Source organism: Pygocentrus nattereri, chromosome 30 (genome assembly GCF_015220715.1).
Source record: "Pygocentrus nattereri isolate fPygNat1 chromosome 30, fPygNat1.pri, whole genome shotgun sequence".
Lineage (NCBI taxonomy): Eukaryota > Metazoa > Chordata > Actinopteri > Characiformes > Serrasalmidae > Pygocentrus > Pygocentrus nattereri.
The window spans coordinates 12,236,654-12,500,971 of record NC_051240.1 but is presented as its reverse complement, the minus strand read 5'-3'; the positions used below and the strand labels follow the sequence as shown (position 1 = coordinate 12,500,971).

At 39.8% G+C, this 264,318-nt stretch overlaps 12 protein-coding genes across 37 annotated transcripts in view; 4 read left to right on the top strand and 8 right to left on the bottom strand.

Moving 5' to 3' along the window:
* The window catches only part of b3galt1a (UDP-Gal:betaGlcNAc beta 1,3-galactosyltransferase, polypeptide 1a), a 44,977-nt gene extending 25,046 nt beyond the window's left edge, over positions 1–19,931 (top strand). Inside the window, exon 2 of the mRNA XM_017702228.2 lies at positions 15,085–19,931. Coding sequence (XP_017557717.1) covers positions 15,680–16,669 — 990 coding nt within the window. The 5' untranslated portion in view covers positions 15,085–15,679 and the 3' untranslated portion in view covers positions 16,670–19,931. The remainder of the gene's footprint in view (positions 1–15,084) is intronic.
* Positions 19,932–22,930: 2,999 nt separating this feature from the next.
* Positions 22,931–61,344, bottom strand: atp7b (ATPase copper transporting beta). Of its 3 annotated transcripts, XR_001858056.2 has the most exons (22): positions 58,278–58,653; positions 52,805–53,927; positions 47,909–48,151; positions 46,439–46,602; positions 45,440–45,601; positions 43,448–43,530; positions 42,522–42,705; positions 40,150–40,383; positions 38,039–38,130; positions 36,733–36,860; positions 35,516–35,670; positions 33,973–34,107; positions 32,448–32,642; positions 32,021–32,203; positions 30,877–31,075; positions 30,309–30,446; positions 29,932–30,074; positions 28,282–28,485; positions 27,270–27,387; positions 25,787–25,889; positions 24,182–25,266; positions 22,931–23,310 (listed from the first exon to the last, which is right to left on the bottom strand). XR_001858056.2 is itself a non-coding variant. In XM_017702227.2 (21 exons), exons 1-21 carry the CDS (start codon positions 61,284–61,286, stop codon positions 24,984–24,986), a joined length of 4,302 nt encoding a protein of 1,433 aa, XP_017557716.2. In that variant the 5' UTR covers positions 61,287–61,344; the 3' UTR covers positions 22,931–24,983. The 3 variants fall into 3 exon arrangements, 2 of the variants coding, with proteins under 2 accessions (XP_017557716.2, XP_017557714.2); XM_017702227.2 differs by lacking the exon at positions 58,278–58,653 and adding an exon at positions 61,254–61,344 and having other exon boundaries at positions 22,931–25,266; XM_017702225.2 differs by having other exon boundaries at positions 22,931–25,266.
* A 2,797-nt stretch (positions 61,345–64,141) lies between these two features.
* On the bottom strand, positions 64,142–79,135 carry htr2ab (5-hydroxytryptamine (serotonin) receptor 2A, genome duplicate b). 3 transcript variants are annotated; one of them, XM_037536397.1, is made up of 5 exons: positions 79,083–79,111; positions 78,423–78,513; positions 75,738–76,289; positions 67,143–67,343; positions 64,142–66,428 (listed from the first exon to the last, which is right to left on the bottom strand). In XM_037536397.1, the coding sequence occupies exons 3-5, from the start codon at positions 76,120–76,122 to the stop codon at positions 65,614–65,616; spliced, it is 1,401 nt and encodes a 466-aa protein (XP_037392294.1). In that variant the 5' UTR covers positions 76,123–76,289; positions 78,423–78,513; positions 79,083–79,111; the 3' UTR covers positions 64,142–65,613. The 3 variants fall into 3 exon arrangements, with proteins under 3 accessions (XP_037392294.1, XP_037392295.1, XP_017557610.1); XM_037536398.1 differs by lacking the exon at positions 75,738–76,289 and having other exon boundaries at positions 79,083–79,135; XM_017702121.2 differs by lacking the exon at positions 79,083–79,111 and having other exon boundaries at positions 78,423–78,524.
* A 21,504-nt stretch (positions 79,136–100,639) lies between these two features.
* Positions 100,640–116,148, bottom strand: sucla2 (succinate-CoA ligase ADP-forming subunit beta). The gene is made up of 11 exons (XM_017702224.2): positions 116,065–116,148; positions 113,881–114,076; positions 109,101–109,200; positions 108,004–108,166; positions 106,767–106,895; positions 106,047–106,185; positions 105,093–105,254; positions 104,787–104,929; positions 104,551–104,671; positions 102,789–102,877; positions 100,640–101,494 (listed from the first exon to the last, which is right to left on the bottom strand). The coding sequence occupies exons 1-11, from the start codon at positions 116,146–116,148 to the stop codon at positions 101,420–101,422; spliced, it is 1,401 nt and encodes a 466-aa protein (XP_017557713.1). The 3' UTR covers positions 100,640–101,419.
* Positions 116,149–118,095: 1,947 nt separating this feature from the next.
* Positions 118,096–123,826, top strand: nudt15 (nudix (nucleoside diphosphate linked moiety X)-type motif 15). Of its 3 annotated transcripts, none has more exons than XM_037536313.1 (4): positions 118,096–118,486; positions 118,556–118,749; positions 121,271–121,489; positions 123,395–123,826. In XM_037536313.1, the coding sequence occupies exons 1-4, from the start codon at positions 118,424–118,426 to the stop codon at positions 123,456–123,458; spliced, it is 540 nt and encodes a 179-aa protein (XP_037392210.1). In that variant the 5' UTR covers positions 118,096–118,423; the 3' UTR covers positions 123,459–123,826. The 3 variants fall into 3 exon arrangements, with proteins under 3 accessions (XP_037392210.1, XP_037392209.1, XP_017557711.1); XM_037536312.1 differs by having other exon boundaries at positions 118,106–118,486; positions 121,271–121,467; XM_017702222.2 differs by having other exon boundaries at positions 118,118–118,486; positions 118,579–118,749; positions 121,271–121,467.
* A 5,386-nt stretch (positions 123,827–129,212) lies between these two features.
* itm2ba (integral membrane protein 2Ba) lies at positions 129,213–144,193 on the top strand. 4 transcript variants are annotated; one of them, XM_017702217.2, is made up of 6 exons: positions 129,213–129,442; positions 139,460–139,591; positions 140,157–140,414; positions 141,314–141,424; positions 142,386–142,536; positions 143,117–144,193. In XM_017702217.2, the coding sequence occupies exons 1-6, from the start codon at positions 129,356–129,358 to the stop codon at positions 143,203–143,205; spliced, it is 828 nt and encodes a 275-aa protein (XP_017557706.1). In that variant the 5' UTR covers positions 129,213–129,355; the 3' UTR covers positions 143,206–144,193. The 4 variants fall into 4 exon arrangements, with proteins under 4 accessions (XP_017557706.1, XP_017557708.1, XP_017557705.1 ...); XM_017702219.2 differs by having other exon boundaries at positions 129,214–129,442; positions 140,196–140,414; XM_017702216.2 differs by having other exon boundaries at positions 129,214–129,442; positions 143,114–144,193.
* Positions 144,194–147,071: 2,878 nt separating this feature from the next.
* Positions 147,072–164,656, bottom strand: abi2b (abl-interactor 2b). 11 transcript variants are annotated; one of them, XM_037536465.1, is made up of 12 exons: positions 164,301–164,656; positions 159,119–159,286; positions 158,464–158,640; positions 158,209–158,226; positions 158,024–158,121; positions 156,197–156,343; positions 154,382–154,503; positions 153,173–153,409; positions 151,186–151,374; positions 150,468–150,554; positions 149,755–149,946; positions 147,072–148,974 (listed from the first exon to the last, which is right to left on the bottom strand). In XM_037536465.1, exons 1-12 carry the CDS (start codon positions 164,415–164,417, stop codon positions 148,799–148,801), a joined length of 1,728 nt encoding a protein of 575 aa, XP_037392362.1. In that variant the 5' UTR covers positions 164,418–164,656; the 3' UTR covers positions 147,072–148,798. The 11 variants fall into 11 exon arrangements, with proteins under 11 accessions (XP_037392362.1, XP_037392363.1, XP_037392364.1 ...); XM_037536466.1 differs by lacking the exon at positions 158,209–158,226; XM_037536467.1 differs by lacking the exon at positions 156,197–156,343 and having other exon boundaries at positions 164,301–164,654.
* Positions 164,657–165,133: 477 nt separating this feature from the next.
* On the bottom strand, positions 165,134–174,576 carry LOC108430007 (cytochrome P450 20A1). The gene is made up of 13 exons (XM_017702129.2): positions 174,351–174,576; positions 172,867–172,916; positions 172,608–172,774; positions 171,052–171,197; positions 170,710–170,877; positions 170,273–170,351; positions 169,575–169,690; positions 168,984–169,038; positions 168,304–168,424; positions 168,032–168,143; positions 166,626–166,690; positions 166,456–166,545; positions 165,134–165,651 (listed from the first exon to the last, which is right to left on the bottom strand). The coding sequence occupies exons 1-13, from the start codon at positions 174,420–174,422 to the stop codon at positions 165,501–165,503; spliced, it is 1,392 nt and encodes a 463-aa protein (XP_017557618.1). The 5' UTR covers positions 174,423–174,576; the 3' UTR covers positions 165,134–165,500.
* A 774-nt stretch (positions 174,577–175,350) lies between these two features.
* zp2l2 (zona pellucida glycoprotein 2, like 2) lies at positions 175,351–180,163 on the top strand. Its single transcript, XM_017702209.1, has 9 exons — positions 175,351–175,754; positions 176,729–176,913; positions 176,986–177,083; positions 177,166–177,323; positions 178,207–178,396; positions 178,478–178,625; positions 179,185–179,260; positions 179,813–179,932; positions 180,010–180,163. The coding sequence occupies exons 1-9, from the start codon at positions 175,388–175,390 to the stop codon at positions 180,138–180,140; spliced, it is 1,473 nt and encodes a 490-aa protein (XP_017557698.1). The 5' UTR covers positions 175,351–175,387; the 3' UTR covers positions 180,141–180,163.
* A 797-nt stretch (positions 180,164–180,960) lies between these two features.
* Positions 180,961–189,059, bottom strand: tmem237b (transmembrane protein 237b). Of its 2 annotated transcripts, XM_017702206.2 has the most exons (14): positions 188,893–189,059; positions 188,512–188,556; positions 186,698–186,729; positions 186,556–186,569; positions 185,334–185,411; positions 184,843–184,977; positions 183,822–183,915; positions 183,508–183,668; positions 183,006–183,135; positions 182,474–182,665; positions 182,264–182,337; positions 182,077–182,164; positions 181,395–181,516; positions 180,961–181,306 (listed from the first exon to the last, which is right to left on the bottom strand). In XM_017702206.2, the coding sequence occupies exons 1-14, from the start codon at positions 188,911–188,913 to the stop codon at positions 181,245–181,247; spliced, it is 1,248 nt and encodes a 415-aa protein (XP_017557695.1). In that variant the 5' UTR covers positions 188,914–189,059; the 3' UTR covers positions 180,961–181,244. The 2 variants fall into 2 exon arrangements, with proteins under 2 accessions (XP_017557695.1, XP_017557697.1); XM_017702208.2 differs by lacking the exons at positions 188,512–188,556; positions 188,893–189,059 and adding an exon at positions 186,958–187,006.
* Positions 189,060–189,349: 290 nt separating this feature from the next.
* Positions 189,350–214,190, bottom strand: mpp4b (membrane protein, palmitoylated 4b (MAGUK p55 subfamily member 4)). Of its 3 annotated transcripts, XM_017702204.2 has the most exons (22): positions 213,995–214,190; positions 212,953–213,083; positions 209,126–209,247; positions 208,962–209,039; positions 207,796–207,879; positions 207,356–207,487; positions 203,062–203,143; positions 202,376–202,461; positions 202,214–202,285; positions 201,002–201,198; positions 199,629–199,687; positions 197,545–197,562; positions 197,398–197,439; positions 197,296–197,316; positions 195,454–195,468; positions 195,310–195,351; positions 194,257–194,436; positions 192,643–192,723; positions 192,437–192,530; positions 192,149–192,257; positions 190,654–190,788; positions 189,350–189,852 (listed from the first exon to the last, which is right to left on the bottom strand). In XM_017702204.2, exons 2-22 carry the CDS (start codon positions 213,011–213,013, stop codon positions 189,661–189,663), a joined length of 1,902 nt encoding a protein of 633 aa, XP_017557693.2. In that variant the 5' UTR covers positions 213,014–213,083; positions 213,995–214,190; the 3' UTR covers positions 189,350–189,660. The 3 variants fall into 3 exon arrangements, 2 of the variants coding, with proteins under 2 accessions (XP_017557693.2, XP_017557694.1); XM_017702205.1 differs by lacking the exons at positions 197,545–197,562; positions 207,796–207,879; positions 208,962–209,039; ... (1 more) ...; positions 212,953–213,083; positions 213,995–214,190 and adding an exon at positions 207,631–207,714 and having other exon boundaries at positions 197,398–197,487; XR_005129983.1 differs by lacking the exons at positions 189,350–189,852; positions 190,654–190,788; positions 192,149–192,257; ... (9 more) ...; positions 201,002–201,198; positions 202,214–202,285 and adding exons at positions 203,922–205,073; positions 205,194–205,494 and having other exon boundaries at positions 202,423–202,461.
* A 6,501-nt stretch (positions 214,191–220,691) lies between these two features.
* als2b (alsin Rho guanine nucleotide exchange factor ALS2 b) lies at positions 220,692–262,334 on the bottom strand. 4 transcript variants are annotated; one of them, XM_017702199.2, is made up of 36 exons: positions 262,134–262,334; positions 259,106–259,189; positions 257,569–257,717; positions 255,766–256,832; positions 254,714–254,890; positions 252,559–252,745; positions 247,692–247,860; positions 245,717–245,813; positions 243,067–243,144; positions 242,364–242,555; positions 241,629–241,800; positions 240,797–240,986; positions 240,295–240,360; positions 239,131–239,293; positions 238,765–238,896; positions 237,948–238,076; positions 237,728–237,751; positions 234,390–234,460; positions 234,244–234,310; positions 233,963–234,153; positions 233,820–233,885; positions 233,593–233,691; positions 232,662–232,826; positions 232,094–232,205; positions 231,818–231,895; positions 231,575–231,708; positions 229,471–229,635; positions 229,092–229,209; positions 227,768–227,925; positions 227,556–227,663; positions 226,454–226,630; positions 226,322–226,367; positions 225,280–225,341; positions 225,021–225,170; positions 224,306–224,402; positions 220,692–223,780 (listed from the first exon to the last, which is right to left on the bottom strand). In XM_017702199.2, the coding sequence occupies exons 2-36, from the start codon at positions 259,120–259,122 to the stop codon at positions 223,742–223,744; spliced, it is 5,112 nt and encodes a 1,703-aa protein (XP_017557688.1). In that variant the 5' UTR covers positions 259,123–259,189; positions 262,134–262,334; the 3' UTR covers positions 220,692–223,741. The 4 variants fall into 4 exon arrangements, with proteins under 4 accessions (XP_017557688.1, XP_017557690.1, XP_017557689.1 ...); XM_017702201.2 differs by having other exon boundaries at positions 252,595–252,745; XM_017702200.2 differs by lacking the exon at positions 237,728–237,751.
* Between the last annotated feature and the right edge of the window lie 1,984 nt (positions 262,335–264,318).

Below are 264,318 nucleotides of genomic sequence, written 5' to 3'. Positions count from 1 at the left end.
CTGTGAAACTGCTACATAGTGAAATATAAGCTTATCTGTCTATCAAAATGACACACAGAGTGCTCTCTGTAGCCACTTAGCTTAGCCTGGTTGTACAACAACTGAGACCTGTGTTTTTCTCCAAGACCCTATGCTGTTTAGTCTGATGTGGCTCTGTGGTCTGCAGATGTGTTCAAATATACAGGACATGATGGGCGGCTTTTTGTAGGTATGATATCACTATAATTCTACAGTCTCATCTATGCTAGGTTCAGTAAATGTGGTATTGATGTGGGATTTGACATCACCCATATTTAAAAGTTCAGTTATCTTCATGTGTCTTGCTGTGCTTTGTGAGAAATAAATCAATAAATGGAACCATGTTTTATTGAAAACTGGCAGTAAATGAGTTTACTGGCACTGGGGGCTGTTACTACGGTAACTCAGTTAACGGTCACAGGGCACAGGCCTGCTCTCACAAAGTCAAACCCTGTGTGTGTGAGTGTGTGTTAGTAATGATCCAAATGTCCCTTCTCAAAATCCCTTAAGCCACTCCTGTCTTTTGACACCAGATAAATGACACTGATGCGACACAAAGAGAGAGAGTGAGATGGGGTGAGAGAAAGACAGAAAAAGAAAGAGTGTCAGAGCCATGCTGTAATTGCCATTCAGTTTGAAGCCCTGTGGCTTTATGAGGGAGGCAGAAATCACCACCGCTGTCCCCTTCGTCATTCATTATCAGCGTCTGGCATCTGTCCAGCATTGCTTCATTACTGCTCAGCTTTGTTTGTGCGTTAGCCAGGCCTGAGTGGGATGTAACAGAAAATTAGCAGGAATGCGCTTTAAATGCCAAGTGTCTGATTTACATTTGGTGAAGTAATTGGGGAAATTGTTGCACTTATTTTTGTTTTGCACACACTTAATAACATTTTAGTCCAATACAGCACAGATTAGGAAGAACTAAATGAGTCAGCCCCTCGGCTCTTTGTTATTGGTCATGGAGCACACATGCAGTTTTTATGGACAAAAGTATTGGAAAACAAACTGTACTCTTCTGGGAAGCTCTCTTGAAGATTTTGGAGAGTGTCTGTGGGAATTTTTGCCCATTCAGCCAGAAGAGGTGTCCAATGGGGTTGAGGTCAGGGCTCTGTGAGGGCCAGTCAGGTTCTTCCACACCAAACTCACCCAGCCAGGCCTTTATGGACCTTTCTTTGTGCACTGGGGCTCAGTCATGCTGGAACAGAAAAGGTTCTTCCCCAAACTGTTCCCACAAAGGTGGAAGTATCCAAAATGTCTTGGTCTGCCGAAACATTGAGATTTCCCTTCACTGACCTTAGGGGCCTGAAAAGCATTATCCCTCCTCCACCAAACTTTACAGTTGGCACAATGTAGTCAGGCAGGAAATGTTCTCCTGCCATTTGCCAAACAGAATACAGAATACTCCACAGAATACATTTCTACAGCTCCAGAGTCCAGTGGAAGTGTGTTTTACACCACTCCATCTGGCGCTTACCATTGTGCTTGGTGATGTAAGACTTGCATACAGCTGTTCAGCCATGTAAACCCATTCCATGAAGCTCCAGTTTTTGTGTTGATGTTATCCATCCATCCATCCATCCATTTTCCAAGCCGCTTCTCCGTCAGGGTCGCGGGGGGGTGCTGGAGCCTATCCCAGCAGTCTTCGGGCGAAAGGCACGATACACCCTGGACAGGTCGCCAGTCCATCACAGGGCAGTTGTGTTGATGTTAATGTAAGATAATACAATGGATATTGTAATTCTTTCAAAATACTTACATTTGTGTGTTTCTTCGGTTGCTCGCGCAGCCATCTTGCCAGCTTTTCTTTTCTCATAACACCCAGTTTGGAGTGTCACTCTGAAAAACCTGTGTTTGGAGGCCCATGTAGCCCTAACACTTCACCTTAGCCCTCTATCTCAACAAAAATCAGGACACTCTAACCTTAGACGTGAACGCGCAAAACAGAGGGCTAAAGGCTAAGTATTAGGGGCAAGCGGTGAAATGGGATTGGGTCTTTGCATCTGGGTTGCTTGGTTCCTAAATGCTCTGCCTTTTTCAATAATGCCACTCACAGTTGCTTGTGAAATATCTAGGAGGGAAGAAATCCAGACATCCTATTACAGCACCATGCTCAAATTTACTGAGCTCTTTAGAACGACCCATTCTTTCACTTATGTTTGTAAGGCAGACTGCATAGCCTGACTTTATACACGTGGCAATGAGACTGAATTAAACATTTGTTTTCATGATTAAGAGGTGTGTCCCAATACTTTTATCCATATAGTGAATGATTAGAAGTACCACTTTGAAATTCTTTGTTGTTGTAGTACACTAACCCATTTTGCAGTAGCCATAAAATTTTTTGATATTTGTGAACTGTGTATTATTTACAGAACCTGAAGTAAGCAGTATTTCCACCTTTGTAGGCGATAAAGCAAGCTTTTTTGTGTCTAAATCAGGAGTGATCACAGGTTTACCCAGTCATATTGGGAAAGAATATTTATTAATCCAATTTTTTAAGACAATGCAGTTTGATTTGTTTTCTGTGAGTGCTGTCACGGTATTATAGCCAATCAAATGATTACACTCTCTGCCAAGCTCCGCCTTCTTTTCTCAGCCCAACAGTCACTGCACAGCAACTGTTGCTATCCGCCATTAGCCTTTAGTTCAATATTGGTGTACCAGTGTTTGCGTTAGAGGCTCTGATTGCAGTTAACAGACGCACCTGTGGAAGTGCGATTCCATCCATACAGTATGCCATTTTCTACCCATTTAAATCCCAAAAAATGTTTTTTACTGTCGTCAATTTTACTACAAAGGTTGAAATCTAATGGTACTTCAGTGAATCAAAGGAAATACATGAATGGACCATAAACATTTTTGTGACCACCATAACAGCACGTTTGTTGTGTTCACTGAGCCACTGTGCTTGTGATGAGTGGACAGATGATTTCTAGTTCTTATAATGAAGGATTTTGCTGTGTTGGTTGTGGTTTATGTGAATCCAGTATTCTGGTTGATTATATATAGTAATATCACCATAGGAGTGGCAGCATTGGGACAGGAGGGTTGACGACTGCACTGTGATCGGGAATAAGCTACAGTTTGATGTTGCATAATATTAGCCCCCCAGCCCCCCACATTGCAAGTATTTGATATGTTTTTCATGACCCCCGTTGTTTTTTTTGTTTTGTTTTTTTCCCTTTCTTTGCAGTTAGTAAGGTAAATGTCTTTGGTTTATTTAGTTAATGTTGTGCATTAAAATAAATGTTCTGTGGTGGTGCTGCACTAATTTAATGTGATATGTAATACAGGACATGTGCTTTGAGCCGCAGAATGCATACACTCTGCATTTGAAAACTCCTACGCGAGAGAAAGAGAAAGAAGCAGAAAGAGAGAGATGTGCAATAATAAGGCTAGAATGGGACTCACCCATGTACTTCACGAAATGGAATGCTTTTAGAGTGAGACTCAACTGGACATTTTACCATCTGGTAAAAAGTACCAAAGGTGGACACCTGGCAACCCTTCACTTATGCCTTTACAAAAAGCATTTATCTCAGCACAAACGGAGAAAAGGAGAGAATGAGAAACTCACTGGAATGAAAACGGATGGATTGCATGGGCACAAACACTGTGCATAAAGATTCCTTAACCAATCTTGAGTTAAAGTGCCATTACAGCCAGTGAACGTGAACTTTCACCATCATCAGCTTGGCACAAATACAATACTGAAAACCCCTGAGATGGGCTAACAGAGCAGAAAAAATATAAATGCAAACAATGTATTGTATGCATACGTCTCATATTTCAAACTCAGATTTGTTCAGCACAGTGCCAGGAGGGCGTGGTCATCAGCGAGTGGTAACATTGGTTGACTAATTTGCATATTGTGACAAAGGCTGTGTCCCAATTTAGGGGCTGCATTTCGGATCAGCCTTCGCGGGTCTACACAGCCTTCGAAGGACACTCCTTCACAGACGTCATCCTTCAAAAGCTGTGTAGACCCACGAAGGCTGGTCTGAAATGCAGGCCCTGGACTGGGACACAGCTAAATATTCATCCTGAGCCATATCATGTGCACCTATAATGCTGAACCAGAGGGAGGCACTGCAAACATGAAACAGACCACAATAATGTGGGCGGCGCAACTTTGACAGAAAGACTGACCATAATTTATCAAGCAATGTATTTCAGCTTTTCAATGAAAACCAATGAGGTTTAGCAGTAGTGTCCAACTGCAGAGCCGCAGAACCACAACTTTAGACCTCACACTTTCAAACCTGCACTTTTAGCTCTGATTAGAACAAGATTAACTGTTGGATTCTACTTCCACTTTATTGCTGAAAGAAACCCTTATATCAAAAAAACTATTTGTATTTATGGTAACATTATTGGTTATTTCAGTACTAAAGTATGTTTTGGTACTGCAGGATGCCGTTAGGCATGCACAGTTGAACATTATTACTGCTCGTTCACACAGCCCGTCTGTCCGTGTAAATCTCAGCTGGCTACCTACTTCCTACTTGGCACACCTTTTAGGTAATGAAATCACAGAGTCTACAACCAAATAGCGCATTATATTTCTAATAGAAAGCTATTTATTTTCAAAAAGCTGTGCAACTCCGTATCTAACATTTAGTGCACTGTTTCAGTGTAGAAGCCACCGTTTCATGACCTATGTAGTGCACTCTATAGGGAGTGGGGAACCACTTGAGATTCAGCCTCCATCTTCCAGCCAACGCTCAACTATGCCACAGACTTTGTGCTATATTTCATGATCACATGAAAATTTGAGTGTGTCTTTATAACATTGCTTTCTGAGCCCTCCATGTAATTAAAACATAAGGTGCAGTAACTGCTTAACATCCCAACCACTATGTAGAGTCATATCCAGAGCTGAGAGTGTGGGTCTCACAGCCCAGGTCTGTGTGGTACTACGGCTCTGCAGTTAGACCCTTCTCGAGTTTAGAGTTGAATTACTCTTTAAAGCCTTAGGGAACCCTAAATATTTTCTTTCTAATTGTGTTCATTTTGCTCTTGTGGCCAAACAGTACACATGTACAAAGTACGGTGTCCAATGAATAACATTCCAACATGCATTAAATGATATATTTAGAATTTTCTCCTCATTTGATGTAAACTGGGCAGTGCTAATATTGAGTAACGTTTACATGAGCTTTACCTTCACTAATCTCCAAAATAGTGGAAGCAGAAGGCAAAAATGCTCTTCACTTTTAATGGAAGTTAATGTAAGAGATTTTATTCCAAGTAATTTTGAAATTGTTCCACATGTAGAGAACTGCTGCTGTGTTCAAATGAAAACACACACACACACACACACACACACACACACACACACACACACACACACACATATATATATATATATATATATATATATATATATATATATATATATATATATATATATATATAAAATCACAAAAGTGAGTGTAGAGCAGTGTACAGCTTGTATAGCAGTATAGATTTACTGTCCTCTGAAAAGAACTCAACACACAGCCATTAATGTCTAAATAGCTGGCAACACAAGTGACCACACCTCACAGTGAATGTCTAAATTGTGCTCAAAGTGTCAATATTTTGTGTGACCACCATTATTATCTAGCACTTCCTTAACTCTCTTGGGCATGGAATTCACCAGAGCTGTCCCATGAAAAGATATAATAAAATACTTGCAGAAATATAAGGGGTGTACTCACTCTTGTGAGATACTGTGTGTATGTGTGTGTGTGTGTGTGTATATATACACACACACATATTGGGGGTGGGGGAAAAACTCGATTCTTAGATGCATCGCAATGTGCACATGAACGATTTTGAAAAATCGATTTTCTAAATATTTCATTTAGAACGTAACATTGATGGAACGTAAAAAGCGGTATTTGGAAGTGGGTAAGTGCAGCGCCCGGACAGTCTGTGACAGCACATAACAAACCACAGCACAAAACACTACTGGATGAGTGAGAAATCCGAGCAGCTCTGCATTAAAGCCAGGCTCAGTCAGGAGTCACAACCCAAATGTTTAGAAGAGCCATTTTGTCCTTTCAACAAAAAGCAAACCACCTTGGGAGCCACAACATTTAATGTCCAGACTTCATGCTTCAAGATGCTCGCTGTGACCTTTTAGCTGTGTGGTGTACTTTTTATATCACATTAGTGATGCGACTGCACTCAGTGCAAAATTGAATCATATCCTGTCATTGTATCATGACTGGGATGTTTTTGATATGAAGAAAGCTGCAGATGTCCTGTCCTTTTTTCATCTTGGCATAGTCTTTATAGAGAGAGTAATTGTTCATGGCAGGTGGTTCTCCCTCCTCCCCTTTCGCCCCCCATTGCTCACTAGCAGCTCAACACTAAGTCACAACATTTCAAACACAGAAAGATGGTTGATGTGTTAATCTGAGAACAGTGACAGGGCGAGCCTCTGATATATCTTTTCTTGTGTCCTTCATTCGGTTTCCTCTGGTGTGATTTTTTTTTTTTAAACAGTTAATAAGGTAAACATATAAGTTTTCTTTAAGGAACATTGTGTGTTAAAATAAATGTGAAATGGTGCTCTACTAATTTGACATGATGAACAGATGGGATGTGTGATTTCAGACTATGCCACAGAACACACCCATGTGTATGTGAGAAAGAGACGTGTAATAACAGATAGAATGGCACTTTATGTACTTTATGCTAATCAATAAAATGGACAAAATTTACGTTTCAGGGTGGTCACTGACGTTTTAGCTTTGTGATATAGTTTTGTACGATAATAGGGGTCTAGCAAAGCAAATATCAAATTGCATCCCATCATTGTATTGTGACTAGATAGACATGATAGCTTGTGGCTACAGCGTTACATTGAAACACTATAAGGCATAGATTTTGTTACGGATATCGTTTATATATCATTATATGTTGAGTGCTCTGATAAACCAAAAATGGGAACATTAACTTAATGATTCATGGTTTGAGACGGGTATGTGATCTTTTAGATATGTAGTTTTCACAGTGCTAGTTCACGAGGTATTAGCTTTCATTATTCAAAAATGAAGAAGCTTTCAACATTAAGTTGGGTAACTTGGGGAAAGAAGCCCCCAAAGAGTAAGCTGCCCCCCCCAACTCACCTAATTTTCTCTCCTGATCAAGTGATGGGATGAACGGCTTTGTCTAATTAATTCTGCAGTTTCATCTGAATTACCGCTTTCCTGGAATTTATTTCCACAGAAACGTTTCAGGGTCAGTTGATGAATTTTTTTTTTGTAATTTGATAATAATGATTAATATTAGGTTACAAGAAAAAAGGTGTTGTGGAGGTTGTGAACTGAGCAGTACATTTGGTTTTGAGAGGAATGTAAAGTTGGACTTGCGGGCCAAGAAGTCCCCCTTTAGTCCCCAGAAAGCCCAACTTACAATACTGTACAAAAATCTGAAATTATTAAGGCACCAAGTTCAGGTGGTGGGCTGTGAACTGGCTGTCATGCTTTATAGTTAAAATTCTAGTTGCTGTTCAAGTTGTTATTGATGCCATTCCACAACCACCACCACCACCACCACTACTACTACAGCTACTACTGCTACTACTGCTACTGTGCTACTGCTGCTATTACTCATGTACTTAATGTAATCACACAACACTTCATCAATAAATACAATTTACATTTTTAAATATTTTGTCATTTGTTTTTTATCATATAGCATATACTAAAACATGAATTAATAGAGACAACAATATCATTTTTTGTGTTGTCCTTTAACTGTGTGTGTTTAATATGCATCATCATCCTGTACATGATAACCTCATGCACAGATGGGCTCCCCCCCCCCCACACTTTTCCTCATGAATTGGCTGATTAAATAACTTTAGGGTAAGGGCGATTTTTTTTCCCTGGTCCTTCATGAATGAACTTTTCATATTAAAATTAGATTTAAAGAGCACATTTTCAGGCCGCTGCAGTTTGAATTGTATCTTACATTATCAACAATGTTGTCTTAAGTTATAAATGAAACTGTTTTTAAATGAAACTAAAAACAGACCCAAAACAAACCCAACAACAGGATGCTATATGTGTGACAACACAACCACAGCTAACTGGCAATCTGGTGCATCTGCAGCTGTCCAGCCTCAAGCAAGAAAGTGGACATAATCACAAAAATGATAGAAAATAATCACAATTTAAAATCACGATCACAGTATTGATCAGAATAACTGCAGTTATATTTTCCCCAAGTGGTTCAGTTTGGTTCCTGGATGAGCCGTTAAATTGTTTAAAAAGCCTGGCTGTAACACGCTGAAGAAGCTGTGGCTGCCGTTGGAGCTGAGAAAAGGCCTGCTGTGAGGATGTGGCTGGTGAGATGTTGATGTTAAGCATGTTTTGTGAGGAGGTGGATTGCTTGCCCTCTCTCTCTGTAAGTGGGTGTGTGTGGAGCGCTCACAGAAAGGTCACCCTGCTCAATCAATGCCTATTACTGCGGATTTGAAGCTGCCGCCTCCACCACAGAGGGTGAAGCTAAGGTCTGTATTAGAGTCATACTCTGGGAAAAAGACCGGGTTACGATGGAGGGAAAGTTTTGCCACAAGAATTTTAAATGCGCTCTTTGCTCTGTCCTCACAGCATGGAGCAGTAGATGTGTAACAGTGGCCTGACCTGCACTCAGACCCTCACTGCTTTCAGAGAAAGAGTGCAAGCATGGAAATGAAGGCAGAGAAAGGAGGAGAAGATATCTGCAGAAAACAGAATACATCTGAGGGTTTTATTAGCTTCTTAGCTAGTAAAAGAACTGGATACTCAGAGACCCGGGCTGGGGGGTGGAGGGGGCCTTAAAGAAGCCTGGACTAAAACGTTTGCTTTGGTGTGCCATTTTAAATTTCTAAGTAATTTTTGTCATAAAGCTGCAACGAATATTTGACGAAATCTGATAAATACCCCACCCCTTCGTCTCTAAGCTTTTATATAGAGTTTGTGACCTAGTGCAGTCATTTTGTATTAGATCGCTAACAAGAAACTACAGGCTCCAGTGAAGGAAAATCTCTTCTCTGCCGAGCACTTGATCTTAAATGACAACAGCTTTTGAGGGGGAGTGAAAACTGTTCCACTGAAAACGGCTGGGAACAGCACCCATTTTAAAGCTGGAATGTCTTCATGCTGATACAAAGGTATAGCAGAAGAATATGTTGTGCCTTGGGGCATAATTTGAATAATTTGTGTAATTTAGAGGTAGTTAAATGTTATGAGTTGGGTAGTCACTGTACACAACGAGGTCTATAGTCTGTAAATACTACCACTTTAGACCAGATTGCGGAGGGACAATAAACAGACAATCGTTAGCTTGGTGCTAATGTTATATATGAAATCCTATTGACAGGCCAATGAAAATCAGCATAATGATGGCAGTGGAAATTTCATGGAAATATGACCATTAAAAAGCAAATTAAACAGTCATTGTATTAAACATTGCTTTATTTAAAGTGGGCATTAATGGCATTCATGATTTTATGTCTTACAGACATAAAGTGTTAAGTTTTGTACGCAAATTAATTTTACCTTAAACCTCGTCACTTTTTTATCATCCCAGGGATGGTGTTAGTTGGGAGCCCTGCAAAAACAAAAACATGGCAAAAATGTTCTTTCTGCAAAAAAACCCACAGAACTATACATATCACTATAAACATATTGCATGAACGAAAAAGTATGTAAAGTCATATACGGTTTGTATTATGGTGCATCGCTGCAGTCACTATATCTCCCAGAATATTAAACTAAAACATGCTTTTCTTATTGCTGCCAATAACTAACGATATGCATTGCGACTAATTTTGATATTTCAGTATTGATAAGAATTTCTCAACAGTCATACGGTTAACCACAGAGAAGGAAAAACAATGGCAAGCCTATCAAATATCAGCCTAAACGTTTGAGTCTCAGCAGCACGAAATCATGACAAATGTCATTGGATTTGACGCAAATGTTGCATGAATTCCACTCTGGATGTTTAGTCGCATTGCCGCAGATTGGATACGGATTTCTGCACTACATATGAAAGCATCTCAAATCGGAATTGAAAATGTCAGATTCAGTTTGTTTTTTGCTGTTCACACCGACACACAGATGACACATCTGTGTCACATATGAGGAAAAAGATTGCATTTGGGCCACCTTTACCTGCTGTGTAAACGTAGCCAAAAACAGCCAAGGGAAATTGTTAGGTTTTTGTGCTGGATGAATGACAGAGGCCGCCTCTTCAGATGAGCTAATGAGGCAACCACTGTCGTGTTGGATGGAGAAAAAGAATCGGTCTTCTACACAAGGTATTTTCTCCTCATTGGACGATGTCCCAACAGGTTGTTTCTGGATCTCGCTAACATCAACGTTACTGATATAGCTGCACTATTTCTGCTTCCTCCATCACATCCTGTACACCATATCCTTAAAAACACGTCCTTAACAAACATTCTCGTAATAACGCAGTATAGCATACTCACTCACAAATATGAGGAAACTCATTGCGTTTAACTGAACTGTACTGCAGTACAGTACCTGTGCACATCCATAGCAGTAACTGCTTTTAAGGATTTGAGCCTATTTAGTGTTTAGTTCTGGGCTTAACCAAGTCACTATGAACTACTGGTGCTGTGTCATCCTGTCCTTCTTCCTTGAACTGTCCTTGTTTAATGTAGCTGTCAAATCTTCCATCTATTCACCATCAATCAGATTGTGACCATACAGTGTGTTCCTGTAGTGCAGGTTTTGAAAAATATTCACTGTGTCAAAGCAGCATGGACAGGTGCCATCACTCTTAACTGATATGGCTGGATTTATTAGGTTCCATTACATGTTATAAATCATTTGTGCCCTGAGTGACCTCTCGAAACTGCACAGTTGCTACTGACCAGAAAACTCATAAACATCTCAGCGTAAAATTCCTGATACAGTATTTTATACATCAGAATATGAAGGGTAAGTAACCTGCCCACATCAGCACCCTCACTACAAGAAATTTCATACACGCAGGATCTGTTGCAGCTTTTCAAGGGTTGTGTAGTTTGAAAAGGCTATGTGGAAGCACAATAACAAGGCAGCATGTGTTCGAGCCAGTGGGAGCTTGAGGGATTTTTTTAAAAAAGCCTGAAGCTCAGTTCTGCATCATCCTCTTCAGCTGCATTAACAATGCAGGCCAGACCTGCTGTCTTCCTTGCAGAAACAATTGGGCTGTTCTTATCAATTCCAGGATCCCACAGGTCGGTTTAGAGCTGCCATATGTGATTTGAAACACACATTTGAACACAATGATTGTTTTAATCATGATGAATTTGTTTTGCAGCACCTTTCATTTGTAACATCAGTGCTTTCTGTGAGAGCAGTTTTAGATTGAATGTCTGCACCAGTCGATAAAGGAGGTGCAATGAAGTTCAAAATACCCACACGCCACGTGTTTACTATTTGGAGAGATCCTAATGTTTTGTTCTTCTGGCTTGTGGAGGCGTTTGAATGCATTGAGCATTTCAGGTTTGGTAGATGTAACTGACAAGAACTCAACTACTGCTTTGTGTGTTAATCTAAAGGCACTTGCACAGAGAGGAGTAAAAATTGACCGTGAGTTTTCAGCTACACTGCATGATTCATCTGATGTGCCGAGGGCCAAAAAACGGTTATTCAACATTATCAACAACGTTGACAAAATATTGCCGACAGATATTTCCATTTCCATTTTCAAAGTGATGTTAACCAGTGTCATACCTGTGAACAGATATCAAAAGACACTTACCAGTAATGGCTGAAAGTTAAAAGATAAGGTAAACCTGGGAGCATTTTCTTAAAATCAAGGTAATGAAGTAACAGCGTACAGAACCTACAGAACTGGTGGGAATGTAGAATCGAGTGTTCACTTTTCATTGGAATTTTTGGTACAGCATGCCCACTCTCCGTTGGAGTTACCAGGTCAGCAGTTTACCGGTCAAATCAAGCTAGTTTAAAAATGTAGTCACAAGAGAAAATGATGTAGTTTCAGCTTCTAGTGGGTGTCTTTTTAGCTGAACCTGGCAACCCTGCCCACCACAGAGAATACATAAAGAACAGTGGACAGTCGTTAAAAAGAAAAACAGGTATGATAACAAGGGTTAACCAGTGAGAGATTTTATGGGTTTGTTTTAATATTTAAATTAAAAGGTAAATATAATTTATCAATTTAAGTCTGTCTGCTGCATCTCCAGCATGAGAGTTGCTAAGTTAACTTAAGTTGCTGCCCAAAGTGTTGCTGATTGTTGGTCATGGAGAGTTTTGCCAACAGTCCAGCTCTGAGGCTTGCAGAGCACAATCTACATTTACAGCATTCAGCAGACACTTTAATCTAGATGGACTTGCAGATGAGCTTCATTGTCTGCTCAGTGAAAGTATGTTTGCTAGTTACAAACAGGTTAGAGAAGAGCTGCTCCTGAGCTCAGATATTGCTAGAAACAAAAGCTCATGTTGATACGTAAAGAAAAAAACAGAATAAGTTGCAGTGTAGTATGCAGTACAGTGCATTTCAATAAGTACGTTAGTGCTCACTTAAGTGCTGTAAAAAGAGGTGTGTTTCAGTCTGTGTTTGAATACTATGAGAATCTAGAATCTGTGTGATCTAGAAGGAAACCAACAGCTCCAACAAAGGCATTGTGGTCCAGCATTAGAACATGTAGATCAGTGGTTCTCAGACACCAAGTACCATCCATTATCAAACTAAAACCTCCAAATATCACAAAACACACATGCCTCACACTTACATAGTAAGCATATCGGGCATAACATTATGACCACCTCCTCGTTTCTACACACTGTCCATTTGATCAGCTCCACTTACTGTATAGGTGCACATTGTAGTTCTGCTGTTCTTCAGTGGGCAGAACCACCACAGAGCAGGTACTATTTGGATGGTGGATCAGAACTACAGTGACTCAGACATGGTGGTGATGTGTTAGTGTGTGTTGTGCTGGTACGAGTGGATCAGACACAGCAGTACTGCTGGACTTATTAAACACTGTGTCCACCCACTGTCCACTCTATGAGACACTCCTACCTGGTCAGTCCACCTTATAGATGGAACGTCAGAGCCAATAGCTCATCTGCTGCTGCACAGTTGTGTTGGTCATCCTCTTGTCCTTCATCAGTGGTCACAGGGCGCTGCCCACAGGATTTGGTTGATGGACTGTTTTCAGTCCAGTAGTGACACTGAGATGCTTAAAAACTCTACCAGCAGTGCTGTGTCTGTTCCACTTGACCAGCGCAATACACACTAACACACCACCACCACATCAGTGTGTACAATGAGCGTAGAAAGAAGGAGGTGGTCAAAGTGTTATGTCTGATCGGTGTATATGGAGTGATCGTTTGAAAGTGTCGTCTCTTTTGCCAGTCGTAAACAAAGTTTTTCACCAGTTGTGTGGGGCTTGCCTGCATAGTAGGAAGCTTCCTGGGCTTTGGAAACTAGAGTGGCAGTAATCCTTATTGTGGATTTGTGCTGCTTCAGATCTTTAAGTTTCCTTCTATAGGTTTATCCTTCTAGTGTGCATGCTTACTGCTCAAATTCCATCTTAAATGTGCTGGTTTCATGCTTTCTTTTCTGAGAATCTCACAGCACACAACGCTTTGTGGTCTTGGTTCTTGCTCCGTCCCACTATAAGTAAATCCAAAAATTAGGTAGCTTGTGTCGTAACCATCTTGTAGTGTCTAAATTGGGTTGGGGTCGTTGCTTCTGGAATCTGCTCTCTTCAGCCTTGACATAATATTTATAATGAGTTATTTCTGGTATTCATTTTTAGCCACTGTTTCTGGCAAACGCGAGAGACCTAATGACAACGTCTCTGAAAGCTTAAGATACAGTGAGCGCAAGTTTACACAGTATTTTTCAAAAATAAACCAGATTATGTAAATTACACAGTTCAACTTTAGAATTTCAGTTATTTGTTAATTCCTTTTTCAGTGCACGTAGCAAATTTCCCAAGGTCGTTGAGGTGGCGTCCCATGTTGGGGTGCTATGCGTACCAGTTTGAGAACCACTGATCTAGATGATTCAGCAGTGAATGTGTATTAATTGCAATCAGTAGACTTTCAAATGGCTCATGAGGCAGTTAGAATTACAGTATACCAGACCTCCTGTGACTGAGTCTAATTAGCATAATCTAAATGAAATTCACTGAAAAGTTTGATTATAAAAATGCAAAACCAGGATTGCTGTCAACTTTGAATTGTCACACATGTGGAAGCCTAATATCGCCCATCTCTGTATCTGCTGTCTCGCTTCTGCTCTCTTCTCCTTTCTTCTCTTGGTGTGTCCAGTGGCTTTACTAATGGCTTGGGGTGACCTTCCTGCTGCATTATACTGCAAATGCAAAGTGCAAGCATGAGAGAGAGAGAGAGAGAGAGAGAGAGAGAGAGAGAGAGAGAGACTCATAACTCTGTACTTTCCTGTACCCACCCGGTGTGTTTTCTATTGGTAGCTATATCCTTCTAACTTTAATGAACTAAAACAGAAAGAGACTTTGAGAGAAGGAGAAACAGGGCCAAGAAAAAGGGGAAAATACAGCAGAGCTATGCACACCCTGCTAAAGAATGTGCCCTTGTACTTCACTGCATTAGAGGGAGAAAGAAGGAGAGACAAAGAGAGGATCATCTTTCATAGGCACCTGCAATAACGCAGTGCGGAAGGAACCCTATGGTGATTCAACTTGTAATTCAGGCAGAAATGAGAGTAGCACAGTGAATGGAATCTGCCTCATATAAGTTCAGTTCATACTGCACCCTGAATGTCTAATATGGTCTTAGACATAAAATAATAGTAATATACTGTTATGTTGTGAGGTTAATGTTTGGGGGGAATTGATAGTTTATGTTGCCGTGGTTAATGAACAGTGAGAAGGTGCCTATTTGAGCTGCAGGCTCTTATTGATTTCCTGTTTAATTGGAGTTAAAACATCCTGCACACAGAAGGGTTCTAGTGCAAGCTTTTGAACTCTAGACACTCTCTCACCATTTTCCCCTTTTCATGTTTATACCTTATTCAACACAAAATGTGTACCTTTTTCTTTCCCTCCTGCAGACTCTGGGATTGACGGAAGGACAGAGGAACAGTGAGGCCAGATATCTGAACTCTCACAGCATCACAGCAGTAATGTTTTCTGCTTCAAGACGTTGCTTGAACTTCCAGTAAGCTGCCGACTATGCCATTCTGAAGCACCTGAAATTAAGCTGTTCAACGTCAAGCTCTCACCTGCTCCATACTTTATTAATGACCACTGGGACTGACGCACTGCAGCATTGACAGATGCACACAGATGACAGCAGACAGGACAAGAACCCTCGCTGAATTACTTAAGGTTTGATCAAAACTGGAAAGTACAGTCACAGCAAACTAGACATAGTTATAAGGACAGTGATTTTTCATTAAAGTCTCCAAGCCTGACTTTAAATGTTTTCCTGGTACAGTTGAAATGATTAGCAGGGTTATTAGGGCCTTTGGTACAATGTCTTTGAATACTCTGTCTGAATTTTATCAGTACTATAACTGTAAATATAACTGAGCATGATTAGACATTAAGTGAGGAAAGGACTGCTGCGACTGGAGCGATGTTCTTTAAATAACTGTTTGTGATTGGCCAGCGGGCTGGTTGGCAAGCAAGCCAGCCAGTGACGAGATGCCCTCAAAGGTGTCGTGTCTGTACCTGCTCACAGTGCTCTGCTGGGCCAGCGCTCTCTGGTACCTCAGTGGCTCCCGGCCCTCCACCGCCTACGTGGGCCAGATGTCCATCCCCATCCGCAAGCAATCACCCAGGCTCCTGAAGAACATGACCTTCAGCAACATCCGTACGCGCACTCTCAACCCACACAGCTTCCGCTTCCTCATCAATGAGCCAAGCAAGTGTGAAGGCACCGCACCCTTCCTCCTCATCCTCATCAGCACCAACCACAAGGAGTTTGATGCACGGCAGGCTATCCGGGAGACGTGGGGCGATGAGAGCTTGTACAGTGAGATTCGCATTGTCACACTCTTCCTTCTTGGCCACAATTCTGAGCCCGTGCTCAACCAGATGGTGGAGCAGGAGAGTCAGATTTTCCATGACATCATCGTGGAAGACTTCGAAGACTCCTACCACAACCTAACCTTGAAGACCCTGATGGGAATGCGCTGGGTGTCCTCCTTCTGTCCCAACGCCCAGTATGTCATGAAAACTGACAGTGACATCTTCGTCAACATGGACAATCTTGTTCTGAACCTCCTGAGACCAAATGCCAAGCCCAGGCAGCGTTTCTTCACAGGGCATGTAATAAATGGAGGGCCCATCCGGGACACTCGCAGCAAGTGGTACATGTCTCGGGAGATGTACCCCGAGAGCAAGTACCCACCTTTCTGTTCCGGAACTGGGTATGTGTTCTCCGGAGACATGGCAGAGTTGATCTATAAGACTTCCCTCCACACGCCCCTCATTCACCTCGAGGACGTGTATGTAGGCATGTGCTTGCGCAAGCTGGGGGTTCACCCCATCCAGAACAGTGGCTTCAACCACTGGAAGATGAGCTACAGCCTCTGCCGGTACCGCAGGGTGGTCACTGTGCACCAGATCTCACCAGAGGAGATGCACAGGATATGGAACGACATGTCTAGCAAGAAGCATCTCAAGTGTTAACAAAGACCAGACACTGCTGGTTTGGGGAGAAAGAACATGCTTTACATCACCGCTTGGCTATTCACAGACCCTTAATGATGCTTTTTGATGATTTTATAATCTCAAAACTCAAATTGCAAGTGGTTCAGTTGTGGTCTATGGTTTATGGCAGGGGTGGCCAATATTATCTGCAAAGGGCCACTGTGGCTGCAGGTTTTCATTCCTACAGTGCAGGAGATCACATGATCCTTTGTTTGACAGCTAAGCCATTAATCAAACTAGTGGAATCAGGTGTTCTCTCGCTTGTTTGGAATGCCCTTTGCAAATAAGTTTGGACACCCCTGGTCTATGGTAAAGAGTCTCGCAGGCCAGGCGTGATGTCATAACAAGAACATTTGGGGACAACTATAAGAAGCATAGGTGTAAACGTTGACTTAGGTTGTGAACAAATTGGGGGTGTCATTTCTAAACCAGTTCATCACCTAATGAAGGATGATGTTAGAGTAGGGGGCGAAGACGCATTTGTCAGAGTTTTCCAACAGACAGCAGGCCTGTCGTTAGCCTATTGTCGTTTTCATACAATTAACAGTTCCACCAGGGAGATCTCCAAATCCCTAAAAATTACAGACCCAATCCCATTTCACCCCTTGCCTGTACCACTTAGGCCTTAGCCTTTTACCACTAAACCACTCTGTTTTGCACATTCATGTCTAGGGTTAGGGTGTCCCAATATTTGTTGAGATAGAGGGGTAGGGGCAAGTGTTAGGGCTATTTAGCCCTTCATATGGAGGGTTTTCAGAAGCTCTGAGTGTTAAGAGAAAAAAGAAAATCAGGCAAACTGACTGCGCAAGCGACCAAAGAAACCCACAAATGTGAATTTTCTCTATTAACAAATTATGACCACTGCATTATTTTATTATCTTAATGTTGTCTCATTGCATTATAGTGGTTTTCTTCATAACAAGCATTAAAAGATTGCTAATAGCATGCTAATGTCTCGGTAGCTAGCTAGTTAATTTTCCCGTTCCACCTTAAATGGTCCAACTGTACTGATGCCTGAAGTGCCAGAATGTAACTGCTGCACCATTTAAGGCGGAATGGGAAAATTCAAACAAAAAGCTGGTGAATATCTGACTTCAGCTTCGTATCACCAAAGAATTGGCAGTGGGCAAAAATAAATCTTATACCCCCTTTCTGAAACCATATGATGCCCTAAATGTAACTAAAGTGATGATGCTGAACTTTCCCCTCCTCTGCTCTCGCTGAAGATGGGCTGGTTCACCTACAGAGCACCACTAGTAGCTGTTCTTTTCTATATATATTTTTGAGGGTTGTCCCATTTCTTGGGGCAAGATTTCAACCACTACCCCTTGTAACTCAGTTCCAAGTGGTTAGGGTGACACTCTACAACAATGGGTAGGGGTTAAAAGAAGAAATGGGATTGGGCCCATTAGCAACGGATTTCATCGCAGTCCAGCACCAAACCTTTAACAAGTTGTCCCTAAAGGTGTATTCTCATTATGAGATCTGGCCCCTCATAGAGTGGTTCTGTTGTAGAGGGACCTACAAGGTCTTTGTGTATTAATATGAGCAGGTTCATGTAATCACATTAAGAATGTGTAAGGCAAAATATCCCAGATCAGCAACTTCAGGTCTTTGATGAAGCTCTGCAGCTGACTGGTTTCAAAGTCATTCAGTTAAAACCTGAGCCGGGCATGAATGTTGTGCTGCATAGTATTGGTCGAATGTGTGGGTAACCACTTTGTTCATTTACTTTCTAATTTCAAGATTCAAATATACACAAGTCTGATAGACCATCAGTACCGTACGCCTGCCTCAGAGTCAGCAGAGAGCTACCAGCACAAAGCTGCAGTGTCCTGATTTTTGCCATTAGCTAAAATCCTCAATCCTACTTAAAACATTGACTGATCAATTCAGTGTTGTCTTTGTATTCATAACTTTGTTGATCCACAACTGTGCAAATATGAAGAAAAAATACACCAGCAAGGGGCAAACAGGGGACAAGACAGTGAAGGAAACCTTAATAACAACTTTGTCAGGCTAACAGGAGCTTAGATTTGCTTGGATGCACTGAGATGCACATAACAAAAAAATGTGTGCAGCAGGCTGTGCAACTCAAAGTTACACACTGCAGAATGCAAACAGGACATTTCATTTAATCTGAGCTAAGTTTTTTGCTTGCTGTCACAGTAGATCTGTGCCTCTGACAGAGGAATCAGCAGAAACTTGTTTAACATTTAGGTTTTTTATAAGACAGCAAGACACCAGATTCATCACATAAAATATATCTGCATATCTAACATTTAACCTTACTAGTGAGACAGGGCTGGCCTGTTTGGCTCCTGATGGCTCCTAGTCCAAAACCCCTGGAGTATTAATCCAAGTGGTGTCATAAACAAAATCTGTGTATATTTTCAGCAGCTTTGCAAAGCAGTAGAGCTCAGTAGTGAACCGTAATTAAACAATTAAAATAAAGTAATGCCAAAATAAATGTACCAATTCTCTGAGTATATTGAGAGAACACATGGACACAAGGCCTCATACAGACACACATGCACACATTTGCAACCCACATGGCGTCGATGTATACAGACACATAAAGTGCAGATTGTACATTATTGGAAGTGAAGACAGTTTTTGGTTTTGTATTCCAGCATTTTACTTTACATGAAACAATAATTATGAGGTTAAAGTGCACTGTATCTTCTCTGGTGAGGCTCTGCCGGGGCTGTCACATGTCCACTTTTGGTTCCTGTTTGTTTTGAGGGCCTTCAGTAAGTGAAATTCATGGTGGTCATATTATTGACTTAGTTAAGAACAGCCCACCCTTTGGCCATAGTAGCTTTTGCAGTATTTTTCAGGTTAAGTATCTCCTGCAAGGTGATACTTGTATAGTAGTCTTTGACATGATACTGTGCAAAAGTTTGAGACCAAGTTTAATTTATTTGATTTCCATTCGAAACGGTCATTAAGTACAACATTCATTTTTCAGGAGATATAACTCTGGGTGTCAACCCCAAAGTCCAGACCTCAACATGTTCAGTATGTTTGGGGTTTTTTTAAAATATAGTGTCCACTTACTGTCCTCTGAATTAGACACTCCTAGCATATTGGTCCATCTCATAGATGTAAAGTCAGAGATGGCAGCTCAGTTGTTGCTGCACATTTTGTGTTGGTCTTCTCTGTCCACAGGACACGATTGGCTGTTTTTTTTTTTTGTTGTTTTTTTTTTTGGTGGACTGTTCTCAGTCCAGCAGTGGCACTAAGCTGTTTATAAACTCCAGTAGCTTTGCTGTGTCTGATCCACTCGTACCAGCACAAGACACACTAACACACCACCACCAAATCAGTGTCACTGCAGTTCTGAGAATGACCCACCACCCAAATAGTACCTGCTCTGTGAGGGTCCATGGGGGTCCTGACCACTGAAGAACAGGGTAAAAGGGTGCTAACAAAGTATCAGAGAAACAGATGGACTACAGTCTGTAACTGTAGAACTACAAAGTGCAGCTATACAGTAAGTGGAGCTGATAAAATGAATGAACGTAGAAACAAGCGGGTGGTTTTAATGTTATGGCAGATCGGTGTATATTTTCTGCTGTTTTCCTGACACTAAAAAATGAAATAACTTGTGCTTAATGGCAGTTTTGACTTGAAATTTAAGAAATGAACGGTGGTCTCTGACTTGCACAGTACTTGTTTCTTCCTAACATTGGGCCTCATTCACCAACCAATCTTCAGAAGAAATTTCTTCTTAAAGCACACATTCGCAGTTTTTATTGACGTTCACCAATGGTTTTCTTATTTGGAATTTGTTCTCTGGTTAGAACAGACGCTACACACACTCAAGAGCACAAAGGTGTGACCAGTTCTGTGGTTTAAGAAACACATCATGAATCTGACGTAGACTTTTTCTAAGGACTTTTCTCAAGAACACACTTAAGAAACGACTTGGGACAATTTTTGGTGAATGAGACCCACTGTTCCTAACACTATGCTTTACTGATTTATTCTGTCTTTCACTGCTTTCTCCAAAACATTATGGCCAACATTAATTGCCATAATGGACAGCTTCCTTAGACCACATTTTGACATAGTGAAGTTCAAGAAACAACTGAAATTGTTTAATTTTGGTCATTTACTATGATTAGAAAGAGCTGCTAAATGTAATTATATGCAAAATAAAGCTCACTTTCTGCATTTTAGCCTTATAGTCTGGACTGCAGAGTCAAAACAACCAGAAATGTGCACTGTCCAGATACTTACAGGCTTCAGTGTGTATCCTCCAGAGCATATGGAACTTGGCAAAGTTCCACTAAAGTAGAGAAAAGTGCTGGTACTAAGCCTCTAAGCTTCTACAATATGCCAATAATTATCTATAAATAACAACGTCCCTGATTATATTTCCATCAGCCAAACTTTCTGATCTCTGCCTTTTTCCAGCTTTTTCCGAATGTATTTGAGGACAAGCATTTCTGATGGTATGTGTTGATTGTTTTCAATGTTACAGCCACAGTCAGGGATTTGTTAAGCTGTTTTAGATGGCGAAACTCCTGAAGATGTTTTAGATGCTTCAATTGCTTCATTCAAGTACAAGCCATCATTGTGGCCGGGAGCTAACATTTTAGACACTAAACATTCAGAAGCTAAACTGCTTTTTTTGTTTGTTTGTTTGTGTTATTAATTGATTCTTGCTGTCCTTATGAATTTTTCAGAGCTACATTCTTCCTTCAGGCCAAGATGATAAAGTCTGTTGTTCCCTGACTGTGGCTTTTGGTTGAGTGCGTAATGGTGACGGCTGGACGGTAGAGGACAGGAGGACAAGTCTGTCATCTGCTGCACTTCATGGTAATACATGAGAGCCATGATAAATAGCACTCTTTGAACTGTTGTAAAAGGCTGCAAATTGTGCACTTTACACACAAGGGAAAAGGTTCCTTGGCAAGGCATCTCTGAAGATTTAATAAAACATATCCTTCACTTTTTTTTAATAAAAATGCTGATCTGTTTGTTGAAAGTGTCCGATTTTTACTCAAATGAATGGTGTGTAATTGTTGGAGGCGGTCTTGTACTACGTCTGAACACCCCCAGTTAAATGGCATGTTTTACTGATTTTTCTAAGTGAAAATAAGTTGCACATTTCTGCACATTTTAATGCATAATTTATTTAAATATGGTAATTTACCAAAAAACAGTAACTGTGCATTAAAATGTAACTTTTTTTCACAAAACCTAATTTGAGTAGGCCATACTTCTGCTACGACTGTACATCTGAATAGGTCTGTATTCTGAACTGTATATAATGGACGTGGAGCCTTCTGGCCATTTGAAGACACCTTGTCTGTAATGCTGTGCCAGATTCTATACGAGCCAAACACTTCCTTTGAGCCGTGTTTGTGGGCATGCTCAGTATGTGCCAAGGTCAGCTAAGCTGAATTCCAATGCAAATGCTGCAGATTTACTGCCACCTGTTGGTCAATAGCTAGAACTACACCAATCTCGACCAGCCACACCCCTGCGTCACTGCTTCTCAGAAATAGCCTGAGGTTCACTACTGCTCAAAAGTTTGGAACCACTTGCTCTATCAACTTTTTTTACATATAATAATTTACACAGTGTGGATGTTAATATTATACTACTTATATAAAAATATATTATAAACTACTTGTCAAATCTTATTTGTAAATTTTTGCAAAAGAAATCCTGTGAACAAGAATGTAGTAAATAATAAACAATATATTGAAACCTGTCCAGTAATGAGCCCTTATCATATGTATTTTATTTTATTTTTTTCCTGAGGTTGGGAACATTAATGTGGATTTATGTAACAAGAACAGTTCTTTTTTATGCGACTATTTCACAACCTCTCTTCATCCATTATAATTAATCGGTGTGTTCTTTTTACTGTACCTTTAAGACTGAGATATGTAATTCTGTTCTGCTTGCCAGCATTTTTATTTTAAAAAAAAGCAAAAAAAAATGAGTTCTTGCTGCTCTAGTCATTTTACAATAGAACCCACAGCTTCACATTTACAGCCTCCCAGTTAAGTAGTAATTAAGTGAAAACTGTGTATATATTATAAACGTTAATCATTTTACATTTGTCTGCAACCTAGCTGTAAATATAAATAATATCAGTGATTCAAAACTTTTGAACAGAACTGAAAATCTGATGAGCCTTTTTTTTTAAACATTCTTCCCATTTTAAAGAGTAAATCTTACAGATACTGTTCTGTAACATAGGTAACATGTTCTGTAACATAAGTTACTGATGTTTATTTGGTGATAAAAAGGTGGTACAAAATTTCAGACAGATAAAATGCCTCCCGTTTGGTCATAATATAATAAGTGCACCGAGTACATGAATATAGTAGTGTTCTTAAAATAGACTCTTTCCCTGATACAGTTGCTCAGATTTTCAGTGTAAGACTACAAAGGCACTTACTATTAAAGCATCATTATTCACAACTCATCTCTGAGCAGAGCTACTAATAAGAAGTAAATGAGGAAGGCATCCAAGGAGGTGGGATGGTGTTCAGAGGCATAGCCAACGGGTGTCCAGAGCTACCCTCCAGTGAAGCACAGCCATCGGTCTGGCCTCCTCAATTCAACTGAGACAGTCAGAGAAGTTCCTGTGAAAGCTACAGCAGATCAGGTTGTTACCCAGCCAGATTTTACAAAAGTACAGAGAGGCCATGAGCTGTTACTATAATTTTCTGGATTGTTATCTTGAGATAATGAGTTAATGTGAGATATATATATATAATGTGATAAAGTTGCTATCTTGAGATCACAACTTGAGATAACATTATTTTTAAATAACTAGATATTTAACTCGTTATCTCAGGAAAACATTTGTTATTTAGAGATAACAAGATAATTAACTCGTTATCAAGATCAACCATCCAGAAAATTATAACTACCTTATGGCCTCTCTGGATCTAACTCCCTTATAGTATTTCCTTTTTCTTTTGTAGTTTGCTTCCCCAGTAAAGTCTTACATTTTTCAAAGCTTACATTTTTCAAAATGATAATATTTTCGATTATATACATTTTAATTTGCATTATGTGACGACTAGAGACGACTATACCCATATTGTTGCCGTTGGAACAAAACCTTGTCTCTCTCAGCGCTCTCAAAAAGTAACTTTAGGGGAAAAAAGCATTGCCAACTTTCAATGCAAGTTAATGTAACAAGATTATATTCTGTCATTTTTGAGTTTCTTTTCGACCGTTTGTCATGAAATTTCGACACAATGTAAATGGCAGCTGGTATTTTTAAATGATGCGAAAATGAAACTCTCCGACAAACAATAGTGATGCCTTACAGAACCACTTCATGGTGAAATGGTTCTTCACACTGATGGAGAATGTGTTGCATATGGTTCTCTAATTAACCTTTTTTGAAAAATTCTATACAGAACTCATGGTCCTTTACTAAAGGACCCTTGAAGAACCATTGTTAATTAGGTATGCTCAAGTAAATATAAAGCTTCATTTGTATTTATATACCTTTTAGCAGTTGCAGTTTAACAGTCCTGAAATCTGGTGGTGCTAAGTGCCACTTCCTGCATCCCTGAAGGCATCTGATCCGAGATCTGTAGCTCCTCTTTTCTTCTGTTGGGCCAAACAGTTAGCATGACTGCACTGTGCCGTTCTGTACCAGCATTAGCTTGTGTGACTGGTTTCTTTTCCATCTTTTGTGCTGTTAAATCAAGACTAGGAAGCATTAGGGAAAATCTACAGTGACGACAGCGATGGCGACCTGTTTGTGTAAAAAAGTTGTTGATCTCCATTCTACTGACAGGCAATTTGGAGGATTTAGAAATGTGCTGATTTTTGTTTTTCTGCGTGCAAAAGAGCAGGGAAACCTCCAAAAAAAACACTGGCCCTCCAGGACTGGAGCTGTGCACTCCTGGCATAGGGTGTTACAAAAGTAACTTCAGTGAACAGCTGGGTCATTAAAGAATACTCCAGTGTAAACAGAAAACTTCTTGACTAAAAGCATGTGTAAAGTAAAAGCACCTGCCCACTGGCTTCCACTGTATGCATGCTTCAAGTCAATGGCTTTTCTGTTCAGGTACACATGTCTAAATTTGCATTTTTTGTAATCAAATGCAATCAGATGCAGCAGATAGAGATTAGGCTGAAAAACCTGGAGTACTCCTTTAATCCATCCTGGTCGATCTGCAGTCAGCAGGGTCTGTAAATGTGTTAAACTGTTTCCAGGTAGAAATGCCACCGGAACCATCACTCTCCATGCTGTTTGATGTTGACGGTGAAAAAAGACTTGTACGAGCACTGCTCCTGGTCTCTACACTACGAGCTCTTGTCCATGCTGGTCGTACTCCAGTAATGAGTGGCGGTCCAGATGCGGGTATGGCTGTGTCTTGGAGCGGCCAGAGAGTGTGGGGGGCTGGGAGGGCATTCCAGAGCTGTGGCTGGACTGGCTGTGTCTGGACCAGCCTCGCTGTAGAGCACGCGGGCTGCAGCGCCTTTCCTCCAGTCCCACGTGGGTGCTGACCTGAGATGAACTCAAACTGCTCATCCGGCCATGAGCCCGTGATTCATACTGCTCCACTGTCGTCTTCTTATAGCTGAGAGAAAGAGAGACAGAAAGGTTAAGTGGGAAACTGGTACAACCTTCTAAAGGCCTGACCTGAACCCGACTGAACAACAAGAACACTGAGTCAGGCCTTCAAACACACACTCCAAAATCTTGTGGAAAGCCTTCCTGGAAAGAGTGGAGGCTCTTACCACCATAGAGGCAGGGAGCAAGTCCATATTAATGCCCATGGTTTTGAAATGGGATGTCCAACAAACTCATGTAGGTGTGATGGTCATGTGTCCACATACTTTTGGCCACTCCAGGTATCTAATGATAATGTATTAATAGCTTGCTTGATAGCACACTATGTGATGAATGTAATCACTAAAAAATTCACTGATGAAAAGAAAGAGAATGTGTTCAAACACCCTTGGGACAACTTCATAGCACTTTTTTAGAGATGCACTCTGTGACTGGCTTTAATTCTTAACCACTCCAAACCACTGTGTTGTTGTAAGCTTGCTGAGTGAAGCTTTAAATGATTCATTAGCTGTGTGAAGCCCACTCACAGACGCAGCAGCAGAGAGGAAACCAGCACAGAGACGGAGGAGGCAGCCATTGCAGCTGAACCCATCCAGGGCTGGAGCACCAAACCAGCAGGCATAAACACCCCTGAACACATGTATATACACACATGTATTACAGAAATACAGAAAAACACATATGTGCTTAAAATCTAAACTTTTAACTGCAGTGCATTTCACTATAAATACCTTGCACAGCTGTTTGCAAAAGGTTCAACACCCATCCTCAGATTACATGTTTTGTTGATTTTCTAAGTGAAAACGAATTCACACATCTGCAGAAACCACACTTATTTATGGTATCTTTTTCTACCAATTTTATTGCATAATTTCTATTTAAATGAACATCTTGAGAAAAATGGACCAATATTTTTGCACAGGCCACATTTCATGTTTTATTATTTTTCTAATATATTAAAACTTTAACACATTGGAAAATAAAAATGACTGTGGACACCCTACAACCACCAAAGGAACATATAAAGAAAAAAAGGATCAGCATTTGATAAAAAGAACACCTCACTAACTGTAAACCATTGCTAACTGTAAAGCATGGGGGGCTAGGATGGCTAGGACACCTTAATTAACCTCTTGGACCCCACTGAATGTCCCCAAAAATCTGTTTTACTAAAAACTTTACAATATGTTGTAGTATATATGAAAACTTTCCCAAGAGTTCGATGGAAAGAGTAAATTCTTAGTCATTTCCCTAACTGAAGAGACAGAAAGAGGTTGGAAGACCATGGTACAAAACAAGGAATTTTACATTTCCGAAAGAGGAACTGTAAAACCAAATATTTTGCTGCTATAGAAGCATCAGTGCAGCTATGGAAAGTAAGTTAGCAGGCAGCCAATGCTGGAGACGCTAACCAGCCTAGGGGGTATATCACACACTGGGGTGGATCTATTATGCCTTGAGGTTGTGTGGCAGCTAGTGGCACAGGAAGTCTTATGGGGATAAAAGGAAAAATGGATTCTATTAAAATTGTGAGAAGGGAATGTCTCATAGCCAGTGAAGAAACCAAAGAAGTTATTACAACAAAACAATGATCCAAAATATACAGCAACTTTAAACATTTTCAAGAAGCTAAAGATTAAGGTTTTGCAATGGCCTTCATCTCCAGACTTGAATTTTACTGAAAATCTGTGGTTATATCTCATATTTGCTGTCCATATGTTCTGCACAGAAAAGTGGGGAATAAATCCTACACAAGGACAAAAAGAAACATTTGGAGGCTCTGATTTTAACCAAAGGGTCTCACTCAGAATACTGCTAAAAAAACCTTCAAAGGTGTCCAAATTTAAGCACTACTTTGTAAATTTGCAGAAATGTCTCATATTTACAGTTTTTCCATGCACATGTTGTATAACTTCTTTTCACTTAGAAAATCAAAAAAAAAGTGTAATCAATTTTAACCAAGCCTCCACAGGTTTTCCATTCTCCTATAAATTAATCACTTTTTCTTACCTGCTGCAATCGGAATGCCCAGCAGGTTGTAAATGAGAGCAAATACAAAGTTGATTCGTATTCTCTGAACGGTCTTCTTGGACAGCTCAATACTGGCAACCACATCCAGCAAATCATTCTACATTAAAAATGGAAAAGAACAATGAATACAAATACTGCAAACATCTTTTTTCAAATCAGCTCTCAGGCTGTCTTCCAGCCTTTAGCAAATGTTGAAAAGAAGCACTTACATTGACATATTTCAGCTTCTTCTGGGCACCCATGTGTTTGATGTATCATTTGGATCAGAGTTAAACTAACATATAGAGCTGTATTCAATGTTTACTTTTTGTCATTAATCGGTTAATTATGATGTCTTGGGCTGAATCAAAAGGGAAGAACTAAACTGAAGCAGTGCAGACTTTCCACTTTCCAGCCGCCAGATATAAACTGATATGTGTGTGTGTGTGTGTGTGTGTGTGTGTGTGTGTTGCTGTTGTCGGAACAAAACCCTTGTATCTCCAAAATGGTAACTTTTACAGGAGAAGGGATAAAAGCTACTTTACTTTAATGCAAGTTAATGGAACCAGAATTTTCCAAGTTGTTTCTTTTAGTCAATTCCTCCAGAAATTTATATATGGTGTAAAGAGTAACAGGTGTTTTCAAATTATGTCAAAAACTGGAAAGTGGCAAAAATGGAGATATTCATTTTCATTTCCTTTAAATGAAAAGGCAACATCTAAGTAGAGTTTTATATATACACACACATATATATATATATATATATATATATATATATAGCAAATTTGTACTGTGCAGTTTATGCATCTCCCAGGTTATTGGTCTACATACACTTGTTTTAACATATATTAACATACTTAAATGCATGGATAAATCACTAAATAAACCAGACAGTCAGGCAGGAATTACATGCCATTTCTTTCTCTTTTTTTGACAACAAAATAAAACTTTTTTCTTGCCCATGCTTGCCTACACTGTGATGAAACAAATAATTATCTCTAGTCAGACTGACCCGTATAAGGACTACATCAGCCGCCTCGATGGCCACATCAGTACCCGTGCCGATGGCAATGCCCAGGTCAGCGCGGGCGAGAGCAGGTGAGTCATTGACCCCATCACCCACCATGGCCACCTTCAAGCCCTTCTCCTGCAGCTCCTGTACCTTTGCCACCTTGTGGGAGGGCAATACTTCAGCAAATACCTTCCTGATTCCAACCTGTGAGTAAGAATGAAATAAAACAGCTGAAGCACAAATATACACTTACTACAAATTAATTTCATCCTTATATGCATAAACCTTCTCCAACTCACCCATTTTTTAGATAAATCAGATTAGCAGCAAACAGAATGGAACATGCTCACAAACAGGCAAGGATATCACTCTTGCTAGCTTCTAAATTAGGGTGACTACATGTCCTCTATATTCAGGATATGTCTTCTTTTTGCGGTTAAAACAGGAATCCAGTCAAGATTTCTAAATTGCTTAGAATGCCTGGGATTTAGCCTTGTTTTCATGTTTTCATGTGCCACACAACTGCCCTCAGTACCCTCTTTTTGAAAACCAAAACATGATCACCCTACAAAAATCCTTCAAACAATGATTGAATGTTGAACAACTGAATAACAATGCGATACCATGAACTTCACAAACTTTTCTCAGGCCAGCAACTCTTTCTTGCTCTAAAATACTCATTACAGAGGATGCATTTTAAATTCTTCATAAAACCAAAGTTATTGCCAGCTACTGCCACACCGTGAATTTGTTTATCAACAAAGTACATCATTAACAAGCAATACACACCACTGTTGCTGTTATCAGTAATTCAGCAGATTACAATGGACAGTGCTCACATGTAAAAAATAGCAAGCAATAGTAAAGTTCACTCATTCTCCTAGCACACATGGTAAAAACGTTAGAATTAGCTACGTAATTAACAAATAAACAAATGTTACTCACAGAGCACTCTAAATGTGTTATAGTGGTAAAAAAATCAATTGCATTACCTTGTAATAATTTTGCATTCACTTGCAAATGCAATGGATCTTGCAAGAGAAAGCAAAACTTTTGCTAGGGAATGCAAAACTATTTCCAGAGACACTGCAGGCCTCAGCTTTATAGCATCAAGTCAGAGGTTTTTCTTGTATTCATTAGACCTGTGATGTGTCATAATTTATTCACATTTATTTGTCTTCTCATTCTGCTTGTTGCAGTATAATATGATAATAATATTATCATATAATATGAATTTAGAAAATGATTGCAGTCAGCTTACATAACTGCAGTGACCTCAAATAACTGCAATCATTAATATAAATAATTGCAATAATTGTGATTTCCGCCCAACGACCCCTGGGAAAGGCTCCCGCACCCCTGAGGGAGAAGCGGCTTAGAAAATGTGTGTGTGTGTGTGAGTGATTAAGCAACACATTAATTATGTAATATGGTTACATGTAATAATTGTGACAGGCCTACAATTTAACTACACAAAACTATGCAATTAATCATGGTTATTTTAATCGTTTGACAGCCCTACTAACACGTACAGATACCTGAAACTTGCTCACCTGCACAACAGTTCGACCCATATGTAAACAAATGTTCATATGGGTATACGTGCACGTGTTTGGGTGCTTGTGCCTGATAGTGTGAGGGTAGGCACACCTGTGTTGCGATGGCTTTAGCAGTGCGTCTGTTGTCTCCAGTGATCATGAGAACATCAATGCCCATCCTGGTCAGAGTGTGCACTGCCAGAGCCGACTCCTCCTTCACCGTGTCTGCTATAGCCAACATAGCACACAACACACCTGATACAGAGAAAGAGAGAGAGAGAGTGTGTGTGAGAGAGAGAGAGAGAGAGAGAGAGAGAGAGAAGATGAATGACGATGTGCTACCACAAAACCGTTCACTGAGAATTTGCATTAGTCGCCTTATTTGTTTTAATACCTTTATTCCATTCATATATGCATAATACAATACAATACAATACAATACAATACAATACAATCTGGAAACTCTTAGGCCTTCAGGTAGGGTTGTACCATCAATGGCCACCAGGATGGCAGTCTGGCCTTTAGTCTCGTGGCTGCTCATGGCTTCATCCACATCAGGAGTGACCTGTACACTGTTCCTCTGCATCCACTGCCTGTTCCCAATCAGAACAGAATATGTAGTGGGTCCTGGATACACACAGAAAGAAAGATGACATGAACAAACATTAATGATAAATCATGAATAAGCATTTGAAAATGGCAGCTGGCCTTTACATTTGGTGCTCATTTCAGGATATTCAGGGCTCCAGAAAGCATCTTAGCACAAAGACGTTTCTCAAATGGTAGAGCAAGCATTACACTCAACACTCTTTCTACTAGTTAAGATGATCTTATCACTAATAAGATGCATTTTGGAAACTGGACCCAGATCAACAGAAATGCTCTAAAATCACTGATAAAAATCTAATTGCATTACACTTCAAAAATTAGAAAGTGTTTTCCTTCTACATGTTCTGACATGTAACATCATGTTCAGTATGACTTCTGACACAACCCTGATTTACTGGAAGAGTCTAACCACACACACTAGGGGGCAGCACATGTACATATTACTGACCAGGGTCGGAGTCTGTGACCAAACTGCTCTCATCTGTTGTGGCTCCCTGGAGTGTGAGCTGGGTGGGCGATGTGTGTGTGCTCTCTGTCTCTGGGCTGTTCTGCAGGAGCTCCTCGATATTTGAAACTTTGCAGCTGATTCCACAGCCCGGCACTGCCTGGAAGTCATGGCAGTAGCCCAGCATCTCTGTGTCCAGCTCCTGCAGCGGGAGAGTGTCACAGAGAAAGCTCAGACCAGAGAACGCCTCAGATTCCGCTCCAGCACTTCAGACCCACTCAACATCTAGTCTTGAGGGTTTCTCATAGTATCTAAGTTGGCACCAATGAGTTTATGCATTCTGCATGGAAGTCTTGCTAGTCAACTTTTGCTAAGCTAAACACTGGCTTCAAAAGTTCAAGGACACCTTCCCTTCTCATTTTCTACAATTTCTTCTGTATTTCCTGCTATAAAGAACAGGTTTTGCCTGAATAATGAAAGCAGGTTTAAACTCAGCATAAAATGAAAATCAGAACACTGGGACATACAGTCTAAAAGTCAACCGGTGAAAATGCCTTGACTCTGCTTTCCTTTGAAATTTAAAATGTTTTTCATGATGAATGATATCATCAGCATAAAAATTTGACTGAAATTTAAAGCAGAATATTTGAATGTTTACATACATACCTGAACTTCTTAATATTTTGTATGCCCCCCCCCCCCCACCTTTGTTTTAATGACACCATACACTCAACCTGGTATGGACTCCATATGTTTGTGCAAAAGCCTCTGATCAGTAGGTCAAATCCATCGGCAGAATACAAGCTTCAATAAGACAAATTTTGCCCTTTTTTGCAAAGACCTTAATTTCAGAATTGTTTTTTTACATAAATGTGACCGGAAACTGGAAAATCTATTTACACAATATAGATTATATAAACACTTCGGGTTTATTAGAATTTTACTTTTAAAACAGATAGAGTGGTTTATTGAAAGTTTTATAACAAAAGCGGGCAGATACCTTTATTATGTATTATTGTACTCGATTACAATCTATTCTGACACAAATGTAACTAAACCGTCAGCTGAATCACCATCTGAATCACCATCATAGGTTGTTGCATTTTAACACTCCCTGTATGTATGTAAGTGTGAGTGGGTTCTTTACCTCTTTGCAGTGTTTAGCAACTGCCATGCCCAGTGGGTGCTCACTGCTGGCCTCCGCTGTGCCCACCACAGCCAGAACCTTCCGGAGGGGCAGCCGTGCCTGATCCCACAACACCAGCACCCGTGTCACCCTTGGCACCCCATTAGTGATGGTGCCTGTTTTATCGAACATGACAGCTCGGATCTGTGGAACACACAAAGGGTTTTGTCTGATTTCTTGTGTAAAGACAGTAACGCAGATTTAAACCTGTCACTATGGAATACAAATAGAATGTAAAGGTAGTTAATTATGTAATTATTTCCAAAGTGTAAATCAAACATGGATCAAAATGGCAATACTTCCTTCTACAGGTTGAAATATAACATAAGGACTCAGTGAAACATTTATAATATGGTTCATGGGATAGAAAGTGAGTATGAAGCATTGCCTTGTGGGCCATCTCCAGCGGCTCTCCGCCTTTTATAAGGATGCCATTCTGGGCTCCCACCCCAGTGCCCACCATCACTGCCGTGGGGGTTGCCAGACCCAAAGAGCAGGGACAAGCAATGGACAACACTGTGATGGATGCCTGGAATGCGAAACGCACAATGACATCTGTCCGTGGAATGTTCTTATCATAGCCCTAAACAAAACACACACCAGTTACACAGAGAAAAATACAGTATGTCACAAAAACAACAACAAACTTAGCTCATACAGCAGCACATCAACAGCCAACATATCAACAGCCAAAACAAAAACAGTTCCTTTGACAGAATTTAGGGAAAAGAAATTAACTAACATTCACAAGCCAGTGGCCCACACATATGATGCCCATAACTAAAAACAATTTATTCCCTTTATGTCACGTCAGCACTCATACCACCTTTGGGCAAAAAGAGTTTCAGCATGTGCTTTCAAAAAAAACTGTCTAATATTTATTTAAAACCTGCTTTTTATACCAAGGAAGATACTTTGATAAACAAGATGCTGAGTAGTGCAAAAATAAAGCATATATTGCACATATTTGTATTATTCAGTTTACAGGAAGAAATTAGTGAAAATCAAACATTTGTAAAAAAGAAGCCAAAATGTCCCTAATATTTAGATGTGCACTGTGTTTACAGTACGGTGTAGGCAATGTATAATGTACTTACAGTACAGTATATGCATAGCAGAATGTATCTACAGTACAGTGTAGACACTGTATAGTATATCTCTAGTACAGCATAGGCAGTGTACAGCGTATGTACAGCACAATGTAAGCAGTGTACAGTGTAAGTACAGCACAATGTAAGCAGTGCACAGTGTATGTACAGCATAGTGTAGGCAGTTTATAGTGTACCTACAGTACAGTGTAGGTAGTATACAGTGCAGTGACAGTACACTGTGGGGAGTGTACAGGGTATCTACAGTACAGTGTATGCAGTGTATGGTGTACCTACAGTATTTCGTAGCCAGTGTACAAGGTATTTACAGTATACAGTATAGGCATTGTACAGTGTGTCTACAGTGCAGTGTACAGTGTGACAACAGTACATTTTAGGTAGTGTACAGGGTATCTACAGTGCAGTATTGGCAGTGTATAGTGTGTCTACAGTACAGTGTGGGCAGTGTATAGTGTATCTAAAATATAGAGTAGGTAGTGTATACAGTATACACAGTACAGTGTGGGTAGTGTATAGTGTATCTACAGCACATTGTAGGCAGTGTACAGTACAGTGTGATGACAGTACAATGTAGGCAGTGTACAGGGTATCTACTGTATAGTGTGGGCAGTGTACAGTGTATCTACAGTACAGTGTTGGCAGTGTACAGTGTGACAACAGTACATTTTAGGTAGTGTACAGGGTATCTACAGTGTGGTATTGGCAGTATATAGTGTCTCTACTGTACAGTGTTGACAGTGACAGAGTATCTACAGCAATAAAAATAATGAGGAAGCCATGTGGGAAGCTCTTGTAATTACTCACCGGAAAATACTTTGTCACAATGTCAAAGTCCAAGAACCCAATAACAAGCCATACAGCCAGTGTTACTACGGAGACGATGACAATGAAAGGGACAAAGTAGCCACTCAGTTTGTCTGCTAATTGCTGGATGGGCGCCTGAGTAATACAATCAAAATACATTCAAGGAGTTATCCTATTAACTTCTAATTAAAGAACATTGGAGGAATATGATAAACAAATTGTGTTTATGTAAAATATAAATATTTAGGTGTCAGCCTACAAAGGGTTACAATGGCTGTAACATTAAACATGAACCCAAGAACATCACAGTTTTTAAAATTATATTTTATTTCTAGTCTGGGACTATCTGAAATAAAGCCTCCTAAGGCACAACATCTTCTCTCACAGCTCTCCAGCCAAGGTCCCCTCTGTCCACTTTGGCTCAGAGAGCCTCTTTTTACCAATGTCTGTGCTCTTTCTCCAATTAGTCCCAGCTGCCTTTGATTAGGAGAAGGAGCACTCTACAGGTTGCTGGGGACGAATGGGAGCTCCAATTCTTGTGTGTATTGAATGAACAAATAAATGTAATGTAAAAGTAAAAATGCACATTTAGTGCATAAGGTTAAGCAGTTTGCCAAACAACCCCATTAAAATGTTATCATGCCTGTTGGAAACATATGTTTGTTTTTATAAAATACAAAATGCATTTAGATTTGTTTTGCCATCCCTGGGTACAACATGCATGAATGCATGTGTGTATGTGTAATGTACTCTGTAGTCTATGTGTGTAGCCTATTACCTAAATCCATTTGTCCTTGATAAAGCTCAAAGCTGTGTATATGTACAGTGAGAAGAAGCAAGTATTTTTTTATTAATATACTTCTAGTGCATATATTGACTCTAAATGACACACATGTTATGACTTATTTCTTATAACCATGTTTGACAATTTGCAAGAGGAAAGTTCATGGAACCACAACTATTCATCCTAGGACAGGTGCGCCACGCAAGATTTCACAACATGGTCCCAGACTGCTGATAAAGAAGGTCACTCGAATTGCGACCTAAAGGCAGCAGGAAAACCAGTTACACAGAGAACAATAACCACTGAACTGCACAGCAATCACTGTTCCTACAGTCCAAGCAAAGCACCTCTGCTAAATACCAAGATTTGCATCTAAAATTTGCACACAAGTATTTGGATAAATGAGAACTCTACTGGAACAATGTACTCTGATCAGACAATTCAGCTCGTCAGCATTACAAGTTTCAATGAGACAATGACCTCAAACATGTAACCAAAATAACTCAAGACTGGTTTCTAAAAGATACTGTGAAGGCAACCAAGTCTCCTTACTTGAATCCCACTGAAAATTTATGAAGGATTTGTGACCTGGGAGTCCATCTGAGCGAACCTTGCCAGGAACTGAAGACGCTTTGCTGAGAGAAATAGGCCAAAAATGAACCAAAGTACTTCAAAATGACTTGATTCCCCTCACTGCCTTTATATGTGAATGTGCATGTGTGTTTTGTATGTGTGAACATATGAATATGTGCGTGTTACCTTTGATGTCTGTGCCTCCTCCACCAGTCGAACTATCTGGCAGAGCGTAGTATCTGCTCCTACGTGTGTGGCCTCCACCAACAGCGCTCCATGAGCATTAATAGAGCCAGCGATCACACAGCTGCCTGGCTTCTTCCGCACTGGCATCGGCTCTCCTGCAACAACACACACACACTTACAGATAAACAACACTGTTCATAATCTACCATGAGTCTAATGCTTCAACTCTACATTAGTACATAATTAAATGAGATACAAAGCCCCTTCTGATTATACTTCTAATTATATGACTAGAAATATAGTCTAGTCATATATGTTTGAAGTAGACGTTTCATTTTGTGCCTATGTGACATACTGAGATATAAGCCAGGGTCATTTCAGAACATTTGAGAGTTTTAAGCAAAATCCTACTTAAGGGGCCAACATTTACACCCATCCTAGAATTATATATGCAATGAAAATGAACTAACACTTAAGTTTAACAAATTCTCCAGGAATAAAGATAAAATATCAATTAACTTCAAACAATAAAATGGTTATGATAATCAATACATAAAAAAACAAAGGAAACTAAATCATCATAAAATATCTTCATCATAAAATATCTGCCAATATCATGATTAACAAAATAAACAGAATCAAAATAAATGAAAAATTACTTGTGGCTTTGGGGACATAAGCAACTACTTAATTTCATATCAAGAAGTTGATCTGAAGTAACCCTGATAACAGCAATACACCAGCAAAAAGAATGAACTGTTGGTAAACTAACCTCAAGAAATATTTGTTTATATCCCAAGAGAATAAAAGAATAAAATAATTCATTTGATCATTTTAATCAAATATGACCCTTCTAGCTCCCCACAGCACATCTGCTTGATTGCTCACTCGTAAATCACTGAAACAGACAAAGAAATTGTGTGCTAAGTGCAGATAAGTTGAGGAGAAGATTTTATAGAATGATCTGAATTTGGTAAAAAGTTACTGTTGTGTATAGTTTTTTTTTTGCTATTATTTGGGATCGAAACAGAAGGGGAAAATGTGGACATGTAGACGCAAACCCATCAATACACACTGTAAATCAAATATAACTGTATTTGCAATGTTACTATTGCTGAGTAAAACTAGATAATATAATTATGCAATTATGTTATTACATTTTAATGCAGTTGGCCAGTGGCTGGCTAGTGGCTACCATGTCACCTAAAACCTGTTACCTGTGATAAGAGATTCATCAGCCATGGAGCTTCCCTCAATCACTTTACCATCGACAGGGAACTTTCCTCCAGGTACAACCTTCACCACGTCTCCTCTCTGCACCAGCTCCACAGAGACCTGCTCCTCACTTAGGAGAAACGTACAAAATTAAGTAATAAGAAATTTAACTCCACATATTGCACACAAGAATTAACCCAGCAACAAATGCACATGAACCAATGCAATTAGTACATTAGTTAACATATTTTAATTTACATTACTGTAGAGCAGCCAATGTTCAATTACTTATGGTTGCATATAATGAAAGGGCTACATAGAAAATAGGCCGTCATTAGGGTTGTGACAAAAGATTACTTTAGCAGTCAAGTATTTTGATAATTATGTTCAATTCATTGATTAATCTAAAGGTGCAACTGGTAACAGGTCAAATTATAGGGAATTAAAAAGAAATCATTGTAGCTGCTTAACTAGCTGCCTAGAGGGCTTTATATGAGGTAAACTGAGTAAAAATATATTCTACAGAGAACAAACTTCAGCACATTTTAATGAACTATCATGGTGTATATGCTAAATTTAACATACCAGAAAAAACAACATAAAAAGTCACACAATTTGTGACAAAGTGAAAACAAGTTAACACATGTACTACAGGGAATTTAAATATGCCATTTTAGTGCACAGTTTATTGGTTGTGTCACAGTGGGGAAACAAAAAACTTTTACACAGGCCACATTTATTTTTATTTCTCATAATATGTCAAATTTAGCTAATGGACAGTAATTGTGCATTAAAATGTGCAGGAGTGTTTTCTGTGCAAAGGAACATATTTTCACTTAGCAAAACAAAACATGTAATTTTACCAGGGACGCCCAAACTTTTGCACACAACTGTATTGTCGCTGTCCATTTTCATTTTTCTACAACATTTAAACCCAGCAGCTGCTCTTTACGCTGAGTGAAAATTTCATGATGACTGAAGCAATAGAAGTACTCGGACTCGGAATCACTTGGAATAAATTCTCACATTAACTTACAATAAAAGTTCAAATGTTTTTGCCTTCTCCTGATACTTCAAAGTACAGTGTGCAATCTTAGCATAGCAGTATCATCACAGCCTGCCAAAACACAGCACATAGTCAGGGGGAGAATTTCACTGTGACCCAGAAGGTCATGGGTTTGATCTCAGCTGGTTGCATTTACTAATGATGCAGATGCTGCACTCTTACGCAAGATTTTCTACCTCCAGCACTGTCTGGCCATTTTTAGCAGTGCCTCAGCTGCATGATAGCATAGGCACAGTTCATACCTGATTATGGAGTTGCCATGGCCTAGTGTCACTATTGTGGCATCTGTGGCCTGGAGGGACATGAGCTTGGCCAACGCCTCTGACGTCTTATCCTACAAGGACATGAAAGCATACTTCACAGCGAGAAGGAAGCTTCAACCAACACAATTTATTTAATGATTAACATTTTACAGGCTTAATATTTTCTTTTAGGTGAATTTTCATCTTAAAATAATCCCCATTTTCCTGCACAGCAGCAATAACAAAGCTGCTTTCTGAATTTATTAGTTTGACCTTACTGTGAGAAAAAAATATACAGGGCACTTTAGGGTTTGACTCTATAATTACTGATTACTGATCCAGCTAAGAGAGCAAACACAGGCTCTACAACTCTGAGCTTTACCAAAGAAATCAGTGCAAGCCTTTACAGCATTGTGGTATCTTTGCAACGTGTTGCAAGCAAGCTAGTAGCATGACTGGGCAGAGATAAGAAAGCATGACTTTAACCCTAGACAGAGCTCAACAGTGAGGACAGCCTGGAGCGACAGCCAATAGAAACAGAGGATGACTCATCCTGATGTCATATATATTTTTATACTGGGTAATACAGTATATTAGTCTTTTGCTTTGCATTAGTGTCAGCTTCAGCACATACTGTGCAATAAAATGCTGTAAGCCATCAGATGATGCCTATAAAGGATGTTTTTATGCTGTAACATAACAATGTGGGGTGACTTTTCTGTCACTTCCTCACACTTTTGCTTTTGCATGTTGCATCATTTTTTAGGGGCTTGTATTTTCTTTTTCTCTAAAATGCATTTACATATCAAAATTATTTATAAGTCATTTTTACATGACCATTTCCCAATTTCTTTTAGCATTAAAAAGTCTTTAATGTGGTAAATATCCTGTGTTCTGATTGGCTGCCTTATACTGTGCCTCATTCATAAAGCACTCCAGGCTGAAACTTTAGCTTAAATGAGCTGACATCACAAAAACAATGAATTCAAAACAGGTTATATGGACTGTATAAGTTAATGGTGATCGAATGAATCTTTAACAGTCTTTACATACTACATCAAGAAGGGCTGAGCGATGGCGATCTTATTTATTTTTATTTCTTATTTTTATATTATTTTTTAAATGTTTACATGTATTTATATATTATTTATTTATAATTTTTTACATTCATTTTTGTTTGTTTTTTATTTCATTATTTTATTTACCATTTTCACTTTATTAATATATTTTAAAAATACATATAAAAAAAGAAATACAAAGTTTTTTTAAGTTTAATAAGTGCTATTAATGATATTGATATTTTAAAGAGTAATCTTGTTGAATAATTGTGATTTCAATACTGACCAAAATAATCATGATTATGATTTTTGCCATAATCAAGAAGCCTCAACATCAAGCTCTTTTATTTATAAAAAGTAAGGAGAATTCCACTCTCTTCATGACATGAGCCTCGTCATCTCATTCCATATAATGCATCTGCACTGTTTGGCATCATGCTAGTATAATAGGGCTGCATAATGTGTTGTTTGCAGATCATTATTGCAATACTGCCCTTTGCACTACATATATTGCAAGGAAAACAAGAGATTTTATTGTGCGCTGTAATTGTCCGTGTGAATTTGAGTTTTTCATTAATCAAAACCAACAAACAATCATTTTGTTTAACATAATGCAGGTTCATTTTTGGCAAGACATTGAAGGTTCAAGTGTCTGGCATTTTGCCCATACTGTGCAGCTCTAATGTGCATGTAGCAGATAAAGACTAGTACAGCTTCAACATGCAAGCAGTTTCTTGCTCTGAGCGAGAGCTTGAAGGGTTGTGCCTCAAAGTCCATTGGTTATTTAGTGGTGTACATGCCTTGATAAAGTCAACTTGTAGTGTAACATCTGCAATTCTAATATCAAACTAGAAGCCATACAAATAACCCAACCTTCAGTTCTATTCCTAATTCTCAAAGACCATGCAGGTTTGATCTTAGATCATGTAAGCAACATACACAATTTATAAAAATCTCATTTCACTACATGCTAAAATCTGAAATCTGGCGCAGCTCCATATCATTATTTCTAGTGACATGATTTCCACGAGTTCCAGCATATTTTTATTTTACCTTGGCAATGTGTTCCAGCCAGCGTCCGAGGGCAATGAACACAAACAGCATAGGAGGCGTATCAAAAAACGTGACTGGACTTTGCTTGGCCCCCTCAATCATGGCTACCAACAGCACAATGCACGAGTACACATATGAGATAGTGGTGGCCAGGACGATGAGCACATCCATGTTAGCCACCCCATGCCTCAGAGAACGGTAGGCCTGGATGTAGAAGTATCGACCTCCAAAGATCTGAAGCGATGAGAGACAAAAAGAGGGAGAAACTTTTTCATTTAAAATATTTTTGCAATATAAATTACTGCATTTACAGCAACCCATTTTGGCAATAATGTGAAATATTTGCAAAATATCTCACTAATAAGCACTTATATGGCAAGAATATACCTGTAAAGTTATTGCAATGATAATTACAAGGGGTGGGCAATATAGCAAAAATATTTTACGATAGATGACATGCATCAATATTTATTTTTTTGATAAGTCAGAACAGACATAAAAAGAACCTGTATTAAAAATATTAAGAAATATTAAAACAATGATTTGTACTCAATGTTTCACAGCACTTAATCCAAATAATTAAGATTAATTATGCTGTTTTTTATAAGGATGATAAATGATCAGAGCTCTTTACATGGAAAATATTATGCTTCCCCATTCCTTCAGTTTGTTATATAGCTTTTAGTGCATGTAAGCAGTCTGCAAAGTTGCAAAGCTGTACACACCAAAGGAAACTCTCTTCCCCAGAAATCACTTTTCTTAGCTGCCTGAAATGCCTCGCTGGAATTTCAGCCCTTTTCCTTTGTTACAAGATGACATAATCTCAAGTTTGACACACCTTCACACAACACACAGCATAGAGATGTACAGTATGAGAAAAATAAGGTGTTTTGAAACACTAAAGCATATAAGTCTATTCTAGTAAACCCCAAAATTATGAATACTGAAAATGAGCATAATGGGTCTCCTTTAAGTACTGTCTTTAAGTATGCCCAGGAAAGCGTATTATAACGTAATTTATCACAATAACAATAAATACACACCATACATATAGCACAAAGCCGTCATGGTGTTTACACTGGACACATTAACTATGCACTTCCAGTCAACTGTAACAAACTATGAGTCTATCAGGTAATACCTTTATATACCATCATAAATTAGGAGTGGGTCTATTTTTCAATGAAAATACACCTTAAGAGGGCATTTTAAAGATTAGGACATTTTAGCTACACATTTTCCATTTGTGTAACATGTTTAAATGCATCAGTAGCAGATAACACAAAACACTTGTATTACTACTTTTAATTACTACTAGTAATTTCCCTGTAAACTGTCCAATGTCACTTAATACCCTTATACAAAAAATACAGGATACATCTCTCATGCATTAATTTCTCTTTTGATGAAAAATGTCAGGCTTAACCGCAGGATTGCTGTTGAGATAGAACATCAGTGCAATGTTTCAAAAATACAAAGGAGGCTTCATTAATAACAGAGCAGAGCATCGTGGTCTGACACACACAGCTGGTGAAGACAGCTTCACTGATTATAATGGGAACGTCTGCTTTTAGGACGAGGTGTATTTATGGCACAAGATTACAAATAAAAGAATACATCATGTATAACGTAAATCAAGGCGGTGCATGCCTATTCAAGTCAATGGGGCAAAAAGTGATACAACTCATTTCTGTTTAAGCCTGGTCCCATCCACTTCACCCCACCCCCGGGGCATCAGCAACAAATTGTGCAGAAAAACACAGCAGCTGGCTGAACAATCCCAGTTTAAAAATTTAAGTTTTTTCTTAAAACGTTCATCAGAAAATATGTGTTTAGGTTCAACATACTCACAAAGCCCATGCAATCACAAAAATAGCCACAAGTTCACTGTTTTTTTTAATGAGAGGAAATTATTCACTGAAGTTTAAACCAGGCAGAATAGAGACTTGGGTCTCTATTGTCTGTATAAGGGGAGAATGAGTCGCCCTCACTCTTGTCAAACCCATGTGACCGTGTTTCTGGAAATCTTTTTACACGCCAACTGTTGGTTCATGAATCATCTTTAAAAAAACACAGGTGGGCATAACAAAGGGGCTAACAAGGGGGATTAACAAGAGCTAAGGAGGAACGAGGTTGAGGAGACTGGGGCAGAAGAACAGGGATGAATGGGGTTTATGATGCTATATATCATTTAATAACTTATTGCTCACTACTTAAAATATTGAAAAAATACGGTTAGGGTCCAGTTTATAATATTTAATTATAACATTTCATGATTGAAAATTTCTAAAAAAAAAAAATTTCCTATGAGCTACAAGTAAGAACTAATTATGTTTATCAAACTACACCATCTCCTGAGACAACAGTAGTACCTGAACAGGTGTGCAGAGCAGGAAGAAGGCCAGGTTGAGGATGGAAAGTCCAGGCAGGACGTTCTGCTCCTCTGGCATGGAGCCTCCATGTTCTGAGTGTTGGCTGTCCATCACCATCATATAGATCATCAGCCCCATCACTGGGACACCAAACACCAGACTGAAGAGGAACGAGTGCTTCCACCTGCAGACAAAGCAAAAACAGCTAAATCAACTCACTCTCATTGAAGTCATTCAATATATGGGAACATTTCATTTCACACTCTATATCTGGGCCTTCATTTGAGTTCCAGCATTACACAGCTCAGAACAGCACTAAATCCAGCTGAGAGGTTTTATTGTTTGGAATCTGTCTTTGAGGGCATTTACGTGTACTCAATAATCCAATCATTATCTGATTTCTGCAGTTATCTGATTATTCCAATGGCATGTAATGTAAACACCATACACCAATATAGAAATCTGATTGCGAAATCTGATAAAGAGAGCTGGCTTTTAGCTCAGTAATCTGATTTGTCAGTGCATATTAACTCTTACTCTGATTTCTTTTGGATTTTTCAGTCTGCAAATGCACAAGATCAGACAGCGATACAGGAAATAAGTAAGCAGCACTGCTGCGAATTGGCAGCAAAACACTTTTGAAAGGCAAAATGAAGGATTTAAATACTCTTCAACTTTCAGATGATGTATGTTCATATTTTTAGCTAATGTGGCACAATGTTTTAAAAATGTAAGGTATGAAGTTTGAGTTTTACTTTCACTGTGCATTTACTCAAGTGCATGTAAACGTGTTGATTGGACTACTGACAAAATCTGATTTTCTGCAGTTATCGGATCATTAAGTGCATGCTAGCACACTCAATGTGTTTATTTGATTGATGTTGCTACGACAGAGACAGAGGTGGAAACAACAAGAGATAACTTGCTGCCGTATCTCCTCCTGGTGATCCAAGCCTTCATTTTTTCTTAAGCCATCGTTCTTTATCAATGACACCCCGAAGCCCAGACCCTATAGGTAGAAAAACAGAGAGATAGATAGAGAGAGAGAAAGAAAGACAGCGCGCATGACTGTTCACTATGGTCATAAATCTCTGACAATTAAATCTAATTACACAGATTTCAATTGCAATTTTTAAAATCCAGTTCTCTCGCATAAGTGCATCATGAAATTTTACATTTCACTATGATTCAATTTGACTATTTTGCTATGATTCAGAATTATTAAAAAAAGCTCTGAATATATAGTTATGACTTCAAAACATTTAGCATGTGAATAATGTTTTGTCATTTTTTTACCACATTATTCTCAGAGTTTGGTCATGGCCAATTTAGTCCTGGCACAATAAACAACCACAATAAATAACCATGATTAGCAATTGAATTGCCTTTTTTATTCACTGTATGCAACTATTAAAGTGCAAGCCTAAGGTGGGCAAACTGGCTATTAGCTATCTGGCTTCCCAACTCATTACACAAACAGCTCAATCTTAAACAAACATTCCTCACTGCTGCCCTCTAAAGGTGTTACAGCACCCGTTGGAACAAGGGTCTTTAATTAAAATTCAGTAAGGTCTAGTTAGAGAGAATATCCTCAAGCAAAGGTCCAGAACATCATAATGTCAAATCATAATGTCTAGCTGCATCATCTTATGTAGTCAACAACTGAATGTCAAAACAAATTAAGTACAATTGAGTAATATTCCTCTTCTTAGAGCACATCATGTAAAATAACTTCCCTCTGACTCACTTTCTTCTCTGACTGTGTCTCTCATTATCCCTAACATGTGTGTATGTGTGTGTCACTCACTCAAGACTCAGTGCTCATTCTAATGTACAGATTTGATTGGCTGAGTAGCGTCACATGTCATATTTACAACATAAGCGATTGGTCTGTGAGTTCCCCGGGCCTCTAAAGCTACTGTATAGGCTAGAAAAGTTATGCCACGTAAAATAGCACCATCCTGTCAAAATTAAATAATTCTCCATAGTTAATTAGTTATAGGTTCAGGTCCGCATAGGACAACGTCTGGGGCCAGACTCTGGAGCCACCTATTAGTGACCTCTGCGTTAGAAGTTTGAACCATCCATATTCATGATATGCATCACTAAATGCAATTTCATTTATTTTCATTTAGTTTATAAAGATAGCTGATGAAAATGCAACCAATTCAAATTAGTTTGTTGCATATGACTGTAAAAGCTAACAACTGTGGAAAACAAGTGCATTTAGCTTAAATAATTAAATAATTTAACTTTAATCCCCTCCACACAATGCTGGCAAAATGGGAGGATGAAGGCTAGCCCGTGTTGGCTAGCATCAAATGATAGTGGGACAGCATGGGCTGATTATGCTCTACTGGCCTACCTGCCGTGAACGGCTGTGGCGCCTTGGATTGAATTCTACTGATGAAAGACCAAAGTCCAAAGTCCAAAAGTTCTATTACACACATCTATAACCTAAGAATAGCTCAGCTTCATGTGCATAGAAGCGTCTGTGAAGTGAACTGAATACTAAGCCTTAGTATGTAGTAAGCCAGGGATTTTAAGGGGTTAAATATTATTATAATCCATAGTAACAAACAACATTGATACAGTTGAAATTCCACCATTATGCCTCATTAGCAATTTACACCCTAGCTGTTTACTGGTGTCTTTCTCATGACGCATTCTCTTCCTCAATTTCTTAATTAAATAACATTCATTATTGTTTTCTTAATTGTACCTTAATTACACATAACTACAGTTGAGTAACATTAGCTGTTTTATTTAAAACATAAAAGACACGATGGTCCATCATTCATCCTGGTTCAATCACACCATTAACTGAGAAATGTACATATTTCATTTAAAACAGGGATCTGGAAGCCCTCGGCAAGCACGTTTGGTATTTCACCAGCACAGTGGGTAGCTCCATATACCTCAACAATTCTAATGATGTCACGGGCTCCAACCAAATCTGGGTCGAACTTCACGTGAGCCTTGCTGGTTGCCAAGGCAACAGTGGCCTCTAGAATGCCCTTTGTTCTGAGGAGTTTGTTCTCGATGTTATGGACGCAAGAAGCACACGTCATACCCGTCACCTGGACCGGAACCAGAACAGCAGCATTTACAGCGCGTTAGACTGCAGTCAGTTTCAACCAGACTTGGGTACAAACAGAATACATGTGACAACATCACATAATCAAGATCCAAAAACTGAAAGGATAAACTGTTAAAATAGGATACAACTGTTACTTTAAAATAACTTTATTTTATTTGTTCTTCAATTTTTATGAATTTTCAGAGCTGATATTCACAACACCAATCTCTGTTATTTCTGTAGTTGGCATAGCAGCAGCCAATCTGACCGCACAGTTAGTAACTTAGTAACTTTCAATAAATGTCACTTGGTTTGTCTTCTGTCGTATCATGTATTTACATGTGCATTTACAAAAGAAAGTTAAAAGATTATGTCATTTTAACATAGTAATCCTCTAGATTATCTAACAGATTACATTTTACAAGGTAATCAGTCACCTGTACCAGAATATATTTTAAAGTAGGCCAACACTTTTTAAACCTTACAATGTGATAGGGATTCTGCAGTGGTAGAGCGGTAGTGTTACACACTAATTATTAATTATGCAATAATACACTCAAGGTTGCTGGAAAGTAAATATATATTGTTTGTCAAGTTTTGTGTTAGTATTGTCTTGCTAATAACAAATAATAAGATCATTTTTCTCATGTTTATGACCACACACCAGTGTCCATACAGCACAACCTTAAGTGTTTCATACTGTGTCAGCTGAATTTCCTCTTCGTACTGTTATATCTCTACTCTATAACATTTTGATATACGCTCATATAACTGCAGCTAAAGTTCCCATTTGGGCAATATATTAAACCACTCTAAACAACACTTGGAGCAAACTCACAGAAAGGTCCAGAACACCATCACTAACTGCACTCTCTTCCATTAGCGACGCTCCAAAGCCCAGGCTGGAGATGAGCTTGATGATCTGAGCTGGATCCGCATCATCTGGGTCGTACTTTATCTCTGCTTTACCCGCCATTAGTGCTACCAGAACAGATTTAATCCCTACAAACACAAGCAAACACTTATTAAGAGATGCAAAGAAACACAAAAACACACACTAAGAGATTGTTTACAAGTCTGGAATCACACATTAATAACTTTGGACTCTGTCTTGACCCATTACTGCTCTCATTGGGACTCAGTCTAAACCCTGTTTCAATCTCATTTGGTCTCAGTCTAGACTTTTGCTCTCATTTGGACTCAGTCTGAACCCTGTCTCACTCTCTTTTGGACTCAGTCTAGACTGTTGCTCTCATCTGGATTTAGTCTGAAGCCTGTCTCACTCTTACTTGGACTCAGTCTAGACTCTTGCTGTCATCTGGACTCAGTCTGAACCCTGTCTCACTCTCTTTTGGACTCAGTCTAGATTCTTGCTCTCATCTGGACTTAGACTGAACCCTATCTCACTCTCATTTGGACTCAGTCTAGACTGTTGCTCTCATCTGGATTTAGTCTGAACCCTGTCTCACTCTCATTTTTTTCTCAATCTAGATTCTTGCTCTCATTTGGACTCAGTGTGAACCCTGTCTCACTCTCATTGGGACTCAGTCTGAACCCTGTCTCACTCTCACTTGGATGCAGTCTAGACTCTTGCTCTCATCTGGACTTAGACTGAACCCTGCATAACTCTCATTTGGTCGCAGTCTGAACCCTGTGTCACTGTCATTTGGACTCAGTCTAGATTCTTGCTCTCATTATAGTCAGTCTAGACTCTTGGTCTCATTTGGACTCAGTCTGAACCCTGTCTCATTCTCATTTGGACTAGGTTCTTGATCTCATCTGGACTCATTCTAGACTCTGTCTCACTCTCATTTGGACTCAATCTTGACTTTGTCTCACTCTCATTTTATCTCAGTCGTGGTCTCTGAGCCATTTAGACTAAGTTTAGACTTGATCTTGACTAGTTATAGTCTTGGACTTAACAAAGGCGGTCATAACTACAGCCCTACTTTCCCCACAGTGTAAACACACTATGTTACAGTCCCACAACAAACGATGGTTTTATTGGAGCACCATATAGAACATCATTAAGCTGTAAAAGACACACTACACTGTATTGTCTACAGTAAGATTAAGGTCTCAACATGATAAGGACCATGTAAAACCATATTTCGAGTTACTGTTTTCATAAAGGCCAATACATAATTCTCAACGTTATACAGCTTTCTCAGTCATTTTAGAAACAGTGCTGGTCAGAATTCTGGACATATCTAAAAAATGTTCCTAATAACTAGCAGACTGCTGGTATGTGAATGAAAATATGGATTCCAAAGTGTTTGAGTGGTTGTGCACATACTAGTACAGGCACCTTTATGTTTGAGCAGGCTTCTCTCAATATTGGCCACACATGAAGCGCAGGTCATCCCCGTTACATGGACAAAGCACTTCCTGGTCTTCTCCTCTTCAGGAACTCCTGTTTTTGCTGAATTCACTGAAGCTGCCTGAGACTTGGAGGTTTGGGGTCTGACTGCCGGCGGGGTCAGGTTCTTAGGGTGAGAGGACATGCTTCTGTGTGACCCCTGACCCCTGACATGGCTACTTTGGCCAGAATCTTAAATGGAAAGACAGCAAAGATGTTAGTGAAGCACACATGTGAACTCCTACCTGCAACCACAATAATTACTTACTAGGAATTAAACTGTGAAGAAAGTCATTTCTGTAATCTCTTAACTCAGCACTAAATTTACGGCGCAGCCTTGCTGAGAACTAATCCTAACGGCCCCACCAGTGAAACACAGAGAGAGGGAGAGAGAGGGAGAAAGTAATATAAGCCCGCTATAATCCGATTAGACACTCACTCTATTTCTTGGCACTTGCATGCCATTTAAAGGTTGCCATGTCTGGGTCTGAGTCATTCAAGTACACTTCATGTTATTCTAGAATGCCCATTTGAACGGTAACCACGGAAACCTATGCCACTTCAGAATCTGTTGGCTGAGGAGTCTGGGGCAGATAAGCTCATCAGGCAATCGTCTACACTGCACTGACTATGAGCCTAAAAATAAAGGCTACATTTTTGTTTTATAAAACAAGTGCCAGCTCCAGTGACTGATTTCACCCATTGAACATTTACCGTTGTCTTTGTGATGTGAGTTTTAGCCACTGGCATGAAAGAACAGGAGAATAATGGCTGCAAATAAATGAAGGAAATGATAAATGATGGAAAGTGCTGAGCCTTAGAGCTTACACTGCCCAACCATGGAGAGCAGTCAATGAAACTCAACAGTTGACTCAAAGACTTACGGGAAGGTTTTGCTTTGACTTATTAAGTTGCCATGACTTACACATGACAGCTAAATCAGTTACATTAAATTACACCGATCGCACAAAATTTTTTGTGTAATTTAATCATAAAGATGGCCACAGCAATTCAGTGGTCTGATGTAAAATGGTTCATTGTAGAGAAACTTACTGGCTCTGATTTCCTTACAGTGGTGATGACAGAAACCAGTGGTCACAACGTCTACAGCCTAATTACAGCACTTTTATTTACTAAACCAAAACAACCAGCTCAACTGAATGTGTGTTCTGAGTTTCATATGTAATGTGATGATGATAAAGCTTTGCTATATCGAAAACAAAAAGCTTTTATTGAGGACTATTTTCCCTGCATGTACCTCTCAAATATGAATTGATAAAAAAGTGCATTTTAAACCAAAAACTCATCTGAAAACTATTCAAAAAATGTACGCCTCAAGCACCAGCCAGCATAATCTTGACCATTTCATGTAATAACTTTATGTGCTTTCAGATGCATGAAACTCCTCAGACATCTGGTTTATATCACTACCACTGTGAACAATTCTTGGTAAGTTGCTCTAAAACAGAGCCTTTCAAATCAAACCACTCTGAATGACTGATGCAGAAATCAGTTATTTCCCTTTATGCTCGTAGGTATATTTTATTTTTTCCATCTGAATTTACCTACCCAAATCATAAGACAAGCTACTCAGTAACTGCATGAAATGACTGTAATGTTTTGTTTTTTTGTAAAAGTTCCCCTCAAATTAACAGAGAATGTGTTTATGATCATAAACATATCGCTATATGCTTACAATTTACAGCTGAAAGCCAAAAATATTAGATGCTCTTGTTATTGTTTCAGAAAAGTATTTTTTTACAGAGAATATCACCGCAGAGACACCATCTGAGATCCAGGTTATAGCTCAGAATTGTGGAAAAATGGGTCAACTTTCAGTAAAAAACAAAAAATTCTGAGTTCAGCTTCTTTTATTATAAAGTTTTAAAATTACATCACCCATCTACTTGACCAGAAAGACAACAGTTCCAGCTCTCATATGCCACCCACCTTCTGAATGAAGCTTATAAAATATGAAAGTTATGAAGTAAAGAATATGACAAAGTGTGTTTTGGAACCAGGAGTTAAAGAGGATAAGGGAAATTAATTTGAACTAATTTTAATCTAACTAAACTAAATCCACATCTAAAACAGGGTTATCAAACATAATACAATTATGGCTGGAGTTAAAATCCTCAGCAAAGAAGATTATAAAGATTTTAACTCTGAACAAATCTAAAGTGAGAACAGTGCTAATGGTACATTAGTCAGGCTAAGAGATGAAAAGGTGTTACTGAGGAGAGAATAATGCCCGACATAGATAATCATGCTTATCTGGAGGGTGGAGCTGTTTTTTTTTTAAATCATGAAGCTGTAAAAGTTTTGATTTAATTTTTGCTGATGACCAAACTTATCGCTCAGTGCCAAAACTATGGACGTGCAACTCTAAGGTGAGCTAAACGTGATAGATCATACAGCAGTACTGCTGAAGCTTTTAAACACTGTGTTCACTCACTGTCCACTCTATTAGACACTCCTACCTTGTCAGTCCACCTTGTAGATGTAAAGTCAGAGACGATAGCTCATCTGCTGCTGCACGGTTTGTGTTGGTCATCCTCTAGTCCTTCATCAGTGGTCACAGGACGTTGCCCACAGGACAATGTTGCTGGATGTTTATGGTTGGTGGACTATTCTCAGTCCAGCAGCGACACTGAGGTGTTTAAAAACTCCAGCATCACTGATGTGTCTGATCCACTCACACCAGCACAGCACACACTAACACACCTCACCACCACTGAGAATGATCCACCACCTAAATAATACCTGATCTGTGGTGGTTCTGTGGGGGTCCTGACCACTGAAGAACAACGTAAAAGGGAGCTTTGAGAAACTGATGGACTACAGTCTGTAATTGCAGAACTACACAGTGCTCCTATATGATAAGTGGAGCTGATAAAATTGACAATGTACTGTAGGAACAAGGAGGTGGTTTTAATGGAGTGGATGGTGTGCAATCCTTTGCAATCATCAGCATTTTATGTTACGCTGACTAACTTTCGTCTGTCTAACGTGTTTTGTAAGTGACTTTTTGTTCTGTCAGTTTGTGAATTAAGAAAGTACATTTCTGATAAATGATGATAAGTACATTTATGAGGTGCTGTCGATATTATTGGCTCTGTTGTTTGTGTAATGTGGCCTGTTACCTAAAATGAGTTTGACACTCCTGATCCACACTCTTGAAAACATTGCCACAAAAAGTGTTCTTTGAGCCATAGAAGAGCATCTTCTGTTTCCAAAAGAACTATTTTCCAAGGTTCAAAGAACCTTCAGATAATGTAAATATTCCATGGCAATTTAAGGGTTCATCCAAGAACCTTTACAGTATGTTGAGCCTTTGTTTTACATTTACATTAATTGTGATTCTAAAGACTGTAACTCACAGACACCAGAGGGTGCTGGGTATGTTCTCTGAATGATGTTCTGCTGCTTGTAATGCTTTTTGCCTTCACTCTTATCTTCAGCAAATGAAAAGTGAGTTGGCTAGTCACCAATATCTTTTTATCTGAAAACTCCATAGCTGTGTTAATCGTATGTTCCAGGTCATTAACCTGCTGAAAGGTGAAGCACTGCCCAATGAGTTTTCAGATATTAATCTGTACACTTTGGTATTTATACTGCTACTGCCTTTCGCACTCTGTAATCAATAAAGACCTCACTTTTACTTTAGATTATAAAATGTGAAGAGAAGTTTGAATGTTTGAATAACAATCCAAATGAAATTTTAATATGAATTTCAGAATTTCTTAGTATTTGATATGTCCTTCTTTTGCTTTAATGACAGCATACAGACAAGCAGACACAGTTACTCCACAAGTGCAAAGGCCTTTAAAGAGTAGATCCAATCACCCTGAGAGTCATCTGAACATGTGCTTCAGTACGAGATATAAATTTTACTCAAACTTGAACAGTGACCTAGAAATACTGCAGGAGCTTCATTATTTCTTCATTTTACTTCTCATAACTTTGTTTGACTTTTTACAAAATCCTAAAATGTTCTGTTGTTTATTCCCAAGTTTAAATGGGAAAATAATCCCAGATTATTATCTGGTCTCAGATGTTTGGATCCAACTGAATAAAGTGTTGGTTTGCTGATTCGGACAGTAGATAAAGTGGTATATTTGTGCTGCAGACATGGTTCCTATCACCAAAACTTGGTATGTTTCTCTTCATTTCCATTTCACATCAAACCACTCCGAATGACTTTATTTACATCTCAATAATAATGCAGACATTTTGATAAATTGTGAAAAAGTATTCTTCTTAATTTTCTGCTTTATAGTGGACTGCTTTTCTCACATTTCTTTGCTGCTCACGCTGTCAGAAACAGTGACAGACTCTAGATGCAAAAGTGACATCTAGAATCAATTCTATATTTTTTAGCCGTCTTTTGCATGAACCACTAATGCAATGACACATAACTGGTCAAGAAACAATTGTGCAATTACTAAATAAAATGACTATGTATAACGGGGCTCCTCCTGGGGCTCATACTGTTCACTCAATATGGATGCATGCAGGTATATACAAAAGGTTGAAGTAACAATAACATAAAACCTAAATATGGCATTTTTCCTTTACTGCACAGTTTATGTTCATTTTTTTAATTTAACATATTACCGTAACTTTTGCCACAATTTATCTTTTATTTTTTCCCATTCAGTAAATAAACAGTTATTGTGCACTAAAATGTGGAGAAGTGTATTCTCTGTAGAGGATTTATTCATTTTAATCAACAAAATGTAATTTTGCAATTTTTGGTCCAAATCCATTGTGGTACAGAGAGAGTACAGACATGTGTCACTGTTCAGTTATGAATGGACATAGGTGTAGGTGCGTATACTTTACCTTGTTGCAGGTATGCTTCAAACCCCATGTCCTCAATGGCATCCCGGAGCTCTGCTGGACGGGTCAGATTGGGGTCGAATGTAATTATTCCCTTCTCTTCCTTCAGATACACTGTGATGGAATGCACACCATCCTTCTGCGATATTAGTCCTTCAACAGACTGCACACAAGAGTGGCAAGTCATTCCTTTTATTCCAACTGTCACTTTCTGGAGTGGAATGCTGTCCATGGAATGAGATATGGATTTTTGAGAATGTATTGAGCCGTTAGTCTTTGGCTCATGGAAAGACAGTTGTGGACTCTGACCTGGAAGGGTTACCCTAAAATTCAAAGGAGGGAGTCCCTCCAACACCCCTTTAACTGTGTCCAAGGTTACCAGAGATGGATCATATTTCAAACCCACGGTTTTGGTTTCCAACGACACAAGCACCGCCTGGACACCCAACATTCCAGACAAGCTCTCTGTGATGTTCTTGACGCATGAGCCACAGTGCATCCCTTCCACACCTAACCTCACCTCTAGCCCTTCAGTTGGGAGAGATTCGGCTTGAGATGGCTGCAGTAGGACTGGGTCTTTTAGAAAGGCCTCAAAGCCCATGTCTTCAACGTGTTCCCTCAACTCCTCAGGCTTCACGTCTAAGGGGTTAAACCAAATAACAGCTTCTCTCTCACTTAAGGACACCTGGATACCTAGAACCCCTTTCAGAGCTCCAATGCGCCCCTCAATGGAGCGTGCACATGAGTGGCAGGTCATGCCTTCCACCCTGATCCTCACCAAGCTTTCCTCCAACCTTGGCGGTGCAGGATGGGACAAAGCATTGGTTACTTCACTGACCCCATACCCCATTCCCTGGATCTCCTGTAGGATCTCTCGGGCTGTAACTGTGGACGGGTGGTAGTCTATCCAAGCTTTCCCACCAGCCTGAGGAACAGATACAGCCACCACACCGCTGAGAGCAGAAAGCCATGTGTGGAGGGCCTGAGCACTTTCTGGGGATGAAGAGCCACTGAGTAGGAGAGTTAACCGAGACAGAGAGAGTTCACTGGGGCTGCTCGGCTCATAGGCCAGATTATCAAAGGCATGTTTCTTGGAGGCCCATGTCTCGTGAGGTCTTCCATTCTCCTGCAAAAATAGAGAGAATGAACAAATTTAAAACATGTCGACATTGCCCATTTCCCGGTGCCCCCAGCCACATCATGTCCACTAAAAATGTTGTTCAGAAGGTCACTTTAAGTTTTTTTTTTTTTTTTGTCTTTTAACAATGAACCACACCAGTTGAATTTTTTACATATTCAAAAATACCCACATTATTAACAAAACAGTCATTTAGTAGGACACAGAACAAACTGCCTTAGAAATAATGACTTTGCTGTAATATTAACATTAACATTCCCACTGTGATAGCTTACATGTCAACAAGTGACAACTTCTTTTTAGAACTCAGATAAGAATTGGATAATGATGATGATTACAAAAAAGAGACAAAATGTTCCGAGCGGAGTGGAAGAAAGCTTGAGTATGATTGTAAGAAGGATTCAATGTTCTGTCTAGCTGGTCACCAGGTTCCACTAGGGCAAACAATGAGAAAAAATAAATACATTTTGGTCAAGAGTAGCGTAGGCTTATCTCTTTAGGTGAAAGCACTGGTGCTGCACAAAAACAGCAGCACAAAGAAGAACTTATTTATTACTGAAAAATAGCTGAGGCAAATCAGTGGGATTTCATGTTGGCCTCTTCAGATGAACTAACAGGCTCGCACAGCTAATAAGTGTCACTAGATGCAGATAAAGAACCATAATCTTCTACACAAGGTATTTTCTCTTCAGTGGACGATGTGGCAACATATTATGCATCAACCTAGCCTAGACAAGCATGGCTGGTGACCAGCAAAGCCAGCATATGTTTCTGGTATATGGTTCTGGTGCATTGCTGGGTGTCCACTGAATGAACTGAACTGAATGAACTTGTGTTGATCTGGGGCCACTGCATAAGCGCAGGCTAATCACAACCTCACTGGGGTATTAGTGCTAAAGTCCCTTACCACCAGGACATCAAAGAGCAGATTATACACGGGGCAAATCTGACTTATCACATGATCCCAGCTTATAAGGGGCCATGCTATGAGATGAGATGTGGTAGTGGCTATTTTATTACACCTACCTTATTACTGGTGTTATTGCTTAGTCCAGGACTAAGTGTTTTAGTTGGATATTGAGTGTTGGAGACAAGGGCAGTAATATAAAAGCACATACTCTCAAGACACCTCCACTAAATGCTGGGTTATTGGCTCGTAACTAAAACATTATGAAGGCTGGCCCGAATAGAAGAGATAAAAAATAAGGCAGGTGAAGAGCAGCCAGGAGACAAGACCAGACAGACTTCCATGGAACACACACAGATTCACATATCACAAACCCAGTGACACTGATCTTCTTTCATAGCTGGGTATAGTGGCATAACTAGGCTCTTATAGGCCTCAGGGCAAAACACATTAATACAAAAATGTACTTAAACAAATTAAAAATGACAATGTAATTTGCTTGTTTACTCACTATTGTTATGTGAGTTATGTTTTTCTTGTAATTATAAATAATTAATATATCCTGTGAAGGATACATTTGAGAACGGTTATCAAGAATGAGCTGCATTATGAAAAAGGAGGAGACACACGGTGATCAGATTTGCGCTGATGGAAGCTAAGTGATGACATATGTTGTTAAGAAATTGGGTAGTAGGTATATAAGTGTGTCAGCAACCATATGAGGGGCCTGATAAAAGATTTTAGAAGGCCTTTTGGGACTATAACCCCTCAACAACCACACACTGGAAGAGGTTTTGGGAATAAGGTAACTCTTGCTCGCAAGCACCTTTGGGCAGCCCCCGTCCAAAATACTTTGCTGATGCTCAAAACTGAGAGATGTAAGGAACAGCAAAGCAGTCCAAGTACTAAACCAACACAACAGAATACAATTAAATTAGAGATATCAAAATTGATGGGTATCAGTATCAGGCTTATAAGACCAGAAAATTCTGGATTTGATATCAGAGGAAAAAAGGAAACATCCAATCGTGTAACAAATCTAACGTGAAATAGCACTTAGGCATATGATGCTGTTGGCTGTGTATTTCTTCCTGTGGATGTTTGATCAGTTTCAGCACGATAGTCTACTTTTAAAAGCTCATCATAAAGGGGGAACTCCACTAAGGTCAGAGATAAAGTTAACATACAATGATTTCTTTACAGTGGTGGGGATAGGAACCAGAGGTTGTGGTGTCTAAAATGCAAATAAAGTTTCTTTACAATCCAAAATGGCCAATGAACCTACATGTGTCAAAGTTATTATATGTAATGTTGATCATCTTAAAATAGGGGTAAATCTTGACTATTCGTAGTGGGCTAGTAACATCACTTCAAGTCATATAAGTGGCGAACAGAGTAACTTAATATTTAAGAATCGAAGAAAGTTTTCGAGACACCGTCTGAGACAAGGCAGCCACAGATGAACCTGCCTTGTTTGGTGTGGACCCATCAGATTTTTTTATTTACTTTGCTGTTTTGGCATCTATGAATACTCCACTCTTACTGAGGTCCACAACAGACAGCTGAACTGTGGACTGGCAAAAATTGCAGGACTTGGTCCGCTTCCAAGTCAGTCCTGGTTCACTGCTTGTGGGAACGCGTTCTATGTTGAAATGAGGGGATTCATCAGTAGATCTACTCTTCTTCTGGCAACACGTCGTCACTGCACTGTCATCGTAATCTGCCTGTTTGACCCTTTGACTCTTTACAGACTTTCATTTGCTCTTATATAATTTCTGCAGCATGAGCTGCTGGAAAATAGATGCTTTTGGTTTTGGCTCATGAATCAAAACATATTTAGGACCTGATTGGTTAAATTCAAACTAAAGAAGCAGATATCAAGGTTTTTTATTAGTGTTGACTGTGATGAGTGAAGTGTGGTTTATTTCAAATCACAAAAACCCTCAACACTAAAGAAACATCTCAAGGCCAAAAAATGACTCTTGTGAGAGAACTGGTGGAGTGAAAATGCGATAGACTGCAGCACAGTGCAAATCTACCTCCCACATTTCTATTCTTTTTTCTTTTTTGCCCTTTTTTAAACATCACTGCATGTATACTTTAACACGTCATGTTTTTAACATAACCTAATCTTTTTCAGCCCCTGATTCCCAAGTCTTCAGGGTCAGCAGTTCAGTGGAAAAAAAATGAAAATTTGATTAGAATGTTGAATTTAGCTTTCCTGTGGGCCGCTATGCTTTGTAGTCATAAACTGGTGGGCCTTGGGGTGAAAAGGTTGAGAGCCCCTGTACTACACTACACCAACCAGCAGACTTGGGGCTTGGACTCGAGACTCGATTCACAAATTTGATGACATTTGATTCAAATGGAGAAAATCAAGAAAGGCCTGGGACTCGACTTTAACACCAACGACTACGACTCTGACTCGGACTTTGCCGCTCCACCTTTAACAGTGCAGCAGCTAGGTGCCGGTACGTGAAGCCAGCTTCAGCTTCATACATCCACCATCATTTTACAGTTGTTTCTGTAAACTTTATTCAGTTCGGCCACTTCGATTTCTGCTGTCTTCAAAATTAAATTCAAACTAGTGGCAGTGATTTTAGTTGGAAGGGCAAAAAAAAGAACACACAGCCATACACTGCTAGCATGCTGTCATTAAAAGGCTATAGCACTGTTACCTCTATTCAGCGTTAAGGCATTAAATTAGCTGAAGAATGCATATTGACTTGTTTAGGACTCAAAGATTTGGATCATTGACTTGGGACTCGACTCAAACTCATCTTCACGGATTCAGGACTTGAATCAAGACTCGACTATCTTGACTTGGGACTTGAGCGTAAAGACCCGAGACTTAGGTTACTTGTTACTTGCAACTTTGCATCTTGTTTTATCCTAAATAATGTTTTACCTTTAACACCGGTTACTTTAAGATGGACATTCCCATTATTAATTTATTTAATATACATGTGGGGTGAATGGAAAATTGCACTCACTTATGTTCTAGGTAGTACTAAAGAACCTTACTGTCTGATTCTCCCTTCAACACAGCTTCTCTCAATTCTGCAAGTATGAAAAGTATAAAAATAGGGCAAAATTGAAGGTTTTGGTGTGACAAGTCATCTGACTTACCAATTGCCAGGCTGTGAGGCTAATGCTCCTTTCACTTATAGTAAACAGACTCCGAAGTGTGAAAGAGTAAAATGTAAAAGACGGCTTCTTTCCCTCACAAACGCATTTGAAGGAACTATATTTGAGATTTTGAGAACAGTAAACAGAGAAACGAATGAATCTAAATAATATTTAAGTTCATGTAACTGGATAACCGATACCAGTTCTTAGCTTTGTGCCTGTAACAGAGCAGCCAACCTGTGGCGGTGATTTGAGCGTCACCCTAATGAGCCAACAGCCCTCGCGCCCGTCCAGACACTCACCTTTCCCTCTGAACGGCACACACACGGCTCGGTCCGGCAGAGACACAGAGGACCACAGTCCACCATACACACCTGCTCCGTCCCCGGGTCATGCCGCCTGCGCTTACCGAAGCTGCTCCGCGAGTCCAGCCGGCTCATCTTATCAGCCTCCGCGAGCTGCTAACGTCGCTCGAGCGTGATCCGCGCGCTCGCGGTCCCTACTGGTGGCCCTGAGGGCGGACTGAGAGTATTTAGCTCTCCCCTCTGCACACGACACCCGGCTAGCACACTGCCCGTCTCACCTGCGCGGAGAGGCCGGGTGCACCGGCCGGCACTGACGGTGTAAAGCGGTCCGGCGGAGCAGAGGTCACTTCGCGTTAGGGCCGTGTGCTTAACGCAGGTCTGACTCTGTTTTCAGACGATCGCTTTGCCTTCTGTTCGTCAGAAAAGGAAACTGTTTCTGTCTTAGTTCCTCTTTTTGTGAACCTGGACTGCTGTGCAGTTCACACCGTCCACTCCCGAGTTTCAGCATTTCATTTTAGGGTTATGGGTCCTAAAAGAGAGGACTTAAAGGGGAAATCCACCGAGTTTTCAAATTTTCTGCACAGCTCAATTTTTGATGGAGGTCATTCAGAGTGGCTTGATGAGAAACGGTTCGTTGTAACTTAGTAACTTATAGAGTCACATTTCTTTACATTGGGGTCGTGAATACAGCCATGTTATATAGGATCCCAAACAACCAGTGAACCTGCATTGAGTTCATGCACAGATCAGCCATAATAAATCAGCTCGTTCTACACTCTTACCATACAGGAGTACTTTGTAGTTCTCGACTGTAGTCCTTCTGTTTCCCTGCGTACTTTATTTACTCTCTTCTTCAGTGGTCAGGACCCTCACAGAGCAGGTACTATTTGAGCGGTGGATCATTCTCACCACTGCAGCACCACTGGCAAGGTGGTGATGTGCTAGTGATGTGTTGCGCTGGTCTGAGTGGATCAGACACAGCAGTGCTGCTGGAGTTTTTTAACACCTCAGTGTCGCTGCTGGACTGAGAATACTCCACCAACCAAAAATATTCAGCCAACAGCGTCCTGTGGGCAGCATAGTGTGACCACTGATGAAGGACTAGAGGATGACCGATACAAATTGAGCAGCAGCAGATGAGCTATGGTCTCTGACTTTACAGCTACAAGGTAGGAGTGTCTACTAGAGTGGACAGTGAGTGGACACAGTGTTTAAGAACTCCAGCAGCACTGCTGTGTCTGATCCGCTTGTACCAGCACAACACACACTAACACAGCATCACCACATCATCAGTGATACTGCAGTGCTGAGAGTGATCCACCAGCCAAATAGTACCTGCTCTGTAGTGGTCCTGTGGGGGTCCTGATTATTGAAGAACAGGGTGAACAAAGTATGCAGAGAAACATGGACTACAGGCTGTGATTTTAGAACTTAGAAGTGCACCTCCTTGTAGGTGGAGCTGATGAAATGGACAAAGAGTGTAGAAACGTAGAGGTGGTTTATGTTATGGCTGAATGGTGTATATCATTGCTGTCATGACAAACCATCATGTTTCTAGAAATTTCAATGGTATTTTCCAAATATTTTAAAGCATTTTCTATTTCTCCATTCATGTTGAGATTTTATCCACTGCAAAGCAAAGTTGGAAATTTTTAAATGCAGTAAAAGTACTACTACTACTAATAAAAAATAAATGGAGAGGCAAGATTCTGACAGCAAGAATATGTAATGATGATAATGATAAAATAGTGATAAATCTTTTTTTTTGTTTGTTTGTTTTCTTTAGGTACTATCTTGCCTTACGACACCTTGTATGTACCTTCTACCAATCAGTGTCTCAGGCCATCAGCGTATTCATAAACATTCCATGTAATTAGTTTCTGTAAAGGAGCTTTCAGATGCATTAAAGGGCGAATCTACCAGATTTTCAAACTTTCTCTTTGGCTAAGATGTAAACAAAGTCATTCAGAGCAGTCTGGTGTGAAATGCTCCATTCTGAATAAACTTACTGAGCCAGAATTGTTCGCAGTGGTGGTGATGGGAATCAGACATCAGCAATTGGTGCAGTTCTCTCATAATACCTCTGAAATCTCCCTCACTGAAAGTTATTACATTAGACAGTTACGGATGTGGAGCTTGATGTCTGAGACATTGTTCTGTCATGGTTTTGAGATCAGGTTTTGGCCTAAAATGATTTTTTTAATGCATTCATGGTGGAGGTGACATGTAGTGTGTTCTAAGGTAGTATAGTCCCTTTAGTAGTTTCTGTACAGTGTACTGTTTTACATCAAACCTCTCTGTATGAAGATAAAATAGGGAACCTACCCTGTTTGTACTGTATACATAACGCTACACCATATAGCTTTAGAAGAGCACACAGAGAAACTTGGACAAAATACTGTCAGAAACTGCACAGTAGTGAGAACTGCTTTAAATGCTTGTGACAATTGCCTTCTACCACCAGGGGGCACAGTGACACACCTGTACATGAGCCAAATACAAATACCAATTCAAAACTGAGTTGTCTATTTGCCCATGCCTAGCACGAACCTGTAAGCCTAATGGACTTCATTAGCCTGTATTCCCCGATCAAATTCTCTTAAAGACACATACTGGCATCTGTAGAGTGTATTATTCTGAAATGGGCCCTTTTACATTAATGAATTTGCTGGAAGAACGCCAGGAGCAGCAGCAAAGTAACCGTTACAGAGAGAGATTCAGAAGCTAAATATGTAAGAAGTAGCCAGATACACTCATACTGCACTTAAAAAGTCCATTACAACTGTGGCCAAGACAACTTAAGCCTTCACTTATGCTTATTGACCCATAGGGAGACTATGTTTAGGCCTTTATGTATTTTTAGAGGTAAGTTCTGATGTTCTAACATCCGCAATGGTACCTTTTCATTTTTTTTTGTATATTACATTTACAACATTGAAATAATGTCATATAAAAAAAAGAAAAAACACTCACCCTCTGTGTGACCCCCGTGGATCCATAGGACATGGCTAGACTCGGCTTGGTCTAACGCTGGGATAGCATGCAGCCTGGGACGGATGTGCTGCTGGAGAACTTCATTTAATGATCACATGACGGTCACAGATACTCAATTGTTCCTCGTTCCGCCTGATAAGACCATACGCAGGATTATAGCCAGCAGTGCTGAGGTTGTTTCTCAAAAATGTTATTACTTCTATTACGTTCTGTCACTTCTGTAAAGTTATTTCATCTCTCAGCCTGTAATGGGATTACTTTGCTTATTACATACAGGAAAAAGCTATTTCACCAGCCTTTACTTCTAAGCTACTTTAACATACATACAAACCTCTGTCAAGTGGAAAGTACAAGGAATCACAGCCAATTATCCTTTCAGTAGTATTTCAAAAATAGCCAATCAGAGTCAACATCATTTCAAAGCCATGTCACCATCCCTGCTACTACTCTGAACTAAACATAGCCAGTAATGCTTAGTTATAATTATGCGCTTGGCATATATTATTTGAAAACTCAAAAACTAAGCAGCAGAACATGTAGTTTATAATCAGTGGCTCTAATAAAAATCTGTACGAATAAAATAGTGTAACGCTTACCACCCAGTCCGCTTCACTCAGAGACAAGCATCAATATTTTACTTAGCCTCTGGCATTTGAAACATGAGTGAAAATCAAGTCTGGACCTGTTTAGGTGGGAATGAAGGACTTCAGTATGGGCAGAGGAATTGGTGTGTGTATATGTATATATTTGTATATACATGCCCTGGTCAACTGTAAATGCTATTACTGTGAAATGGAAGCATGCAGGAGCATCAACAGCTCAGCAATAAAGCAATAAACCACACAAACTCAGAGTGCTGAAAAACATGATGCATAAAAGTTCCTATCCTCTATTGCATCACTCACTACAGAGCTCCAAACTACCTCTGGAAGCAACATCAGCACAAGAGCTGTGTGTCGGGAATGGCTTCTGAGCAGCTACACACAGGCCTAAGATCACTATGCAAAATGTCAAGCGTCTGCTGCAGTGGTGTAAAGCATCCCATCACTGGACTCTGAAGCAGTGCAAATGTATTCTCCAGCAATCTGCAATTGACAAACCTAAGTTTGGCAGAGGCCAGGAGAATGCTACCTACTGGAATGCATTAATGCCAACAGTAAACTTTGGTGGAGGAGGGATAATGGGCTGGGGCTTTTATTCAGGGTTTGGGCTCAGCCCCTTCGTTCCAGTAAGAGATGAAGTTAAACAGGACTTATTATGCTTTTCTGGTTTTTCCCTTTCCTTTAGTGTGTTATATAGCTTTTTGTGCATGTAAATGGTCTGCAAAGTTACAAAGCCCAAAGAACAGGCCACCAAGTGCCTTGTTGGAATCCCAGCTCTTTGTTACAATATTATGCATTCTCGTAACAGAATCCTTACTGCCTGCCTACTGGCAAGCTTGGCAAACCCTCACACTATGTACAACTACTGAAGGCCAGAAAGAGTTTGTTCTGATTTTCAGGTTCGAACTCTGGTTCAAAATGACATTGGCAGAACCAACACCATTTTAAGAATGACCACAGCAATGATTACAGCTGCTCAGGAGAGAATAGCCTGTCTGCAGACTGCAAGACAGGGGCAAAACCTGTAGCAGGATGAGATTACTGCTTTCAACTGCTCTGGTGGTTGCCCAGTCAGAACAGAGTGGGTGAGCTGACCAATCAGAGCACACCAGGCTCACTGGGATAGGCGCTTAAAGACACAGGAGCTCTAACAAAGCATTTCAGACAGAGAGTGAATACAGATGTACAGTATGAGAAACATAATGTGTTTTTGGTACACTGAAGCATGAATATCTATTCCAGTAGACCCAGAAATGGAATTTTGATTAGTCAATAACAAAACAGAATTTTGTGAGTTCAGGGATCTTTAACAGCGAGTTTCAGGTTAACATGCAGTCTAATCAGATGGACAGATTGCTTGCGACTCTGGAATGGTGGAAGGTTGTTTCGAGTTTTGGGCATAACTTACACTTCTTAGGTTTGTAGAGACAAAGCACATCATAATCATGGCTAGTAACTTGCTCATTTAACCAGTCACATTTAGCAGGCTGAAGAATCTCCACAAGGGGGTGCTCTTAACATTCAAGTAGCTTTCATGAACTTGTTAATGTCCTTGTTATCTTTACATGCTGTAAGTTAAAAAAACATCCCCTTGTGTCCCCCATGGTCATTATACAGTCTACATGGTGGTGTTCATGACCCAAGTGCAGTGCACAGGCACAGGTAGTGCATGCATAAGTAAAATGCATTAAAATCTCATAAAGTCAAAAGTCAATAACCGTGGTGCTATTACAAGAATGCAAACTGTAATTCCTTACAGGAAAAAGTTGTTACATTACTACAGTGTTTTGCTTTGTACGATATTTCCTCCAAAACTGAAAGCCAGCTTTGAAACAACTGCTGCAGTGTTTGCAGACCTTGTTTGCAGTGATTTATGTGAAGGCGGATGTGCCAAGTTTTCATTGTGTTAGATCTTATGTGGACGTTTAGCAGGTTTATGGTATGCATAGTTCCTCTTGGCACCCAAGTTGTTTACTTTTTTTAAATAGTAGAGCTATTGTCAGCCAAGTATCGACAGGATTTACCCCAGACTGGATAGATTCTTTAGTAGCACTTTTCTAGGTTTCTGTTTGTGCCCTAAAATGGTCTCTTTGGTTACCTTTAAGGAGCGACCATAATACTCCACTGTGAAGAGTACAATACTCCATTGATATATGATGTTTGGAATTCCTGTGCCATGTGTAACATTTCAAGATGCAGCTTTTTACTGACTAGTCACTTAGCCTGACCACAAGAAGGTCAAAAATAGAGCTCTACCATCAAGGACAGTCTATTTATTTACATACACACATTTAAACAATATACATACGTCTTCATAATTCCACATAGAATTTGTTAAAGTATTCATTCCCAGAGTATTAATCAAGAAAATCTTTTGAAATTCTTTAATGTCAGGTTTCCCTGGGTACTGACCACTCACTGTGAAAAGATAATCAACATAAATACACTCAGAATCAGTAGCCTCTTGTTCATCCTGAAAATGTAATATAAATCCCTTAGAAAATATAACCAGATGGAGATTTTATGAAAAAAGAAGGTCAGTTGGCTGGACAGCTTGGAAGGCTATTCAATTGAAGCCGGCACTCCCATGGCCTTCAGCTGGCAGCGCAGACGAAGAAATGTTGAGACACAATTTCAGTGCTCTGTTTCAGGTCTTAATAAATAATGAGGCAGTAAAATCCAAGAATTTCAAAGCAAATGTCCCATCATTTCCAGCCAGACACTTTGTAGTGTTACATTCACTAAAGGGCAGAGGGATCAGACCTGCTCCACCAGCTCATGTCATGTTGCAAAATGTGGGAAACACAAATCAGTCTTGACATCCTAGGAACTGCTGCAATGGCAACGCTCTTCAAACAAAACTGCTGTAGGACTGTATCCACGTAAAAAATATGATTTAATTGCACATCCTGTCAGTCTGAGTGGTGGGAAAGCCGTGGCACTGTTTCAGCAATTCCTGAACGTGGCATTAGTAGATATTGCTAGCATTTTAACTGGGCATGTCCTTAAACAGAAAGCCACCATTCCAAGATATATATCTGCAGACCTGGAGAGCCAACAGTTCTAGAGCAGTAGATTGAAGTTTCAAGGCATGACATGGCTTAGACTTTTGCCCACTAACGTCTTGTGCTGGCATAACACTTAGGTAGTTAACTGGCTAGCATAACTTTTAAATGTCCTGTAAACCTCCACTTGATAGTCGCATCGATCATTTCAGGATGTCTTCCTTTGTATTAAAGAGTTTATCATTTATTTTTGTTAATAATTAGGTTAGCTACCTTGACTTAACCGTACCTGCTAGGGTTGCAACATCAGCCCTGTAAAATGCTGGTACAACTCAAGCCATGGCTTGATCTGAAGTGGATAGATGTCAGGTCAGTTAGAGAGCCTAACCTTTAAGTCACCTTTTTGAGGTCCTACCTAGTTCCTAATTCCCAAAATTCCTTTCCCAAAAACTGTTGCTACGTTGAAGGTAGGCTAACTAATCAAACCCATTCTTTTTATGCGGATGATATGACTGGATAAAAATCCAGGAATATAATTATTTTTTTACCTGTACAGGCAACCAAAAATATGGACAATCCAGGGAAATCCTGATGGGTGGCAACCCTGGTGGCTTCAGTAACAGGTGTTCTAACTGCAAATTATGCAAGCCTAAAAACAACAACATGCCCTAAAACTGCAAGTATAGAACTGCTGCTGATTGGAGTCAGACATTATGGGCGACTATTCCAGCTTCACACATGACTCACCCTTTCATCTGTTTCACACTTGTTTTGTGAATTAGTAGACTCTGTCTGGTTCATAGTGGGGGATCCCCCTGATCTGCTGCCCTCTGTTGACCGTCTCAAAGAGATGCTTCCCTGTAGGGGGAGCTTTGAGGAGTCAAAGGCCAGAGGAGGGATGGTGTTTACCAGGATGACCTGCAGTGGCCTCCTCTTCTCCCGGTAATGGCATCGCATGTAGCGGGAAAATGCAGCTCGGTATGTCTTGTTGAATAGCGTATAGACCAGCGGGTTGACGGCGGATGAGAGGTAGCCCACCCACACAAAGACATTTAGCAGTCCAGCCATGAGTGTTGGGTCACAGGCTGAGGAGTCACAGACCACTGCCATGACATTGGTGATGAAGAACGGGCACCACATGATGACAAACAGGAAGAAAACCACACCCAGAACCTTGGAGGCCTTTTGCTCATTGCTGATGGACTGCATGGTGCGTCGGCCAAAGGGCCTGGAGGTCCCAACAATGGAGTCAGGACAGAGGGATCCCCGGGCAAAAAGACGCTCAGAGGACATTGAGCCTCTCGGCAGCAGCTCCAGCATGGACAGCCATTTGGGACGCACCATGAGCTGGTCCAAGCACATTGTAGCCTGGCTCTGCAGAGCACTGATAGTAAGGAAGTATGTAACCACCATGATGAGGAGGGGCACAAAGAACGCCACGAAGGAACCGACCAGAACAAAGCTGTTGTCTGTAAGCTGGCAGCTGCCATCCTGGTAGACTTTGGAGTGGTCGTGGAGGCCAAGGACAGGAACTGGCATAGATATTCCTAGAGAGAGAGTAGATCTTCAGATATTTGTCTGACATCATTTCTCAAATATTTGTTGGGATTGGATACACCTGTAACAATTTTTACCTACATTTACCTTCACTTTCATACTTTTATCATCACTTAATTTTGTCAGGCTGCTCTTGAAAATTTTAGGCCCAGGCCCTTAAGTGGCAGAACTGTCTAAGTGTTGGCCCTATAGTCATGACATTGCAGGTTTGACTCAGCCATAATGGTGCCACAGCCGTAATTGGCCTCATTCTCTCTCTCTCTTTGGGTTGGTAGGATGGCCCTGATGTTGTATTAGAGGCAGTTCAAAAAGATGAAGTGTCTCAGAGGAAAAATACTATCCCTTACCTTCCCAGCCTGGTAGCATAATATGAAAGGGGGAGACCTAGCTAGCAGGTGGAACTGGCAATGACCAAATTGGGCTGAAAACTGGGTAAAATCTAAAACAAAAAGAGTCAATTAAAGCTGCACAAGATAGAGATTTGGTGAGAGGGCATATAATAATATACAGCCTTGGTTCTGAAGTACAACAGTCTCAACTTTGAATCTCAGAATTATCTGAAGTTCTCCCATGGAACAAAAATGTCTTTATGATTATGAACAGTATACATTCAATCATTTGTCTCCAAATGTTTGACTGGAACTGTAGGTCAATAGGAGAAGAACAGAGAGTAAAAGAAGAAACCAACAACATGGCATGCTCACCTACTGAGATGGTCCAGGCTGCAGTGATCTTGACCCGGGCTCGGGCGCGGGAGTTGCTGCGGCTGTGTTGGATGGGATTGCGGATGGCGATGTAGCGGTCTAAAGAGATGGCACAGAGGTGCATGATGGAGGCCGTGGAGAACAGTACATCCAGGTAGATCCAGACAGGACACAGAGCAAAGGGGAAGGGCCATGTGTAATCTGCAAGGCAGGCATAAAGAGACACTGTCAAGACATTCCTAACATGGGGCAGATTTGCTCAAAAATGTTGCATGTTAAATTTGTCCAGTTTACTTTTTGTCCAGCAGAGGGTGCTGAATTTGTGTAGCCCAGGTCTTTTTAGCTCAAGTGAAGAAACTGTTTATGTGTGGTTTTATTTGGAAATAAGATCAACAACTGGATTAAAGTTTTGTTTTTGCCCTGTCAGAGATGATGCTTTTGTTCTTTCATGACTGAGCCAGCAAAAAATTATATTACAGTTTTATTTGACAAGTGTAGTTAATCAGCCAAGCCATGGTGTCTGAAGTTTGCTTTGAGCTATGAGGCCAGTGCAGCTTAATAGTGAAGTGTTTAGCATGTAGTCATGTAAGCAAGACTATTTTAAACTACTTAACAACTTGATGTGCTTTGAGGCAGGATATATATATATATATGGTGGATCATTCTCAGAACTGCAGTAACACTGATGTGGTGGTGATGTGTTATTGTGTGTTGCGCTGGTCTGAGTGGATCAGGCACAGCCATGCTGCTGGAGCTTGTAAACACCTGAGTGTGACCACTGGACTGAGAATAGTAAACCAGCCAAAAACATCCAACCAATAGTGTCCTGTGGGCGGCGTCCTGTTAGCACTGATGAAGGACTAGAGGATGACCAACACAAACTGTGCAGCAGCAGATGAGCTGTCGTCTCTGACTTTACATCTACAAGGTGGACCGATAAGGTAGGACTGTCTAATACAGTGGACAGAGAGTGGACAGTGTTTAAAAACTCCAGCAGCACTGCTGTGTCTGATCTACTTGTACCAGCACAACACACACTAACACACCACCACCACGTCAGTGTTACTGTAGTGCTGAGAATGATCCATCAACCAAATAGTATCTACTCTGTGAGGGTCCTTGGGGGTCCTGACCACTGAAGATCAGGGTAAAAGGGGGCTAATAAAGTACACAGAGAAACAGATGGACTACAGTCTGTAATTATAGATCTACAAATTGCACCTATATAGTAAGTGGAGCTGAAAAAATGGACAATGAGCGTAGAAACAAGGAGGATATATATATATATATAGGAAAGTCAAGCTTTTCTCTTTTCTCATGACTTGTGACCATTTGAGCACTCACACTTATTTTCCATTTTTTACAGTCCTCATCCCAGTGCATGCAGGCTAATCTGCTATTTATAGGAGTGAATGATGATATTGTTTAGCTGTGAAAGGTCCCAAATGACTTGAGGATTTCTAGCTCATTTCAAAGTGCCTTTATCTTATTATGACTTGTCATCACTTGTCAATCATCGTTCTTGGTGTGAAAATGTCCTACAAGCTGTATCAAAAACCATAAACGTTCTGTATATTGGAACAGTAGATGGGAATTTTTTCACAATATCAGTCATAATATCAGTAACAGGCAATTAAGGCAAATAAAAATACTTCGGTGTGTAATTAATTTTAGCTTCTCACACACCAGAGCAAATCACTGCCTGCAACCCACCAGAGGAAACTGTGCTATAACCTTTATAGAGTTAGACTTGAAATTGTGGAAACGGGGGACTAATATCCAAAAAATTGCTGATGCACACTTCTTCTTTGTCAGGGCGCATTACATCACGCAGGCCCACAGCCTGTGGATCTAAAATAAGTACTGCCTTCTCGGCTAACCCCTGGAGATGATTCATCATCTGAGACGGGGTTGGTTTTCCTCACTGACAAACCAAGCACAAAAGTCTTACGAGGATTAGCACGCTGCGCTGCTGAATAGAAAGAGGAAGCATCTGGGGCAGGCGGGGTGAGAGAGATCCCAACTCTCCCTTCTTTGCTTTGAACTTTGGAAGATTATGCGTCCAGAGAGACTGGGTGGGAAGGCAGCGTTGGGGAAGACTTGAATGTGGAGAACAGCTATTGAGTTCATGGTAGCCTTTCAGTAACTCTGTGGAAAAGGCTCTGAAGGATCCATGAGTACATGAAACTCTCCTCAGCACAGCAGGCTTAACTTAGAGCGCCCCTAAACATGTTCACGGTTCCACATGAATTCAATTACTCTGACACTGTTAGATAAGACTATTACATCATGGACATACTTGAAGATGTTGTCACAATCCACAATGTGTATCATGATACTTAGTTTTTAAATTGGAACAGACAAAGTGCACCAGCACAACACTAGTGATGCCTAAAAATGACTATCAAACACAATACAGTGATTTTTTTATTCAGTATCTCACGCAACACTGCACATCACTACATCCAATTAAACAAGGCCTGATATACTCTCTTGGGCTCCTGGCTTTGTCAGGATTCAAATGTGAGATCTCCTGAGAGTACACCAAAGCCTTATACAGCTACACTACATGGGGGCCCTGATTAAATCTCTTTTTAATAAAACATGCAGTTGGTCAGTGTTAAGTATGACACTAAAATTATACCCATTATATGCTAAAAATAGCTTATCCAAAAATAATCTAGAGAAAATGAGACTCCTAACATCGTCCAAGATCTGGTAGACCATCAAAACTGCCCCCTTGTGTGAGAAGACAACTCAGCACTATGAGTCTGTGCTCTCAGGACAATGTACTGACCACTGCAGTCCAGACACCGCAGTTTATCATCACTGATTGTGTTTGGGATTAACTGCACCATGAGAAGCGGAAAACACAACCAACTTCTAAGACTGAACTTTGAACGTGTGGAATACATTAAAAAGGTTTCTTTGAAAAACTGAATGCACGTCTCCTAAAAAGAATGGAATCTGTGATACTAAACTGTTACATTAAACATTCAGCAAAGCTTGAATGAAAAATGTGAGATATAAATATAAAAAAAACTGTGTGGGTGTGGCTTGTGAGCACCCCCCCCCAATTTACTCCCCAATTTACTCCCCAATTTACTCCCCAATTTATCTGTATCCAATTTGACCCACTAATTACAACTCACTTAATCCCATGATACCACTGGTGCTAAGAAGGCGAAGGCAGGCACAGGCTTCCTCTGAGACCTGCGAAGCGCCAACGCGTCTTTTTTTGAACTGCTGCTCATGCAACGTCATTGGACAGCCTAACATGCTCAGAGGAAAACACCAAACACCAGTTCTGTTACATTAGCTAAGAGACGCCTGTACTAGCTAGCACCATGCTGAGAAACAGGGGGGGTGGGGGGGTGGGTTCCAGCTCCCCTGAGAAGGATAAGCATTAGATATTGTGTGTGTGTGTGTGTGTGTGTGTGTGTGTGTGTGTGTGTGTGTGTGTGTGTGTGTGTGTGTGTGTACAATATATCTGAACATAACGGCAGCACTATAACCATTGTGAATCACTGTGGTGTCAACCAATCATAACTGCTAGCCTAGCCACTGATTTTAGGCTAATGAATGCAGCCAAATAGCATTAGCGTAACTCTTACCACAGTTGTTGAACAAAATCACTTTTTTCCTTATCAAAGATGCGCTGCATATAAAGAAAGTCAGAGAAAAGAAGTATCTAGATAGCAAGGTAGCTTTTAGCTTGTTGTCTTTCTCTTCTGATATATAATTTCTGTTTTTTGAGTAATACATTCTGTCCATTGTACTGATGATTTAAAGACATTTACCACAGGAATATGATCGAAACAAGAGATTTTGCTTCTTAGCAGTTAGCCATTTCGCTAAAAAAAACACCGAAAATCCACACCAAAGCAGTTGTACTTCGCCAAAAGTTCTGTCCACCTTCAAGATACAGCAAATGGGGTTTCTTAGTCTTTAATCCAGATAATCTTGCTAGAGCCTGTGTTTGTAACAGAAATAGAGGTGGCTATTTTTTTTCCATTTTGTCATGAATATCTCTTTAGTAATATGCCTTTAGATCAAAATCTCTTCAAGATATTGAAAAACATATACTGAGTCAGGTCATCTGCACTTTTGACTGGTACTGTAGTGGACAGCTAAGGAAACAGTGAAGGGCATAATAGACAGAAATAAAAATAGTGATGGACATAGAGGACAGGAAAGAGAATAATGATGGACGCTGGGTACAGGGAAGTGAATAGTGATAAACACAGCAGACAGAAGCGAGAACAGTGACTGACAGCCTGTAGGGTTTTATTTTGTGCTTTGGCTCCACTATATCATGCCTCTGGAGCGTGACCGTGTCAGCATGTCGTAAACCAGCTGTTCATGTTTAATATAACTTATCTTTACATGATCAAGGCCTGCAGTGTTTCCTGTGAAATTGGTCAAGGCAGCAGATTAATTATTCATCTTCACTTACGGCAAATCTGTCAGTTGGCCACTTCAGCCCATCTCTCACTGCACCAATAACGTTCGGCGTTCAGTTCACTGGAAGTGGCTCTTTCCCTGTCCACAGGCCGAATTATTCAGATCATCAAACCAAGTGTCAGCATTACTTCTTTCCTCGTGCTCATAGAGCACAGAGGAGCATCATTACAGCTTAATTAATCCAACATCAAAGAGATGCAGGGAGGAGGGGGAGGGATTACTCCGCCCTCGCGAGAACACAGCTGGGCTAATTCCAGCCACTCCACAAGGCCAAAAAAAGATTGATTATGCGCCCAAACACACCATCCACTTATCACATGGATTGCATCATTATTCCTCACGCTTGGATTTTACATCTGCATCGGTGAGAATGTGCACTCTGATCCTAGTGATCCTGATACTGAGAAAATAACAACACCAAGTGGGGGTGGCAGCAATATGGCATCATGATACTTCAAGAGATTTTCACAATAAATAATATGCACCACAACATGTCAGTTTTCTGAGGTTTGATAAGTTGGAACTATAAAAATACACGAGTAGTGCCACATTTAAAAAAATACTATCAAAAACTAACAAGACAATGACTTTTGTTCACGTTTCACACGCAACACAGATCTTAATCCAATTAAACAGGCTTAAATATGTTCTCTTTATAATGAAACCTGCGTTTGTTCAGTGTTTATTTAAATACTGATGATATCCACAGAATGCTCAGAAAATAATACTGAGGTGTAATGGAACGTAATTTTTTCCAATAATGAATAATATCATCAAACTGCCCACCTCTAGTACCAAGTAGGAGGGAGCAAATATGGCAAAAGTATAACATCATAATACCTAAAGGCATTTTCACAACACACGATATTTAGTTTTACTGAGGTTTGCAAATTATTGTGGTGCCACATATAAAATATTGTTACAAAAATCTATGCACAAAGCAAAAAATATGTGATGTTTCATTCTAAAATGCCGTTTATTAATTTGTAACAATTTTGGGTAAAACACGTTTTTGAAAAGTAAAACAGCATACATGTGCACATATTTGCTCTTATTCAAAATATATCTGCAATGTATGTAATGTTGTAAAATACAACTGTAAAATATTACTTATCTGTACTGTTTTTGAATATTTAAATATATGCACATTATGCACATATATGTCAATATATTATATAATAGCATTTTTGTGATTTTTCACAAAGGTTTTTGACATCATTTGAAAAGTCCTGTTGTCCTTTACATTGTGTGTCAATTTCATGATGAATGGACCAAAAGAAACGGCCCAAAATGACTTGGAAATAATTCTGGTTCCATTGACTTACATGAAAAGTAAAGTAAGTTTTTTCCTTCTCCTATAAAGTTACTATTTTGAAGATATGAAGTACTGTTTTGCGATGTGTTAACAAATATAGAAATATATTACAAAATTGACACACATGCACACATACACGTATATAATATATATATATATATATATATATATATATATATATATATATATATATATATATATATATAAAAGGGAAAATTGGGAAAAATCTAATAAAAAATGTATAAAGTAAGATGATGTCATATGGGGGTGTTATCCAGTCAGCAGTTACTATGCAACTGATGTAGTTATTATACACTGGTTGTAGTTGTTTAGAGCCTCTCTATAATTAATCTCAATCTGTCTACAAGAAATCGGGTAATAAAAACATCATATCGCTCATTCCTTATATTAAGTGATGTCCTCAAACAGTCATTTTAACATATTTGATTTAATAAAGTTAAATGTGAACATGAAGTGGTGTGGTGGGTAGCACTGTCGCCTCACAACAAGAAGGGCCTGGGTTCAATTCCCCGGCTGGGTGACCAGGGTCCTTTCTGTGTGGAGCTTGCATGTTCTCCCCGTGTCTGCGTGGGTTTCCTCCCACAGTTCAAAGGCGTGAAGTCAGGCCAGATGGACATGCTAAATTGCCCCTAGGTGTATGTCTGTCTGTCTGCCCTACGATGGACTAGTGACCTGTATTCTGCCTTCTGCCCAATGACCACTGGGATAGGCTCCCGCAACCCTGAGGAAGAAATGGCTTAGAATGTGTGTGTGTGACAAATGTTAGGATAGAAACTACTTGTCCCTGCACCCTCTACCTGCCTTCTCTATTTACCAAATCATCCATTTTCACTGCAGAAATCACAGAGATGCTCCTCTGATGTGCAGAAGAAGACCTTTAAAAGCTTTAAAAGCATAACTTGGTGTCACTGCTGGTATCAGAATATCAGGCTTTGTATTGCTTGTTATCGGATCAAAAAGAAACTCGTTGAGAAAACTGCTCTGTTCTAAGGGCTGGAGATTTTTCTTGTGGCCTGTCAGGTGGAACACATTTGAGGGTCTTTCAGCAAGAGCATGCGTCCCACTTCCCATTCAGACTGATGCCGCCAGTCCACACTCACACTAGCACAAACACATTCCAGGCCACTTTGGTCCGTCTGAAGAACAACATCTTTCTTTTCCTTCCTAAACTGTTGATTCCTCTGTAAGTAAACAAGTCTCTGGCATTTTCCTCTCTTTCTTTGACCCACTGGGAAGAGAGCTGTGAACAGCTGTGACATTGTTTCTACATCTGATCAGCAGAAAACTAGGATATTAATAATTACATTGAGGAATGATGGGATGTTTTTGTGTTGACTTTTTTATTCTAGTCATTAAATCTAAAATCTAACGTAAATCTAAAATCTACGTTACGCATTTGGTTTCAAAATGTGTTGAGCCTTTATTCAGCTGCTCTCTCTCTCCTGACACTCTTTCTTTCTCACGCACATGCAGTCATGTGCAAAAGTTAGGGCACCCCTGGTCACATGACATATTGTGTTCATTTTCTAAGTCAAAATAAGATACACATCCTCTACAGAACCCACTTCTGCACGTTAATGCAAGATTGCTGAATTTTTACATATTGGAAAAGAATAACATACAATTTGGCCTGTGAAAAAGTTATGACACATTTTATATTTTATGGTTTATTTTCAATTATTTTAAACCCAGAAAACAAATAGAAATTGTGAACTATATTTAAGTGTATTCCTTGTGGAGGATGTGTCAACTTATTCTCACTTTTTAAATTTTTTTACTTAGCAATTCAGTAAATGTCCAGATTTTCCTTCTTTAGTTTATCACTGGAGCCAAGAGGCTAACGTTGGTAACAGACACTAAAAGTCAATAGTCACCCAAATCCTTTCTGTAAATACATCCTCAAAAGCTTCTCCCAACATGGTCAAGCCACATACAGCTTTTCATTAAGGTCATTCAGACTGGTCAGTTTAGTTTAGCACACAGTGTGACTTACTGTGACCTATAAAAATGAACCAAACTTCACCGTGTAGCTGAATACGGGAGCCATATTATAGAACAAGTGACACTCATTTGCATGCATTCATGACGCATACAGATGCTACAGATTATGTTTATAATTTCTGATGTTTCTGTTTATAAACTGTTAATGTTAAATTTTCAAATTGTAGATATATGTTTAAAAATAGGAACACAACACCTGCTGACTAAAATATTGTGTACAGCTATACAGTGAAGTTGTGCATTTTGGTATAACGCATTGACATTTACGGCATTTGGCAGATGCTCTTATCCAGAGCGACTTACAATTTGATCATTTTTACACAGGTAGGCAAAGTTAGTATTAGGAGTCTTGCCCAAGGACTCTTATTGGTATAGTGTAGGGTGCTTACCCAGGCTGAGGTTAAACTCCAGTCTACAGCATAGAAGGCAGAGGTGTTATCCACTACACCACACCAACCACCGTTCCTTTCATAGTTCACAGTTAGTCGTATTTTACACTAAACCACACTCATAAGTCTGAATGATCTTAATGAAGACCTTAGTGAGCAGGTTGAGAGAACTGCTAAGGATAAATAATTATATACAGAAATATTTCGGTGACTATTTGCTTTTATTGTTTGTTAGCAATGTTAGCTCCAGAGCTAAAGCCCAGCACAAAATTTGGACCAACCATGTCATGGCTGATTGACTACATCTAGGTGGAAAATTGTGAAAAAAACAGACTTTTTTGCTAAACCATTCTTTTCAATCTTAATAATCTACAAATTTTCAGAACAGCATTTTCCGTAACTCACTGTAAAGTATCGTCACCATGGCAACAGGCATGACCAGCAGGCCCAGGAGCATGTCCGTGATGGCCAGCGACATCAAGAAGTAGTTGGTGGCGTTCTGCAGCTTCCTCTCCAAGCTCACTGCCATGATGACCAAGATGTTCCCTGTTACCGTGACGATGATGGCCAGCAGGATCAGCAGTGCCACCCAGTTCTTCTGCGTGGAGCCAGAGGTCACACGAAGTGACCCCAGAGTCACGTTTCCATCCTCGCTGCTGCTGCAGTTGTTGGAGTTGTTACCCAGAAGCTGACAGAGGTCAGTGGTAATAGCAGATGACCTGAACTCGCCCGTACTCCTGTTCAAAGACGTCATGCCAGCAGTCCTCACTCGATGTCCCTCGTCAGACATGGTTGCCCGGTGTTAATGTGATTAGCTGGTCCACAGTCCAGGGGAACACACCATAGAACTCGACTCAGAAGTGAGATAACAAAATGCAGCTCAGACGCGTCCAGTCCATTGTGGAGAATCTCAACTCTACAGAATATTCACATCAGAGGCTCTTTGATGAGGCACACCTGGTAAAATAGATGGATATATATATATTCATCCATCCATCCATCCATATATATATAATAATGTTGTGAGTACTTCTTCAAATGTAAACAGAACATATTGTGATATATTTTCAATACATCACTATTTTCTATGGGTATGCAGGACATGTGAGAGTTAAAGCAGAATGTATACAGGTTAGGATGGCGGGTAGCTACAATGGTCAGTTGGGAGAGATTAAGAGAGAAGACTGGATGGGCAGATAAGAGACAGAGAGAGATGTATTCATTCAGACAGGCTGAAACCCTGAGGTGATTTCTCCTCACACATCTGAAGCTGTCCAAGTACAAAGCAAGTAAACAATAAGCACATGCACAGACACACAGATGCCCACACATATGCATACAGTGCTTTGCAAAGTCAGAGACCATTTAGCATCCAGTCAAAACAGCCTTTAGGTACATGTTTTCGGGAGATATGATATAAGATAACTCACTTTTATAAAGAAAATAAGTGACAAAACAGGAGACGCTACAGAGGAAATGGGACTCTAAACAACCACATGCAAGACCTGATAGACCACCATTACTGCCCCCAACAGATAAGCAGCACTTAAAGCTTTCATCTTTGAGAAAGAGGAGAAAATCAAGTTGCGTCGGATCTGAAAACATCCACAGGTGTTTCTGTCCATCCTTCCACTGTGAGAAAACAAGTCAACATTATGGGTCTGAAAGGACGTGTAGCTGTAATAAAGCCACTGGGAAATTAAAAAAAACATTTAAAGAATGTATGCAATTCAAACAAACAAGCTGCTGGTCTTCAGAACAATAAACCGACCACTCCAGAGTCCACACCCCAACATCTCTGAATGTGTTTGGGATTACTTGAATTGTAAGGAGCAGAAAATGTGACCAACTTCTAAGACTGAACTTTCAGATATCCTGGAGAAACTGAAAGCAAGTCTCCTGAAAAGAATGGGAGCTGTAATAAAAACAAAGAGTGGACAAAGTGAATAGGGAAAAAATGATATTATATTTAGTTGCTGAGGTTTCTGCATAATTTTCTGTTAAATTATGTTTTCAGGTTTTTTCCCTCACATTGAAAAATGAACTTAATGTACTTAAAGGCCATTTTGACTGGAAATGAAATGAAATGAATGGTGGTCTCTGACTTTTGCATTGTAGACATTTAGTTATTATACTATATGATGAACCTTTTCCAGAAAAATTTCAAAACGTCTCTTCAACAAAATTCAAATGATAAAGTCAAATGAACACCAAGTGAACCTTCTGGGGATGCATCAATATGTCAATTGTGGGCCAAAGCTGATATTTTTCATATACACACTAATATTGATATTGATACATGGACATTTAAAAAATTACATTGCATAGAAATTAGGTTTATTTGTAGAGGGTTACAAATGTAGTTAAATTAATAAAATACTGGCATTATATCACAGCAGCCCAGCATCACCTGAACATTCTACCCTGCTGGCGTACAATAAATACATCATTACAATATATTATAATAATGAAGAACGTGTCAGACCTCCTTTTTGAGACACTAATACAGTGCACGTGTCATGGCCCAAAAACTTCCGTGAAATCAGTCCCAACACTTTTAACTTCTACATTTCCTATTTCAGGCATATTTTATGTTTTTTTTCTGACTCTTCTCTTAGTTTTAACAAAACAAAATACATATTGCACACAGTGTAGCTTACATAGTGTAGCTTCAAGTCCTCAAAAATCTCAGGTTTATTATACTTTGGGCCCATTGACAGGCCCTGGGCATTAAAGGGGTTCAATGTTATTTTGACTGAAAATTAAATAAATGAAGGGTGGTCCCTTAAGTGATTATACAACATGATCAACCTGGTCTATACAAATTGAAAAAGCACTCCTCCACTAAATTTTTTTCAAAGTTTTTAAACCCCCAAATAGCTAAGAATATTGTCTATATATAGATAGATAGATAGATAGATAGATAGATAGATAGATAGATAGATAGATAGATAGATAGATAGATAGATAGATAGTCAGAATGCTTAATCTTTACTATGAAAACTAAAAGAAACCCCTAAATGAGAATTCATTCAAAGACTTCAACCCCCATAACAGCAACTAATCAAGGCAAATGAACACCAGACTGACCTTCAGAGTTCCGCTGCATTCAGGAGTGTTCCTCAAGCCATGAGGTGCTTTCTGGTGTTTTCCAGTCAGCAGTAAACTCGTCTCTCCAAAGCTGGAAGAAACGCAGCCAGAGTGCAACAGTAAGATAAACTCACTGCAGAATCCACTTCTCTCTCTCTCTCTCTCTCTCTCTCTCTCTCTCTCTCTCTCTCGCTCTGCACCTCCCTCCTACCTCTCTCTTCCATCTCTCCATCCCTCTCTCACACTCACTCGCTCACTCACTACTTCTTCCTCTCTTAATTTCTCCCCTCTCTCTCTCTCCAGTTCTCTCAGCCTCTTCAATCCATGACTGAAGGCAGATTGTTTGAGCTCTCTCCAGAAACACTTGCCTTAGAGTTCTCCTTCTGGCACAGTTCAACCGAGACAAAGACACTCGCACGCCTTTACACACACACACACACACACACACGTGCGTACATATGTGCACACACACTTTTCCATCCTCATATTTATAGAGTCTCAGAAGCTATTTTTATCATTCCTTCATTCTTCTCTGAGCGCTAATCCCCCCCCACCCGCCTTGGCAAAAACAAGAAAAAAAGATAAAAAAAAAAAAACAATCTAAATGGGTCAGATTGAGAATCCCTGCATACATCATGAACCAAACACCTCATTCAGTACCTGTGATCAGCTCACTGAGGTCACATTCATGCAGGAAATGGCTTGAGACTGAGGTGATGACCGTATGTGATGGTGAAGATGTGGCGTTCCCCGGCGCAGGAGCTAAAATAATCCGAGTTAGTCAACCATTTTTCACCTAACAGCTCTGTCATCACAAGATATTACAAATGTATTATTAATACGTATGATGAATCAATATTTAATATTGCCTAAAAATACATTTCGGCTTTCTACTTTCTACTGTTTCTATTAAAACAGGGGGGAAAAATGACTTCTTGCACGCCTGTGCCTCTCCTGGGCCAAAAAAAGGGATAAAGAAAAGTAAAAGAATGAAAGGGGGTGTGAATGGGCGAGAGGCAGTATATGAAAGAAAGACAGAGAGAGAGAGAGAGAGAGAGAGAGAGAGAGAGAGAGAGAGAGAGAGAGAGAGCTCTCAGTCTCAGTTGCGTTACTCTCTGTTGTTGTCACTGTGCAGCACTGTCAGTGTTAGAAATGGAACGCAGGCTGAAATGTGCTTGAAACTGAAAAAAGCTAATAGAGCCTGAAGTTTTGCACATTGACCTTCCTTGCTTTACTGATGTAGTAAAAATATCTACAAAATATCTACATCACTGTATAATTACAGTCAGTTACTATAGTTACAGTAAATTACAGTTACTCACTCTTAAAAAAGACAGTTCTTCAAAGATTATTTAATAAAGAGAGTGCTTCTACATAGAACCACAAACACGCAAAGAACCCTTAAAGGGTTCTTTGCATCTTGGAATGGTTCTTGAGATTGATGGAGAATGTATCTATATTGAAATTAAAGAACGTATTATTTTAATGTTTTAAAATATTGGAAAAAGTTATTCCAAGCAATTTGTGAAAAGCAAAGACTCGAAACTCGAGTCGGCTGAGTCAGAGCAACATGCATGTGAACAAATTCACTTGCATTGAAAGACGATGAGTCTCAGGATTAAATCGGCCACAACTTCTTTATTACTCAACTGATTTTCACCTAATTCATTTTGTTGCACAGACTGCTCTCGGTAGCTTTTATTTCTTTAATAACTTTGATTGTGGACCAGCAGGAAAGTATTCAGTCTGTTGGAATTTTCCCATTCCACCTTAAATGGTGCAGCTTCAGGCACCAGAAAGTGACTGCTGCACCATTTAAGGTGGAACAGGAAAATTAGAACAAGAAGCTGCTATAACTTACCACCACAAAGCTTTAACCATCATTGTAAATAAATAACTAATATAAAAAGTTAAGTTCATCTGAACAGACTATTGCATGAAATAAGCTTAATATAAAACCAGAGGAAAAATACTCACATCAACAGGTTCTCTGAACATCACCAACCACACAGCCATATCTAAAAACATCACACAAATAATACGCATCACACAGATATGAGTGTGGATCACTGAGTTCCCTCTGTTATATAACCCTATCCCACATTCTGAGGCCAATATTCTTGAAATAGTTTAATTTTGGACAGTATCTTTCTTAAACCGCTGCTCTGTAATGGTAAAGAATGCAGTCCAGCAGTGATGTTGACCGCCCCAAAATGGCAGTGCTATTTATGTGGTTGGCTGGACCCAACACAGCATCTAGGTATGTATATCTATGACTCAGCCCTAATTACTCAGTCCTGGCTCTCCAGGATGCCTAGCAGGTTGCCTGGAAGCCTGGATGTCACACGGTGTGGCTGTGGCCAAGTACATCTATCTAATAAAGCACAATCGCTTAGCGGTTAACGCTACAGTATATTCTGTGAAAATAAGTCACTAATTCAATGATTTGATACATTACTGCCAGAAACAGAGAAGAAGAAGAAGAAAAAAAACATATGTTTTATTTTTTTCTCGTCAACCTGGCAGGAATGGGCTTCCATATGTTTTCAACTTCATTACTCGGGGCAAATGCACTGCCGGTGTTTTGTACATCCCTCTCCTGTGTCTGTTTTTAGCTAGTCTACTGAATGAAAGTAACTTTGTTTGTCTCTTGACACTGTTAGCCTGGCTTCCATAAGGTGCAACAGCAACATTTAATTTTTTCCAATTCAGGCTAACAACCAGGTGAGGGGGAGGAAGGAGGAAGGCAGAGGAGTGGAAGAGCAGCAGTGGAGGGAGGATGACAGACAGCAGGCAACAGCAGAAATAGACCCTCTGTCACTTCCCTCACCTGCTTCTATCGACATGTCGGTGCTGACAGACGAGTCTAGAACCCGCAGAGGTTTCTCATTCGGGAAACTCACTGTGTGAAAGAGTGTGTGTGTGTGTGTAGTGTGGCCGCTGGCTGTGCTGTAATTGCTCACCTGGGAGCAGATAGACACAGGCACAGGCCGCTGCTGCCTCGATGTTTACCACTGCGGGCATGCGGAACTCCGTTTGATGTGCTCAGGAGTTCTCGTGGCACATGGCGCTACAAAATTCAACCCTGTCGTCTGCAGTAGCAGCCTCTACACTACTGGTCAGAACTCTTGCTGCAGAACAACTCAAACACAAATTCAGGTAAAAGCCTGGTTACTTCAGTAAATTGATGGCTCAAGCAGTACAAGTAACTTTCTGAAACAATAAAAGTGCTGTAGTGTTCACCGCTATTAAAAGAGACACAGCTTTCATACATGTTGTGGTGCTGTTCTTGGCCACAGCTATGCCAAACAAAAGCAGAGTCTTCTCTGAAAGCTCGCTCTAAGCCTTAGCTTGCCTGACTCTCAGCTCTTTGGGTCTTGATTGACTCTTAGTTCTTTTTGCTCTACACACAATTCCCCCGGGGGGGGATGAGCCTCACCCAAGAATCCAAGGCAAAATAACCCAGTGAATAAACGCTGAAGAACAATGACACAAACTAACATGTAAAGCAGTCCTTGAGCACATTATGGTACTAAAGTATCAGGTCAAAAACTACTTAAGGGGGAATCTCACCAATTTTTCAGAATATCCACAAAATTCAATAATTGAGATTATTGGCCAGGGTCCTCTCTGTGTGGAGTTTGCATGTTCTCCCCATGTCTGCGTGGGTTTCCTGCCACAGTCCAAAGACATGCAGTCAGGCCACTGGACATGCTAAATTGCCCCTATGTGTGAGTGTCTGTCTGTCTGCCCTGCGATGGACTGGCGACCTGTCCAGGGTGTATCCTGCCTTCTGCCCGAAGCCTGCTGGGATAGGCTTCAGCATCCCCCCGCGCCCCTGACGGAGAAGCGGCTTTGAAGATGGATGGATGGATGGATGGAGATATGAATTTCAGGGTAGTTTGTTGTGAGATTATTACATATAGCAGTGGTAGTGATAAGAACCAGGGGTCACGAGTTCTAGAACACAAATACAGCCATTTTACATATTTGTATCTTTTCATAATCTAATGTTTTAAAACAGAACAATAAAATAAAAAGTCTGGAGACGAGACTGGGTATGTGGAGAAAAATATAATTGAATTATGGTACAGTTATGCTCCCTGACTAAAGGTATGCCACCACAGTGACATAAGGGGCTGCCCCAGTGACAGTTTCTGACCTTAATTTCTGCAAGTGTAGTGAACATTCACATATGCATTTATAAATGAATGTTTAATGAATATGAATGAAATGGTGATCATTTTTAATTTTTAATTTTTAAATCTGAAAAGGACCTACACATACCTCCCCATCATGCTTTAAAGGCATTAAATATCTGGTTCCTATCGCAACCACTGTGAACAATTCTAACTGTACGTTTCTCTAGAACGGAGCATTTTACATCAAATCACCCTGGATGGCTATGGTTATGTCATAAAGATAAAGTCATGCTAAAACATCAGTGGAATTCTCCTTTAAGCATTCAGAAAGAGCGACATGCACGCAAGTGTTATGATACCATACGCACGCACACACATCATTTTAATCTTGTTATTGGAACTAGGCCACCAGCAAACACGTCATGTACTGTAGGCGCTGGAACAAAGGCTAATTGAAGTTAATGTCTGCTTAATCTCCAAAAGTCAGATTTCCCAGGCCCACAAGTGAGTGCTCTTCCTGACTCCCAACCCAAAGCCTGCAGATCCTGCACCTGGTAGGGAAACGCTGCAGATTATCTCATAAATGCGCCATGGCGACACAATCAGCCGTGTCCTGTGTGTATGAGCAGCCAAGACCTCAATCGCATTAAAACGTGCTCTGATTGGATTAGTGCAGTGTGGAGCTTTGAAGAGGAGTAAAGCCCACCATGCCAGACTGCGCATGGCGACAGGGAGCCGACTGCGTATGGCCGCCATTCTGAAGGCTGGAAAGAGATCTAAACATTTCACTTGAAGATGCAATGAGTAAAATTATCATAAAAGTGACCCTCAGACATCGTTGCACATGTAGAACTGACATTACGGCGCACTTTAGCAGCAACAAAATATTTTCTATGCTACTTTCTATGTGTATATAGGTCATTGACATGGTGTGCATTTTTTGCGTCAGAGGTGATTATTTTTCAAAGAAATAATGTAATAAATATAAGGCATATATTAAAACGTTTAACAAAACCTCTTTTATGTGAAACAATTTTCAGTGCAGCCATATAAAATTTAATTTTTTTTTTGCTTCCAAAAATCTAAAATTGCCAGGTGATGCAACCGTCCAGCCACATATGTTAATTAAGTAAACCATCAAAAAAGTCAAGTTAGTTATCCACAAAAAAAAAAAAAATTGGTTGGCATGATTTTATGTTTGAAAACTTTAAAATAAAAACCATGTTCCAAAATAAGGCAACTTTAAAAGTACTCACTGAAAAACTTTTGTGGGCAAGTTTGAATTTTCTCAAATGTCAGGTGGCACAACTAAAAACAAAGGGCTTTTATTTTGTCATGCTTTTATGAAAGAGAGTTAGAATTGTTCAGTTTACTGTGTCAGATGGTGTGACCACCATTTCAATGAGTGAATTTAGTCTGAAAAGTCAGGTGGCACAACCAGTAGTGATCCACCAGACCGGCACAGTTTTAATAACCGCATTTGGCAATTAAAAGCTTATATCACAAATATAAGTAGAACTGAAAAAGGATAAAAGGGAGCAAAGTTAATCCATCACAATTCTATGTAAGTACCTGTAACTGAGTAAATATAACTAGTTACTACTCACTTCTGGTGAATGCCTTACTAAATGCGTCTAGAATGTCAGTTAGCAACTTATAAGCTTTAATTCATTCAAAATGCAATCTAGTGTGATGACATTGCCTGTAGGCAGTTTTCTGAGTAGACAGTTAGACTCTGTTATGAAATTTCCCAAATTAATTTAGAATGATTTATAATGTACTGGGTGTTGTATATATCTACTGTCACTCCATAGCACACACACAGACCCCAATTATGCAAATATAACATGCAAGTCTGACAGACTGGCCTTTGTCCCTTCAGCGCTTAGTAACTCTGTGTGATACTGATTATATATGAGACCCAGGAGGGTATAAATATGCAGATTTTCTTTTAAAAAGCCTCAGTGTCATTAAATGTGGTAAAAAACACAATGATAAAAACTGAAATTGTTGTTATACCTATTTGAAGTATTTTGTTTAGTAGGGTAAGTATTTACATATACTGTTACAGTCATAAAATATTACATATTTACAAGAGGAAGGAAAATCATTTTTAATATAACAGTTGAATCAGTTAATGTAAAAGGTTTTGATTTCAAGTCACTTTGGGACAGTTCTATTGGTCCGTTCCTCATTAAATATAATGGACTCATAGACTTCAAAGAAAAAATAAAGAAAGAATTGGATGGTACTCTTTCAGTCAGTAACAGTACAGAAAAAGAATAAGTGATATTGTGCCTCATTAATGTTATATTACCTTTTATTTTACTAATTACATTTCTTTTCAGCTGCAAAGCACCTCATGAACCTGGCTTGTAACTCACTCACTCATTTTAACAAGTTTGTCCACAAGGGGGAGCTACACACACTCTAGGGAGAATTCCCAGTGAGCCGCTGAGAGAGTGATAAAGAAAGAAATCCATAAGCTATGTTCCAAAGCCCAGGCTGCAGCCGAGGTAGGCTACATTTCTCGGTCGCTACATCGTAGCAAGCCAAAGTGAAGGACCCTTCATGTATAGCCTAGAACGTTACTTAAACAACAACAACCAGGAAAACCATACTCAAAGAAATGAAGAAATGAACGTACATGATTTGTTTGGGGAAAGTTAGCCATTTCATTCAGTCCACTTGTACACTAAGTCTACAAATAGCTAGCTTAATGCTAAAAACATTACAGGGTGTTCCCTGTTCCCTTCCCCATAAACGTACTACATGACTGTGCTAAAAACTGTGCCCGTTTTATAGCATTACATTTCTAGCTTCTCCTTCTTCACTGGCAGACAATAAAAACTTCTAACAGCAACAGAAAGCCAAAAGCTAACCTGTTCTGTAGGGCTTTAGACTGTGGCCTGCTAGGCTAAGCTAACAGAAGCCTCCCACTGCAGCTGAACACCCATTTAACAGATAAAGTCTCATACCTGAGAGCACAAATTTGAATATCTGGTGTTGGAGTGACAGAAAGATGAAAATAAAATTGGTGTAATTGCACACACACGAAAGCACAAGTATAAATGCTCACAACTGCATAGGCCTCTAGCGTAGGCTACGGCGTAAACACTTCAAAATACAACGCAGAGGCATAAACTGGCCTTCAGTCCTGGGTGAGGGTGGGATGGGGTGAAGACGAGGGTGTTGGGGGAGGGACGTCACTGTGGTTTATTGTGGGCTGATTTTAGTTTCCAGTCCAGCCCTCCTTTATAGGTTACATCAAGGTGACTCCCAGAACTCCGCTTAGTCCAGCCACTTACTGTTCAAACCTCAGATTCATTCTGGAGTTTCTCTGCATCCTCATATTCCATTTTCGGGAGCTTATTTGCCGACGGTAAGGCGTTTGCCTGTTTGTGTGACATCTTACAATTTACAAGGGGCAAGCTAGGTCTAAATCTGCTCAAGGATATGTTGATGTAACAGCTGCATTGTACATGTTTTTTGAAGGTATCTTGGGAAGTGACAGAAGGGGAGGAGGTGACTACTAAACACATCAGCACGTTATAACACGATCTGCTATGTACTGCACATATTATCAGCCTCTTCACTTCATTTGGTTCATCTCTGCACTCTTTGTCCATTTTATCAGCTCCCCATACAGGTGCACAATTACAGACTGTAGTCCATCTGTTTCTCTGCATACTTTGTTAGCCCCGTTTTACTCTATTCTTCTGAATATATCACCCTGTAGCAAAAGCTGTTCCAGATGTGTGGCCTAATGCATAAACATATCCCTCCTAGGTATTGTTAGAAATCTGTTCTCACTGTACGGCTGTGTTGGACATGATTCTGTTTCTGTGTAATGCTGTGAGGACCGAGGCACTGGCAATATTAAATCAAGACACACACTTGCTTGAAAGTTCCCTGTCCCTGCTAGAGGACACGCATCCTTATCTGAAGTCTCTGAGTTAGAGGAAAGCAAGACTGCAGGGGAAACTTTCATAAAAAGACGGTTTATGTATGAGCAGATGGGAGCTGGGCAGTTTTGTGAGAAAATAAAAGTATAAAAGGGTCCGTTCGGAAGGCTGTGCTTTAAGATATAGTCTCATACGCACTTCTCGGCTTAGATGCGGCAAGTAAAGGCAACATAAATGTGATCTCTGCCTCAGATGTTCCTAGGCCTGGAACGCATTGAAACCCAAGAGTTCTACGCTATACAGAGCTGAAGGACAGATACTGAGAGGGGGTTAATCTGATACTCACCAACAGAAAAAAACATACCACCTCTCTCTCTTTGTCTCTCTCTCTTTCTCTCGCTCTGTCTCCCCTGTGTCTCTCTTTCCTTGCTTTTCTCTCCCTCTCTGTCTCTCCCTCTCTCCCCCTCTTCCCCCCTCGCCCCTCTCTCTCTTTCTCTCCCTCTCTGTCTCTCTCTCTGTATCTCCCCTCTCTCTTTCTCTCTTTCTCTCCCTCTCTCTCCCCTGTGTCTCTTTCCTTGCTTTTCTCTCCCCCTGTCTCTCCCTCCTCTCTTTCTCTCCCTCTCTGTCTCTATCTCTGTATCTCCCCTCTCTCTGTCTCTCTCTCTCCCTGTCTCTCTTTCTTTCTTCTCTTATCTCTCCCTCTTCCCTTTCTCTCTCCCCCCTCCCATCCCCTCATCCCCCTCTCTCTTTCCCTCTCAATCTCTCCCTCTTTTCTTCCTCTCCTTTTTCCTCTAATTTTACTCTCCCTCCCTCTTTCCTTCTGTTTTCATCTCTCTTCCTCCCTCTCAGTTTTTCTCTCTACTGCTCTCAAATGTTTCTTTCTCTTTCCCTCCTCCTGTCTTTTTCTCTCTTCTTCTCCCTCTCTTTCTCTCTTTAATTAAATTTCCCTCTCTCCCCTCTCCTTTTCACTCTCTCTTCCCTCTTCCTCCTTCTTTCATCTTTTTCTTCTTTCCTCTTCCTTTTGTGTCTCTTTTCTTTATCTCTCCCTTCTTTCCATCACCTCTCTTTTTTCTCTCTCACCATCATTCACTCTTTCTCTTTCCCCTCTTTTTCTTTCTTTCTCTTATTTCATTTTCTCTCTCTACCTCTTTTGTCTCTTTCCCTCCTCCCCTCTCTCCCTTTCTCCTCTCTATATTTCCTTTTTTTCTCTCCCTCTCGATCTCTCCCACTCCCTTTTTCTGTCACTCTTCCTTTCCCTTTCTCTCTTTCTTCCTCTCATTTCTTACACTTCCTCTTTCCCTCCTGATGTTTTTCTCTCTCCTGCGTCCCATATATTTCTTTCTCCCTTTTTCCCTTTGTCTTTTTCATTCTCTCCCTTTCCCCAATATTTCTCTCTCAATTTATCCCTCCATCCCATCTCGTTCTCTCTCTCCTTCCTCTTTTTCACTCTGTTAATATTTTTCTCTCTCTCTCTCTTCCTGTTTCTCTCTTCCTCTCTTTTTTCTCTCCCTCAGCCGTCTCTCTCTCTCACTCTCTCCCTCCCTCCCAAGTGTAGAAAGTAGGCTACATCACATTTGCATCTAATTCTCATGGACTGGCTCTTCCAGGGAGTCCTTGGAGTGAGAGCGATGGAGGAAGTCATTACGGAGTCGTCACTTAGAGAATGTCAATGATATGTAGTAACATAGTTCCGTGTGACCGAGGCAGAATAACGCCGGCTGTAAAATGAAGTGAGAGATTTTGGGATCGCTTCGACAGTGAGGTGCTGTTTCCGATATCCTGGGGCGTCTCATGCAGCCGTGTAAAGAACCGCAGCGTGTTTTCAGAAACTCAGCACAACTCCAGCTTCTACAGCTGCCACTGTTCATTAAGAGATGCTATTACATTTGAAATATGTGTATTTTTTTGTGTGGTGTACATGAGTGAACACATGGACACAGCAGGGGGCATTTTTAAGGGGACATAATAACCGTGGTGACCACTGGAGAAAGACCAAAAACACAGTAAATACTCTGTAAGAAAAATGCAAAGCGTGGGGAGGGGGGGGGTTTGGGGGGGGGATAAGTAGTAACCATGGCAACAGGGTACTAGTCCTCACCAAACTTCTTCACCCCTGTGGCAAGAGCACTCACATCACCCTCTCACTCACCTCCCACACACACAAACACACACACACAGAAATAAGAGTGTTTCCTCCATTTGGGTGACACAATTTTGGCAAAATGCATCAGCTCCTGCCTGGGCAGGAAAAAATTTTGATGTTATAATGGACAATTACATTTTGTAGTATCCACCATGGGCCACACTGCCGTAGAGAGCATAGGGGGTGTGGCCATGCAAAGTGGCTCTTGTGGTGCACTGCACTCCTGGTGTAAAAATGGACAGTTGCTGTTGTTGATATTGTTGATGTTAGTGTAGTAATTTGTTATTGAATTGTGTCCTCGGTAGGTGGGTGAGCCATGTGTTTGTCCACCTAAGCCATGTCCTCCTGTGTTACCCCCTCCCTGTGTTTCATGCTAAGGTTGGGGCTGGCTGGACACTTTGCTGCCTTGTTGAGGTGCCTGTTATAAATTAAAGAGCATTTTGTTTGTTTCGACATATGCACCAAAGCTAAATATAGAAGATTTACAGTCCCAACCATATAGTGCAGTTCTAACCCATGTAAGGTGTTGATGTTTTTGTGATGCAGTGGTCTGGTGGTCCACCACATTATTGTTTTTTCTTTTTAAATCAATACAGCCATAATAATTTATGTAAAATTACCAGATGTTTAAAATATATATAAGTGGCCAGCATATGATTCTCCTTTAGCAGCTGTAGCCAGTCAGCAGCCTGTCCATGTTGTCCATCCTCACACAAACACACACACACACACACACACACACACACACTTAATAGCAGGCCATGTAGGAGGAGAACTGACTGAAGGGACACAGCACCTCCATACTTTTATTCCCAGTGCAAAGTTATTGAAAATGTATTATTTTATATGTTCTTCACAGAAAATGAGCAAAGGCCAAGGAATCGGAGGTTGAAATAATAATTTGTCTAATTTTTAATTTTTTTTTTGGTAAACATTGAAAATGGGTCCCACAGACACACCACACAAGGGTTAAGGGGTGCAGTTATATTTGACTATTTCTTAACCCCTCAAAGGCCATGGCTCATCATTGGGCCCAAAGTTTTATTACACACTTCTATAACCTAAGAATAGCTCGGCCAGTTTGCATCGAAGTCCTGAATAATAATAGTTACTGAATAATAAGCCTCAGTATGTAATAAGCCTGTGTCAGACGGTGCTGTATCATCACAGAAGTTTGAAAAAATCATGTTTTTTTTTACCATTAAAACCAATTTAGAGAAAAAAGTGAGGGAAAACTGGACCAGTGACATCTTTGGTCATATATGAAATGGAGAGAGGACTCAAAAATCACTGTGGCGACTTGATGCGCACAGCTTATAGAGCTCCCCATCCACTTACTCAAGTCCTTCAGTCTTACCTTCTGTTAGGGCTGGGAGTCGATCCTAAAAAGAATTGATTACTCAATTCCAGGCATTCAGGAATCAAAGGTCAACTCCAAAGATTTGGACTTGGTTTCCACACAGTGTTATTCACAGAGTGAGGAGTTCTTCTGTCGCTGTATAGACAGTCTGTTGAAAATCTTTATATGTCCTTTCACAACTTAAATATCAATAGTGTTCAGTAAATCTACCCACCTGAAGAAGTTGATGGAGCCAGCCTTAGTTAGCTAAGTTGATTTAGCTCTCCAAATTTCATTGCTAAGGTGAAATATTATTAATATTTTACACTCTGTTTCTGTCAGATGTCCATCTATAAGTCTTGGTTTTGGGAGCTGAGATTACTTTGTGGAATCGACTCTTGGATTTGACTCCATCAAGTCCAGAATTAGTCACAGAAGCAGGTGGAGCAGACCTGTGATACGTCTAGTGACACTTTTACATTTACACAATTGCAGTGACAACTGCAGCTGCTGCGTAAGAGGGAAACATGAAGTGAACAAAAGGTGGAATTTTTTAATTTAAACCTCATTGACTTCAGTGCATTTCTGGTCACTTAGTTGAGCTGGAGAAACATTTTGATATATTGTCAAGTGAGCACTCTTTCTAGTAGTTTAAGCAGTGTGAGCTCAATTAATACAAACAAGTTACCTGAGCTCAGGTTTTCTGTTTTTGTCGAGTGTCCATCGGAATATTGAGTTCCAGTCCTGAGGGGCATGATCATGCCTGGGCAGGTCTGATATAGCCACACTACCTCAAACTGAAACAGTGCAAATAAAATCTAAAAAAAAAAAAAAACGTAGGAACAATGTAGGTTCTGGAATAAAACAATTAACTGTTTCAAGATCTATACCTCAAAACTGCTAAATGTTCAGAACATTTACTTACAGCATTGGTTTTCAAACTGGTCCTCAATGAACGTTAATCAGCCCACAATTTTCTCTATCACTATGCATTGTGAGTTGAGATGAAGCAAAAATGTGGACCTTCTGGGGGTTCCTGTGCGCCAGTTTTGATGTTCAGAAGAAAATCATGCCATTTTGTGGCATACTTCATACCCTATAGGCAGAATTACATGTAACAGACTGAGGGGCTAGAGATAACAGTAACTAAAATGTCTGAAAAATCAATGCAAATGCTATTAATTTAGTATAATTCCATTTTGTTCAAAACAGATGAGCTTTGTGTTTGACTACAAAGTAGGAAAACAAATATCAATGCAGTACAATTAAAATGTTTTATTTACATGATATCTATAGCAATGTTTGGTACATTTGCGCTTAAACGCGGAACTTTAACTGGGAACATGGGAATAAGAAGATATGAAGAAGAGGAGAAAAAGTATGTTCTGCTTAAACCTGTTTAACCACATGAAATATGCATTTTCCAATTTAACCCGGATTATAACCTATTAGATTAGATACCCGGATTAGATACCATAGCAACCACACAGCAATACCCTGACAAACACCTGGGATAATCACCTAGCAACACCCAAACAACCACCTGGGACATCATAGCAACCACTGGAAAAACATACTCAGTTTTATAAAACAACAGATATTCAATATAATATTTTCACATGAGGTTGGATTCTCAAAAAAAATGTCCCAATGGGAAATACTTCACTACACCAATACAACCAATACTTCAGTAAACCCTTCAAGATCCACTGCTTTCCCCTAGAGGAGTCAAACTAAGCTAGCCTCCAGGGTCTATGCTTGTTAAAATGATGCTTTACCAGTGTTTTGGTCACATGAGTGTTAGACCTTTAGCTGACATGCTTCTGGTTAAAAGCTGCTTTAGGTTGGGAGGGGGAGGAAAAAAAGCTTCAAGACATCCTCATCCTCAACTCTGTCACTACTCCCGGCGAAAAGATTTATGAACCGCCGTCAGAGCATCACGACTAATGAGAGGGAATGAGGGAGGAGGGCGGAGGGAGCAAGGGATGAATGGATGGAGAAGAGACTGTGGGAAATGAAAAGAGAATAAGTAATAAAGAGGTACATCTTCACTGAGGTGTGGAATCGAACAGAGGCTGTTTCAGTAGAAGCTGGATGCTCTGGTTTGAGTGCACATGAGGTGAGGCGTCTGTAATGCATAACCTAGCACTAGACTGCTAGCAGCCTTAGACTTAGCAACACAACAGCAACATTTTCAAGCATAGCAATCACTTAGAACATGACTGCAACCTATTAATCCAAAAGCAACCCATAGGATACAATTGCAACCACTTAGCAACACCTTAACAACCACCTGGAACACCACAAAAACCACATGACAGCACCCTTGGGGCCTTCAGAGATAAAAAGCAGCCAGTCAGCTATGCCCTAGCAGTCACCTGGGATACCAAAGCAACCACCTGGAGTCCTATAGCAACTATTTAGTAACACCACAGCAACTTTTTCAAGCATTATAACGACTATGTAGCAACATCCTTGAAATGAGCTGGAATATGACTGCAACCACCTGGCAACCCAAACCAACCCTGTAGAACACCATTGAAACCACCTAGAAGCACACATGCAACCACATGGGATACCAAAGGAACACCCAAGCAACCACCTAAAATACTATATTAATCAACTGCCAACATCCTGGCAATCATGTAAGAACTGCTTAAGCTGTACAATCACTCTGAATCTTCTTTAGGCCAGATGTTCTGATTTAGTAACTGGTTATTAAAAGTCAAAAAGTTACTTATTTACTTTAATACTTTATCTCAAGTAAAAGTAAAACTTTGATTTATATATAATTAATTACCTATTACTGTTCCAGGTAAAATGTGACCCAGTACAATCACAATGGTAGTTGTCATTTGTCACCTACGACTTATGTTATTATTTATCATAGATTATAATGAGCCTACAGCTTCTGCAAAACTGTGTTGCATAATAGATGGAGTGAAGCACTGAAGGAGGAAAAAAAGGAAATTTTTATTTTGCTGCTTTCGTTTGAAGCGACTTTCCCAGAAGTGGCCTAGAAAAATGCAAATCTGCAGGAGAAAATGTTCCGCAGTGCCAGTTTAACTTAGTTCTGCTGATTTCACAGGAGAAGCCCCAGCCCTCCTCCTCTTAAACGGTTGAACATCAGTTCAGCAGAGAAGCATAAGAGCAACTTTAAAGTCACAAAATCACACATCAACACGCATCAAACAGGTAAATACAAGAAGCCCCTCGGCATGCTGAGCAATTACGCTTATTTCAGCTCCAGAGAAGTGAATGTGTAGACTGCGTGCTTCAGTGCAGGACTTTACCACAGCAGATATGATGAATATGTGTAGAAACAACATGGTCAGATTTTGACTAATAGTTCTGGCAAAGGACAAAACTATTACGCAGTAGAAATGTTATAAAAGAAATAAAGAGTTTGATGTAGTGTATACAATCAAATGCATAAACTAGTCTAGTAGCCACCTGGAATACCAAAGCAACCAGATAGCAACACCCTAGCAATCACCTGGGATGCCATAGCAACCACCTAACAACACCCAAGCAACCACCTGGAATCTCATAGCAACCACTCAGCAACAAGCATAATAGCAACTATGTAACAACATCCTAACAATCTCCTGGAACATGACTGCAATGACCTGTCAACCCAAACCAACCCTGTAGGATACCAACATGGTCAGATTTTCACAAATAGTTATAGAAAAGGCCCTAAAAGAGAGACGAAATTGTATAAAAGAGATAAAGAGTTTGATGAAATATGTACAATCAGGTGCATGAATATCTGAACAACAATAAAGATGCTGTAAAGATTTTCAGCTTTAATTTCAGGGTTTTTCATCCAATTCAGGTAAACATTAATTACAACCAAGAATTACAACCAAGCTCACAAGTGATTGGACAAACTAATAATCATAAATTGTCATTTTTAATACTTGGTGGCAAATCCCTTACAGTCAATCATTGCCTGATGTCTGGAACCCATAGACATCACCAGACACTGGGTTGCTTCCCTGGGGATGCTCTGGCAAGCCTTTACTGCAGCTCTGGCTTTTTCCTGGATGGGGGGGGTATTGAGATCAGGTGATTGACTTGATCATTGCTGAACATTCAATTCTTTGGCTCAAAAAAAAAGTCTTGGGTTGCTTTCGCAGTATCAGTTTCAGGTCATTGTCCATTTGCACGATGCTGTCCAATAAGGTTTGAAGCTTTTGATTGAATCTAATCAAACCATATAGCCCTACAAACTTCAGAATTCATCTTGCTGTTTTTGTTAGTGGTCACGTCGATAATAAAGGAATCAGTTCCACTGGCAGCCATTCATGCCCACTCTATAACACTACCTCCACCATGTTTCACAGATGAGTCAATGAGACGTTGTCAGACTCTAATCTGGTCTTCCTGTTGGTTTACCAATGCTTACTAGAGCTGTCTGGTTTACATTTTGTGGTAAATCCTCTGTATTTATTCTGTTGAAGTCTTGATTGTTGACTTTGTCAGTGATATGGCTACCTCCTGAAGGGTGTTACGGATCTAGCCAACTGTTGGGGTTTTCCTTTATCTAGGAAAGAATTCTTCAGTCATCCAACACAGTTATTTTCATAGTCTTCCAGGCCTTTTGGCATTTCTGAGCTCATCAGTGCATTCTTTCTTTTTAATGTACCAAACAGTTGATTTGGCAGTAATGTATTTTGCTTTTTCTCTCATAGAAGGGTTTGATTGTTGAGACTAATGATATCTTGTTTCACTGGCAGTGACAACTCTTTGGACTTCAAATGAAGAGCAAGAGAGAATGAAAAGATTCCAAATGTAAATGCCAGGCTTGAAATAAAAACTTGAAGCTTTATCTGCTTGCATATGAGAAATAATGAGGGAAAAAATTGGGAATCACACACCTGGCCATGCAACAGCTGAGCAGCCAACTGTCCAATTACTTTTGAGCTTCTAAAAATGGTGGGAGGTGGCTACATATGAACATGGCTGTAATTATAACACTGTTCACCGAATCTGGTTATAAACACCCTCCAATTAAAGCTGAAAGTCTGCACTTTGAGCTTATAGCCATTGTTCAACTCTAATATGCTGTGGTGGACAGCTAGAATAACTATGACTCTGTTAATGTCCAATGGACCTGGTGGTATCAAGTGCTCCTCATATGCTATATATCATATACACTTCACAGTTCCTATGGTATAGTAGTAATTAAGCAATTACACTATGTTAAAGGAGGCAAATCAAGAGCATGACTAGTTCCAGTGAAACACTAAAAATAATTTGACTGATACCATAAAAAAACATTCGTTCTGACATTTATCATGTCATTTCCTTCTATAAGTGGCTATGTGTTAAGAAAACAACCATGAAAGCTAAATTTAATCCAAATTATGTAAAATAATTCCAACTGTGCTCATTTTGACAGCAATGCCATAATTCCAGTGGGGCCAAGGCCCAATTTATATCTTATCTTCTAGCTATATCTTTCCACAAATATCCTCTTATTGTGTCAAATACCACTATCTTTAAATTCATTAAAACCGAGAGCTGTTTAAAATATCACACCTAATTAATATGCGATGAATAAACTGTGAAAAGCTTTATCTCCCAGGATTCTCTAAGCAATGAAGCCAATTACCATATGTTTTTATGGGACCTACTTTATGTCACGACAAAAGAAAATGACAGGAAAGAAACCCAAATGGTTCAGCAACGACTCTCAGCTGTTCCAAATGTCACCAAGTCATTTATTCACCAAGGCTTCCAACAATTAATGCGCTGCTAGCTTTTTTTGCCGGATGGGGTGAGTGGGCAGGAGAGAGTTTGATCAGCATGCCAGTCCCAGAGTGTGTGCTGCACTGCAGTATCCCTCTGTAACCAAACCTGGGAAACATCAGTGACTTTGGACAACAGCATTGAAGACAGGCCGGGTCGCCTACAGAGCAGCGCTAGTAGCTGTTAATGAAGTAATGTTCTTTAATTTCTTTTTAATTTGGGAGTTGTCCCATTTCATAGGGCAAGATTTCAACCATTACCCCTTGTAACTCAGTTCCAAAGGGTTAGGGTGACATTTGAAAACGGGTAGGCGTAAAAAGAAGAAATGAGACTGGGCCCAAGTGTGACTGAGACCACCCTTCATTTATTTGATTTCCGATCAGAAAGCCATTATGCACAAGTTATTCCATTTTTAAGTGTTTACGGGGGTAAAGAGGTAAACATTAAACAGAAAATAACAAAGATTAACAACTAAGTAATATCAGCTTTTCAGTATTCAGCACGTCACTCTTTGTCTTTATTACAGCTTCTGTTCTTTTCAGGAGACTCACTTTCAGTTTTTCAAAGGGGATATTTTTCCACTCCCCCAAAGTTCAGTCCTAGAAGTTGGTATTTTCTTCTTCTCACAATATAAATAATTCCAAGGTCTGGACTCAGTCAGTGGTCAGTCCATTGTTCTGATAACACCAGCAGCTTCTTTCTTTCATTGGTAAATGTCTGTTTCCTTTTCTCAATAAAGGCTTCCTGGCGGCTACACATCCTTTCAGACCCATAGCGCCAAGTTGTCTTCTCACAGAGGAAGGACAGACAGAAACACCTGTGGCTGAAGCAAGAGTCCCATTTCTCTATATCTGTTAAGCTGTTGTAAAACACACCATATATGCACATCTATGACCACCTCACAGCAACTGAACTATACATCACTGCGCCACAACACGACAAACTGCTCAGCTAGATATCAGGCTAAAAGATAGCTAACAGGCTAAACAACTACATCATCAATATCTAGGCAGCGGTGTAAGTAACGAATCACATTTAAATTTCGTTCATAATATTAAAGAGAAAAATCACAATAAGATACTTTCCCCAAATTGTTCAGCACCAGCCAGAGCTACTATTACAAGGGTCTTAACAAACGGATTTATTGTGTAATTTTCTCAGAGAACGATGAATACGCACCTGTTCAGCCACAAAGGACTCAGCAGTGTCCATTTAAATGTATTCTCTCATTAACACCTGGCCGACACTGGATCTCTTCGTAAAAGCCCTTATATTTCAGCTTTGATAGGGCAGCGCTCCAAATCTGCCTTTTATAGTCAAATATAAGAACCCAAGCAAAGTTAATTTCAGTGATTCAGGCATAACAGTCTTACTACACTTTATATTAAAGCCTTTTATAACAGAAGGCTCATACACATACCACATGTGCTGGACATTTATCCTTTCAGGGAAATTCCACTGATTTCTCACATTTCTTTTGCACAATTAAATGGTTAACAAGTAAACAAAGTACTTCGGAGTTTAATGTGAAAGTCTGAGTCAGAATAGTTCACAGTGGTGGTGATGGGAACCAGACATCTAAAGCTTTAATACCACAGAAATTATTCAAAATGGTTATAAATACACTGCCTAACGAATAAACCCCTATTTTATGATAGTTTTGAGATACAGAAGTATATAGAAGTTTGAACGCCCCTGGTCAAATGACATGTTTTGTTGCTTTTCTAAGTGAAAATACACTATATTGCCAAAAGTATTCACTCACCCATCTAAATCATTGAATTCAGGTGTTCCAATCACTTCCATGGCCACAGGTGTATAAAGCCAAGCACCTAGGCAGGAGACTGCCTTCCATGGCTAAGCAGATGGATCCAAGCCTTACACCACTAAGCACAATGCAGTAGTGTAAAGAACCGCCACTGGACTCTGGAACAGTGGAGACGTATTCTCTGAAGTGACCAATCACGCTTCTCCGTCTGGCAATCCGATGGACAAGTCTGGGTTTGGCAGTTTCCAGGAGAACAGTACTTGTCTGACTGCATTGTGCCAAGTGTAAAGTTTGGTGGAGGGGGGATTATGGTGTGGGGTTGTTTTTCAGGAGTTGGGCTCGGCCCCTTAGTTCCACTGAAAGGAGCCAGGCCTTCTCGTCCAACATCAGTGTCTGACCTCACAACTGCGCTTCTGGAAGAATGGTCAAAAATTCCCATAAACACACACCTAAACCTTGTGGAAAGCCTTCCCAGAAGAGTTGAAGCTGTTATAGCTGCAAAGGGTGGGCTGACATCGTTATTAAACTCTATGGATTAAGAAAGGGATGTCACTCAATTTCATATGCCTGTGAAGGTAGATGAGGGAATACTTTTGGCAGTATAGTCAAATCAAATCAAATTTATTTGTATAGCGCTTTTTACACTTTTACAATGGATGTTATCACAAAGCAGCTTCACAGAATTCCAGAAAAGACAGTTTTAACAAGAATGTAAACCCCCCCCCTGGTGGGCAAGCCAGGGGCAACAGTAGCAAGGAAAAACTCCATCAGAACTGAGGAAGAAACCTTGGGAGGAACCAAGGCTCACCAGGGGGGGACTGATCCTCCTTTGCTCAAACCACCTACAGAGTTATTATACTACTAATATTAATAGCAGTAGTATTAATAGTAGTAATAGCTAGGAGAAAACATCAGTGTAGGGTGGGCAGCCCTACACTATACCAATAAGTGTCCTTGGGCAAGACTCCTAACACCGCCTTGGCCTACCTGTTTAAAATGATCAAATTGTAAGTCGCTCTGGATAAGAGCGTCAGCCAAATGCCATAAATGTAAATGGCAGCTAGTCCAAGGTAAGTGATGGTAGCTGCGGCGTGGGCAGCTGGTCTGAAGTGGGTAGCAGGAGGGCTCGATAGTCATTCTTCAGTGTCCAGCCGGACATGTGGGCGGTTGTATACTCGGGGAAAAAGGCAGGGAGAGGGAATTAGTTTTATCCTGTCTGTTTGTACATAAAACAGGGGATGTAAACATTTCCAGAGTGTGGCTAACAACTCCGGCAGATCTGACTCAGTTCACTGTAATTCACTAAATATAATATAGTGTATGTTTTAAAACATGTTTGGATACTGTAAAAATTTTCACCATAAATGACAGGCCTTTCCTGAAGAAAAGCTTTTTGCTCTGTGGCTCGATGCCATTCAGTTGATTATCATTCTGAAAAATGACTTAATCACCAAACCTATTTTCCCATCAATGGAATGCGAGAAGTGTCCAAAATTTCACTGTACACCTGGGCACTGACTGCTGAGGGAATGACTGCCGTCTCCACTGGTCTGTACTTTACATGCAACCCCATGCCATCCTAACTGAGTGGGGAAATTTGTTTTCTTCAGGTACGCATTTTAATTTGACCCCAGACTAAAGCTCCAACATCATCATCTTGGCCAATGCAGATTGGAGATTCAGCAGTGAATATCACTCAATTCACTTCATTCAATCATCCACTCAAAGACTGCTTCTCTTTAGTCCACTGCAACCCTGTTGTCCTCCGGTTTGGTCTAAGTGCTGGGTTTTAATTTGGCTTTTCTATTTCGTTGCTGTCCAAAGAAAAACAAGTATCTCCAAAATAGTAACTTTACAGGAGAGAGCAAAAACACTCATCTTACAATGTAAGTTAATGCAAAGAGTTTCTATGGCAAGTGATTTTAGAGCATTTCTATTGAGCCATCCATTTTCACATAATGTAAAGGACAGTTGATTGTTGAGATGATGTAGAAAAACATCACCAAAAATGCAGATACGTGGTTCTTTGGACAGCGATGATCTGTAAATCTCACTTTTGTCACAAACATTTGTTTTTTGTTTTGGTGTGCGTTTTCTATGTTCAAGGCATTTTGCACAGACGCTTGGACATCTTCCCTGATCTACTTGTGGTTCCCTTTCATAGCCTTCTCATTTTCTTGCACCAAATTTTAGACACAGCTGACTGGGAACAACCAACATCTTCCACAACACTTTGTCAGATTTTATTTTTGAAGGAGGTTCATATGATGTATTATTTATAATATTTATTATTAAATAAAGATTACATTATATTTAAATGACAACTTTCTTGTTGGAGCCATGTTTTCTTTCAATTAGGCAAGTCCAACAGCTCATTAAGGTCCCTGAACTCCCTTTTAACTGATTTGCATTTTTAAACCTGTGAGGCTGTTTATTTAAGAAATGCATATCAGAAATTGATTCCATATTTCTTTTCCTCTAATTGACATGGAAAAAATATTATTATTGATTGAAATCTTATTGAATTTGATTGAGGTATGTTTCATGAAGCCAGAATGTTAAACATTTTCTTAAGAGCTGAATTATTTGTGATTTTTTTTATTTGCTATGAAAGCTGTGAGAACATCCTCCATGTGTAGTTCAATGATTTTGGCCAGGGGTTGTAGAGCACTTCAAGGCAAAATAGCCCCCAAAGAAAACATCTTTTCTGAAATGTACTTTTTACTGTCACTAACATTACACATAGCAGCTCAGAAGACGTGTAGGTTTGCTGGTAGTTTTGGTTTGGAAATAAAATGGCTATATTTGTGTTGTAGACGTCGTAAGCCCTGGTTCTGGTCACGACTAAAGAAATTGGAGCTGATAAGATTCTCTACAGTGAACTATTTCACATTAATACACTCTGAATGACAACATTTCAACAACAGAATTACACAGACATTTTAAAAAATGATGGAATTCCCCTTTAAAGCTAAATAAGGCTACTAGGATTATTGTACCTTTAATCTTTTTTCTTAACATCTCTATTATTCCAAATGCATAGTCACTCCTACATACAGTATAGCTACAAGGGCAGTGAAAAGAGAGCTCCTCTTTTTCAACTCAGTAAGTTCTTCATCCACGCAAAGTCTTTGAACAATTCACCATCACCACCACCGTAATTATCATAACTGAACATTTTATTATTTACTCCCTCTTGCTAACCAGTACTTCCCATATATAGCCAAGAGAACACAATACAATTAAGGTTTACACAGATTCCCCAAGGTATTTGTGCGTTTATCAAGGTGGGAAATAGTGCCGTGCTCTTTGGAAACACTGACTGAAGCAAAGAGCCTCCAAGGCGCTACAAAGGCAGGAGAAAAAAGAGGGAAGGGTTTTTAATGAGACAGTGTATGTGCACATGTCTGTGGCAAGAGAGAGGACCTGCGTCAAACATACATGACTTCCTGCAAGCTTCACCCCAATGTACGATTCCTCAATATAAATACAGTCCCACATAAATAGGTCAATCTCTTAATAAAATGAGGAAATAAACATCAAAAACAAAATAACCGAGGGCGAAGAACAGGTAGTAACACTGACCTGATCTAATCAGTGCAACCAAGACAACCTGCTTAATCTGAGTCTGGGTTACACTGGATTAGAACAGGATTGTACAAATTGGGGGGCACAGAGGAGGCGTTGTTGATCTGCAGGGACTGAAGCAGTAAAAATCAGACATGTAAGTGTGTCTTTACATTCTGGAAGCACTGATGAAACACAAAAGAGGGCAGCGATGACCACAGGGATGAGGTTCAAAAACAAACTGCAGACAGAAGACTGGATGCAGCGTATGGGTGATATGAGACTCGGCAGCTAGAAGAGCAGTTTATGGTTTGAACAGTTCATGGTCTGAGCCGTGAAGAAAGGTGTGGTGTGTGGGCGTAGTTTTAGGGCATCTTTATATGGGCAGCTGGAACTTCACGTCCACTTGGGCCTCTTTGGCCAACGACACAATTTCAGAAAGCTTTACAACCTAGAACGAGAATGAGGGGGAGAGAAAGAGAGAAAATAAAGGAAAGAAAAGCAGAGTTAGAGACAGAGAGCAAAAGACAAAGATGGAAACGTGACTGCTGGATCAACCCCTTAGACCAGGGATGTCAAACTCAACCAGTAAAAGGGGCCATATTAAAAAAATCTCATCAAATTTGTGGGCCAGAGGGAAAAAAAAAGTCTATTTAATTTTGAATGAATGTTGTGCTGTAACTCAAACTGATCATTGTTTATTTAAAGCAAGCAAAAACTTCAACAGTAAAATACAGACGCTTCTAGAAGACACTTGAAATATTCAAAGTTTAAATGTCTGCTGGAGCTCAGTCTTTTAAACCTACCTATTCACTTGAACTAGACACCTGGCAACCTTACTTTGCTGCAAGTTCATTAAGATCTGGGCTCAGTTTCTGAGCTGCTGATAGGTGTTCATATTGGTTGACCTGCAGTTGGAATGCATTTTGGTGATATGACAGATGTGGAATTGTGTAGAATTGTGTTACTGCTGTCCCATAGATTGTTACTGGGGTGGGAAAGTCGGCGCACATCAGTTTTGCTTCAGTAGCCAATACATGCTTTTTACACTAATAACAATGTTCATATTTACAACTTTGGAAAAAAGGAGCTATAATAAAATATCAAATAGGGTTATGAAAATTTTGGCATACTTTAATGTAGTTTTAAGTTTCTGCTATGGGAAATGGTAAGGCAAAGTGGGCTACGCATTCAATTTCCAGGGGTCCAAAAAATGATGACCGGTACCTCTGCATATACCTCTTTTTAAAATAGACAAAGAAAATTAATTTCTGCAGTAACAGAGTTTTAAACTGGCCTGTTGCACATGGCTACACGCTTTTAGCTGAAACATTCTGCTTTTCCAGCTGTGCCATGCGTGCTTATTTAAAACCACAGAAACAGTGCACGAGAAACTGAGATAAAAGGAGCAAGTGACTGCAAACAGTCCACATTAGACATACAACATTGTCACTGAAGGGGTTTTACTGTAATATTTCAGTAGCATGTCAAACCTAGATGATGTGGGTGCATTATTTATAATTATAAATATCACATCAGTTTCAGCCGTAATAAAGCACTTATGTCGGATTGTGAGGCAAAAACCTGGATCGTGACATGCCTAATATATTTTCTGAAACCAATATGCAAGTTATGTAGTTATAAGAGTGAGAAACTGAAGTGTGAGCCCACATACAGGCTTTTCAAATCTGAGATTTTAAGTGTTTGATCATTTTTGTTATTTGTGAAGGTTAATGGTGGTGTACCATCTTAGCTGCCTCGTCCAAGTCATCGCACGCCAGAATCTTCAGAGGACTGGCAGCGATCAGTGCCTTGGCATCGTCCACTCTCGTTCCTGCAGCACAAACCAACAGCAGGGCACATTGAGGATTCACACACAAACACCAGGAACACAGCACACAAAGTGTTACTCAACAAAGTTTCATGACACTGATTATGATTACATCTATTAGGATTTGTATTGAGCTCTATAACATCCTGTAATGTTCATATGATACATCCAGAAATTTTAATAGAATACAAAACACTACAGGTAGCACTGTGGCAGCAAGATTAATAATATTTTTATTGTTATCATATGAGTGTTTGCATACATTTACAGAGTGCTGTAATTAGATAGGCAGGAATCTACACACGTACTAAGCTCAAAAACTACTCTCTCCTTTAATAATTAGCTTGTTATAATACTTCAAATGTGATGATTATTCTGACTCCCAGTGTTGTGTGTAAAATGTACAAAACAGTAAGGGTCACTGTCAACAAACCTGCATCACCATAATAGTCTTTTTAAGGAGTTAAATTTGCAAGATCTTCCCTGAAAGAGATGTCTGGATGGGAGCACACACTGTTCTAAAACCTCTATATACTGTTTTAGCATAGATAGAGCCTTTCTAGATGTATAACCTGCCCATGCCATAGGCACCAATGCACCCCCTACACCATTAGAGATGCAGGCTTTTGACCTGTGCGCTGATAACAAGTTGGACGGTCACTCTCCTCTTCAGTCTGTACAACACAGTATCAGAAAAAAATAAAAATTTTGATTCATCGGACCACAGGACACTTTTCCATTTTGCCTCAGTCCAACTGAAATTAGCATCGGCCCAAAGAAGTTGAAGGCGTTTCTGGATCCTGTTTATACATGGTTTCTTCTTTGCATGATACAGCTTTAACTTGCATTTGTTGATTGCTGTTTTCAATGTCGTGCCACCTGAGAGCCTGAAGATCACAAGCATCCAATACTGACCATCTGTCTTGTCCCTTACATACAAGGATTTCTCCATTTTTGGAATCTTTTGATGATATTATGTACTGTAGATGGTGGGATATTTAAAAACAAATCTGGAATTGTTCCACATTTTTCAGATGCAGCTTTTCGCAGATTGGTGAACCTCTGCCCATCTTTCCTTCTGACAGACTCTGTCTCTCTAAAATGCACGTTTTTACCCAGTCAAGTGAGTTAGTTACAAATTGCTCCTCCAGTCGTTCTTTATTAGTACCACTTACTTTTCCAGTCTTTTGTTGCCCCTGTCCCAACTTTTTTGAGTTGCTAAATGAGTTCATATTTTTCATAAAATGGTAAAATGTCCCACTTCCAACATCTGATGATCCATTGTGAATAAAATATGGGTCTATGGCAGGTGCAAGTCATTGCATTCTGTAACATATTTACATTACACAGTGTCACAACTTTTTTGGAAATGGGGTTGTAGTCTGTGTTGTTTCTCTGTACCACAAAAGAAGAAATCTTTTCTCACACAGGAGGAACTTTGAATGATGGTGTTGGCAAAGGCAGGGGAATTAAATAAGACTTAACAGTTAGGTTAGTCAATTAAAATAAAATTAGCCACTTTCAGCCACTGAAATGGGACACCTCTTACTCACTGTGCTACACTGATCTCTTTTCTTTTTCTCACTTTAGCTGCAAGCTGCAATATTTAATCTCTCCATCTGTCCATAAGTTCTCTCACCACTTAAAATCCTTCTTTTTCATTTCTTTCCTCTCACCTTGTAACCGCACTACAATGGGGATTTTCAGGTCCAGGTCAGAGACAGCCATGATGATGCCCTGAGCGATGACATCACATCTCATAATCCCACCAAAGATGTTCACCAGAATGGCCTGGACCTGTTACATGGCAACCAAACAGTCCAATCAGAGCACACACTCTACAGGGAATAAGTCAGTTCTGTCCTGCCAGAGGCTGTGACTGATATCCAGTATGATCAACTGCTGGTGTTACCTTTCTGTCTGATGTGATGAGCTTGAAAGCTTCTGTCACCTGATGCGCTGTGGCTCCGCCACCAACATCAAGAAAGTTGGCAGGAGTTCCACCATGGAGTTTGATGATGTCCATGGTTGCCATTGCAAGACCAGCTCCATTGACTAAACAAAGAGAAAGAGATCATATATCATATATTTTATATATGTAATGTAAATGGGAATATATATATATATATATATATATATATATATATATATATATATATATATATATATATATATATATATATTCCCATTTACATGGTGTGAGGGTCACTTTACTCACCCAGGCAGCCTATAGTGCCGTCCAGACCAATGTAGTTAAGGTCAGCTTTAGCCGCTTGTCTGTCTCTGGTGTCCTCCTGACTCCAGTCCCGCATGCTGAACACTTTCTGCTGTCTGTATGCAGCGTTGGAGTCAAAGTTGATCTTGGCATCCATGCACATTACTTAAACAGAAACACCAGGTGAGAGAATAATTAACAGCAATATGCAACACTATATGAGTCATGTAAGCCAGTTAAAAGTTGCAGAGACCTAATACAAGGAAATCTACCAAGACGTGCTGTATATATGCCCACTAGCCTACTTCAGTTGTGCTGCAGTGGTCTCTAAAATGGGATTTTACTCCCATTTAGATGATTTAACTTGAAGGTGGGAAGGACTTTTGAAAAAAACTAAGTGCTTTGGGTGGATGCATGAGAGTGAGTTGCTTGAAACACATCTTTGATTGTCCTCTGCATCAGAGAATTTTATTTATCACAGTGGGACCATATGGGTACTGAACTGAGAAAAAATGATATATCTGATATGGTAATGAATGATCATAATGATCAATAGAATAGAAAGGCTAGATTTTCAGCACAAGAATGAAGCAACAAGCACTGTGAAAGACAAGTAAAGCCTAGACACACTGGAGCAGTGCATTAAGACACTCTGTGAAAAAGCTGGAGATGATTTGTGTATTAGTTTGGATTATATTAACAGGGTGGATGCACTAGTGCACTGGCACTAGACAGTAAGGCAAACGCAATTTACAAAATGTCTTCATATCCTTCAAGTACACTGCAGCAGCTAAATAGATGCCTCAGCAACAGACTCTCCAAGGTTTAATTTTACATAACTCTCATCCATTTTCCTGATCTCTCATCCTTGGAATAAAGATGGCCTTGTAAGAATTTGTGGCTGGTGGAGTGCATAATGAGCTTGGTTTATATGTATAATAAAGTGTGTCTGCATACCAACGCCAGAGGAGTCTTCCACCATAGGGTTGATCTCCACCATAGAAGCGTCATATTTGATGAAAACATCATAGAGTTTCATCATCATTTCTGCTGCTTCATTTACCAAAGAATCAGGGAAACCCATCTTCTTGGCTACCTGAAAGAGAGATGATGTTGAGTTATGTAATATGTATGTAATAACATAAAAGAGTTATGAATATAATGCCAGACATCTTTTTATGATAATTTGGAGAAAAATTTAGGCCTGAAAGTTATTTTTACAACACATTCACACCGTGGAGAGATACATGCAGGATGTTATTAGGCAACAAATGCCCCAAAGAAATGTTCTTTTACCAGTAAACAATATTACATATAAAAATGCATATAGATATGAAGGTTCTCTGGTTGTTTGGGCAACTGCAACAGCTATTTTTGTGTTGTAAATGTTGTGACCCCTGACTCACCACCATAGTTATGTCTCTACAATGAACCATTTCACATGAAACCATTCTAAATGACAGTTTACATCTCAATGATTACGCATAATGGTAAAGTTTCCCTTTAAATGTAAATGTAGCATTTTTCATTAGCGAACAAATAAAAACATATCTGATTAGAGCCCTGTACCTTTAAACCCAAAACTTAAGTGTTTAAAACACAAAAAGAAAAGTAGGGGTCACATTTACAGTATGTTGTTATTTACTGTCATTCTGTATTTATTTATGTACTTCTCACATTTACTGCTTGATCCTTTTTAATGCCCTCTACGATGTCAATAGGCTCTTTCACAATGGCATCTGGGTTCTCTGCCGCCACATCCTCAATGTTCACACCTCCCTGAGAGCTGCCAATCAGCACTGGGCCCTGAGGAGAAACCACCACCACCATCAGTATGGAAAACCATAAATAAGCATCTCAAACAAGATTTAGTGACCACTGAAATGCAAATGCAACACTCTAGTGCCCCCTGCTGGATAAACACATCAATTTCCATTTCCTCAGAAAGTTCTCCAAAATCTCTTGTCATTCATACTTTATTAAAGCTTCCATTCTTTTCAGTAGATTTGCCTTTAGTTTTTTCAAAATTTTCACACCTCCAAGTTCAGGCCTTAGAAACTGGTTGCATTAACTACTTCTCACATTCCAAGGTCTGTGGCCACTAGACAGAATCATCAATTGAATTTGGCCTCACATTTTCCATTTACCTTAGATTATCTTTTTAGGTAGAGAGATATGAGATATACACACATATTTTTATATGTACACTGCTCAAAACAATAAAGGGAACACTTAAACAACACAATATAACTCCAAGTAAATCAAACGTCTGTGAAATCAAACTGTCCACTTAGGAAGCAACACTGATTGACAATCAATTTCACAGCTGTTGTGCAAATGGAATAGACAACAGGTGGAAATTATTGGCAATTAGCAAGACACACTCAATAAAGGAGTGGTTCTGCAGGTGGGGACCACAGACCACTTCTGTGGAAAAGTAGATATTTGTATCTTTTTAATCTTTTTAATCTGTTTTAAAACAGAACCATTCAATAAAAAGCCTGGCGATGAGATGGGTTGTGTGGAGTCAATACATCTTTCAAAATATCATTTCAGTGGATTGTGGTTCAGTTATGTTCCATGACTAAAGGTACTGAGATGTACCCCTGTGGAAATCACCACAGTCACAAGAAGGGTACTGCCCCAGTGACAGTGTCATACCTTTATTTCTGAGAGAGAGTGTGTGAGATAGACACATTTCCATATTCAGTGCATTGTTATTTACAAACATAATTCTTAATCGTACAAAAATTAAATTAGTTGAATTAATTTGTGATGACATTTAAAATGTCATGATGCGCTGAATCCTTTCCTAAAGACCTGTAATTGAATTGTTAAGAGTTTGGAGATTTGCATTCCTGCGTGTTATCATGCAACATCACATTTCCAGCAATGATATCAGCAGAGCTCTGACCTGGTAGGACCTCTCCATGGTGATGGCAAAGTAATACTCCCGGCGGGGATACCGGCGCTCACAGATAAACACCTGGTTACAGATCCGCCCTGCCTCGCCTGTCTGCTTAGTGTACAGCTTTCTGCCAATCATCTGCGAGGAGATATCCCTCGCTTCCTCTGGCCTACAGAGACAAATAAACCAAGATACTGTGATGGAAATATGATAAAGTTGGAGACACTAGAGAAAATTTACACATAAGTCATTTCTAGTGTACAGTACTGTGCAAAAGTCAGACCACTCATAGGTTACATTAACATTACAAGCCTCATTGCTCAAATACAAATTTTTTTGCTAAAAATCAATCTCTGACAAGACGGTTCACACTAGTTTAGGTAAGTGATTCAAATCAGTGAATCACATGAATGACTCATGTGTGTCACCTGCATCATCAGCAAACAGACTACCGAACTGAACCAGCCTTCAGACAATTAACTCTGATCAACTCTCAGCTGCTCATTATTAGAGCAAGACAAAGGCAATCAAGGTGAGATGTATTGCTTTTCCACTCTTTACAGACTTTAACTTCTGTGCGCCGCTGCTGCCATGGTAACACTGAATGATGGTGCATGTGCAGTGGGAAAAAAAAGCACAGAAATTCCGATCTGAGCATCACATTAAAGTTGCACAGCCACGAATTGGATATATATCTGATCCAGGACCATATATAAATGTGGCTCATGTCAGATTTGAAAAGATCAGATTTGTGTGTCCACACACTGCCCCGAAAACATCAGATGTAAAACACATTAAATCAGATGTGTGCCACTTTAATCTGGTAATGTGAACAAAACCTTAATTGATTTAATTTAGTGAACATGACTGTTAAGGAAAAGCTACTCATTTTATAGTACCAGCAGGTCTAAGCCTCAACAATCAAAGAGAATATAATTATTTTTGTTTATGCTCATTTAACTGGATCTGGTTCTCTCAGAAATATCTCCTGAAAAATAAATAATGGTCCTTAATGGTCGCTTTGAAAGGAAATAAATAAAGGGAAGGCTTCGACTTTTGTGCAGTACTGTATGTGTGTGTGAACATTATGTGCTGGATCTCACGAGTAGACGATTTTGACTCCTCCTTTCAAGCCTCCCTCAAATGTTCCTTTGCCTCGGCCTCCAGCCAGCACCTGTGCTTTCACTACCAGGTCTTTAGAGCCTGTGAAAAAGGCAGACAAAGAGACAGAGGTGGAGAGAAGAATGAGAATCTGTATGATCCCAAGACCACAGATATTGAACACAGGCCCCCTTTGGTGACCATGTAAACACATACAGCATCACATACCAAGCAGGGGTCATCTAAGTTAAGGAACGGGGCAGCAAGCTTATGCTTGCCTCTAGGCACAAGTCTGAAATGCTTTTACAAATGTCACACACACTACTACATCCTCACACAAGCAGTAACATGCTACTCAAAGTGCGCAAACCATGCCAAGCCTTTTCACTTTAACACACCCACACTATGCTAATCTAAATTCATATAAACCTAAAACCAACGTCACAGTTCTGTCACGCAGCCTTCCAGCTCTTAGGTGGTGAGGATGGTGGGAGAGCTCCCCAAATAAGTCACAGTCTTAGGATGCTGTTGTATTCATATACATAGTATTTCAGTAAAGACAAATTTTACCCATTTTAGACATTTCAGCACCAAAGAATGGTTGAGATGTAAACAAAGTCATTCAAAGACGTGTCATGTAAAACGGTACATTATATAAATAAAAAAAACTGATTCTTTACAGTGGTGGTGACAGGAGCCAGCAGTCACTAAATACATACAACACAGACATAGACATTTTGTTTACTATTCAAAATCACTAGTGAATCTACACAAACAAAATGTTAATAGTAAGATATAAAACATTTTTATAAGCAAGCAGTTTCTTTTGAGTACTATTTTGTCCTGTGTGTAATCCTCCACTATGGAAGCCTATTAAAATGAAAATGTAATGTAAAAAATGGCAATGTATCTATATGTTCACATTTAAGTTTCTCACCCAGACATGAAAATTCAAACTGAGAACTGTGATTTTAATTTGCACGGTGGTATACTAGTACTGACATTTCATTTCTAATGTATTTCCAGAACTTTACGTTTATGTTGAATTATGCTATAACTATGTCAAAAAGATAATTAAATTGTAATCAATCTTTTACACATTTTCACTCCCTAATAAATGCATTAAAATTCCATTATCAAAGAGGACACCAAGCTAGTAACAGGGCAGTATTCAAATGTAAGTGGGAACAAAGCCTTTGCTGCTTGCAATTACACATTCTCGCTTGCTGCGCTCATTCTGTGGCAAAACGCCTTTGAAAAATGCACTTAATCAATTGCATTATTAACTTCACAGACTTCCTAACCTGTCAACAACCTCATCATGGCAGGTCCAACAGCAGAGCTGACCAGAGGCTACAGATGTGGTAGACAGAGATTATTATGGGCTTTTTCTTACCCTACACGATGAACATCAGATGTGGATGTATTGCAGTGTTCCACCTAAAGTTGTAATTAGACTGGTCCACATAAAGGTGTAAATCACACCACCACCTTTGTCACAGTGGCTGAGTTGGCCATATTTCCGCAAATTCAGCTAAAGAGTGTTTTTTGTTTGGTTTGAATGAGAGTTGGATCATGTTACCCATGTATATGTAGCGTTAGCTAGCTTAACATATCCACCTCTGATGCTCGCTCTGTATTAGACATCCCTGCACGGCATCACCTGGAACCTCTGTGAACCCTCACGGTCATCCACCATCCTCAGTCTATAAATCAAAGCTGAAGTCAGCTGTTCTTCAATTTTTCCAGTCCACCTTAAACAGTGTCACTGTATTGTTTGGGCACATCAAGACACCAATATGTAAGTGCTGCACTGCATAAGGTGAACCAAAACATTTTAAAAAGAGGCTGGCGAGAAAGAAACCAAATACAAGCAGATTGATAAACCAGAAAACTTTGATAAAACACTTTTCATTGGGTCATGTATAAAAACTTAAAGCATCACAAGCAGCTACATTTCTCTTCACCACCTCTTCTAACGTAAAAGTAACTACAAACTCTTCGGCGGGATGTTTTTAAACAAAGCCTTTTCTGTTAGAAGTGCTGTTGGCTCTGCCCTGATGGGAAGATTGACAACTTTGGAAGATCAAAATAAAAATGCAGTCTGGTCGAATGCATTTTTAAAGGCATTTAGCCAGAAAATGAGCGCAGTTTACCCACACTGCAATCCTTCTAGCTTGGTGTTCTCTTTGATAATGCAATTTTACTGTATTATTAGAGACCAACAAATGCATAATAGATTAATTATATTTATGATTTGGACACTATTATTGCATCAACACATTAAGCAAAAGCATACAGTTCCAGAAATACATTTTAATTAAAAATAAAGCTACTCATAAAGCATGTAAATCTTGGTGTAAATGAAATGTTAATACTAGTATGCAAAGAGCAAATTAAAATCACAGTACTGAATGTGCAGACTATACCACATGAATGAAACTCCTATCAGAAGTTTGATATTTTACACCGTTTCTGCAATGCTGGACCATCTTAAACTGCACTGTACAGCACAAAGGTAGAACAAATAAACAATGAAACATGCCTCCCTGCCCAGTTACATAGCTCACTCACTCTAGATGATATCCAAGTAGGTTAAAAGTCACACAGATTTATTCTCAGAAGCACAGACTGGACGTAAGAACCAAACCACACCGGTCACACTACAAACATACATTCACCTGCACTGAATACACAGCATGATGAAGTTAATGATTCCATTTTAGCGATGCATACCAGCTGGTTCATTAACGGGTTACTCTTTTTGCTTAATTAAGTCCCTAAGATTTCATTTTTAAAAATCATTCAGGGCGGTGTGAGACTCTAAAGAAACTTACTGAGTCAGAATTGTTCACAGTGGTGGTGGTGATACAAATCTGATGAGTGAAGAGTTTAATGACTCACAGAAAGTTATTTCATGAAATAGTAACACACTGACTATTGAGACATTGACTTTTCTGGCGTTATGACACTTTTTGGCACCGGTTTTAACAACATCTGAATGATGTAAACAAACAGGCTCAACTTAGTCAAATAGATTATTATGCCTCTGTAAATCACAAGGCAAGTTATGAAGAGTTGTATTCTATTCATGTCACTGCTGTCAGAACAAAACCTTGTAAATCCCTTTTGGTCATTTTTCAGTTTTTGACAAAATTTGCAAAAACCTGTTGGGCTTTACATTGCACGTACATTTCATGCTAAATGGACCAAAAGAAACAGTCCAAAATGACTTGGGGGGGGACAAAAGTCTGGTTCCATTGACAGCAGGTTCTTTCCTTCTCCTGTAAAGTCACCATTTTGGAGATACAAAGTTTTCTTCTGTCAACAGCGATAGGTTAATACATATTTCTTGAATATAACACAGTTAAACCGTTCTTTCACAGCATAGCTTTACTATTAAGACAAACATGAAAGCATTTGGAAGCATGTGGACAGCGGCTGTCAGTTTCTCTACAATTAACTATTTCACATCAAACCATTCTGAAGGACTCTGCTCACCTCTCAACCAATTATGCACAAGTAAGGAAAGATTAGTAGAATTCCTCTTTGACTAAAATTAACTAACTATCAGTGTTCTCATAACATCAAAAAGCCCAACTGCAACTTCTGAATCTGTTCTCAGATTGTGAAATTCTGCCTATGTGCCAATTTTGTAGAGGAAAAGAAGTCAGAAAAGAATCCTTTTCTTCCTGCAACCCAAACCTGGTTTCAGTTCCCTTTCCTTCGACATCAAGCAGCCAAACTAGCACAAACTAACCCAAATCATTAAATCATTTAAAGAGGCCTGACTAGATCAAGTTAATTTCTAAAAACCCAAGTAAATGATCAGAAATTCAACATATACATAGCAAAAAGCACAGGGACTGTATCATGACCAACCCCTCCCCCTCACTCACACACAGGGCACAGAGGCAGCGAGCAGGCAGGACAGGTGCTGGCTGTACGCTGACAGCTACACAAAAACAGCATGCATACGCTCAAGACCCAGCACCAAGCTATGTTAAGACCCAAGTGTCTGTGAGAACAGTAAACAAGGCAACCCATACACAATAAAGCCAAGAGATACCGTATTATGCCCACAGTGCATATTTGCACATCAACTGCAAGTGAATTGCAACGAATGTTGTTTATAGTGTACTGAGTGGAACTAAACATCAAAGGCTTATGGCTGTGAATCTGCTGACAGCAAGACTTCAGTTGTTTGCTGTTGTTCACCGCTGCTGCGCGATACTCTACCAACTCCAAAACACCAACTTTTTAAACAGAGGATAAAAAGTTTTTTCTATTGAGAAAACTGGATATTTTACTGTTTATTTCTGGCTCCTGGCAATATAAAACACTTGGGAGGGCATAAACAGAAGCGCCAACTTTCCAAGTGCAAAAAACAAATAAAAAACAAAAACAGATGCAAATGGGGGGGTGGGGAATGTATCTGAACAAGGTGATGCAACTGCACTGATTTTGGAATAATAGAATTGAATGAAACTGATTATAATAATATTTAATATATGTATTTATCTTCTGGATAAAATAAAATTCAAAGTGTTTTCATATGTAAAAGTAATAGAAGGCTTGGTGTATTTTTCTTAATGTCTATATATCACTACTGTGTGGACAGTTCCTTTAATCATATTTGCATATTCAGTTTTCTTTTAATAAATTGGAATCAAACTCATCAAAAAACATACATGAGAATCATTTCCTAAAGAATCAGTGATTGGTAGGATTTATCAGATGGTCGCAGTTGAGTGGGACACTGTGGTTCCTCTCTGTTCTTACCGAGCTGCTTGGCGGCAGCGTAGGCCTCCTCTGGTGTACTGGCCACCGTACCGGCGGGCACCGAGATGCCCGCCTCTCTCAGCAGGCCGATGCTCATATACTCGTGCAGGGACAGGTTCCTCTGCTGCTGCAACGTTGCCTGCGGAGACAGCTGGTTGCCATGGTTACCGAACAACCCTGAGGTCCCAGCAAGGACCTGATGGGGAAAAAATCAAAGAAAAAACAGCAGAGAAATGGACACAGAAAAGGACAGATAAGATACGGGTCATTGTGGGGTGGGGATGAATCACAGTCAATAATCTCAGTCTAAATGTAACACAATGAGCCCAGCCTTTCCATTGAGTCAGTTTCAAAGAGAGAAAGCTGCCAATATATGAAACCAAGATCTTCTGAACAGCACGTGTATGATAAATGAACGACCCTGCAGAAGACTCTTACTTTCTCATGACATCTCACAACCAGTGCACTCAGAACATAGTTAGAAAACAATAACATAAAGAAAAAAAAACCCAAAATATACACCAATCAGCCGTAGCATTAAAACCTCCTTCTTGTTTCTACACTCTACACATATAGGTGCACTTTGTAGATCTACAATTACAGACTGTAGTCCATTTGTTTCTCTGCATTCTCTGTTAGTCCCCTTTTACCCTGTTCTTCAGTGGTCAGGACCACCACAAGACCACCACAGAGCAGGTACTATTTGAGTGGTGGATCAGAACTACAGTGACTCTGACGTGGTGGTGGTGTGTTAGTATGTGCTTTGCTGGCACGAGTGTATTATATATAATATGTATCATATATAACAGCGCTGCTGGAGTTTTTGCATACTGGGTCCTCTCACTATCCACTCTATTAGACGCTCCTACCTTGATGGTCCACCTTGTAGATGTAGAGTCAGAGACGATAGCTCATCTGCTGCTGCACTGTTTGTATTGGTCATCCTCTAGTCGTTCCTCAGTGGTCAAAGGATGCTACCCACAGGACGCTGTTGGCTGGATATTTTTGGTCGGTGGACTATTCTCAGTCCGGCAGTGACACAGAGGTGTTTAAAAACTCCAACAGCACTGCTGTGTCTGATCCACTCAGACCAGCGCAACACTCAGTGTTACTGCAGTGCTGAGAATTATCCACCACCCAAACAGTACCTGCTCTGTGGTGGTCCTGTTTCACCCACTGGGTGAAAGGGCACTAACAAAGTACGCAGAGAAAGAGATGGACTACAGTCACTGAAGAACTACAAGGTGTGTACACCAAAAAGATTCTGGATCCAATTTACATGCCATATATTTAAATCTTAGAAAAATACAATCTGCATCAATTTTAAATGTACAAACTGTACTAAACGCCAAAAGCTCTATCCATAGCGTTGGTTCTGGCTGAGTTTCCTGTCAACAGCACAGGGTCATTAACCGGTCAGCATTTGCCTATTTTTGCTGACCCATACTGTCTATACTGAAACAAAAGAACAACCGCATTAAGAGCAACAATAAACGCTTTTAACAGAGTCACAGGGCGTCATGATTTACTGTGGGAGCAAATGAAGGGCTTGCCCAGCTACATACACCCTCCAATAAGGGGGTCTCCACTAAAACAAGATCCTGTGAGCGCTAGCTAGCTGAACATTTGTTTTATGCGACACTGGGGTCCTTGTTTACTCCAGCTAACCCCCTACTAACTAAAGCTGTGTGGTAATATTATCTGCTGGAGGAAAACTCATTCCAAGGAGGTCAAACTGAGCTGGAATGAAACGAAGGGAAGCAGCGCTAACAGTAGAGTATTTACGGTGAGGCGCCGGAAGGTAACTGCTGCACCATTTAAGGTGGAACGGGGACATTCGAACAAGAAGCCGACTTAAAAGCTAGCTAGCATTGAGCCCTGTCCTTCCAGCCGACCAACTCCTCCAGACTGGAAGTGTTTTCTTAATTGTATTATGAATAAACGCGTTATAAATGCTCTAAAATAGCCGAGAAAACACGGCTCGCAAGCTAACTCGCCAGGCTTTACTGATGTTGACAGGCTGGGCCAGTTAGCTCGGAGCTCGAACGCTAGCTAGCTTAGCTAGCTAATGTCAAATGTGAAGCCCGTCTTTAAGGTCATCCCAGGCGGGTTACAAGAGTCCACAACCACACAAAAGAGATAGGGCACAATCACCGAATGTGTATTTTTTTCTGTAAAACTAACCTTAGCGGCCGAACCCAAAGACGTCCGGGACCCAGAACTCTTCAGTCCGGCGGACAAGCGGCCGCAGATCAGGGACGCTGCCATGTTTCTCTCAGCACCAGCAGTGCTATGCAGCAGAGGTGTCACTCGTGAACGAATCGCTTTTTGATCCGGTTCTTTTTTATTAAACCGTCGAACCGATTCACAAATCCAACTGAATCGAATGAAGCAGTGCGCTGTGTTTACCTCGGTCTTCCGCTTCCTTTTCGCTTTTAATGGAATAACTGTTCAGTGTTCATGCTGTGTATGGTTTTCTGCGCTGATCTTTTCTATATATGCTCACTGTGCAGGTACATTTCATGGTCTGGTATTGGAGTATTGGAGCTTTTTGTCACTCGGACATTTCATTACAACGAATATTAATCTCTGAATCGGACCTTTGATTCGGTTAATTGAAAAGACAGTTCAACAGAGTCGGCTCCCTGGCCTGACTCAAACTCCCCTCGCCGCTAAGCAGACGCGCATGCGTACGCGCAGACTGACGCAGCGTTCACGAACCTCTCCGCAAAGGAGCAGAGCGGAACCTTCAGAGTCAGAGCCGTAAAGATTTCAGAAAAGCGCCAAGCAGCATCAGCCGCAGTTTACCAGGAAACCAGTGAGCTCTTAAGGTGACACAGCGATTTTTATAGGGCGTGCCCATGAATTAATATATTATTAGGCCAGGAGTTATGTTTCTCATAGCTCATGGGCTCAATATATTCATTTGTGGCCTCTGTGTGGTAATTCATGACCTCAATATAGTAATTTGTGGTCTCAATATGTTCATTGATGGTCTCAATATAGTAAACTGAGGCCCCAGTATAGTAATTCGTGGCCTAAATATAGTAATTTTTATGGTCTCAATACAGTAAAGTGTGGCCCCAATATAGTAATTTGTGGCCTCAATATAGTAATTTGTGGCCTCAATATAGTCATTTTTATGGTCTCAATATAGTAAATTGTGGCCCCAATATAGTAATTAGTGGCCTCAATATAGTAACTTTTATGGTCTCAGTATAGTAAATTGTGGCCCCAATATAGTATTTTTTATGGTCTTAGTGTAGTAGATTGTGGCCCGAGTATAGAGATTCATAGTCTCTGCGTATTCATTTGTACCCAGTTTAGTAATTTGTGGCTTCAGTACCTCGTGGCCACAATGTATTAATTTGCCTTATATAACTATATAATAATCACCAGGTCACCTTAGGTTCCCTTTAGAAAACCAAACATAAAGAGATGAAGGAAAATCACGTCTTACACTTTCTGATTAATAGTGTCAAACAGAATAATCCATTAACGCAGTGTTGAAATGGTCACTTTATTAACTACAAACAAAGTCAGTTTCACAACATCTGCATATTGACTTTTAGCTAATTCCTTTCACGTCTCCCTTCGTTTGTAAACAGTGATTCACATGGAAGTCGTTAATACGTGAATTGTGATTCGTACTTAGGTTTGCAGGATTTGTAGTGGACTTGCGAAACTAGTCCACACTCGCAGAGGAGCAGATCTGATCATCATGTGCGCTTTATCAAACGACGATCTCATCGCTGCGTTCTCTTACAGCATTTTTCAGGCGTAAATAAGTCAATTCTCAGACACAAGGCTATTTTTGACTTTGACCATTAAATGGAAATATGGATGTTTTATGGATATGCTGTTTACGCTCTGTTACTTTTCCTCATTAGTATGTGTTGTGTACTGTTAGTTGTTTCGATTTTTAAAAATGAAAATAGGAAACAATACAACCATTGTGTCATGCTCTCATTGTGATTTATTAACTTCATGCAGCTCTTCTACCAAACTAATCTTTAAAACGAAAAGACTTAATAAACTTGTATTAAACTTGTGTTTCAACTCGTTATTTTGATCCGCCGATGTCGCTGTTGCTATGGAAACCGCCCGCCCTCGCTTAGCGTCCCTTTGCCGTTCTCTCTGATTGGCCGGATAAAAAAAAAGAAGCAGCTGACGTCACTCAGCGCTAAGAAGTTCAACTTTATTACTCTGAGCGTAAAAAACGGTTCAGTTCTCCGATCTACCAGAAACATCGTATGGACTATTCTTTTTAACATTTTATCTGCCCCATTCTGAGGAATTTGTGCCTGCTTTCCCGCAGAAGTCCGGGTAAGACAGCCTGTAAAACCACGATGGTTGTGAATGTACCTTTACGCCATTCGCGCATCTGCGCACCGTGAAAGGCGTAAGCTCCACAGGCTAAAACCGGAGGGCCTACTTTCACAATTCGCCGGAATGCCTCGATTTACGACACTGCATGTTTTATTCAGATAAGTACCAGAGTTAGCTTTGTTGTGAATGACTGTAATGTGCTTTTAACTTCATTATGACCCAATTCCGCTGTAATTATGTTATTGGCCAGAAGATTCATATGTCAAGGAGGACATCAGTGAGTACTGGTCTTTTACATGCCCTCTTATAAAGACTGACTGAGGTGCTGAACCCCTTACACTGTCAGATTACTACCTTGTTATGGCTCAGGTTAACTAAAATGGCAGATGCTGTTCAGAGCTCAACCCCAAGGCGGCCTGGTGTGGGAATTGGAGTGCTTGTCACTGATTCCGTTCAGCCAGGGTGTGTGCTTTTAGGAAAAAGGAAGAGTTTGGTTGGGAAGGGTGCGTATCAGTTACCTGGAGGCCACATTGAATTTGGGTGAGTATACCCAGGGTTGGGATGTAACTGAATATGTATTCACAATACAGAAATTTAGTATCTTTTCTCTTTATCTTTGTTTTAAATTATTAAAGTGTTTATTCTTTTACATAAATGGTTGCAACTGTAACAACTGCAGTTTCCCTCTGGGATCCATAAAGGATTCTGATTCTGATGTTTTTGGAGAATACTTTTACAATACTCACACACTAAATATAAAAATATATAAACCATATTTAAAAGAACGCTACTGTATTAGGTTTATTAAAATCAGAGCAGGACACGTAGCAAACACTCTTGGTACAAATTCCAAAGAGAACCTTGGTTATCATTCCTCCTCTACAAACACTGAAGTTCCTCCTAAAGCCTGAGTAGACTGATAAATCAATGTGATGATCAGTTATTAATCTCAGTGTTACTGAGCTCTGCTAAAGCCTGAGTAGACTGATAAATCAATGTGATCAGTTATTAATCTCAATGTTACTGAGCTCTGCTAAAGCCTGAGTAGACTGATAAATCAATGTGATCAGTTATTAATCTCAGGTTTACTGAGCTCTGCTAAAGCCTGAGTAGACTGATAAATCAGTGTGATGATCAGTTATTAATCTCAGTGTTACTGAGCTCTGCTAAAGCCTGAGTAGACTGATAAATCAATGTGATGATCAGTTATTAATCTCAGTGTTACTGAGCTCTGCTAAAGCCTGAGTAGACTGATAAATCAATGTGATCAGTTATTAATCTCAGTGTTACTGAGCTCTGCTAAAGCCTGAGTAGACTGATAAATCAGTGTGATGAGTTATTAATCTCAGTGTTACTGAGCTCTGCTAAAGCCTGAGTAGACTGATAAATCAATGTGATCAGTTATTAATCTCAGTGTTACTGAGCTCTGCTAAAGCCTGAGTAGACTGATAAATCAATGTGATCAGTTATTAATCTCAGTGTTACTGAGCTCTGCTAAAGCCTGAGCAGACTGATAAATCAATGTGATGAAACATTAATCTTCAGTTAATTTGAGACTTGATCAAACCAATAATCTCCTCAGTAGTGGACCTGTCTGCAGGTGATAGGTTTAGTGTTGTATTGCACTTCTGCTCAAGGGATTGTGGGAGCAACTATGGGCTGAAGCATGTGAAGAGGAAGAAAAAAAAGTTGAGAACTTTCAGAACTTCATTTAAATGATAAGCAAATATTTTCTTATCTAATATTATGTATATTAACAGAAGAATTGCGTGAAGAAAACTGCAAGCTATTAACTAGTAACAGTGAGTAACAGTGTGAATTTATCTACATAAATGTGCCTTTCCATGATATATCCCAAATGTATTCTAAACACGTTCCTTTTTATGTATTGTAATATTTTATTTACAAACTGCCACAGAAATACACTCAAGTGGATATTAAGCTTTGAGTCTGCTTTCTACCACTTATGACGAGTGGTATGCTACAGGTGTATGTACAAAATACACTACTGTAACACCATAAAATGGCTGATTCACACAAGTCGTGCACAAAAAAGTACCACTATGCATCAAAAAGTGGTAGTCAAATCAACAAGAAATCAGATTTGATTTTACATCAAGAATCAAGAACCAGAATGACACATTGCATCACTAAACATTAAGTAATTTTACTATACTATTGAAGAGCCATATCCTGCATTTATTGTATTCTTGTATTTGTTTTTCCACTTGAGGCCCACATTTCTATGATTTTATATACCAAAAACATTTTTCTGCCTGTCTTTATCCCTTAGAATTAAACAGGCTTTTTGTGTTACTGTGCATTAAAGACTGATATATAGTAAATCAGCTCTGTTCTGATTGTCTGCCCTGTATTTTGCCCCATTCAGAACCTTAGAGGTTAGATATGAATCTGCAGGACTTAAATGCTGTAGGCTAAATAGGACGATCTGTGTAAATGTTTTGGTTTTCATAAAAGGCTCTTTTTGCAGTTTAGGAGTGTTTCATCCTGGATTACTTTTTGAATAAGGCACAATACAAGGCAGCCCATCAGTAGAGAGGTCAATTACATATCTCACTCTTAAAGGCACGGTAATAAAACAGCCTGTTTAATTCTAAAGAATAAAGAAAAGATGGAAATAGTCATGTAACAGTCAACTATGTTACTAGTTACAACCACACACACGTCAAAATAACGTACAACAAAAGGTAGGATATGTGTGCTTTAACTGGCAACCTAGCTTGCTTAAATTGTGTGGTTGTATTATCTATGAAAACACAAAGATTGGATGTGATCGGTACTCAACGTTAAAGTGCTCGGATCATATTGGAGTCCAAAAAATGCACACGTCAGATTTAGCAATGTTTGGCCATTTGCATGTTAATTTGAATAATATAATAATACAATACATTTTATAACCCTATACAGTCCATATGACATTGTTATACATAGTACAGAGGAGCATCTTACCTTGTGTGAGAAACCTAGCAAAAATCTGCACAAGACTCTTCCTAATGCTGTCTGTTTGTCTCCAGCTGAAATTTGTGTGCATCCTCCACAGAGAGACATGGGAGCAGTGTGCGCAGAGAGAGGTGATGGAGGAGGCCGGGCTGCAGCTGAAAAACATCCATTACGCCTCTGTAGTGAACTCCATCAAGCTAGAAGAAAACTATCACTACATTACAATCTTCATGCAAGGAGAGGTGGACAGGGCTTTCCCTTCTGAGCCTGTAAATATGGAGCCAGAGAAAAACGAGGGTAAACGTGTTAGTAGATTAAGGTTTGTTAGTCTGAGCATCACTTCCAGAATAACAGTAGTTATTCAGATCAGATGGAAAGAAAACATTCGAAAAAATGTCACCAGCATGTTCTTAGTCAAAGTGTAACCGTGCTGGAAACAAACTGCCCATATCAACACAGATCTAAATCACTGAGATTCCAAAAAACGATAGACAAACCTGGTTTAAAGCCATAACAGTTAAATACTATAAATTGCTTAATATTCCAAAAATGAGACATTCGATTTGCTGGGCTATACACTGCAAACTACTCCATCTCTTATACATGGCTGCTGACACAGCCTTGTCACGTTACCCTGCTAGCTTGCTAAAGGCTACATGGCTAAAAACAACAAAAGTAAAGGCGATACACCACATTTCAAACATTTATAACCAAGTAAAGCAATTTTTAACCAAGTATCGCATATTTGTGTTAAGTTCAGATTTCTCAAAAAATGTTTTGCAGGACAAAGTTTGCTTAACAAGCTAAGTAGCTCACTGAGGCTAAACTAGCCAGGAGTCCACCCACATTGAAAATGTCCTACCCTACCGCTGCGAGTGGATCATTCAGTCCAGTCAGAGTTGAAAACACACTTTTAACTGACTTGGGCTTTAAGCTTAAATCTAATTTTCATGTTTGACACAATCATTAATTAGTAAATAAACAACTCTGACAGTTTTTTTTCATTCAGACGTTACTCATTTACCCTAGCTTTTAAAGGGGTATTCCAACGTAAAACTAGAGTTTACTGTGTTATTTAACGGTAAGTTAATGTTCAGTAGTGAAACAAAGAAGCTGAGCCTCACCGGTTTGACAGAATATATGTTGTTAGATTGTTTTCATCTTTCCATTAAACAGTGACAATACCCAGAATGCCATATGCCACGTGTCAGGATCCGGTCCTTGTGGGACTAAACATGCAGACTTCAGCACCCTGCCTCATTAAACACACCTTATTAAGCTCATTAGCAAAGCCTTCATGAACTGAATTCAGAGCATTAGATGAGAGTAAACGCTAATCTGCGCGGTACTTTGGCCCTGAAGGTCCCTAGTTGGACATTCCTGCTTTGTGCAAATACATCATACAGGAATTGGGAATCTCTGTGCTGTCAAACAATCCACTCCAATCCTGGCCACTGATCTATAGGCTTAATAAATACTAAACTAAAGCTAACATTAGTGTAGCTCTCATCTTGATGGTCAAACAAATTTGTAAAGATAACAGTAAATCTTTTTGGCACAAAATGGATGCCAGATAGCCAGATAGCCGGGAAGCTGCTTTACTTGTTCTTGTCATCTGACTAATTGTTTCTGTCATGTGAGTAATCTGTTCTCTCCACTGTAATGATATCTGTAGCTATCTGCCTTACTTAGCTGCGTTTACCAGCTATTATAAAGTAAAAAAAAAAAAATCCAAAACAGCCCAAAAATCCATTCCATCTTACATCATCAGCAGAAGATTTTTTAAGATTTTTAAGAAGGTTTTTTGTCTTTTAATGCAGAAAATCCTACTCTGGTGACTGCTGCGGGATTGCTGTGGGATGCAAGTCAGCATCTTTGCAAAAGAAGTAGCAAAATTTTTCACTCTGTGCCCTTTTAACACCAGAATATCGCTGATGTCGGATCAAAACTATCTCCAAAATAGTAACTTCACAGGAAAAGGACAAAACATACTGTATTTTTAATGTAAGTCAATGGAACCAGACCTTTTTCCAAGTCATTTTGGGTCATTTCTGTTGGTCCATTCATCATGAAATTTACATACAATGTAAAGGACCACGGATACTTTCAAATTAAGTCCAAAACTGAAAAACAACAAAAATGGAGATACAAGGTTTTGTTCCGACAGCTGTGATATGTTCAGTTTCACTAATAGTTTTGACTGTTTTCTCTGTTCTACATTCAGGGTGGACATGGAGACTTTGGGAGGACTTTCCCCCAGAGGAGCAGCTCTTTTTGCCACTGGCTAATTTGAGACAACAGGGTTTCCAGCCGTTCAGAAACAGAGGCAAAGATTTAATGTAATCAAGAAACTCTGTGTTGACTTCACTGTGAGAAGAAATGCTCTTTGAACAACATCAGTAGATGCTTTCTCTAACCTCAACAACTGGGATAAAGCAGTCACATAAAATATGGCTTACCAGCAGAAAGGACTGTGTGTGGAACTGAGTTGAAGTACAGTTTGGAAGTGTCTTTCGCTTGCAAGTGCTGCGGCACAATCCACCAAGTAGATTCAATTAAAGTTGATTCATAGATAAAATGTGTCTTATTCAAGGTGTGCTTTTTCTCTAATGATACAGCAGTTATGGCGTAGGTAATAAAAATTTTGCTAAATGGCCTACAGATCCACAAGTTCACATTATTCTGAAGTAGGGGAAGAACAAAAACACAAAGTAGGGGAAGAATGGTTCCTGTTTACTGTAAAGCTAAACCAATGTCTGCATGCGTTTAGTATTGTGATGACTCCTTTTGTGCCCGCTGCTGGCCGAGTTATTGATAGGTAAGACCAGTGGGTGGAGTTGTAGCTAAACTTGGCTACACCTGTGGGCAATTGGGAGAGGAGCTATAAGAAGGGCTTGAGCGTTGTGTGTAGAGCCACATGTTAAGAGGACATCTTGGCTGTGATTGTGCTCTCTTTGTGTCTCCCTTGCTTGCTTACTTACTTACTTACTTTTTCCTATTGTAGGATTTTGAACCTCTGTGGGAATGGGCTTGTCTTGGATCAGTCATGTGATTTGTTAAAAGGCATTAAGATGAACCATGTCATCACTGATGTGAGTAACTCTGATTAGGAGTGTTTCAGTTCTTCCATCGGCTCACGTGGTGTTTTTTTTTTTTTTTTTTTTTTTTTTTTTTCCTTTTTTGTGTTTGAAGGTAAATCCGGGTGGAGATTTAAGTCTCTTTTGGGGGTGCACGTTTCGGGCACTTCATCTAAGTCATAAGATCGGGTGTTCTGAAGTTGGCGTCTAAAGTAGCCTTGAGCCTCGTACGGCTTTGAAGACTAGAGAGGATTTAGTTAGCTGATTGGGTAGGTAGTTGGGAATCAGAGTTACTGGGAACTCAAGCGACAGGGTTTGTTTTCCAGTGGTGCATAGGCCGTAGTTTCCAGCACGAGAGAGACAACGGTGGTGTTTGTCTGCATGCATGTGAGATTTTCACCAAAGTGGTAACTTATGTCAGTGAAGGTTTAACGAAGTAGAGCGTATGTGTATTTGGTATTTAGTGATCTTATACAGTTAAAGATGGCCTGTTAGAAGTAGCTGGGCTTATGTGATGATAAAGGGTGTGTGTGTGTGTGTGTGTGTGTGTGTGGTTTTTTTTTTTTTGTATTTAGGCGCGTGTGGAAGGAAAGTTAAGAGGGAGACTTTGAGTGGGTTTAGTGTAAAGTTCAGGGAGTAGGATTAACCTAAAACAGCCTTAGTGAAACAGTGCTGTAAAGTGCTGAAAGTGGTCTGATTTCAAGTGCTTACCATCCCCAAAGTGAAGGTGCTTTGAAGTGTTTTCATCAGACCCTGAAGTCTTTATTGAGAGCTTATCGTGTGGAACTTGGGGCTGACTGAGAAGGTCTTCCCTGGTTGCTTCTTGCTGTTTGGGAGGTAGTGCAGGTAGTGCAGGAAAAATTTCAGCCCAAATGAATTAGTTTTTGCTCATGTAGTTTGAGGGCCTACTGCAGTTGTAGCTGATAACTGCAACCCAGATGATCCTCCAGAGAATGTGGTGGCTTATGTATTTCAGTATAGGCTTTATCAAGCTCGGGCAGTAGCACTCAGAAAATTGGGAAAGGCCCAAACAAAAATGCAGCGTCTGTTTGATCGGAAGGCTCAGGTACTCAAGTTTGAGCCAGAAGATTAAGTATTGGCTTTGTTACCTGTGGTGGGAAGTCCTTTTCAGGTGAAGTTCGGGGATCTGTACACTATTGACAGGTCTTTTTCTGGTCATAATTAATTGAGAACACCAGACTGGAGAAGGAAGACTTGAGTCTGTCATCTAAATTTGCTTAAGCCATATCATCCCTCTGTATCGGTTGGCTTGATTGCCAAGACCTGTTGGGAGGCAGAGGAGGATGGGCGTGCAAATACCTTGTGGGAGGCAGACGATGACGTGAAGGAACAATCACAAGAAATGGTTGATGGACGGCTCCAAAATACTGAGATGCGGGCTGCATTGGTTGCTGTTCTGTTGCATTTGACAGAGCAGCAAAGAAGCGATATTTTGGACTTGGTGGAGTCATGCCTGCTTATTTCCGGCTATACCTGGATGTACCTCTGTCCTGGAACATGACCTCGATGTGGGTGTGGCGCAGCCTATTAAACAGCAGGCTTATCGGGTCAGTCCAGTGAAGAGGGAAATCTCCGTGCTAATAATTTGGTTGAACCTAGTTGTAGTGTGTGGAGTTCTCCTTGCCTCTTGGTGAATAAACCCAATGGTACATATCGGTTTTGTACTGATTATGAGATTAAACACTGTGACCAAGCCTGATTGCTATGGGGGGCAGTCGTGGACTGGATGTTAAGAGAACCAGCCCTGTGACCGGAAGCTTGCCAGTTCGATCCCCTTGCCTTTGAGCAAGACGCCTCACCCCCAATTGCTCCCTAGACACTGTGGATGGGGTTGCCCATTGCTCCAGGCAAGTGTGCTCACTAGTGTGCATGTATGTGGGTGTTTCACTGCAGAGGTCTAATTTCAGTGTGCAAAATTTGCAAAAGGTGTCGCACCATTTTATGAAAAAATCACTTATTTAACTAAAATTGCAAAATTCTCAACATTACTTTGGCTCTCATCATCTGCTTCAGTCCACTGGTCAGAGAAGGCTCAAGAAGCATTTGAAGGGGCCATGGCTCTCTTGATGAACTTTACTTGCTCCAGATTTTTACAGATCTTTTTGTCTTGCTGTAGATGCCAGTGACCGTGGAGTGGGAGCTGTACTGATGCAGATGGGATTGGATGGAATTGAACATCCTGTAGGTTACTTCTCTGAAGTTTAATCAACATCAGTGAGCTTACTCTACTATAGAGAAAGAGGCATTAGCTTTGGTATTAGCCCCACAGCACTGAGGTTTATGTGGTTTCAACTGTGGGGCCAGTTACTGTGTATACTGATCACAACCCACTGGTGTTCATTGCATGTACACTGCTCAAAAAAATAAGGGGGACACTTAAACAACACAATATAACTCCAAGTAAATCAAACTTCTGTGAAATCAAACTGTCCACTTAGGATGCAACACTGACAATCAATTTCACATGCTGTTGTGCAAATGGAATAGACAACAGGTGGAAATTATTGGCAATTAGCAAGACACACTCAATAAAGGAGTGGTTCTGCAGGAGGGGACCACAGACCACTTCTCAGGACCTTTCTGCTTTCTGGCTGATGTTTTGGTCACTTTTGAATGTTGGTGGTGCTTTCACACTCGTGTGGGTTGTAGAGTCTGTCTCATGCTACCACAAGTGGCTCAGGTAGTGCAGCTCATCCAGGATGGCACATCAATGCGAGCTGTGGCAAGAAGGTTTGCTGTGTCAGCGTAGTGTCCAGAGGCGCTACCAGGAGACAGGCCAGTACACCAGGAGACGTGGAGGAGACTGTAGAAGGGCAACAACCCAGCAGCAGGACCGCTACCTCCGCCTTTGTGCAAGGAGGAACAAGAGGAGCACTGCCAGAGCCCTGCAAAATGACCTCAAATGTGCATGTCTGCACAAATGGTTAGAAACCGACTCCATGAGGATAATGCATTGGAGTCTGCTTTTGCAGTCCTTTAATTTAAGAATCCAACATATCTGAGGTTTAGATAATAGTTCCAGATACATTGTCTCGTATGTATTGCTAACTGTTGTCATTCCTTCTTTCCTGGGTGATGGGATGGAAATGGAGGGATGTGAGGTCACAGGGCTCGCTTTAAAAAAGGTTTTTAAAAAAAGGGAGGGGGCAGGGGGGCATCCATTCGCTAAACCTGGCTACACCTGTGGGCAATTGGGAGAGGAGCTATAAGAAGGGCTTGAGAGTTGTGTGTAGAGCCACATGTTGACATTTTGTCCTGTGGTCTCCTGTGTCCCTTTTCTCCCCCTCACACTTCTTCTGTTGTAGGATTTTGCACCTCCCTGGGAACTGAACGCTGGCTATGTCCGGTTTGGAGTCACCTTTATCCTTAATTCATCACTCAGTCTTTCCCCTAGACAACCTTTCTTAACATTTTAATACTTAAAGCTTCAATAAAGATACTTGTGTTTTGTCAAGTTTGTGGTCGGTCTCCTCTTTATGTTGCGGTTGTAACGAGCTGGCCTGTAACAGTATGTACAGGACGATGATGAACAAACTTGCACACAGTTAGTACAAATAAATCGGATCAGTAGGCAGTTTTTTTAGCACCAAAAATTGGTAGTACCAACCTACAGAGCTAGAAGCCTCCCAAGCAAATCTTGCATGAAATTGTCATAAATTGGTTCGAGCTCCGCAGTGAGCGACGCAGCAGAGGATATGCACTGTGTGCTTCAGCACTTGGTGGCCCCACTCTGTGAGCTTACGTGGTGTACTGCTTCAAGGTGGAGCTGGTGTTGGTCCTGGACACTTCTGTTTCACACACTGTTCAAAGTCACTGAGCTAATTGGTACAACCCTTTCTACTGCCAGCGTTTGTGTATCGAGGTTGCAAAACTGTGCTTTTATCCAGCTGTTAAAGGGTGTGGCTGAAACAATTATAAACTCATACTTTTGGGTATATCGTGTGTGTGTGTGTGTGTGTACACCTATACCCACGGTGCTGCCACGCATGTATATTAAAATATACATGTTATATTAATATAAATTGATTTAATTGCAATAATTATTGGACAGTTGCCTCAATTATGAATGCTTATATAGCTTAATGTTGTCCTGCTCCCAGTTGGAACCTCATTATGAACTAATTTACAAAGTAATCTGAAACTGAAACTTTGCTTGTGTGTAAAAGTGATTTCAGAGCCACTCGGTTCTCCCTGATGGAAACTGTTTACCTTCAGTGTTTTGTGCTTATGATCATTTTAATAGACGTCAGCGTCACTAATTAATGACGTTCTATTAAAAGACTGGTTTACCAAAAGAGACGCTGGAGGACTTTCACCTGAAATGAGTTCATGAAGCCAGTCTGGTTATAAAAATGATAACAGGACCAGATCAGAGCCAGAATTACTCTTTTAGTACTTTTACTTATATATATATGTGTGTGTGTGTGTGTGTGTGTGTGTGTGTGTGTGTGTGTGTGTGTGTGTTTTATATATATATATATAATGTATGTTTCGCTGCTGTCAGAACAAAACCCCATTATTCTTATTGGAATATGGCAAATTGTTGGCTTAGTCCATGAGATGGCAGTGGGATTATGGGGGCAGCAGTGGACTGAAGCAGATGATGAGAGCCAAAGTAATGTTGAGAATTTTGCAATTTTAGTTAAATAAGTGATTTTTTCATAAAACATATTAACAGAAGAATAAAATGAAGGAAACTTCCAAACAGCAACGGCGAGGAACCACATGAACACAAATTCCAGCTGCAGAGATTTTCCCATGTGCCTTCAAGATGTACTGTTAATGCATTCAATGCTGTTTTCAGCCATCACTACAATATTCTGCCCAATCCTGCTTTTTTACATCTTAAGGACGGAATTGTGTGGATTTGGGGAAACTCAATGGAATTTCCCTTTACTGTGGGCTGTTTATATTGTTATCAGTAGCGCCCCCTATCGACTCCTTTTAACGCCTGTATTTGTGTAAATGCGTCACAGCAAGTTGGAAGCAGACATTGTTCGGGTCTGGCTCGGGTAGGTTAGTTTAGGCAGTTTAACTTGGTGGAGATAGCAGTGTTGTCATTTCGGCATAGCTAGTCAGGGTCAGCCATGGTCAAACTAACCTTTAACTCGGCCCTTGGCCAAAAAGACGTGAAGAAAGGAGAAAAGGATGAAGCGCTGATTCCACAAGAAGGGGTGAGTTTACAAAGACGAGACGGACCAGTTTCTGTTAGCGGAGGAAAGGTTAACGTCCACTTAACGTAATGATACCTGACGAAGTCGGCCACTTCTTAGGTAGAGTATGTTTATTTTACAGATTTTACTTTAAAATCAGGCATATTGACCGAAATTGTTACACGGAGGTCATACAGAGAGCTTCAAATCGACTTTAACCTGCCTTCTGCTAGCCGTGCTAGCTGCCAGGCTGTTTTTAAATCTCTAACCGAAAGTGTCGAATGTCTTCGGCCAGTCAGTCCAGAGCGTTGTGGCGGACATTTTCTGGAAATTACACCGAAGAAACGCTTTTAGACGTGTCACTTTCGGTTTTGTTTGAAGGGACAAGTCTCTGGAGACTTTATTTCCTGTGGCTCTTCGAGCTCAGTAACTCCGTGGAAAAGCTCGGTCCCTGAACATGAAGGCAGAGTGTGGGAAAATGGCTGACTCCAGAAAATGCTGCTTGTAGTCGAGATGGCTAGAGATTGACAGTCGCCTCAGCTAACCTTACATTCAGACAGCGCTCAGGGATATTATGGTGAAGTCCTTAAGGCTGTCTGAATAAATCTAATGGCATATATTTTAGTAACCTACATTGTTGGTTTATTTTGCACCTATCCCGATTCGTGCCACTCGAAAACAAAAGTAGGAGAGGAAGCAGCTGTTATTGCTGTCCCCAAGTCCTCAAGCTAGAAATAGTTTCTTTGGTGCGTTTTCGACAGTAAACTCTTAGTTTCAGGCCGTATGGACAGGCTCGGATGCCATCGAAAAGTCTCAGTCTATTTCTGTTTTGGTTGCGGAGGTGCCAGACTGAGCACGTCTGTCTGATGTTGTGGGCGAGTCGAGTGTAAGAAATGCAGCCAAACCTGCACTGAAATCTGCTAATGATGAGTCAGTGCGATACGGGCCAGTTAGGCTTTTCACGCTGAAACATTGCGAAATATTAATGAAATACAGCTAGAGGCGTGTATGGAAAAGCTGGCACCATTCTACTACACAGCCTGCTCCAAATAACCCGGGCAAAACAGGGAAGCAGCAGGGAGGAACTGCTAATGAATGCTGTTTTTGTTATGTTTTGAAAATAACGATGGAGTTCTCAATAAGCTGGTGTTCTCAGACAGTATGAATTGAAAGTAATGATTCGATACTAAAACATTTGAGTGCATTGCCTGCAGGGGCTGACTGGTATGAGAACTGCACTACTGCCACCAAGCAAATAGATCTTGTGGCCAAAATAATTGAAGCATGTTTGTCATATATGCATTGTATTTAAAACCCCATTTCCAAAAAAGTGACGCTGTGCAAAATGCAATGATGTGCAAATCATTTGAACCCTGTATTTGAAAGAAAATACTACAAAGACTGGCCACGATCTTTGGGCCCTCAGGCGGCACTGCATTAAAACCAGACACGATTCTGTAGTGGAAATCACTGCAGGGGCTCAGAAACACTTCTGAAAACCACTGTCTGTGAACACAGTTCATCGCTGCCTCTGTAAAAGCCAGTTAAAACTCTAATATGCAAAGAAGAAACCAAATATAAACAGGACCAAGAAATGCTACCACCTTCTCTGGGCCCAAGCTCATTTGAACTGGACTGAGGGGAAGTGGAAAAGTGTCCTGTGATCTGACAAATCATTTGTAATTCTTTGTGGAAATCATGGACACTGTATCATCCTGGCTAAAGACCAGCTTGATCAGCTTATCAGTGCACAGTTCAAAAGCTAGTATTTATGATGGTGTAGGGAAGTGGCACCGTTAATGCTGAATGATATATATGTTTTGGCAACATATGCTGCCATCCAGATGACGTCTTTTTCAGGGAAGGCCTTGATTATTTCAGCAAGACAATGTAAAACCACATTCTTCATGTGTTACAACAGCACTGCACCATATTAAAAGAGTCTGGGCGCTAAACTGACCTGCCTGCAGTCCAGACCTGTTACCCCGTTGAAAACACTTGCAGCATTGTGAAATGAAAAATACGACAAAGGAGACCCCGAACTGTTGAGCAGCTGAAATCCTGTATCAAAAAGAATGAGAAAATATTTCACTTTCAAAACAACAGCAGTGTCTCCTCAGTTCCCAAACACTTATAGAGTGTTGTGGTAAATGTGCCCCCATCTCAACTTTTTTTGGAACATGTAGTTGGCATCAAATTCAAAATGAGCACACATTTTTCAAGAAACAATAAAATTCCTCAGTTTCAACATTCAGTATTTTGTCTTAATAGCGTTTTTCCTTTAAAATATGGTTTACATGATTTTCCTATCGTTGCGTCCTATTTTTATTTACGTTCTGCAAAACTTTTTTGGAAATGGGGTTGTAGAATGAACAAACATGCTTGAGTAACAAAAATAGTTTTATTAAAAATCCACCCATCCATCCGTTTTCTAAGCCGCTTCTCCCTCAGGGTCACAGGGGGTGTTGGAGCCTATCCCAGTGGTCATCGGGCGGAAGGCAGCATACACCCTGGACAGGTCGCCAGTCCATCGCAGGGCAGACAGACAGACAGTCACTCACACACTCACACCCAGGGGCAATTTAGCCCGTGTCATGTCCAATTGGCCCGACTGCATGTCTTTGGACTGTGGGAGGAAACCCACAAATTAAAACATTAAAAATGTTTATTGAAACTCTACATGAAGAAGAACATTTTTATTATGGCGACTTTGGTCCCCCTTACCAAGCTGGTACACGTCTTGTGATCTAGGCTGTGTCCATGGGTACCACATTTTAATAGAGTGATATTAGCAAACTTTAGCTAATGGATTAGGATCTGCATGGTATCTGGGTAGACCAACTTGATTGATGTCATTCATAGGTGTCAATATTGAGCCGATATCTGTGGAGGAAACAGTGATTACGATCCAGTCCTATAGCAAATCTATCCTAAAATGGCACATAGTCAGACTGTAAGATGTGGTGTGGTTAGCTGTGTATTTTTTCCTGTGGTTTAGTTGAGTGTTTGAGTACTTTGATCATAGCAACATACTTTTAGATGTTAATTTTAAAGGGGAAATCCAGAGAGAACCTTACTGAGTCAAAAAGGTTCACAGCGGTGGTGATGGAAACCACATGTCTGAAGCATTTGGTGCATCTAAAATCTACTTAGCAGAAAGTTAGTCCGTGAAATTGTTATGAAACTTGATGCTTGACACAGTAATTTTGAGATGAATTATTTTTTAACTCATTCATGGTGAATGCAGGTATTTGCAAGGTGTTGTAAGGCAAAAGGAAGACTTACTATTATTGTCAACATTACACACATGAAAAGTCAGATGATGCATGTAGGTTCACTGGTAGTTTTGGATAGTAAAAAAATGGTTATATTTACATTGTGACCCCTGGTTCTTATCACCACCACTGTAAAAACATCTGAGTTGCTAAGCTTATTTAAAAGGACCCTTTCCCATCAGAGTAGTCTGACTTTTTCTTCACATCACTGATTGAATTATGCAGAAGTTTTGATAAGTTGGTGGAATTCGCCTTCAAGTGCAGTGCTGTCTTAAATGAAAGCTTAGTAGCCCTTACATAAAAGAAATCAGATTGGTATAGGCCGATGCGCAAGGTTTCGTTATCAGTATTGAAAAAGAAAAAATTCTAAAAGGATCATGTCCCCATGGTTTGCCGTCATTGACTCCCCACTAGATAAGCAGTAAGAACAGTATGTGTGGTCTGATTCTGCTGAAGTGTTATAGACAGTCTCTTGGCTCTCTGTCACACAGGTGATCAAAGCCAGGCTGAGGCCGTCTGGCTGGAGCTGATCCGTTAAAGCCGAGGTTTTTTTTTTTTTCTCCCTTTCAGAATCGCCTACCAGTTCTACCGTTTCAACAAAGACAGTCTCTGTTAGGCCTAAGCTGTTGTGTGTGTGTGTGTGTGTGTGTGTGTGTGTGTGTGTGTGTGTGTGTGTGTGTGTGTGTGTGTGTGTTTGGGAGTCGGAACAGGCTGAGTGTGTTTGGAGTGAATGGAGGACAAGGGTGAAACTGGAGCCTTTCCGTGTTTGATTTTCAGAGGAGATTTAAGGAAACAGCCAGTAAGAAGCAGGATTGCATAACGAATATCACATGCCCAGTCAGTATATGTATATATGTTTATCAGAGTTTCTGATTGATAGACAGTGTAGAATGTTTTGGCTGATTGAATCAGACTTGTTTTTCCACTGCTTTTTTTTTTCCAGGATGGAGTTGTTTATTTTGGCAGACCGCTGGCTTGTAGTCGTGCGCTAAAAAGCACTTAATTGTAACCCTTCAGTTATGTTAGAATGAAAGGTTCAGTTTCAGCCTGTCTGGAATGTGCTACCTGCATTAAAGCTATATTTCAGCAAAATAAATTCAGTTTTTCTTTCATACCAAAATGTAATCAGCCAGTGCTGGACAGATGTTAAGATTCGGCCAAATTTCTAACCAGTATTTGTTTGTGTGTATTAAACTCTACAGCGCAGAATGTGTATGCGTCCTTGGGAAAATATGCTAAAATTTTTATTCCTGACTGCAATTGTTAATGCAGTAGAAATAAAGATTATATTTCTCTGTAATGCTGATTTCAGTAGATGTAGTCCCAATTATCGTATTTCATCTACACATCTCTCGGCTTTGGCAGATATGTATATAAAAGATTTTATATATCAGGATCGAAAGACTCCCATCCTGACAGCATCCCTAGTTACTACTACTGTTTTTAGCTATGCAATATAGACTTGTCCATTTTTATAGATAATAGGATGTTAAACAGTGACAGAAACCATTCAGTCAAATCTATTTAAGATTAATGAAAGGAATAGTTCAACTACACGATTAGGGCTGGAAGATCATAGTGTGCAAGCTGTAAGTAAGGAGATTTAACATGATAACCAGGCTTGTGAACTGTTTGTAGAGGAGTTAGACCAATCTGAGTCAGCCAGACACCCGTGTGCTGTGACATCAGAACCTCAATAAGCCAGAAAATGTTGGTAATCTTGGCAAAAATGGCATGAACCTAAATTTACAGTAAACAGTTGACTGGTCAGAAAAATCATAATTGGATATTTTGCCCAAATTGTTCAGCACTACACATTAGTGATTTCAAATCCATTTCATTTTAATATTCGATTATCTGTAATAGTTCCTAAAACAATACTCGGTTAAGGATTGTGAAGGACAAACGGGGCCAAAAAAATAAAACGGCTTTGGCCAGAAGTGTAGGGCTGAGAGCTTAGCTTCTTAGATGAGCAGTGGTGTTGCACAAAAATATAGCAGCTTGCGGTGAAACATTTCATTCATTAAAAATGGGGTTTGAAAATCGGTTGGTTTTAATGTTGGATGATTAATTGAAGGTAACTCTTCAGATAAGCTAATGAGCTAACAGCGTGTCTTTACACAAGGTATATATTTTCAGTGTTGCTGACCCTAGTTAACATCAGCAACAGCCAATAGTTGCCTTGTTAATGATACTGCTTTGCTATCTTTGCCTTCTCAGGCACACCCTTAACAACTCGTCCTTGGCAACATGTTCATGTTCAGGCACTTATTTTGGAGCTAAATTAGCCTCACAGCTCCAGTACAGGACTAAAGGTGTAAGCTTCGGACACCCAGACATGTCTTGGCTGATCAACTTCATTTAGATTAAGGAAGAAAACTGTGTAAATGTAATGCTTTGAAGAGCTTGAAGCTCAGTTTTAGCAAGGGGGGGGCAATAATTCTGCTCCATGCTAGAAGTGCACCATCGTCACAGGGGAAGGCGACAGAGCGGCTCCCTAAGGATTTGCGCCAGTAAACATGCCTGTATTTACTTCAGTGTTTTCTTCAGCGCGTTTTATTAGCTTGTGGTTTTTCCTCAGACTGGTGGGGAATAAGTTACTAAGAGTAAGCTCTGGCATATCCAGCTGTGTGTTTTTAAGTTGAAACGCCGCTTTTTCCCCAACATTTCCACATAGTTCAAGTTGTAAACAAAGTCATTGAATGTCTTTACAGTGGGGGTGATAGGAGCCTGGGGTCTGTCTAATGTAGCTGTAACACAACTATGTGCAGTTTTGAAAATGCTAAAGTATTAATAAATCTGTAAAGTTACTATTTTGTCCTAGAACATCCTGTATGTGCTTCTCTGCTGTGAATGTATTTAAAAATGTAGGCCAAACTTTCTCTTAAAACTATTGGAAAACAATCAGTGTGTTTACATGCATTTAAAAATCTGGGCGATATGGCCGAAAATCTTATCACAATAGAAAATTTCAAATCAGCTGATATTGATGCATATCATATAAATGTCAAATCTTTATTTCTTTCAAATGTAAAGGCTGACATTTGCTGTTTTAAACTATCCTTTATGGTCAGATCATGACAAACGCTCTCCAAACAGTGGAACAATTCACAGAGGTGTCATGGGGGAGTGGGAGAAAGTGTCTGGTGAGCTGTTTTTATCAGCTGGAAAAGCATGGCCACAATTTTTGTAGTAGTTATAATTTGAAGAAAGAAAACAGATTATTTTTAGCTGTCTGGTGAGGAGCGCTAGGCTATCTGGTTACAAGGGCTAAGTTGTTTAGTTTCTCAATAACCTCAGCTTACTACAAACAGCAAATATTACCTGGCTCATATCGCATGGATCACACTGCCTTACTGCCATCAGTCCTACCACATCCATGTCAGAGCACATCACAGCTAAAGTACTTAAAATATCACACCACTTTACCTGAATATATAAACATGCATCATCTAGAAGATGAGAAATATTTCAATCCTTTATTTCGTGTTTGATTTCAGTGTTGCTCCATAAGTGTTTTGCTGCAGCTCTCGACAGCACTGCTCACTTATTTTCTGGTACCGCAGTCTTTCCTGCACATGCACAGACTGAGAAATCCGAAAGAAATCAGCATAAGAGTAAAAACAGAGTACTGAGCAAAAATACAGGTCTGTTTATCAGATTTCTTAATCGGATTTGTAGATCAGATTATAATGCTTACCTGACCATTTGAGTAATCAGATAACTGCAGAAATCCAGTTATGAACGGATCATTGAGTGCATGTAAACACACTCATTGTCTGAGACCATAGACATTTTTAAATACTTCCTGTAATGACTTTCTGTGAGGGAGCTTTTAGAGGCATTAAACGCTTTGTACGTTTTTTTACCTCAAACCACTCTGAAGGACTTTGTTTACACCTGCAGAATATTTTGAAATTCTGCTTTAAAAATTTTGCTTTCACTTTTACAAAAACAACTATTATCTCTCCTGTTGCCTTTTGCCCTGTTCCATCATGAGTTCTGTTATTTCCTGTCTCTGGGGGCTGGAGGGGGTGGGGTGTGTTCTTGGAAATGCCCCAACATCCTTTTTCTCCACAAAGCTTTTGACTGAAATATGGTTGCCACGCCCAAACTGAACAATGACACAACATAACACAACTCATATAATACATCTAGTACATGCATGAACAAGAGGAACGTTTGTTAGTTTGCTGTAAATCTCGTTTAAGATAGAAATGAATTAATTCATGAATCTCATGTAGTGAAACTGAGATGGATCCAGGGAGGAGAGCGGCTCTGTTACATAAACACGTATGCTCTTTGTCCCTGGCTGCTCAGAGTCCCTTAGAGAGCCTGCCCTTTAATCTGCAGCCTCCACTGTGGAACCGAGGAGCGGCTTTACTGTCGTAATACACTTCATACAGCGGATAGTGCCGGTTCTAAAATCTGATGTAGCTGAACCTGATTATTTCAGTGATGATACTAAAAACGGTGAAGACAAGTAGAAAAGTGCTTTAACTCTGCTTCAGATCAATTGATGGAAATGCTGAGGTGAATGTCAGTGATCCTAATCATTAAGACATTGTAAGGCTGTTCAGGTTATGCCTCTAATACAATGTGTCAGATATTTCTCAGTAGATGTTGCAAAATGTTCTACAGTTAAATCATGGAAAAAAAACAGAATTACTGATCGTTGGTACAGAAACTCGGAGAAAAATTATTTTTGAGGGACTTGGTTCTTTAGCTTCATATTCCAACCCTGAAATACGAAACCTGGGTGTGATCTTAGACTCTGAGCTCTGTCTTACCCCGCATGTAAACACAGTCACTAAAGCAGCTTTTAATAATTTAAGAAATTTCGCTAAAGTTCGGCCTTTTCTATCTCAGAGCGACTCGGAGGAACTTGTTTGTGCTTTTGCTACAAGCACACTTGACTACTGTAATGCTTTTCTTACTGGACCTCCTAAGAAAACTATACATCCCTTACCACTCGTACAAAATGCAGCAGTGAGCATCCTAACAAAAACAAAAAAGAGATCACATCACTCCCATTTTGAAAGAGCTGCACTGGCTGCCTGTATCATTCAGGATAAATTTCAAGGCTCTACTGCTACTCTTTAAAGCTCAAAACAACCTAGGACCTGCTTACATCACAGAGTGTCTGTCTGTTTATACTCCAGCACGTAATTTAAGATCTCCAGATAATGGCCTTCTACAGACACCCTCTACAGACACCCTCTACACCCCTCTACAGAAAACACGGAGAGACTCTTTCAGTCTTTCTGCTTCTAAACTGTGGAACTCAATTCCACCGTTTATTAGACAGTCAAGCTCAGTGCTCACTTTTAAGAAGCACCTAAAAACACATCTCTTTAAATTAGCATTTAACTAAAACTGAATGTCTCATGGTGTTTATCTTGTCATTTCTTCTTCTGATTCTAATTAAATAATATTGATCTCTTTTATAACTGTTTTATCCTGTCTGTAAAGCACTTTGACCTGCCACTGGCATGAAAAGTGCTATATAAATAGAATTATTTTTATTATTATTATTATTATTATTATTATTAATCACTATTTATGAAACACTAGTGTTTATCACATTGTGTTGACACTATATAATGCTTCACTTTGTGCCTAATGCCCCTTAACTGTGTAAAATGCCCTCTCGAGGTTTGATGACCGTCCCTCAGGATATCGTATCAGCACAAAGCAGGAAAAAAGCAGAAGCTAAGAGAATAAGCACATGATGTCCTTTTCTCAAAGAGGAAGTCAGCAGTAATGCAGTTTCAGCCTGAGTGGGCCAGCCTGCTGACCATTTCTGTCTGTTTGGCGGCCTACTCATCAGTGGTTTGATATGTGAAATTGCTGCATTGTAGGCGGTTCCACAACATAAACTGATATAAACTGGCTTTATGCTCAGAACTAAAGCTCGAGTCTTGAAATTGTGTCCAGTACCTATATTATGTTTTCTGTTTATCTGTCAATGCCAATATGATTCTACAATAAACTATCATTTTAGAAACTTGTACAATTTTGGTGCAGATGTGGCTGCATATGCAGTAAAACAGACCCCAAAAATGAATAACTTATTATGGACATTATCTATAGCACCACCATTATCTGGTGCTCTGCAAGGGTCTTATTTCATACGTACAAAGTCAGGCCAGTTTTTAGTATTGGGAAGCAGTTGACCGTCATTTTACAGCCAACCGACAAATAGTATTTATTAGTATTTTAAGGTTATTTGCCAATTGGAATTCAGATAACTGTACCTAAACAACGAAAATAGAGCGACGTTTAATGAGCGGTGAACTTTCATTTTCCTATATTTGTATTTCTTTCTTTAATAGCTTTCGAGCGATGATGACAAAAGGTTACGATCATCCGAGTCCGAGTGCCGTGATAGAATCTGTAGAACAAAGTCTTCCACATTTCTTACAAAATAACCGTTTTGAACTTTACATGATGAGGAAGAGATTTTTAACAAATAAGCTTAAAATACCTAGAAAACAGTAAAATTTTGGACATGTATTTTCAACCTTTCCACTTCCAGATTCGGTGTGAATTTCGACTGTTCTGTTACTGTAGCCCATGGCAGTGTGTTTATAGTGAAAACTTGTGTTGATGATTTAAAATGCTTTACATTGTGCTGTTCTGCCACTGTCTCTCTCTCTCTCTCTCTCTCTCTCTCTCTCTCTCTCTCTCTCTCTCTCTCTCTCTCTCTCTCTCTCTCTCTCTCTCTCTCTCTCTCTCTCTCTCTCTCTCTCTGTGCATGCAGGATGTGGAGGAGATTCTGCGGGTCAGGCAGCAGTCTCGGGCCTGGTGCTGGTGCATGTGTCTGGGTCTGGCCCTCATGCTCTCTGGCGTGGTGGTCGGTGGAGCTTACCTGTACAGATATTACATCATGGAGGTGAGGAAGAATGCTCTGAACGCACATGCACCCATACATGCAGACCTAAACCTTTCCTGGACATTTCTTTTAGATGTTATACATGGTATAATTCAGCAATGTATTTAGTCCTAACAGTGTCAAGAAAACGAGTTTATTTGAGATTGTTACCTTGAGCTCAATAGAATTCGGCTTGGGGACATTTTAGAGGAATGGATGCTGCGGTGAGAGTAAGGAGGATGATCTCAACCATTGTCTGGTTATACTATTTAAATGTACTTATTTAATTTAGTTCATTACATCGTTGTTACATATTGTATTATTTTACAGTTAGATTTGCATTGTCTCCATTTTTTTCAACATTTGAAACACATAATGGCACATAACCTAAACAATGTAATGAAATATCTCTTACTTACAAACACAAATGTGTCATTAATTGAAAGTTTAGAATCTGAATTTCAGCAGCATTTGTCCACTGAATTTAATGCGTTAGAAATGAGATATAATTAATACCAAATTACGCCGTGATTTTGTTATTGTTGATGAGAAGTATGACAGAAGGGTAGGACATTTATTTCCACAGGATGTGGGCACAGCTGAGTTTGATGCTGTTACTCTTCAGGAGGAGAATACATACTTTTGTGGCGTGAACTATCACGAGGAGCACTACATGATGCGGGAGAGCGCTGAGGAGGAGGCGCCGGAGCCGCTGGTGGGCATGCTGAAGCGTTTGGATGAGCGTGTCAGGATACTGCAGGAGGACAAAGTGGAGCTCATCAATGTTCCAGTGCCTGAGTTCAGTGACAATGACCCTGCTGACATCGTTCATGACTTCAACAGGGTGAGAACTTGCCAAATAAATAAAAATTATTACTCTTAATTCCAGCATTTCAGTATTGGTGCAGCCAAATGGCCTCCTTCATCAAACTTATTGCCTTTTGCCAAAACCTGACATTTTAAAAGCCAAAGGTGTCTGCAGAGTTTTTAAATTGGAGGTGCTCTAAAGCACAGCAGCAGATTAGTCATTCATTATTCAGTCTGTCTATCTCTGTAGCATTTTATTTCTGTGAGCCAGTCAGAACTAAGAAATATGTACAGTCTTCCTGAGGGTTTGATGCAGGTTCTGTTTTTGTTTTGTTTTTTTTGTCAGTTTCTTGTTTATTAGTTAATTAATTTTTACAGTTAGACAGTCTAACCTTTGCCACAGTAACATTAACTTGACAAATCAACTTTACAAATTGAGCTTGCTAAATAAGTTTAATGAGTTTAAGTTTAGTGAAATGAGCGATCATTAACATTTTTCTCCTTCAGTAACTTTTGTATTGAAGATGCAGTTGTTTAACAGATTGATGTATAAATTACCATAGTTTGCAACCAAGACATAGAGCATGTTGATTAAATGTAGCAAATGCTGTGAATTAGAAGGTGTCGACAAATGTAGCCGCAGCTGGCGTTGTGGAGACTTGTGAGCTGATATAAGCTCACCGCAAAGGAATTTTAGAATGACATTCATAATGATTATTAATAATGAATCTTGTAATCGTTTCTAATGATTGTTAATGAGGGATCTTAAAACACGATGCCAAATGATTTGACCTCTCTCAGGATACTAGTGGATACATAAAGTCTCGTGTAAATGCGCAAACATCCGACGACCGCCTGAACTGCATTATAAGAGCACAAACACACTGGCGCACCCTCACTCTTCTTCCTTCCATCTTTTGTCCTGTCTCCCCATAGAGAATGACTGCCTATCTGGATCTGAATCTGAATAAGTGCTATGTCACCCCTCTCAATACCTCCATCGTCATGCCCCCCAAGGACTTCCTGGAGCTGCTCGTCAACATCAAGGTAACTGTGGCAGCAGAGAGAGTCAGGCCAACTAGCCAAAACAAAGTGAGTTCTTCTCTAAAGAAGGGACCTAGGAAAATATTCCAGAAACTTTCCATCTTTAGTCCTAAATTAAGATCTGGCCAGCTCACGGTAAGAGTTTTCACAAATTTGGAGCACAGAACCAAATCCTTTGTAAGAATTGAATAAATATATCCTTATCTCACGTCAAGTTAGGAAGTCCTAAACTACTCAGTTGAGGTTTGATACTCAAGTCATGTCCGTTACCAAGCAAGAGCCCATACGCGCACAAACACCTGATCGAAATAATCTTAACAAAATGTAGTTTAGTTAGCCTGACAGCTACTAATGTAGGGGAAAAGGGCAAAACAATTAACATGCAATTTAGCCATGATTTAAATAATCAAGAATACTGTGATTGTGTCTCCCCCTGCTGTTTAATGGGGACATCATCGCTCCTCAATTTGTTTTTGCCAGCCTGTGCACTGTGCCCTTTCAGTTTGAGGGGAGGACCATGCCTGAAACCCCCGCTCCTTCCACTGTAACACCCTATAGATTACTACTTCTGTCTTCTGCTTTTGCAATCCCCACTACCACCCCCTCTCCTCCCTGTTCCACAGCCCTATGTCAGTCTGACCACAGTTTTAAAAAGGGCATTGGGAGTGGTCTGGCCCCCAAGCTCCAGGTCAAAATTCTCTCCCCTCCCTCCCTCCCTCTCTCCCTCCCTCCCTCCCTCCCTCCCTCAGTCCAGTGTCAGAGTTCCATTCCATCCCTCAATCCAAGTCTTCCTTTTACGCTACCACCACATGTTAAAGGCACAGTCCAAACTTGCAAACATAGGATCTGTTGTTCTGTAAAAGATGCCTATTGAAGTGTAGAAGTGTTTGTGCTTTTGGTTTTTCCCTGTTGTTTTATCTGCCTTTGTGTTAACCAGACTAAACGTAACATTCTGCGTATGTAGGCCGGCACATACCTGCCACAGTCCTACCTGGTGCATGAGCAGATGGTTGTGACGGAGAAGGTTGAGCATGTGGAGCAGCTGGGCTACTTTATCTACAGCCTGTGTAGAGGCAGAGACACTTACAGATTACAGCGCAGGGAAGTTGTCCCAGGTGAGTAATCACACACACACTACATGGACACAAACCTGGGTAAAATCCACCTACACCTAAGTACTGTTTGGATGAGGTTAGTTTTACTTGGGAGGGATGGGATGATGTCAGTGTTGTCTGTGTTTCTCAGTAGTTTTAGCACTACCTGCAGCCACATCCACGATGTCAGTTATTTTTATGGACTGCACGCTCTCGTCAGTGAAGATTCCAGCACCTTTTCCTGCAATAAAACAAACCATGTGAAAAAGATTAGTCACTTATCTACATAAATGTGAACCATTGAGTCAGAAAGATCGGATCAGAGCAAAAAATTTCATTGAGCAATGAGGCTTGTAGTGTGAACGTATGCATTAATTCATTGAAATTAGGTGTTAATTTATTGCTTAAACTCTTTATTAACTTCATATTTATGACAGCTCTAGAAAATACATTCATAAGTAAAGTAGGACCCAAATATCTCTGACAACCTCCGACTACCTTGTTCCTTTTACTCTTCTAATGGATTGCAAACAGTTCTAGGCTACTACCAGCGCTCCTCATGCATTGGTTTCATGATGTTTCTCCCCGTCTGTTCCAGAAGGAATCCAGAAGCGCGAGGCCCTTGACTGCCACAAGATTCGCCATTTTGAGAACAAGTTTGTGGTGGAGACACTGATCTGTGAGCAGTAGAGCGCAAAGCCTCTGCTAGAAGCAACATGAACCACTTTAACCAATTCCACTTGAGTGCAGTGTGTTTCTGGGACCCCTTCCCACCCCCTTGTTCTCTTTCCTTTTAAAGCTCTTCCTGTTTACCGTGTGTGGTGGTTTTGCTTTGTGTGTCCTTTTTTCTGTACAGCAAAGATGATAGTGGCGAGTGAGAAAGGAGTGGACTAAAAGTCCCTACCATCATTGTGTAGTGAACTCCAAGTTTAAGGCTCTTTCTCCGTTTCCCTTTCAGAATCTCAATGTTTGGCTTGTGTTTGCGAAGATTTTTGTTGTTCATTCTTGATTAGTTTTACTTTGTTTGTTTGTAAACTTTCCTAAAGGTGGGAAATGAGATTTAAAGCAAGTTCTCGTGAATGAGGAATGTTCAAAGTATACATTTGTACACGAGGCAATAAAAGAAACGCTGTTTTGTCTTTGCTTAAACTGTGAAGGTCTGTCACAGCCTAGTTCACCATATTATACACTGGAAGATTAGGTAACATGTGTAGGATATAGCCATTAAAGGAATATATACGAACACGGACAGAAATAATTTTTGTATTAGATATACTTATTAGTCTAGAACGTTGAGTTTTTTTTTTTGTTTTTTTTTTAACTGGTTTATCAGCTAAAACTATTAATACAGTGCTAGAACACAGGTAAATGAGTGTTGGTCTTAGTGAGAAACAGGGACATCTTTATCTAGGCTTACTCTGCTTTACAATGTCGGATATAAAAGGCAAGAGAATCATTTTAATTTCAGAGCATTCGAGTTTCATGATGATTTGTGACGATGCAAAAATATTAAACAAGATTTCAGAATGTATAAGATGAATATGTAAGGGTTTCTATCTAAATTCTACCACAGATGTTGATAACAGCTGAACTGTATAGACAATAAAATGTGTATAACATTACATAACAGAACATTAAATGTACAAATGATTAACACAATAAAACTTGGACCACTGTTTTCTTTGCTCTTTTCTGTTCTTCACACACAGAATCTTCACCTAAGGTGTCATTTTGGTGTTTTCTATTTCTTTGGCCTGGAATTTCTGCCGAGGTCTTGGCCTGTTCTGATCTGTAAGTCACCTTCTGGCTTATAGTTAGAATCAGGGGGCCTCAATTATCGGCCATTGTTCAGATTATTTTTCTTAAAACCCATTTCAGCAGTTTGTACAAAGATTCTAACATTCGCAGTTGTTTTCTTACAACCCCGTTTCCAAAAATGTTGGGATGCTGCGCAGAATGTAAATAGAAATAGGATGCAGTGATGTGTAAATCATGTAAATCATATTTTTAAAGGAAAAGCTACAAAGACAATGAATCAAATGTTGAAACAAATTTTGTTTTTTGAAAAACATTTTGAATTTGATGCCAGCAACATGTTCCAAAAAAGTCTAATCACCTCTTCTTTTAACACTCTGTAAGTGTTTAGGAACTGAGGAGACACTGCTGTAGTTTTGAAAGTGAAATGTTTTCCTGGTCTGGTTTGTTACAGGATTTCAGCTGCTCGTCAGTTTCAGGGGCTCATTTATATTTTTCATTTCATAATGCGCCAAATGTTATCAGAGCGTGACGGGTATGGACTGCAGGCCAGTTCAGCACCCGGACTCTTTTAATACGGAGCAATGCTGCTGTAATATATGCAGAATGTGGTTTGACATCGTCTTACTGAAATGATCAAGGCCTTCCCTGAAAACGATGTCGTCTGGACGGCAGCATATGTTGCAAAACGTATATATCGTTCAGCATTAATGGTGCCTTCACAGATGAGCACGTCACCCACACCATGTGCACTAATGCACCCATAAACCATCATGAATACTGATATCAAGCTGAGTGGTCTTTAGCCACAGTGATGAGGATTTCCAAAAAGAATTTCACATGTTGATTCGTCGGACCACAGGACAATTTTCCACTTTCCCTCAGTCCATTTTAAATGAGCTCAGGCCCAGAGAAGGTGGCAGCATTTCTGGATCCTGTTTATATCTGCTTTCTTCTTTGTGTTTTAGAGTTTTAACAGCATTTGTGGATGCAGTGATGAACTGTTCTCACAGACAGTGGTTTTCAGAAGTGTTTCTGAGCCCATGCAGTGATTTCCACTACAGAATCATGTCTGTCTTTAATGCAGTGCCGTCTGAGGGCCCAAAGATCACGGCCAGCAAATACTGGCTTTTGGCCTTGTATCTTACATACAGAGATGTCTCCAGATTCTCTGAATCTTTTAATGTTATTATGTACCATAGATGATGAAAAGCAGAAGTTATTTGCTATTTTATGTTGAGAAACATTCTTGAATTGTTGCACTATTTGATCATGCAGTCTTTCAGAGTGATGCACCCCTCCCCATCTTTACTTCTGAAAGACTCAGCCTCTCTGAGGTGCTTTTACACCCAATCATATTACTGACCCGTTGCCAATCAACCATCAGGTGTTTTTTTAGCATTACACAACATTACCAGCCTTTTGTTGCCCCTGTCCCAACTTTTTTGGAACGTGCTATTGGCAGAATAGTTTCTCCGTTTCAACATTATATGTTGCTGCCTTTGTACTGTTTCCAATGAAATACAGTGTTTAAATGATTTGCACATCATTGCAATTAGTTTTTATTTACATTTTGCACAGCGTCCCAACTTTTTTGGAAATGGGGTTGTAGTTGGGATTTGTTCTTGGGTAAGAACAGAATCTACGCACTTAGGAGCACAAACATGCGAACAATTCTTTGGTTTAAGAACACGTCATAATTCTGACGTAGACTTTTTCTTGGGAACTTTTCTGCAGAACAAATTTATGAAAACTTAGGAAGATACTGGTGAATGAGGCCCACTGTCTAGATATTATGAAAAGTTTTACTAGCAAAATCAAATTGATCCCATTGACTTCTGGTCACCAGTTCCTCAAAAAGCTTGTGTATAAGGGGCATTACCATTGCTTTAAAAAAAAATTTAAATCATAAATAAAATGAAAAAAAAAAAAAGCTCAACACTCAGCCTGGAAGCCCACCTGCTTCAACATGCCCTTCTTCAGCCAACCCACAAACCTGCAGCTAGAACTAAAACTATGTTACCTAAACATGAAAAGATAGGCAGGTTGCATTTTTACACATTTGGAATAATTTAATAAATCTTTCAAACGGTGGGCAAAACAAATTCATATGAAAATGTGACTTTGTTAGTAACCAACACAATTTCATTTAGTTTTTGTGTGAAGCTGATGTAGAACACACTGGTTTCCATGGACTGTAACCGCTATGAGAGCCAAACAGCTGTCTGCCAATTACAACGCAAGTAGTGATCACTAGGGGTCCAAGCACTGCGCCAAAGTGGTGCCAGCAGAACACAAACGATGAGCAAAGTTTTTAAAATGGCCTTGATTAAAACAGATGTGGCGTCTCAAGACGTCTGCAAATTTTTATACGCATTGGCCTCTGGACCTTGGAAACAACAAATCTTACCAAAAAAAAAAAGTTTTCATGTCTCAACAATGCAATGTGATATTACAGTGCAGTATTTGACCATATGCATCATGGAGTATGAATCTACTGCAGCTGCACTTCTCAAATCCGATCATTAGCAAACGATCAGCAGCCTCTCAGATAGAGTTGTTACTAAGCTATGCAACATCATTGTAGTCATAATTTTTCTTCATTTTAATATTGTTTAAAATACTGTGAGAAAACACAATCATGAACCCAGTCATCACGAATCCAAACGTAGATTTAGTGAATTGTTACATTCCTAGTAATTGTGGCATGTAAGACACCATATTCAGAGGGTTTTGATCACAGAAGGCTTTTTCTGAGGTGTTGAACAGAGATTCTCATACACAAAGAACTTGAGTATGCATACTAGATAAATCCAGTTTATTCTCCATCAGCAGGGGAAAAAAAAGAAATCACAGAAATGATCAACATGCAAGACTCACACTGCCACAAACCCTCCATCGAAAATAAAAAATTTGCACAGACGAGCAAGTCAGTCACCAATAATCCACAAACAATTTCACACCATTCTCTCTCTCACGTACACATCCTCACATACAGACTTACATATAGACATCAATGTACCTCATAGAAAAAAGAAAAGAAAAAAACGTCTGTGCTGTTGGCACAGTTCTGAATGAGTGGAATGAACCACATCTGTGTGAGAATGTTCAGAAGTTTGGGCTGGTTTTTATTTGTGTTCTTATCTTTACTCACACATCAACCTTCCCAACCTTTAAGTATCTCTTTCCAGGCCTTTGTATCATTTCTGCTTGTGCTTTCAAGCCTCTGCGAATGAACGCAGAGAACTTTCTAACTGTGCCTTCATTATTGCAGATAAAGTGGGTGTTCTCTTGTTCTTATGTCAGTCATATACACCAACGCATTACCAATATCATAAAAATCAATATATAACATACATATAGTGTATTTCTTGAGTTGGTCAAAACGATAAAGAAAAGTCCACCACTTCTGTTTTTCTCTGACTAACACAAACGATGGTGGAGAGAATCTTAAAGTCTTCTTCATAAACTTTTCTGACTATCTATGAACACTTCTTTTATGGCACAAGCTTAAATTTCAATAGTGTTATACATACAAAGAATATAGATCATTGCAAAACTCAGCAATAAAACCTCTGATGGAAAAGTACGAAATGTAAAGGAATGACGGAAAAATTAATAATCTTAAGGTTGTATTCGGTCACGTTGTCACTCCACGGTCCACACCTAAATGCATCTGAATCCTTTGGTATAGCCTAAAGACTTCAAACTGATCCCATACTGATCTCTTTATATAGAGAAAACAAAATCACCAGAAAAGAAAATGAACCACTTCTAAAAAGCACAACTTACCATTTATCTGTAGTGTTAAGGTCCACAAAACTGAACAAAAAGCCTATCGTTTCTTGCCTGTAGAGCAGCCATTTGGCCAAAATGAGGACGCATCACCTTCTCTGCCTTGCAGCAGTCAAGCGCTGTGCCCTACTTTCCTGTCAGAAAACCGAAAAACACACGGAGATGAAGGTGGCAGAAGCTGGCTGTCCTTTCTACTTCATTAGATTCCCACCATTCCTCCAGAGTGCAGGCAGTTCTCTGGAAAAAGGCGAGTGAGGGGGCATTATGGGGTCACCACAGGTCAGCATTTAGTGTTATAATATGAGATTAAAATTAAGACATGAGATGGTCTTTATATATCTTTAAGTCTGTATCTTACAGTTTTCAACCACTCTCCCAATGTACAACACCGCACATCTTTCACATCAGAGAACACCATTCATTTGCTGGGATAAAGCCAAGTTTGAAGGAACTGTCCTTCACTGATCGAATATACAGTGTATTACACTCTGTCCTCTCCTCTGTACATGGACTCCTCTGCTCAGGACTTTTTTCATCCATCCATTTGAAATTCTCTCCATCCAAATGTTGCCTGTTTGTGAAAAAGTGTATGCATCTCAGGTGCAAGTCAGTATATGTTCTGCAGTCTCTGTGTGTAAAGTGTGTGTTTGAGTGTGTGTGTCTGTGTAGTGTGCCTGTATGGGTGTATTAAGGAAGATTTTTGGATGTGAGAGGAATAGCATCCTCTGCTGGCTCAGTCGGCGTAGTGCATGATTGACTCGACATAGTTTCCAGGGAAGAGACCCGTAGTGCCGTTCATCACCCCCTCGAACCAGCCGTCATCATTCTTCTTGATCACATAAATGATTGCCCCCTCCTGGAAGGAGAGCTCGTCCTCCTTATCGCGTGTGTAATCGTAGATCGCCACCACTGCCAGAAAAAAAGAATCAAATTTAGACCCCCTCTTCACACCTGCGCTAAGTGATCTGATCACAAGAGGACAGAGAAATGTACAGCTGTTAAGGCCAGGCATTCCCATGCATCTTGAACACATCTCCACTCAGCACATCAATACGTGATTTACAGTGAAATTAATCCCCTACAGAGAACACAGTTCTGCACATTTTAATGCTTCTTTGCTGTTTATTTACTAAATTTCACAAAAATATATATTCCTTCATATAATTTCCAATCAAAACAGCCATTAAGTACAAGCTGTTCAGTTTTCAAGAGGTTTTTCTGAGATTAGACATAAGATAAGCTATCTGCCTAAGAGTAAGTAAACACAAAATAAAAGTTCCCAAAACTGGAGAGGAGAAAAATCAGGTTTTCATCCATCCTTCCACTGAGAGAAGACACCTCAACACTATTTGAATGGGTGTGTAGCTGTAAAGAAGCTGTATCTGAGATAAAGGAATAAAACGGAAAATGCAAATTGATAGCCCACAAATGAAAGCAAGTCTCCCAAAAAGAACAGAGGCAAAAACATGGAGCAAAGCATGAAAAATGTGTAATTTTCTGTCAAACATGAATGAATAACTTGTACTTAACAGCTGTTGTAATAAATGAAGGCTTTCTCTGACTTTTGCACAATACTGTAGGTTAATAGAGAAAGGGGTGAAAATCTACAGTGTTGGTTTAATCAAGTGCTTTTTGGGATTGTTGACAAGTAAACAGAGCAAGAGAGAAACTAAGAAGGCAGTACGGAACCTTTTTCCATGTAGCTGCGTGGGGCCCACGGTGGATCCTCCTCAGCGTAAGGGTCGCTGTACTCCACCACCGCCGACTCTTCATCTTCTTCACCTTCCTCATCCTCATAGTCCTCTGGCGGAGGTGGGGGTGGGGCTGTGTCCACAAACTCCGCCTCTTCTGCAGGGGGTGGGGGAGGAGGTGCATCTGAGACTGGGATGAAGAGAACGCACAGGTAAGCTAACCAATACATGCACTGATTAGCATGATCTGCTTAAGAAGTGCTTTTGTTCATGAAGGAGAACATTAGCACATTCACGACAGCACATTCAGCCTTTCTCCAGGAGTTTACCACGCTGTCCGTTTCATATGGGGTGAAGCAGAGAAAGAAAAAAAACTACAATTAACATGCACAAAACCCTGAACATGCAAGTTGAGGTAGAATGCAAGCAACATGCAATTAATGTATCTAGACAACACATGCATTCACACACAGTGGTGTGAACACGCCATCACACCTGCATACAAACACAAGCTAATACACAGCAGGTTTTCTCCTGGAAGAGTGGTAGTTACTATGCAGTGTGTTATGTGTGGGAGTTGGCTGAGAAGACCAGGTATTGTCCTAATGGCAAGGCCAGATATTAGTCTAACTATACATTAAAATGAGATAGATCAGAAAGACTGAGGGATCCTGCATGCGAAGATGCATTCAGTTTAAACTGCTGACTTACTGGTCTCCTGAACACGAGCCACAAAGCCCATCAGAGGGAGCTGAGGTGTGATCTGTAATATGGAAGGAGGAGGAGGGGCCATGGGGGCTAAAAGGTCCAAATCAAAAAAGGGAGAGGGGAAAAACAGCAAAATATGGTGAAAGGAGTATGGATGAAAAATGAAGAGAGGGAGAACAAAAATACAAAAAGGAAGAGAGATTGCTCAGTATTGCTTCCATTAGAAATGGCTCTTCACATAATATAAATGTCTGTATTGTCCATTTATTTCACAAACTTTATTTAGATGACAGATGAACAATAAAAGCTGGACTAACTGCTTTGACTGTTGCTGACTTTCTTACCAGGTGACATAGTTCCATATGAAGAGCAGGATATGCCTATGTGTTCACAACATTTACCTACTCAAGGGATTTCAGTCAACCAGTCAAAGAGCTAAAACTAGATTTGTTTATTAGCCTAGATTGTATATTATAGCATAGATGTTGCATTTTTCTATTGCTTCAGTATAAAAACTGCTGACATGACATCAGAAACAGACCAAAAGAATTTTTTGGCTTCATGAGTGTATTACCTCCGCAATGCCGCATGACGCACGGCCGCGTGAAAGGCTACATTGATTGATATAGAAGTGTATTGCGCACGGCAATGCACAGCATGTGGCACGGTTACCGCATGTGGTGTGAAATGGGATTTAGAACCGCTGAGTGCTGAAGCCTACCTTGGTTTTGGTTGTAGTGTGGTCCCCCATTAAGCTGGTTCTGGCTCAGGTTTGGGTGAGTGTTTGGAGGTGCATTATTCGGCTGATTGGTGACTGAGGAAGGCCTGCGATAGGGCAGAGACCCTCCCACTGATGGTGTGGTCTGTCGTGTCATTGGTCGGTTCATACTGTAGAACTGAGGACCATTTCCTGGAAGACAGCACATGAGAACAATCAATCAAACATACTGAATCACGCTGGAAAAACATGCACAGTAATTTCCTGCATCCTAAAATAGAAAATGAATGCAAATCATAAAGACTAAACACATGCTACAGTCCACGGGGAGAGGGAAGGTGATAATACAGGCAAATATGACGCAGCCCCTCATCTGATTTAACAAAAATGGCATATCTGATTACACACAGAGGGAAAAAAACACCACAAAAAAAGCAGACAAGAAACAAGAAACACACACTTCTGCTGTCTACACGTGCGCTCAGAATTAAACAGAAGTTCTGGACCTAAGAATTTATTTCCACCCAAGTTTCTGATTTCTGATGGAGGAAAGGACGGTTTCAGTGACTGATGGTATGTGATTATTTTCTAACTGCAATTTACTTTTCCACGTCACCAATTATGCTAGACATTTGCTTGTATCTGTAACTGTATCCGTTGGATGGGGAAAATGTTTGAAGACACCAAAAAAAAGATCAGTCTATCTATCTAGCTCATGTTATATAAGTGATACATTTACCAAACAGTGGGGTTAGGAGTCAATCCTATATCTTTCTTTGTAATAAAAAAGTGGCTTACAATTAACTTCGCCGGTGCTAAAATATCTGCCTTTCTGAAGTTGAAGAAGTACCTACAGTTTAGTAAGCCCCTGATAGTCAGCTAATTTAAATGGGAATTTAATTAATTTATTTATTTCCCTGCAATTTAATCACTGAGAAGCAAACAGTCATCCAGAGTGGTTTGATGTAAAATGGTTTACTGTAAAAGAAAACAACTCAGATTTCTTTACAGTGGTGGTGACAGAAACCAGGGGCCCACAATGTCCACAACACAAATATAGCCATTTTATTTTCTGTCGAAAACCACCGGTGAACCTCCATGCCTTCTGAGCTTAATAACATGTTAATAAGTGGTCAAACATGGGTAAACCAGAAAAAAAAATTTCTTTGAGAACTATTTTGCCTTACAACACCCTGCATGTACCTGTCCACCAGAAAGTGCACTGATAACCATTCGGTTTAATAAATGTTTGTAAGGAAGCTTTTAGAGGCATGAAATACTCCTGTCTGGCTCCCATCAACACCACTATGAATAATTCTTACCTGTAAGTTTTCTCTAATATGGAGCATTTCACATCAAACCACTTCAAATGACTGTTTACATCTTAGCCATTAAATTGACATAATTAAGACATTTTTGTCTTTAATTTGGTTGATGTTAGCCCTTGGAACTTCCTTGGTAAGGTCAAATAAGTCTTATAGTCAATATGATAAACTGATCTCGTGTTCCTGAAAAACATTTGAGGTGGCAGCACAAGAAGATCCCTTGTTATTCACACTATTCTAGTAGTTTATGTACTTTGTATTTACTTTGAAAATTTCATGGAATTGAATGGCACTACCAAATAGAAAATCCTGCAAAGACAAAGCACTTGAATGCAAAGACATGGTAATTAAAACTTTACAAAAGGAAAACAGGACTTTCTGATGATCACATGAAAGCAGCTTTATAAAGTAAAAGATAAATGAGGAAAAGAGCATAAAAGATCCAAAGGAAGCGCAAGCAAGACGAGCCTGAGGCTGCGCAACCAGCCAGCCAAGCCCTGACTGAGGTGTGAATAGGGTGATGCAGGTCATGTGGGTGGAAGTGAACAATCTGTGACTCAAATGCTGAAATGAGGATGGGGACAGTGGCATGAGACTGAGTGGGGATGGTGACTGGGGCACAGTGATTGTGGGGTGGGGTGGGGTGGGGTGGGGGGGCAACTCACCTTGTGCTGGGGTGCTGGTAGCAGCCGCAGTGCTTGTGGTGGAATTAACAGGCAAGTTGGGGGGCAGTTGCGGGGGAGGGGGGACTTCAGGGGGGGCCTCTGCAGGGGCCACAGGGGCAGGAGGGGCAGGAGGGACAGGAGGTGCAGGCTCAGGGGTGGGGGGAGGAGGCGGTGCTGGGGGAGTTGGGATGCTGGGAGGGAGCTTGGGGGGGTTCGGGGGGGCAGGGGCTGTACCTGCTGCAGCACAGGTCGCAAAACAAGGGAAAGAGAGAGCAGAAGAAGAGAGGAGGAAAGAGGAGAGACAGTTTAACCATACGCATGACAGCAGAATGGAAGGAAATTAGAAAGAAAGGTCAGGAATAGAGAGTTACAGACGTGGGTAACTTTCACTAACGGAAGAAATCTGTGAGTAAACTATAACAGAGGTTAGTAGGACAGGGACTTTGCAGAGGGACAAATAAAGAAGGATTTCTATGCAATAATCTGATCAACTTCTAAAAAGGTACAGTAACCTGTAGTCAAACACCATTATGTTATTCATTTTTCAGCCTCAAAAAAGGAAAAAACATGTAACAGAAAATTACACAGAAGCCTCAATGATATTACTGTTGTCAGTGTTTACTTTTTGAAAAATAAAAACTACAGAAGCTCCTTCATGTGATTTGTTAATTTTTTCTTTCTTGTCTGTTTCTTTTTCTCAGTAAGAGATTCTTGACAGCTACACATCCTTTCAGACCCATAGCGCCGAGTTGTCTTTTCACAGTGAAAGGATGGACAGAAACTCCTGGATTTAATCTCCTCAGAAGTATCTTATCTGTGAGATAAATGAAGGGTGGTCTCTGACTTTTGCACAGTAATGTAGTTCAGCAACAATCTAATTTCCACAACTTAATCCAAATGCAGTCATTTAGCTGACACATCTAGTGTTCGAAGCTGGCTTCTTTAGTTTTGTTGCTAAGGTTTACCCCCCACTAAGTAGCATCACACAAATTGCATGCGTCGGGTTAAGCAATCTCAAATATGAACAAAAATCCAGATTAAATTCAGGATTCAAGATGACAACTTCTGTGTTAGCTGTGTGATGAACTTCTGTCAGTGTTTATAAATAACAGTATGTCATCTGGTGTCCGAAACAACCTGCAAGTCTATTAGACACTGGAGGTTGTGAAAATTGTGGGATCGGTGAGCACAAGGAGGAATAGTTATTACCTGGGAAAGCAGAGGGCGGGGCAGGTGTTGGCACGGCGATGGGCACACCGACACTCCCACTGCCGCTGTTCTCTCTGCTGCTGCTCCGACTGCTGGGGTGACTGCCTCCACTGCTGCCACTACTAAGAGACAGAAGGGGGGGGAGGAGAAAGGAAGGAATCACACAGTCATTTGAAAACCCATCGCTAACCAGGCGCTGATTTACTTGCATTTCTATGCAAATTAAAGAAACAAAGACTAGACTTAAATTAGTCGATATGGATTCTCAACTGAAAAACTCTGATGTTTCACCTGTCCCAGAAAGCTCATTAGTAAATGTTATTCAGTCCAGAGCGAGTGGCTGAAATATTTTAGAATATTACACATTTAAAACAGTGCGCTGATCACCTTACAGGCCTGGTCAACAGCTATGCTTCCATCCAAATTTGCAGGCGGTAAAAAAATGCAAGACAAAATGCAATTTCAGCCACCCAGCGTGTTTCCATCAAACTCACTTTTAGCCTTAAGAATGCTTTACGTTATTTATTTATTTTAAGTTGTAATTTACAAGAAACTTCTGTTGCATGACTTGATTTATCAACAAACAATTTTGTTTGACATGTTTCCATTTATAATTTCATGTCACAACTTGCGTACCTTTGGCTTCCAACATTTCCACATAGCTTACTGATGAGAAATTTTTTTTAGCATACATTTATATTATTTTCATCAGAACCATTAGCAGATCATGTTTCGGTGCCACATAGAGCTGTTGAGCACTTTCCCTTTAGAAAGACTGTAGTCTTTTCTGAACATCTCCCTCTGTAAGAGCTGAAAAGTGGAAACATTCCTTTTAAAATGTTCTCGTCTCCTCCTCCGCAGTCCTGGGGTCTTGCTCACATAACAGGATTTCGTGTTTAGTTGGCTAACTACAATCTTAGTTCCATCTACCCTGGATTTACTGTCTCAGGACACTTTTCACCATAGCAGTGGCAGTGGAGACAGCACTGCTTATTTTCTAATGGTTTTCTCAAAAGAAAAAAAGAAACAAAGACAGAAAAAAACAGCATTTGGGTATTGCTAAACAATTTTTAAATGAAAAATTCCTTGGATGTAAACATAGCTACTGTAGCAACACGCTGACAAAACATGAAAAGCTGAGGAACATGTGCTTTGTGACATCCTGATTATCAGGCTGCTCTCGCTGCTCCTTTCAGTTTGATCCCCTGAGAGACTCTGAATAAAAGCTGGCTGTTCAGTTCAGGATGCAAAACAGCAAAGAGATGAAGGAGAAAAGAAGACTTTCAGAAAGAAAAGATTGAAATAGAAAGAGAGATTCAAGAAAGAGCGAGAGGGAAAGAAAGAGCGCACAAGCAAGAACGAGAGTTAGAGCGAGAGAGAGCAAGAACGAGAGAGAGATCTTCTTAGAGGATGCTATGGTTATTTGAACTTAGATGAAAAGCTCCAAGGATGAAAGAGCAGAAGCCAAAGAGAGAAGGAAGTTAGTGAGTGGCTGTTATTTTTGCCGAGACACACCGACAGAGACAAAAAGACAAAAGACAGACAGCTTACAAACACAGAGTTCCAGAGAGAGCAACAGGTGAAGAGACAGACTGAAAAGAGGGATGGGGGAAGAGGAAGATGGTGTGGAAGGAAGGGACCGCGGCTCCTGCTTTCAGTGGACAAAGAGGAGAAAGTGATCTCTGACAAGAGTCTCAAAAAACAAATGGCTGTAAAATGCGTTGTGCGTTTCGTGCAATTGTCAGCCTGGATATCAGTGCAGGTGTGTTTATTGTGTGTACTGTGTTTATTAGGTGTGCGTGTGTGGGTGGGTACCTGTACGTGCGGGTCCTCTGATTAACGGAGGCTGTGCGTGCCGGGCTCTGGAGGGGTGGGGCCGTGTTGCGGGTCGGGCTCGGCACATAGTCGTTAGGGACGACAGGGGGACGCACGGGCTCGAGCGTCCGGTAGGGCGAGTGGCGCCTGCCGAGGGGGCAGGGTTACAGTTTAAAATCCTAACGGCACTGATGGCAGTAATACTGGCCCCCCAATTACACACTAGGACACTGGCATACGCCTACTTCAGCTCAACACTGTGGCTGTGTCCCAATTGTATACTGAGCACTAACAATAAAACGAGTTATAAAAAAAGAGCTGAACAATGTCAATATTTATTATTATCATCATGATAAAATTACGTCAGTGAGTATATCATGGATAATGTCAATAGTAAAAGAACACTAAACAACTCCATATTTCATCACAAAAACAGCATAATTAATCCTGTTAAACTGCAAGTAGTGCTGTGCAGATTGTGAAATACTAAATAGAATTATTTTTTATTCAGTTTTTGATGTCTTATTTAAATCTGCAACTGCTGTTTCTTTGTTGTCTGTTCCAACTTAGTCGGAAATTTTGTGAATTCTATAATGCATCATGAAAATTATATCTATTTTGCCACGCACGTTATATAGTATTATATATATGCACAAGTGCCTTAGTTGAAAACATTCAAAAAGCATGGAACCTATTGTAGGGGCCTCAGTGTTTCCCCCGTTTATTTTTGGATTTCTCTGATTGACTGACTCATTGATTCATTGACCAATTCACTGGCCAATTCATTCACTTCATTCATGCTGCCTTTGCAGTATGGCAACCACTGTTAACTGGCATAAGAAAGGTTTACTCGACCAGAGGAACATCACAGAGGAAGCTTTATTGATGTACCTTGCACATTGTGATGTGGTGGGTGATATGAAAAAATAGTATCAGGATACATAAAGTAATTTTAAAAGTACTGTCAAAAACTGAGAACAAAGAATCTTTTTCCCCCCCAAATGATCTTTATCCTAGTTAAAAATTCAGTTTAAATTCAGTTGCCTAGACGCTCACAGCTTGGCCTTGATGACATGCAACGAAATAAGAATAGTACAAAAAGCAGCAAGTTAAATTTTTGGAAATTCTCATCTGTCAACATCTTAATCTGTTAACATTAGTGTTTAGTGTACAAAAGGGGCACAACTAGAAACGACTCAAACACAAACTCTGATGATGTCATGTCAGTTTTGGCCACAGTCTTGAATTTACTCTAAAGTGGCCCTTCATAAAAGGAAAAAGAATAAAATTTAGACCAAACTTGGGGAAACTTAGTTCAACAGTGCTTAGTGTTGGTGACTGACAGCTGTGTTACCATGGTGACAGTGTAAGGGCAGGTGTAAGAGCATGAGGAGGGGTCACACAGTAAAGGGAGAACAACAGAAACAAACAACGGCATTAAAAACACAAGGACACAAAATCGACACTTCGCATACGACAACGACAGAGGTTACAAGTTCTATTCCACAGAGTCCTGCCCAGGGAGAGGAAAGCACACACGTTCAGAGACAAGAGCACATATCCACACTGCCCTGTCGAAATAAGTGCTCAGGTTCAAAATTAAAACAGAACAAAACAGAATACACTTGGCAAGAGAGGCAGAGAGAACACTGGTAAGTACAGGAGCATTTATGTTAGTTTATGGGCTCCAAAACAGATTTTGATGAAAAGCTTGAGAGCGGTGCTGACCCAAAGTGGACAAGAGAGATAGTCTGGCCTTGCCTAAACTGAAATGGATCTGCACTCACTACAGTGATCCAAACCAAGCACTCATACATATACACGTACCCAATAGTGCCCTTCCCTGGGCCTGGAGGGCTGGGAGGTTTCTGGGTCGGGGCAGTTGTGCGTGGGGTTGTACCCGCCTTCATGTTCTGCGCATTAACCTGCAGAGATGAAAATTATCAAAAATCAGTTCCACTAATCTTATTCATAAAGATACAACACAAAGAAAAGCCTAAACTAAGGCTTACCTTGAACCTTAATAACCACTACATTCAGTTATGAAGCAAATGAGAGGCAAAGAGAGAAAACATACAGACTGTTAGTGTGCAGAAGTTTAAAAGAGCAGACATGCACACACGGTGAGCAAGTAACGCAGCAGAAAGCAAGAGAAACAAACTGGTTAGACCCCGAAACAGAACAATACACCTCTGTGACGTATTTGTTACTGTTACTTTAACGTGCAGATAGACATACGAGTCGACCTATGAACACAAAAGCACTACCTTCACTCCATGGCCGACATCATCCAGCAGGCTGTAGTCGATAGGTTTGCGGATGTAGCGAACAGGCCTCTCAGGATTGGCTGGTGCGATGATCTTGTGTGTGCGAGAGGTGTTCTTATTGGTGGTGAGGATGCCAATCTCACGCCTGGCCACCTTCTCTTTGTGGATGTCCACCGTCTAAAGTAAATGAACCATCACACATCTCAATAATTCAATTATGCAAACAATTGTGAAAAAAATTTATGGAATACCCCTTTAATTTGAATGTATGTTATTGTAACATTTTTATTTCAAGCAATCTTTCATCATGAAATGTTTACAGGAACAAAAAAATAAATAAATAAAAAAGAGAAAAAAAGAAAACTAAATGTTTAATAAACGGTTGTCATGAAAGCAACAATATGCAAAATGCCAAAAATATAAGTGTACTTTGTGATTACTAGGCTACGTTCACTCTCCAGGTTGAAGTGGTTAAAATCTTGTGTTTTTAATCTTTCTTTCAATGTAAACAGTAAAAACACACTAAATCTGACCGTTTTAATTTGAATTTAACAACAATATTTTACAACAACCCCTCAAAAATAAATTAGGATTGGGGCCATTTTTACCTGCAGTTTAAACATAGCCCTGGTTACTTGTGCCCTTGTGTGTATACCTGCGAGATGTGGTTGATGGAGGACTCCATACGGCGTAGCTGAGACGCCTGAATGTCCAGCATCTGCAGTACATTGTTGGCTAGTGTGTTGATCAGGTAGGCGACGCTGGCCAGAGACTGAGTAGTGTAGCTTTTGGTCTCCTCTAATGCTCTCTGCTTATCTGGAGACTGAAATCACAAGGAGAGAAGAGAAACAAAGAAAGAGAAAAGAAACACTGACCGTCAGTATGTGACTACAGTTATTCACCAGGAACCTAAATCCTGTGCACCTATGTTTCTGTGCTTAATTGAAAGGCTGGGAATAAATATCCCAACTAGATTCTGAAATGTTTTTTTCTGCTCACCAAAACAAGAGGTCTAACTTTAGTTACCTTTCACACAGTCTGTCTTGAACACAGAGAATTCTACCATAACAGAGACAGCGAGTGAAAGAAAGGGGTGAAAAAACACATCATAAACAGCTTCGCGCCCTCCTTCCTCTCCTCCACACACTCACTCATTCATGACTAATCTTCTCGACACACGAGAGCCTGTAAGGACAGGCACAGCATTAACCAATCAAGGCGGTGGCAGCCATCATTAAAACCACCTCAGGGTGCACCCTACTGGATGGCTATACCATCAATCATCCACAGGCAGCGTAACCATGGCAACACTGTCAAGATTCAACAATAAATGGGACTCCAAAAAAAGGATAGAGGGAGGGTGTGAATGTGTGTGAGTGAGTAAATGTGACAGTATGCGTGTGAAGTACTGCTTTAAAAACAGCCAGCTGAATATTTTACATTTAATGTTTAAAATTTACATTTAATGTTGATTTTTTTTTTAATAAAGACATTTTTGCATCTCTGCTCCTTACAATGCTTTCAAAATGTAATGCATTAACAGGGCTGGGCCATATGACAATATTTAGCATTACTGTGAAACTACAACACAATGTGACTATAAGCTTTTCTGAGCATATCATAGACATCATCAGTACTCCCACTTCCCAACTGCATGTTTGATCATAAAGAAAGCAGAATTACTACTGTTTAATTGGACTCATGGCACTACTTTCTCTGTGTACTGCAAATACACATTAGCCTGTATACTTGAAAATGGAGCACAACTATAATAGGTAGAAACAGGCATCTGACAAAGATAAACAAACATCGTTCTTCATTCCTCATACTTTACTACACCAACCTTAAATACATTATAAATAGCCTTGGGCTGATCACTGATCATTTAAATTCAAATTATCATTATACTGTTCTCTTTTTTACTTAACCATCATATGCACAATCATTCCGATCTACTGCAAGTTTAAAACTGTATACAACAGAAACGACATCACTTATTCACGATACAATCAAATTAACAACTAATTAAAGGGGAATTACACATATTTCTGTGTAATTAAATTGTTAGGATGCAAACAGAGTCAAAGTGGTTTGATGTGAGATGCTCTGTTCTAGAGAAACTTACTGAGTCAGAATTTAAGAGTGTCAATGCATTTCAATTATATTACCATCTGTTCAAATAAGAAACTATATAATAAGGCTTAGTAACATGTGATACTTTTCAGCTAAATGTGGATCATAATGCATGTTGTGATAATTCTGAGGAGGATAATCATTTGTCTAAATTTACATTCATCCAAGCTTAATTATAAAGTGCACTTTATTTATTATTAATTATAAAGTGAAGAGCGTTCCTGCGCGCAGTGGGATGAAAAGACCATTTTGTATTAAAAGTCACCGAGGCTGCGTTCAAAGCCATATCCTACTACACTACACCCTCCTAATTAATGCACTCTTTACAGTTGCGCACTGTTTTGACATACTATTTAATTATGGTCGTGTGCGGTTTTGAACACAGCCTGAATCTTTAATCATCTTGACTCAGAAGCCAGCTCCTCCCATCTGGTGGTCTCTGGCTCTACACTTAGTGCTGACATCAGTCTTCACTGATCTGATCACAAACGGACGGTGAGACGAAAAGCCGTTTACACCTGGCATTTCCGTGAGTCTCAGATATGTCTCTAGTGCTTATGACTGGATTTCCATGTCAGTCACTAACTGCGTTTGTTGTCAGACAAAAAGGTGCCGCGAGTCCTTGTTTGACAAGAGATGAGGAAAGAAGATACATCCGAAGACACCTCTGAAGGTGATAAGACACACTGGACCCCATTCACACCTCCTTAGCTCTGTGCACATATGATCAGATCACCCAGGACACAGGTTAAACCCAGGTCTCTGATGGGGCAGACGTCCAGTCACAAAAATGAAAATTCTGATCTGACCCCCAACAGAATCTTTAACTTTAACACACAGTTCTAGGAAAAATCCAGAACTAACACAGATCCTTCAGATGTACCTGATGCAAAAATGTACCTTTTTTCCCTCTGGTCATATCAGGCAGGATTGACCACATGATTTAAAATACAAAATTCTTGTTTTCGTACAACTTTCCATCAAAAAGTACTGACTTCTGCCTGTTTCCAAAACATCTGACGACTTCTTTTCCTTTTAAAAATAAGTCTTGTGACAACTCCTCTTGTTTTATGTGATTGACTGTTAATCAAAAATTTTCCACTTTCATAGCTTATCTAAGGCTGGCTTACACAAAAAAATCAGGAATTTGATTTGTAAGACAAACCCCTGCATCTCAACCACCACTCTTTTTGGTAGAGGAGATACCAAATACACAGCCAGCAATCAAAACTGATCAGATAGAAATCTTCTGCCAAAGAAATACTGCATCACTGTGAAAGTGGAACAGATCTACCAACAACCAGTTCCTTAAATATCATCACATAACAATAACGTGTGCAAGAAATCATACTGACTGAGCATTCAGGACTTTTATTATGCAAAACCTCTTATTCCGGTTTTCAAGTAACTCAATCTCAACAGGCGAGGAAGTGGTTAAGAGAGGAAATATGGAGTTTCAGCCAAACCATGACCACAAACCACACACAAGCAAAAAATAACACTGAACTCTTGAGCTAAAACCGGTTCAAGAAGAAAGACACCACACAGAAGCCAAAAAACATATGAAATGACTCACTCAGTTTCAGAACGATCCCTATATCTAGCGTAGTACGGCCCTGATCTGTGATGCTTTTGAAAAGTTGAGCCATTGCCTTCAAAGAAGCATCCCAAATTTACATATTGGTCCATTCTGCAGGACAATAGGACATTTTCAAACAAACTAATCTTCCAAAGAGCCATTATCACTTAATGATACTCTGACTGCATCAGAGTATAGAGATTCTCCCTGAACACAGACGCTCTGCCTAAGCTGTTAGACATGTTTAAAATCACAGATTGCTTCTCCCCTTATTAAGCTATTCTATTAAGACAGATCCATCAGACTGTCATTAGCTCTGGGCTGCAGAGCCCACAGACGGTTACAATACAACATCATCCTGATCAACAGCAGTCAGTGCTGCTAGAGAGGACTGATTAGGACTATATAACATACTGCATGTTACACATTATCATGATATTGGCCTTTGCAGCAGCGACACAGCAAACAGATGCAAATTAGCCCTCAAATCACAGAGTTTTATTTAGTACTGTGAGCATCCTGACCAGTCTCAGCGCCTGTTCGAATGGAGGACATTCACATGATCCCACATACGCAGGAAAAGTCAAAATAATACAGGCAATTACTTTAACCATTATAATGATCCGCCGAGGATTCACCAATGCAGTTAATGTCCAAATATGTAGGCATGTATTCACAATATTTTATTCCATCCATCACATTCCGCACTACTCCTTAGAGGCATCTGTGTCTGGAACACAATGTTAAAGGGGCACACCAGCCAAAATGAAAAATTTAAGCAAGAATGCACATTGTAAACATGCCCACTTGCATTCCACAACAGTACCACAGTAGTCTCTAGCTTTAAAGCTTGGAAAACTCCCTTCTGATGACGCATCTTGAAGGTGGGAGGAACTGATGCAAAGCTACCACTGCTTTTGCAGGAAGATAAATGAGGGCAAAAGTTTGAAGTGGTTTTGCCCCCCACTAGCCGGTCAATGCAGAAATTATTTAAAAAGCTATTTCTTCATTTCAGTGCTGTATTTATTAGCCTCTACATCAATGCTTTATAGCTGTAGGGGGATTCCCAACGGTTGTATGACGTGTATGCGTAGTGCATGTTCAGTGTTGTGGAGAGACGCAGGATAACACAAAAATGACTCAAAATCGAGAAGGCTGGGGAATACAAGGCTGGGCACTGCATAACCTGACAAATGATATATTAAATACTCGTTTTAGCCAAGAATGTCCTTTCAAAGTGTTTTGAAGCCCCTGGGTAGCCACCTATTTAGCTAGTGGTGTGTGCAAAACCACGAATCTTCTGTGCACATTTCCAAAAATAGTTTGTAGCCAAAAAAACACAGTGAAGCTCTGAACTCTGCAGTTTCCACAGTGAATCCTAGCTAAGCCCTTACGCCGGAGGGGCAGCGAGCGATAGTAATAGCATCAGCAGCTACCTGCATCCATATGTTTTCCCTCGGTGTCTAATGCAGAATAAAACGAGAACAATTTTAAACGCTTTGATCAAATTTATTCCAGCAGCGTTGAACTGACCGGCTTAAATTCTCACCGCTGTGCAACTATGCCACTCAGATTTGACCAAAACACATATCGACAGCTACGGACGCAGCTAAGCTAGCACAGCTAACCTAACGTTAGCTCGCCAATTTATAGCCTCGTAAAAACGCTGACGAGCACGTTAAGTAGAGGCAAACGAAGCTTCAGTGATTTTGTGAATACTGCTTGTAATTAACCCTCAATTATCTTTGTATTTGTATCAATAAAACGGCTCAGCTGATGTCAGCAAGCTAATGCTTAGGGAGCGTAAGCTTGAGGGGTAGCTAGTTAGCTAGCTAAGCTAGCTTGCCAGAGAGTGGTCATATAACCCTAAGGAAATAAACTCCCGGTACAGCAGAAAACATGTCAATTACGTGTACTACGCGTTCTTTACGGCTTCATGCTCAATAACTGCGCCGCTATATAATACAAACAGGAACGCGGGTGTCGAGTTAGGTAGCTTAGCACAGCGCTACGTGGCTAGTTAGCTTAGCGGCTAGCCGCATCGTTCCACCACACACAACAGCAGCGGGTTGAGCAGAGCGAGCGGGTAACTTACAGCCCGCAGCGAGCACCATTTCGAGATTACCTGTATGTAGTTGCTCTCGCAGTATTCCGCAACACGCTCTAAATTGGCATAACTGTCCAGCAAAGCGCCTCGACCAGCGGGAATCTCCTCTTCCAAAAGCATTTGTAACTCCGCCATCTTCACATCTTCACCACCGCCTCGCCGATGCGTGAGCAATGAAGTGCGCACCCAGCAGCTTTCTCCCTCACTGCCTGTGCCTGATCACGAAATATAGTACACTGTACCTCCAAAAGTGTTCAGACACCCCTTCTTATTAGTGGACTAGGCTGCTTTTGCGCCATGTGTTGACAGAGGATGTATGATCTCCACAGAAAAGCATTGACAAAAGAATCACTGGAACAGCCGCACATCAGCCTGAGATCTGCAGGCTCAGTGCTAAGCGTCGGCTGGACGGGTATAATGCCCCTCAGCACTGAGCTGTTGAGCTCTATTGTCCGGAGATGAAGCTCAATCCAATACTTTTAGGATGAGTTTGAGTGACCAGAATTAATCACCCAACACGCTGACCTGATCCTCACTCATGCTCTTTTAGCTGAATGCAATAAACTCTCACAGCCAATATCTAGTGTAAAGCCTTCCCAGAAGAGCAGAGGCTGGTGCTGAAGCAAACAGCCTATCAATAACTCTGATTTCAGAAGAAATGTTGGACGTCTGCATATTTGGGGACAGTCCTGTGCTCTGAATGGTCCTGAATGGAGGCTGTCCACTGAAAGGACAATGTAGTCCAGAACTGGGCTTAATCCCAATTGGTCTGGGAAACTGAACCACAGTGTATTTTTACTATTACTGAACTCTTTTGGCTGTTATGTTATTAACTCTGGACACAAACAAAATGGCAGATAAGCCCTTTTTTTTTATTAGTAAAAACTGGCAGTGAAAGAGGTGATTTTCATTAGTGTGGGCATTCACTGAAGATGTACAGCACACAAACTAATCAAATCCAAGCAGTTTCTTTCCTAAAAGGGAACTGTGGTGTGTGCCTGTTGAGTTCATTTTTAAGTTCTTAAAAAATAAAAAAATCATATTAGGAATCATTTACGAGTCCTACAAAAGGCAATACTGTTCTCTCCCAAAATTATGAGGAATGACATAATTACACACAACCATGTCTGGAATCCAGCAAAAAGGGCAGTATATGAACATTCAAATGAGAGCTCTTAAAAGTGTCCATTTGGGGGCGGCCGTGAGAGGTCTGCAGAGTTAGTCCCTCTTGCTGATGGTTATCCAGGTGTCATCCTTGGGTGTGCTCACTAGCTCATATCTGGCCTCCACCACTTGGCCTTTCACTTGGTGCAGCCGGAGTCTGCGCACCAGTGTGCTCAACAGCACAGCAGCCACTGTGTAGGCAAATCTGTATGTAGAAGGGAGCAAGCCAAATCTGAGCTCTTATCACATCACACCAGCTACGGATTTAAACACAAGCATCACTTCTCATAACACACTTTCTGTAGGGTTGCAGAATAACATCTGAGTGGTGTTATCCTAACATGCATACTAGTATACAAAACTATTAATCGCTCAAACTACACCTAAATATCCAGCAAAAGTTTACTGCAGCAACACATTCTTAATGAACTACAAATGTTAACATATACGTTAACAGTGCATGTATTAATGCATACAGTACAGTGCAACAGTCAGAGGTGACATTTTATTTATTTACCAGTCAAAATGGCCCTTCACTTAATCATTTTTCAAGCCATTTTTCTGATGAGATTAGATATACAATAATCTGCTTGCAGGAAGAAAAAAAAAGTTACATTTTCTGATTTTAAGACTGAACTGTGGTGGTGTGGAAAATATCCCTGCAGTTTTTTTTGGGAAAAAAACTAAAAGCAAGTCTCCTGAAAAGGATGGAAGCTGTAATAAAAACAAAAATTGGACACACTAAAAGCTGAAAAAGTTATATTATATTATATTGTAGAGGCTTCTGTAAAATCTTCTGTTAAATATGTGTTTTCTGTTTTTTTTTTCCCCTGACACTGAAAAATGAATCACTTGGGCTTTATGGCCAGTCTGCCCAGAAGTGAAATTAGAGTGATCTCTGACTTTCACACAGTCCTGTACTAACAACTATAATTGGTCAGATTATGATGGGTATATACATTATTATTATAATGCTTGAGTATTGAGTCTCAGTGTTATCTCAGTTTACCTAAGTTCAGGGCAGGCCTGGTTTCCTGAAAAGCCCAAGAGCGAGAAGCTCTTCATAACAGACTCATCTGTAAATCTGTCTGGATCAAACCTGCAAAGGCACAGAGACATGATTAAAGACTCAGACATAACACTCTTATATATACTCTACAAACAGATGTGCGCACGCACCTGTATGGTAATGTCCATGTGTCTGCATCCTGAAGGACTACACCGAGAGCATAGATAACCAAAGTCTGTTTTATAAAAGAAAGAAAAATAACTGTGGCATCATACACTAACAAACATCAAAGCTCAGCATCCAAGAGAGTATCAAGTTACTTGACTTGCATATAATACTGCAATCCACCACTACTCGCTTTATATTTGTTGACTACTTGACTGGCAGACCACAGTATGTACGCCTGCAGCACTGTGTGTCGGACAGAGTGGTCAGCACACTGGAGTTCCACATGGAACTGTCCTCTCTCCGTTCCTCTTCACCCTCTACACCACGGACTTCAGCTACTGCACAGAGACTTGCCACCTTCAGAGGTTTTCTGATGACTCTGCAATAGTTGGACGTATCAGCAAGGGTGATGAGGAAGAGTACAGGGCGACGGTGAAGGACTTTGTCACGTGGTGCGAGCGGAACCACCTGCAGCTCAATGTGACAAACACAAAGGAACTGGTGGTGGACCTGAGGAGGGACAAGGCACTGGTGACCCCTGTGTCCATCAGGTCAGTGTGGACAAGGTGGATGATTACAAATATCTGGGTGTGTATACTGACAATAAACTGGACTGGGCTAAGAACACTGACGCCCTCTACAGGAAGGGCCAAAGTCGTCTCTATTTTCTGAGGCGCCTGAGGTCCTTCAACATCTGCCGGACTATGCTCAGGATCTTCTATGAGTCTGTGGTGGCGAGTGCTATCCTCTATGCTGTTGCATGCTGGGGAAGCAGGCTGAGGGTGGCAGACGCCAACAGACTCAGCAAATTGATCCACAAGGCCGGTGATGTTGTGGGTGTGGAGCTGGCCTCGCTGACGGCCGTGTCGGAGAGGAGGACGCTGTCTAAGCTGCAGGCCATTATGGACAATGGCTCCCACCCACTCTACGACACGGTGATGAGACACAGGAGCTCATTCAGCTCAAGACTCACTCTACCAAAATGCACCACAGAGCACCACAGGAAGTCATTCTTACCTGTGGCCATCAAACTCTATAACTCCTTCCTCAGTGTGTGATTCACAAAACTTAATACCAAACTGTTCATATGTGCAATGACAACAATTGTGTGTGCAATAACTCAGGGGGACACTAACTTAATTTAAATAATTTAAATAGTTGAACTGCTTTATACCAGATGTTTCATATTTACCATCACAATCACCGCCACTTTACTGTATTAATAAGTACTTAAATCTCGTGTACATACTGCAAATTTCTCTATATTGTTTTAAATTATTAAGGTCTTTATTCTTTTATATAAGTGGCTGCAACTGTAACAACTGCAATTGTCCCCTGGGATCAATAAAGGAATCTGAATCTGAATATTACCTGAATTAGCAGTTATGACAACATGAACAATACTCACCTCTTTAGGGATGACATGCTGATCCACCTTCCCCTCAACCTCCTGCAGTCTGGCTGCAATCGGGGTTAACTTGGCCGTGCGAACAGTCTCATTCAGTACCTGCTGGCAGTATCTGAAGAGAAACGACATCACAGCTGTACAGCTAAATCTAATACTGGCAACACAGTAGTAAATCAATACAGCGCAGGAGTACCCTCTAGTGGCCACAGCATGGAATGGAGTCATGATGACACGCAATCTAATGTAGGCTACAGCCTATGGTCAAAACAGACCTGAGCTGTGGAATTTGGTCCAAGGAGACAGGCCCATCCCCCACCACATCTATTAATTCCTGATGCAGTTTCTCCTGCACTGCTTCCGAGATGGAGAGAAAGTGTACTGCCCAGATGCACACTGGGAAAAATCAGATAGAAACAAGTCAAAATAAGCAAAGAAAAGAAAAAATTGGAAATAACAGAGATATTTCAAATGAGTGAAGCTAAATGTCAGCTGGACAAATATGTAGGAGCAGATGTGGATGATATGGAGGCCCACACTTTTGTAGAACATCACATTGGTAACCATGCCATGTGATTAGTTATAGGAAAGCATAGTGGGAGATTTCCTAGAGCCCTCTTTTAACCCAATGTTGGAACATCAAGATGTCCTAACTGCTTTCGTTACATAGTCCTTGTTTGTAAAGAAAGGATTTAAAAACTTGTACAGACTCATCACAAAAAAAATTCTCTTGGTTGTAGTATCTAAAAGGAAACATCCTCAGTAAGTCAAACAAAATAACCTTTAAACTACAAAAAACAGCTTTCAACACCATAAGAATTTATCCTTTATGATCTGTTATGAAACAGTTGCAAAAACAGGTATTCATAAGAGTGTCAGAGTGCAGGGCTCCATCTAAACAGAAGTGAAAGAAGAACACGCTCTACTATCACAGGGAGAAGCAACATCTGCTTACAATTTGCAGTGATGACACAGCCAGCGAGGGTGAACACCATGCTTTCCTCCATTACCTAGGCGAACAACAGAACAGAAAGCATCAGTCTAATGAAATTAATAAATTCTGAAAGTCTATAATATTAGATATGTTCAAGAATTTACTATAACAAGAATGTTAACACTTTGTTACTTATTTTTATTCTAAAACTCGTATGAAGTATGAAGATGATAAAACCTTGCTTAACACATCTGCTGTTTAAATAAACTCTGACACTGAACAAAAGCTAGAATTATATACAAATGATTACAACATGAATAGTATATTCAAACTACACTGTAGGTTTTGGGGATTTGGAGACCTCTCTGGTGGCAATATGTAACTGCATGCAACGTAAAGAAGAACAAACATGGAGTCAGAAGCCTCTGACTTTTTAATTATTACTTCAGGCTTTATAGGGCGATTGGCAGCAGCACATCCACACCATATTTTTGTGTTTTTTTCCTCCTGGCTCAGTAATGCTACTTCTCTCCATTTTAGCAAAAAATATTAAACAGTGCAGCTTTAAGAAAAAATTCTCTGTGGTCAGTTAATGTGTTGCTGTGACATCACCTGTCTCTCTGACAGATTGGCCTGCAGAAGTGAGTCCATGAAAGTTGACTTGCTGGATCCCTGTCCACTCCTCTCTTTAATTACAGACTTCAGCACCGACTCCATCTCAGCCAGCGCTGTAGATAGACACACATTCGCTCTGAACTTTTGAACTCGTGAATATATTGTCAAACATATTTATCACAAAATCTGTTGAAAGTGTATCGAAATTTAAAACTGAATCGCCGTACACCCCTTGGCCTCTTCACAGTCAGAGATCGAAAATAATCTGGGTGCAGCCTATAAGAGTAAAGTTGGAGGGAAGAGGCTTATGATATGGACCAACCCATGCTTAAATGACTAGGCTTTTTATAAATTAATAATAAATTCTAGGGGTTGTGATTTTTGGGGTTTAAGGGTGGCACAGAACTGGAGAACCATTTTTAGCATTTGTAACATACAAAATATATAAAATGATTTAACCTTGACCATATTATTAAAAATGGCATCGTGCACATAGATTTAAGCTGTGCAAATGAGGCAAACCTTACATATTAACATTAATATTTAAACACAAAACACAGTATAGATGTTGCATTGATATGTTGCAGTATAGAAAAATATATAATATTGAGACAGCACTGTATAATATTGAACCCATTTTTTATAGTGTGTATCACTATACCCCCCAGTAAACAGTAGATTTCATGATCACTCACCACTCTCATAGTGGGCCTTTCTGCTTGAGCTTTTCTCAAGAGAACCATCCAGATAACCTTTACCAATCTCTGACCAGATCTATTAATCAAAAAATACAATACATATGCTGTTACTATCCATGTAGTATTACTGATATGAACTGGAGGCAAAATTATGCTATTTATCATTATCACGATTAACTACATCACATTTTGTCACAATATGAGCATCACTTGCATGTTGTTACAAAGATAACACACTGGATTTAGTAAAAGTTGAAAAAAAAATTAATGTACTTAGATTTTGATGGTATTTTTTTAATGTGGCACCACTGGTATGATGCATATTGTGTATACAGAAAATGTATTTGTTGTATTTTTGCCATATCGCCCACCTCTGTAAAGAACATAAATCTTCACACACTCTTAAACTCTATAGATACATAAATATTACTCACTGCCTCATGGTTCTTACGGAAGCGAATGACCGCAGTATCATCTGAAAAGCGACTGCCCATGGCAAGCTGAGTGACCGCCTTCATGGACAATCCCAGGAGGTGAGCACAGAGGGGAATGTGCTGGGACTTTGGATACAACTGCCATTTTCCAACCAACTCTTCAGCCAGCTACAAATGCAAGAGTAAAGGATCAGGTGTCTAATTAAACAAGAAACTGAACGCAGCAGCCAAGACTTGCCGTTGTCATGATGCTTGTGACTATTTGCTCCATCATGTATTTTTAACAACACAATAAATAGAGGAATATAATCTCATTTCATAAAACATGCAGTGTTTTTGTACCTTAAGCAGAATAGGGAAGTTATTCTCCAGTGTTTTGTTAATAGCCCCCTCATACACCTTCTTCCTCATCAGCGCCTCTGTCCCTCCTGTGCCTGACCCTGACTGGTACCCAAGCAACGACTTGAGCATGGTCTCAAAGGAATCCGCTAAAGAACAAAAGGGCTAATTAAACATTTAAATAGCAAACAATATCAAACAAACATGTCAGATTTATATGTTGATCAATGACAAATAAGGCTTTTAAAAATAATACAATTAAAAAAAAAATAAATAAATAAATATGTATATATATATATATATATATATATATATATATATATATATGTATATATATATATATATATATATATATATATATATAAAGATATGATGTGCATTTTTGTGACTGCAGAAATCTTTTCAATCTTTTTTGATCATCAATTTTACCAGCCTGAAAACCTGCAGCGGTGCAACCACACATTAATAAAAATGTAAGATTTTTATTTACAGCTACTTGTTTTAATACTAGAATTTTTAGAATTGAGAACCATTTGTCACGGGGTTTGCACACTGTGGAATTAGACCTCTGAATTTAACCCATCCGTGCAGTGAAACATCCACATACATGCACACTAGTGAACACACACACTAGGGGGCAGTGATCACACTTGCCTGGAGCAGTGGGCAGCCCTATCCACAGTGCCCAGGGAGCAATCGAGGGTTAGGTGCCTTGCTCAAGGGCACTTCAGTCATGGACTGTCAGCCAAGGGAATCGAACTGACAACCTTCCTGTCACAGGGCTGATTCCCTAACCTCCAGCCCACGACTTCCCCAATACTACTACTACTACTACTACTACTACTACTACTAATAATAATAATAATAATCACAATCATAATAATAATAATAATCATCATCGTTGTACACACTGACTAGTCAAACCATGACTCTGAAATTACTATTTTTTCAATATTTATTTAATAGGCTTCTGACCTTGGCATTGTACTATGAAGGTCACTTGTGGTCTTTTTTTGGTGCAATACATGCCCACCCTTTCATAAAAGCATATCAGACTAAAAGTCCTTGTTTTCGGTTGTAACACATGACATTTAAGGAAGGTTTTGCAATGAGCTGAAGACTTTCAAAGTTTTTAAAGACTTTTAAAAGACTTTTAAATTAGCTCTGTTTAGCAACATTATCATTATAAAGGTTTAAAATATGAAAATCATACCCAACTATTTTATTTAGAATTGTATATGACTAAATGGCCCTTTTAAAATCGTTAATTGAATCTGGGAACATGGTTGGTTGCTGCGATATATGTTATGTATTTATTAAATTACTTAACATGAAAATAATGGCCCTGAACATAAAAATGCACAGCAGGTCACTGACCCAAATATAATACACAAGAGAATGACACAATTTCTTGCAGGTGTAAATGAGCTATAAAAGAGGCATCATTTGAATCATTTATATAAAACAAATGAAGTCTTCTCTGCAGATGACCTGTCGCATTCTTTCTGTTTCTGACTGATCTTGACTTGTTAAATGATGTTACAGACTGCTGTACTCACTGGTCCGGTTGGGGTTTATGTGCTGTTGCAGCTGATCGACTGAACCAAGACTCACTACCGGTCTCCGGCCAAACCAGAAAGATGCAACTGAACCAAACTGGTCATGAAGACCAACCAAGAATTCATGCAGGCTTCCTCTGTTTACAATGTCCTGCAGGTTACCATCCCTACAGAACAACGGAGAGAGCACAGGAACAGAGAGTGAAGGTCTGAATGTCTGAGGAAGAGATAAGATAAGCAAATTTATCAAGTTACTCACTTCTCCTCTGTAGGATTCAGGCCAGGAACACCAGAGGCCCTTCTGGAAGACTGGAAAATCCCAGCAGAATGAAGATTAGATGCTGATTCATTAATGATGACCATTAAATGGAAGTTTACAGATTTTTTCTGCATAAATAAAACTAACTCAACAAAATCTTGAGTTAGAATTATTCACTTTGGTGGTGATAGGAACCTAATCGTAAGTGTTTAAGTGATACTTTTTTAAATCCCACAAATGGGGAAATTCCACCTCCGCATTTAACCCATTCATGAAGTGAAACACCACATACACACTAGTGAATACACACACGCACTAGGGGGCAGTGAACACACTTGCCCAGAGCGGTGGGCAGCCCTATCCACGGCAATTGGGGGTTAGGTGTCTTGCTCAAGGACACCTCAATCATGGACTGTTGGCACTGGGGATTGAACCAGCAACCTTCCGGTCACAGAGCCAGTTCCCTATCCTCCAGCCCACGACTGCCCCCTAAGCCTCCTTAATGCCTCTAAAGGCTCCCTCACAAGAGGTTATTAAGAATTATGAATGCCTGATGTTTCAGACATTGTTTTCCTGTAATTTTGCAATTTTTTTACTCTAAAACCCAAACACAAGGCCCGTGGCACAATCATAACTGCACCACAAAAACACCTACGTCCTGGGTACTTCTAAAGAGGATTAACGGTTATCTGTAGCTAATGTAGCCTATTCTTTTTACATAAACAATGTTTTTATTTTAAATGATTTTTAAATACTTCAGGTATTCATTTCAAGGTCAGCAACAAGCTTCTAGATTTGTTGTCATAATCCAAATAAACAATGGCCATCAAATCATACCACGGCATAGGCGTTCTCTGGCCCACGGGTTTGTTGAGATTCTTTAAAATGGCCCTATAAGTGGATGAGTTTGACACCACTGGTCTAAAATGTCATTAACTCCGTTTATTTTAGTCCATCATGGTGGAAGGATACAAGAAGGGCATTCTAAGGCAAAATAGACCCCCAAGAAAACTTGTTTATTCAGCTATTTTACCATCATATATCAACTCAAAAGACACGTGTAGGTTCACTGGTGGTTGTGGACAGTAAATAAACTGGCTATATTTGCACTGTAGACACTGTAGACTGGTCTCATCACCACCGCTGTAACGAAATCTGAGTCTTTAAGTTTCACGATTGTACATCAGACCTCTCTGAATGACTTTTGGTTATATCTCAACCACTGAATTACACAGAAATTCCCCTTTAACCTATCAACTGTATGAATACTTGCTTTGAGCGATATGCTAGATTTACTCTTCGTTCTCCATCTATACCCACAGGAAAAATATTTCCTTATAAACTTCAACAGCTTTTGTACTTCTTTCACCAAAATGTTCTCCAGTTCAACAAAGAGCTAAAGGAAACTAAAACAAATTAAAAAAATTTAAAAGCCAGCGAGTAAAGTTTCGGAGTCTTTGCCTGCAGACGGTATAAATTCTTACCGGATACAAATACAAAACAGCGCCGACCAAGATGACAACAAACGTCACAGCAAATATAGCGAAGTCCAGCATATTTGCTCTTGTAAAGTTCCCAAATCGCTCATAAATGTGTTCATAAACAACACCAAGTCGCCGAGCTGCTGAAATAGAGCGACCGTGTTAGCCGTTAGCTCACTAACTGACTTTACCACGTCTACAACGGTCTACGCCTCTCCTGCTCGGCGATCGACTACACGGCAAGACCGAAGCAAGAGAGTACGGAAAGGATCGATGGTTCTCTGCCTTGGGCTAACCGTGCCACATTACTGCACTGATAAAAAGATGATTTAAGAATTTACACCGCGTTGAACGGATTAAAAACTAAATCAACATGTCTGAAAAAAAAACTAAAAAAATATTAGCGTCTGTGGGAAAATACTAAGCATTAATTCGGAATAGTTGTACTATTGAGTAGCTTAGTATCAACGCTGAATACTGCACTCACACTTAACGCGCTCCTTACGGTTTCATTTAAACCATCAAAGCATACGTACAAATCTCAAAGGCCATTTTCCCTCTTCTCATCTCCTGTAGAGTTCAAGTGTTTTGCATTTTTTTTGGTAAAATTTTGCCTCCTACAACTAGGCGAAGCTAATCTGCTCATTTGTTATTGTGTGAGGGTCGGTAAAGTCCATTAGGCAGTCTATAGCACTTCGCTTTAAAACAGGAATTTTTTTTTTCTTATAAATTTTTTTCTTTGATATGTTTGAACACTTTTGTTTACTTTGACTAACATTTATTTTTGGCTAAATATTTTTACGTTTAACCGAGTAAGATTTCAACACAGTCCTTGGCTTTAAGTTTTTCCTCTTCGTTTTCCGCTCCTGATAATGAGCTGCTAATAACCAGCCAATAGCAAGAGGTACAGCGTTATAATGAGGCTAATTAGGCTTTTATTAAGGGGCGGGGTTTGAGTATAATTGACTGAAGCGCGCGCCCTTTAAATACGGCCCGTCGGGTCAGTGGGCAGCGTTGTTTAACTGAAGCTGACGATCAAAATGTCGAGCGCGTTGCTCACTGTGGTCAGTCTGTGTGCTGCTCTGTGCGGCGCCCAGCAGCTGAGGGACCCGTGGCTAACGGCCCAGGATAATAACTCGCCGAATTTCTTGCAGCAACCATATAATGCGCCACACCAGGGTCGCGTTTTCCCACAGCAACCATCTCGAGATGTGTATCCGCTCGCTTGGCAGTCTGTACCGACCGTCTCTGAGGTCCTCCAGCGCTGTGAGGTGGGCGACTCTGCCCGGGTGGGTTGTGGAGAAGCAGGCATTACTCCAGTGGCCTGTGAGGCTCTAAACTGCTGTTATGACAAGAGACAGTATATTCGAGCCCCTGATGGACCCCTATGTTACTATGGAAAGGGGGGTGAGTAACGAGGGGAATTCCACTTTTTCCTCTCTCCATCAATTAACTTAATCAAAATCTGTAATCATTCCAAGTGGCTTGATGTAAAAATGTGCTGTTGTGGAAAAACTGACCTCTGCAGAGATGGGAACCAGGTGTCTGAGGCTTTTAAAGGGGAGTTCCACCAATTTTTAGTAGGTTTTTGTGTGAATTGGACCTTTTGGCTGTAAATGTTTGCTCAGAGTAGGTCAGTGCTAAATGCTCTGGTCTACAGGAACTTGGTCAGAACTGGTCACTGTGGTGGTGATGGGAACCAGACATCTGAAGCAGTCGATGCCTCTAATCCTTTTTGAACTGTTACCTGATGTCTGGTGGATACATAAAGGGTGTTGTGAGGCAAAATGATCCCCAAGAAAGCACCAGAGGATGTCTGTTCACTGGTGGTTCTGTATAGTAAATAAAATGGCTATTTTTGTGTTGACACTGACCTCTGGCTCCTATCAGCACCTCTGTAAACACATGAGTTTCCTTTTTCACATCACTCTGAATGATCGTCTTTGCGTCTCAGATGGGATTATGCAGACACTTTTTTAAGAAATCAGAGTGCCTTTCCAAAGCCTCGAGCTATGAGAGCTTCTGGAGTTATTTAAAGGGAAATTTAAGGTAGAGTGGTTTTGGCTTTGTGTGTCTATTACACACAGTAGAGGTACAGGCAGGGTGCTGCAGGCTAATAGTACCAAAATTACTTTCCAGGTTTACCCCAGTTCTTATTTGAAAACCCAGGCATGTAGGTTCTCTGGTCTTTGGGTTGAAGATGCAACCCCTGGTTCCTTTTGGCATTGCTGTAAACAAATGAGTTGATTTTTACACTGTTTATGCAGGATTTTTTGAAAAATAAGTGAAACTTTAGCTACTTTTTCCAGACACAAAGATGGTCACTTTTGATGTTGGGCAGCTGTATTGAATCTTGGTAACCTACAAACCCTTGGATTCAGTCACTGTACAGTGCACCGAGGATGGGCAGTTTGTGGTGGTTGTGGCCAGAGATGCCACTGTGCCTCGGATCAGTCTGGAAAGCATCGTGTTGGAGGCTGCTGGTGAACTCTGCTCTGCTGTTGACAGCAATACTGAATATGCCATCTACCAGTTTCCATTCACCTCCTGTGGTACCAGGATGAAGGTATGTAAGTGGACAAGTGTATGAGGCTTTGCGTGAAGACTGAGGGCTTTCTGAAGACTAACTTCCTCTCAGGTGGAAGGTGACTACATTATTTATGAGAACAGGATGGTGTCTACATATGAAGTGGGAGTTGGTCCTCGGGGAGCCATCACAAGGGACAGCTTGTATGAGTGAGTGGCCTTTTGTGAAGCGTAGATAAAATGGCTGCCCAACTTGCTAGAACCAACTTGATTCACATCTATCTTCTTGCAGGCTAACATTCCAGTGCTTATATCTGGCTACAGCAGTGGTGCCTCTAGAGGTGGAGGTGAACACGGTTCCTCCCCCTCTACCAGTCTTTGAACAGGGTCCTTTGCAAGTGGAACTCAGGCTTGCCAATGGTGTCTGTGCCACTAAAGGGTGTTCTGAAGGTAGGGTGTACATCTGATCTGACCTCTTTAGGAAATGATTCATCACTTCAAATGTCCCTGTACTGGAAATTGTGCCTACAGAAACTAGTCATGATCATTTTGATTTGATGGCTAGTGGAATGTTTGCTTAATATTACAGACTAGAGTTTTAACTTTCCCCAAACATGGCTTTTAAACCCTTCTGCCCAAAGGAGTGCCTACTTGGAGGATTAGGTCAAAATGTGAAATCTACATCATGCTTGTAGATGACGATAGGAGTCACTTTCATCCTCAGATCTGTCCTTGCCAATTTCTGACCATTCTCTTAAATTCTTTAGATGTGCTTATGATTATTGGATTTGAGACCCAAAGGGGGTCTGAAGCAACAAACATTACAAAAGGTTCTTCTGCACATTGTAGGCAACTGTACCTTTCCATTAGTCTAACTTCCTAAAATTTGTAGTATAGCTTTAACCTGACCCTGGGAATGCTCTTCATGTTGGAAACCAATTCTAATCTTGGCATAAACTGTAATGTCAATCATTACATGCAGTTTAGTGTAAGGTTTAGGTTTCATTTAGGGGAGAGCAGCTGTTGAGGTGCTGTGGAAACATTTGGCATGGAAACTAAAGCTAGTTATCTATAACTTCTGTAACTGGCCAAAATGAAACATAACTTCATCTCTGAACATGCTTAGACCTCCTACAGTGGTGCAACAATAGTCCTGATAATGGATCTCTTGGTTTAAAAAAGCCCCCTCAGATCTATTGTGAAGGTGGGAGGAGCTCTTGAAAGACAACCATGAGGCTGAGGGATGCAGTACTGTTAATTATAATTAAACCTGTCCAATAACGTCTTGAATGCTAGTTTTGGGCTGAATGCCCAACCTCTACCTTCCCTCTAGAGGAGATATACAGCTCCTACTACACAGAGGCTGACTACCCTGTGACTGTGATGCTGAGGGATCCAGTATATGTGGAGGTGCGCATACTGGGGCGAACTGATCCAAACCTTGCCCTTGTACTGAATCGCTGCTGGGCCACTTCTAGCCCACACCCCTCAAGCTTGCCTCAATGGGACCTGCTGCTTAATGGGTAAGCAGATGTCATGCTAAATAGCTAATGAGCTGACTTTGATGTGGCTCTTAATCCTTTGAGTGTCTTGCTGTTTGCTAGGTGTCCTGATGTTGACGACCATTACCTGACCACTGTGCTGCCAGTCAGCCAGTCATCTGGCCTGCCGTGCCCAACCCACTACAAACGCTTCATCATGAAGATGTTTGCCTTTGTGGACGAGACTTCCCTTTCTCCTTTACAGGACCAGGTATGGATCTTAAAATGGAGGCTTTTCAGATACAGTTTAATTACTCCAGAATGAATCACTATCAGCACTTCACAAGCTTTGATAAGACTTGGTCATATCAGTTTATGACATCAGAACATTGTGAATCAACATTTAGTTTGGCTTTTTTGGCTCACAATGTCAAAGGCCCACTTCATTCATGGTTTTGTAGCAAAAATTACATTTTATTAAATGACCCTCTTGCCATCTCTTGGTCACCATTTCCTACTGTGCCTTTTAAGACTGAGCTCTGTTCTGATGGTCTGACTTGTGTGCCTGTCAAAGCTGAAACACTTGGTGTGAATGGGTGGGACTAAAGTGCTGTAGACTGAAAGGGTGGGTATATGCAAGTCCATTCTTGTGGCCTCCCAACTTGGAATGGGGTGTTTTTTTTTTTTTTTTTTTTTTTTTGCAGCTTCCATATACTGTAGGGGGGGGGGGGTGAAGGTATGTAATAAACAGTCTATCTCTATAAAAGAGAAAGCATAAGGGTTCTCAATAGGTGCTTTAAAAAAAACTTAATTCCTTCACCCACTTTTAGATCTTCATCCACTGTACCACAGCAGTATGCCAGCTGTCTGATACAGAGACCTGTGAACCAAGATGTGGCAGGAGAAGTAAGTGTTGGTGAAGTTTGAGTTGTGCTTGGTTTAGTCAACCACTGTATTTAACTCGCTGCATGGTGTTCCAACATGGCAAGTAACATTCAGTGTTATGTAATTATGCTATCCAGTCAAGTTACTTTGCAGTTTTTTGCTTAACACCAGATGTGACTGCTCAGTTAGCTGTAGTACATTGTGACTTCAGCTTCATGACTTGTTTGACAGTTTCTCACTGACTAAATGTCAAGCATTTATATCAAGCAATTATTGATCATGTTGAATCTTTTTGTTAGCTGCTAGGTGAGACTGTTGCTATGGTGACCGCAGTCTGTGTGCCAACCTTTAGGGTTAGTGTGAATTGAGTTATACATTGGCTTCAGTGTTAAGACCATTTTAAGGCTGTGAACAGAGCGTTATTTTACTGTAAAGGATCACTTAATTTTTATCAAACTAATTCTGCTGTGGAGCCACATCAGTAAGAGCTGCATGATCCCTGTACTAGGTGAAGCTTAAAAGCAGTACATCCTTGCAGTACACTGTACTGATGTATACTTTTCTACTGCCCAGGAAGAGCTGTTCCACCCACACAGGATTTGGAGACTGGAGTCCTAGTGTCCAGTGGTGAGGTCCGCTTTATTGCAGACATGCCCATTTCTGCTAAAATCCAAGCAGACAGTGATGGAGAAGGTAAGAACTTCAGTATTAACTGTTAACCTGTTTTATCTAAAGTAAACTAAAGATTGTCCATTTTTCCTCTTGGGCAGTGTCTCAGGGGTTCAGCTATGGGCTGGTTGGAGTAGCTGTGCTTGCTGTGTTGAGCATCTGTGGACTGCTTATTGCTCTATTCAGGCAGAGGTCTGGGGGCAAGGATGTGATTTTGACGACAAGACTGTGATGAATAAAGTGGCTTCATTTCAACCTTCTGCCTGTTGGTTTTGACTTCCACACTTTAAAGGAGAATTGTTTACATAATTGAACAATCTAGTTGTGGCTTGATGTGAAATGGTGTTATGCACTCTTAAATGTTCTTTTAAAGAAAATGATTCAGTATAGAATCATGAACACTTGAACCCTTCATCAGAAATGGGTTATAATAGTTCTATATAGAACATTTTATTAAAAAAATCTCTAACCAGAAGGGGTTATTACAGGCTTGATATTTTCAGTAGAAGCCCTTTGGTGCTATTAACCATTTAAAGAACCCTTGAACCATAATTTAAGTGTGGTCATGTACTGCCAGACCACCAGTTAAACTGCCATGTTGTACTGTGTAAATATGGACAGACCTGGCTTAACATTCATGATTTACTCTGTATGGTCCCTTTTCACAGCTCATTTAAAAGCTTGAGCCAGAAGTATCTTCTTTAAGCCAGTTTGCATTCTGCTACCTATTCAGCCCAAAGACTCATTCTTATGTACAGTCTGTGGTCCAGCCTGCTGGTAAAAACAGAATCCAGTTAAAGAGAATAGTGTAAACCAATGAAAAGCTTTTTTTATATATAAAAGGTGATCATCTGGTTGTGAAATCTGAACCCATAAAACAAACTACTGGGCTTTTTTTTTTTTTTTTGTCATTATGAAACTACATTCTCATGTCTGCTAATTGCTCAACAATACATAACATGATTGCCATTTTTCATTCTGCTGTAATGGGATGAAACCAAGTCTTAAAGCATTTTTAAACCTCAACTATAAATGACACTTGTCCCCATGTATAAACATTAAACACTGGTACATTTAAGCTTTAATGTAGTACGTTACTCCTGTTATACATTAAGACTTACATGTTTCATCTAGACAGAATGCATGTATAACACATTTCTACCAGAGCTAGGCTAACCAGAATCCATCAAGCAAAATGGCTTGCTTTTAAAGCTACTCATGACAAATGAAGCTGGACATAATGGATTAAACAGGTTTTTATTCTCTAACCTTTAGTCTTTTAATCAGGGCAGAGAGCAAAAATATGAACCATTCCCATTTACACAGGTGCTGTGTCTCAGGCAGGGATATCTTTCTCCTCAGGTTTGGGATATTCTATTTCCATTGCCATCAAGAAGTCTGTGCAAAGGAATATCATGTTTTTCACAGTGAAGCTGTTATAGTTTGGTTGTTCAGTCAGAGCCTAGGACCAAGAATGATGACTCACCTTCTGTGTAATCTACCTCTGGGGAGGTGGACACCAAAACCCAGGCCAAGCCCACCAACAGAGTGACCACTAGATTCACTATGATCCAGGGGTACAGTGCACTGTGGTCAGGGCCAGGCACCCTGAGAGAAGAAATGCAATAATGCAGAATTTAGTGTTTGTGGTTGGACAAATTGTTTACTGGGGTGGGTGATGTTACAGAAATGCAACATTGTGATACCTGACATCACAAGACAAATGTTTTCCAATATAAATGTTTTTTTGTTGTTGTTGCTTTTACAATGCATCAAATTCAATTCAAAAGTACTGACTGTGTAAAACAGTCTTTGTATGTAGACACCAATGTAAACCTTAGTCCTTATACATTTTTCTTTTACTTGATAAACATACTAGTAGCATAGGTTTTACTGGAGTCACCTGACTCAAAATTAGTAGGAAATTAATTTCTACTCCTCTCCTTGTTACTAAGCAGTTTGAATGTAACAGTGACACTATTAGTTTTTGTTATAGAATCTAGTATAAATCCTTTCTGAAGGACACACTGGACCAGTGTTCTAAAAACACTGACAATGTGCTCAGGAATATGTATTTAATTTAATATATGGATTTAATTGATTTGTGATAACACATTTTCATAGTGCCTACCCTCACTGTTCACCGCATACAGCTATAGAAGACTCACCACAGTGAAGCATTGGGGCTAGAGTAGAGATTGATGCGATCACTGGTCATCTGCTGGCTTAGAGACAGAACCAAGGCCGAAAAATATACTAGAGGAGAAAATCAGAAATATCAGTGCAGAATTTTTGATCAGATGTGTCCTGGCAAAAACCAATGCATTTGCTAAAAGATTAGAAACAAAAACCCACAGAAAGAGGCGAGTGCCAGAGGATCCAAAGTGAGCAAACTCCTCAAAGCCACAGACGCTTTGGCCAGGTTCACTCTGAGAGAAGGGGAAAGTTTAGGCTTTTCAATTAAAAGACTTCAGTACATAACAGACCAAATTTTAAAGTACACTTTAATATACTGTGTAAAACCCAGTGATGCTTAAATCACCAACATGAATTTAGATGGCCTACCTGTCAAAGGCTGAAACAGTGCTAAGAGCCAGTAGGAAGTAGAAGAGGGACTGTGCAGGGTAAGCCAGTGTGTGGTACTGCTCAAGTAGATTAGGTAGAGTGCTCATCTGCTCCCCTGCCAAAATGTACAGCACAACAATATTCCATACAGCATAACCAGCGAGGAAGCCATGAGAGAACAGGCCTATCACCCTGTAGAAGAGCAGACAGCAGTTAGAATATGTTCAAAGAACATTCTTAAAAAGGACCTAAATATTACATTCAACCCCCTGGTTGGAAAACTGGAACTTCCTTTTAATAATGTTTACATACTACATTAAACTTTTACTTAAAGAAAATAATAATGTGGGTCCTGTAAAGACTAATAAACATCCACTGTTTCTTTCAGGTGTAATACATGAGGAAAGTCATGTGATTGATGCGACTGATTCAGGGAAGCCTGCCTAGTCTAAAATGGGGGAAGTATATCCATGTTCATATATGTTCATATTCTAGTGTTTTGTGCCTAATTCAGTGAGCTTGCATGTCACACCTGAAGCCTCTGTGCACTCTCATGGACACGTCTCTGGTGGTCCACATCGACTGGACATCCATGAAGTTCTGCTCAATCTGACCGCTGCTGGTCTTACGTCTGTCTATACGCTCAGCCGGCTGAAAACGACCTGAGAGAACCCATATTACTGATGACACATACATACTGCCATATGCAGCCAACCCTTTATTCAACTTTGTAAAACCTATAATTAAACTTCAGATTCTATTAATAGAGACAAAACAAGCTTCATTCTAAACTAAAAAGAACTTTCAGTTAAAAAAACAATTGATATACTAGGTTCAGTCTGTGTCTGGACAACTGGACTTGAACTACAGTCAGGTCTATAAAAATTTGGACATCAATGTTATTGTTATTCAAGCTTTCTTCCACATCATAGTGCTTGTGTCCAAATATTTATGGACCTCTTTGTACATGGAAAGCTGGAATCACACAAAAATGCTCAGCTCCCACACTAGCAATCATGAGTTTGTGAACTTACGTCCCCTCTCGATGAACACCTTGGCCATGGGCTGACTAGGACCCTGAGGGGCAGAGAACAAAGCATGCTGGGGGATCGGAGGCTGGGCATCTGTGATGATGTCATCATCTTCAATAGCTAACTCGTTATTTAACTGCACGTCTGTCACTTTAGGCTTCAGCCTCCAAAGAAAAAGAGGGAGAGAGAAACAGGATGTGAGATGTTAATGAACACAAAGTATCTTGAAAATACTGTATATAAATAACAATAACATGATAAAAGGTAAGCATTACATAAGGCTAAATGTAGCAGCAATTCTATGGTTTATGACTCACTTCCTCTTCTTGGGTTTTCGCGTTGGTTCCTCATCCGTGTTCTGGTCAGGCATGTCTCCATTCTGTACTAGGTCAGTCTGGTCACTTTCTGGATCTAATTAACCACAGCACACCATCCATATCATTAAAAACCAGAAGAAAACTACTGAAGTATCCTGCATACCACTTTTTATTTCCTCGCAGTGAAACTACTGAAACTTTATGCTTTATGACTTTAAATAAGCTCTGAGCATCTTAAAGTAAGCTATTATTGTCAAGCTACCCAAACCCTCTAATACCCCACAGGGAGAAATATGTAATATCACATCACACAGTGTGAGCGAGTGCCATTTCAGGGTAGATTTGGTACAGGATTGAATCAGAATGAGTCCTTTTTTCCGCTCAAATAGCTTATCCGTTATTATCTGGTAACATTGGTCTGATATCCCCCCGCGACCCTGACGGAGAAGCGGCTTAGAAAATGGATGGATTGGTCTGATATTGATACCTGCAATCAGATTGGTGCCTTTCCCAAAGGATACTGCTAAAGCCTCAGGGAACCTAAATTCATGTTTTCTTGCTAAACTGGCTTATGTTCCTCAATATACAGTGTGTAATACACCTGTACAAAGAATCCCCCATGAATAATTTTCCAGTGCCCACTAAATGACCAATATAAATTGGACAGTCTCAATCTTGGGTCACACATACATAATGAGTACCTTCACTAATCACCTTCACTAATATGGTTTGTCCTGCCCCCACAGCTTTTGAACAAAACTATGTTCACCTAAGCTTTCTCTGTGTTTGGAGAACTTACAGAGAGAAGGCTAACCACCAAGCAGAAGCTAACCTATAAGCGAGGCATAACTGTGCTATAAAGACATCTAATGTCGGCATCTGTTCAAGCATTCCTTCATTTGGCTGTACACAGAGCACATTCTACCTACACAACCCATGCAAATCTTCTAACAACCACACTAGTTTTAATCATATGTTTCAATCAAATAAGGGAATCTCATTTTTTTGATGTCAGTCACACCAATAACTTGGGCTTTCTTCTTCTTTTTCTTCTTCTGTGGTGGATTTTCTTGGGGTTCAGGGGTCAAACGCTCCTGGCTCTCTGACTGTCTGTGGCTGTCCATGTCCCCCATCTCAATCCCAGTGTCTCCTGTAGCTAAATGGTAAACAGGAACTTTATGAAAACATTCTTCAATGTAACAATGTAAAGAGATTTTACTCCAAGCAATTCTGTTGCATTTCGATCAGTCCATTCAACACAAAATTCACACAATGTAAAGGACAGCTGCTGTGCTCAAACAATTGGGGGAAGATTTTTTTGAACATCAACTATATATAACTGTTGGTCCTATGGTCAGGAGATTGCAAGTTCAGAAATCAGCATGCCTAGTCTACAGTATCACTATAATAAAAAACAGTTTGGACTGGTTATGGTTAGTCATATTCCAAAGAAAAGTATAGAATAATTCCATAATGTGGGTTGCATAGGCTATTCATCTTATATGAGCTCACCCTCGGGAGCCTCGACTCCCTCAGTGTCCACTTCACGCTTGGCTTTTTTCTTCTTAGTCCTTAGAACTGGCATTTCATCTAAGCAAAATATCGGCAGAGACAAAAATATTTTTGTAAATGAAAGTTGATTCCACCATTTTTTTTCAAAATTCTCCATCCTTCAGTTGTTGAGGTGTAAACAAAGTCATTCAGAGTGGTTTGATGTAAAATGGTTCATTGTAGAGAAACAAACTGAATAAGACTCAGTGGTGGTGATAGGCACCAGGGGTTATGCTGTCTACAACAAAAATATGACCATTTTATTCAGTATGTATTTATGGGAATGTTTGACTGTTCTTCCAGAAGCACATTTGTGAGGTCAGACACTGATGTTGGACGAGAAGGCCTGGCTCGCAGTCTCAGCTCTAATTCATCCCAAAGGTCTTCTATCGGGTTGAGGTCAGGACTCTGTGCAGGCCAGTCAAGTTCTTTCACACCAAACTCGCTCATCCATGTCTTTATAGACCTGCTTTGTGCACTGGTGCGCAGTCATGCTGGAACAGGAAGGGGCCGTCCCCAAACTGTTCCGACAAAGTTGGGAGCATGAAATTGTCCAAAATCTCTTGGTGCTGAAGCATTAAGAGGTCCTTTCACTGGAACTAAGGGGCCAAGCCCAACTCCTGAAAAACTACCCCACTGTGGAATATTTAGTAGTGAGGAAATTTCACGACTGGACTTGTTGAACTGGTGGCATCGTATCACGGTACCATGCTGGAATTTACTGAGCTCCTGAGAGTGACCCATTCTTTCACTAATGTTTGTAGAAGCAGTCTGCATGACAAGGTGCTTGGTTTTATACATTTGTGGCCATGGAAGTGATTGGAAAACCTGAATCAGTGACTTGGATGGGTGAGTGAATACTTTTGGCAATATAGTGTATGTTTTAGGCCACAACAGTATATAATTAAAATGACAGTAAATGTAACAGTTTAAAATAAAAATGACTAGAAATGTCTCGTGCATTTGTGTCATATCTTTATACAAGACAGCTTTACATGCTTCAGACGTCTGGTTCCCATCATCACCACTATGAACAACTCAAACACTCTGAATGACTGTTTGCATCTTAACTATTTAATTATGAAAAAGGTTTTAAAAACCATTTTAAAAAGGATGCTTTTAAAGAAATGAAGGCTGCACAGCCCAATGAACCAAATTTGCAAGCTCTTCATGAAACACTAACCTGCTGTTTCTTGACTTTCTCGACGAGCAGGCATTAAGATGGAGGACAAAGAGAGAGACTGAAGTTAGCCAGTTGGCAGTTTGTATAATTGGTAGTGAAAAGTATCACCTCAGCACCTATAGTTAGCAGCAGTCAAGCTCACCTTGGCAGAGACGGTAATGCACGTGGACCCCGCTGAAAAAGGAAAAACAAAACAGCGAAAATGTTTTAGATCACATGCAGTTTTTCACTTTCACAGAATGCACATACAGAAGTATTAGATAACAAGAAACAGATAAAGCTACACATAGCACTGAGTTCTATTAAACATCTTTTTTAAACTATAAGCAGAACACCACTTTCTGAATAGTGTATGAGAAGAGGCGTCCACAGTGTGTGTGTGTCTGTGTGTGGAAAACTCACCACTGGCTTCTTCGCCATCCCACTCAAGCAAGAGTAACAGTGGGACAGTGGGGATCAAACAAACACACACACACACACACACACAGGTCTGTGCACATATAGCACGGATTAGTGGTGAGCTAAATCTAAGACAGACATCTGCTAGACAGCAGGATTAACCCTGAACAGGAGGACAGTTACTCAAGAGTCAGAATCAGATTGTCACTCAGTCTTTAAAAGTGTATTCAAGCTTAAACTAGTATTACGTTATCCTTGATGTTATGTAATATTCTTTAGCGCACCCTTGCATCCCTGGGCCTCATCATTTTACAGAATTCTTGATTTTGTACACTGATTGTGTTTTCGTCCATCACTGTTCTCTCACTAGAATAACCAGCATGCGTTATGCAAACATTGAGAATCCCACCACTAAAATCATCAGTAACATCAGTTATCTGGAATTACTTATAATAATGTCCACCCCAAAGTGCTTCCATCTGTAGTTCCATCAGCCTTCAAGATACACTATATGGACACAAAAGTATCAGGACACCTGCTTTTCTGACATCCCATTCTAAATCTGTAGGCACATGGAATTGGTCAGACACTGATGTTGGACGAGAGGGCATGGCTGTTCTTGTTCTGCCCAAAGGTGTTTGATGGGATTGAGCCTTGACCATCAAAACTCACCCAACCATGCAGTCATGCTGGAACAGAAAAGGTTCTTCCCCAAACTGTTTCCACAAAGTTGGAAGCGTACACCCGTCCAAAATGTCTTGGTCTGCTGAAACATTACGATTTCCCTTCACGGCAAATAAGGGTTCTAGGCCCACCCCTAAAAACAACCCCCATAACATCATCCCTCCTCCACCAAACTTTACAGTTGGCGCAATGCAGTCAGGCAGGTAACCTTCTCTTGTCCATTTCACAAACTGACTTGTGGCAAAGGTGGCATCCTGTGACAGGGCCATGTTAAAAGTCACTGAGGTCATCAATATGACCCATTCTACTGCCAGTGTTTGTCTATTGAGGCTAAAAGGCTATGTGCTCGATTTTATCCACCTTTTAGCAACGGGTGTAGCTCAAAACACCTGCACACAATAATTAGGAGGGATGTCTCAATACTTTTGTCTATACAGTGTGCATCATGAGCTTTCTTAGCCTTTAAACTCTCAAGACTATCGCGGGACCACTGTAAGATGTGATTAGGCATGGTTACAGCAGATGGAGCAAAGGCTGCTCTTTTTTATTTTTGGTTGGAGTTCCCCTTAAGGTGATGGCTCTGAGAGACAGCCATCCACACATGCACACACCAAACAGACACATTTGTGACTGCTTCAGTTTCTTGGAAACTGTGATTTCTTTACTGACCATCTTTAATTTGAAGCCAGATGAGGACATTCAATGTCTTATATCTGTGTTTTGACAGAAATCTGTGTTTTCAAGTTTAAATATGACTTTCATCACTAATACATTGTTGTTTTCTATAGCAAGTGGAAAAGATTTATTTTTCCTTTTTTAAGGAATGCAATAGCTCGATTTAAAGTGTGTATACAGACAACCATCTTCACTTACTCTGTGTGAAATTGGCGGGAGCTCTCTCCGTCTTATGCTCGGAACCTAAGCAGGATAACATGGATAAATCACCAAAACTGAGATCAGGAAAACATTTACTATCCATCCATCCATCCATTTTCTAAGCCGCTTCTGAAAACATTTACTATTTTTATTATTATTTTTTACTCAAATTGTTGTTATACAACAGTTATACAACTCTTGTATAATTATGAGACTGAGGTTGGCTTCTTATTCGCCACTCTTCGAATTTTCCCGTTCCACCTTAAATGGTTAAGGTAACTGCTGCACCACTTAAGGTGGAACGGGAAAACTCGAGCAAGAAGCTGGCATGCTAGCGTATTAGTCACGTATTAGCAAGACTTCTGTCTTGCCACTAACCTTTTCGTTGTCTGTGTCCATGGTAGGTTCTTCCTTAAATAACAAAAACAACAATTAAACTTTGAAATGTGAAGTTTAAGCTCTTAATTTAGACGACTTTGAGCAAGAAAGGCCAATGTTAACGGGCAGCAGCGCAGACTGTGCTTTGCTAGTTTTAGCGTTGTTTGTTGTCGTTGGATACGAAGGCGGTTCCGTCAGTGTCATATTTCTCCTATTATTTGCGCGTTTGTTTAACGTAAAGTCTCAGATATACGCGCACATAAAAACTAATCCCTAGTCGTTTTATCTCAGATTCATTGACCAAAATTGGACAGAAGTTTCGGAAATGAAAGGCACCGAATGAATTGGGTTTAGATGGGAAAAAACAGGCTTTATTTGTCTATTTTGTGGTGAATGAGTCTACTGGAACGCAACAGCAGTACTCCTAGATCACAGCAGAAGGAAAAGAGACACAAAGGAAAAAAGACTTTTCTTTTTATTAAAGAAATGAACAATAAATGTCTCAAAACAGCTTCTGTATGAACAGAAAGCTTATGTAAATACACCACATAATGTGTCACAGCTCCAAGTCTAGAGAGGCGTTTTCCCTGACCTAACACTGATCTGATTCCGTCTCTTGGTTGATTGATCATTTTATTATTATGCATTTATTTGTTCATTTGAGTTGGAGCAGGGAAACACAAAGCTGAGCCATGCTGTAGCTCTTGGGGCTGGGTGCATATAACTGAGCACCGCACAGTCACATCTTTTCAGCCTTTTCTTCTGTTCTCAGAACTGAACAGTTGGTCTGATCCATGAAACGGGAACCCACTGCGGCTCGTCCTGCGCTCTCCTGATCGCGGTCAGCAGCTGCACACATGAGGCCTGCAGGCCATCGTTCACAATCACATGATCAAAGAACTGACCGTAGTGCTGCTCCATCTTCCGGCCTGCTTCCTCTATCTCCTGAAAATCTTCATCCTGAGAGAGACAGAGACAGAGATGGAGGGAGAGAAAAAGTAAGAAAAAAAGAGGTAAGCAGAGAAAAAAAGTGAAAAGAGAGAGAAAGCGATACAATATGTGAGAGAGAAAGTATAATGGAAAGAAAAAAGAGTAAAGTTAGACAGAGAGAAAGATAGAAAGGAAAAGACAAAGAAAGAAAAAGACAAGAAGAAGATGTAAAGAAAGAATGAAAGATGAGGTAAAGAGAAAGAAGAAAAGGGGGGAAGTAAAAAGAAAGAAAAAGAAAAAAGGAGAGGAAGAAATAAAAGAAAGGGACAAAAGAAAGAAAAGAGATCAGGAAGAGGAGGTAGAGAAAGAATGAAAGAAGATGTAAAAAGAAGGAACAGGGGAGAGGTAGGTAAAAAGAGAAAGAAAGCAGTGAACAAAGAAAGAAGAGGAAAAAGGTACAAGAAAGAAATACAGGTAGAAGAGGTAAAGAAAGAAAGTGGTACAAAAAAGAAAGAAAGAAGGTAAAGAAAGAAAAAAGGAAAGGTAAAAAGACAAAGAAAGGCGTAAAGAAAGAAAGGAGAGGAAAAGAAAGAATGAAGAATGAAATAAAGAAAGAGATGTGACACAGAAAGACATACAGTATGAGCAACAGAGCAAAATATAAAGACAAATAGAGACAATGTTGATGAGTAATGGTGAGACCAAAACATCCTATAACGTTTCAGAGCAGACATCAGACGTCTGCCGGTCAGCTTCACAGTTAAACAGAATTAAACTGCATTATGAGCCAGAACACAAAAACACTGACCGCGCTACGGCGAGTGGACTGACCTTAAAGGACCGAGTGGTGTAGTAGCTGGTGATTAGCTGGGAGTTCACCCGCGTTCGCTTCATCTGGTCTAAAGGAGGAGGTTTTATATAGATGACGTACGCTCTCAGCTCATGGGTCCGTACTGCATCGATGGCCTGCAGAGGACAGCCAACACAACAGGAATTTATATATTACATATATATATATATATATATATATATATATATATATATATATATATATAGTATAAATATGTTAAATGCCAATGTCCTAACATGACAGTAATGTGGAAATAAATAAAAAAATGTAAATAATATTGAACGCTTATGTGTTAATGTTTGTAATCTATCTATCAATAGAAACTATTCAGAAGATTCTATTTTCAGAAGGCACCAATTATTAGTCACTCAACTTTGTCATTTTGTTCACACTGTCAGAGTGCAACATAGAAAAAACACACATAAAACTGTACAGCAATGACACTACATAGCAGAGTTTAACAACAACAGGGCTTTTTTAAGCAGTGCTTATAAAGCCACATTCATAAGCAGTGATGCTTGTAACAAGTTCTCGCCGTACTTTGGCTACATTCACATTACAAGCTTCATTGCTCAAATGCAATATTTTGATCAAATCCGATCTCTCTGACACACTCGTTTAGGTAAATGACTCAAATCTTTCATGAATGTAAACGAACCAGCATCCTGGAATGACCCGCAGTCGCACATCCTGCTCAGTAACGTCACATGAATGAATCACGTGGATCATCAGCACAAATTAACGAGCAGAATGAGCTTCACTACGGAAACAATTAACTCTGCTCAGCTCTCAACTGCATTATTAGAGCGAGACGAAGGAGAAAAAGGTGAGATATGTTGCTTTTCCATCGTTTACAGGCTTTAGCTTCTGTTTGGTGCTGCTGCCATGGTAACGCTGAATGATGGCACAAGGACAGTGGAAGAAAACCACATGAATTCCAATTTGAGCATTTACATTAAGGTCGCATGGCCACAAATCGGATACATATCCGATCTAGGACCACATATGAAAGAGCTCAGGTTGGATTTGAAAAGATCAGATTTGCCCAGATTTGCCCTGATCCTACCATCACATCTGAGTCACATTGGGGCAAAAAAATCGGATTTGTGCTACTTCAACCTGGTAACATGAACGGAGCCTTTGAAATTCACTCGGCAGTAGTAACAGCTGCAAACTGCATATTGATCCCAGAATGCCTCAGACAGTTAATGGGGCATGAAACAATAACTAACAAGTCAGCACACCTTCCTCAACTTAGCTAATTGACACTTCTGTTGCTCATCCAGCTATTTCAGCTGTAATCTTGCAATTCACGTACATATGGATTCTCAAACTAGTCATCAAAGTCCCCAACAGTCCACATTCATGTTCTACTCCAGACACAGAAGCCTCGGTCAGCTTAGGGCTTAATAGATGTTAATAAACGATAGAATGATTAGATTTAACCCCTGAGAAATATATATCAATAAAACTTACATAAGGCTCAATGTCAATGATACAAATCTTCCCAGCAGTTAGGACGTCCTTCACTGCTTCCACACTGGTGCCGTAGAAGTGGCCTCTGTACTCTCCATACTCTATAAAACTGAGCAGACAATCACACGTCACAATGTCAACTCTGAACATCTTACAGCAAAAAGTACAGTAATAATAATCCTGCTTGAAAAACATGATATTATATACAGTTGCACCATTAGTTCATGCACAAGACACCAGCTTACTGACCAATTGTATAACTGTCCAGATGGATTAGTAAGTAGTTACCATTGGTTGTACGCCATGTTCTCAAACTGATCTCTGTTGATAAAGTGATATTCCCGACCAGGTTCTTCATGGCTCTTCAGAGGCCTTGTGGTGTCTGGATGGGAGAAAAAAGCAGAAAAACACAATGCAGTACAGAACCCTTTAATCTGTAGGATACTTTCTCAACAACCACAAGTTAAGATCTCTGAGTGTGTATTTATACTGACGTGGTGTGGCTCCCTGGTAGGTCTTCGGGTTGATCTCAATCAGCCTCCTGCGTAACTCGTTCACACCGACTCCAGAGGGACCTAAGAAAGTAACACAGATATTTTGATCTAACACCTTTTAAAAGTTAAATAAACAAAATGTGTAACCAAATTTTCATGCATGGCCTCATTTAACAACTCATTCAACTACATTCAACTGACTGTGAGATGAGGACATTCCCTATATCCTAGCATTCATCAGACCATGTTTGAAAGAAATAGGAAATTGGTTATACCTCATGTTGAGTGTAAGATCACATGAGTAATGAAAACAAACTCTTTAGATATGCTAATGAGGTGGAGTCAAATTAGCACACAGTTTAAATAACATATAGCCAACATACAGATTGTTCATTTAAATGAAGAACTGATTGTATTGGAAGTTCAAGTGTTGAATTGTTTACCTGTTGTAGCTTTGAAAAAAAAAAAAACTAAATCACACTGACTTGAATTTCTATTCCTGCTTCTAATGTCACTAATTTGAAGCACTGCTTTTGTGAAGCATCAAAATCCATTTGATTGCCCCCTTGTGGAGATTTGTTAGCTTGCTTAAGGCGAGTGAGTGAGTGAGTGAGTGAGTGAGTGAGTGAGTGAGTGAGTGAGTGAGTGAGTGAGTGAGCGAGTGAGCAGGGGTCGACATTGCCTATTGCCTGGTTTCTTGGTTTCACAAACTGGCTCCTAATAATACGCAGCCTGTGACCAGAGTTGCCTCTTGCTCTGGATTTCTTTCATGTTTTCCTTTTAACCAAGCACCAGACTACTTTTCACGCTTCCTCACCAGATCCAAAGCCTGTTTGGTGAGACACGCAATGCAATTCCAACTAATCAGGTTTTGTCATAATTCTCCAACTGTAATAACCGCAATAGCTAACATGACATCAATGTTTGTATTAAAGTTTTAACTTTTTTAGGGTGAAATTAAGTTCAGGGTTATGGTTAAATTAAGTTTATCCCTCTAAATTGCAGGGGCAGCTGGACCCTACCCCAGAAGTCACTGGGCAGAAGGCAGGAAACACACTGGGTGGGTCGCCAGTCCATCACAGGGCAGATACACAGACGTAAACATTCATACACACATTCACACCAAGGGGTAATTAAGTGTCTCCAATTGGCCTGACTGCCTGTCTTCGGACTGTGGAGGAAAAGGAAACCTACGCAGACAGAGAACATGCACACTCCACACAGAAAGCCCTGGTCACCCAGCCAGGGAATCGAACCTTCTTACTGTGAGACCCCAACCTCTCTGTATGTCCAGCCAGAGTTGTGCAATCTGAGCTGAAACATTCTATATAAGTTCACAGTTAACGGGCAGAGCTAAACCACGGTAGGCTGAATGGATGGATGAATCTGACCTCACAAAAACAATGTATTCAAAATGAAGTATTTTTCCACACATAGACTGTATGCATGTTTGATTATACATCCAACCTCAATATTTAAAAAAAAGGCTAAGATTCTTTCTCCCATGATATGAGCCCCTTGATGTATGTATGATAAGCATACACAAACTCAATTTTGGTCACATGATTCATTGGCTTGGTGGGATGAGTGGCTAGTATACACATGCTGACTCACCCAGCAGGGCGATGAGGCGGTGTGTGTCCTCTGGGTGGCGCTGGTAACGCACCACCTCCTCGTAGGGGTTGGCCAGGGCACTGTAGCAGCTGCTTGGGCAGCGGAGGGAGCAGGACAGGCCTGAACCTCCACTGTGGACCCTCCGCCGACGGCACAGACGCAGACTCCGCCGAAACCCAGCTGAGTCAATGAAAAACATGCACTGTCAGTGAAGTTACAATACCAAACAGTAATAACTCCATCATACTCATAAATACAGTTAATACACTTACAGTATCAACCAGAAACAGTCACACTAGCAACACCCAATATAATACACAACCCAGCCTAGCATTACATGAAAAATACAGACTGCGTGTTCTTTCAGCTACAATATGAGAGATGAAAACAATACGAAAAAAAATTCTTATGGTGATGATTGCTGAAGATACAGATATCAATATGGTAGATTAGAGGGAAACTCTACACATATTTACATTTGTTTCACATAAATAAATGGTTAAAACACAAACAGTGTCATTCAGAGTGGTTTAATGTAAAATCCAGAAATGTAGAAAAAAGTACCGAGCTACAATTGTTCACAGTTCTGGTAATAGGAACCAGACGTCCTGAGAGTTTAATGCCTCTAAAAACTCCCTCACAGAATTTTTACGCTAAAAGGTTATGAAACTCTTGCCTGATATGTGATAGTTTTAGATAGGATTTTGATCTATAACATATCTTTAACAATTCATTCAGTGCTGATGGGTACATGCAGTGTGGTGGGAGACAAAATAGTGCTCCAAAGAATTTTTTGTTGGAGATTCATCACTATTTTACAATGATCCGCATTGCATATAAAACTCAGAAGACACATGTAGATCCGCTGGACATTTTGGATAGTAAACATAAAAACCTCTGACTCTTGTCACCACCATTGTAATGAAATCTCAGTCAGTTTCTCTGTTTCATATCAAACACTCTGAATGACATCTCAACCACTGAGTGATGCAGAAATTCAGAAAAAAGTGGAATTCCATTTTCGTGTTTTTTATCAAAAAGTGAACCACTTACCGAGATAGATTCCCTCAATGTTGGTGCTGAACTCGCTCTCGTCTGACAACCAAAGACAAAGCAATAAACATGTTCTGAGTCAAATTACTATGAAAACCAAGAATTTGGAAACCAAATGATGACTGAAGTGGTTCATGCGCTCACCTTCCCTAAGCTCCTCTTCTCAGTCACCATGCAGAATAAAGAGGACAAAGACGGTGAGGATGAAGTGCAGTATTGTCTGGAACTGAAAAAAACTGGAGAAGGGCTTTGAACTGACATGCATATTGTTGGAAAACAAGCCAAAAAGAAACTGCCCGTGATTGACAGGCACACAAAAAAGGCTTCTTTAGATCTACAGATGTAGGGACTGGTCTGCCTAGGAGTGTCTGTTTATAGTACATGCTGTGTCACACATTATATTTCACACATGTAGCATTTATTATAACCTCTGTAATATTTTTGTGTGATGTCTACAAGTAAGCAATTTTCTGTTTATCGCCCCTGATGTAGGGCTAGGTACTGTCAATATCGATATACTAATAATATCAATATCAAAACCTTAATTTCAATTCCCAAATGATACTTTGATACACTGAGAGTGACAGATTACAGATTAATCAAGAAGTACTGACATTTATAATATGCATACATAATGCAATTAAAACAGCCAATCAGCAGTGTAGATTTCAAAACAAGCATGCTTATTGGATCAAGGATGATGAGCTCACAAATAATTACTGCGGTACTAAAATCCAGTATCAGAGAATGTTTCAATGTTCAGTAGTATTGAAGTAATTTGGTCAGTACCATAAAAATATTGAATTTTGATATGCAGCTCTACCCTAGAATGCCTATTTTTAAGCCTGTCTGTTTCACATACATCATTGTATATGTTGTACACTGTTTCCTGCAAAAAATAGTGCTTCTGGCGTGATCAACAGTAGAGATTTAAATATCTGTCCAAACTAACTGCTCATGTTGGGTTTGGTTGGGTTCAGTCAGGTTCAGCTATCATTTTCCCAAATGTATATCGGGCTTGGGGTGGGCTCATATTTTACATTCGGGTTCTTACAGCCCACCTCCCACCAGTAATATATTTTTCCCTGCACTTCCATCTGCTTTACTTTATTCTTCCTCCTTTTTTCCATTACTTTAACCTTTTCAAGATCTCTGTATTGTAACCAGCACACGTCATTTTTATGCAACAAATCGTCCAGAAATTCAGTGATGCCGAATGCCAATATACCGTTAGAAAGGCTGAAATCTCAGAATTCGATTCCTGCAAACCATTTCATGATTTGTTGTTCACAGCACTTATGATCATCTCATTTTGCAACATAATGAGCAAATGCTAGCAAATCTGTGGGTTCTCATTTTTAACACTTTGCTGCTAGACAGAGACAGACATCATAATCCCTAACACGTGGTCCTGATAACACAGCAAGAGTCAGAGATCAGTTTAGAGTCTATGAGTCAAGCGGAAATAAACTCCTCCATTCTAGCCTCTGTCACTCTGTGTCAGTAATTCATACAATTATTCATACAATTCATACAATTATTCTGACAGTTGGCAAAAAACGTGAGAATTTTATCTTTCAACTGAGATCAAGATCATGACTGCAGCCCAAGGTATGTGGAAACAGGGCTTCTTTTACTGTGGGTATAGCGTTTTTGGTAAAGATGGGGTGGCAGGTAATAGGTTCAAACTAGGTTTGGCTCTAGACAGTTTCAGACTGGCTTGAGTTTGGTTAGTTTAAAGCAATTTTTTTTCAGGCTCAGATCAAATTTAGTCTTAAACATCAGCACTGTGGGTCAGCTCAGGTTGGGCTGGGAAAGTTCTCAGGCTGAATTCAGGTGGGAGCAAAAGTTCAGACTTGCTTAAAGTTCTAATTCACAGTGCCTTTGGTGTGACAAAATCACATTCAAAGGCATATACATTTTAGATAACATGCTTTGCACATTAACTAAGCCCAAACTTAGTCTAAAAAGAAAGGACTTACCTACCAGATTCAAAAGCTTCCTCATCTGTAAGAACAGTACACTCCATTAGTGAAACATAAAGACATAATAATTTTAAAATTCTAATACACTGAATAAGATCTGTACCTGCTTCTATGAAAGTCACATCTATAGCCAATATGTCGTCCTCTGAGGAAAGGAGAAATTGGAGTGGGGGACACGAATAGAGAGGTTTAGCTGTATGAAAACAAGAGGCTTTTTATTTCTACAGCACTGTCAGTGAATGATCCTCACCTTCGTCCACTGTGCTCACTGCAGATTAGCAGAAAAGATCAACACATTAGTATGAGATTATGATGTTTCATGCTGGAACATTAACTGCTATGTTAGTAAAGGATAGTGGTGGAAAGTAACTAAGTAAATGTAATTCATCACTGTACTTAAGTAGTTGTCTCGTGTATCTGTACTTTACTGAAGTATTCCAACTTGGAGACTTTTTACTCTCACTCCACTACATTTCAAAATCAGATATCTTACTTTTTACTTCACTACATTTTGCAAAATCTGTCGTTCCTTTTGGTTTCTGTGTGTATAAAAACGTAACATGTCAAAAGGAAAGAAGCGCAAAGCCAGAGCACCAATCAGGGCCCAGCGGTCACTTTGTTTAGAGCCGGTTCTGACCTGTTGGTCATACCGACCCAGTGCAGCACGCAGTTCAACGTCAGCGCAGCAGCGTAAAACTTTGGGAGAGTCTGTTCAACATAAATGATGAACTAACCTAACTTTGTGTAAATAGAGCTCAATATAGAAATATGTCCACATATGCAGTCGAGACTGACGCGGCTTTTTTCTGAATTTCTACAAACACCATTTCATTTTATAGTAAATGAGTTTGGGCTGGTTTATGTTTATGAACAGAGGCCTACAGATCAACATAGTAAAGGAGCTCATCTGTGATCCTGAGTTTAAAGCCAGTTTTTATTCAACTTAAACTTGAAACTAAGTTGTGTGTAAAAGTGATTTCAGAGCCACTCGGTTCTCCCTGATGGAAACTGTTTACCTTCAATGTTTTGTGCTTATGATCATTTTAATAGACATCAGCATCACTAATTAATGACGTTCTATTAAAAGACTGGTTTACCAAAAGAGACGCTGGAGGACTTTCACCTGAAATGAGTTCATGAAGCAAGAATCTTGTTACAAAAATGATAACAGGACATTAGAACCATAATTAATCTTTTAGTACTTTTATAGTTAAGTACATTTGAAGGCTAATACTTTTGTACTTTTACTCAATTGGAGGTATTACTCCTTGGGTATCTCTACTTCAACTCAAGTACATAATTTGTGTAATTTGTCCACCACTGGTAAAGGATAAGTTGGAAGATTTTGTACTTAAACGCACAAATCTTGTTAAGATAGTATTAGTCTCATAGCTGCTAAATTTGGACTACAAACATGCTTTGGCTGTTTCAATAAAATTCTACTTAAAGTTAGAAATACACTAAATGAACAGTACATAACTGGAGTAATATTAGTTCTTTATTTATTAAATAAATGCAGGTAGGTTTTCTTTTGTTGTGTAGCACTACTAAGGCTAATCCTTCTAACAGCACAATATACTTACTTCAGTCTAGACCACACTACTGCTAAACCCAGTATGGCATTAAAGATGCAGTGTGCAGGATTTAAGGGAATCTATTAGCAGAAATGGAATATAGTACACAAAACCATGTTTTCATGAGTGTATCATCACATGACTAGGAATGCTTGTGTTTTGTGTTCAGAATGAGCCCTTCATGTCTACCTAGGGAGCAGGTCCTTTTGAATCGCCATGTTTCTACAGTAACCTAGAACAGACAAACCAAACACCAGTTCTAAAGAGCCTTTTGTGCTTTTACATTGATAGAGCAGCTTGAATTTTGTGGCACTATAGCACCAGTTGGAAGATGCAGTTGCTGCCATTGCTACTGAAGTTGAAGAACCCAAACTTTGACAAATAAATCATCATACTTATTATTCAGCACAAGAAAAAGTGAGAGAGGATAAACCCTTGTTGCCAAAGAAACAAAAAAAATTAAGAGGAAAAACAAAATCGGGACGGGCGACAGCAGAAAACCTGACAGCCACCACAGGTTTTACTACATGCTTGGAAAGGGAGGGGTGAGGATAGGGTATTCAGTTAGTTTCAATCTGCAACCTCACCACTAGATGCCGCTAAATCCTGCACATTGCTCCTTTAAACAAAAGCACTGGAAAGATTACATGCAATTTAATGCTCATAACTACAGTTAAGTGGTCTGGTTCTTTAATTATTTATTTCATACTACTAAACAAGCACAGCACACATACAAAACAGACACATAATCTGTACTTACATGTTTTGATGCAAGTGTGAGGTTGATATGGCTGCGACCACCAGAACTCTCTCTGCTTCCTGTGCACACAAGACAACCCAAACAAAGGGAGAACGTGGAGAATCTTAAAGGCGCCACATTACATACAGTATTTATTCAGTTTAAAGAAACACGCCAACCAAAATGGAAAATTTAACCATTGCTATATCTCACCTTCTACAGAGGTGCAGCATTTCTAGAGTGAGACGTTCTGATTTAAAGACCAAGACAACACTGTTCTGATGATCTGTTTTTAAGGTGTGAACTTTTGAAAATTACAGCTGTTTTGGGGTGGATTATTATGTACGTGCTGTTTTGAAGTGGGGTTTTTTTTTCGGTAGCTCTTAAAAGCAGAAAGGAGGCAGGGAGCTAACGTTACTGCCAGGAGACCAAATATCTTACTGTAGCCATAGAACTGTAATACCTGTTACTAGATCATCATTATAATGGAGAAATTAGATCACCTGAACAACAGAAATGACTCGTTAGACGAGATATTGGTCCACTTGTTCGAAAAAGGTCGGCGCCCCACTAACTGCCACTGCTGGTCCACTCAGACCACCTGGATTATTGTCCTGCATACAAGCTCTAACTAGTTTTTAATCTCTTCAAACAGAATTTAAATGCACAGAGACTTTTATTTTAGAAAAATAAACTTACACAAATTTTACAAACAACCGATAGGAAAAAAAATGAATGACTAGGCTGATATAAAATGATTTTATAGAAAATGTTGCTGCTAAAGTTGTGGTAGATTAAAATTATTCACTAATCTAATTTACAAAGTGTAACTAAAGAAAGGGAGGAAGGAAAAATCAGTAAATTGGACTGTGAACAGTAAATGACTCTTGCTATCAGTGAAAACTCAGTTTGGCTTCTTTTTTTCTGACTGAAAGCATAAACATTGTCTTGTTGAATAAAGATACAATCACTGTTTTCTTCATAGTTTTGTTCAGCAAGCAAGGTAACAGTTACACTAATGCTAGACCGGTTGTATTTATTAGCCTCTAGATCAGTGGCTAGGCTAGCAGTCAGAGCTGGGCGACATCACCAATGATGTATTTGCATAATGGGAATTTTAGCTGTTTTTATATTTACACTATTTAAGACTTTGTTGTGTCTGTTGTTCATTTAAGTTTTAATTTTTTACTGAACTAACACATAGAGCACAATTTCACAACTGAAAACTGAAGTAAAACTATAGAGGATATTATCAGTTACCAGAATTTTTAGCCCCTTAGCTTCTTTGTTATCAGTGACAAACTTTTCATATCAGTCTGGCCCTGTTATTCAGTCACTTGTGACCTGTGCAGTCGAGAGAGCTTTAAGCCTTAACCCTTAAACCCGCATCTGACCTCTTGAGTAGGGAGGAGGAGGGGATTAAGCCAGCGCAGGCGGAGCTACACGGCAGTTTCTTTGCCTGCCACCAGAGAGCGTCTGTCTGGTCCACTATCTCCAGCAGATCCCCCCTTCTGAAAACCATGCCGGCATCTGCACAGGGGATGGCTGGGTCCTGCTGGGGGCTGTAGTCCACCAAGGCCCGTACATACAGCTGAGAGTGAGACAGAACCATTATAACACCATAAAGGCCCACATACAGCATGTACTACACATGGTACAATGCCACTATTTCCTGATAACAATTCTGAAATCATAAATGACAGCTAATACTAAGAGTGATCCAATATTTTAGCACCAAAAAGTACTAAACTTTAAAATGAGCTATTTATAGCATCATAATAGTTATTACATAATAATTACACACGTATCTTCAACAAATTGGTGGTAAATAATTGGATAATAATTCCAAACTTCCTAATGTTGATTCCATTTTGAAAAATAGTCTGTGTTAGGCTATATATGTCTACTGTTATCATGTGACCTACTTTACTTTGCTTTATATTACATTGCAAAACAAGCAATTATGTGATGATATTTCAGGCTAGATTTGTTACAGCAAAGGAAAAAAATTCCCTCTGAAATCTAATCAATCGTTTGCTGCTAGTACTTGCCCTTTTAAAATGGCTAGTACTAGCCATTTTATAAGCTACGCCTACTTTATATGTTCATTATATTTATAGTTTACCAGACTCCCTCTACCCCATTAATTACTGGCCAGTTTCTGACCACACAACCACTGTTGTCCAGGGAGCTGCAGCTGCTATTGGGCCACTGATAACAGATATTCAAAAATTAAAAAATGTTTTCCCCATTTTTCCCCATCACAACAAGCTGCTTAGACCTACATATTCTAATATGCACACGGCACTGAATACAGAATGAAAACATAACTTCAGAGATCTATTAGTGTCAATGCTGGGGTTGAGAATGGTCAGACTCTCAGAAATATCCAGCCAAGAGCTGTTTTATTGTCAGAAACTGACCACTGATGAAAGGCTAGTAAATAACCAATACCAACTGTGCATCAACAGATGGGCTACAATCTCTAACTGTACAATAGCAGGGCTGGCCTGCAAAGTAGGGGTTTCTAATAAAGTGACCAATACCCAGGTCTGTAGTTGATGAGGTAAACAAACAAGTACACAAACACACAGAAATATACTGACCATCGTTTGGTTGTTTACAGGTCTGTTAGTGATGGGGACCACTTTAAACATGACAGTTCCATGGGAATGAGCCTGTTGGGGACAAACGGAACTGATCATGCTAAAAACATCAAATCAGCTTTTTTAAAAAAAAATAAAACCGAATGTAATGAGTGTGCTCACCAGTATCTGTATTATCTGCTCTGGTTCCAGTCCAAACACTGGATGACCGTTCACCTCCACCAGCCTGTCTCCTGCATGCAAGAGGCCTGCAGCATGGAAACAGCAATACATGCACTCCAGTTGAAAAGCACTGCACACCAATCATTTTGGTAAAACCAATTGCTGAGTGCTGCTCTTCATTCACATACAAACAAACATTCACTGAAGATGCTATGGACACTAAGACAACATCATTGGACAGCTCAACCCGCTTGGAGGAGAACGTTAACTGCCAATTCTGTTACGTCAGCTAACAGACGAGTACATTGGCTAGCAACAAGCTGAGTGATGGCCATCCTACCTAGTCACAGAGATGAGGTCAGTTATGATCTCTTAGACTTTATTGACAATCAAACTCATAGTCTTCAGCTAACAGAGCCACTGCTGTAACAGAAGCACCACTCATGAGCCCTTAAACTCAAAATATCACAGACAATGTTTGGCATCTTACACTTGAGGTATAAAAAGTTGATATGATGGTTGCAGACAGGACTGAAATCACAGAGATACTCTGAAAATAATTACATAAACTATAAAATATAAACTAATCTTGTCTGAATAGTACTTCAGAAAATGCCTGCATTTTAGTGATAAATGCCCATCTTTCCAGCAGCACTATAGACAGAGACAGAGTGGTACATTCTCACCACTACGGTCAGCCAATCCTCCATGAATAACTCGAGCCACATAGATCTCTCCTGTCGTTTCATCTCTTCTTATAGTTGCTCCCTAAAAGACAGAGCAGACACATAAAACATCATAATCTCAAAATGAATAAATGTACTTAAAGGGGCATTAAAGCCTAAAAATAGCATTTGATGTGTTATTTGTTGTGTTACATTCTGTAGCCCAGTACTGTATCATTCTGCCTCACTGGTTTCACACAATTCTTGATTTTGTATCCTATTTGTGTTTTCATCCATCAGTGTTCTCTCACTACAATACTCAGCATGCATTGTGCAGATACATCATACATCCACTGGGAAATCCAGTGATGGTAAGACTAATGACATTTGGCTTCACTGCAGTAACATTAGCTACCTGGCTCCCTTCTGCATTAACCAAAAAAAAACCCCAAAAAATTCAACCAGCCCCCTTCCCCCACATATCTGCCTCAGTATTTCCTTCCACCTTCAAGATACATCTATTACAAGATACATCTAGACTATTTTGGCACCTCTGTTGGAGGTGGGTAGACATGTTTACAGCGGATGTAGTAATGATGTTTTTCATTTTAGCCAGAATGTCTACTGAAGTCAACACATCTAAAACCTTTGAGATGGAAATGGAAGCAAGACGGACAGATGGCAGTCACACACTGAGTAATAAGTCAATGAATGAATTGTTTTAAGCAAGAGGAAAGATGAAAATGAATGTTCAAAGAAGAGCAAATGATGATGATAATGAGGACGAACTGAAGAAGAGAAGAATCTGCTGAATGAAGTAATGAATAAAGAATATGCCATGGCACTTATGAAAACATAGAGTAAAATCTGTAAGTGAACACCTCATTTCTTCTTTTTTTTCCTCTTTTTCTTCCCGTCAGAGAGGCATCCTATTCCACTGCTGCTGTCCCTGTGATTTCGGGTGGAGTTTGACCTCCCCAGGCCATTGGGCATATCACCCTGTCTCCTTGGAGATGAAGGTGATGGCTTTGTCTTGACTCCACCTTTTGGTGATGCGCTGCTGGAGACAGGCTGAGATAGTCTCCCTCGAGAGGCCACTGGATACTCCATGAAAATGCTGATGGAGCTGGAAGAGGACGAGGAGGTAGAAGAGCAGGATGGGCAACGCGATTGGTGAGTAAGAGCAGATTTGGCCTGACCAACATGGGCATTAGTAGAGATGTTTGCATCTCTCAAATGCTGTGCACTAGCCAGTGCATTGGCAGTTGTACATGGATTTGCATTTCCAAACTGAGTTGACGGTGCAGCACTGACAGCATTTCCGTCCCCAGATACTTTAGGCATTTCTTCCACTGTCCGTGGTGCTGGCACTGTGTTGCTAGTGCTCACTGGGCCCTGCAACTGTACAATGGCAGGTGCACTGATACAAAAATCTGCATCTCTAGACTGAGAGGACATAGAATTTCCTATTGTAGGTTCTTCACATATTTCCTCTGGATCTGCAGTTGCAGATTGAGAACACCCTTCCATAGGTTCTTCAGAAGTCTCTTCTGATGTCTGTGGCGCTGAAGCTGCACTACTAGCCGCAACCAGTCCCTGCAGCTTCTTCAGTACCTGGGCCAGCATAGCCAGGGCCTGAGCGTTCTCTTGGACACTGTCAGACATGCACTCGGTGGCAGTGGCCATCCTCTGGCCTAGGAGTTTGACGTCCTGCGAGCTGCGCTCCATGCAACTAGCTGCCTGCTGGACAGTGCTGCGCAGCTCATCCAGGCTGTCCTGCTTGGCCAGCTCCACTGGACGGCTCCCCATGGTCTTCATTAACCGATGACAGTGCAAGGGGCTGGGGGGAGCTGTGTGGACATAGCGGGCCATTCTGGGTGGGAGAGGAGGGGGGTGTGAGGGGTAGCAACAGGGAGTTAGATAAGAATGTGGGATGTGGATCCATGGGGAAAGAGTATAATGTGGATGGACAGGCAGTATGGGGTTTCCCATATCACAGTCACCCACAGCGCCCATGCCAGCAATAAAGTCGTCTCCAGAGGAAAAGAACAAGTGACCAGAAGAAAGTAGAAGAAAGATGGACAAAGCTGATTAGGTAACACATCTTGCAGCAACACCAGTCAAATACTGAACACTTGAACTTCGTTACTTACCAATGACTACTGAGCTACAGACAGAGGGGGCAGAGCAACTGAGGCTCCTGTCACAGAAAGCACTGCTCTGATGACACAGTTTGCAGCTGCCAGCATGTTTTGAGCGGGGATGCGTCTTCAGTTGGACAGGCTTAGGGGAAGAAGGTACTTCTGCAGGACTGTTAATGACTTTCTGTGGAGTTTCATGCTTTTTGGTACAAAGACCCCCAGACTGAGTCCTCTGGGCAGGGATGAACCTTTGGCGGGTCAGGTTACGCAGGGTGTCCCAGTGGCTGCGGATACCCCTACCTACACGACTCTTCTTCAGAGGACACAAGACTTTAGTTATCCACCAAAGCAAGCAGCAAACAACTGACAGATGTGAGAGTAAAGCCCAATAAGGTAGAACGTGGAACACAGGTTGGAACACCAAGGGCATAATATTTAAGTTACGTAGTTATGTGAGTAAGGAGGTTTACACATGGGTTTAAAGCTTAAAGGAACCTAAAACCATGTTTTCTTTATAATTAAGTTCATTTTGCTCTTGTGGGACCACAATATAGGAGTACCGAGCATGCCCAACGAACAAGGCCCCGCTACCCAATAAATGACTGATGTATTTCACCAAAATTCTCCCCTTTCAATTTGGAAAGGGTGATTCTAATTTTGGCTACAGCTCATGGTTTTAACAGTGTCTCTCTCTTAGGCAGAGAGCGTCTGAGTGAAAGCTAATCACCAAGCAAAAGCTAACACACAAGTGAAAGCTAACCCAGCGTGCATAACTGAGCGATCAAGCTAGCTCATCTGTCTGTAAGTCTGTCTTTTGTGGTTCTGTGAATGCATTCTCTAGATCTATCCTCCAGCAGTGCCATAAATAAACATGGAATTTTAAGTCATCTGTTCAGACATATTTTTTAGTAAGTGGACACAGCAGTGTCTACAGCACCAGCCACATATATATAGAGCCTCTTTCAGTCATTTGTCCCTGCCTCCATGACTGTGTTTAGTTTTTCCTCAGTAGAGCAGAAGATTGGAAGTGTTGTGCAGAGAGATGTCAATAAATATGCTCATCAGAATGTTAGGCTTTGCCCAGACGGTTCTCAGACAAGTGTGCTCTGTGAATTAAGATTTTTTAAAGCAGCATTTTACTGGATGTTTAACCTCTTAAAGAGTATTTACACCTCACTATTTTCAGCTAACACCACTTTCAAAAATGCTCACAAATGAGAGGGGCATGCTGGGCAGGACACTGCAGTGATGCTCAGGTTTGGAGGTGGGGCTGCGAGGGAAACTGGGTGGGCTGGGCTGCTGTGTTTTTAGAGCTAACTTTAGCTACCAGAAAATATGGAGCGTGACATAATCAAACGGCACTTTTGTGACTGATAGTCTTATAAGGTTGATGATTTTTCTCTACTTCCATCCCCATCTTTGATGAGGGAAAGTATTTCTGATCAGGCAGTGCATCTTGAGCCTTAACAGTATGAGCCACTGTCTCGAATCGTCAAGAAGTTCCCCCTCAAATTCACGTCAAGTCAGATCCTCGAGCGCACACACTCACTGAACAGAAATCAAAGGCAAGCAACACTGGAGCACGAAAGGCTGTATGGACAAAAGGTTGACACAGTCAGTAACAATGGTCATTTAAGGTTAACCTTTCCCTGAACCATTTCACTTTCCATAGTTCCAGTGTTACTTGCCGTTGATTCCTGTTCAGTGAGTCACGTTTGACTTGTGAAGGGAAACACAATAAAAGTGATATGTTTGGAAAGATGTGCTCACATTTCAAGTAAGCCTGGTGTGTATTATTATTAAAGAGCAATGCATTTCAGCTATTAATGAGAAAAAAAGATCTTAGGGTGTAGTTACTCTTTAAGATCCCAGGCTTATTATATACCAGGGCATATTGGTTAATACAGGGACTTCTTTGCAAACTGGCTGAGCTATTCTTGGCTGATTGGCCTGGGTCTTGGCCATTTAAGAGGTTAACAGGACATTCAATTTTAGTACCATGCAAATATTTCAAATATTTTCCTATGTGTTCCCTGGGACTGTGAGAGGTAACCTTGTCATGTTCTCATTTCTACATTTTATAATGCTGTACTGTCTTTCACAGAACAAACAAAACAAACTCAAAGGTACAGAAAGCTATAACACAACACAGAATCTCCTTAAATGCTACTCACTAAAGGCTGTTTGTTCTTGACCAAGCAGACAATCCTCATGGCCTCTTCATCGTCAGGCAGGTCTTCAGGCAGCGGTGGAAGGATGGGCTCATAGTCCTTTAGTCCCACCACATCATGGGCAGAGAGCAGAGCCTGCACACAGTTTTACTATGAGACAACCTGATCCAGGGATCTTACATGGAAATCCATTTGGCCCTGAAATAGTGCTCTATTAGTGTAAACCATTGGAAAAACTGAAGGTCCTTGAAGGAGTCTATGAAATGCCCAATGCTTACATGGGCTAACAGATTAGCCAGCATATGACAGAGGACGTCAAAGAGCAGGGTCTATCATGCTGTTTCGGACCCCTGGCAATGTTTACCTGGGACTGCCTGTGAGAGACGACATGAAAATGAAACTGAATGTAAGCAATATTGACGCTATTAGTAACTGCTTATTACCTGCAGGTGAGGCTCGTTTAAGAGGGTATAGAGTTCTCTGGCCTCATGTGAAGGATATGGCAGCGCCCTCAGATCTGACAGAATCTGGAACAGACCAAAAGCAAAGAGCAGTTAGCCAAAGGTTACTTGCGTAATATTCAGCTTCAAGTTTCTTGAGATAGGTGTTAATATTTGTCATTATGTATGTGTGTGTGTGTGTGTGTGTATATATATATATATATGTATATATATATATATATATATATATATATATATATATATACACAGCATCTCACTTTCTGCAAATATTTTATTATATGTTTCAATGGGACGACACTAGAAATGAAACTTGTATAGAAGTACAGATTTACTGTCCTCTGAAAAGAACTCAATACAGCCATTAATGCCTAAGACAAGTGAGTACACTTATATATATATATGTATATATATACATATATATATATATATATACATATACATAGATATATAGATATGGATAGATAACTTAAATACTTAAGTAAATGTATTCTTACTTAACCTTTAATCTAATTACTGGCATTGCTCTAAATTCTGATGAACAAAATATGATGGATGCATTCTCTTATTTATATTTATATGCACTTTTTAAGTGAGTGTTGAGGAATGTTTCACTGGGGTATAAATATGACATGACACAGAGGCCAAATCCCCTCATTCATTCACCAACATGGGGAAAATTAGAGAATACACTGATGAAAGAGAAAAAAATAGTTGACCTTCATAAAACAGGCAATGGCTTTAAAAGTAGTGACATGCCTGAAAATATACCATATTCATTTTTAAGGTAATAACAACAATTGGATCTATAGTAAACCTGCTTGGAAGAGGCTGCATGTTTATTTTAGCCATGCACAGCGAAGAGGATAGATAGATGGGTACATTAATATAAGTATTATAGTTGATGTCTTGCAGAAAATCCTAGCACTTTAAGGTCATGAAATCTCCAAAACAACAATTAGTCGCCACCTCCATGCCAAGTGTTCCATTATTGAACTTCATGTCTGTGTATACAATATTATACTGTGTTTAATTAAATCAAAATGTGTGGCATAATTAAATTAAGTTCTTACAACACTTGCTATTTGTCACAACTTTGACTACAACAGCATCTCTGCAAGAGCCGTGAAAAAACTGTTTGCATTCTTAACCTCGAGTGAGAGTCCAGAGGCGTAGGAGAGATGTGGCCTGGTGGAGCTCCTCAGATACTGCTGGAGACACTCGTACACCTGCGGGGGGAGGTGACAGAGAGTGTTTACCACTTCACTGACGCAGATTAATGATGTGACTGTATTACACTGTCTGACTCACTGACCTTCAGTAGAGACTGCAGCCATGGAGCGTTGAGCAGACCGTACAGCAGATCAGAACCGTTTATGTCCCGGCCAACAGAGTCCCTCACCTCCTCCACCACGTGAGACAAGATCTGCATCAAGTCTGTACCACACACACGCGCACACACACACACTTACACTGACTTACCTTAAATGACCTCAACTCAGAATATCCACCCTCAGTATACTAAGAGCATCAGGTGTAACTCCACACTATTTACAGACATAGAGCAGAAGTTGTTTTGAAGTGTTTTTGAGGTTTTTATTGATGTAAAATATTGAGTTTGGTCATCTAAAGTAAAATTTTGTTTTGCACCGTTTCAGTCAAAGTATTTATTTCAGTTGAACATAATCTGCTAAACTCCTTGGGACCAGTATGAAGTGATTTTTATGGTGTAGATGTGAAAAAAATCTTCATTTAACCACGTATAAGGGAATTTTTCTCATTTTTAAAAAATGTATATACATAGAAAACAGTCATTGATATGTAAACACACTCGTTCAGACTGCTTTGACGTGAAATGCTTTGTTCTACAGAAACTTACTGGGTCGGAATATTTCACAGTGGTGGAGATAGGAACCAGACGTCTGAAGATTTTAATGGCTTTAAAAGCTCCCTCACAGAAAACTACTACATGAAATGGTTACAAATATGCTGCCTACAAAAGATCTGAGAACATCTTTAAAAAATACAAACTTGCTGGAGGCAAGGTGCAAAATACAGAGGGGCCTGGGGTGTCCAGGACTTCTTCGCCCCCTGCATGTCTCCGAAATTAAAATTCTAGGGGTCCCTGATGTTACGTTTTCTGTTAGGAAAAATTACACGCAAGTCTATGCAAGTCGTTAATTAGCTGCTTCGTTAATGATACAATATGCTGTAAAATACCAGAAGAGTTAGATTGAAAAACACGATAAACACCACCTTTTAAAAAACAAGCTAACGGTCTTGACTTACTCTTAACATCTAGCGCAGTCTGAATCCTAAATACGTTTGGTCACAAAAGCCGTTATTGTTTATTGTCAACATTTTACTGCATACACTACATTGTGCACATTTTACAGCAGAAATAGTCAAACTCCGGCGCTGTTCTCGAACCCACTAATCCGTTCAGCCAATGGGCATGCTGTATTCGGGTCAGGTGACACAACACTGTGACATTGAGATTCAATTCAATTAAAATTTTCCGAGTTATGATTAATATTTCACAGCAATGGGCTATATTTGTTGCAATTTACCTTTAGCTTTATGTTACAAATCTTAAATATTGCACTGAAAAGAAACTTGTTTGCATTACATGACTGTTAACTCTGAAACATGAAATGACCACTAGAGTTGTTTTTACCAAAAAAACAGTAAAAAAAATAAAATAAAAATGATAAAAGTTTCATTTTGTAAGTTATCTGTACTTTGTCTGGTTATTTTTACATAATCAAAACAACCCAAGTGCAGTTTGATTGATATTACCTGGAGTGCACAATAACAAATAATAAAATGATGAGATTTCTGTTTTTTGCAAATGAACTCTTCCTTCGCAATTATGAAAACGTGCCCTGTTCCTTAAGAGACGGGTGGAAAATGTTATTAATTTCCTGAACTAAAGATAGAGGAGGGGATGTGTAAGATCCCAGTCAGTGTGTGGAAAAGCACATTACCAAACTAGAAAAGAGCATTTTTAGAAGAACTGCTAAACCAAACACTCTACAAGCATTAGCACCACTATGAGTGAGTTAGTACACTCAAAAAAATATTTAAGCCCAAAAGTTAAAACTTACGTATTTTAATTACATCAATTTTCCACTCACTTTAAATACATAAATCCAATGTAAAAGAATGTGTTATAATTTGTTTCTCCATCGTGTTCAATAAACCTGAATGAATTAAACGATTAAATTAAAAGTAGGATTGTAGGATTAATGCAATTCATAACATTTATGTTCCCTAGTACCTTCTGTATTCACAGCACAATCACTCAGACTGTCTAAATGTACTGAATGATACGTCTTACATTAATAAGCATTTACTGTAGTCCAAACTGAGTCTCATTACTAAACACATGTAAACTTTAAAGTCTAATCTGAAAGAAATAAACACAACTTTATAGATTTCAGCTCAAATTCCCTGCTTTAGCATCTCTGTTCACTCCAGCTGAGCGACTAATTAAGGCCGATGTTTATGCGCTCAGCTTTCCTGCTGAGGTGCGGCTCTCATGCTGACCATCACGCCAGTTAGCAGCTCAGCTATCAGTCACTTCATGCCACGCTAATCTGCCCAGGTCACCTGCAGTTACAAACCACGACCTGCTGATCTGAATATTGATGGAGTTCATCTTTATACACTGTGATTCACAATAAATCCCTGCCGCTGTTTATTTAATCCACCATATATACCCGTTACCATGACAGCACACCTAGCAGGGATGCTAGCTAGCTGGTTCGCTGGTGTTGTCTAGAGTATCTCTCAAAATAAGCAAAATGAAACATTAATTTATGGTCAGAAACACAAATGAAGTTAATGCGCATCACGATTCCATTGCAGTTGCACTGAATAACAAAGGATGGCGGGAGACTGTAAATAAAAAGAGCCTCATGTCCCCCACAGCCGGTTTATGAGGAGCCTGGCCACTTCCTATTCCTCCTGTTATATAAAACCAGGCCTGCTAATCAGCAGAGGGCGCCCGCGAGGGAGTCCTCAATGAATGGGAGTAGAAGGAGCTCAAAGGCTAAAAATAGTTAAAACAGTTTCTAATCACTCGCCCAGAACGTTTCTTTAGTTTTAGACAGTAGAAGGATGTGTCTCACTAAAAACAAAGAAAGCTCACCTGTATTTTTCCTTTTTTCTACAGCAAACGGGTTTCGAGCAGCAGGAGGCGGGATTTACTGCTAGAGCGGGATGATTGATTGGCCAGCGGAGCAGCTCATTGGCTGTTCGCGCTCACTGACGTCATGGACATGCACGAGGCGCCGTTTTAAACTCCTATAACTCGCGTTTAAAAGCTCTTAAAAACAATAACAGCGGCGTAAAAATGTTTTGTGATATTTATTGTTCAGGAAATTAACGGAGTCTTTTACATTAAAAATGTTTAAGCAGTTATAAACTATGATTTTGCTCAAATGCTCAATATTAGCCCATTCATTTTGGACTCCCTCGGTAGCGCCCTCTAGCGTTTGAGAAAACAGGAAGGCATTGCAGAGAGTAGTAATTCTCCTCTCTGCAGGTTCTCCCGCTGGTTACATCCTGTATATATAAAAACAATACGCAGCCACGACTTAGTAAGGCGTGGGTACGAGATGATTAATTTGTAGCCACGACTTAGTAAAACCTGAGAATGAGATCCTAATGCTTGGCCATGACTTAGTAAGCCATGATCTCATTCCCATGCCTCACTAAGTTGTGGCCACGCATTAGGATCTCGTTCCCAGGCGTTAGCAAGGCGTATTACTTTTTATTTATACAGGATGCCACCAGTGGGTCTGCGTCCTGATGTCCAAGCAATTTCCTGGTTGATGATGCGTTTCCAGTTACTATTGCACATGCGCTCTGCCTCCTAATAAGATTTAGTGGGAAAATCTAACAGATCTTCTACAATTCAATCAAATCAGTTTTTGATTTACTCAAATTGGGTGGCTTCTAGTGAACAGAAATGAGCAAAGTATATTTTTAAGTTTTTAAAATATGTTTCTTGTAAAATGTTTGCTTGATGTTTATGGTGGGCATAATTTATTGAGTGTAGTAAGCCAACACTGGAGCAGCCAGCCAATAGGAGAAACCTCCCTGAAGCAACGTTGAAACACCAATGCCATCTCTTACCACTTTCTTCCACGTCCACATCCACATCCACATGCAGTCCAGTCTCCATTGCTGGCCTCATAGCACAGGAGCGTGTGTAGGGCCACACAGGAGTCTGGATGAATTCTTACTGACTTTCCTCTCATCCAAATCTGCAGACAACAACCAAATCTCCATCACAGCTAACTGAATGCAGCTTCACAGCACTGTCACACTGAGAGGACTGGTTACAGATTACAAACCTAAACGTATTAGCATCACTTACAGCACCCTGAGGATACAAATCCAGCTCCTCTTAGTAGCACCTCTGCTATTAAATATACCAAATCAGTGCCACTTTAGCACAAAGTAACCCATGAGGAAATCAGATATATGGCCACATATGGACAAATATCATAAGGAGTAAGGCATATATTTCAATATATACTGTATGTATTATATATAGATCATACATATGTGTAATATGTGTATGATGGGTGGGTGAATACGTATACATATTATATACAGATCACACATGTCACATACATGCTAAGTCAATGGAACCAGTCTTTTTTTGGGGCCATTCATCATGATATAACATGAAAATAACAAAAATGGACATACAAGGTTTTCTGCAGACAGCAGCAATATATATAGCAATATATACCTTTAGATATATGTTTGTATATGTTTGTGTGCATGTGCTGTAGAAAAACATGTATGTGGAACGTGAAAATTCTATGATGGAATAAAATGTATTTACATTAATTTAAAGAACATCTTCACCCTCTTCTGCAAATTTACCACTTGGGAGATACTCATTTTTCTTATATATAAATGTACATGCACACAGGTATGCAGGCAGATAGATAGATAGATAGATAGATAGATAGATAGATAGATAGATAGATAGATAGATAGATAGATAGATAGAGGGATACAGAGATATAGATGTAGTTTATTGGCAGCCATGATTAACAGACTACTTCAGTAGTTCACTGATTACTGATACTGATTAAGCTAAACCTCAGAGACCTACTGAGCTAACACTCCAATAGTTAAGCAGCAAATCCTCACATCTCACCTCTTTCCCTCTTTCTCTGCGTCCTTTCCTCCACTTTGGTCCTCTCCAGGTTCAGAGCATCGTGGCCGGCGAAAGTGTTCTCATTTGTCCAGTGTTGTGGAGCTGAGGGTGGATTAAGATTGTTTAGATGTGCCAGTGTGGATGCACTCGGGTTGATATTCTACTACACTGTGACAGAGAGTTCCCTCGGAACAGAGGAAAGTAATCCCTCTCTATCCTTCTTAATCCTGTGCAAGCAAAATGAGTGAGAGAGAGAGGGGGAGAGAGAGAGAGAGAGAGAGAGAGAGAGACATTAAGAGAGGAAGAAAGCCACACTGAGTGAATGTGAGTGATAAACAAGAGAGCGGTTTCTTTTTTTGTTGATCAGTTAATGTCTTTAAATGGAAATTCCATTGATTTTCTGCATATCAGCATAATTCAATGTTTGAGTCAAGTTAAGTCAGAGTAAGTTTCTCTAGAATGAATCATTTCACATCAAATCACTGTGGATGACTTTGTTTACATTACATTGTTTGATTACACTAACAATTTTATTACGCAGAAATAAAAAAAAATGTTTATGAAATGAATTCCCCTTTAATGTTGTGCGCTTCGTTGTGTTTGTGTTCTCATATATTGTAAGTGGCGTTTGGTTATTGATAAACATTATGTACATTTGTTGTTGTTATTATTATCATTACTATTATAGAATAGAGATATAATCATGCGGTGTAAAGGAGCAAGTGAGTTAGAGGAAAAGAGGAGAAGAGAGTGGTTTTTCTACCTCCAATCAGATGGCATTAAAGCTTCTTAACTCTTTCTGCTATTTACGCACGTAATGTAGAAGAGCTTTAACACAGATGTGACCCCTCACCCCCGCCCCCCACCCTCCCACACACCCACCCACACACGCAATGCATCATCACAGACTCCTTTACACAGACACACACACACACAACTGCATATTCGGCCAAAGACTCTATCTCTTTCTCTCTCTCTCTCTCACACACACACATACACTGACACACACAACATGGAGGGTATATAATCCTTTTGAGCATAATTAAAGAGAACAGCAGTGAAGTGAATGAGGGTCACACAGTGATCTTAGCTTGCTTGGACTCTCTCCATGGTGCAGGTTTGCTGCAGTGGCCACTGCCCAACACTGTATCACCTTACTGAAAAAACCTGTGAGACCAGTAAGGCCCATGTGTCAAACACAAGGCCTGCTGCCCAGTTCAGGCCCACAATACAATCCTATCTGGCCTGCAAAACTACTTAAATTTTCTATTCATATTAGCCCATTTCACAGTGCCCTGCACTACACTTCCCAGCATGCACTGCAATGTAATGTGTGACTCCAACAACAGTCTATGGCACAGTGGTTACACCTCAGTTCTACACAATTCCACACCAGTTATTTCTCCAAACACATTGGCTACATTTCTCTTTTACTGAACGTCTATGGATAGGGTGGCACGGAGGCGTGGTGAGTAGCACTGTTGCCTCACAGCAAGAAGAGCCTGGGTTCGAGTGCCTGGCCGAATGACCAGGGTCCTTTCTGTGTGCATGTTCTCCTCGTGTCTGCGTGGGTTTCCTCCGACAGTCCAAAGACATGCAGTCAGGCCAATTGGACATGCTAAACTGCCCCTAGGTATGAATGAGTATGTCTGTCTGCCCTGTGATGGACTTGCGACCTGTCCAGGGTGTATCCTGTCTTCCGCCCAATAACAGCTGGGATAGGCTCCAGCACCCCCTGCGACACTGAGGGGGAAGCGGCTTAGAGGATGTGTGTGTGAATGTCTATGGACTAACAAATTCTGGAGTTTGATCTGGATTCCTGGGAATTCATTCCCTTGGAAACCTTTTCATGGTCAGTTGATCTTATTTTGGTTGTCAGTGTCACGATGGGCTCCTCCCACTCTTCCATGTGCTTTCTGTTTTGGTCTAGTCCCTGTGTTGTCTTTGTTTTGAGTCCTTCCCTGCCCAACCCCCTTGTTTTCTGACTCCGCCCCTGATTTGTTTCACTTGTTATCCATCTGTTTCTTGTGATCCCTTGTATCCCTTGGGCTACTTAAGTCCTGTGTTTGCCCCTTGTTTTGGCTGGTCTTTGTTGTTGTTGCTGTCCTTGTTTGCCGTTGGTTATTGGTTGTAGGTGTTGGATGTTTGTTTGTATTGTTGTTTGGTAGTGTGTTGTTTTGTTATTCCAGTCTCCATTGTGTGTTTCAGTCTGTATTTATTTCATTATGTCCTCAATAAATCTCGCTTTTCTCAGCACATGCGTCTGCCTCATCATCGCTCCATGTTACAGTTAGATAATAGAGATCTATGCATGCATAATATGTTGACAAGAAAAGTTGTTAACAATGTGGTTATGGGGTGGTGGAGAAAACAGTACATTTGGTTTTGACAGGATTTATTTTCTTTTTAAGGGAAAAGATTTTAATGTAGATGTCATCGGGGCCAGTGTTTCTCTAATTTATTCAGGTTTTCACTCAATTTGTTGACCGTCTGTATCTGCGTCCAATCATTTCTAGTTGGCAGTGTAAGGAAAATAAGTTCCCTTTTTATTTTCTGTTTTCCCCCCATTTCTCAGTTCCTTTTTATCAGTTGCAGTGCAAACCATCTGAGCTAAACTGCCCAAATAGGTCAAAGTTAGGATCTGCCCAGGTGTGGCCTGCTCAGCCATTGCGCCCGTGTGTGTAAATAAACTTCAGGTAGGAGCTAAAAGGCTGAAATCATTGCCTTGTAAGATGACAAATAAAAATGGACGATTCATGAATCAGAGTGTCTCCCTGGAACCAGAAGGCATTGAGGACAACACACATAACATCTAGAGTATTCAGACAGTCATATCGGTACAGTAGCATGGCGTGAGAATCAGAGCCTTGAAGCTGAAGCACACCTGTGTTCATAAACGATCCAAAAAGGCACTTGGATAATCCTAGAAATACCTTTAATAATACCTTTAAATACTTCTGAATCCTGTCTTCTAGCACTTTACTGCATTTTTCTGCATTCATGATTAATTAGTGTTGAATGTATGAAAACTGAGTATAAATCATATTAATATTCAGTGTTGTATATGCACCACCGCTGCATATTTTGTTTTGTGAAGACAATTAAACAAAACCAGTGCATGTCAATAAACAGTTACTTTCTACTTGCTTAACTTAAAAATAAGACAAAAAAAATTAGTCTTAGTAACACCTTCTTCGACAGATATTACAGCTCGCAATATTTTTGTATCCAGCTTTTGAGCTGTCTTGCATGTACAATGATCTAGCCACAGATTTTGATGGGATAAAGTTTAAGTAGTTCATGTTAAATAGAGATGTGTTTTGATCACTGTCCGGTTGTAGCCTTTCTTCAGCTTCAACTCAACTGTGCCACATGTTCTTTGCAAGTTTGCTGATATTCAGTGGAATCCATTCTTCCATCGATCAAAGCAATGTCCCCTGTACCACTGGCTGCCAAACAACCCAAAGTGTAAAAGCTTAACAGTTGGCAAGGTGTTCTTTTCATCAAATGCTGCTTATGTCTCTGGTGTAGTTTGGATTGTGACCAAAGAGTTCCACAGGCCACAGCACTTGTTTCCAAAACAGCTCTGGATAATCTGAATGCTGCTTCATCTCCTAGATGTTAACTTTTTTCGTAGGTAATGTTTCAGTCTGATGACTCCTCCACACAGATCTTGTACATTAGAGCAGGGCACCACCACTTCTGTGTTGGACAAACCTTTCAGCTAGTCCTTTGCTGTCATATGGGTGTTGTGCTTTGCCTGTCTGGCCAACATTCAATCATTGCTACATAATCAGGTTCTTCTGAGTTTTCTTGGTCTTCCAGATCTTCCATTAAGTGCATCAAGTAGCTTCACTTTCAGATTCTCAGTCAGCTGTTTAAACAAAGACTGTGATTGTTGAGTGTTAGTACAAGATTTGGGTCAGGAATTTCTTATACTGTAGAATCAGGTGACTGTTCCTACTTACAATTCTTGACATGTTTAACCAGTTCTAATGAGTCAATTAAGATTAAGTGTCCAAACATTTGCATACAACTGTACATTTATAGTGCAGCATTGGCGTAGAGCAGGTAGTGCACAACTCTGGTCCTGGAGGGCCAGTGCCCAGCACAGTTTAGTGATTTACTCTAACACAATTGATTACACTTGTCTGTTAATTGCCAGGTTTAGTGGGTGTGTTTGAGTAGGAAAACGTCCAAACCATGCAGGTCACTAGCCCTCTAGGACTGGAGTTGTGCACCCCTGGTGTAGAGTAAGGCACTGGGGAGGCCTTGATTCCACCGCTAGAAATGCACTAAACACAGGCTTCATGCTACTGATGACCCCTCTTTCAAATAAGACACAGTAAAAACCCACATCCCCACACATCTACCCAGAATAACACAATAAACTCATACCAATGAACAATAACATTAACAACAACATGTGCCTTTTCACAGCACTGTAACATCATTGCTCTCTTTGGATGGCTACAGTTCTAGATAATCAATCTCATAATCCATCATTTCATTTCACTTACACTGGGATGGCATGTGGCTGTTATGGTAATGTGGTGGTATAGGCTTAGGAGCGTGCAATGCAGATATAATTTGGAAGTGTTTCAGTTGAAAGAAAGGTTGTTTTAATATGATTGACGGATTTGCTTGTTTTTCCATGCTAAAGAGGGCAGTAATACCCCCTCACCAGGATGTTAAAACTCCAGGGTCATTAGTTGATTTGATAAATGCCTTTTACATTTATTGCCATTGGCCAGCTCTCCCTCCTTCCCTGTTCTATCCCTTCTCATCCCTCTCTCACCCCACAGCCATCTAAAAACTTTCCACAAAAGAAAAAACAAGCTAAAAACAGACGCTAATGCTAGCTAAGCCTTAGGAGCATTTTTTATAAAGGATGGTTCTCTTCAGTGTAGACACGGACGGCTGACAAAAAAAAAGGAAGAATGTGAATAAATGAGTGGAGAAACATTACTAGTATACATGATAGTGATACAATCAAGCAATTAACAACAATGTTCTGTGGCATGTGTAAAATGCTGAGCAGGCCTAGTTGAACATGATTTTGAATTACAATGGTCAAAAGGAAAAAATTATTTTGAAAGAGGGTTCATTATTAGGCCTCAAATGGAGCTTCAGTCACAAATACTGCGAATCCGGCTAGCGTTTTATTAGGGATAAGGAACAAGGCTGCATGAAAAGACATCAGTGGCTGTGTTTACATGCAAAGACTTTGGCAAATCCGATTAGAGATGAAGACTGAGGTGTTTTATATGCTCACTCTACTCAGCAACCTGATGAAAATCTCCATTTATATGCAAACTACAAGAAATCCCAAAGGGGAAGATGTTGCCATGACAATGAGCATCATGTGATTCCAGTCAGCATGAGACGATCTACGTGTTACCCATCTCGTTTCCAGTTGGCGCGCTTGTGTTTAACTATTTTAAAATGATGTCAAACTCAGGAAAACGTCCTTCACATGCACTTATTAAAGAAGGCAGAGAGGAAGACGGATTCTGAGACACATAAGCTGGACGTTCATCCCACCGCCGTCTTTTAAAGCTCAGAGCATAAACTTTGTCTCCTCTGCAGAAGTTCCGCTATGACGCGACGCACATGCGCAGAACGTACTTAAACTTTCCGATAGGGAATGTCATCGGATTCAGACATTTACACGACTATTATTCTTTTTAACAGGTCATTTACAGGATTACCATTCGTTCAATCGGATAGAAAATGTAACGTTATTCCAGCGTTATACCTGGACAATTCTATTCTGATTGAGCTATTAGTCAGATTATTAACAAATTATTAGGCTGCAGTTAAACGTGGCTACGAACGGTGGGAAATTGCGGTGGAAAGTACATATTCAGTGATCATGACACTCATGCATTTGTATATGTAAGGAAAAAGAGAAGAGCATCTGTTCCTCAGGTGACTGAGAATGTCAATGTAAGACGTGATCAGACTGTAATAGAACTACATCTAATAGTAAGGCTGCAGTGGATAATGCCTTCATCACAAAGACAGAAGCACATGTGAGAGCAGAGTGGTGCAAAATCCATCAACACTAGACTACAGCAACATTTAAAAACGTGATATAATCAGATGAGTCACCCTTTTCCACGTTATCAACATGTGGGAAAGTGCATGCTCACCAGTGGTCTCCAATGCTGGTCCTGAAGAGCAACATCCCTGCAAAATTTAGTTCCAACCTGTATCCAATAAGCTGCCCCATCCGGATACATTGGATCCAGCCATTCAGGAACTTGGAAAGAGGTTGATTAGTTTGAGCAGGTGTGGCAGATTATATTTGGGATAGGATCTGCAGACCACTGGTGTATACCAATAGAACAGTACAGGCCTCAATGCTTGACTCTTACAAAGAAGGGATCCATTGGCTACATTACAATTTGCTATCCACATGTCCCCTTAGAGGGAAGGGTCTCTACAAATCAATCCAAAGTTTTTCTGACTGACCTTTATCCTGTGATAAAACATTTCTATTCTGATGGGAGTGGTCTCTTCCAGGATGATAATTCCCCCATCCACACGGCATGAGTGGTCACCAAATGGTTTGATGAATATGGAATTTATGTAAGTTACATATGGCCTTCAGCGACCAAATCTAACCTCAACTGGACACCTGAAGTTGAGGCGCTGGTTATGATCATAAAGAACACTGGCCAAAAATACAGACTTAGGAATTTCCATCAGTCATTTTATTGCCCTCTGCAGTTACTCAGACAATTTAGTACAGAAGGTACCAGCTGGACAGACGTTCATTCTTCAAAAGACAACATTCAAACAGTCAAGAATAGAAGCAATAGCTGAAAACTGACCTGGAAGTATGAACTACAACCTTCATTGAAGAAAAAAATAATTCTGTAACATCACATGAAATTGCAGTAAACAGTCGCAAGATGTCCATCAACCCACAATCAACACCTGTTTCTCCCACTCATACAAACACACTCAACCAAAGACCAGTCAAAAGCCCTGAAATCTCACTGCTAAGTTCTCCATATGTCTATGCCCAGGATGAATTGATATCTCTGCTCCATTAAATGTCTCGCAGCAAATGTTTTGAGAATAGATGCGTTTTACAGAACACTGACAAAAATCAGATTTAAGCTTGAACTAAAAAATGGTGTTTTGTATGAGCTTGACATCTCGCTGCAGCCCTGCAGGCTAAACCACAGGATAAGCAAACCCTCAGCTTGGGTGGGAGATTAGCCAGTTACCTAGTACACCATGTAAACTATCTAGTTTACTGGCTTAACTGCTGGTGAGGTACCTCATATTACCACTGTGTAAAAGTTTGTTAGAGCAAGTTGTTTGAGGGAAGATTTGCTGTAGTTAAAAAATTACATAAATTACTAACTACTAGTGTGTAAGATAGCTAACTAGCTAGCTAACCTGGTTAGGAGTGTACCTAACCTTGTATTTAACAATAACCTAACCCTTTCATTTTAATAAAAGGACTTAAAAAGGAGCTATTTGCAGTCGTTGGGGAAATAATGAACCTTAATTATTTTACCTAATGTTAATCTGAGAAATCTCATCCAACACTTCAGTCAGCACTCAGTAGCATTAACGCTAGTGTCCTACTGCCTTTTTGCTGCAGAAAAACAAATATATGGTTATCTTTGAATTTGAACACACTGGTGGGCAGATCCTGGATTATTAGCATTCTACAAGCATTCATTTTACTGTCCATTCCATCAGGTTCTGAGGTCATTCAAGCACAGTGCCTATCAGATGGATTATTACTCAGATTATCCACACTGCTCAGATTATCATTGCAGTCAGACCCAGTCATCAAATAAATAAAATCTTCAACCATTAAAAACAAAAGTCATGATATCAGAACACTGGATCTGAAATACTGTGAAAGGTATTGCTGAATGCAGTGACTGAACAAACACCAGTGAGCAGAGGTACATTTGTCACATGAGCGTACTTTGATCAACCCCCAAGACAAAAGCTGAACATAAATAATTGTGATTTTACACACTGTTACCATCTTTTCACTGCTGTTAGAGCAAAACCCCTTGATGCAAAACAGCACCTTTGTAGCTTTGCCGTTGTAGCAGTGAGCTTTCATGGTAATAATAAAAAAAAGAACATACTTTAAAATGTTTGACATGAGAATTGGACTGATTTTTCAAAATGCATAAATAATTACATGGTTACGATGTAAACAAAGTCATTCAGTGTGGTGTGATGCGAAATACTCCGTTCTAAAGAAATATACAGTCAGATTTGTTCAAAATGATGGTGACAGGAACCAGATTGTGGTTATTAATACACTTCCTGATACCTGAGACATTCTTTTTCAATAGATAAGGTTTTGGCCTAAAATGTGGGGCTTTGTAAGGCAAAACAGAACTCAAAGAAAACTTATTTCACTTGCTTTACCACTAATTTACTATTATTAACACAAAATTAGCTATATTTGCATTGTAGACATCACATTCCCTGGTTCCTGTCACCACCACTAAAATCAGAGTTGAGTTTTTATATATAGTGCATTATTTCACATTGTCACGCTGACTTTGTTTCCATCTCTACAGTGTAAACAAATCAGTGGAATTCCCCCAGACTGTAATATTGTGAAGTTAGCGTCATTCAAGGGAAGATCCAATGATCTGTTGCCATTAATACAGACTGATAAAAATGCATGTGTTCATGGTTTTCCTAAAACAAACGACTGAGTGTTCAATGAGTACAGTTACCAAACTCATAACAGCACATACTGTTACATAACTCTGAAGTTCTTTCAAGTAAGATACCTTCAATATGCAAAATACTTTACTTCATATTCCCAGAAAACTGAGATCACATCACATTAAGAAAAGTACACAAACCCATGACATCTGCAGTGATAAAAATCCTGGCAGACAAGGTTTCCATGGAAACAAGCAGGACAAAACTCCATGCATCTGATTGGCTATTAGCAGCAGGGATTTCTGACTCCCCACCAATCATATTCTTGACTCAGAGGAAGAGGTCACTTGTTTATTGGGCAACATCTCAACTGCCCTTCATAGATTTATGAAGCATCCGCCTTCAGCGATGTGCAACCAGGTGGGCTTTTTGTAAGTGAGACAGGGTCAGTTTGGTCCTTCTGGGCGCTGGGATGCATACAGATCCATGTAGAAGTGCAGTCTTTTAGCTGAATGCTGTATTGCAAGGCTGAAAAATTGGCATCCTGCTAAAAAATTGGTATCCTTTTAAAAAAAAAATTCACCTTACCTTCAATTCACTGTTGAATTTTACAGTCAAATTTGTTGCCCTGTTCCAGAACATTTCTCAAGAAAATTCCTTCATTCTGTGGCTTCTTCAACAGGCTCACACACTATGGAGCTTTTACATTCACAAGAGTACAAAGAAAAAAAACAACAGCAGGATCACAGACTATATCAAAAAGGGAAAGCAACTGATTTTGGCGAGCAGGAGAGAAAGCGAGGCTGAGTATGTCTGAGGAAAGATGGAAAAAAGGGGTTTTGTTTTAAAATTGCTTTAGCATAGCTGCATTTTTCAACCACATAAAACAGGATCCACGCTGCAAGAGCAAGGACATTCAGGAAAGGGTTTTCCTTCATCCAGATGCATCATCAGGTTCAGATGTTCAGTTACAGGCTTGTTACAAGTCTTGTTACCAGTCCTACATATGAGCTTGAGCATATTGGTTGGCTGGTAGGTCTTTCGGTGATTCAGCTCAGTCATTTTCCAGAAAGATGTTCCTTATGTGATCTTCTCATGCTGAATCTGATAATAGCAAGCCTGAGAGAGGAAAGAGTTCTGATGTAAAGTCAAGAGGAGGAGAATCAAAGTCCGCGTGGACATCTTTTTATGTATTGTTCAGTTTGACAGGAATATGTGTGTATACAGTGGGGTCTAAAAGTCTGAGACCAGTGATGAAAATGTGTTTATTTTCCAAGTAGAATCTCTTACCACAAATTTAAGAATTTAAGTATTTGGTATATCCCACTTTCGCTTTCATGACAGCGTCTCTGATCAGTAGATCAAATCCACCTGAGAGCCATCTGAACACATACTTCAAAAGAAAGGATAAGACTAAAAAAAAAAAATAAAAATAAATCATCTTTCTATACAAAGGCCAATGTCAATTACAATTGAATAGTAACTCAGAAATAGTGATAAATCCTGAGTATTACTTATTCACATTTTCTTTCAATTTCCAGATTTAACTAGAAAAATCCCATATTTTCAATGTGATCTTAGAATTTTAGACCCCCCACATTGTATGTGCGTATGTTCATACAAGTGTAGGTGTACATACAGTACCTTTAGTGTGGTAAACATTATACCATGCTCTCCATGCTGCACACATGGGTCCATAAAGTCTTCTATCAAGCTGACTTCTGAACCCAAGTTCCTTATGCTGATGAGACACAAAAAAGCATCAGTAACACTTAACTAGACACTGGACCCAAAGCTGCTTAGACACAATCTCAGGTGAAATATTACAGTAGGGCTGAATGGTTTGGGGAAAATATCTAATTGCTACTTTTCACTAGTATGGTGATTACAATTTAAATCCTAGGTTCCCATTCTAACCCTTTCAGTAAAATGAAAATAAGCAGAGTACATGACCTGAGGAATGAGCAGAGCAGAAATCTGGATTAGTACTTCAGGACACTTTTTATATTAAAGATCACTGTCATACCAGGTGATTTCAAAGGTGGGGTCTCCAATATAGCAATAAAATATATAGATATTTACTTCAGTTAGACCCTCTTTGACCTTTTGTCAATAATCCTTTACTTGTCTCAAAATGAAAAACATCAAGCTAAGATAATGTTAATATTCAAGACGAGAAAATGACACTTTTTCTTTCTGATACTTCAGAAAGGTTACTTAACGTTTCAGTGATATTGACACACAAGTATCAGCCAAATACCAGTGCATGACGCTTTACATCATGTAACTCAATTTAGTTGCATGAAATTTTCACGGCGTAAAGACAGTCTGAGAATTTGCTGAGTGTTGTGTAACATACCGAGCACGCAGCACCACATAGAGGAACACAGGAAACAGATCATCCATGGACCAAAGGAAGTCCTGTTTCAGCAAGGAGAGCACTTCTTGGGTTATCTCCTCAAAAGTCAGCTGAATGACCTGCAGCTTGTCTGAGGGAGTGAATGTTGTGCTAGAGTAAACAAAAAAAATCTTATTAAACTGCAGCTCACTTTAATATTATTTCCAACCTGATTTGCTGTAATGTCCTCTGTAGCTCATTAAAATGCAATATTTCTAACCTGATTTGCTGTAGTGTCTCGACAGCTGAGGCAAAACAGGCATCTTTAGTGCTAGAGAGAATCTAGGCAGACACACATACAAAAAAACATTAATAGCATAACATTGGAGGGCCCATATAGTACATTTTTATTGCATTTTATTTTTTTCATGATGTTATGATGTTTCTAAGGTTTTATGTACCAAAAAGTCATAATTATTTTTACATGACCAGTTTGCTAATTTTCTTTATACCTAAGAATTAAGCAGACTGTTTTTGTTATGGTGTCTTTCCAACAGATACATGTGAATGATCTCTGTTCTGACTGGCTGTTCTGTCTTATATTCTCTCTCATTCAAAAACAGCCTGGGCTGAAACACTCCTTACAACGTCAGCATTAGGCTGAATAAAGATTGCTTTTATATGATATGAACCCTTTAAATCAACATTTATTTCATGACTATAAATGACTGCTACATCTGATGATTTATCTACAGCACTATTTGGACAGGATTAGTTTTACATGAGGAGGTGGGATGTAATCTTTACCAATATTTCTCAGTAATTGCAGTCCTGTTTGAATGTGCCATGTCAGTATTTTTTACTATTTGTGTGCTCCTGCATCAGAAACTCTAGGCAAATCAACATGTTGGTGATGTGGTGATATTCTGTGAAAATTTGTCTATTAAGCATTAAGGGACTTGAAGAAATTTATTTGTGTTCTCTGTGGCTTAGATCAAGCCAAACTCTTCTACCTCAAATGTACATTGCATAACAAATTATAGAAAAAACATATGATTTTATGCAGTGATGTTGACTGTTGGCTGTGAGTTCACAAGCTAATGACAATGCTAGTGACACTTAAGACAGCAGGACAAATGGTCAGGATCAACAGAATAATAGCGATATTATTGAAGATTATTATATTGAAGATTTCTCCTCATGGTCATAAACATCACAGCTGTCCTGTGGTAAACAGGCAATAACCCACCTCCTCATGGGAAACTAATCCTGGCCTGATAGTGCTGAAGATGACAAAAATACAATTCAGACAGCATTTTTACCTGCTGCTTCTCTCCATGTACTGTCATGGTCGCAGGCCAAAATTTCCTACAAAAACAAAGAGGCACAGATAAAGGACAAGCATTCAACATAGATCTTACAGCTTTATTTTACTCCCCAAGTGGATGTCTCACTGTTGCACTCCGAGGAAGGCGAGGAGAGCGAGGTCTGGCTGTTTGTTGAGCCTTAACACACACTCCCAGTACACGTCGTCCTCTTTCTCCTTCTCCAGAGCGTACAGTGTGAAGAGAGAGGGGAAGAGACGTGGCAGCAACACAGGCAGGAGCAGAGCTGAACTACTGACCACACGCCTGCAGAGGAACAAGCACACACTAAAATGTGACTGAAATGGATCTCTACTCACTAAGTATTGTGCTATGAAGGGAAGGAATTATTTAACTTACTAAACAGATGCAAAAACATAAGACAAACTAATGAATTTGGACATTTTCTCATCATCAACCCACACCAGTTTTTACAAGTCAAATAAATATTAACAAACATAAGTTATAGATTCAAAAGTGCAGGGTGGCAAAGAAAAAGTAAAAAAACCGACTAGGACATGCATTTAAACTCTTGGTCCATGACTGCGCTAATCAGTCGTTGTTTTTTCTGTTTGATGAGCAGCATTAGGGTCTTCGTTTTAAATTGTAAAGAGCTGTTTTTTTGTAGTGTACCATCGTAACAAGAAACTTGCAGTTTTCTAATGTTAGCGATAAATTACAGCTGCATTATTGGAGAACATAGTTCCCCTTAAAACCACTCTGGAATTCCAATTTAAGATTCAGTGACTAAGAAAATGGCTAATTGTACTCCAAACACAAGTAGAGATCCATTTCAATCATGGCCACAGAAATCATCATAATTTAGTTTGATTAATCTATTTTGGTACAGAAAAATACATAAATATGACTAGATAAACTATTTACAACTGTAGTGGAATGCATACAGAAAACAACACTGTTTGGGGACGTTTTCTCCAAATTCTTTGGAAATAATCTGAACATTTTTTGTTAAATTTTCTTAAAGTAGAACAGTAACTGCCAATGTCATTATGTCAGCTAACACTGCACTGAGTGATGGAGGGAGCAAGGCCAGCTAGCTCTCTTGGACTCACAATTGCAATTGTAAATGGATAAGTTGTACAACAGTTTAGCTCATGATGTTTAAATCATCATATTTAGACACCGGCTTGGAGAGTCTTTGTTGTACGAAGGACGGTTTGTTGACTCTCACCCTGGTTTTGGAGACTCTATTTTGGTTCCATTCGAGTCAGAGTCTTTCTTTTCATTTGGAGCCTCAGCCAGCAAGCCGCCTTCCTCAGGAAGATCAGGAAAGAGGAACCTAAAACACACACAATCATGTATCCACAGATGCACACACACAGGTCAGCTCAGGCTGGTAATCCCACTGCAATTACATAAAATTGTAGATACAGAGAGACACACCTGACAATCTGAAAGATGCGGCTGAGGTAGGATTTGATCTCGTTAACAGCCTGCTGCAGCAACCTGCGGTTTGCTCCAACACCCACATACGTCATCCGGTACACGGCCACTAGTGTCTCCACCAACCGCCCCAATGGGTGCAGAGGGGTGTCACATGCCTTGGGGCAAAGTTCAAAGCTCAATACCATAGAGAGTGTCCAGTCCTGGAGTGCCAGTGTTCAGCAGAGTTGCACCAAGTCACATAGTTTTAACGTAGCTCTAAATTATAACTTTAAGTTGTATATAATACTAATTTTAGCAACTTAATATTGCAACTCAAAATTGTAGTAGTTCAGAAATGCTTCACATTCAAACTAGGCTGTGATCCAACATAAGCTCAGCTGGTGCAACTGGTTCAGCACAGTTTGGTGACATTGCTGCTTTGACACCCCTGGTTACATACAACTTAAAATCATAACTTAAAATTACCCATTAGCAAGCGCAACATCTGCCGTAAAAAGCGTGAGTATGGCTGTTCAATTTGAGAGACGAGAAACCTCAATGAGTCCATAATCAACATTTTTCTTCTATTTTATTATAATACACTTTCTAATCGTAAGGTCCACTTATGCATGAGTAGTTTTATGTACCAAAACAATGATAATTCAGTTTTACATGACCATTTCTAGCCTTTATTTATCCACTACAAATAAATATTCTGTTTTTGTTCCTGGGTCTTAAAGACTGACATATGTAAATGAGCTCTGTTCTGATTGGACGCCATGTATTGTGCCTTGTTTAAAAAGCAGCTCAGACTGAAACACTCTTTATTACTTCATTGTGAATGGGAGGGGCTAAATGTGTTGCAAAACAATCCCATTTGGACAGCAGCAGAAGAGAATGAGCATAGCAAGTACAAACAAAAAGAGATGATCAATATTTTCAGTATGTCACTATCATAAAGCACAAATCATAGGGTTTTGTTCATTTGTCTCCTGCTTAAATTACGAATGGCCATAGGTAATAAACAGTGTGAAGTCTAGTTGCAAGCCAACCATTCTGATTATCAGCAGGGAATCCGTAGGTGTCTGTTTATAGTGGCCTAGAAACTCCTACTTTGACATAAAAAGGTCATTTGACTGACATGCAAAGCGGCTAACCACAGGCCACTGTTTTCATGTGATATGCTGGTCCTGTGTTGGAGCAAAGCAGACCCACAGAAAACAGTGATTTAAAATGGCTCAATGGCTTCTAACACTGACACTCCAGGAATAGATATTAATACTCCTGGTATACAGTATTGTTCAAATCCATTTAATCACTCTAGACAAAAGTTAAGACTGACCTTAATGAGGTAGCGGCGGATGATGTGGTATTTCTCCAAGGTAACTGGCCCGACATGCTGAGGGATAAACTCCAAACTCTCCAGGGTTTTGTTATGGGAACGACTCAGCAACTCGGGACTAAAACACATGCACAAACTCAGTCTGACACTGTGGTTTTGGTGTACATGTATATTTTATATATATATATATATATATATATATATATATATATATATATATATATATATATATATATATATATATATATATATATAAACACACACACACACACACATATACATGGTGCATTAAATGTGCAGAAGTGTGTTCATTAACTTATTTCCATAAATCTAATTTGACCAAGAGTGCCCAAATGTTTGCATATGACTACATATATACCTGTCTCTGTGCTGTCTCCTGTTGATGGTCAGTGCTATAGCGATGTTGTCCCAGGCTGTGCTGGTCTCTCCTTGCCCTGGTGAATCACAGCCGAGTCTACTCCAGCACTCTTCAAACACTGCCTTCCATTTCTCTTCTGAAGGCACAGCTAATCGTCCCAGCTTACTGCACATAAAGAAAGATGTATATACATAGCTACTAACCGACAAAATAAAAAAAAAACAGTCTCCAAAATTTATATGGTTTACAGTAGAGTTGGGAATCTCTAGGCACCTCACGATTCAATTCGATTACGATTCAGAGGGCTGTAATGCGATTATAAAACGATTATCAACGCATCTTGATTCATCTTTTTTTCTATACAGGATTTATTTTTTCTTACTGTCTGAGGATTGGTAGTTTTAAAGCAAAGTATTTGTAATGACCCATATGCATTTACTTACAATGTCTTTTATTAATAAATCAAATGGAAGTGATGTGGCAAGTGAACTGGAAGGATCTCATTCACTGCTCTTGTTTGGAGCACATGAGACACTGCTGCCACTCATCTATAATAAAATGCGCTGTTATGGTGACATAAGATCCAACGCAAATGGATGTCCACGCAGCCAAAACGGTGTCCATGGAGGTTACAGCCATCCTAGCAGTTTTCTTTAGTGATTTTATAACTTCAGATTTGGACATGTTGTAGAGAGTCAGGGGTCACTGTGTCAGTAAAATATCTTTGAGACAGGACGTGTGCAACATAGCGTAAAAGCCCTAGTTCTCGACGAACTGGCACGCAGACTGCAGGTCACATAGCAATGAAGTCTCGCCTGGCTAGTGACTACGAAAAGTCAAAGAGTCAGATTAAGATGAACATTTGGAGACCACTGGACTTATTCCCATTTATATGCAGCGCAGTTGGTTTCCTGGTGCGTTAAACCTACAATGAGAGACGGTGAAACAAAAAAAGTAACAAAGATAAAATCAGTTTCTCTTTTGAATTTTCCCGGTCCACCTTAAATGCTGCCGAATTTACATTCGGCGCCTCAGTCCGAATTTAAAGTGGAATGGGAAAATTCGATCAAGAAACTGGCGAATAAGAAGTGACTTCAGCCTCATAAAACTGTCGACCATTGAGAGACATTTTACAATAAGCTGCTGTACTTATGAATAAAAGTTTCCTGGCGGAAACGGAAGGAACGAGCCTGTAGATAAAGCTTAAAGCAGAGCAAAGTAAACCTGCGTTTTCGTTCATATTTTTAGCCTATACTAGGACATTAGCACACACGGACATACTGGACATTAAATGTTGTGGCTCCCAAAGTGGTTTGATTTTTGTTGAGAGGACAAAACAGCTGTTCTTAACATTTGGGTTGTGACTCCTGTCCGAACCTGGCTTTAATGCAGAGCCGGTCGGATTTCTCGCTCATCCAGTAGTGTTTTTGTTATGCGCCGTCACAGACTGTCTGATTTCTGACATTTGTGAATCGATTCAGAATCGTTCACGTCCACATCGCAACGCATCTAAGCATCGGCTTTTTCCCCCCACCGCTAGGGTTTACAGTATTATTGGTGTTACCTGGTGGGGGTGGAGAGGTCACTAATACTTTTTGCAGTCTCATCTAGTGTTATTTCAAAATTGCCAAAAAAAAAGTAATTCATTTTACATGGTTACCAAATACAGCAACTAATTTAATTTAGGAATTTCTGTTTTTCTAAACGTAAAATATTGGAAAAAATAAAATATATAATGTGCCATAACTTTTACACAGGCCATATTTTTATATTTTATGGATTTTTCCATGTTAAAAAAACAGTAATTGTGCTTGAAAATTTGCAGAGATGTGTTCTCTCTATAGGATGTGTGCTTATTTTCACTTCCACAAAACCAACTAAACACATAATTGTGCCCAAGCTTCTGCATGCAATTGTATATAAGAGAAGGGCAGTATGAACTTAAACTTCACTCTCACACTACTACAACAACAAATTGTTTAAACTGTGTGTTACGCTTTTCATAGCGTTTATAATAATTATTTAAGCTGTTCAATTTCATGTTTGTTTATGGGGTAGGGATTACCACAATATTCATAATATATTCATTTAAAAAAAAACATACAGTGTGCAGCTCTTCTCCTTGTCAGAGTCATAGATGTTAGGTTTGTAGTAGGACCCAGAGATCTTCAGTCCAGTGCCCCACACTCCACTGAAGGAACCCTCAATGTAATCACCATTAGGCATGGTTAAAGTGCCCTGCAGAAAAAGCATGTGAGTCAGAAAGAGACTAAGAGACAGAGAGGGACAAACTGTGTGTGTGTGTGTGTGTGTGTGTGTGTGTGTGTGTGTGCGTCCAGTTTGTAACCTTTCCACTCAGAGTCCAGTCATCAGAGAAATCCCCTTCAAATGTAGTGTCATCTTCTGAAAGCAAAACACCTGTCCCCTGAACGTGTGTAAGGCAGAGAGAGAGAGAAAGAGGGAGAGGGGGAGAGAGGGGGAGAGAGAGAGAGAGAGAGAGAGAGAGAGAGAGAGAGAGAGAGAGAGAGGGTGAGAGTGGTCGATAAATGAATAAATTACAAAGTGACAGTTGCTGCACACCTTTTAGTGCATCTGACAGCACAATATTGAGTTTGGGTCTCACCATCATCTTATTGTTGCTGAAGGCTCCTTCATAGTACAGACCAAACTGAGTGACAATAACGCCGTTTCCCTGCCTCTGATCATCCTGCCATAAACCCATGTACTTCTCCCCTCTAATACACACACACAGACACACACACAAAACATAAAAACACAAAGTAATGTTAGCTCAAAATTCCAACAACAATGGGCTGATACAACAGCCAAACAATGGGCTGATATATCATCCATTGATGTAGATTGACTGGAATGTTGATTTCTGGAATATTCTGTCCTCATCACACTTGCAGTTTTGAAAGATCATTCTCTGCTGCAAACTATAACAGTCAGCTATGATTTGATGCATGTGAAGACGATCAATCTGTTTAATTATTCAGAACCTTCAAGCTGCCTCTAATATTCAAAAGGCACTCTTAAATTTCAAACCTGTGTTTCATGCTGATAAAACTAAATCAATGCGGTTATTCAGTGCCATAAGACATTATAGAAATATGTCTACTTGGCATCACAGGTATGTTGATTATCAAGGTGAGCTGTAATGTGATCTCTGTTATGAGATGTTCTCTTACCTTGTAATGTCATCAAAGACCCCATAGCCAGTTTTCTTGTCATGCAGCCACTGGCCAATGAAAACGCTGGGAGAAGTGGAGTTCAGTTTGCCACTCCGCAGCATGCCATGGCCATGACGCATGTTATCCTGAAATGAGCCCTCATACACTTCACCTGTAGCATATCTGCAAACACATATATTCATTGCAGTGTTATGTTAAAAAGCTACTTCACTTTTTAATACAGAAAGTTACTAAAGGCAGCCTGTTTAGAGGGAATTTACATGGCTAGTAAATCACAAAACACTGTCCTGACATGTTTAAATGAGGTATTTTGCTTCAAGCTTGCTTCTGTATTCTGGGAAAACAACCCTATATTACACACAATAAAATAATAAAAATGATCACTCGTAAAACTCATATTACAAGCAGAATTCCCAAGAATAGGGGAAAATGATCAAAGGGCCCATAACACTGAAAACTACATCTTCCTTACATTTTTTTAAAATAAAAGATTTGATGTATTATGTAAAAACTGTCCACTATTCAGCCCAGTGGATTAGCTCATCAACTTATGTTGACATTATAAGAATAAGTTTCAGTCCAGAGGCTTTTGAGTGCAAGGCGACCTATAAGAACAGAGATCTTTTACATACATCTGTCTTATGGGCACAGTAACATAAACAGTTTATTTTTGTTTAATTGTAATAGCTAAAAATAGTACATGGTCATTTTTGGTACATAAAACCACACAAATGTCATAAGTATATCTCAAGGAAAGAAAATGTAAAATAGAATCAGCGAGTCAATTACGTACATGAGAAAAACAGCACAGTTTTTATGGTTGCCATAGCCTCCTTGCATGCTTAAAATCCCCAGTGTTTTCCAATTGGTGAATGCAATTTCACCATCAAGTCTAGGTTCTCACACACACACACACACACACACACACCTAAAGGTCCCAAAGCCGTGCATCTTCCCGTCCTTCCAATGGCCTTGGTAATAATCATTTTTGTTAAGGGTCTTGTTAGGAACAATATAATCGCCATATCTGAAAAGAAAACAACAATGAACTTGCTGTCCACATTTTATCTGTCATGGAACTGGTAATTAATAATTTGAACAGTTTTGAATGTAAAACGATTGTGAGAGTAATGTATAAATAAGAGTGTGACTAACCCGTCCTCAAGACCGTTCTTAAAGGTTCCAGTGTACATCCTACCATCTGGCCATTTCAAAACACCCCTAAAAAACATACAAATTTAAAAATGAGATTTGCACCTTCTTCTCATGCCCCTGCAATCCCTTTCCAATAAACCCACCTGCCGTGGGGTTTGCCTACCACCCAGCGGCCCTCATATGTGGCACCCTTCAGCCTGCTATCCTTGTAGAAGGTGTAAGAGGCAGTCCGGGAGATTGGCGGGTCTGCTCTCATCACTGCCCCTGAGGTGTCCAGCCCTGCTCCACTCAGTGCCTGCTCTACTGTCTGATTGATGGCACGCAGCCACTTAGCCTAAAATAAAGTGACTTTGATAAGTAAGTTAATAATGAGGTGTGGTCAGTTGTGATCCAGATGAATCATGTTTGACTGAGAGAATGTTACCTTTTCTGAAGGCGAGGAAGCCAGCAGCATGAAGCTCTCTTCAGGTGAGGTCACCTTTAACCCATACCTGCACAAAACAACACACATTACTCACATAATTATAACATAGATTTTACAAAGGAATGCGTTCTGATGGACACACTCACAGGCCAGCGTTCTCCTCAGATATAGGCTCCACCCACAGAGTGGCCAAAGGGAAGACATGATGAGTGGAGAACTGAGGGAGGGAAGAAGAGAGTGGTGACAAGGAGAGATTTATTTATACTCACAATGTTTAGCTTCACAATGAAGTCTTCACTAGTTAACCGAATATTGTATTCCTAAATATCCACTGTGCAAATCATTCCACAAACATATCTTTGGTTGTCATAGTGGCATGCTTGCACACTTATTCACAAGAGCTATATACATATATACCTCTAACACGTAAACAAACACACATATGTACTCAGGCTGCACAATATATAGTTCATGAAGGCAACACTGCCCTCTGTAATATGCCAGTGAAATGTAATGTGTGATGCAGAAGATTTTTTTAAATCACAAATGGTGACCCTTTCTTGCCATGGGACTGAAATACAGGACTGCAAAAAAACAAATATTTTGACAGCCAATTATGCATGTGAATTAATGGACTAATGACAGATTAATCAGCTTAAATGTGGCTTGTAAATGTGACAAGCTATAAGAATAAAATGTCTGGCAATTCAGCCAAACTGAGGTACGGTTAACCAAGAGCTAAATTACCACCATGGCAAAAAACACATGGTGCTTTGTTTAAACATGTCCATAATTGGGAACTACAATAAATAATAAGCAAAACCTACTTTATTTTTAATATAAGTCTATGTAAGCAGTAATAACTAATTTTTGGGCCATTTCTTTTGGCCCATTCTTCATGAAATTTACATACAATATAAAGGGCAACAGGCATTTTCAAGTTATGTTAAAAAAAAAAAAAAAGAAAGTATGAGGTTTTGTTCTGACAGCAGCAAATTGTAGATTAACATTACAGCTCTTCAGGCTGCAGCAACATTGAACAATTTTAACATTTTACACCAGATGAGCTCTGTGTGAACAGGTTTCCAGGACAAGTGGATAACATAACATTTTTTTTTCAGGTGAACTATGCTTACAAAATGAGTATTTTGCACAAATTAGTTTTTCACTTTGCTGGCCTGCACAGAAAAGAAAGACAAATGGATTTATTTGTTTTCATTGACTTGTATAGAAAAGGATGCCTTATTTTCTGATAGCCTTACAGTGCACAAATATGAGCTTGCAATTGTCTTAGTAAGTCATTATTTTTATTTTGCACTTTACACAATTGTGAATGATGTGTTTGTTTTATTTTTTTGCTTAAAAGAATTGTTAGTTCTGTTTAACCACAGAGCAAAAAAAAAAATCAGAGTTTGCATTCTTGCACAATATCCAACATCACTGAACACTGCATTTAATATCCATATCTTGCAGCCCCATTTCTGTATGCCAAATGTAGATGTGTACATGGCCCAAGATTTCACAATCAGTGTAGCAAAAAACAGCAACATAATATTTCATATATATTATGCAGCCATATCATACACACATACAAACTCTACACAAAACAGAAATAATTAGAAGAGAATTAGAAGGAGAACTCATAAAGAACTCAAAGGTAAGGGCCTGCCAAAGGATACAACTGACACTGGGACTTTGACAAAACTATAGAGTCATAACAGCGTACTGTAGCATACAAGGATACAGGCTGGGGGAAAGGGGAAATAAAGGCACCGAATAGGGCTTGGTTCAGGCACTTCTGTGCCACTGGCTCCAAAAAGCAACTAAAAAAGCAAGAATTCTTCCTCTAATGTACTACAGTCACTGAACAAAAAGAAAAAAATATATACTTGAGATGGAAGCTGCATACAGCACCTAAAGGGCATCACAGTGTACAATACTACATTCTATTGGTGGCACAGTACAGTCCCTGCCTCAAATATCCACAAATACATCACTGATCTCACATATCAGGGCTTAAACTGAGACATAACCACGAACAAACAAGCAAAACAACAGATTTATGCAATTTGTGCCCCTCACCCCAAATGTAGTGATCAGCCAAGACATTTTTGGTGTCTAAAGTTTCTTTAAAAACTTATTTAACATTCTATTTTCAACAGAAATCTGTGACAATCCATGGATTATAGAGCTAGGCCTTCAGTTTCTGCCACAAATATCAAATTTTGGTCAAAAACGAGAAAAAACACCTTCAAGGTAAAGCTAATTTCTGCTAGTGTCCCTATGGGATTCTAATGATATGCAAGCGCTAAGCATGAACATTTTCTTGCCATGTCATATTAGACACGGACTGTTGAAGCTTGTAAAAGACCTTCCATTTTTAATTTGAAGAGTGTAACAGATACAGTATATTAACACAAAGTTCCGCGATGATGCAAACAAACATGCACACAATGTACTTAAACTTTCCGACTGGGAATGTAATCAGATACAGCCGTTCACATGATTATTACTATTCTACTTTAGAGGTTTATTCACAGGATTAACCAACTCATTCAAACAGGTATTCCGAAAGGTTTCAATCGGACTAGTCTATTCCGACTGAGGTGTATACATGGACGTATTCTACTCTGATTTAGCTATTATTAGGCTGCATGTAAACGTGGCTACTGTAAAACTAAGCATGACTGGCTGCTTCCACTGTCAGATCCTAATTCCGTTATAAGATAATCTGACACAATCTTTCAATTCAGCTCCTGAAGTTATAACCAATGGGAGAACCAATTGCTTAGTTGTATATACTAAGATACCAAGGATTAAAAAAGTCCATGACTGGACCATTTTCAGTTTGCATTTAACCATATTGTTTCCAACCAAAACATACTATTACTACAATACTTTAATACAGACTTTAAATGCAACAAGCACGATGATTATATTATATTTAATTAGATAAAAAATTACAGACTCACAGTCCATTGTACTTCACAGAAATCATTTGGCCTTTCATGAGGACTACAAGACGCTGAGGGTTCTGCACTGATGTATGTAGAGTAGTATGTAATAGAGCTAAAAAAATAAAAATCAATTACTTTAAATGCTAAATTTTGTGCACACTTTGGTCCACTTTTATAGAGAGCAGTATGTCATATAGTGTTGGAAACCAAGCAAAACAATTTTAGATTACTTAATAACTTGATGCTGGTTTGAGGCAAATATGTGCTGATTCTGTCAGGCAGTTTGTAAGAGGCTAACTGCTAGATATAAGCATCTACATTCAATTACATCAGCCTCATAACTGCAGGACAGAATTTCTGCAACCACACGTCTTAGGGGATTGACTACATTTGGGATAAGTGTAAATTTGACTTTTTGCTGAGCTATTCCTTCAAGAAGAATAGTGCTGAGCCCAGCCCTGGACACTAGGGGGAGCTGTGCTAGAGAGGGAAATGTGTTCTATTGTTTTCACTCTGTTCATACTTACAAGACCCTTAGAGGGGAGCATTCCCTACCAGGACAGAAATAAACATCAGACACTCAGAACTCCCTCGGAGACAAAATCCAGCACAATACACCAAAGGAGCCGAAAAGAAGAAAAGAATGAAAGGCAGAAGCAGAAAAGGACAAGGGAGAACACAGTAAAAGACAGCAAAGGTTAAAAAGAGAGAGGACAACAAAGACAGGGAGGTGAGGACATTACATACCTGTGCATGAACAAGAGCATCATTGAAGAGGATGAACCAGTTGACAGAGAAGCGACCAGCATTCTGCAAAGTCAGGGCTTTGTTGCTGCTCTCGCACACCAATCGCCGAGATGGCTTGCGCAGCGAGTCCTGAGACAGGGGTGGACACAAGCGAGTGGCCAATCAATAACAGAGCACTATGATGCAACCTGACCCGAGTCAGACTAACGCACTTCAATATAGATTAAAAAAAGACAAAAAGGAAGCAATTTCAGATAAAAATTCACCAATTCCAACCATTCAGGTTTTAATAAGAGAACTCTCAGGGGTTTTAAAGATTTGCAATAAGCCACTGTGCGTTACTGCAATTTTATCATGGGGAAGGGAGTTTAGGGAGAACATTCTTCCCTTGAAGAAATGCTTTATTAAAACACTCACACAAAAAAGAAAAAGAAGAAAAAATTGTCCATCAAATACTAATAGCGACAACGTTACCGTTTTTCTTTTAGCCAGTGTGACTCAAAGATGCAAGACACTGGGTAACAGCCCATTCTGCTAAAAAAGTGTGATAACTGGAGGTTCTGCTTCAGCTTAGAGCAGCAAGCATCAAAAGGACTGAATAAACCATGAGCTTCTAAGCTGATGAAAGACAGCATGAGCGTTACATGTACATTTTCAAAACCTGCCTTTTATTTTGACTTTTTTTTTTGGTCTGTTAAACTAACACAGTATGAGAAGGTCTAACATATTTTGTCAAGTCCTCTGTTTTAAATGGAAACTGTCCTACATCTACTTAATGTTACTGTAAAATACTTGTGGTTAAATAATGATCACACACTGTCATCTTCCCAGGGAAGCTCTTCCAGAAGTGCAGTGTGTACTCGGCCTCCTTCCTCTTCCTCTTAAGATGAAGAGCCAGCGACTCGTACTTAGAGCAGACATCCTGAAGCTTCTGGTAGTCCATGGAATTCTGGGATATAATTGCGCACACACACACACACACACACACACACACACACACACACACACACACACAGTAAAATCCAAGGTTTCAGGTTTCATTACACAGTTATGATACACTAATATTATTGTTAATCTATTTCATCTTAATATTACTTAAAATATGACATGGTGACATGATAAAAACATTGCACTTGCAAAACACCATGGTGCGAGGTCAATGTGACCATGCATGTGTACCCACCACCTCATAGCATGTTGCTAGCTTAAGCAGCAGGCGGCCATATTCATGGAGATGGCGGACAGGGAGGTAAAAGAGATTAATCAAAACGTCAGCCAGCGTCGCTCCATCTTCACAACACTCAGACAGCTTCTGCACGGCCTCTGCTCCCTTCCCAAACACATCCCTAAAAAGAAAGGAAACATAAATATATACGTACATACACAGGCATATGCAAAAGTTTGGGCTGTTGAAAGCACATTTTTGTTGATTTTCTAAGGGAAAATAAGTTGCACATCCACTACAGAGAACACACTACTGCATAAATGTGGCCTGTGTAAAAATATTTTACATTTTTTCCCCCTAACATGTTAAACTCAACAAATGAATAGCATTTTGATCAGGGGTCTTCAAATTTTTGAAACTTTTGACTTCACCTGAACAATACGTGCAGGGTTCTTGCAAGATTATAGTTTATATATGATAAATATAAATATATATTATTTTTCAGTCATGGAATACACCTGGCAATTAAGAACATTGATAAAATGTCCCATAAAGTCCTAGAAGTCCTCACTACTCAAAACTCCAAAAAAAAATAAAACTAAAAATCATGCAAATGTTTTATTCTGACAGCTTATCACATTTAAAAATAGGCCACTAAATGCTGACCATAGAAAAATACAAACCTATACAGTACCTAGAAAGCATAAGTTACAACATGAAGAGGGTCTGAAGCTAAATTCACCTTTCCCAAACCTTCAAATGATTTTTAAACTGTTCTCTCTGCACCAGTCCTCACTGCGACGCAGAAATGCTACTGTTCTCTCTATACAGCGCTATGAAAGCCAAATGTCAGCGCTAATTATCCAATGACCCCAAGAGAGAGACCTTTAGAAAGGAACTCCACCATTTTTTCTCTGTGTCGGCATAATTCAATCATTGTGAAAAGTCATTCAGAGTGGTTTGATGTGAAATGGGGCATTACAAAGTTACATAGAGTAACTTTAGGATTTTTCAATTTCTTTACAGTGCTGGGATCATGATGTTAACAATGCAAAAATATAGCATCTTACATTAAACCACAATGAACAAGATTACATGTTAACAATTTTGTTTTATTTTTGAAAATAGCAAAATTCCCCTTTAAATCACACACATACACCCATACAAAGCAAGATGACTCACTGGCAAGGTTTGACAAGAGCCTGAAAGCCCCCCATGACTAGCAGGTTACCTATTGCAGTGCAGTACCTATAAACATATAGACAAACATATAAACATAGAGACAATTTTTGAGATATATTGTTCAAAGACATAAACTTAAAAAAAAATAGAAAAGACAAAATACAGATGATTTATTACCTTTCTGAATGTGTGTCATGAATGCATCACCATGTGAGTATAATGTCAATATGTTATAACATTCATTTTACATTCATGGAATTCAGCAGACGTTCTTATCCAGAGAAACATACAGTTGGATCATTTTACACAGGTAGGTGAAGGTGGTGTTAGGAGTCTTGCCCAAGGACTCTTATAGGTGTAGTGTAGGGTGGTTACCCAGGCAGGGGATTGAACCCCAGTCTACAGCGTAGAAGGCAGAGGTGTTACCCACTACACTAACCAACCAACAGTGCACATACTATGCCCTTTAGATTCTGTGTGTGTTGTGTGTGTGTGTACTTGCTCAGAATATGTGTCCAGGAACAGGTGTGCGTTGTCAAGGACAACAAGACCCCTGACATCACGTGAGCGCCTCAGGAAGGAGGTCAAAGAGGCGGAGTTCTGACCTGTCAACTGAGACAGACGGCCAAATCGACCAACCAAATTTTGTAGAAGTCCAGTACATGCTGGTCCAAGGTTGGAGCTTAAGGAATCTGAGGGAACAAAACATTCACCAAAACCACGTTCACATCCAAAGAAAAACCCAAAAGAGATCAGCATAATGTAATTTAAACCCAACTGTAGTTTTGGAGCAAAGTCAGGAACTACGCTTTATTTATTTAAAGTCCAGCCAAAATGACCATTGGCAAATTATTCACACAGAAGCCAGAACTAAGTATTACATAAAATCCAATTTCTTTTTCTCAATAATGGCTTCTTGGCAGCCGCGCAACCTTTCAGACTTTATTTAGCCTTGCCTTCTCACAGTGGAAGGATGGTCAGAAACACCTGTGGATTGTTTCAGATCTGAAGCAGCTTGATTTTCTCCTCTCTCAAAGATGAAAGCTTTAAGTGCTGTTTATCTGATGGGGACAGTTTTAGTGGTCTATCAGGCCTTGGTTGTTAGGAGTCCCACTTTCTCTGCATCTTTCTAAATAGTTATTTTCATTTGACTTTCTCCTTCCTTATGCAAGTAGATTATCTTATCTCTTTAGAAATATCTCCTGAAAATGAATAATATATTGGCAGTTTTGACTGGAAATGAAAAAAAGTAAGCTGATTTAAACTTGTAGATAATAATTACACTAAAGAAAGCTAAACAATTTTCTATCATTTGTTCAATTATACACACATACCCAGTTTTAGTAGAGGCTGCAGCAGGATGCTCTTTATGCTGGTCAGTTTGCAGTAGTATTTTCTCTCAGCTGCTGCCAGCTCATGTAGGCTGGCTATGAAGCCCATTACGTTACGGTCAGCCAGTGCCGCACAGCTCTGCCCACCCGCACAAACACTGCTCACATAACCCAGCTAAAAACACAAAGTATAAATGTTAGAAACAGTACACTGTTGTCGGAAGAAAACCTCATATCTCCGTTTTTGACGTTTTTCAGTTTTTGACAATGTGAAAATGTCAGTTACTCTTTACACTGTGTGTAAATTTCATGATGAATGGACCAAAAGAAATGGCCTAAAATGACTTGGAAAGATGGCTGGTTCCATTTTCTTACATTAAAAGTAATGTATGTTTTTTCCTTCTCCTGTAAAGTTACCATTTTGGAGATACAAGGTTTTCTTCCAACAGCAGCGAGTAGCAAGTAATGTAGAAACAGTATGGGGAACTGGCCTATTTTATATTTATTTATATAGTATTTCACAGCAAGAGCCATTAAGAAAATGACACTGAACATGTACAGCACTGTCCAAAGTTTTGAATCACTTGTCATATCAGTAATTTTGGTACATCCTTACAGTAATAACATACACACTGTCTACACCAGCTTCACTCAATATTTTAAGTGTCTTGGAAACAACGTTTCCAGAATAATAATTATCTATTTCTGAATAGTGATGAAAGGTAAGGCGTCACTAACGTTCATGCAGAACGGCAGCAGGACAGGCTGCTGCGTGCACCCCCCCGTCTGCTCCTGGGACGTCTCCAACGACCCCTCTTTCACCTGCTGACCGCTGTAATACAGGATTGGCTGGAAACAGTCTCCGTCAGCCAATAGAACAGTGTGGTTCTGCCCCGCCCCCACATCCCATACACGGATGCCTTCTGACAACTAGAGAGAACACAGGCAGCAAATAAAGTTATCTAAAATATAGCTGTTTTCAGCAACTCACTAGGAAAGACCTTTAGTTCCACTAAATCTCAGGTTAAATAGTGTTTCTTGTGTGCGTGGGAGAGTATGAGTGGGTTTGTTTTTGCATATTTGTAGGGAAAAAATCTTTTTTTTTTTTTACAAAAGATCCATGATTCATGTTTTTAAACTGAAAGGTAAACAAACCATCTGGTATAGGTTAAGGTTAAATCTCTGAATACATATGTAGAAAACATATGGAAACTATTATATTATTATTATTATTATTACACACAAGTACTTATATTAATAATATGTAATTACATGGAAAAAAATCTTGTTCCATTGACAAGGTTAAAGTTGTTTTCCTTATGCTATACAGTTACCATGTTAGAGATGCTTTTTTAACATATTAATGAGGGATGCCTCACATTCTCACAATTTCTAAAGTCAAACTCTGCTAAACTTACTCCAGTCTTGTGTGTGTGTATACCTTGGCTAGGCGGGGGATGGTACTGGGGGATTCCATGTGTCCCAGCTGACCAAAGCTGTTACTGCCCCAGGAATACACCTGCCACATAGTAAACACACATTCAGTCTTGCTGATATACAAACAACAAACAGAACAAACAAACTCAACATTACCAACAAACTCATTTAACAACAAGTATAAAGCTGACTTTTAACAAGACACAAACAATTATGTTGATTAAAATCACAAACAGCTGACATCATTTGAATACCTAGACTAGACATTACAGCTATGTCAAAATAAAAGCTTCATGGTAAACTGTACGAGCCTGAAATCAAAGTCTGATGGACTACCAGTGAGCAAGTCAAGAAGTTAGTATTCTGAAAAATGTCTGCAGTGCCTGCTTTGCAAAGCATCAGTTACACTTGGCTGAAACAGGGCTTTGGAGAGCAGCCTATTGGCAAAGCTTTGCTCTTTCCCCAACTAATCTTACTTACTGGTTGCCTGAGATGTCAAGAAAATTTCTCTGAACAAAGTTTATTGACTAGTCTAACTTGGCTAATAAACACGCACATTGGTTTACTGATTTGTTGCCCATCATAGCCACCTGCTACACTTTGAATGACAGGCCAAACAGTGTTTAAATCCCTGGCCAAATTTCTAATTGTGGTTTTCCCAATGGGGAGTGCAGTGTGGTACTGTTACAAATCCATGTTCACACATTTTGTTGTAATTTCCACTGGCACGTGAGCCGTATTGTACCCGAGTACTCATGCCTTTGGTTACGCTTCTTGCTGGGGTATCCTAGGGCTGAGCCTAAATGTATGGGTGGAGCTAGAAATGGTGCAAACACCTGAATGGTACAATGCAATCACACAGTGTCACTGGAGTCAGATGACTGCAACTTAAATAAATAAATAAAATAGAGTAAACAAACCACTAGCAAGCCAGAATCTCTCAGACTCTAGCGTAAAACCAAAGATTATAAGGTAAATTTCACGCACCCTTAAGGCCTCGACTCATCCAGAGACTCTGTGGGAGACCACGTGACTCCCCGATCCCAGGGCTCAACGAATCATCGTTCAAACTCTCCCGAGTATTGATCTAATCCACCTGTGTCTTATCGTACAACTTCTTAGTTTAGTATTTAAGCTGGGCTTTAGCTTAGGGGATTTGTGAGGTATTGCTTCTCTAGAAGAGCTACTGAGCATTTCTGTTGTGTCCTCTTCAATTGCCTTTATTGTGTATTGGACTATTTTCTGGAGTTCTGATTGTTGCCTTTTGTCTTTACCCCTTTGGTTATGTTTGCCCTGTTGTTCCTTTTAGTTGTTTTGGATTTGACCCATGCATGTTTACTGACAACAATTCTTGCCAAGCCATTTGATATTAACAGTGGTGGATGAAATACACAAACCATATACTTGAGTTAAAGTAGAGATACACAAGGTAAAAGGTAAAAGTAGAAGTTCCTCCCTTTAGACCTCCACTTGAGCCTTTTACTCGAAAGTAAAAGTACTCAAAGATTAATTATGACTCTAATGCCCTATTAGCATTTTTGTAGCAAGAAACTTGCTTTACCAACATATTTTAGGTGAAAATACTTCAGTGTCTCTCTTGTAACACCAATATTTTAACAGAATGTCACTAATTAGTCTGTCACTATTAAAAAACAAAACACTGAAGTCAAACAATTTCCATTAGGTAGAATGAAGTGGCTCCGAAATAAGCTTTTGCGAACGAGCAAAGTTTCAGTTTAAGATTTATTTGCAACTTATTTTACATAGAAAATAGTTTACATTTAAACAAGCTCTCTCATAATGTTTGGATAGAGTCAGGAGTTTCCTCCATTTATGTTGAATAGACCCTCCCAAACTTTAAAGCTGCTACACTGTCATTGAACCGCGTGCTTTCACTGGGTCAGTATGTCCAACAGGTCAAAAGAAGTTCATAACAAAGTGTGCATTGTGTCCTGATTTGTATGCTTGATTCACGCTTCTTTCATTTCAACATGTTATGTTTTTATACATACAGAAGGCAAAAGGAACGACAGATTTCACAAAATGCAGTGGAGTAAAAAGTAAGATATTTGACTTTGAAATGTAGTGGAGTGAAAGTAAAGTCACCAAAAATGGAAAAATGAAAAAAATACTTAAGTACAGTCACAAATTACATTTACTTCATTACTGTCCATCACTGGATATTAAAGCCTCATCTTTTGGATTTTACCATGAGCATCTGACCCTTTCCATCACGTTACAGTAAATCAGAACTTGAAGCTCCTCCATTGTTGCTGTTGTTGTGTTTATTGTTAACTTGAATCTACTATGTGAAAAATCATGTGGCCACACAAGACAAAGAGAACTCTCTTTGGTTGTGTGATCGGAAACGGACACAGCTACTCAACCAGGGCACAGAAAGTATTGAGCTCAGATCTGTAACCATTTGTGCTGTACTGTACTGCCCAAAAACATTACAGCAATTACTTTAGCCACTCCTGGCTTGATGATAACTAAGCCACAAATCTTTAGGATCACTGAGATATAGACTTTTTTAGTTGCCAGATTCTTTAACCATATCAGTTAAATCAGACAGTATACTACTATCACAACATGTAATCACAATACAGCTCTATCAGCCATATCGTGCAGCCTTAATATACACTTTCACACACCTGTGATTGTGCAGTCAGCACGAGAGAGTGGAGAGCACCTGCTGCCAATCTAATCACCTCTTTGCCACTCAGACCTTTAATACAGAGAGGCTGCAGTCTGCAGAGAGAAAACAAAGAGAGAAATTAGAAATTTAATGGATTAGTGAAAGACACATGAAGGTTTGATCTTTCAAGCTAATCAGTCATAATGATACAAGAAATGTTAAAAAGTATAGAAACAGCTATGACAATTTAAAGCACTTAACCAAATGAAACTAACAATTAAACATACCAAAATCGTATCTTATTAACACCACCTGTAATAATAGTGCTCTGATGTTGCTGCAAGCAGTGCACAATCAATATACAGGCTGATTCATTTCCAGGTTGAACAAAGGAAACTACAGAGGTTATGTTGTAGCCCTTGGTTAAAAGAGTACATACAGTAGTTCTTATGGTTGCACTGCAGCATTAGGAGTATTTTCCAAATGTATATTTGCAAAGCAAAACATGCAGATCCTTCCACAGTTCTGCCACTCGCAAGGCACAGACGTAAGAAACTTTCTGAGCTTTTGTACACACAATAACAAGGGCAGAATCTGTCTAGACAGTCTTGTACCTTTATAATAGGCTGCTCTGTTTGAATAAATGCTCATTCTTCAGCTAAATGTTTAGTTAAAATGTTGATGTTTATATCTCAAGTCTGTATGTGTGGACTGAAAAGCTATTCTGTCCTCTTCTTCATTGCAGGGGTGAGCGATGTGACAATAACACATCATTACTTTGATGAATAATATATGCTTTTCTGAGCATATTGTAGGTATGTAGGCTTGTGACTGCATATTTCCTAAAAAAAGAAAGCATCATCTGCACATACCTAGATATTTTTGAAAGGTAGAAAAAAAAGCACTCAAATCTTCCTCCACACCAACAGCATTTAAAAAGATTTCTGTCCATACAAGAATGGAAAATATTACGTAAAATGCCTCAAAGTGGACTGTGCAAACATTTGTGCAAAATAAAGGCCTTGAAGCTGCAGCAGAGATTTTCTAACACAGGATAAGTGGCAAGCTGCAAACATACTAGGCCTTTTCAACACAGGCTTTATCATCAGATGTATTTCTAATATTTCCAACAGAGTTAAATATTAAATACTGATGCATATGAGATTCTGTCACCTCTGCACAACAGTGTAATAAAAGTAAAGCAAAATTCAGTTGTTAACATTATTAACAGGGATGCACAGATACTTGAATTGCAGGCCAATACTGACATTTAATGTTTTCCATGTTTTTTGTATCTGCTGCAACATAAACACTTATAAAATTTACATATTGGAACTGCATCAACATGGATTTGTTTTATGCAGAAATCTAAAATGTATTTCCATCCATTACAAATGCAAATGTTTGAAATATTACTCAAATCCAAACATCAATTCAGTGCTATTATATTTATTAAGTAATTATCTGCCAATACCGATATGTTTAACATCATCGTGCATCCCTAATTATCTGCCCAGTCATCAGCCATATTTTAAATGGAGTTCAGCAAAATAAAAACAGCAACAATCATGTGTAAGTTAACAGAACCAAACATAAAAACTACGAATTTTGACATAAACTGTGTCTTTGAGACCTGTCCAGGGTGCATCCTGCCTTCTACCTGATGACAGCACCCCCAACCCCCCACACACCCCCAAATACGACTCTCCAAATACGGATACAAACATGGGGGGAGTCTCAGAGAGTCCAGCTAAACTGTATGTAGCACAGAATATGAAATAACAATAACTAAAAAAGCTATTGTACTCAGATTTTGATATTAATTTTTAACTGTTTTGCTGCTGCATTTTTTTCCAACATTTTTCTCTCCCATGAAATATTGTGATGCATATCATGTGTCACAAAACAGGAAGGCTATTCAATTATATTTTTGCCATATTGCCCATTCCTATGTTAGTGGACTGGCATTGCACTATGGGTAGTGATCCAACCTGGGTAGCAGATCTCCGTGTCCCAGCTGCCCCTCTTGACCCCTCCCCCAGCTCCACACCTCCGTCTGCAGAGAGGGTAGGTGAGCGTCTGATTCGGCTACCCCCACCGGGGTGAGGGCCACTGCCCGGACAGGTGGACGACTCACCCTCCGCAAAAGACGTGGGGACACTGAGAGAGAGAGAGAGAGAGAGAGAGAGAGAGAGAGAGAGAGAGAGAGAGAGAGAGAGAGAGAGAGAGAGAGAGAGAGAGAGAGAGAGAGAGAGAGAGAGACAATAATGCACAACTCACTAAGAGAAACCCTTACGGCTTTGTTTACACTTGACTGGCGTATTTGTCCCTAATGAACCCAATAAGTCTTGTTTTCCCATTAAAGATGCATTAGCTCAGCTGTGCTGTATGAGGGGACCCAAATAAACACAACAGACAGGCCAACGTGTTCACATGAATAATTCACACCAGTGCAGCCTGCTTCACCAACACAGCCAAGATTCAACAGCCAAGAGCCAAACCCAAACACTTCAGCTGAAACACACACACACACAGAAGCACGCTGTCAGGTGGGAGCATGAATGTGCAGGCACACGTACACACTCCTGTCGTGCTGTGTTTTGTACCTTCCCTACTGAGGTCCATCTGTTTCTTCAGAGGGAATGAGAACTAGAGGCAGCTAACAAGGCAAATAGATTCTAGTCTAAAATACAGGTTGTGTCTTTCAACCTAATCCCAATCTGCTGAATCTGTAGCGTACAGTCAGTCATCACTAGGAGTTGTTTTGTTTTGATTCGCTGTCTTCAAAAACTACTTTAAAAAAATATATATATTTTTTTACTTACAAATGACTTGATTCAGTTCATTAAACAGTGATTTGATTCAGAAATTTGTTTCAAAGATTCAAGCACCTTTATGAATTATTATATTTCTCAGACAATAACTTTATCTGTTAAAAGAATTCAGTATAGCCTGTGTGCTGTATATCTTTCCAAATAAAATTATTATTCTTCACCAACATTCAGTACTGAAGTCAAGACCAATAGAGGAAAGTCATTGTACTTTTATTGCCATTTACTATTCATAATATATATTAAGAAATATAATAAAATATATTATTAAATTTTGTAAAATATAAAATATCACATAATTGACTTTAAGTTACAGATGCAGCAGATAGAGAATAGACTGAAAAATGCTGAAGAGTTAGTTAAAGTGCTATTTCACTACAGCTAAAAGCCTTTAAAGGGCCCACACCGTGGAATAGTGAATTTTCCTAAGATGTGCTTTTTAAAAATGAAATAAAACAGTTTGATGTGGTATGTAGTATGAATCATTCACCCCCCAGACCATACAGTCCACATTTGAAAACAAAGCTGCAAAAACAGCCCATTTTAAATTCACTGCTCTCGTGATGCCACAAAAAGCTACACAGTTGTATTTATCAATATATTATTGCAGCCTAAAGCAATTGAGCCCTGCCCATTCACAGTGCAGTTATCAAGAATGATTCAACCTGGACTGTTGTTGTGAATGATGCAAAATACAGGGCATCCAATTAGAACAGGCGTCAATTACATATATAAGTCTTAAAGATAGTATTAGCCTGTTTAATACTAAGGGATAAAGAGAGGTTGGAAAATAGTCACATAAAAAATTCATTTAGAATGGTTTTGGTATATAAATCACAAATGTTATAAGCAGACATCAAAGGGAAAAAATTAAATACAAGAAAAATGTAGGATATGGACCCTTTAACAGCCACTCCCTTCCTTTACCACAGTAACTACATACAGCGCTGGTAGTACAATACTAGTATTGCTAATAGCACAACATACTAGTACAATAATGGCTATAATGATAATCACGATTAATACTGCATTGCTCAGTATTAAAGTCATATTTAATCATCCTAATTATTCAGCCAAATCAGAAACAAAACAGCTTTACTGCACTGTATTATTTCACTATATTAAAAAGATTATAAGATATAATATTCCAAATGTATAAATCTTTAAATCAATAAATCATTAAGGTCATACTTACTGAGTGTATCTTTTAGATATGAGATTCAAACATGCCTCAAAAATCAAACCAAACTATACATAAATATGCCACCTCAGAAACTAATAGAAAAGATTCTAATTCTACGTAGAAACAGAAACTGTTATGATCCTCGTCCAGAAACTTAAGCCTGTCGAGATTTAATGCACTAGAGTATACAGAACTGATATCTAATGTTAGTGAATTTTAATGTTTACGATTACAGTCTCACATGATTAATTCATTTCATCATGATCATGAATAAAATATGATTAGTTGTGCAGCTCTACTACATCTTGAAAATACCTGTAACTGCAGCAAGAGCAGACGGCACCTTCACGTCAGTTTCTGCTTTGTCTGTAACCATGGCAACAACAATATTATGGTACCCGTCAGTGCGCAGAGACAGCAAAAGTCTGCATTGTCACAGCAATGCTGAAAAACTGACGTTTGCTAAAAATATTCCATTCGTATTCAGCGGAGGTTTTAAGACAGTTATTTCGGGATTCTGTGGGCTCTGGTTAGATTTTGCGCATGACTGAAAAAGATTAAGACTCTAGCTCAGACAAAACCCTGCTTAGATCCTCAGCCCTCAGTGTATAAAACAATAGCTGGCATTAATTTGATTCTTATGATACTAAGTGCCTAATGCACCTTCTGACAGCATAATAAGAAAAAGAAAGCAACTGGAATTCTTGGAATTTTGTCACATGATGGAAAAAACTGCCTTATACTCTTCACAGTGCAAGAAGACAGCAATAACAGCCACCACAATCATGCAAAATACATACGAGGAAATTGGTGCTGGATTTAGCAGTCCATTAACCAACAAGGCCAAACATACACAAACACAGGCCCACATACATAAACACACCGCAGGGTCACTCAAGCATGGATACTTAAAGCAAAGCGCAGTGAAACATCAAATTTACTGTTTTTCCTGTTACCCAAAATGTTATTGATCAGACATGATAGCTGTCTGAAATTTGTTGCTTTAGTTTTGCACCGAAGCTACAAGACTAGGATTGTACGATTTATTTATTTAATTTCCAGTTAAATCAAGCATTAAATACAAGTTGTTCATTTATCAGGACAGTTTTGAGGAAGTTAGATGTAAGATAATTCACTTGCATAAAAAGGGAAAAGTCTGAGGAAAGTAGGTGGAAAAAACAGGAGTTTCCAAAACTGGAGCTCAAAAAAAATTAAAGAAGAACAGTTGCAAATCAAACAAAATAGCTGCAAATGTTCTCAGAACAATGGACTGACCACATCAGAGTCCAGACCTCAACGTCACTGAATATGTTCGTGACTTGGATTTTGAGAAGCATAAAATTCAACCAATGTCCAAGACTGAATGTTGGAGGTATAGAAAAATATCTGTGCAAATTTCCTTTACAAACTGAAAGCAAGTCTCCTGAAAAGAATGGAAGCTGTAATAAAATCAAAAGGTGGACAGTATGGTGTTTGACACCATATTGCATTCTTTTATCCTTACAACTGGACAAAAACATGCTTCAAGACACATATAATACTGTTTTATCTTTGCAACATATTTGTATATACACTCACCGGCCACTTCATTAGGTACACCTGTTCAACTGCTTGTTAACACAAATAGTTAATCAGCCAATCACATGGCCGCAACTCAGTGCATTTAGGCATGTAGAGGTGGTAAAGACAACTTGCTGAAGTGCAGACCGAGCATCAGAATGGGGAAGGAAGGCGATTTAAGGGACTCTGAACGTGGCGTGGTTGTTGGTGCCAGACTGAGTATTTCAGAAACTGCTGATCTACTGGGATTTTCACAAACAACCATCTCTAGGGTTTACAGAGAACGGTCCGAAAAAGAGGAAATATCCAGTGAGCTGCAGTTGTGTGGACGAAAATGCCTTGTTGATGTGAGAGGTCAGAGAATGGGCAGACTGGTTCCAGATGATAGAAAGGCAACAGTAACTCTGAGGAACGTTTCCAACACCTTGTTGAAAGTCTGCCACGAAGAGTTCTGCCACGGCAGTTCTGAAGGAAAAAGGAGGTCCAACCTTTTACTAGCAAAAAAGTGGCTGGTGAGTGTAAATATAGGTAGTTTATGTACTGTACGTACAAATATACATATATCCAGTTACCATTTTGTAGTTGTACAATTACAGACTGTAGTCCATCTGTTTCTCTGGAAACTTTGCAATCCCCATTTTACTCTGTTATTCAGCAGTCAGGACTCCCACAGGACCACCGCAGAGCAGGTATTATTTGAATGATGCATCATTCTTAGCACTGCAGTAGCACTGATGTGGTGGTGATGTATTAGTGTGTTGCACTGGTACAAGTACATTAGCACAGCAGTGCTGCTGGAGTTTTTAAACACCTCAGTGTCACTGCTGGACTGAGAACTGTCCACCAACCAATGTTGTCTATTGTTTTATATAAAACAATTTGTTTTTATTTAAAATTAATTTTGAATCATTCAAATATTCAGTGTCTACTTTTTGCTGTTTTAGTTTTGGCATATTTTGAACAAACAATGACAAAATTTTCAGTAAAAATTAACAAAAATAAAATAAAAAACAGCTGGCCCACAGATTTGTTGCAATTTTTTTAAATAACCTTTTTAGTGGTTGAGTTTGACACCCCTGTTTTAGATGAAGTATGTTATATTTTCAGGTAAAGTACATGTAAACGAGTTGATGAAATAAACACACGTATAGATTTACATTGACAATTTTTTTTATAGAAACAGGATTTACATTTTGGATGAAGGTAAAATGTAAATTAGACTTTTTCACTGAACTACTGCTTTAACATCAACTCTCCTCCACACCCACTCTGCTGCAGACTTACGCATGTGGTGGCATAAGATATGTAGAGCGCATGTACCCTGTGAGAGCAGGCCGGGGAGCGAGAGGCGGCGGTTGAGCCCCTCGGCCTCCTCCTCACGGATGTCGCCCAAGCTTGAGCTCTTCTTGCCCTGACGGTGCTCCTCCTGGCGCACCCTCTCCTCCGGACGCTCGCGGCCCTCTCCTGGACCCTGCACACACATACACGCCACAGAGTTCCAGAGAGGCTCATAGCAAACACCTGACTGGTTAGACTCTGGTAATGTACTCTACTACGTACTCAATGTTTAAAAAAAATATAAGAACAGTTTGGCTGATGCATTAAACATATCATCAGTCAGAACAAACGCTCAGACAGTAAAAGAACTGAGAATACTGTTTAGCATTGGAGATCAAGGATGAAGTCCTAGCCTGGCCCTCAGGTACACACACCCTAAGCGGATACAGAACAGCCAGGAATGTGTGGTCCATATGCACTAGCTATGGGTCAAAGACAACTGGAAAAAGTCCATTTACAAGGATACACAAGATGAAAAACCACAGCACTGCCTTATTTGAGCTGTTTTACATAAAGCCTGCAAGCCTGTAAGCAGGAAACTTGAAGATACAATAAATAAAACTGCATTTTCCTTGCCAGTTCACATATGTGTTACTTGTCACAGTATCTACCCTCCAAGAAAGTGTGAAATGTGAAGCGTCTGTTGTTTTTCTCTTTTACAGAAGGCATGTGATTCTGCAGGCTGTGAGAATTTGCTGCCCGATGCGCCATGTGGATCAAAAGATTCGCCTCACTCAAATTACCACACCCACTCATCCAGCCTTCATACTTTCACAACTGCTGTTCCACACAGACGTCTCTGATGGACAGGACAGTGTAAAACACTGATGTAATGTCACATACAGCAAACATTAAATTACTATCTTAGTGACCGACTCGGCAGACTCTCTCATTTATCTTAACAGGGCTGCCAGGTAACTGAACCACATTCTGACCTCACTAGAGAAAACTGTGCATATAGTTAAGCTAACAGGCTCCAATTACATTCAGAGGCCTGGAGTTTAAATCTTTACTGAAGGAGACAAACCAACATCCAAAGTAGAGAATAAGTTACTTGAGTGTACATTATAAGTTTCAAATGTTTGCGTTTAATCTAGACTTCTAGATGCTATAAAAATACATAAAAATACATATATAAACCACAACTAGCTTGACGCTAACATAACACAGAAACCCCTGAGCAGAAATTAGCATTAGCGTAGCAGTGACAAAACAGGCAAACCTACAAAAGTTTCTGCATTGTGACAGTGACTGAGAAGAACCCAAAGAACCTGCAAATAAAAATGAGCTGCAAAGCCAGAAAAGATTTTCATCTAAATGACAACATATGCATATCTTTCATATGTCCTGCAAAATCATAAAACATACTGCAAAGTTGTAGAAGCTCTGCAAACTCAGAAAACACTCTCAACATCAAGATTACACCAGCGCCACATTTCACAATCGTACTGCAAACTCACAAAGCACATTTATCAACATGATTATAAAAGCGCTATATTTTATAGACGCACTGCAAATGCGGAAAACAAGCGCAGCAGAGTCACTCACAACACAGTGGAAATGCCTGACACTCAAAAAAGTGGCATTAAAATTTCATCCCCATGAATTTTTGCATTGTGATGTGACCCATTTGTTTTTTTTTTTAGTTCGCGGTGCGTTTGTGAAATGTAGTTCAGTTGTGGTCATGTGGATGAAACTTTTTGAGTTTGCGACATGTTTTTAATTGTCCTGGGCAGATGGTCCTGTCGGCCACCATTGTGTGTAGCTCCAGTCTATTCTATTCTATCTGCCAGCCACTATTTTTCTCCCAAGCACATATCATAACCACTCTCTTGCCCCGCCCCTTCAACTGAGACAGCCAATGAGAGCAGAGGTCATTACCATTCAAAATCAACTCCTAGAAAATGACCATTTCTTCACAGAAAACTAAATGACACAGTGAATTAAGGCATTATCTGATTTATACTCATCACAGTTGTCTGCAAGGGAACTATTTTTAATAAAGATCAATATGTTTTTTTAAGTATTAGTGATAATGTACTAAGGTCAGTGTAATGAGAGTGATGCCGTGAGCACATACTGAATGAATTCTTACACTCACCCAGTAGCTGATGACCTTCCTCAGAGACAGAGCCTCATAAGTGGACGCTACTCTCTCCCCTACAGCCGATGCACAAGAAATCACCAGGTGATTCAGGGCTGAGCCCATAGGGGTTACTGACTGGGCAACAGGGGTTGCAGGGTCAGAGATGAAAACGTCAGCAGGCTCTGTAAGAGGCTGTGGTGGAAGAGAAATGAGCAAGATAAGAGCATTTGAAGGATTTTACTAGGTTTCAGGCCTTTATAAATTACTGCAATTGGCTGTGTAGACATTATCAATAGTGTTTTTCACTGTTTTCAGGATTTTTCTGCCCTGCATGGTTTACTTCTTCTGGTGAAGTAGGAAAAAGAGGAAGTCCCAGTGAAAGAACAGCTTTGATTCAAAGCACCTAGAACTGGGTTTTACAAGAGTACTGGGTTGAACCGCATATGTCACTCACTCACTAAGATAAAAGAGACACGTATTGTTTCAAAATCGTGAAGAGAATCACACTGTACCTATACGTCTAACACGCAAGCAGGAATTTCCTGTGGTTTGGTAGAAGAATGCTTGTTTGAAACTGAACCACACAGCCTGTTTTGACAGAGTATTTACACTGTATGCATATTTAATGCACTGCAAATGATGCTCTCCTGAACATTTTTTATAAATGTAACTCACAATCATTTCTATAATCAGTTAATCTTTCAACTACTGTTTGATTAGGTAACTAATAAAAACATTATCTTTCCTCTCACTTTGCTCCTTTCAATGCCCTGCCAGGGTTCACAAATATATAGTTGTACGCAAATGTTTAAGCAGTTTAATGGTCCGTTTTGTTGATTTTCTAAATGTAAATAAGAAATACAGACATAATTACAGGTTATTTATGTGGCCTTTTTAAAATGTTTAGCACATATTATATTTAAAAATTTTATTTTTTTCCAATATACTAAACTAAGCAAATAACTAGAAATTGTGCACTAAAATTTGCAAATTTGCATACAATTGTAAACTGTTGCCCTGGCAAGCCACCGAATCTTGTGCCAAAATTATGAATTTGTATCACTGACCTGAGCACACTGCACTGTAGTAGGGTTCTTGGATGCATGCTCAGCAAGAGACTGATCTGAAAGCCTCTTCAGGTAGTCTTTGAGTGCCTGCTCATCTGGGTACGGGGAGGATTTTACCCCTGTTGCCATCAACCCTCCTGAAGCCTTTGTGCCATCCGTCTCATCCCCATGTGACTCTGCAGCTACCTCAGGCACCTCTCCATCAACTACTGCAGCTTGGGACTCCTCTTGGCCCTTAGGGGCTGACTGAACACACTCTTTTTCAGTGAGAGGTGCCTGGTCCTGAAGCTCTGAGACAGACGCAGGTGCCGAAACTGGAGCACCACTGGAACATGAGGCAGTTGGTGACTTAGGGGTTTGGGCAGAGAGAATTGGCTCAGATGGGGAACTCCTGACTTTGCCATGGCATAAGCTGCCTTCTGAACCTGATTTACTGTCACCCTCCTCAAGCTCCACCCCTAGGGGGCAGTAGTGGCTGTCCGAGATGATGACGTGGTCCTCCTTGTCGGTCATGGTGTAGAGTGACTGGTTGCACTGGCCACACTTATCCAAAGGGGGTCTGCGTGCTTCATGAGGAGGGGGCAAGCAGCGCACAAGAGCCAGGCTGTGCGAGGATCCACAAACAACCTGCAGCACATGCCTCCCAGCCAGGTGCTCCACTTTCTGGGGCTTCCACACAGGGAAGGTAGTGGTCAGCAGGCCCAGCTGGCAGCCACTGCCCCAGGACCATACCTCATGCCGGGTTGAGAGGGCCAGTGTGTGCTGCTCTCCACATGCTACCTCCAAGATCCTCACTGGCTGAGGAGGCGTGGCTTCACAGTCCACCACACCCACAGGGGTGGGGTTAGGGACAACAGAGAGACCTGATAGGCCACACTGGCCATAGGTGTTGTCCCCCCACATGTGCACTGCACCGTCCTCCGTTACTGCCCCGCTGTGACAGGCACCTGCAGCCACGGAAACAACGTGCTGCTCACTGAGCCCTGCCTCTAGAATAGGCTCTGTGGTTCCTGATAAAGCTTGGTTCTGTTTCCATGGCAATTCTCCAAAACTATACACCTGTCCACCTAATACAAGAGAATAAAGGCATAAAATAAATACTTTGAAGCACAGCATACAGTATACCAGGTCACAAACAGCTATTTACAGCAACCACAATTAAAATCACACGACTTGGTAGTAACAGGAATAAAGTCAGCATTTCAAAAGCAGGCCAGTAACAATATAGCAAGCTCTTTTTAATGTTTATTATATTATAATCCACTACACAAGTGCATTTCCTGAAGAAAATAAAGAGCGACTGCGCAGGTTACACCTAGAGCATTGCTAGGTTGTTCCTAGATGGCTGCTCACTTATTTTAGGAAGTTGTTAGGTAGTTGCAAGGTTGTTGCTAAAACATCCAAGGTGGGAGCGAGGGTGCTACGAGGTGCTTAATAATGCTATCCCTGTTGTTTGGTTTGTTACGTGGTGGCTCTGGTATCTCTGGTGGTTGCAGATTTTGGGTAGGGGTTTGCTAAGGGGTTGCTATTGTGCTCTAGGTGACTGCTAGGGTATTACTAGGTGTTTGCTATGGTGTTACAGACAGTTGCTATGGTACTGTTAGGTGGTTGTGGCTGTTATGGTATTCCAAGTGGATTATAGGATGTTGCTATGGTGTCTCTGGTGGTTGCTAGGGTGTTGCCAGTGTCCTTGTATCATGTGACTTAAGTGGCCTACCCTTCTCATTAAACAGTGACCTATTTATGTGAAAAGATTACGGTAGATGTGTTCATATGTTCTGCTGAGTACTAATGAATGCTTACCCTCCACCAGCAAAACCCCATGTTTGGCCCCTAGGGCAGCTTGAAGCACTGGGCGGGAAAGGAGCACTTTGTCAGGAGTGACGCTGCAGGAGTAGCCCCTCCATGTGTGGAGCACTCCTCGCTCCCCGGAGCTCTCCTCCTCACCCGAGCTGGGCAACCACACAAACGAAAAAATAAGAACATCAGTTCCCCTTAGGATGCAACAAAATTAAGACGAAATACACATCAGACACATGCAAAATTGTTAAAATGTTAACAAATTCATTTGTCAAGTGGAATGTATTTAAAGAAGTATTTGACTCCATGTTGACTTCAAACTGGGAACTGATTGATTATCACCCCACATTCCAGTTTTAAACATTACATTTCGAGACAAAGGTTGGAAATGTGACAACATGATATTTGCATCACGATGAATTATGTAACAGCATGTTTTTTCTGAGCATGCTGTGGGTCTCAACAACACTTACAGGCACAAAGAACATTGACCAGCTGCAATTTTCGTTAAAAACAGATTTTGGCAGATTTCTCAAGTGTTTATCACTGTCAGAAAAAGGGTTACATACAAGTCTTTGTCACCCTAATACACAAACAATGTAATCATGCCCTAAGGTCCTTTGGTTCATGTTTATACATTAAATGGGTTCAAAAGGGAAACTACATTCACTTCCACATGGGGAAGGTGCATATTTATTCCTTTCCATAACTTTAAACTTAAAAACTTACAAAATAAAAACCTGGGGCAAAGACAAAAACACAGTGAAATATGCATGCAATGTAATGGAATTCTGCTCCCAGACTAAAGGTAGGGGTATTTGCACTGGCCATCAAGCCAAAATTAAGAGTTTGTGGCTGGATTATAGAAGCATGTTTAGGAATATGTATGTATTTAAAATCCATCAGTAAGTTGTTGCTTTGAAAAATTAAATATTAAAAACTTGATCATGTTAACTAAAAACTGATATAATATCAGCAATTGTGGTGGTTACAGTTAGCAAATTATGAACTGGTGGATATTTGTGAATGTGTAAAAATTCAAATGGACTAGGTTTTCATAAAAGTGGCCACTTGGGCACACAGGTTCTGCACTGTCAGTGGGTAAAATGACAAATGTTGTAAACAAGCCCACCAGGCAACAGGAAATGTCAACCCCTGTAAAGGTACTGAAGATGTACCCTTGGGAGAACCATACCAGTGATAAGCGATGCCGTTTTACATGGATGTGGGAATGTGCAGTACTTTCTTTAATGTAGTGCTAATGCACTGTGTCTGTTTCAACTCATCAGAACTACACATTGTGATATGTATTGTCTATTGTGAAGCTGTCTTCAAGCATCATTATGACTTTTGCCGTATACCATCCCCTACTTTGCCTTGAACAGAGGTTATAATGTCTCACATTCAAAGAGCTGAGTTTCCACTGGCTGACACCACAGAGGCAGAAACACCACCTTCTTCAGTTCAACAACATAAAGTGATGACTATTTGCTTACATGCTTTGTGACAATTTCAGCCTGTTGCCACATTTACAACTTACCTCTTCAGCTTATCCATCTCTAAGCCTCCCCCATATCACAGAAGTTGAACCAGCATGGTAGATGACTGTAATTAGATGGCCAGCCTGTGTGCAAGCATATGTGCAATATTACAAAACAGCACACAACTGGTTCCACATGCTTAAACGGAAATTCCACCGATTTCTTGAAATTTCTGCATCAATTATAAACAAAGCCATTCTTGGTGGACTGATGTGAAAAGTTCCTTTCTAGAAAAATATACCGAACTGGAATTGTTCACAGTGGTGGTGGTAGAAACCAGAAGTCTGAAGGTTTAAATGTCTCTAAAAGCTCCCTTACAGAAAGCTTTTACATGAAATGTTACCTGACACATGAGACATTGCTTTTAAAGAGTTTTGAGGTATATTTTAAAAAAATATATTAATGAAGGAAATGTACAGACAGAGTATTCTAAAGCAGATTAGACCCCAAAGAACACTTACTTTTTCAGATTTACCACTACCATTATCAACATTGCTTCTAAACAGTCAAAACCCCTAGTTCCCATCACAACCACTGTAGTGAAATCTGAGACGAATTCCAACGAATTAATTATGCAAAAACAACGGGTGGAATTCCCCTGTAAGGGGATTACTGAGCTTAGATTATGAGAGAATACAGTTAGACCATTTTGATTATTTGTAAGGTGGGAAGAATGAATGTAACACCTGGACATTCAAGAAAAGCTGTAAACAGTCTTGGAGGCAACATTAACATATATAGCTCAGTGACCGGAGGCAAGGTTTGATATAACCAGTGTCTGTTCCAGTGGCCTGAGAAAATTAAACAAATGCAAGTCAGTCCTTTCCTTTGAGACATTTAATTTAAACAACTGTACTACAAATGATTATAAATCATTATTAAGGAAAACTTTATTAAACCTTTATTCCAGTACACTCAAAATAAACATTTTCCAAGCTACACAGGACTGTTATGAAATTTCACAGTTAAATGATCATTTCCATTTAGGCCTCAGCTGCGTCACCAAGTAAACAAAGTAATGTTTGCTGCAAACATTGCTGCAACTAGTGGCTATTCTAGCAGCCTAAACCTTAAACCATCTTAAACTCTACCTGAATACAGCCCAAGTATCATTACATATAATAAAAACTGAGCTGCCAGGAAACCCTTAAAAGGGTCCAAAAGGGTCCAAGTTAAATTAACATCATCACTCACTGCTGCCTTAAAATTACAAAAGAACTCCGTTCCACAAATACTTAAGAGAATTCTGCCTAATTCAAGGGTTGGAGTGTAAACAAAGTCATTCAGAGTGTTTTGATGTAAAATGTCCACTGGAGAGTAACCAATATGTTATCAATTGTGGAACAATGACCAGTATGTTGCTTTACACATACCTCACCGCCACAAACAGATTTTTGAAAATATGTTTTAGACCAGAATCTTTTCTTACAACTGTCATACAGCAACACCTCGGACATCAGGCAACATATTCATAAACATTTCATGTAATAACATTATTTGATTTGCCTTCTAGAGACATCAAATGCTGGACGTCTGGTTCCTGTCACCACCACTGTGAATTACACTGACTCGTTAAAGGGGAACTTCACTGCTTTTTCAAAATTTCTAGTTACATAACTAAGCGGTTGAGAAGCAACGGAATCATGCAGAGTGGTCTGATGTGAAATGTTCTGTTCCAGAGAAACTTGCTGAGTCAGAATAGCTCACAGCGGTGGTGATAGGAACCACACGTCCAAAGCGTTTAATGTCTTCGAACTCCCTCACAGAAGGCCGTTAAATGAAGCGGTTAGACATCTGCTACCTGACATCTGAGACTTTGTTTTGTGATAAAGATTTGGCCTAAAATGTATTTTAATCCATCCATTTTAATTCTTTCATGGAGGTTAACGGAGGGTTACATGCAGCGCACTGTGAGGCAAAATAGTCCCTAAAGAAAACTTATTTTTTCAGATTTATGACTATGTTACCATCATCAACATTACATATAAAAACTCAGAAGACACATGGAGGTTCACTAGTGGTTTTGGATAGTAAATAAAACGGGTATGGTTGTATTGCAGACATTGTGACCCCTGGTTCCTACCAGCACCACTGCAAAGAAATCTGAGCCTGTAGGTTAAGTTTCTCTGCAATGAACCATTTCACGACAAACCAATCTGAATGACTCTATTTAAATATTAATTATAAAGAAACTTGGAGAAGGTGGAATTTTACTTTAAACAACCAACAGGGTTTAGTTAGTATACAGTACTGTGCGAAAGTTTTGGGAGTCTAAGCACATTTTTATACAATTGACCTCAGCAGTGAGTTTATCACAATACACATTAGAATAAAGTCACATTCATAATTCAAATAAACATAAAAACAATAAAAAGTAACATATCTTTTCCATATTTTTCCTTGACACCTTCACAGCCGCCAGAGAGACTCGTTAATATCATCAACGACATCATCAGCTCAATTTACTGAAGCGCTGACTGGTCAAACCAGGAGCTGCTTTTTAAATATATATATTAACACTTTTCTCAGCAAATAAACACAAACTACACAAATAAATAGATTTTTAAAACGTGTCTTGGGTGCGTAAGACTTTCGCACAGTACTGCATATGTACACAATTTCAACATCTTATTCTCTCGGCCTGTATTTAACATCTTTACACACTACAGAGCCGTTAGAAACATCCAGAGAGACCAACTGTCAAAACTGTCACTCAGACGTCGGTTTCCCCTGTTTCCTCTCAGCACCACAGCTTCACCGCAGCCTCACTTAAGAAACCGGCGGCCAGTCCTTTAGCTAACGCTACAGAGCAGAGAAATTCAGAAAAATGCCCGAGCTTGATAGTTCATGTAAGCAAGAAGGCAGGGAATAAAGACTATGTTACAGCGAAACCTCTAATTAGCTGAAGAGCTAAGGCGGTGATGATGACAGCGCCTTTCTGTCAGCGCTGAAGGTCCGAGCTGTCTGTTTATCCCCGGCTAAGTGCAGCTAGCTAAAGGCTAGCGCGTATACGCTTCATAAACTCACCCGTCAGACTGCGAACCGATACCGGCAGAAATGAGGCGAAACGTGCCGCCCGGGACGCTGGAGACTCGCCGCCGGGCGAAGTTTGTGAATTCGGCGGTGCGAAACGGGGCTGTTGTTGGGAGTCTTTCTTCAACCGTGTGAGACAAGGGACAAACACGGAGGGTTAGTTACGGCTTCGCTTTCTGTGGAAACCCAGAGAGGAGGAGAGAGAAGACGGCTGATACACTGTTAAAGGAACGGTTCACCAAAAAAATAAAATTTACACCGTCCCCTCCCTTCTGACGTAACGCCATGCTTGGTGTCTAAAGTTTGTTTCTTTCGCTTCGCTCTGGAACTACGACGCTAATGTAGGGGTAATGGACGTCACGCAAGCCTGGTTTGGCTTCTTTATTAGCCTCAGCTATGGAAGCCCCTTACAGCCACAGAGGAGAAAATATCCCCCAGTTTTTTTCTGTTTGTGGCAAAATTTTGGTTTTGTATCTCAGAATAATTACTTACTTTCTGGAAATGTTGACTTAATGTCCTGTAATGACTACTACTACGTCGAAATTATGACTTAGATGAAAATATGCCGTCATCTATCAAAATAATTATAAATAATATACATTTCAAGAAAGTGCTTTGATGTAATTATTTTGGGATAGTAAGTAATACTCTGAGATAATTAGAATAAAAAAATGAAGATGTAAGTAAAAATTTCAAGAAAAGAAGTCATTACTTTGACAGTACGCTATGTCTAAATAATAAAAAAACCACATAGTTCTTACTTTGCTTCACATACTGCACTAATGAATGGACCTCTATTATTATATATTATTTAGTATGGCAGGGTGCGGTTTTGGACACAGCCTGTGTCAACATTTTGACAAAATACTGCCGGAAACAGAAGAAGAGAAAACCTCAGCAGCTAGAAGAGTTTAGTCCCGCCCACTGATGGGAAGTTAAAAGGAATGTTGCACCCTGGACTGCTTTTTGAATGAAGCACAATACAGGGCAGGCAATCAGAGCAGAGCTCATTAACATATATACATTTTAAAAGGTACAGCAATAAAACCAAGCTGCTTCATTCTAAGGGATTAATAGAGGGTAAAAATGACTTAAAATGAGTATTTGATACATAAAACCACACAAATATGTTAAGTGGAATTACTTTAAGTATTAAAGTTTATTTGAATAGTTTTAGCCAAACACAAGGCTTGTCCGCGCCAAACCCCCACCCAGATTCGGACATATCAAGTGTCTATTCTTCTAGACCGGACTTTCAGATGCAGAATGTTCAGTGTTAATATTTGGAAAGACACTTTGGTGATTCTTCAAAAGCACATCCTACACATTTGTGAAATCCAAACCTACATTCGAAATATTATTTTCTAAGTTACACAGAGGTGGTCTGACGCATGAACCAGGCCAGATGTCAAATTCACATTGCGTTCTTTAGCCCTTTAACTTATAAAGAACTCCACAGCTGCACTGATGTGACTCTGGGAAATACTGGCATTTGGAAAAATAAACAGTTATGGGAGGAAGCGAATGGAAAGACAAACAACTGAAAGGGGAAATTAACATAGGTAATGATGAAAGTGGAGGTGGGAAGATGTGCACTACAGTCCAAAACATGTTGTTTTTAATATGTGACAATCATTATGTTAAAAAATAATAATAAAATAAAAGCCTGAAGGAAGCAGAATCAACTTTAGTGGACTAAAATGGCTGCACTGCATCATTACTGCGTACAATGTAAAACAGTGAAATAAGCCTTGAATTTGTCTGAAAAGTCTTGAACAGAAATACCAGTTCATTATTATTATTTATTACCTACATTCTAGATTTTTGTTTGCAGTTACATTAAAAAAACGTCCCCCCTTTTCAAAATTTCTGCATAATTACATTGTTAAGGTGTTGACAGTGTCATTCAGAGTGGTTTGGTGTAAAATGCACCATTCTAGAGAAACTTACAGTCTCAGAATTGTTTACACTGGTGGTGATAGGAACCAGATGTCTGAAGCATTCACTGACTCTAAACGCTCCCACACAGAAAGTCCACTCAGATTATATACACATAAACTGCCTAATGCCTGGAACATTTCTTTATTTTACTATTACTGACATTACGTGTAAAACACTTCACTGGTGGCTTTGGATATTAAATAACATGGCTACATTTGTGCAGGTAGACATGGCGACA

Coding starts and splice junctions, on each gene's coding strand:
- atp7b (XM_017702225.2), bottom strand. CDS start 58,415: ATGAGCCGGCTGGACTCGCGGAGCAGCTTCGGTAAGCGCAGGCGGCAT. Junction 34,108..35,515: donor AGGAGGCACAGACATCAAAG/GTAACACGCACA, acceptor TGTATTACTCAG/GCGCCCATCCAGCAATTAGC. Junction 25,890..27,269: donor GGGCATTCCGATTGCAGCAG/GTAAGAAAAAGT, acceptor ACATGTGTTCAG/GGGTGTTTATGCCTGCTGGT.
- htr2ab (XM_037536397.1), bottom strand. CDS start 76,122: ATGTCTGACGAGGGACATCGAGTGAGGACTGCTGGCATGACGTCTTTG. Junction 67,344..75,737: donor CATGGTGACGATACTTTACA/GTGAGTTACGGA, acceptor CCTGCCTTGCAG/ATTACACATGGCCCTTCCCC. Junction 66,429..67,142: donor AGCCTGGACCATCTCAGTAG/GTGAGCATGCCA, acceptor CTCTCTCTCTAG/GAATATCTATGCCAGTTCCT.
- sucla2 (XM_017702224.2), bottom strand. CDS start 116,148: ATGGCAGCGTCCCTGATCTGCGGCCGCTTGTCCGCCGGACTGAAGAGT. Junction 106,186..106,766: donor AAAAGGATCAAGCAGTAAAT/GTGAGAAGTACA, acceptor TCTCTCTTTCAG/GTAGCCAAGAAGATGGGTTT. Junction 102,878..104,550: donor CATTGTAGTGCGGTTACAAG/GTGAGAGGAAAG, acceptor TTTGTGCTGCAG/GAACGAGAGTGGACGATGCC.
- nudt15 (XM_037536312.1), top strand. CDS start 118,424: ATGACCCAATTCCGCTGTAATTATGTTATTGGCCAGAAGATTCATATG. Junction 118,487..118,555: donor ATATGTCAAGGAGGACATCA/GTGAGTACTGGT, acceptor TTACACTGTCAG/ATTACTACCTTGTTATGGCT. Junction 121,468..123,394: donor GGAGCCAGAGAAAAACGAGG/GTAAACGTGTTA, acceptor TTCTACATTCAG/GGTGGACATGGAGACTTTGG.
- itm2ba (XM_017702216.2), top strand. CDS start 129,356: ATGGTCAAACTAACCTTTAACTCGGCCCTTGGCCAAAAAGACGTGAAG. Junction 139,592..140,156: donor ACAGATATTACATCATGGAG/GTGAGGAAGAAT, acceptor TTATTTCCACAG/GATGTGGGCACAGCTGAGTT. Junction 142,537..143,113: donor GCGCAGGGAAGTTGTCCCAG/GTGAGTAATCAC, acceptor CGTCTGTTCCAG/AAGGAATCCAGAAGCGCGAG.
- abi2b (XM_037536465.1), bottom strand. CDS start 164,417: ATGGCGGAGTTACAAATGCTTTTGGAAGAGGAGATTCCCGCTGGTCGA. Junction 158,641..159,118: donor CCATCAACCACATCTCGCAG/GTATACACACAA, acceptor CATTTACTTTAG/ACGGTGGACATCCACAAAGA. Junction 153,410..154,381: donor CCCGCCCTCTGCTTTCCCAG/GTAATAACTATT, acceptor CCTGTGCTGCAG/CAGGTACAGCCCCTGCCCCC.
- LOC108430007 (XM_017702129.2), bottom strand. CDS start 174,422: ATGCTGGACTTCGCTATATTTGCTGTGACGTTTGTTGTCATCTTGGTC. Junction 169,039..169,574: donor CCAATCTGTCAGAGAGACAG/GTGATGTCACAG, acceptor TTGTTCGCCTAG/GTAATGGAGGAAAGCATGGT. Junction 168,425..168,983: donor CTGTGTCATCACTGCAAATT/GTAAGCAGATGT, acceptor GATTTTTCCCAG/TGTGCATCTGGGCAGTACAC.
- zp2l2 (XM_017702209.1), top strand. CDS start 175,388: ATGTCGAGCGCGTTGCTCACTGTGGTCAGTCTGTGTGCTGCTCTGTGC. Junction 175,755..176,728: donor ATGTTACTATGGAAAGGGGG/GTGAGTAACGAG, acceptor CCTTGGATTCAG/TCACTGTACAGTGCACCGAG. Junction 178,626..179,184: donor TTTCTCCTTTACAGGACCAG/GTATGGATCTTA, acceptor ACCCACTTTTAG/ATCTTCATCCACTGTACCAC.
- tmem237b (XM_017702206.2), bottom strand. CDS start 188,913: ATGGACACAGACAACGAAAAG. Junction 188,557..188,892: donor TGGACACAGACAACGAAAAG/GTTAGTGGCAAG, acceptor TATCCTGCTTAG/GTTCCGAGCATAAGACGGAG. Junction 183,669..183,821: donor CGAAAACCCAAGAAGAGGAA/GTGAGTCATAAA, acceptor TTTTCTTTGGAG/GCTGAAGCCTAAAGTGACAG.
- mpp4b (XM_017702204.2), bottom strand. CDS start 213,013: ATGAGGCCAGCAATGGAGACTGGACTGCATGTGGATGTGGATGTGGAC. Junction 202,462..203,061: donor AGGATTGGCTGACCGTAGTG/GTGAGAATGTAC, acceptor TCCATGCTGCAG/GCCTCTTGCATGCAGGAGAC. Junction 192,724..194,256: donor CCGCCTCATCGCCCTGCTGG/GTGAGTCAGCAT, acceptor TTACTTTCTTAG/GTCCCTCTGGAGTCGGTGTG.
- als2b (XM_017702199.2), bottom strand. Junction 232,206..232,661: donor GTCTTTGATGACATTACAAG/GTAAGAGAACAT, acceptor TGTGTGTATTAG/AGGGGAGAAGTACATGGGTT. Junction 229,636..231,574: donor AAGGAGAAGAGCTGCACACT/GTATGTTTTTTT, acceptor CTTTATGTGCAG/TAAGCTGGGACGATTAGCTG.